Genomic DNA, 286,092 nt, shown 5'->3' with positions numbered 1-286,092 from the left:
TGTTTGAGACTGAAGACTTAAACCTGTCTGCTGCTGATGATGAGTGTGAGTGTGAGTGTGTGAGTGTGAGTGTGAGTGTGAGTGTGAGTATGAGTGTGAGTGTGAGTGTGAGTGTGTGAGTGTGAGTGTGAGTATGAGTATGAGTATGAGTGTGAGTGTGAGTGTATGAGTATGAGTATGAGTATGAGTATGAGTGTGTGTGAGAGAGAGTTGAGCACCTTTCCTGCCCGATCGTACGCCGGGGTCGGACACGGGACTGGCTCTCCCATTGGAGAGGTCAGATCTGATCACGCTCGCCTGTCCTCCGTCCCTCTTCGCCTCTTTCTTGATCTCCTACGAAGAGAGAGGAGCAGGAGACGATTAGTGGGGGAGGAAGAGGAGGTGAGGAAGCACGAACAAAAACGTCGGTTCAGATGAGAAAGTTAAAGTTACAGAAACAAAAATACGGCACGAATGAATCAAGACAGGACAGAGAAAGAAAGAGGGGAACGAAAGCTTTAAAGCTGCAAATGTGTGTTTGTCTAAATGGCAACTTTATTACAAAAACAATATAAGACATGAACTTTTTAATCAAGCACAAACATACAATCATCTACATTTGAAATGACACTGATGCACCACATTTTGAATAAAATCTTAAAATTAAATACAACAACTGTTGGATACTAAAAATAATAACGGTTATTTGTTGTGCGATAAACTTGCTTATCAATAAATGCAACTGCGGTGTATTTTCTCTTCACCCTGCTGCGCTGCAGTATTAGATGTCAGTAACGCAGGTGAGCCTCGTGTTTACCTTCAGCTTGCACAAACAAAAACGCAACCGTCAGCACGACTTTCACTCGCGTGAAGAATCGCGAGACGGCGCGCCAAACTGATCCAGGGAACGGGCAAACAAATACGCCGCGCGACAGACGAATCAACAAGCGGCCAGATGGGGAGACGACACACGCGCGCGCGGGGGTGACGCTCGCGCACAGAGACCCAGAAGAAGTAGACGTGGCGTCTCACATCTCCCCACCACATTCATCATGACACTGTTTCATAAGCCCCGGGCCCTGTGGCCAACGCGGCTCAGTGGAGCGTGCTGGTACACTGACTCACACTTCAAACATGTGTATGGCCTGGTGTGGAAAAAAAAAAAAGCCTTAATGAGCCTCTGAGATCCAAAAATACCAGCAAGAGAAGACGTTTCCTAGACAACAGCCGAAGATCATCTTGGGCTAAGAGCCATTTTAGGAGCGGCCCAGGTTGGAGACTGGACATGGCGCTGGAGGAAGTGTGGCTTTTGTGTTAAAAAAAGAAGCAAACTCATTTGGCAGAGAAGAGATGAAAGGCCAATTCAATTCTGACATGTGGTGTGTGCCCTCTTCTTCCAACAGGAAGTGAATAATTGAAACTTAAAAAAGGCACAAGGAGTAAATTAAAACAAAACAATCTCTGTAAATCATCACTTAAGCCCCACTAGAAGTGTGCAGCGTGGTCTGTATCTGTGGAGGCCTGGCCCTCCGCCTGCATTTTCTGATTTCTGTTGTGTTCAGGATGTGGGTGTGAACCTCTATAAAAACATAGCGACCAGGTGCCAGACAATAAGCACACATCCAAGAAGAAGCTATAGACACGGCGGACACAGCGTTGACATGAGAGTGGTGTAAATCTTCTCATCTTACTACGAGCAACAACAACAACAACAAGCAAGTTAATGTAAGTTCCGTTTATTGGAGCATTTTCAGTGAAACGACAGAGAGCTGTGCGACTCAGAGGTTCCTTTTTAAACTGCCATGTTTCCTTATTTCTGCTCTGAGGTCATTCACACTCATCTTTCCACGTGGTGCTTGCATTGGTTAAGGAGGCTAATGCAGTGCTGATGTACGAGAGCTTAGAAAGACAGACTGATTCTGCAGTCACACACACACACACACATTCATTCATTCAGAAACTCTCCTGCACAGACGCACAGACTAACTTGTGAAAAAAACAAAAACACTTTGAACTCGGAGACACAAGCCAACCCACGCAAAACAAACACACAAAAAACGCTGCGCCATTCGTTGGCCAGCAGCTTTTTTCTTTTTTAAACGAGTGGTGGAGGAGAAGCTGTTTGGCTTTATGCTTCAAGAAAAGCAACAGACAGACATTCTTAAATCCATCTGCTATCTGTTAAGGCGGCTTGTGTTAAATCATTGATACATCTGAGTTGTGGAACAGGAGAACAATGGCTGCACGGTTCTGCAAAAAGGAAATCAAGGCCAAGTAACTGCGCTGCACTCGGAGGCCTTTGTTACGACTTGGACTGCAATCATGCTCTGCTGCAACTCCTCCTGCGGGGATACGGAGGTAACAGAGAGTCAGAGGAAAGCCAGCTGAAAATAGGAGAGGAAGGCGACGTGATTCATCATATCTGAGGAGGAAACACCTGCAGAATCCACACTGCAGCTCTCTCTCTCTCTCTCTCTCTCTCTCTCTCTCTCTCTCTCTCTCTCTCTCTCTCTCTCTCTCTCTCTCTCTCTCTCTCTCTCTCTCTCTCTCTCTCTCTCTCTCTCTCTCTCTCTCTCTCTCTCTCTCTCTCTCTCTCTCTCTCTCTCTCCAGATCTCGTGAGCCTTTATGGTTCACATCAGAGCTGAAAGAGTTAAAATATGAATCTGCTTGACGAATCGATCACAGCCTCTAAAAAGTGTTCTGTGCACATTGGAGGTCCTTGATCCTTGAGCAGCTATCGAGAAAGTATCTCTGCTGATATTTCTTTAACGTTGAGAGCTGAGCACTCAAATCTGGTTTTAAGATAAAAATCTGTTGAGCTCGTTGGACAGCTGATAACTGCTTCAGGCTTTGAGAAAAACACACAAACCAATCCGTCCTCAATAAGTCTCATGACTCTCCGTAACATCGGTGGCGTCGCTGAATTAACCGCCAAGTCCTCAATTAGCAGTTTGTTAACCTGAGCTGACCTAAAAAACGAAACAAAAAACATCTTTAAAACGTAATTCATTGACCTTCACCTTAATAATCTGTGTTGTGCCGGTTGTCAGCCATGACGGCACCAGAGGGGGGAGGGGGAGGGGGGTTGCGTGCATACCATTGCTTCCCGTCTCCCTTTTCAAACTGTCTGTCCACATCCCCCCCACTTCACACACACACACATTCATCAGCCTGGCAAAGCTTAATGTCGCTGATTCCCATAACTGCAGTCTTGTGACACACCAGTCTGGCATTACTGCATTACTCACAGCCTCTCTCACACACACACACACACACACACACCGTCGGTGGGACTTCACGGGCCCATTGTCCGGCTCCCTGACAGTTAACGAGAGCTGCGACATTCAGTCAGCACAAACCTGACGACAGACTGGCTTCTTCAGCGGCGCTGTCGAAATGTCCTGCCCTTGCAGCACACTTTTCTACTTCCCACTCATGGTACAGTGAACAAGACACTTCCCCCTTTCTCATTACCGCAGAGAACACCGTTTTACTACTCGTACTAGAAGCCGAATCTTCTCTCTGACACCTACACGTCTCACTTACTTTGAGCCACCAGAAACACTGGAAGGAACCGGGGAGGTTCGCCCTGACTGTCCCCATCACCCGAGGACACCATTTCCATGTGAGGAAATGGTCCATTACATGCTCCCAGAGCCCAATGTGTCATCTTCAAATGTCTTGTTTTGTCCGATCAATCACCCAAAGCTTATGTGTATTCGGTTCTCTGTCAAAGAAGATACAGAAAACCAGCATGTACTCCCATTTTAGCAATTTTGCTTCAATAACTACTTCAAATCGATTGTCCAAATTGCTGCTTATTATTTTAGCTCTGATTTGTGCAGCAAATAATTTAGAATAAAAACCGAAGTGCAGTCATAGCTGTAGTCTGATCAGTCAGCTCGGTGTACCAAAGACACAAACGTAAAGTTAGAGGGGAGAGAAAGAGGAAGTCATGAGATGTGCGGAATTAACAAGTCTGACATTTTTAGCCTCTTGTTAAAAGTATTGTTGTTTCTATTGCTGCCAACTAATGATAGCCTCTCAATGCACCCTAACTCTTAAAGTTCCCATGTTGTAAAAATAAAGTCAGATTTTTTTCAGGTGAGATTTTAGATTTTTAGAGTTCAGTTTTAATGTCCATCAAAAGTAGCATGCTAGCTAGCGTTAGCCTCAAGGGCTTGAACATTAACCGATGCTGCGGAAACACGTCAGCTGCTCCGGCTCGTCTCTTTCATTGGCTATTGTGGTTATAGCCGCTGTAAATATCAAACATGTTTGAAACTATCGGGGTGGTGCTGTAAAACGCCTCACATCAGCAGAAAGTCTGGACCCAAAATCTGTACCAACCAAGGTCCAGGACCAGATTCCCCCCCCGACCGTCGGCTTAAAACGCTGCGTTTGAGACCGAGGATGAAAACAGGAATTTTCAGACAGACTGCATGAGAAAAATGTTGGGTTTTTTATCATAAAAGCATCAAAACATGTTCATTAGAAGTGCTTGTCAGATGGACAAACGGCTTCTGAAAACTCCCTCCTCGCAGCAGTTTACGACATCGGAAATCGCGTGGGTCTGCGTTCAACAATCTCTGAAAACATCAATCCCACATTCACACCCACCTCATGCAGTTCAATCTTGTCCAAGTTCAAATCTGACCACAAACTCAACCTTAACATAACTTTATCTCTTTTGTCCGATCTCAAACTTCACAAAAACAAAAGCATGAAAAGACGTCAAACTCTCACGTCTGATAGAGTTTCAGAGCACAATCACAAACGCCCCATGCAGCAGCCATCCTGCAGTGGCACACTGGAAACCGCATGTTTAGTCTGCTGCTATTTATGGAGCGCCTCTCGTGGCTTTTACGCAGCGGGTGAGAACGAGCGGAGGAAATATATTGCGACAACTCACCCTGACGAAGTTATCCGGGAACAGGCCCCTGCGTCCGCCCAGCTCGCCCTCCCACCATCCTCCATCGTCCCGCCGTATGTTCACGACGATGTCGCCCACCGTCAGGCCCAACTCATCGTCCTGCTGAGCCTCATAGTCGAACTCCACCACGGCCTCCACTGGAAGACAGACCGAGAGAGAGAGAGAGAGTAAGTGTGTTGTCAATAAACCGCAATATATAAAAGGTCAAAACAGCAAAGGTGTCACATTGTTCTGTATTTACTCTCTGGTACAGTGGTTTACAGTGTGATGATTCTGCCGGTTTTCTTTTTATTTATTCAAATGTGAAAGTGAAAGACAAACACCTCGCCGATAAACACACACTCCTACAACAGCAGAATGCAAGTCAGAGTGACTTGCATTCTGTTGTTGTAGGAGTGTGCGTTTATCTTGCGGAGTTGAAGTAAACTGTATTTAATTCCTCTCTGCGGCCGCTCTCATTCTGATGAGTGTTTTCCTTTCCTCAAATACATCACAAACAAATAAAGGGCAAGAAAAAGGGGAAGTTGGACTTCCCTGTGCTGTCACAAGTCGAACGGTAAATTCATCATCATGGACATTTCCCACTGCAGTCATTCCATCAGTACAACATAAAGTCACGTTGGACTCGTCGATCGCAGCTTTTCTCTCACTTATTAAAAGCGAAGGTCGTGTTTACATTCGGCGTCGGTGCTTTCAGCCATCACCCCCGATGACGTCACGCGACGTTCTTCTTATGGAGGGAAAAAGAGGCCGCTGTTCGTTTCCAGCCGCGATCAACATTTGGTTTCTTTTAACCCGGACCACGACCTAACCAATCCTTAATCACAGTTCCCCCGGGATTTGTAACGACAGACCACATATTTTTCCGTTTGAATTTGGACTTACAATCCCTATTTTTTGTTTTGAACATAACATCTTACATACTTTACATCCACGTTTGCTGACTTGCAGTCTTCTCCTCTTCTTGTCTCTCGTTCGCAAATTCCTAGACTTCTTTCTTGGGTAATAACAAGATGTAAATAAACATCTTGACATATGTTGTGCTAACTCTAGTGTAGTTCTGATGATGATAATTACTAAAAGTGATCGAGCATATAACTGTATATACGGTTGCTGCTCGAGGTAGATAAAAATGTACAGTCTGTCATTTTAAATCGAACAGGAAAGAGAGTTATCATTCCCTTTACGAGCCGCTGGAAGTGATTCAATGTAACATATGTTAGAAACGTCACGCATACAAACATTCTCACACACACACACACACACACACACACACATCGGCCTCTGTGTCTAAACTGTGTGGGCAGCTAAAGGGGGGGGAGGGGGATGAATGCGGGGGAGTTTCGGGGGTGGGGTAACCATGGGAACAACAGCCTAAAAAGGGGGTAGCTATGAGTCAGAGACACCGGCTTCCTCCCCTCATTCACGTATGCATACTGTAACATACACACGCCAACAGGCCAAATGAGGAAACTGGGCACAATTGACCACAAGACCACACTTCTTGTGAACGCAGTTGAAGTGGAAGGGCGTCGCTGAGTGTTTGCATAGACACCGTTTATGTGTTTGCCCTGGTGCGCAGATGGGGAGGACATGGATCTGGCGTGAGATAACTGAGAAAGATTCGCCGCAGATGAGACAGCGACGTGGCACAAACACAGTTTCAGGGGAAGTGGGAAGTGGCACATCTCATGTAAGGAGTTGTTTCTTTAGTGAGGAGAAGTGTGTGCAGGGAATTGATAGCTTGTGGCAGTCGTCTGAGTGGCAGCACGGGACAAACACGCTGCGGTCCACCCACCCGTCCACGTCAGTCAACAGCACATACACCACTGAAGAAGACGACAGCTTGTGGCTCTGCACAGAGCCGAGTGCAAAGACGGGTGCAAGTTAAAAGTGACACAAAGTTAACGGCAAACAGGCTCCGGAGTGGAGCTCGGTCTGGTGTGAAGCGACGCAGGAAGAGGGGGATCGGAGCTCTGCGGATACGATTTGACAAAAGCAAACAGCCTTCATTGTTTAGATGATGAAGGAATAGATGTGAACCAGCGATGCACAACAGAGCAATATGAGACTCACTGCAAACTCTTACAAAAAAAACAGCAACGGTGTGAAAATGAATTGATATTTTTCCCATGAAAGCACCAAAACCATCAATGAATTTATCCTGAAAAACATCTGCTGTCTGTGCATCCAAAGCCTGATATAGCTCCCTCCATTCTGATCCACAAGCTATTTAAAACGCATCAGTGAGCCACTCTGTTGCACTCATTACCACGAGCACACACGCTGTACTTTATTTTGACTCAATTCCACATGCACGGTGTCCTGCTGCTTTAAATAAATACTCACCCGAGCACCAAATTACACAGCTGGAATTAGCCCCCAACAAATACATTGTTTACTCCTGTTTGAGGAACGTTAGCAAATAAGGGAGTCGCTGCATTTACGGCTGGAATAAACGTGCAACGGTTAGTGCACAAGCACCACATTGCACGTTGAGGTCTGATCACACTATAGCTCAAAGTACAGTCTACAAAGATATGTATTTTAGTTCAATCAAATTTAATAAAGACTCTGTCTGCGCGAACTAATGTCAAACCAACTTCATGCTTCACCAAAGTTGCACAAAGTCCTGTCATTCGAAAGAAAGAAATCGGCTTTTATTTTGCGCAGTAATCTATTGTTTGAGTCATTTTACACACAAAAAGCATCTCAAATATGATGATTTGGGGCTTTGTGTCATAGCATACATGATGGGACATATATATATATATATATATATATATATATACATATACATATATGTTTTTGAACTGTTGGTCACACACACTGAAACACTGTGTGAAAGGCTTGAAGGGGCCTTGAGAAGACAAAAGACCAAATATCTCAAAAGCCTGCAGACAAAACCAAACTCCCACTCAAGTGGTCGAGAAGCGAACCCGCATACAGGAACTGAGATGGACCCGCGGCGTCCTCGAGCAGCTGCAGTGAGTTTAGATAAGAGGAAACTACACAGACAGACACAGCGAGCTCTGCAAAGCCACGCTGACGTTTCACTGCTTTTGCAGCAGACCCGGGTTTAGTTTGTGAGTTTGTTTCTGTGCCGTCGCTGATGACGTCAAGAGCAGCTGCGTGTTTTCTGTCTGTCAAACATTCAGGCTGGACTGGAGTCCTCTGGGAGACAAAGCCACCCACTCCCACTCCGGATCGGATCACAGACTTCAGCCAATTCTCCCACATTAAAGAGGAACATACCAACGATTCTCTGCTCAGCTCATCGCCCTGTTGCACACTTTGTGACAAAGTGTTTGTACTCCCTCGACCTGCATTGAATATTTCTAATTCCCAGCACTCTTATCTCCCAGTATTTCAATTATTTACACTAAATCACTTTGCACAAGTGATTCATTACAACAAGCGACACAGAGCAATATAGTGAGCAACCGTTAGACAGTTGCGCGGTATAATATTGCGTATAACAAAAAAAGAAAGTCACAAGATGGGAGGGGTGGTAGAAAAACTAACACAGGACTTTCACCCAGGAGGCCGCTGTTCGCAAACATTGTTTGAAGAGTTTGAAGAGCCGCTAAGGGTTGTTGCAGGAACCAAACGTTAAGCCTTGTCCCTTTCTGCCATTGACTGCATGTAAGAAGTGGCCGTAGAGTCTCCACGACGTCACTCATTTGGTTTGTCGGCTGTTTTGCAGCCTCGAGTTCTGCATTTCTTGCGGTCGACATCTTGTTTTTCTTTGCAAGCAGAAGTTCTCCAAGAGGGGCGAGCTAAGTACAACCAAACTTTGAACATCGTGCTGCATGGAAGAAGACTTGAAACTCGAGATTGAGACCATGAACTCATGTTCACTGAAGTCACAAATCAAGAGAGAAGAGTCATTCTCTCATCGACTTCGACACAATCTGACTTCTATTTGCAACCAGATGAGTCGCCCCCTGATGGACGCCCAAAACTGAACATTATAAAAATGTCTAAAGGTGGAATCTACAGCAGAACTATTGTGTTTAGATTGTACAGGTGTACCTAATAAAGTGGTCACTGAGGGAACATCTTGAATTAGACAACTTCTTCCATCTACAAATGTCATGGATGGATTAACACACTTTGGGGGGCCCCCACTGACACCACCACCACCACCCTCCTGCATTGCATAACCCTTTAGATTCATAAAGGGATATGAACTCTGTGACTGTGACGTATGACTGAAACCAGGTGAAGCTAAGGCCCGTTTAAAGGCCCTTGTAATTTCCATTCCAGCTCTCATTAGTGGTGCATATTACAGCCAATTATGGAATTAATTAAGCAGCCACAGCAGCCACACAGTGAATTTGCTATAGGCCCATGGGGGAATCGCCTGCTTCTCCCAGTTGGTCATCCAGCCTTGACGGTTGTTTATAATTGTGTGTGTGTGTGTGTGTGTGTTTCCCTAGACTCTTGCTGTGCATTGTTTGTTTACATGCAGCAGAGACAGAGGCCAAAGTATGTGCATACAGAAGCTGACTTCATTATGTTGTAGAACATTCTCTTAATTGTCAATCAAAGGAATGGATCACAGATGGAAAAAGTAGCATGACAAAGAAAGGGAAGTAGCCTCCCACCCCCCGCCGGCCCTGTCATGGCTAACTGGGAAATACTGAGCACATATGAACATGCACTTAATTGATTGATTACTCGCCCTGCAAAACCTGCTGCTATCAGTTACCGTAAGTGTCATGCATTGTGTGCAGCAGCGCGGTGGAAATGATGGAGGATGAGAGGAATGTCACAGTCAGGCCTGTTTGATTCACAGAGAGAGAGAGAGAGAGTCAAACACTGTGCAACACAATGGGCAAGACAGACACACTGTGACTGTAAACGTGTCAACATCTGCAACTCATCAATGTGACCCGCCGATTTCCTAAAATCGCACCCGCGCGGCCGAGGCGCTGCACACCCACGCGCAGCTTTCTGACCATGAATAAAAAGCATCGGCAACGCTGAGAAACGCCAAAAAGAAGACCCGCGCGGTCTCTTGCAAACAGCTCGGCGATGTCGTGAAGCGACGTCAGAGTGGAGGTGAGGTGAGGAAGGACGGAGAGAAGGCTGAACCCCGCGCGCATCTGGACCGGGCGTTTATTCCTGCCCATCCAGATGCGCAGAGGCGCCGGATGCTATTTTTGGGCGCATTCTCTAAATTAAGAGCACACCAAAAAATAAAAAGTGCCGCATCTCACCCATTTATGTGTCCCGGTGTGCCGGTAGTGCTCCTGCAGGCTGGTCGGTAACGGGGAACGGTGGTTGTGAGAGGTTTGTGCCGGACCGAGCCCCAACCTCCTGGTCGTATAGCTCCGCTAAAGCAGCGCTGAAACGGGAGGAGCGTCTGATGAAACCATATTCCTTCCTCTCTCTCTCGCGCTTGCTCTCTCTCTCACGTTGCCTTCAGGTGCACCGCGTAATTTCCGACTTCACTATTTGCATTTTTCACCACAGCAAGAATTGGGAGCAATGTGACGCGATTTGTTGAATCCGTGATGCACTCAGAGCAGATGGTGGTGACTCAAAATGATCTGTTTCATAAGAGAAATTGGGGATTTCACCCGGCATGCTACAACATGGTCATTAAATTCGATTATTTTGAACAGTGAAAGTTGCCCATTATAGTATCCCACAGCTAAAAGTCTACAAATGTCTACAAACAAGTTCAAAAACTTAATATATCGAGTTGATTATCATGCATGTTGAAAAATACTCATCAAATCAAATTGGAGAATATCTGTTTAAAAAAATGACAAAAACAATGATTAAATCGACTAATTGGTTTATTGACAAGTCATCACACAATTAATTAACAGGTTGGTATACACATGTATATAGTGAGGTAGCTACATGTACATGCAGGAAAATTAGGTATTAATCAAGATTGAGTCATATATTAGAAACGACAAATATAATAATACAAACCATATGAAAATACAAAACACAGGATGCAAAGTAAGTAATAAAAACACTTCTCGGTAAGAAATAGTGACAATATATCTTGCAAATATAGTTTTATTTTAGAAAATAGCTAAAATAGACTTAATACAACGCCCCTTTTATGTTTCAATCCAATTAAAGGAATTGTAATTTACTTTAATTATACTGTATATATGATAGAGTTCATTATGTTTATTCTGCTCTATATTCTTCAAATAATAGACAAGTGAATTCAGTATCTTCTAACTTCTATCAGTTTTTCAGGGTTGTTCATGAGCGTTTCATTAAGAACACCAATATTGCCAACAGCATTTGAAGGTAGCATCCTTCTAAGCTCATAGCCTCGCACCTGTGGCCCAAATCTCGCGATAACAAAGTCTTCACACGCAGTATACCCCAGCGTTGCACTGAGAGGGGATTATAGCTCATATGATGAACTCAAATCGACTATGGCATTTGTATAATCAGTGGAATCTCATAGTTTCAGGTAGATCTCACGAAAAGATAGTTTAAATAAACAGACACCCTATCAAACACATGATAAACACACACACACACACACACACACACACACACACACACACCATGCTACGCCCTGCAGTGTTATTGTCCCCTATGGATCTGATTACATGCAGGGCAGAATGAATGTGCTGGCAGCAGCAGAATGATGCAGCGATAGTAAAGAGACGAGGAATTTCAATTATTCTTCACAAACAGCTGTCACTTGGGTGCAGTGACAGAACAAGCTGCTGTGCAGACAATGAAGAAGATCTGATATGATCTGATATGATCTGATATGATTAACTACTGCAGAGAGCAGAGAAAATGTCATTCACATGACCGACCGGTTTTGTGAATGCATCTCATTTATCTGTGACGCAAGAGAGATGATCAGACCTTGACATGAATGTGTAAATGATTTGTATGGACTGCATTATGATATATACTGCATAAGGTGACTCATTGTTCAATGCTAAAGAAAAAAAAGCTCTCCTGTGTTGTGTAAAAGCTGTAAATGTACCATCATAATCAGTATCATATAACAGCATCTCAAATAAGAGTTGTTTTCGGTTGCTTGTGTTATTCTTGCGCAATTCGGTTGCACAGTGAGAGACCATCCTGTCACCAAACTGTCCCACAACAGCCAACGAATCCATTCATCCAACCTGGCTCCTAACGAGCACAACAACCCACTTTGAAATGTAAATGGTTGCCTGAAATGTAAAATAGGTGGTTTATCTAAGGAGTAACAAACATCACCATCTGTGCTGCTGCTGCGTGCAGCTTGCCTTGAGGGAGACAAATAGTTTCCTCATCCAGAGATGGAGGTTAATGTCTCCGGAGATGAGAGGTAGTTTTAACACCAAGCTCTGAGGTGACACCGTCTGGGACTGCGTTGCTACTGCACGATGTGCTCAGCCTCAATTAAATTTTGCCACCTACTGTACATGTGGAAAAACACGCAACCACACACGCTGAGAAGCCTCAGCAGTACTGGCACGCGCCTCAAACCCTTCCTTGGATATATTCATTTTGGCATCTGAAATGTTGCATTTAGGGACTGAATGAAAATAAATGGGGCAGAACCTTATGTTTGACTTTTTAAGAAAGTAAGACCCTCTTTATGGTTATATTCGGTTAAGAAAGATAATGGTAACACGCATGCCTAAAATAAAACACAACATAAAATGCAGTTTTCTCTGAGTATTTCATTAAACTTTCTTCTTGTTTGATGGAGCTGCTCACAAAATGTAATTCAATACATTAAATTTAACTATTTGTATGAAAGTATGATGAAAACCAGATGTGACTTACAATGATCATTATATCAATATTAAGCAATGATTCCTAATTATTTAATTAATTAAATGAACTTGACCTGGAGAAGGATAAGTTCAAGACAATGGATGGCTATAGATTTAGCAATGAAAAAATAATCATTAATTTAAATTGAAAATGAAGTTTTCGCTTACATGCCTATTATGAGACGATTAGCTTCCTAGTGCCCACATGTCCCACATTTTAAAGTGTTACATTGAAGCCCTGCTATGTGCTGATTGGTGAGAAACCATCTGTGATGACACTGCAGAGTGAGATCATATTACTGTAAGTCTCTGATTATTCATACAGACCAGCTTCACTGTAAAAGAGCCTCCTTCACTGACGAAGAACAACTTCAGACACATCCAAGTTAAATGTACATAACTGAACAAAATGCATGACTTTGGTGTTTCATTTTTACCTCTTTACTTAAGATTTCATTCGTTGTTTGTCTTTTTATAAAATGTACCAAAACACTGACAATGAGGGAGATCTGGGTATACAACAATGAGAATAAATATGAAACAAAATTTAAATCAAACCCTGTATACTAAAGATGATTAAAATCAAACACCATTACTGGAGCTTGTTTACAAGATATTTAGCTGAGGCTGATCTAAAGAGGGAACCATGAAGTGCATCTTTGGGCAAAAAACACATTAATGGAAATGCTATTGACTCGTTCAGCCCATAAAGAATTCATGGACAGTTACTGATTGGTTTGGGAAACACTCAAAGGTGGCACCACCCCAATATAGTCAAGAAAGTCACAAAGCCTGAAATAATTCAACCCTATGTTGTGTCTTTGTTTAGTGTTTAAATAAATAAAGACTAAACAATTTATTTTATTTTATTTTATTTTATTTTATTTTATTTTATTTTATTTTATTTTATTTTATTTTATTTTATTTTATTTTATTTTATTTTATTTTCATCACAATATTATTTTCTTTATTAAATTACAAAACTGTCATAAAGCCATGATACTACATCTTCCGGTACAGTAGATGGCGGATTAAACCTTAAATGTTGGTTTATACTCACTATATTATATTCTCTGCTGCTACTTGTTAATCCTTATCTAGGCCCTTATGTTCTTAACTTCTTTTTTTTCCTATTTTATTCTATTTTATTCTATTATATGTTATATGTTCATGTCTATATTACACTGTGGGACTGCAAGAAACGGCATTTCGAATTTTCTGTATGCATAACACATGTGGAAACTTTGACAATAAAGTGAACTTTGAAGTTTGAACTTTGAACTTTGAACTATTATAGACGAAGAAGAATAAATAATGACGCCGTTAGGCTGATCTTCTTACTAAGGCCCGCCCTCTGGAGCTATCAAGCGCTAGGATTGGCCAGGCGTCGATGCTTACCGAGTACTGGTAACCTGATTGGTTCGCGTCATATGGCCTGACCAATAGGCTGTCCTGATACTCATCACTGCGCGACAGAGCGGTTCATGAAAAGCAGTGACAGGAGCTCACAATCAAGGAGACGCAAGGTGTCTGAGCGGAAATAAGGTGAGACAACTGACATTAACAGACATTTTTATCAATGTATGCGTTACAAAGTCAACTAGTTGTTGAGTTGCATTGCCTGTTTACGTGACTCCAGCTCAAACGAAATAAAAATGGAGGACACAAAACGTAAAGCTAACAAGCTTAACTTACAAATGATGCTACAATTTCCTGCATTTCTGCATTTTACTACTGCATTTTATTTCTTGCACTGTTTTTTTTTAATGTTCTTAATTGTTTTTAAATCTCCTTTTCTTTTGCCTTATGTTTTGATGCTTTTAATGGTTTTATGTGAAGCACTTTGAATTACCTTGTTGTTGAAATGTGCTATACAAATAAATTTACCTTACCTTACAAATGTCACCTGTTCTGTGATGAGGAAGTAAAGAGGAGTTTAGATGTGATGCAACCTTCTGTGACCACTCCCAAACGGGTTCTTTACACTCCACGTTCACATGTATCCGTGTTTATTCAATTTAATTAAAACAACTGGAAGCTGATGCTAATAACTAAATGATTGGGTCGATATTCTCATGAACTGATACAATAACAACATGCAGCAAACATTTAAATGAGGCTTCCTCCTAACATCGTGTCAGGAAATGAATCTGCAAACATTTTGATAATTCGTTGATAATTGTAGTTATGTTTCAAGCAAACTTCAAAATGTTGCTGATGACAATTAACTGATATTTTAGTTTTTATGACATTTAGTAAAATAAACTACCAACTGAATAATCCAGAAAATATATAAAAAAAGAAACTGCCAGAATAATTGGTAATTAAAAGTAGCTGCTATTTCCTGCTTCAGCTCAGTAATGAGGAAGTGAGTTAACCCGATAAACATGTTGCACCAGTCCCTGTGAGGAGGAGGAAGAAGATGTATGTAACACCACATGTTTCTGTCAGTTGGAACAGACACTTATTCTTAAGCTCTGACTGACTCCTTTTGTGTAGTTTGCGTCTGACACGTTTATAAATGAACCGGTATCACCGGTATCGCCGTTGTGATGTGGAAACAATGACTGAAGGTCACTTCTATTATCTGGCCTTGTGTTGGTTTCAGTGAAGAACAAAATGCCTGTTTCCAGAGAACGCATCATCTGATCGGAATAAAAACTCTGTTATAAACCCAACTCACTCCACATCCTGTCCCCTCCCTCTCTACTTTCTGCTTTTGTGGTTCTAATTTGTCTCTCACAACCTCACCTCGTCTCCCACGCTATGTCTTTGTAACAGCAGCAGCAGCGATGAATCGAGTGAGGTCTGCGTTCAACGGCATGGTAAGAGGTTGCTACTTGTTACCTTCTTTACGTGAATGCAGGACGTCCACTGGAATATGACTGGTGATGACGCGGCATCAAAGTCACATGTGGAGACCAGACAGAGTCTGTGTTTTAACACTGGTCTGGTGGGTCTCTCGTCTTCTCCTGCCTCTAGATCAAGAGCGAGCGCTACAGCAGGTTCACTCTGCAGCCGGCTCGAGACGGAGAGAGACACATTGAGGTGAAACTGTCGGACGAGGCCTCTGAGCCGGAGGACCCTTCGGGGGGATCCCCGAGCTTCAGACCGGCTCCTCCACGTAAGAGCCGCACTACCGTCTGCTACCTGGCTCTGGGGACCCTGCTGATATTTGTCATCGGTAAGACACGCTCATCATCATCGTCATCGTCTGAATCATACAATAGATGACTATGAATATATTAGGGGAGAAACTAAGGAAAATACTGCAAATCTTTAGCTTCTCTCCATTTGTATCTGTTTTTTGTATTGTCGATCATTTGCCAAACATTTCTATATGGTGCTATTATAATAATAATAATAATAATACAACTTGATTGAATGATCTCTATATTTGTAAAGGAGGTTTATAATAAAGCACCTTCCAGCAACACGGCAGTAAGGAAGCAAAAATAAAGGCTTAACCGCTCGCACACAAATTTGAAAACGCACAGCAGACCGGTGCTAACATCTGAGAACCCGTAGAGTTAGAAAGCTGCTCTAAAACTTTCTTTTAATCCGCTCCTCGTGTCTCTGTCATGTTCGTCGTCCAGGCTACTTGCTTGGTTACCTCGGCCACCGTGAAACTCAGGTGCAGCAAGTGATCTGTGGCAAAGAGACGGAGACGGACGCTCCTCTGGCAGTAACGCCAACTGCTGCTGCTACACCGGTTGCACCGGTTCCGGATGCTCAGATGGACTGGGAGGACGTCACCCAACTCCTCGCGCAGAAACTCACCCGCCAGGCTTTTCACGAAACTTTACGGTACACTGAGTCCTTCAAAAGTAAATCTTGTGTTAATGTGGTGATGGTTTGTGAGTCTCAACAGCCTTCGACTTCCTGTGAGGGGGGAGAGGAATAATCCATATGAATGAACTGGAAGAGAGGGATCGGGTGGCACTTTATTTTTAGAGAATACAAATGAGACAGAGGAAGGTTACAGTGATCATGTGAGGGATGACACCCAACAAGCTGCGTGACTAATGGATGACGCTGATACCAAAGAAGCACCCACAGCCGAGTTCTCAAGCTGCTCAACTGTTCATGATTTGAATCGTCACACAAAGTGCAGGAAGGGTAAACTCGTACAATGCTGAACTACCACTGCAAGATATTGTGACTCACTATGACACTGTTTTTGTAAAAGGCTCTGTTGAAGAAGAAGAAGCAGCAGATGTGTATCTAAGACGGGCATGAAGAGTCATTTCAGGCCATTTGTGTCTCCGCAGTGACTTTGATTTGCCCAGACGTTCGGCAGGAAGTGCAGAAGACAATCAGCTGGCGAGCCGCATCTTTGATCAATTCAAGGAAGTGGAGATGGATCCCTGGACTGACATCCACTACGTTCAGCTGCAGACGCCAGACAGGTATTTCTTATTTGAGGGATATATATCTTTGAAATGGTGGGAGGATGGTACATCTTAATTAAAGTATTACGATATGGTTTATTAATGTATATTTCTGCGGGTTGGAACAGGTCGAGTGGGTGCGGGTAATAAAAATAAAAGGCAGGGAGCTTATGGAAAATAAGCTGCCGTAGGAAACACTTCTAAAAACAGATTCATGGAACTGTAACAAGCTTTTGACTTCCTATCTGCAGAGAGCGTCCAAACCGTGTTGAGTTCGGTTCCCATGTCTTCGAGCCTACAGGGTATCTGGCCTACAGTGAGACTGGCAGAGTTCATGTGAGTCTTCCTTAAATAATCAACTTCAATTCAAAGTCTTTTAAGGCTCAGTAAACTGGGGCTTTGTTGCCTTTTTTTAGCTTACAGCTGTCTGTGTTCGTAGGGCAAGCTGGTGTATGGCAACTACGGCCGTCAGGAGGATCTGGATGTTCTGCAAAGAAAGAAAGTTGAACTGAGAGAGTGTGTGTTGCTGCTCCGAGCCGGAGATATCAGTTTTGCAGAGCAGGTGACTGCAGATTTTGACAGCTTCTTCTGCCTAGTATTGTTTCTGTCTCTTCTACGAAAAGCTTGTTGACACTGACTGTGTTGCTTCAGGTGGATAATGCTGCTACCAAAGGAGCCGCTGCTGTTCTGATCTACCCCGACACTACAGACTATGTAGCGAACACGGCCCTCTACGGGCATGTAAGTCTGCACCTACTAGTTGTGTAGCGTGCCGTCATTAGCCAATGCAGCAAGTACAGTATTGTGCATTGACTTTGTGTCTGTCCTCATGCAGGTCCATCTGGGTTCAGGCGACCCCTACACCCCAGGATTCCCCTCCTTCAACCACACACAGTTCCCCCCGACCAAGTCCTCCGGTCTCCCCAAAATCCCAGCCCAGACCATCACCGCCAACATGGCTTTGGCTCTTCTAAAGTAAGGACACACACACACTGAGGGGAACAGCTGTTCATAGAGCGCCTGGTGAAGCATTATCATGAAGTATTAACCCTGACTATAATGTTTACTAAGTAATTAATCGTGTATATCGCTCTCTTTAGGAATATCGAAGGTCCTGAACCGGATGCAAGCAGCGGTTTTCAAGGCAACCTGCTGTCAGTGAGTTACAGGCTGGGAGGCAGCGAGAACATCACCGTTGAGGTGAACAACGTTCTGGTCAACAAGGAGATCCACAACGTGTTTGGAGTCATCAAAGGATTCACTGATCCTGGTACCTCTCTCTGTCGTCGGCCACAGTGGGATCATCTTATCTCCATCGTACATGTAGGGTAACGCTTTGGTGTCTGTTTGTGAATCTGCAGATCGCTACGTTGTACTGGGAGCGCAGAGAGACACCTGGGAGACCGGGTACGCCAAAGCTACCGTTGGCACCTCCATATTGATGGAGCTGGCCAAGGCCGTTCACGAGATGGTGGAGAACGGTAACGAATACAACGCACACGGATGTAACCTCTTAAAGGGACAGTGTGTAGGACTCTTGTGGTTGCAGATTACCATGGACTCTCCGTTACAGAGTTGCTTCTTCTCCTGCATGACGTCAATGATGTGTTTTCTGTTTTCCAGATGGGTTCAGACCCAGGAGAAGCCTGGTGTTTGCAAGCTGGAGCGCTGGAGAGTACGGAAGTGTTGGCGCCACCGAGTGGTTGGAGGTGAGAACTGAAATAACAAGAGCTAGACTGACAACAAAAATCTCTCTCTCCTGCACTACTTATGTTCTCTGGTATGTGTGTGTTCTTAGGGTTATATGTCCTCTATTGACAAACATGTTATCAGCTACATAAGCCTGGATGGAGCGGTCATGGGTAAGTACAGGACACGCCTTCATTACATCGCATGTTTTAAGGTTTCCAGTGGCTGACTATCTCCTCTAAAGGGCGTGGGAGCTTTATGGCGTCGGCAAGTCCGCTGCTCTACAGCCTCCTGGAGAACACGATGAAAGGGGTAACGACACAACAACTTAAATCTGATCAACTTCTGTACAAACCCCGAGGTGTTTGCATTCATTTTGATTTGCCTCGTCCATGCAGGTGAAGAGCCCTCTCGGTTCTGGCACTGTGTACGATATGGGGGGGAGGAGTAACTGGGAGGCCGAAACGTGAGTAAACAACCAGCATCATTAACCATCGAAGAGAAATGTGTACAAAGTAACCATCTTTAAATGAACAACTCCAGAATCCTGTGGGGAAATAGTTCTGAAAAGGATATTTAAGACGTTCCTATGATCCGTGGTAACCCTGTTTAAAGAGAAGGGAGGACTAAACTAGTACAGCATGCTCGCAAAGAAGCACAAAGCAACATAAATAATATCTAATCGGTTTGATCATCCATCTTTTTGCTGTAGAATAAAATAAGTTGTTTTATGTGCAGACTGAGGCCAATGTCAATGGACGACCCCGCCTATCCCTTCCTGGCCTTCTCTGGAATTCCCTCCATCTCTTTCCACTTCATCTCTCCTAACGTGAGTCTCCATGCAAACCAATCAGCAGTTATGATAAGATGTACACAACCTCCATCATTTTTCCTCGTTTGCTCAAAACATTCACATGTGAAATGCAAAAATGTCCTAAATTCTGATCACAGAACAGTCAGTTAATCCACATATTTGTGCTGTTTTTGTGCACATTTTATTGAATTTGCGTCTAAAGACCGAGTCCTACACTTACTACGGCACCAACCTGGACACCATGGAGCACCTGGATTACCAAACCAACCATCACACCGGTGACATGGCGGCGGTGGCGGCACAGTTTGCCGGCCAGATGGCTCTGCGGCTGGTCCACGACCACCTGCTCCACCTGGATGTGAGCCGGTACAGCGGCATCATCACCAACGGCGTGTTCCGAGTCTACGGAAGCATCAACAAGCACCTAAAGGTCGGTTTCACATCTAAACACCGTTTGTTTCCGGTCCTATTATGTTTTGACATCCAGCTGTTAAGACCAGAATGTTTCCTCTTATAAATATGTTTGTGTTCACGTTTGTTCGACTCTTCGTTCTGTAGTCTGGGCAGCTGAAGGGAGTGAATCCCAACTGGCTGAACCGAGCACGCGGCTCCTTCAATCGCGCCGCCCGCAGCATCAACACCGACATCCTCAACACCGACGTCAACGACAAAGAGGCCTGTCGCATCCTCAACGACAGGATCATGAGTGTAAGACGCACACTGACACCTCTACGTCGTCACATGCATATTCATTCAATCGTTGGAATGTTTTCATCACCGCTCAGATGTGTGATGCTCTGCGTTTTTGGTTCCAGGTTGAGCACACCCTCCTCTCTCCGTACGTGTCCCCCGTTGAGACTCCCTTCCGTCACCTCCTGCTGGGTCGGGGCGCCCACACTTTGGCGTCCATCGCCGAGATCACCGACATGGAGCAGCTCCGCACACAGCTGGCCCTGGCCACCTGGAACCTGCAGGGGTGCGCCAACGCCATGGTGGGAAACATCTGGGACATCGACGAGCAGATCTGAAGACGAGCCGGGGGAGGTGTGGGTGTGTGTGTGTGTGTGTGTGTGTTGCCGGTCAATCCGAGGTAAGCGGAGGGAGGAGCTCTAATATCAGCACTTAAGCACAAGCTGTCAATCAGAGGTCGAAGCCCCGCCCACAAAGATCCAGGAGGAGATAGAAAGTATAAAGTACACTTTAATCACTTGAAGAAAAATGTACGCAACTGACCAATCTGCCTCCTCAACATGGCTGCGACCTCTAGCCAAAACACTGGGAAACCTTATTTATACTTATTTATTTATCAGTGGCAGTGTCCACTATAAAGTTATCGTTTGTCTTTTTATACGACGTTATCGGAAGCAGTGTCTTCCATAATTATGACGGTTATACCGTCTAATCCTCCGGCAGCATCTGCTACACAAATGACTCCTCAACTGTTGCTGACTAAATGGAGCCCCTGATAAAAGATATGTAAGGCCTTTATTCTCTTCTGTGTGGAGAGTTTTCTGAAATTATTTCACAAGAAAATGGCATATAATCTGTCACCGTAATCTATATTTAAAATAAAGAGTAGAAAAGGGTTTTTAGGATATTTGGAAATACTCCAACAAGCCCAGAAATTAAGAGTTGATTTAATCTGCACTTGATGGCAGAATAAAGAATAAAAACCTTATTAAACCCCCTTCTCTTTTAGCAGAAAACTGAGCTGATTGGTTCCATGATTTGCAAGAAAGCCATTTATGTTGCACAGTGTACTCTGGGGCAGTTTACAGTACGATACAGTTATCGGGAGCAGTGTCTTCCATAATGACAACACGTTATCGGGAGCAGTGTCTTCCATAACGACGACACGTTATCGGGAGCAGCGTCTTCGATAACGACGACACGTTATCGGGAGCAGCGTCTTCCATAACGACGACACGTTATCGGGAGCAGCGTCTTCCATAACGACGACACGTTATCGGGAGCAGCGTCTTCCATAACGACGACACGTTATCGGGAGCAGTGTCTTCCATAACGACGACACGTTATCGGGAGCAGCGTCTTATAAAGTACACTTTAATCACTTGAAGAAAAATGTACGCAACTGACCAATCTGCCTCCTCAACATGGCTGCGACCTCTCGCCAAAACACTGGGAAACCTTATTTATACTTATTTATTTATCAGTGGCAGTGTCCACTATAAAGTTATCGTTTGTCTTTTTATACGACGTTATCGGAAGCAGTGTCTTCCATAATTATGACGGTTATACCGTCTAATCCTCCGGCAGCATCTGCTACACAAATGACTCCTCAACTGTTGCTGACTAAATGGAGCCCCTGATAAAAGATATGTAAGGCCTTTATTCTCTTAATGACGACACGTTATCGGGAGCAGCGTCTTCCATAACGACGACACGTTATCGGGAGCAGCGTCTTCCATAACGACGACACGTTATCGGGAGCAGCGTCTTCCATAACGACGACACGTTATCGGGAGCAGCGTCTTCCATAACGACGACACGTTATCGGGAGCAGCGTCTTCCATAACGACAAGCAGTGATGGTAGTTTTTGCCTACCAGTGTATGTGTGTGTGTGTATTTATCGGGAGCAGTGTCTCTCATATTTCACTTGGAAGAGTGGAACAACTTGTCGGGGACAGTGTTTCCCAGAGTTTTATACTTGACATTTTCGTTTTGTCATCATTTTTGATTATGCGCGTGTGCTTCTCATTTGTTTTTTCTGTATTTTTGCTTCCTGTATCATGCTACGACTCAATTTATTAGATTTCAGTTTTGTTTGTGCATCCGATCAATCGACCGAATACTCAAACACACATAAGAATATTGCATGTGAACGCTCATTATATCCATTAGAGTTAGAAACACCTTGTGTTCGTGACTGTAAAGATACAAACATGCACGACTGTCTTTGCATGCGTTTCCTCTTCACTGCACGTTACTGTCTCTTCAATGTCAACACACTCGGACCAGATTATAAACTTTTCAAAGGGATTAGGGTGAAACTAATGTGTTCTGGGTTTGTTTGTTTCCCCCCCCCCCCCGTAAACGTGTTAAAAGAACAGTTTCAACCCAGTTTAAACCATATGATGAACTCCAGGATAACTTTAAAATCCACTTTCTTTATTTGAACATGCACTTGAGACCAAACAATGTTTCATATTTTACATTATTCCATGTTTGAGTACATAAAGTCCTCTCCTGGTGTCACTTCTGTTGTGCTCGATACTGTTACAGCCCGCTTTTATTTTCCTACCACAGTTAAATGTTACTTAATCCTGAGACGGGGAACTGGGAGGTTAGAAAATAGATTTTCTGCTGACTGTGTAACTTAAACACTGTTTCAAAACCTGTTCTTGAAATCATATTTCTGTGAGCTCCATGTTCAGTAGAAAAGTGTAATAAAACCTTTTGGCTTAGCATCCAGTAAATCTGTCTGATTGTGTATCATGTTGAAGGAAGGGAAATCAAATCCCTTATTTCTCATTCAATGCATTCTTGTCTGAAAGTTATTTTATTTTTTAAATCAAGAGCTTGTATCCTTCCTCTTTTAAACGGTTCAATAAGGAATGTAATGACGGTGATTCAGCCTGGATCTTCAAGCAGATGTGGCAACAGCAGTCCATGAGTGCCACTCTTCAATTAAGCAACATTTTTTTTTATTCTGGTGCTCTGCGTTTCAGATTAAATGCATAATTTGCATCCAATGGTTGTTTTCCAACCAACAGAGAACGTGTAGTTTTGCATAAGTCTACATGTACTGGGCTTCACTAAATCTAGAATATAAATAACTGTGTGCCCCATCTAAAGTCAATTTTATTTAAATGCTTCACAAGTATCGAACACATGTATCTCCTTTAAAAATAAAACAACTTTAAAGTAATTATTAACTGAAATTAATTATTAACTGTAATTAAACTTATTTAAACACATGAAACAAAAATACAAAGGGTGCGATATCTATTAATAATTATAAAAAATAAATATATTTTTATTAAATTACACGCTTAATGATCACGTTAAACCTGAGCTTTTATTTTGAAGCCTGAACCTGCAAACGGGAAGTATCCGAGCCAGCCGCTCTTTCCGCGCGTTGCTTTTACGCACGGTGACGCTCACACATCCCGACACAGGCGCACTGAGGAGCGTCCCGGAATTAACGGAGGAGAGAGAAGAGCGATAACTGATTACCGCTGAATTTAACCGATTCCCGGATAAACAGCGCGGCTCCCCGCGGGGCTCCTGCAGGTGAGAGGCGGAGGACTGACCGGAGGAAGAGGGGCTGGTCTCCCGCCAAGCGCGTCTTCACAGGTTGGTATACCGGAGTTATTTATTTCTTCTTTTTGGCACCTTGTTCCTCTCTTAATGTGCAAAATGCGACATGTTACACCAAAACACAATAAATGAATGAATGAAATAAAGTGAATGTGTTGAGTGACACTGTCACGGTGAGATGTTTACTGACGGACAGGCAGGTGTGACTTAACGTGACTGAGGCTTAGCAGCTTTAGCAGCAGCCTGATCAATTAACATGGTAATAAACAAACTACTGGTAGCTCTGCATGCATTCACTTCTCAGAGCTGACCTGGAATCGCATCGAAAGCATTGTTGTGCCAGACTACCGCCAGAATTTTTGAAATTTTCCCATTTCCACCCCCAGGAGATGTTTAACCACCTGACACACACACACAGAAATAAAGTCTATTTTGTTTATTCGGTTAATTGTTCAATTAAATTGTGTTTTATTTCGCAACATGGAGCTTGTGTGGAGTCTTCTGCACACACAAGTTCTCATGGGGGAATCCAACAAAGCTCCCAAAGTTCAGAAAAGATAAGTTGTGTGCTCAAGATAAAACAAAATCCCTGATTTGTTTTGTGTTGGTGTAAAAGTGACACAGTTTCAAAACCAGCTTAAAAAGCATGTTAATGGAGGGCATTCACACCTGGAATGTGATTATGAAGACACTGACCATATACTTTTGGTTTCTTAGCAATTTAAGTGAAAATAATTGAGTTTGTGCTCTGGGTTTTACACGACAGTTTATCTCATTTATATACTTTTACATTCTTTCTTTCTGGAATAAAAGCAGACTCTCTGCTCCTCTTTGTGTGTGTGTGTGTGTGTGTGTGTGTGTGTGCGTGTGTGTGTAGATGTGGGGTCTCTCCATCCCTGGCCTCCTCCAGGTAAACTCCAGGTGACCTCAGTCTCTCCTGACTGCAGCTTTAAGCTCCTGATCCTCCAGAAGACGTCTGCAGGGTGAGACCATTAAACTCACACACGGGTTGAGATTAGAGAGGAACGTGTTCGCAGCTGCTCCAAAACTTCCTCTTTTTCTCCCTTGTTTCAGCAAATTACAATTTCATTAGAAAGAGGAACATATGTGCAATATTACATCTTTCAACATATATTTGTAATAATTTGTGCGTGTGAGATAAAAGCTCACACGCACACAGAGATGAAGCTCATAATATATCATTTAAATATTATTTGTTACAGTTGAGTTTATTGTATTTTGATTGAAGCTCACAGGAAAGCTCAGTGAATGAGCTTTTACCAAACATACCGACATGAACTCATTTATTCCTTGATGTTGTATAGATTGTGTGCTTCGGCTGCAACAATCTGTGGAATTAATATTCAAGAAAACAATTCAGTGAAGGTAGTATTTTCCTGTGCACTGCTGAGGTGAATATACGAGGTGTAAAAGCTGTCATCCATTATAAACGTAGAAAAGACGGATATTTTGAAGTATTGAGACATTATTATAGAGCCTGCAGAGAGATATCACTAACATCAAATACAGTGTGGACGACTACAGATGTTGCAATCATTACCCAAACACGGTGTTGAATCTTGGGGTTGTAGTCTGGATTTAAAAAATACTGACGTCAATTTTTTCTAAAAATATTATCACTTTAAATCATGGTCTAAATGTTTAAAACCCTTTTTCCCCCCTAAAAAAACTCACATTTGAAATGTATTGTTCCTTGATAAATGTCTTAAACAGTGGCTTTAGGCTTGAAACTAATTTATTGATTTATTATCATGTTTCGGTATTTGTTTTCAATTAATTGATCGATTGTTTATTCTAAAAAAGGCCAGAAAATAATAGAAAATGTCATCATTTCACAGATCTCAGAATTATGTCTTAATGTTGCTTGTTTTTTAAAACAAGTATAATTGAATGAAACCATTTATTTTCATAAGATCAGTTCATAGCAGATTTTTCCAAACGTACCACGTCATATTTTCATCTGGCTTCATGGTTTTTGGTTGATGTGAAGCAAAGCTGCTGTACCAGCTGCATGTCTGCATCCATCAGATGCATGCTGGGAAGAGTCTCCCTGTTATTTCTCTTTGGCCTGGCCATTCATCCATTCACCCGTCAATCTGTCCACCTATTTGCATCTACATTCTCTCCCCTCCTCTCCTCCCAAGATCGCTCCCTCTCCCTCCCTCTCATCCTCTCGTTGGAGCTGCTGAATTATTTATCGTCAGAGGGTGCGGCTCGGGCGTCTGAGCCAGAAGGAGGCGGCGGGCTATAGAGCGAGGGAGAGATGGGGAGAGAAAGGGAGAGAAAGGGAGGCACGGAGGTGTCCCACGCTGCAGGGAGCCGTGCGTCAGCAGGGAGAGAAAGACCCAGTGGGAGGAAGGACGGAGGGAGTTCATAGATAGCTTTAGGTGATACGACTGGAGAGAGAGGCGTCAAATGCCCCCCGGTGTGTTCGTGAACGTGTGCGTGCATGCGCCTAGCGATTTAGCAGAGAAGGTCATGGAGCCGAGAGGAGATTAGCAAACTAGAGTCGCAGCTAACGCCGCCTCTGAATAGCAGCTAGAGAGAGAGAGAGAGAGAGAGAGAGAGAGAGGGAGGGAGAGAGAGAGAGGGAGGGAGAGAGAGAGAGAGGGAGAGAGAGGGAGGGAGAGAGAGAGAGAGGGAGAGGGAGAGAGAGGGACAAGCAGAGGACGAGAGGAGCTGCGTACACTATGGGGGAGAGCTATGTGTACCAGCGACTCCCCTACGCCAGAGGAGAGGAGGAGGGCGAGGATGAGGACGAAGAGGAGAGAGACGGGAGGATCAGAGAGAGCGTCGGGGCACAAATGGTAAAATGTGAGGTTGTGGGTGGACATGGCAGTGGTTCTTCTGTGATAACAGTATGTGTGTAGAGGCAGTGTGAGATAAAGAGTGGGCGTATGTGTGTGTGTGTGTGTGTTACAGAGAGGATGCAAGTGTGTTTGTGAATGTGTTGATGATTGACGACAGACTATTCTCCATTTGATTCTAATGTCATTGAATCCCGTGGTTCCCAACCTGCCGGGCCCTGTTCTTCACTAATTCAGGCTTTTCATGCTGTTATCTGACTAAAACAATCCTGTTTATTTGTCATCTAATCTGATTTGGTTCTCTGAAAGCAGTTTGCTTTGTTAATCCTGGATGAAGTTATCTCGAGCAACAGCGCGCTCTTAGTTTGAATGAAAGGCTTAACGAGCAGTTGAAAACCAGTCAGTGTTAATATGATCGTTTGAGGGCTGCTGCTCATGCGATTGCAGCTACAAGACGTAGGTATGTTGCGAATCCTCCCAGCATGCACCGGGGCAGCACATTATTGGGCTTATTTTATGTGTTTCTGCATTGTAACGGATGTCATTGTGTTCTACGTCGTCTCAGTGACATCGTTTGTCCACCAGAGAGCACTGACACGTTTGTTTTTCAATAAAATGTCACAAATGTAAGAGATCCTTATGGACAATGTTTGTTTATGTCAAGACTTTAAATCTTAAATGTTGATATCAGTATTTGCAGACAAAGAAATACCAACAAAATTCATTTAGCTTAGCTTAGCATAAAGACTGGAAACGGGGGAACAGCGAGCCTGGTTCCGTCCAAATCACTGCACCTTTAAAGCTCACGAATTAACACGCAACACCGATTTAATCCAAGTGTCTAAAACTAAAGAAGTTGTGGTTTTATGGGGGTTTGAGCGGGAAAACTTTTTTAATGTTGATTTTGTAGCTCAGAATTGCTGCTCCATTTCCACTGCACATCACAGCGTGTTCATTAACGTCACACTCAACAACTCAATTCATGCACACACGTTTTAGCTTCATACTAAAAACACAGTTATGCACCTGTGGCGCTCTGTCAATGCGTCCTCACATGTATGGTAACACAAGGTACACGTGTGTGTGTGTGTGTGTGTGTGTGTGCAGATGCAGTGTGAGGAGGGGACAGAGTGGCTGCTGGAGTTGCTGACAGATGTGCAGCTGCAGCAGTACTTCCTGCGGATCCGTGACGAGCTCAACGTCACGCGGCTCTCCCACTTCGACTACGTCAAGAATGAAGACCTGGAGAAGATCGGCATGGGACGCCCGGGTTCGTCTCCTTATTACATGTTTAAATAATACGACATTCAAGTCAAGTTGTGCTTATGGTAAGTCCCGTCTGTGAAATGTTTTCAGTGTTTGTGGTTGTTTTTTTGGTGCAGGTCAGAGGAGGCTTTGGGAGGCAGTCAAGAGGAGAAGAGCCCTTTATAAACGCAAGTCCTGGATGAGCAAGGTGCTCACACACACACACACACACTCTTGTATTTGGTAACGTTTACGCTCTGACTCTGTGACCACGATTTAAACCAGCAGCTGAACAAAAGCTTGAATGCCAAATGAGATAAGCAACATTCTAACTTTTAACAAATTCCTTCTATTAGATAACTGATTTCCAAGGCTGACAAAAAGCTCACATGTTTGCAGAATGTTGTATGTTCATAAAGAGTGAAATAATGCTGGGGCTCGTAGGTGTTTCCGGTTAAACGGCCCGACGCCGACCCCCAGCAGCCCCTCCCTCAGGGGGCGTCGTCCGGCGCGGCACCAGCCAGCAGCGAGCCGGGGGCCTCGCTCACCTGCCTGATCAGAGAGTCGGAGCTGCAGCTGTTAGAGCGGCTGGGAGACGGCACGTTCGGGGTGGTGCGGAGAGGGGAGTGGACCGGACCCAACGGCAGAGTGGTGAGAAAGGAAAACATCACGGGATGCACAGTGTGCAGAACGTGTGAGGTTATCGTCTCTCCCTCTCTGTCAAACAGTTGTCCGTGGCGGTGAAGTGTCTGAAGGCCGGGGTGTTGGACTCGGACGGTCTGGACGACTTCATCAGGGAGGTGAACGCCATGCACTCACTGAGCCACCAGAACCTCATCCGGCTGTACGGCATCGTCCTCACACAGCCCATGAAGATGGTAAGACACACACACACACACACACACTCTCATTGTTCATGCAAAAGTAGACACCTGAGTCACAATAAGGTGTGTAGATACTGATGAGCAGTGTTGTGTGTGCAGGTGGCTGAGCTGGCCCCGCTGGGTTCCCTGTTGGATCGTCTGAGAAAGCGGCAGGGTCACATCCTCATCTCCTCTCTGTGTAACTACGCCGTGCAGGTCAGTGAAACAGCAGAACGATGAAACGCACACGAGAGCAACTGGAACCCTCAAATCCATCCGGTGTTCATGTATGGCTGGTTTATTCCCAACAAGCCAGCAAACTTCCACGACGTCTGTGCTTCAGAGGCGTTTCTCCCACTGGATGTAAAATACTGAGAAAATACTGAGAAACAAATAATTATCGTGCAGCAAATGTAAATATTCTAGTGCATCCGGCACAACATGAAGTTTTGTTCTGAAACATGAACAATAAGTACAAACGTTTTACTCCATATGTCAGCAAAAATGTTTCTTAACAATGAAGGATATGTTCCAATCCTGTACTTACGTACTGACACTACACATTCAAGATACTCCACTACAATAAATCGTCCTGATTTCAGAGCCATACTCCAGTAAAAGTATGTAAGTATTATCAGCAAAATGTAGTAAAAGTATCAAAGTAGAAGTACTTATTGTGCCCTGTTACTATTGTGTTTCTGGGTTATATTACTGCTGCATTAATGTCTATGTTGCATTTTAACTGCTGTAGATGTTATAGGTTGTGGTCATTTTAACTCTTTTATATTCTGTTGGGTGGTTTAATCTACAGCAATAGATCATATTCTATAAGATCATACGCTCAGACAAATGTAGTGGCGTAAAGAGTATAAAGTTACATAAAATGGAAAATACAAAAAGTAAAGTACAAGTACCTCAAGTACCTGCTGATGTTCAGCACTGTCTCTGTCGGTGTATAGGTGGCGTGCGGCATGGCCTACCTGGAGCAGAGACGTTTCCTCCACAGGGACCTGGCCGCCCGCAACGTCCTGCTGTCCACCAATGAAACGGTGAAGATCGGAGACTTTGGCCTGATGAGAGCACTGCCATCACACACCGACCAATACATCATGGAGGAGGGCCACAAGATCCCTTTCCCGTGGTGAGAAGAGCGTCCTGGTTCACTCCACATCATCCGGTGCTTCAAACCGCTGACGTTTTCTTTCTCCGTCTTCGTCCTCGTCTCTCTGCAGGTGCGCCCCGGAGTCTCTGAAGTCTCGTACTTTCTCTCATTCGTCCGACACCTGGATGTTCGGGGTCACTCTGTGGGAGATGTTCACCCACGGACAGGAGCCGTGGCTGGGCCTTAATGGGAGCCAGGTGCCCACATCTCTTCTAGTTTGCCGTAAAAGTTCACGGGAGGAAGAAATTCATGTTTTGGATAAAAATAACCATTCAGCGGGTAATAATGACCCGTCGGCGTTCTGTTATTGCGTCCGCTTGCAGATTCTCCACAAGGTGGACGTGGACGCCGAGCGGCTGTGTAAGCCAGACGACTGTCCACAGGATATTTACAACGTCACGCTGCAGTGCTGGAGCCCCAAACCTGAGGACAGACCGACTTTCATCGCCCTCAGAGACTTCCTGCTCGAGGTAGCGTTCAGATCATTTACTGATGTAAACGCAGTATCACTCTCAAAATACTGTGTTACAAGCAAAAGTCCTGCTTTCAATATATATATCAATAGATGTTACACAGAAGTTATACTCCAGGCAAACAAAGGACAATACAAGCAAAGGAATAAATCACGTTATTCAAGACGACATGAGGTGTTCTGTGTCTTCTGATCCGAGTGATAAATCATGAGACTTGTGGAGCAGTTTGCTCAAACCGTAAGTGCGTGTTTGTGCTCTGCAGACCATGCCGACGGATATGAAAGCGCTGCAGGACTTTGAGGAGGAAGACAAGCTCCAGATTAAAATGAACGACGTCATCACCATCATAGAGGGAAGGTCAGTTGGATGTGCAACAAGGTGCCGTATACCCAAGAAGAATGTCAATTGAATTTGCGTCCACAAAAGCAGTATTTTAACGAAATGACTGTTTTTTTGAAAGTCTTGCTTGTGTGTGTCAGTGCAGAATGAACATCATCCTTTCAAGACAACAAATGCATCTTCTGTTGGCATTGGATTCCTTGAATTGTGGGAAATTATTGTAATTACTGTCCTGTTACTGGCTCATTATAGACATATTGTGGCTTCTGTGTGTGTGTAGCTGCCCTAATGAAAACCCACAAGTCAGCAATTATTTTTGCTTGATTTGCTGCCATTGGTACATTCATCATGTGACAGAGACAATTTGTTGCACTCGGGAAACTCCCGTTATTAGGAAATGATGTTGAATATGAGGATGCAGATTATACAAATCAGTCAACATGTCATGTGGTAAACAGAGTAGAAGCTATTCTCTTTGTTGTGCTCATGTGTCCGTGTGTGTGTGTGTGTGTGTGTGTGTTTTCAGGGCGGAGCACTACTGGTGGCGAGGTCAGAACAAGGGGACGCTGCGTGTCGGTCAGTTCCCTCGTCACGTGGTGACGTCGGTCGCCGGTCTGTCCGCCCACGACATCAGCCGGCCGCTCAAACACTCCTTCATCCACACCGGACACGGAGACACGGACCCTCACAGGAGCTGGGGGCATGCAGATCGCATCGACAGGTTAATAATACTCACTCGTTCATAAAACATTCGTTTTATTCATATAATGTCAATGAAAGGTTTTCGTCCAGTAGGGAAAAAAAACGCTAAATGTGCAACTAAAACACGATGAATTGGGGGGAAAACGTCCAGTGTGGTCCATGTTGAACCCCGTTTCATCACAATAACAGATATTTTAGGTTTATCTTTCCACATGTTCATGCCGGTTGTTTGTGTAGTCATGAACTCTCAGCCCCTCAGGGGAGAGAATCCAATATTTTACAAGCCAGAATAGATAAACACCGCATTTTGTAAGAGTAGCAAACTGCTTTTCTAATCCTTGACGAATTTATCTTTATCTAAAACCACAGATTTCCCTTTGATACATTGGAGACCAGTAAACTAAATAAAGTATTACATTAGAATGACTTCATTGTCCACGGTTAGTGGAAATGTGTCTTTGCTTCCTCCCGAGTACAGTACAGGTACAAACAATACACACAAGACAGCATGAAACACAAGCTGTGCAAATGTATAAAATAATGCAAATGTAAGCAACAAATAAGTTGCATAAATTATAAAAGATTGGCACACCTGATATAATATTAATGCTGTCAAGCTTGAACCATGTTTTGCAGCAATGCTTGTTCTCCACTGGAGTGCAGCAGTGCATCAGTTCACATGATGCACTTGTTAAGCTGCTTTAAGACCGAGCTCAAATCCAGAGCAACTGATCCAAGAACAGTAAAAAGCCTCAATGCTCTGCTCGACATTTGAACTGGCAGTGATTACAGCAGCAAAGTGTGTCCAGCTCTTACTGTCATCAATCACATTTCATGTTGTTAGTAACTGATGCTGAATGAATGTGCGGCGGCAGCGTTCTTTGAATGTGATTTACTTGTCCGCTCCCTTTCAGTCTGTATTTGGGGAACCCCATGGACCCTCCTGACGTCCTCGGGATGGACCCGAGCACCGCCCGGCCCACCAAACTCCCCAACCGCTCCAAGAGTAAATCCATCTCATCATTTAAACGCACAGTGGTGGAACGAAACTACGTACATGTACTGTACTTAAATTCAAATTTGAGGTACTTTTTTCTGATAAACTGAAGGATGAAGTTTTCTTTCGAGTGCTCAGAAAATTCTCCGACTTCTTTAAGCTGAATCAACGACTGAATAAAAGCCTCTTGGATGATGAAAATGCATCGTCACAAAGCTGCCAACGGCTTTTTTTCCGAGCTCATGAGAAGTTTACGTCGAGGTGCGTGGTTCTCACAGGACAGCGACGCTACAAGTGATGATGATCTCATAGAATATGATGCATCGCTGTAGATTAAACAACCCAACAGTTTAGTACAAATCAGCACAAAACTAAACAGCTACCGCAGTAAAAGGGACGGTGAAGGAATACTTTTACTTGAGTAAACTTCTTCCACCACTGCTTATACTATGTGGCTTTTGTTGTACGCGCTTCTCTTTTAGGAAACTGAGCTCATTCTTCTTTCAGAGTGGTTTTAACTCGCTGAGTGAACGCAGACTAAATGTCTAAAACTCTCTTTGTCAGAGCAACCTCCTCCTCGTCCGCCTCAACCTGCCGTCCAGCTGAAGAGTAAGTGTTTCTCTTCTTGCCCTCTGCAGTCTGTCGTCTACAGTCTGTCCTTTTAAATACATGTTTCCTGACTCTGGAGTGTGTGCGTGTGTGTGTGTGTGTGCAGAGCCGTTCTACGACTTCGTGATGGACGACTACGACGACGACGGCGACGACAGCAGCGCCTCCTCGGGGCTGAAGAGGCTGGGAGTGTCCCTGGGGCTGAAGCTGCGACCGCGGGAGGGGTCCGGCGTGCGCCCGGCCAAGAGCGAGGTGTCGCTCATCGACTTCACCGATGACAGCTTCAGCTCGACCACGCCCTCGCCGCTCGCTGAGACGCGGCAGCCGGATGAGGACACGCTGAAGGTGCAGTTAGAGAGTGGAGAGCAGTCGGATGCGAGAATAATTTGCTGTGAGTTTGAAGAATGAAGGAGGGTAAATGCTACACATGTAAGCAATTAAAAGACGGTGAAGCGTCATAACTTAGGTTCAAATGTTTTCTATTTGCTGGTTTGTTTAACAGGGATAGTGCACATTTATAAACATTGTTAAACCACCTGAGTTTATCAAAAGGCTGTTTTTCATCCATAGCCCCTGGACAGATTTAACAAAATCAAAAAACGAATTATTGAACAAAATTTGTAAAAAATTGCACCGATTGAAACATGCAAAGCAGACGCATACAGTACACAGGCATGAATAATAAAATGATTCATGCAGAAATATTCAAAGACTTAAATATATTAGATAAGAGTCATCTTTATTGTCACTGCACAGAGTATAATACTGAGAAAATAATGTCGTTTATTATCGAACCAGAAGAGCAAACAGCAGTGAAGTGCAGAGTAACGTACAGAATAATACTCAAATAAATATAGATTGTAGAATAAACGGTTAGAAAAGTTTTTTTTTTAACACAGATTCCTGGTGAAATATATCCACTGCAACATAAAACCACGTGAAACAACACTGTGTGGTCTGTATGCGGCAGCGTTACAACAGCTAGCGCAGCCGGTTGTACAGACGCTAGCAGATTAGCTCGCTGTAGCTGTCGTGCTAGCTCGGTTAGCCCCGTTCGTAACAGCCGTTTTCTGCTCCGTGTCACCGTTTATCTCGCTGAAGTCGATGTGAAGGATGATGTGATGCATTTTTCTGGAGCAGCACATACTGATTCATTCATTCAGCTGACAGGGATCGCTTTTACGTTTTTCGCACATGATTCCCTATCTGGGGATTTCAGCTACCTCTTGGCCTTTTGGTTCTCCCATCGCACGCCAACACAAACACAAAGCAATTGTGCTCCGGCATCACGTAACCCTGAAGTCAAAGACAAGCCCACACCGTCTGCGCTCTCAAAAGAAAGTCCAGACGTCGGCCTCTGGCTGAGAAATGTCTGGACTCCTTCAGTGTGATGGATTCATGCTCAGCGATTGATCGTGTGCATTGTAGCGGTTTACTTTGGGTTTCAAAGGAATGTTTCATCTTCCTCTAATCTTATGGCTCCCTTCAAAGCTGGAATTCATGGTGGAGTTTTCATACGTTGTCTAACATGTTTACAACATAGACATGTCGTCATCTTCGCCTTTTGTGAAGTCGTTTAGGAGTTGAGCATAAAGGTCGAGGGCTTATGGGAAATGGTGTTCGTTAAAGTCCGCTAAGAACGAGAAATATTAAATAAACAACGATAACAGATTGCTTTTTGTAAAACTAGCTTCTTTACCTAGACATGTGAAGAGAGCCAAGGCTGGATGTTTTGTTGTAAGAATTGTTACAAATGGAAACGATGCAAGACGTTCTACTTCCACTTTGGATCCATATGTATAACCACCGCTGAACTTAACCTGTGCATCACTTTTTTTACTTCATTGCCCATCATTCTCATCCTCAGGACACTCCGTCCATCTTGGACTGGCCTCTCCCTCAGCCGTCTTACGACGTGGTCGCGACGGAGCTCGAGGACCAATCGGAGGACCAGGAGGTGCGGTCTATCAACACGGGGTTTACCGAGGAGGCCGCGGCCACGCCCTGCGGCACTATGGCGACCAGGAGCGAGTCGCAGTCCGCCGACCTCTTCCAAGAACTACAGAGAGAAGTAATGAACGTGTAGTCTTCAAAGTAATCTTTGATTGATACACACAAACAGACATGTATGAATGTTTCTGTCTGGCTGCAGGTGATGGTGAAGCTGCAGGTTCCGATGTCAACGGGCCGCTCCCTCCCCTCCTCCCCGCTCCCCATGCCTCTGGCTCCGTTGGGCCCCCACCGGCAGATCTACCTGCCTCCTCCCTCCCCCACCTCCACGTCCTCCTTCTCCTGCTGCTTCGAGGACCGGCCGGTGCTGCCTCCCCGCAGCCCCGTCCCCCCGCTGCGTCCCTCCAAGCGCAACCTCGCCGCCCGCACCACCCACCCGCAGCCGCGCTCCAGCTCCATCTCCGTGGGCGAAGGGGAAGACACGCCCCCTCAGATCCCACCCAGAGACCACGCATTCTCTCAGCCGGGCTCCCGCTCCTCGTCCCCCCTCCCACTGGTTCCGCCTCTGTCCTCCTACCCCATGGCCCTGCCTCCTCCTCCCCTCTCCATCTCCCCACGAAGGGCGTCCGGACACCTGGGTCCCCTTCTGTCCTCCAACTCGTCCTCCTCCACTGCTCAAGCTACATCACGGCTCGCAGCTCGTGGCTCCTTACTGGATCCCCTCGCCTTCAGTGAGGGGCGTGGCCTTTCCTCACTGGTTGACAGCTCTACTCCCGCCCCGCTGCCAGAGCGACCAGCTTTTCTGGAAAGGTGTGTTTCTGATATCAAACACTGTCCAACTATCTTGGTTAACCAGCAATATAACAACATATTATAATCAGTGTTTTCACGTTATTGCGTCGGCCACCGTGGGAGAAGTTTCAGTTGGTTGCATCTGCTATCGTACAACACCAGACCTTTCCAGAGACGAGTGTGTGTAACTGTCAAAACATCTTAAAATTCAAGTTGATACAGAAGGCGAGGCTCGCTCTATTAAATCGCAGCCGTCACTCAATGCGGAGGAAGAAAACGCTGTCTGACTGACGGCCTCACGGAGCTGCATTTGTGTTGCTCACTCAAGCATTTATCGAGTTTATTTGAATTCCATCTGTTCCCAATCTTCCTGTTTTACTCGCAATATAATGACATATTTCACATAAGCTCTTTACACAACAAGAGATATAGATAAGAGATGTAAAAAAACTAAAAGAAAGCATAAAAATGTAACAATCGGAACGGCAAATACTGATTAAAAGAGGTTTCGTAGCCACAATGAGGAACACTGTTCTTAAAAGTGACCAAAGTGGAGTTTGATGCACATTTAAACTGTTTTATCTTGCAGTTTTTGTGTGAGATGCAAAATTTTAAATTAATTTTGATATTATAGTCCTCTTAAGTTTGATTCTGCTTCACTTTTAGAACACGTATTGGCATTAACAGACGTTTTTATTACAATTTTTTGTCTTTTATATTGCTTTCATTCGTTTGACTAAAATACTTTTAAATTGAGTTTTAAAATTCAATATTAACCTTCAAAACAACCAAACAACTGACAAGAATATTGATCCTTAAGGTCGAGTTCGTAGTCGTTATGGAGCTTTTGATCATATCATTTCATGTTTATTGGCAAAATAATGGATATATATGAATGAAATATGAGATGCATGTGATTCATTTAATTGTAAAATATTTGTCATACAAGCTTTGAGTCAGTATATAAATGAAATAAACATTATGTCATTGATTCATACCTAATTATGAAAAATGTCTCCATATGTTGTGTCAGATATGGAACAGCCAATATGGCGGCTGTCAAACCCATGATTCAGCATCCCAGCGGAGCCAAACCAAACTCCTCCTACAACAACAACAACGGGCGAACTGCAGCTCCCAGCATGCAACAGGAGCAGAGCGTCGCACAGGTAAAGGAGAGGAAAAGGAAATGTTTTTATCTTCTCCTTTCCTCCTCATTGCTTTATCTTCACGTGACTTTTTAAGAACATTTAAAAGTCCCTGTGTTGATTATTAATTTTATGCTGACAAAGCAGCAGATCTCATAGTCAGACTTGATCTCCTGCTCCTCCACTGTCTGGATGGATGATTGTTTTAATGTTAATTTAGGATTATCATAAAGTTTATTGTAGTTTCACAACAGTTTGTGTGAGTTTGACTGTAAACTTCAAAGTGTTTTCGGGAAATTAGAAAAATATGTTGAACTTGATGAATTGCAAATTTGATTAATTGTACAAGTGACTGAGCAAAGTTGTTTTTTATGTTAAATTATTAACATATACGTTTCAAGGCTTTGTAAATGTTTACAGTTTAGAGGATTATTTCAAAATAAAGTCCTTTTCCTGATATGGAAGTTACTGTTTGAAATACAAAGAAACCATAGATCCAGTCATGTTTCTTTAAACTTTAATCCTTCATTCATGACACATTCACGTTATCATTGACAGGTCCAAGGAGCAGTGCACGGCCTCACGCTGGAGGAGTGTCAGGCTGCTCTGCAGATTCACAACTGGAGCATCCTTCAGGCCATAAATCATCTGAAGGTAAACCGATACACATCTGTCTACACATCTGTTGTGTCCTTGAGTGCAGGTGTTTACCAGGTACAAGAATAGGCTTTGCCAAAAAGTTAACATATAAAATACATGTCAATTTCTCTAGATTTTAATGTTTGCACTCTTTTACTGGAAAATTGTGATCACAGTAAGTAGTTTTAGGCAGAAATTCCCAGGAAATACCAGTATCTCAAATCCCCAAGTACAAACTTACAGTACACATGCTGATCCAAAAAAATAGAGAAGAAGCAATCAGGCAATCCAGACTGATGAGGTTTGAACCATTTATTGCAGCAATATGCATTTGATTGTGGCGGTGTGGCTCTGCTCACGTGCCACTCGACACACAGAATGTCCCTGAGCTCAGCTGTGCTTGAAGTAGAATAATATCAACACGATCAGAAATGCATGCAACACAAGTCCAGCCCACACCTTGCCGACCTGCCCGCCTAAAACGCCTCCTCGCGTCGTCCGTGTCGTAGGTGGAGCAGCTGTTTCGTCTGGGCCTGCGCTCCAGAGCCGAGTGCGAGGAGCTTCTGCAGCGCTGCCAGCTGAACCTGGAACAGGCCAGCACGCTCATGCTGGACACGTACGGGCCGCATCGAAACAGGTAGAAAGTTACATCAGAAAGAAAAACAAAAAAAACAGCTGTCCGCTGTGTAATGGCTGTTATTTAAGATATATTATTTAATGGCTGTTATGGCAGTATATGGCAGCTGTTCTCTCTCTGTAATGTATACGCCAGTGTGTTTTCTGAGTTTAGATGCAGTGATAGTTACAGAACCCTCTCTGTAATAGCGTTATAATTTACTTTTGCTCAATACTTATTTTTCAAGTAGAGCTTGAACACATCACAATGGTAAAAGTAACCAAAACAGTGACCTAAATGTGATTTAAAAACTCTGAAAGGAACCACAGAGTTGAGTGATCATTTTCTGTGCGCACATTAAAATGTAGTAATTTGTTCTATATTATATTTGTAAAAAATTGTTTTTAGTGCAGCTTCAAGTTTCATCTTTTACAGTGTTTTAAATTTAGGTGGAAAAAAATTGGAATTTTAACTTTTCCTCAAACATCTCAGCAGAAGATTTTTAATTACATTATAGATTCATGCGCCGTCTCTCCGTCTCTCTCTCTGTTTCTCTCTCTGTCTCTCTCTCTGTCTCACAGGAAGTGACAGCCGGAGGACAACCTCATGGTAACGAACCACTGACGAGCTCCTGATGTCATTCGGATCAACGCGCCAGAACTCACCGCTCCAAGCACTCGAGCCACCGCGATGCAGTCTAATGAAGGGAGCAACATGAAGCAGAGTACGTGCCTCACTGTACTGTCAATTCCTGCTCTTACCTGCGTCATACACACGCATGATCATCATACGCTAACAGAGCAGCTAGTTCAATGTGTTACTGTTACTGAACAGTTGCTATTTATGTATTTTTGTTTTATTATTATTACGTGAATGAGACGTTATGCTTCCGCTGGTAGCTACTGCAAACCTTTACTGTGTGTGTGTGTGTGTGCTGTGAATGTGTGCATGTCCATGTGTGTGTGTGTGTGCCCATGCCTTTCTGCTGTTAACAAAGGGACATGTCAGCAAATGATGTATGTTTTTATGAAAATGTACCGATAAGATGCTGTATTGTATACAGCATAAAACTGAGTGTGCATATTTTTGAGGACACATTGACTGCTGGTCAGAACAAGATTTATCTAGTTAGCAAAGTGAATAAGATACAAGTATTATCAACGTACCTTTCGTGTTGTAAACAAAGCTTTTTAGGCTTTTTCAAAGGGGGGAATTTGATCTTATTGTCAGCAATAAGATTCCAAAACAGAAATGTGAAGATATCTACAACCACCTCATGAACACAGGGTGTTAGGCGCCGATATGAACCTCCACAAGTTAGTTATTTAAATACCCTTTTAAATGTAAAATGACAGCTGCATGATAATCATAAACACATTCCACACTCATTCACCTGAATGAGTCGGCGACTGCTCCGTGTCGAGTGTGTGCATGTGTGCTTAGCGCTGCAGGTGGTGATGAACGTCGTCGCTGATTAATTACAAGCGGTAAACGGATCGGAACGGATGACAGATTGTCTGTTGTTGCTGCTACTCTGCATGTAAGAGTGCGTCACTCTGCTGTATGTGACGCTGAACGCATTATACGTTATAGAGCAGCTTATTCATGAAATATGCCCTCCGATGTTTTATAATAAAGTGAAATTTGAGTCCCTCTCGTTTGTGTTCTCTGTTTCATGAATGTTAAAGTCCGTCACTGTGTCACGCAGACTGGATTTAGTTGTTTTTTCCTCCTTTGCTCATCTACCCACCTGCTCTGAATCAGCCTCTTCAGTTGCTGCCAGACAATCAGCTCCCTGCCGGTTCTCCCGCCTCATCACCTCGTTCCCCCCACCTGCACTTCATCAGCAGCTATTCCACAGGGTATAGAAGACCAAAGGTGTCTGATAACTGAAGAATACTATGGTCAAATAAACTGGAGATAAACAAGTGAATAAAGATGCAATATCTCAGAGGGTTTGTTTGATGCCCTATAATTAGATTGATAGAGTGAAAATAAATCAGGTTTTTTATTTTCTTATCGTTTTAAAATGTCAAAACAGTACAGCAGGTGAAAGCAAATTATACTGAGGAGAAATAAATCCAATTAAAGAAGAATAATGATAAAGTAACAACTCTTTTGGATTTTCTGTTTTTACACAATTCATTTTTCATTTCTATTGAATTCATCTTAAAATCTTTACAAACTTATTTTATGAATGCCTTTTTATAAAAGATGTTTTAACTTATTCATTTAAATACATTTTTTGATTTATTTCCCCATTTACTTTCCTGCAGTTATTTCTTAATTTGCTTTTCTCTTTAATAAGTACGTTTTTGATCTACATAACTCCGAACACCTTGAAAATGTAATCAGAGGAAATGAAGAAAAACAAATATTCACATCTGCATTTTTTGCTTTGATCACTTTGACGAATAAACATAAAATGGAAGTGATTGGAACATCGTCACTGCTATTTATTGTTTTCCACAGGAAGCTCAAGTCTAAACGTGATTCCTAAAACTGAGCAGAGCAACAGGGTCAAACAGTGCAGGAGTTCCTTCTCTAATGGAAGTCGTGTCTCTGCTTCCTCAGGGATCAAACCTGTGACCTTTCCATTATGGGACCTCTAGGCCCCCCCACCTCCTATTCCCTCACTCACTCACACACTCCCTCGCTTCCTAAATTGATCGCAGCTGCAGTGCATTGTGGTCCTATTGCTCAGCGTGACCCCTGGACTGCCCCAGACACTCGCTCTGCACTTCTTTGCTACAGCAGTAAGCACTCTGTCACCTTCACTGATGAACACACACACACACACACACACACACATGCACCTTTTGTGTCTCACACACACATATGGAGACGAGGTGTCACGATGTCCGTGCTTCACTTCATGTGATGGATGTACAAAGTGTTTTTGTGTGGGATTATGGATGTTTTTGTAATTCATGCTTGTGTTTAAGACTGACGGGTGTCAATAGTCATCGTAGGGTGTTAATCTCACCCGCCGTGTTTGTTTGTGATTTTAACGAATGATGAACGATGTGCATTTTACTGCAGTTACAGGTTAAACTAATTATAGTTATTTTCATCATTATAGAACACGTTCAGCAGGTTTTGCAGCCTTTTTGTGTTTTCTAGTTTCAGTTTGTTTCCTCGCTGTTTCCATGTTCAGTCGGGTTTGAATAAGAAGCATTACTTATAAGGCCGTAAGGGATTGTTAAGTGGATATTAGGATAACCGTTCAGAACTCAGTTGTTAGACACACATAGATTTAACTTTTTACTACCACGAGGAACATTTACTACGTAAGCTAAATTAATGCAATTGAGAATTTTACTTTAAATGCAGGTTAGATATTTATTGCAAAATATATTTAGCAAGGGCAAAGCTTCAGCTCACATAAAATAATAATACTACACATGATTTCTTCCTTTCAATTCTTTGGTTATACTCTTCTTCTTTCTTTTCTTCATTCTTGAGCAGAGACGAAGTCCACCGCTGCGTCTGTAGAGGGAAGTCCAGGGTCCTCTCAGGTGGAGCACTCGAATGGCTCTTACGACGTTATCCTCTCGTCTGTCAGCGTGTCGCTTCTTTTATAACACCTTTGGGTTATCTTGACCCCCCTCCTTTCTCTCACTCGGCACCTGATCCATTCCTCATCATAATGTGTGTGCGCTTGTGCTGTGGACGTGTGGAAATCAACTTGCCTTTCGTTAGGCCTGACTTTGCAATCCCGACGTATCTGCATTTTTCTCACTTTTCTTACACACACACACATTTCTAACAGACTGGTTATCTTAATCACAGTTACAATTGTTATAATTAGTTGCAGTTGTTATAATCAGTTGCAGTTGTTATAATCAGTTTATTCAGCACACGCTTGCTTTTAAAATAATTATTCGATTTCCTCTTCTTCTCTCTCTGCAGCAGTTATTTCCACATCCTTTCGGGCCTGCACCCAGCTCACTTCCTCTTTTCTCACACGCTCACATTTCTAACTCAGATTGGTCATCATCACGGTTACAGTTGTTATAATCAGTTACAGTTGTTATAATCAGTTGCAGTTGTTATAATCAGTTGCCGTTGTTATAATCAGTTGCAGTTGTTATAATCAGTTTATTTAGCACACGCTTGCTTATAAAATAGTCATTGATTTCATCCTTCCTCATTATTATGCTTTTTTTCCTTATTCTTTCTTTTCTTTTCTTCTCAACGGCCGATATTTCCACATCTTTTCAGGCCCTTCTCTGCTCACTTCCTCTATTTCAGCACTTTTACACTCACACAGTCTGCACCCTTACTCAGATACACCTATCATTATTATTATCAGGTTGACATTTGTTATGTAATACATGCTTGCTTTAAAATAATTATTCTATTTCATCTTTTAACTCTTAATTTTACGCTTTGTGTCCCTTTAACCTCATTTACAGGCCTACCATGTATTCCTCTTTTAAGGCTGGTCCTGGGATCTCAACTCTTTTTGACAGCCTGAAACACCATCCTCTCATTGTGTTTGGTTGTTTTTGAACTGCGACTTCGAGGGCAGACAACTCGGAGGCAAACGGGGCTCCCAGTCTGTGTGTGCTCCTGCCAAAGCACAACAAACATAGGCAACCATGCCTGACTAGTGCTCTAATGAGCGTACTGGAAAGGGCCAACATCTTAGAGAAAATTAGCAAGCCAGACACAAAACACACACACACACACACACACACACACACGCCCTCATAACTTCAATTAGAAGCTGATTAATTGCACATTTGTAGGAAGAGACACACTAAGTGCTCCCAAATCACCAACCCTAAATGACAGTATCTCTGCAGGCCTGAAAGGTGCCTTTGTTCGCCCGCTTGCGAACGAATGCGGCAAACAAAGGCAAAAACAATCATCGACAAAGAAACTTTTTTAACAACTCAGCCCGTTCTCACGTCCAACTCTTCAAATACTTTCGCGCCACCTGGATAAAAGAAGGCCGTCTGTCTTTATATCTTCACAGCATGGCTCATATTCATAGATTTAGTGACGGCAGGGTTCTCATTCACGATTTGGTAAGTTGAATTGTTCTGCCAATGTTCACATGCCGGTGATAAAGAGTCCATGAACGTTATACAAACTAACTGGCTTTGCTTAAAGTAAGCACAAGCTCTTCAACGTCCATTCTTTATTGTCGATCCTCACGGCGTTCTTCTGGTTCTTTGATGACAAAAACTCGGATTTTGAAGATGTTTTACTTTTAATTTTGATGCTTTTTCAACATTGTAAGTCTCTTGTTATTCAAGTCGAAGCTCATGCGGCTGCCGTACTCTGTGGAAAATAAATCCATCAATTTTTCTGGCACTTTTCTCAATGGGGTGATTGACACCTCATATACTTTCCTTGATCAAAGCACATAAACATCTCCCACTAAAAGGGAGTGTGATTTCAATCACCATATAGGGAGGCCTCTCAGAGCACGATGTGTTAGTACGCATGTAGACACGGCTCTGGTACAAGAGGCACTTTTGTTGAATGCATCCTTCAAATAACAAGAACTACATTTAATTTCTCTTGATGGCATTTCTTCAGAAGCACATGTCAGGGTTGCAGAGTGCATTTCTCTTGCCGTGGGTGTTTTTGTTCTTTAAATCAGAGTTGTTTGACAAATAGAAGATGTTGTTCTATCGGTGTGAGAAAGCAGCGAGGTGGAAACTTGCAGTGAAGAAGAGCTACAGTGTCAAAGACTTTCTGCCACCTGCTCCACTTTAATCGTATTAGCGACATGATGTTGACAGCGTACATTTCTTCCAGCGCCAACATTGTCTGCGTGTAGGACACAAGCACGGTGCACGGAAATTCGATTTCATATGATGTGATTGGATTGAATTGAAGGAAGGAAGTAATTGGACAGTGATATAAATATTAACAGAGAAAGAGAGAGAGGAGAGGCAGAGGGTGAAAATGACTTATCCTTGAACTGGGCTGAAATCGATTGTGTCATACCGAGAGGAAAATGTGTTCTCCCCGAGGAGAGGTAAAAGGAGTAAAGGACAGAGTGGAGGCAGGAGGTGCAAGAAGGAAAATCACAAAATCACCCAAAGGTGCAGAAACACACATGAAGTATAAATGTGTATACCTGCAAACTCAATTTATTTTCTGATCAAAAATACACATTGAAAAGTTGGGAAAAGTTGAAGTGGTTTAAAAATTGTTCCATATCTTCCACATCACAACTTACTGTAAAGGATTGAACACCTATCTGACCGAGGAAAAACCCAAATGTGGAAAAGGAGCAACGACGGATTTTCTCGCTGCATCTGACTGTAGCGCAGATATAACGGCATCAGCACTTGCAGGTTATGAGGCTTTTGGAAACAACTCGTTTAGTGCTTCGTATTTAGCAATCACGTAATAAAATGCATTTAAAAATGGGAAAAATACTTTTGATCCATTTATCAGAATTTTTGGAGAGAAGATATAAATAGTAAAAATAAATAAAGCTTTATTTTGCGATTTCTATGACTAATTCTGAGAAAGAAATGATTACAAAGGAGATTACAAACTGAAATAACCATCTTTTTAGTACTTTTTCCCCGAAACAACATTATGCTGTGTCTCTGTCGTCCTCCTCTTCTGCTCTCCTGTAATCACAAGACAGCACTTGCCAGAGGTGAAAGCGTCACGGCGGTGGTTGATGCGGGTAATGGTGTGGATTAATGGACACTGATGCTTTTCCCAACTCAGCCACTCACTCACGGTCAAATGAGTCCCCTGACACACTGAGAGACCCGAGAAGAAGAGAGAGAAAGCAGAAGTAAACACAACTGACTTTCATCTCCCTCCGTCATTTTCTCTCCAACCAAAAGCTTTTCACTTTGAACTCTCTGATGGAAAGCGTCTTTGGTCATTCTCAGTTTGATGCTGGCAGTGTGCGAGATGATAGGATCCATCCGCTGAGGACGTGCTTTGCATATTTTAAGTGTTGCATTTTTCCGTTATTGATCGAAATGTTATGCATACAATAATATGGAAATAAACATTCTTTAAAACACTCAACGGGGGTTTGCTTTTCCAACTGGTAGGTTAAATGGTCCAATATAATATAATAAAATGTGACAAATTCAAATTACAATGAGTTATAGCTGAAATAAAAGCAAAACCTAGCAGCAGTAAACCGGATTCCGATTGTGAAGGATGTAATAAATATAAATAAATAATATTTGGAAAAATAATTTAGAGCAAAAAACAGTCAACGTCTAACTTAACACATGCAGCTGTAGGGTTGATGAAGAAGAGAAGAGCAAAAGTAGAAATTGGACATTGTCGTCTTTTTTTTGTAACTACAACCTAACACGCTGTCTTCCATCAACACACACACACACACACACACACACACATCGTATACATCCCGAAGCACCGGGAACATCAAACAAATGATTTGTTTTACAATAAAGCCCATTCTATATTATTAATGTGACACATTTGCATGTCAAAGCTTAGATTTTGAAATAATTAATGCTACAGTGAATCCACATTGTGTGTCTCCTACACACACACACACACACACACACAATCTAATTTTCCGTTCAGAAATAAAGCAGCGCACTGCATTCATGCCGTAGGGCTTGCCATGAAAACAATATGGCTGCCAAATTACTCTCGGTAGCCGTAGAAACAAATACCTGTTTACATGGCAACTGCTGCCTTCTCATTACGGCACATGATGCACAAATGGAAAACCGAGATGACGACAAGCTTTTTGCAATAAATCCTCTCAAGGCCGGCCTTTTACACGTTGACCTTTTTTCACTCTCCATCTGCGATCCTGCAATAAGCTTTTTTTTTTATCGCTCCTGCGTTCCAGCCTCACTTCGCCTCATGCACCTTGACAGCACGACTCTCTGTTCATGAACGTTGTTGACAATTTGTCTACAAATGCAGTTCTGCGTGAATGTGTCAAATCTTGCAAAACGCAATACATCAATATTCCATCCATATATCTACTCTCATCTTACTTTGATGAGTTACACCACATGTTGAGGTGATATTTGAGTGATTCAGGCAAGGCAAGTTTATTTGTATAGCACATTTCAACAACAAGGTAATTCAAAGTGCTTCACATGAAACCATTAAAAGCATAAAGGCAAAAGTAAAGGAGATTTAAAACATACATTGAAACAATAATCGATGTCTCCCTGAGACATTACGCTGCACGCAATCAACCATACACTGCCGCAATTCTGCAATTACTCGCACACAAACCACGTCTGGAAAAGATCTCTGCCGATCTGCGTTTCATAGTGTACGCCTTGCACGAACTCGGTCCCGGAGGAAATGGCGACATATTGTGCAGTCCTTTAAAAACCATTAAAAGCATCAAAACATAAGGCAAAAGAAAAGGAGATTTAACAGCAATTAAGAACAGTGTAAGAAATAAAATACAGTAGTAAAATGCAGGAAATTGATTAATATATGAATTGAATGTGGTTCAATTAAAGGCAGCAGCAAATAGAAAAGTCTTCAATCTTGATTTAAATGAGCTGAGGGTCTCAGCAGACCTGCAGCTTTCTGGGACTTTGTTCCAGATATGTGGAGCAGAAAAACTGAACGCTGCTTCTCCATGTTTAGTTCTGACTCTGGGAACAGAAAGTAGACCGGTCCCAGACGACCTGAGGGGTCGGGATGGTTCATAAGGTAGCAGCAGATCAGAGATGTATTTTGGCCCTAAACCATTCAGTGCTTTGTAAACCAACAGCAGGATTTTAAAGTCAATTCTTTGTTGGACAGGAAGCCAGTGCAAAGACCTCAGAACTGGAGTGACGTGATCCACCCTCCTGGTCTTAGTGAGGACTCGAGCTGCAGCGTTCTGAATCAGCTGCAGCTTTCTGACTGATTTTTTACAGAGACCTGTAAACACACCGTTACAGTAGTCCAGTCTGCTGAAGATGAATGCATGGACAAGTTTTTCCAAATCCTGTTGAGACATAAATCCTCTAATCCTTGATATATTCTTCAGGTGATAGTCGGCTGATTTTGTAATTGTCTTGATATGGCTGTTCAGGTTGAGATCTGAATCCATAACTACACCTAGATTTCTGGCTTGGTTTGTGGGTTTTAACATCAGTGACTGAAGCTGAGCGCTGACTTTCAATTGTTCGTCCTTGGTACCAAAAACAATTACTTCTGTTTTATCTTTGTTTAATTGAAGAAAATTCTGCCTTGCATTTCTAAGTTCCAAATTATAATTGCGAAGTCTCTCTTTATAGCGATCACATTTAATGAATTCCCATCACTTCATGTCTCCACTTGACCGAGAAGTACAAGTGATGAGCCTCCTGTGGCTGCACTCATGGTTATCTCCATCTGGTTTCATTGCCTGTATTTTCTCTGCACTTAGTGGCACTGAAAACTGAAACAACTCTATTTCTGGTCTTAACCAGCTGTTACCATGAATCAATTTGAACGTGTTTTGTTTTGTATTTTTGAGGCCTTTGGCCATTAGAAGAGCACAACTTAAACACTACACCCTCTTCCAGGAAGTGAATATAATGGTATTGTCATACAAAGTGATATACATGTGTATTATAACGATGAATATTGACTTCCAAGGTGGGCAAGTCTATGTATAATTGCAGGAGGTAACTAAAAACCTACCCATTGATTGTCCCCAAAAGTATTAACACATTCCAGGAACAAATGGAGGTTTTGTTTGTTGAGTCATGTTGTCACCCATTGGTTTGTGGATCCACGTGATTGTAAAGAGCATAAAAACTTGAACAAAGTTTTAAAGAAAAGAGAATTAAGCCTCTGATATTGTGTAACCCCAATTGCACAGCTGTATGTATAATGCATTGGTGAAAATGACATATTCTTAATCAAAGGGATATTAGTCTGTTGAGAGACAAAGGTACTCGGAAATGTGTCCTATACTTAAGTTTTCATGAACACTGCTACATTTTTTACAAAGCAAATTTCATTGAATTTAATGTTAATAATTAATTTCTCACTAGAGGTGTAAGAGTGCAACTTTTTCAAAGGTGACCTTTGAAATCAAAGGAAAAGGAAAGTACAAATGAGAAAGCGGGGGAGCAACGTGTGTGTGTATTATAAGTACATGTGTTTCAGTACATTACCTGCATAATAACTCCACAAGGCCGGTCATTTCATCTGACTGCTCCCACCAGAATAACAGCATAATAGGTGCTTTATTGAAATTGTCAAAAGACTTATGTCGATGCTTTCCTGATGACTCAGCGTGGTATACTTGGATGCAAAGTGAAGGCGTTCTCATTGCCATATGCAGATAGTGTAGAAAAAAGCAGTTTGCAAGAAGAGTTGACATACAAAACAAAAAGTCCAATACTGCATCATCCAATACTGACGTTCATGTCTGGCAACTGGGTTTGAATCATTTCTGTTTCCTCCACCACCTACAACTAGAGCTGAAATGATCCATTAGGACCAATGGAAGGATGAGATTTGAAATAAGCCAAAGCTCAGGAACTATGTTTAAATCAAAGAGGACGACTTCACGGAACATTATATAAATGTAATTTACAGAGAGGGCAGAGGTCTCTGTGTGCTACCTAAACGCTGGCAATGGAGGAACGCAGATGTAAAAGGTATTCCTGAAGAGCAGCGGTGTGTTTTCTATCGTCTCTGGGAATCATTTGATTGGAAAAATTCAGTTGAGCAAGCCGGATTTGTTTTGGTTGTCTGAATGTAGCATGTTGAGTTGGCTTTTTTATGAGCAGATGTTTTTTGCTGTCGGCAAGATTTCTAGAAAATGCTTTGAAACAAAGACAGAGAACACTGTATGTATGAAACATAAATAGTTGTGGAGAAAATGTATCGCTATGACAGTCATGTGTTCATCCTGGTCGTTGTTGTTGTCCAGTCTTGCAAGTCCATGCGGGCTGGACACCATCTGAGGCAGGACACTCAAATACACAAATCAATCAATCAATCAATCAATCAATCAATCAATCAATCAATCAATGCACAAGGGCAGGGATTGAGCTAATACCATCGATGCATTACTATACATTTATATAATTATAATTACATTTCTTGACCCCTTACATCAAGCTGTAACCCTATAAGCCGATAATTCCCTCTGATGCTGGAGAATATATTTCATATATCAACTGATTTACTTGGTTTGAAATAAGGATTGGCCTCCATAGTATTTCAAATGAGCGGATGAATTCAGTCCTTGTCGCTTTGGCTACGACAGGCTGATCCTTGCAGGCACCTTATTATCTCCTGTTGAGGAAGAATCTGATGTATTCTAATTAGATGCATGCTCAGTGGAGTTTGGATCGATCATGAAGGTTTAATTGATGTGATGAAAAGTGGAGTCTTGCTGTCACACATCCTTCCACTAAGTGTTCCTTAATTATCAGTGTTTCTATCCCGGCGAATTCTGTCATCCAATGCTTTCATTGACAGTCTGAGAACATCACACATGCATCCTCAAAGATACACGCACATACACGCACCAGCTCGCTGCCTCGTGTTGAGGGTTTTCGTCCCCCCCAGCGCGTTAAAAGGTGCTTTGAGTGAGAAAAGCTCAGGCGCTCCACCGGTCGCCGCGCAAGAAAAGGAGCGCTCCTCTCTGGACCCGGGACGCTCGGCGGAGGGGCGGATCTAACATGACCCCGGCATCTGCTGTCTGAAGCCTCACTCAATCGCCAAGAAGCTGTTTTGGACTTGACAGCCCACCGTTTATTAGTTCTTCCTTTATTAAAAGCTGCCACATGCGCGCACGGTGCAACAGAGAACCCCCCCGTGCGCCTTCGCCTCTCCAAATGGGTCAGTGGAGTCCACAGCACCGAGACCGGATGGTTCCGTCCTGTGGTGCAAACTTCGGGCTGGTGCAAACTTCGCGGCTCAGCCCGGTATGATGGTTTGCAACGTGAGCCTGAGCTGTGTGCACTGGCCCGGGGGAGGAGCCGGTGGCACCGCGACGGACGCGTACGAGGAGGCGTCCGGTTCTCTCCCTCCTCCGACCCTGAGCCCGAAGGGGCACCTGGTGGTGGCGGTGTGCCTCGGCTTCATCGGCACCTTTGGGTTCCTCAGTAACTTCCTCGTGCTCACGCTGTTCTGCCGGTACCGGGCTCTGCGCACGCCCATGAACCTCCTGCTGGTGAGCATCTCTGCGAGCGACCTGCTGGTCAGCATGCTGGGGCGGTGGCTGATCGGACGCGCTGGGTGCATTTGGTACGGGTTCGTTAACGCATGTTTAGGTAAGCAACTGTTTTCATTTTCTTTGGTGTGTGTCACTATCAAAGAAACACACTAACGTTACTTATTGACGACTTAAATCTCATTTTTAAGCGTTGAAAAAAGGTCAGAAAGAGCCTTTGTGTAGTTTTGGACACTGCCTTCTTTTCTCAAACATGAACTTTAAATGTTGCTAAAAGTGTGACAATCTGGTCCCTCTAATGTCTTTCTTTTTCAATATGACCATTCTGCACACCATGCATTTCTATCCAAAACGAGAGAGGAAGCACAAGTCAGAGCGTTTCATGATTGTAAGGCTAAGCAGCAGCACGTTCCCTTATAATTAAATCGGTTACTGTAGAGTTTCTATGACATATGTTGCTGTAGCAGCATGAAGAAATGTCATTGCCTGCAGCAGATGAGCAGTATGATTAAAATCCTCTCAACCAATTTCGATGTGACATTTATTTCAATTACAGTCCTATTACGTTGTGAAGGTAACGCGCTGTTCATTATGTATTCCTGCAGACATAAATAATATTGTAATGTCATAGTTCGAACTTGGTCACAGAGCTAAATTTACTTTTTTTAGGGAAGAGGAGAGATGCAGAACAGATGGACACAACAACAACAACAGAAAAATCACAAAACATGGAAAAAGCATTTCTGATAGTATGACATAATGATTCTGATCTTGTTCGGTTCTTGTCTTGATCCTTAGGGGTTGTGTCTGATTTTAAAATGTGTGCATACAGGATTGTTGACAGAGCTCTTCACCAGTGCTGGGAATCAAACCTGTGACCTCTCAGTTTCAGGACAGTCTCCCTATAATTACTGCCATGTCTTGATTAATGTTCAAGAAACTCGGATCCTAATTTTCTAGCCATTGGAGCGAAGACAACCAGAAGAGAGCTGATCGGGGGGTGATCCTGCTATGTTTGTCAGCGTTTTCATGCTCTCACTGAACAGATGATTTTCTCTTCGTAGCTAACTTAAGTGGGGGGGGGGGGGTATTGAGGGAATATGGGGTACCGGAGTTGTTGCCATCTGGTCCTTGTATGTAGTTTTGTCCATATACTGTACACAAAGACAAACATGGTGGATTGCACCCTCTGGGTTGGGAGCGAGTCACTGCCCCAAGCAAAGGAGTTAAGGTATCGCTGGGTCTTATTCACAAGTGATGGTAAATGGATGGTGAGATGGGCAGGCGGTTTGATGCGGTGTCAGCAGTTATGTGGGAATTGTACTGGACTATTGTGGAAAAGAGGGAAAACATTCATAAGGCAAAGCTCTCGATTTACTACATCCAAGTTTCGACCAACACCCACGCTTGTAAGCTTGGGGTAGTGACCATAACAATGAGATCGCGGATACCAGCAGCCAAATTAAGCTTTCTTCTGAGGATGGCTCTGAACACGCTGGAGGAAATATGTATCTCGTCTGGCCTGGGAATGCCTTGGGGTTCCCCAGGAAGCCTGGAAACGTTGCTGGAGCAAGGGATGTCTGGAATATCCGATATGTAAGTGGAAGATGGATTAATGGACAAAAAAAACCAGTTTGATGGATAGTAGGGACAATACGGCCGAGAGTTATTTGATATTATATCATGTTTTCTTGCGTACTTTTTTTCTGTTTATAACAATAAGATGTGATCATAAAATTCATTCAGTTAACTGGCATGAAATTAAGCAGGGAGCATTTACATTTACATCTACAGGGAGTAAGTGTATTAGTAACACAAGACAGTTTCCCTCACAGCATATGCCTTACTTTCATAAATAGTCGGCTTCTCAGCTGTGAAAACCAACTCATTCCGACATGAAGAGGATACTCCGTGTCATTTTGAATCCAAGGATGCATTGCTTCGTGTCGAGCTGCAACGGTTACATTGATCTGTACATTGACAGAAGTGGCATTGACTTCCCTCTACTCCAATGAGACTCAAATTGCTTTTCTCCGTTCCGTCATTGCAGACCGCTGAATGTCCCCCGATCAACAGTCCAAAACACAAAGAAAATCAATGTCATGATGACATGCTTTAGGGCATTTCCCCACCCGTCACTCGATACTTTCCCTTTTGTTGTGCAGACGTGAAAAAGTAAAAAAATGAATTAGAAACCTGAAAGATCATCGTTCTCCACGACTAATCTAACTAGTTGGTTTCACCAATCGCCTCCAATTATATGCAGGAGTTTTAAGATGCTATATGACAAGATTCATCTCGTTACTTGCAGTCAGTGCGTGTGAAACGCTCTCTTTGTGTGCTGGAGGTTTTTCTGAGCGTGCAGTAATATTTGGTGAGAAAAGGTCTGATTTGGCACAAATGTTAAAGAAAGAAGCAAAGACGGAGACCGAGGTGAGGGGGAGACTAACGCAGGGAGGAAGAGGGCAATACAAATTTAGAGAGCGAGAGAGAAGAGCAAAGTGGGAGACAATGAAAGATGATTAGCTCCCGTGCTGACTCTGGCGTAGGACATTGGGTCATTCATTTCCCATAAATCTATTCCGCACCACTCTGGAGCAGGGTGAAGAAGAATCAAGCCTCGGGTGAAAAACCTATCAACAGGCATGGTGGGGAATCATCGTGGGCCATGTTCCCAATCAAAGCCAACGTCAGGGACTGTAAGGATTTTAATAATTAACAGTCTAACCGTTATCAGACAATAAGAATTTGGACCGACTTTAGTTTCATTAATATTATTATATTGCCTTATTTTACGAGTATTTAACTTTCCTAATTCAATATGTATGTTGGCAGAGGAGGGCGTGATGGTTTGGCTTTAAATTGCAGCTCCTTGAAATGAAAACGTGACGAGATTCAGTTGTGTTGTTGTCGTCGGATCTCTCTGTCGATGTATTGAATGATGTATTGATTGTGTGCGTCTCTCCTCTCAGTCAGGTGTTTGGTTATAACGAGCTTCTGTCCCTAGCAGACGGAGACATAGGGAGTCTGTCGCCTTTTTTTTTTGCAAATGACTTATACTGCAGTGTGAGACCAATAAATGGTGACTTCTGCTCGGACCGTTCCATCATCGGGGTTTTGCAGGCTGGACTAGTTACAGAGAGCAAGATAAGAAGGGGAAACAGCTTCTGTTCATGCTTGAAGGCTCCCTATGGGAGCGGTAATTTGACTGCATCACCTAAAGAGTGTCGCCTCTCCAGCATGATTGAAGAACCACGGGGGGGGGGGGGAGGCAGGGAGACTTCTACTTCATTGCGAGACTGACGTTTAGACTTAACCGTTGCTGATTGTTGTAGAGACACGACGCACACAGCAGGAGTTACACCTTGTATGGTGGTTGTAGTATTTTATTTAAACTGGCCCCAGCTGCAGAGCACACTGACAGAGTGTCTCCTGAACTTTCAGGCTGAATGAACTAGAGTTCAAGCTGTTGAAACTGCACGAATGAAGTTGTTTTTCTTCCTCCGGCAGGTGCGCGGTGTGAGCTCAGCGGTGACGCGCCACAGGGAGCAGCGTGCTGGTGACGGTCGTCGTGATGGTGGTGTGCTACCTGGTCTGCTGGCTGCCCTACGGAGTGGCTGCTCTGCTCGCAACAATCGGCCCCCGAGACCTTTTGACACCGGAGGCGACCATCGCGCCGTCGCTGCTGGCCAAGTTCTCCACTGTCATCGACCCTTTTATCCATATATGCATGAAAAACAGGTGAGGTATCACTTTTTTGAAACAGAATGAAAGAGGAGGTTTGATGCCACCAGCCGTCCTAATTGACAGCAGAGCAAACCTTCAAGGTGCTCTGGGCACCATTTCACCTTCAATAAGTCATTCCCACAGTCATTATGAGACTGGCTTAATTAATAACAGCAAACAGATAGAAGCATCACAGAGCAGACAGCTCCTGCATGATTCTATGCTTCATGTACATGATAATATTATTAATAATAATAATAAACAGAACAGTAAAACAGTGTGCAATGAGTACTGGGAGTGTTTATTTGTAGTTCTCGTGACTTTTGTAGTCTTTCAGTTAACCACCAATTCCTAAAATAATAGCGTAAAGTGAAGACGAGGAGGGAAAAAGTGATGTAAGTAAAAGGAAGAAAGAAAAGGGAGGATAGGATGACTCAAAAAAGAAGAAGAAGGGAAGAGGAGGGATGGGGAAGGAAAAAAGAAGCAGAAATATGAAGGTAAGATGAGGCATGATGGGAAGAAAGGGAGAAAGAAAGAAAAGTCAGTGAAGGAAGGGGGTAAGAAATAAAAATGAAGTAAAAAAGAAAGAGAGAGAGAGAGAGGGAGGAAGGAGGAAAGAAAAGAAGGGACAAGAAATAAAGAAGGATGATGGAAGAAAGACCGGAACAAAGAATGAAAGAACGGAAAGGGGAAAGGGAGGAGGAAAGAGTCATGAGAAGTTGGAAAGTAAGAACGAAGCAGTGACAAAGAGAAGGAAAATGGAAAAGAGGGGCAAATTAAAAAAAGACGGAATAAAATATAGAAAATTGCAGTTAAAGAAGCAATGAATGAATGAAAGAAACAGACACATCAGACGAAAGACAGGTAGAGCCGGAGAACAATGACGGGCGGGACGAGAGAGACGAGGAGGAAAGTTCTTTATAATCTCCAAAAGGTAACGCGGCTCTGATTTAGATTCGTGTTACGGTGACCTTTCCTTCGTCTCACACTCTTTTATCTGCTTCTACCTCAGTCCGTCTCCTCTTTGTCACTTTTGAGATCAGGAGACATTTAACTTTCTTTGATGATGACGGACGGGAAGCCTTTCTGCGTGTGTGTGTGCGTGCGTGCGTGCGTGCGTGTGTGTGTGTGTGTGTGTGTGTGTGAGATGATGATTGAGCTGCTAACTGAGCTGCTAACTGAGCTGTCAGGGCCACAGATAAACGAACAGGAAGCCGCACTGTGTGGCACTTTCAGTCTTCAGTTCCTCCCAGCCCATAACTATGGCAGCAGTGTGTTGAGGCGAGTTGAAGACTTCAAGCGCTGCGCGGATTCATGCTCCGCACCTCAGCTGTCGTCATGGGAATCACACCTTCACTGCCATGAACATGCTGGTATCTCTCTGTGAATGAATGTTGAACTTCAGAGTGGTCATGTTCATGTTTTGCAGCGTTGAAAAGTCGCTTCGTACATTTATCTACGTACTTCTAAATGTATCATGACAGGGAAAGGAAAGTATTGTACTTTATTACTGTACTACAGCTTGGGTTACGATACATATTAAGGTTTTACAAGCAAAACAAATGAGCAATTTATTAAATATGATATTATCTGAAAAACTGGCGTGCCGATCAGAACCAAAAGCTTTTCTTTTGCAACGTTTTCTCTTTTTCCTGCCAGAATAAAATGTAAACGTAAACAAACCTTTGACAAATATCACCAGGCGGCTTTTTTGGACTTTGACGAGAGTCACGGATACACAAGCACATATTATTGCACACACACGTGTCGGTTTGCCTTAAAGACACACACAGATTTGGCAGGTGAGGATTCGGTCACTCCTCAGTTCTAAGATCCCGGTTTGTGTCGTCATGACGTCAGTTTGTCCTGTTGTTTCTCGATTCTTCTGTTTTTGATTCTTTTTTTCACCATAGACATCCCTGTCTCCTTCCAACGCCCCTCTCGTCACACACCTACTCCTTTTCCTTCCCCTGGGGTTCTACTTCCACTAAATCAACAGCTTTCTTCCCGTCCAAGTGCAGCTCTCAAGGCTATTAATACGTTGGGATTTGGGACACTGGAAGATTAAAAACAGAGTGCTAATGCTGCTAATGCATAATTTCCTCGGGGTAACAAAAAATGAATTGGCTCATACATGATACTTCAGCCAACCGCTAAAGTATCTCAGCTCAAAGGCAGCATCAACTGGTCTCATTTGTCACATCAATCTCTGGGAGGAAACACTCCGACGATGTAATGAGATGCACCGAGGTGTCGCGTTTCACGCCCGTTTGAACTGCGGCGCCCTGGAGAAATGTAGTAGACTTAAAGTATACGTGTGGAACCAGAGAGTATACTAAGTACACTACGTTTATCCAGGGGAGCACGCTGTCTGCTGGACTCCCAACACGGAGGAGGGAAGAAGGATGTCAGTGGAACCAAAGTACTCATACATAATCATGATGCAACAATGATGAACTATTGATAGCATCCTACCTCTTTACTTTCATCTGATTTACTGGTCAAGTCTCCTTTAAAAGCGTTTATTCATGTTGACGTAAGGCGTATTTCTTGGCTTTTACAACCAGGTGTCTTCTATTAATCCCATTATCGACTAATACTAACTGCTATTAATACTGCACACGTACTAGTGCCAGTAATCCTGTTTGTGTGTAGTTCTACGGGTGTTTCAGGGCGTTCCTTAGCTGCTCCACACCTGAGCGAGGCTCCACCGTAAAGACATTTTCACGGCCGACCGAGACGCTCCGCACCGGCCGCCGGGAGAAAGAACGCCGCGTGTCGGCTCCCGCCCCCTCCTCCGTCTTGCTCACGGCCAACTCCGTCCAAAGGTGAGCCAATCACGTGTCTCCGACCCCAACGCCATCTATATCGTATCGACGCTCTGCTGACACCCCCAAACCCAAACTGATTCTGGTGGATCACTACAGGGAATAGAAACAGAGGAACAACAACAACAACAACAACAACATGAAGCTGAAGGTTTACGGAAAGTAAAGTGACGAGCAGGGCGCACGTCTCCAATTCACAAACCAATCACCAGAGGCCCTGTATAGACGAATAGGGCTACAGATAGTGCTTCATCTTCAGATAACCCCACAGAAATATCGGTCACGCTTTGTGCAGGATTTGCTTGATGAAGTATCGTTGCTAAATAATGCTCCTTCTTAAATCTGAGAAACTATTCAGGAACAATTTGGAGAAGCACAGCGTTCTGTGGTGGAGAATTCAATTCAATAAACGGCGGCAATGAGATATTTTGTCGGCTCAAGCGTGTAGCTACTGTTAGCAGGATTATTCTCTCTTTTTTTCTGCGATAATTCGGTTGAAGAACTGGGTAAGCATTTTTTGTCCGGACCCCATTTCCATGCCTGATGTTTGAGGATTTGACACAGAGTATTAAAGATGTGTTGAACAATTGTATGTAATTTAGAACCGAGAAGATTTTTATTATGCCTTATTATTATTATTATGCACTTTGCTGCAAATAGGCCCTGTGTCGTCGATGCTGAAAGCCATAAAAAGGGACATTTCACTGTGTTATGAGGGACATTATCGTGATGTTTCTAAATCTGCCGTTTCTCCTTGTTTAGTGGAAACATAGTTTTGTGTTGTCTCCCAATGTATTTTCATTTGCTTATGTTACACAAATTAAATCATGTCACAAACAGATATGACTGTCTCCATCCTTTTTCTTTGTCTCAGTGTGTGTGTGTGTGTGTGTCTGTCCTTCAGAAACTGGAGCTCTGTGTCAATTTTGATATTGCTCTTCTTCCTCCAGATGTTGATTAATCCATGAATTATTAACACGGTCATTATTTACAGGGAGGCGAACAGATTAATGCTCTACATAACAGCCTTCGTCTCGGTGAAAAATAAACAGCAGTTGGAGTAGAATATCACAACTGACGGCCATGAATGAATAATGAGCTGCGGGGCTGCAAACACACACACACACACACACACACACACACACACACACACACACAGGCAAAAAGTCAACAGCGCATGTGTGTGTGTGCTTGAGTCTATCTGACAAGGGTGCAATTCAAAACACTAAAGAGTGAACCATGGACTGACTCGGTTCCAGAGATTCAAACGAGCAGCCGTACCCTTTATGTGATATTGTATAATTAATTATAATGATGGGATGTCAGGACACAGTGTTCCGATTTTTGTCAGATTTGCAGGCAAGTAGCAGACAGCTGGTTATGTCATGTTTTGTATATTTTAGGCACGCCATCATTTTTCCAACAAACATGTCGCAGCAGTACACAGAAAAAAAAAAAATCCTGTAATTGTATTTCTTGAACAAACAGCTGACTCTGCTCATGTCTCTGGTTTAGTAAACTCAAAATTGCTCTGCATGCGTGTTCTGACTTGCTTATGTTCAGGTTTGTGTGTTTTTGAAGCATGGCCGAGTGTATTTTTTGCAGGAAATGATTTGTCACGCATGGCTGGACCCCGTTCCGCCTGAAGGATCCAGTTGATGAGGTAACACATGATGGGTTCGGAGCAGGATAATTATCAACATGGCAACGAGAGTTTTTAGTGTTACCAGCCATAAAAGTTAGAGCCTTTATAAAGAAAAAAGTTTAATATTAACAGGTTGTGATATTTAATGCATGCAGCTGTCGCCCAAAGGCAAATTGTTGCCCCCGGGCCCTATAAGTGTCGATCAAATAGTCTTTTTTAATATTAATAAGTCGCTTAAATTCATTAATTTAACTCCAAGGACCATTAGTGTGACCACACAGCTTACAACAAATGTAGATTCACTTTTACCCACACGCTGAAGATGAGTAGGATGAGCTTATTTACAGTGTCCCTCTTTCCATTATTAATAATTGATTGTGTGACATGTCCTTAGCGTGTCCCTCATCTGACTCACTTATAATTAGATTGAGATAGAAATGTCCTCTCGTCACATCGCTGTCTCATTTGTAACTGGACCAGATCCAATCCTACCAGAAGTCATATTGGAAAATTCTCCACAAAAGAAATCACTACATGCATCCTCATCAGCAGCTTGACAAAAAGAGGGATTTTCAAATTGGTTTTGTGATGTGCAGAATGTAGTCAGAGTCGAGTGGAAGATGCCGAACAGGCCTGTTGTAGCTTTTATTATGGGAATGTGCAATATTTTGGTGTAGGGCATCATGCAATATTCACGAGTGTGTGTTACTGAATGTTACCTGGTTTGACAGTATATGTACGCGAATATATTGTATGTTTATGGAGAGACTGTGTGCTGCAATGCCACCTGAGTTCCTGCTTCAGTCAAATCAATTGTTTTTCAACGACCTCTTTTGGATCCTTTTACACATGATCTTTTTTCTTTGAGGTCCACTACTTAATTGAGTCCAGGTGAGCTGCAGTGTAATCAACCAGGTGCCCAAAGTGTGGCAGCTGCAGCTCGTTAGACTTATTGGACTCAATCAAGTGGGTTGAATTGGAAGGCGAGTTCGACCGTGTGTTTGTTTATTTATTTGTTCTCTATTTTCTGCTTTTTATCTCCTATCATGAAATACTGAAGTTTTGAAAGATAAGTAATCTGTGAAAAAGATTTCATGAATTCAGCTGTCACTGAAGTGACATTTACATTTACCTTTCATGGATCGATCCTTCCCTCCAGCTGGTGTTAATGGTATAGTCCAAATGGTATTGAAGCTCAGGATTTAGGCAATGGTGGTTAAATGTTATCTGAGAGCAGGGGAACCCTAACATCTTGATTTTAAGATTTTATTTCTTTTTTAAATGAAGTTATGGTCGCTTGAATCGACGACTTTCGGTGAACCAAATCCACATTAAGACCTGCAAACAGTGTCTGCTGCTTCCACCACCACATGTCAGTCCTTTTAAGAATAGCAAAACCTTAGAATAACACTAAAGCCAGAATTTAAACTCCCGCAATGACAACTCAATTTAAATATTACAGATAATCTGCAGTGGTCTGTTTAAAATTGGGCCGTGCACTATGAGAGCATGTTAACATGATAATTGTAAGGGCTGTAAGTTATGTTGTGGTTTGAGCTTGTAAAATAAATGAACATGGAGATGAAGCTAAAATGCTGTCATGACGATCACAGCTTTGCTAGTGTTTTAATAAGCTACCCTGTCATGTGGAAGGACATCATTAAAATAAATTACTTGCGCGAGAGTACAAGCTGAATAGATTGACCTGATTTTTATTAAAATCGGGATCTGAGCTTCTGCATTCTCTAAATCCCATTTTACATTAAGCACACTGAAATTCCCTCTTAGTTTTATTTGCATCCATGACAATTGTTTGGAAAAAGCAACGTATTCTGTCCGAGAAATTATAAAGGATATATAAATGTGCTTCCTCTGTGGAGCATCATGACCAAATTCCCTTTACTTGACATGTTACTAATGAACAATTATAGGCTCATATCAAACCTCAAACCTCAAATTACTATTATTAGATGTATCAATTATAACAGGTGGGTCTCAATCCACAGCGAGGGAATTATCTCGGCTCTCTAGAAACAGAAAAACAACCTTGATTTTCAATAGAAACTGTATCAATGCTAAGAATCTGCTGGAATATCGTTGCCAATCTTTTTAGAAATGGCGACTCCTACGTTTAACTTGCAAAGCGATATCAAAGGGATTTGTGATCGATGGTTTTTCCGTCTGAAAACTATGAGAGAATTTTGTGGCTGTTTTTCTCTTTTGCAGTTATTTATTGATAACCGTCCGTGTAGCTTTGATATCACTTGCAGAGTTCTTGAACTGATCACTGGTGAACTTTGTTTTGGGCTACTCTAATGCTGCGTTCACACCGGTCGCGTTGATTTTTGTCGAGATCACATACAAAGTCTATGCACAGACGCGATGAGACTGGCGCGCCGCGATTTTGCGATGGCGCGTTGGACGCGTTATTGCAGTGCGGTGGACGCGGTCAACTTCAGCGACATAATCGTGTGACGCTGTGGCGCGATAGCCTATCAGCGTTGAGTTGCTCCCCCTGTCATCACTGGCTTCCTGCAGCCGTCTGTGTTCACCCAGAGCTCTACGATACCTCATATCAACAGAGACCGGACCAAACTATGTGTACACATGTGTGTGTGTAAACCATACGGTACAAACAATGAATAGACGCTGCCGTATTTACGTCTACGTGACGTTATTGAGTGCTGGTGGAGCTGCTACGATGTTAGCATAGCCTAGCACCGATCCATCAGAGCTCCATTGAGAAGACAAGTAGCCTACAAATCGGCATCATTACGTAGTTATTTCGGAGTCCCTTTTTGTCGGTTTATTGCCGTTGAATCACAGCCAAATCAGTTTATTTTGTGTTCCTACAGCTGTAGTAAACAGCGACCGGTGGCTTGCTAGACAGTGAATACAGCGCGATACAATCCACGGAGCTCCTCTGAACAATATTATGAACCAGACATGACGGCGTTCCGACGTTTGAGGGACCTCCACAACACGTACAAAGCAGCAATTGTCCTTATTCCTTTCACGGTTGAAAGCGGAAAGAAATGGCGGCCAGGTGAACGGCTTCCAGGACGATAAACCACGCCCCCTCTCCGGCGCTACGAGATTTTGCGGCGTTTTGGTGTGAACACGACCGGCGGCGCGTTGGACGCGATTTTGAAAAAATCAACGCGACCGGTGTGAACGCAGCATAAGGAGACGATTGTATTTATTTATTTTTATTTTGTATTATTTGGAATGATTTTTACATCAATCGTGATGAGTTGGAAGATTGGAAAGTGATCTAAAATATTTGTGTATAGTATATCAGTATATCAGTCATCCTTTTTTGATTTACTAATGGTTGGATAAAAATAATTTGCATACAAATTCTGAATAAAAATTCAAGGTGATGGAGCTAAACGATGATATTCCATATGTTTCCTTCGTTGCAACAATGAGCTATGTTTCCATTCAAGCAACAGATAATTGTGTGTTCTGTCATCATGTTCATCAAAACTGCTTTTAACGTGTGACTATTATTGTGTACTTTGTTTTTAGTGTATTGTTTTAATATATGATGATTTTAATGTAAAGTGTCTTTGAGTGTCATGAAAAGCGCTATATAAATAAAATGTAGTCGTAGTATTATTATTATTATTATTATGATTATTATGTTTCCGTCTTACTGTCCGATCCTCTCTTTGTTTTGTCGTGTCCATGTGCTGATCATCTGTAATGTCGGCTGTGACGTGATGTTTTGCTGTAAACAAGAATCAAACACATCCACATTCATTCTCTTGTCATTCAGTCAGTGTTTGCCTCGTTGTTTTTAGGAGCTCGTAATGAGCTCCCAAAGGAGAATGTCAAAGGGCACGTTGAGTATCGAGAGTACTCGTGACAGCAAATTACACTCAATCACACACACACACAGACCTACACATGCTCATGTAATGGTCAAAGAGACACGTCGCACTTGCTTATTGCCCTGCCGTTCACTCCCTTCCATTATCCCTCCCACTTTTGTCATTTTCTCCATCCTGCGGCTGCCCACGACGATGGGGACGAATGCTGCTGCTCATCCTCGCCTCATGAAAACATCCTCACCATTGTCCTTGACATATCTGTGTCGTGCCTGAATGCACTCTGTTTTTACTTGTCATGTAACAGTGTGTCTACACTGGATACACAGAAATGGTGTGGAAACAAAAGATGTGCTTGCAGGAAGGCAACAATACGTATAAAAGGACAAAATAAACAGCTTCAATGCTGCTGCAACAGCAAAATATAATTAAAATGTACAAATATTTATTGTCTATCTGGAAACCTTTGCCGCTGGGTGGCTTGCGTTTATGTTTGTGACTCTACATGTTTTTAGCTGTCCTGATCATGTTTGTATTGCTACATTATTTCGGGCCACTGCATGAATTTCTCATTGAACAGAAAATAACACAATTGAGACTGAGCGCATGATGCTCACTCGGCAAAGAAACGGTGAAAAAAGCAAGTCTTGTTGATGTCTTCTTCACCGTCAATATACTTTTTTCGAATAATTAATGACCGTAGACTAATTTCGAATAACAATACAACTTCACTGCACATATAATCAACATAGATTTGTCACGATCAGGCTTTGCCTCGTGTGGTTCTGTGTGTCTTTGTGTCGCTTCACCCTCCTCACTCCCTCAGCATCAGCCTAACTCCCTTCACCTGACTCCAATCAAGCACTCCCTCCTCATCAGCACAACTCCCCTCAGCTGTTCAAACCACTTTATAAACCTCACTTATAAAGTCTCTCACTCACTCACGGCCAGCTCATTGTTTGCATTCATACCTACCCGCCCGTTTGCTCGTCCTGTTCCCGGTTTCCCAGCCTGCCTGCCCTGCCTCGTCCTGCCGGATTTCCCCCCTCGTCTCTTGTCTCGTCCTTGGATTCCCTGTTGTGTTCGTGATTCATTAAAACCCTTTTCTCACTGCATCTGACTGTCTGCGCTTGAGTCCTCCATCATGCCCCGTGACAAGATTTTATTTTTTTTTACATTTTATGCCAATTTATTTGTCTGAAACCATTTTGAATATGTGAGAATACCAGTGTTTGCTTGATTAATGAGTCACATTTGTATTAGCGATAAGAAGATTACCATCATCTGCGAATAATATTGGCAATATTGTGTCTGCTCAAAGATCGTTTATGTATTTAAGAAACAGTAAGTGTCCTAAAATGAACCCTTGTGGTACCCCACAGCTCACCCCACAGCTCTTTGGTTCATTTAGAAATGTAAAGTCATCTGCAAAAGATCAACACAAGCTTCCAGAAGCAGTACTCTGCGTCATACCGTGTATCTCAATGACAGACCGGTGAGGCCTGTGGGAAAACACATGCATGTTTCATTGAGCCCTGTAAAGCAGAAGAACCGCAAACGGATTACATTTCTTTTTGATTTTAAGAATCGGTATCATGAAGGCAAGCATGAGGCACATTTTGTATGTACGATGGACGCTTTACAGACAACCTAAATATAGATTCAGTAACATATACATTCATTACGCACAACACATCTGGCTTTGACAATTACTGTATATTCTGCTTTCTACCCATGCGTTCGTGGAAAACACCTGCTGCCTCAGGTTTTGAGGGTCTGGAGAAGGGATAGTTCAACAACAGGGAGAACGAGTACTAAGTAGCCATTACCTCGATCCTTCCTATTACGGGTATGATGAGATGTGTGACGGTGACTAAATGACTTTCATTAAGTGGTGTGACACAGTTCATGGAGAAGCATTGGATCTCCAGGCAGAGATGAGGCGCTGCTGCATCAAGGATGTGGAAGTGCTGCGCAGGGCTTGCACGGTTCTGGAGTGCACACAGCTTGATCCTTCTGCATTCACCACACTGGCATCTAGCTGCGTGGGACGTTGTTTCTCCTCAAAGACGCTGTGGCTCTAACGTCTGCAGGCGCATACATAAGCATTTTCCAATGAATCACAGCCATGTTGGCACATAGTTATATTTACTGCTTTTGCTTTCGTCGCCTCCACTTCGTCTTTGCAACAAGGGTTGAATGCGAAGGGCCCCAGGAGAGAGGATGAGAGAGGAGGAGGAGCCATCTGTTGCTGCTTTTAACCAGCTGTTGTTCAGATGTGTACACACACACGCATGAACCGGAGGCATCGTAGCTCCAGATGGCACAGCTTCATGACCAAACATGGAAAGTTTAGAAAGCGCACTCAGAAAGAGACACACACACACGCACACACGCACACACACACACACACACACCTGCATATTCAAACACGTTTTATTAGAATGGACTTACCATGTGGGCAAACTGCTGCTCCAGTGTCGTGGCCCTTCAGATTACGTTTTCAGAGCGTTCCATTACTTTACTTTACGTAAATGGGACAAAGGAGACGCACAGAGAGGGACGGAGAGCAAACGCTGCTTCTGCTCACTGTTGGATGGAAGCAAAGTTTGGAAAAATGTACCAAACTGGACATGAAAGAGTAAAAACAAAATCCAGGACGCACACGTCTGGTAGTGTTTTTAAAAAAGTGATTAATATTTGAGCAGCCGGATGATGAATGAGACCTCCGGGCGAAGGATGGCAAGATAAACACCAGAGCGTCGCCAAGACGACAGCGGGAGGCGGGGACATCTATCACACAAAGGTTGCCACGACAACCTGTCGCCAGTTTTTCGGCAGGCGACATCCTCAGAGCCGTGGCCCTCGAGCACGCGTGTGTGTGTGTGTGTGTGTGTGTGTTTGAACATGGCCTTCCAAAACTTTTAAACACTTGCCTTACACTGGGAACAGAAACTAAATAAATTATTATTTGAATAACCGGGTTCAAACTATTTGAATATCTATTTTTGCAGGTTATGTTTATGGCGCTGCGTCCTGGCGGTTTGCCGCTCATTCAAAACGTCTACCGTCGGCGTTAATTAGCCTGATAGCAGCAGACGACACAATCTGACCTCTCACCTTTTGTTTGCAATGTCGAGAAAGATCTTTCCAGCTCTGTTTGAGGGTGACGCACAGGTTTCTTCCTGTCCATGCATGCTGGCATCTCCACGGTACTGGAAATGCTGATTCACACGTCTTGGAGCAGAGGTCCTTCTCCCCGAAGGAACACAATCTCAAGATTTCCGTCAGGTGGAGGCATGAATCATTGTTGGTCTGAGTGTCCGATAGGGGGTGAAAAATCTGATCCCAAAAAACACGATCTGACTTTTGTCATAACCCGGCTCTTAGACCAGGAAAAATAAAGAAAACAAGTAAAGAAATAGCTCCAAATGTAGTAACATTGGTAATGCAGACCAAGAGAAAACAGGCAGACGCTGGCAGGAGTCCAGGTAAGAGACCAGAGCTTTCATTCACTGGGACCACTGGGACCAGGTGCTCTGAATCTGTTTCTCTGTCACAGCCACACACACACACACACACACACACACAAAGGGATGAGACCACATGCCATCATTTAAAGCTGTATTGAAGAAGACCTGAAACTGGAGTTCATGGTCTCAATCACTAATGTTGGGTGTATGTGGGTCTCTAAGGTTCTACAAGGTACTACTTCATATTAAATATCATGAATATTATTATACTATACGGGCCTATTTTACAGAGACCTCTCGCTCCAGTGTGGACGGGTCTCCATGTAGAACAAAAGTATTTAAAGGGACATTAGATATAACAGTCAGTAACTTTAGGCCAATGATGTTTTCTTGTTTGCTAGACGGACCCATGGTGATGCCGATACATGTGGGGAATTCTTCTGCAGCTGAATAACGTCTGAAGTTTTCTGCAGCGGCACAACAAGATCTTCCCTTTCGGACCTCTGAATGGCTGCTGCTGCTGTTGTGTCTGAGAGCTCTCGGATCGATGACATCAAGCCTCAGCATGAGGAGGGTCGCGGCGAGCAGTGTTTGTTTGGAGCTTGAGAAAACCAACACGGCAAAACACGAAGTGTGAGACGGGAGCAGAGAGGCAGAGACTTTCTAAAAAGACGAGATGCAGTCAAGTCTCTGTAAGTTCAAGTGTTTGCTCCAAATATCAGCTTGTGTCAGAAATCACAATGTGAGCAACTTTTTAAGACTAAACAGAGTTGCAAATTCTCGTACATTTTTGAAATTCTAAATCTATTTAACTAATTTAACCATTTTGCAGAACTAATGAAATCCCCCTCGTCCTCAATTGTACTTTGTTTTCTGCTATTTAGAAAAGATTAGCGAGCTAAAAAGCTAAACTAAGATGGTGATCATGGTGAACATTACACCTGCATACTATATGGTCACAATGTTATTGTGACATTAGCATCAAGCTCAGCCTCACAGAGGCTGTAGAATCAATTCATTATTTTCTTAAAATCGATGAGTCTACACCAACCTATGTAAGAACAATTCAATTCAATTTATTTTTGGAGAGCCCAAAATCACAAAACTAATTTGCCTCAGAGGGCTTTACAATATGTACACATTTGACATCCTCTTGTCCCGGAACCCTCACATCAGAACAGGAAAAACTCCCCACAAACCCCTTTAACGGGGAGGAAAGAGGAAGAAACCTGTGGGAGAGCAACAGAGGAGGGATCCCTCTCCCAGGATGGACAGAAGTGCAATGATGTCATGTGTAGAACAGGATAGTGAATTACAACACATTCAATGTCATTACAGCACATTCAATGTATGACACAACCACGACAGGAGGCAAGACCTGGTCCAGGTAAACCCGGATACACAGGAACCTGTGAGGCGAGAAAGCACAGAGACTCTGGTGAAGAAGCAGGTCAATAATGTGCATTAATGGTATCGGTAGTATGAAATGGTAATGTGAGTAATAATAAAAGTGATATTAGCAGTTAAAAGTGATATTAACAATGAAGTAGATAGACACATGTTTTTTGCTTTGTAATTCGGTTGTGTCAGAGGACTGGTATGGTTGCGTTGAGTCAAGGGAATCAATCAAGAGTCAAATGTCAAGATCCAATGAATGAAATACAAAAACAGCTTTCTACAGCTTTTTATTAGAACATTCAAAATGAAAATTTCTTTACATAATCCATCACTGACAAAATGTAACGAACAGTTTCAAAAAATGTGAGATGCATAGATGCAGAAGTAAAGCTGAGCATTGAGAAGTCATTACACATTCGAGTGGTTTGAGGGGGTGGACACTGGAAAGCGATAGGCCAAAGCAACAGGTCTAAAGCGGCTAAAGAGACGAACACATCGCTGGAATACCCTCGGCTCTCTGCTCCTACAGCTGGAAGGTGTGTGTGGCTGTACGTGCACGTACTCGCTCATTGGGTCCATAGATTTCTCTCGTGTCCCATATCTGGTCCAGGTAGGACTTACTGCGTGAGGCGGTCAATGGCTAAGCTACAAGAATGCTTGGGACTGTGTATTCATGTCCATCTGCATGCACGTGTTTGTTAGCATGTTTATTTCTTGCGGTAGTCGTCTGCATAGGCTCTGTGATCTTCCTGCTCAGGGTACTGGTCTTCGTACCGCCTCAGTATGTCCTGGAGGCTGGTCATACCCTGTGGCTGGTAGGACATGTGAGGCTCCTCCTGCCCGCTCTGGTAGGGCTCCGCCTCGTACTGCTCTTGTTCCTGCTGCTCCGGCTGCTGCTCGCTCTCTGCTGCCCCCTGGCTGTGGTCCTCCTCGGCGTGATGCTCAGGCTGGGCCTCGGGCTGAGACTCGAAGCGGCGCAGGCGGCAGTCGCGGTCATACTCGGGGTCGCAGTGTGGGTTGGAAGGCTCCAGGACTCCGTTGCGGGTGCCGTCGGCATTCAGGTGGGGCTCGTAGGCCTCGGCGGGGTAGGGCATGCGGCGGTGAAGTCCGGCGCGAGGCTCGGTGGGCTTCACGGGGTAGCATTCGCGATCGTAGCCGATGAAGCAGTCATAGCCCTCCTTGGTTTTACCTGGGGGGCCCAGAGGGTGGCGCTCCTCCTGGGCAGGCTCCTCATGATTGGGAAAAGGGAACTGCTGCCTGGCGGAGGGATGGCCGCGGCGATGCATAGCAGCCGCCGCCTCACGGGTTGCGAAGAAAGGATCGTTGGGGTTGGTCTCCGGAGCAGCCTCCATGCGTGGAGAAGCTTCCACGCGTGCATATGGGTTGTCACCTTGAGCTTGGGCCATGAATTTGCGCAGCATGCCGTATGGGTCATTAGCTGGAGGAGAAGCTGGGGCACTAGCCTGGCGGTACATAGCATAGGGATCATTGACTCTGTTAGCGTTAGCATAAGCATCCCTGAACATAGCATAGGGGTCGTTCTGCGCAACAGGAGCGGCACGAATGGCAGCAGCCTCATCTCCTTCCTCATTTTGATATGCCTCAGGGGGAGTGGCGAATCTGGTGGCGGTAAGAGGGTTGCAGCCTTCTTCATAAAGAGGGTTGCAGGATCCAGGGCCAGCGGCGGCAGGAGGGTTGGGGGCACGAGGCGCCTGGAGAAACGCATCACAGTAGAAACAGAAGTCGTTATAATCAAAGCACAGATGCAAATGAAAACACACACGGAAAGCAGCCGATGAGACGACAATAAACTAAAGCATACCACAAGGGAGGCAGCGTGGGCGCAGCGGGGGTCCCGGTGATCGCAGTTGGGGTACTGCTGGTAGAGACCAGATGGGGCTTTCTGCGCCGGTTTGGGTTTGCAGTTGGGGTATTTGCTGGCGTCACAGCCAAGGTGGGCGTAGGAAGGCAGGGGTCCGGCAGAGGGGGAATACCCGTAGGCCGCTTTCAAGTGGTACTGCAGGCACTCCACATCATCAGAGGCGCAGATACGCAGCAGCTCAGACTTCTGCTCCTAAACCATGAACGACACAGGGAGAGATGGTTGAATGATGTTATTGAGGCATCTTGTGGTTTAAGGCCACTGTATGCAGATATTTTACCATTGAACTTATTTTGATAAGAATAGTTTGGGATTTTGTCAAAACTTTAAGGCAAGTGCGGTGAAAATGATTGCACGATTTTTTTCAGCCATTCGTTCTCAGCATTCCCATATTGGAAAACACGGTCACTGCGTCTCCTTAAACTACCACAGGGGGCACTAAAGTCCAAAATGTTCAAATCCTACACACTTTAACATGCAAATCTTTGCCACAGGTGCAACTCTCTGCAACAGCCTGAGGTTAAGTAAATTGCTGAACCTCAATCTACTAATCTATTAAAATACCTTAAATGTACATGGTCATATTAAGAGTAGTCTTGAGGAACACTGTGATATTTGTGGTCCGATTGTGATGAATTGTATTTCTCTGTTCCAGATGCATCATATCCTTCTAACCATGAGACTGGATTATCCAGTACGTTGGAGTATAAACACTTTGTGGAAGCATACCTTGGAAAGGAAGGATGCTGCGGATGGAGCGTGGTAGTGATACCCTGACTGTGGGTCCTTCGCTGGAGCAGCGGAGCGGGCGTACTGAGGGGCTGGGGCGACAGCCGGGAGCACCAGAGGCTGGTAGGGGCTCTTTCCCTGGACCAAAGCAGCGTACAGGCAGTATGCCTCCTTGGTGGGGTCACAGGTTTTCACAGGTGCAGGTTTGGGGGCCTCTGGCTTAGGTTTGGGCCTGCTGGTGTAGTAAGCCACGCAGTTGGGGTCATCAGAATCGGAGCAGGACTTGTAGACATCCCCCAAGTGGCGCAAGTAGGCCTTGTAGGAGCGACGCCCCTCAGCACGGTTCTTGTTCTGGAGGTAGGCCAGGTAGATGCGGTCCATCTCCTGAACCTGAGAGGGGAGGATGAGTTTATTGGTGAGCTGTTTCAGGCGATGCATGGGCACGGTTTGGAAACGATACTTGTGAAGTGATACCCTAAATTGTATTTAGTGTCAAATAATCTTAAAAGATGGTACAGCAGCTGTAGTCTTCTTAAATCCATGCTAATTACAGAGATGAGTGATAGATCTCTGTGGGTTTATCACATTACACATTATCTGACTCATTGTTAATATGCAAATATTGTTCAGAGCAACACTTATGATTGGAATCCATTGTAACATCTATGAAAGGGGAACTTTAACAGCCTCCTTTTATTCGACAACATAGAATCCTTTGGTATTAAACAGATAGACTTAAGGTGGAAAGTCTTTTTTCTTTCGCAGGTGTCTGTGTCTGTGTGTGTGTGTACTTACTGCCTCCTGGTTGCCGTTGTCAGTGAAGTACTTGTACCAGCCCCAGAAGTCTGAGTTCTGTTTATACCAGCTGATGTTCCTGCGGTTTCTGATCAGCTTCCTGTGAAGCGCTGCATCAGCCGCACTCTCCTGGATGCCGTCTCCCGCTGAGGGGAGGAAAGAGAAGTGAAGGCGCTGCTGAGAGGCTTCTTGTGCTCACATCAAGTTCAAGGACTTTCTCCTGACTTTTAAAGTTCATAACAACTTATTCAAGACATCAAACTTGATATATTTGGGGGTTAGACATCATATTAAGCCCTCAATTCGTTTTACTTGTCAAGAATATTGGTTTCACCCCTGGCTAAGTCACTCTGCAGAAACAAACACGTACGTGTGTAAGCACATGCTGAGGTAAAGAAAACACATATTTACCATCCCCTTCCGCCTTTTTCACAATTGGTCCAGCAGACAAGAATGCTACAAAAAACAGAGAAAAATCAAAAACAGATGTAAATTCCAGAAGTTGCTGAAGTCGAGATTAAGTTTTGAAAATTGCTTACTCTTTCTATTCTGACCTTTTTTTAAATTGTGTCTGTAATTCATCAGCGATAATGTCTGACATTACACCTCAAACACTTAGAGGCAGGTAGCGTTCATTAAATAGGGTAATGGGCTGTGCCTGAAACGCTGGTCGACTGCAGCCCTTTGTACATTTTATAGGTGAGCCTGTAACATCGCAGCCCACGGTGCGCTTTCAAAGAGCTGTGCGCACACATGTGTGTGTGCGGCTGAGAGACCAGCAGAGTCAGCTCTGCTCCAGGTTTCTTTCATCTCCACAGGGAAAAGGTGTTAATGCCTTACAGGAGGAGGAGGAAGAGGAGGGAAAGGAGGAAGACCAAGAGGGGAACAGATGACTGGTTTAAAAGATCCAGAGGGGATAATTCAGGGTCATGTGACGCGTGTCGGAAATAGAAAAAACATCAATCTCCTGCTTCAAAAAAAGAGTTCTGATGACCTTTGACGGGATTAATAGGAGGAGGAGGAGGAGGAGGAGGAGGAGGAGGAGGAGGAGGAGGAGGAGGAGGAGGAGGAGGAGGAGGAGGAGGAGGAGGAGGAGGAGGAGGAGGAGGAGGAGGAGGAGGTTTGGTTTTTACGAGCCTGTAAAAAACTGGCTGGCACATCTGGAAACATCTGGAGGTTTAAGAGGGCCGAGCAGGAGGTGATGCTGACAGGTACTCGTTGTTTACATGAAAGAGACCGATCCTACCGTTGCTCCCTTTTTCCCCTTTTAACCAGTGCGATTTAAAAAACCATTTCCAAAGGACGCACGGGACCCGCCCCTTCGTAAATATGCCAGTCATGTAGAGAGCAAACTGGAAACAGGTGGTGAAGGAGAAACCTGTCTTCATGTTGAAACATTATAATGATCTATGAGCACCACGGGCTGTGTTAGAGAGCCACATGATGATGTACATGAAGAACAGTTGCGTGCACGGTGACGGGCACAGACCCTGCAGTCTAACGAACCCCTCAGCCTTGAGTTAGATTGTGAAGCTGCATCGCAAGTCAAATTGATTTATGAAGAGTTTTAAATAATCAAGGTAACAAAGCAAACAGAGGCACAAAATACAGAAATAAAATGTGAATATCAAGCAAATTATTTTGTGGAAAATCTATCCGCTAAAACCAGCGATGCAAAGTAAAGTACGCAAGTTTAATTTTGACTTCAGTATTTATTAAATGTATTTCAATTTTAAATTTCATACTACTCCAATTTGAACACTTTTTCCAGCACCGGCTAAGATACGAAACGTATGATGAGCTTGTAAAACCCTCTTTTTGATGAGTTTCTCTTTCATGGGAATGTTGTTTTTAACATTTAGCTTTAAGTCTGTTATCTGTGTGTTTATGTGGTGAAGCTTTTAAGCAGCCATCATGGCCTCCTTGTAAAAATAAGTTTCAAAATGGAGCTCATTTTCTGCATTGAGTACTTTCAAACTTTTACTTTATCAACATTTTCAACTCTCTCACTGGAGTATGTTTGCAGTCTGCTGTACTCACCAGGCAGCAGAATCACAGCCAGCAGCGTTGTGACGAACACGCCGGAGAAACTGCTTCTCCTCCTTCCAGCCATGACTTGACCTCGTCCTCTCCTGCCAAAGACACCGACAGTCAAAACGATGCTCTGCTGCACCAAAACCTGCCCCTCATCACGTCTTGTGCCTTGAACTCTTAGCACACAACAGATTTTAGGTCAGGTGTAGTAAAATGATGTGTTATCCACTAGTTACGCTATTTTAAACAATTCCCTAAACAGCTGCATCTTCAGACGCAGATCCTCTCAGATTCAGAGCCCAAAGAGATGTTTGTTACCTTCAAGAGAGCAGAGGCTCGTACAAACCTTCTAAATCACTGTTGCAAGGTGGTCAGTTTTACAACCCCAGACCAGTGCTAGTTCTTACCTGATTCTGAGTTGAGTCTCTTACCTCTGATTATCTTATCTTCTGTCTGCGGATGCAGATGTGGACTCAAATGAAGCCGACAGACCAGGTGACTCAGTCCACCTGGGCTCAAACACTAAGTGTGTATGTGTAGAGGTTCCTGGTGCACCCGGTCCCTCCGGCCTTTCTGACAGACTGCCCCGACGAAGAAATCTGGCAAGGTTTTAAACCAAGTCCGTTCATTAACACTCGTGCAGAAAAAAAACCCAAGCAGGGACCACCTGAGGGGGTCACAGGACACCTCAACAAGATGCGTGATTGGTTAGACCGGTCAGAAGGTCTCAGCCAATTGGAGGCACCGTAATTAAAGACCGGAAGAGAGGGAAGGTGGGAGGGCCCGAAGCAGAGATGGAGACGTGGAGGGAAGCGGTATGAGAAGTGGTCTCATGTGGCATTTCTCAATTGAACACGATTGATTATTAATTCACGTTTAAGGTTAGAAATCAAACACGGTGTGTTTTTGATGCAACAATCTCTCCGAAGTGAGAAAACCTAAAAGACAGAAGAAACACAACATCAGGAAATAATGAAGGGGAGCTGAGGTGCCACATAAGCACTTCTCAGAGGGCCAAACCACAGCTTCTGTCTAAACCTGAACACACACACACACACACACACATGCAGGACAGCTGGTCTACACATGAGGAATTTGATAATCTACAGTTTCCTCCTCAGTTTAACTGTGTTCAGGCATGCCAGCCTTGTAACACACACACACACACACACACACACACACACACACACACACACACACACACGGAGATTTGGGTCTCTGGGCTGTGATGTGTAATATCAGCACATCTGACAGCATTGGCCTGTAACTCCGTTATAACACTCTGTAGTCTTATGAGGTTTGTGTCCAGGCCGGCTTCTGAAGACATTCTATCAGGTTTGAGGCAAAATTGCAATCTGCTCTTTCTCACCAAAAGTCATTAAACCCAAAATAAATCATGTTTGAAGGGGATGCAATAGGTTTATAAACGCTGTCTTAAAGTTCAAAGAGATACATCTTTCTATTATTTTTGGATGTACTGAGTTTGGGAAAGTGGTCACCCTGTGAACGTTGGCTCTTACGCAAGACACAGACGCTAAACTTCTTTATTTTCCGATTTTATGAGATACACTGTTGAAGTCAAAGTACTTTGAAAAAGCAGCTCCAATATTACACACAGTTTGTGCTCGGCCCCACAGTTGCAATTTAAGGGAAATCATAGAAATGCCCTAAAAGAAGTTTTAAACACTCAAAACTATCAAACATTTTGGTTCAAAACGTGTTAAATTCTGGTCGGTGCCAACAAGCCCCGCCTACTTCAAACCAGAGCCAGGAGCAGAGGAGAAAAACTAAAACTACAGGAATCTTGCATGTGAAATGATCAAATTGCCGTAATTTTGGCAGAAATATTTTGCGTTCGTGGAGGAATCTGTTGCTCACAGAAAGAAAATGGATTCAAAAAATGTCTTTTCAGGCCCTTTAAGTTCGGAGTACCGCAGCATGCAGTGTGCTTCCAATTGTGTGGCAGCAGTCAGGGGAAGGCCGTGCTCTGGTTTAACGCCACAATAACCCAGAGCACCAAGTCGGGTCCATAAAACAAATGCTTTTCCTAGTTTGGTGTGGAAGAACTGGGACGCTCCAGAGTAATGTGCACGTCTCAGGAACGAGATGTTCAACAATGGCGCATTGGTGTAACGTTGGGGCGTCCACATACTTTTGGCCATGAACTGTAAGCACCTAAACGGAACCTCGCTCTCTGCCCGGGGGTCAATTCTGCAATGTACATGCGTGGTGTGAATACATTAATGTGAAGTTCTCCATCTCCTTATCTTCAGGCCGACACATGCAGCAGGTTTACGTGGGCCTGCGTCGCCTCAGGGAAAGTCCAAACTCAATTCATTCAAATGTAATTTGAAGTCCACACATGAACACTTTATTTGCTCTGCGTTTTCTTTTGTAGCATTTCCACATTTTCCCGTGCCACGGCTGAACATTTAGCGGCCGTGTTAACGCCGTATCTCGTTTGTAATTAAGTTTGCTAACAGGTGTTTCACCGAGCCCACAAACCTGCAATCCAGACGGGAGCAGATTCGAACACGACGACGACAAAACCATACTCATAATTTACTCCAACGCTGGAATGTGAGGGATTCACAGACACCTGGTTCACCAAGACAAAAAAAAGATCTTTATTTCTTTACGGTGGTGAGTGACATGTAGGAGGAGGGGGCTGTACACATAAGAGAGAACTTAAGAATAAGCCCATTTTCATGATTTATTTTCTTCTTCACACGTTCACAGGAACACGCAGGAGGTCAGTTGCTGGCGTCACTGCAGGTCATCGTCATCGAACAGATCCTCGAAGTCTGCAGGCCGTAAAAAGCAAGAACACCGGATGGAGAGAAAAGGGTTAGAATGAGTCCAGCTGTTTCCCCTCAACGCCTACACGTTCAGCTAATTATGCAATACATCATGTCTTCTTAAATCACAGCCTCCAAGTCTGAATATGAACGCTTCTCGTGTGATGTTTGAGAAACACTTTTGTGAGTTTGTGGTTGCTGTAAATTATATTCTGACCTTTCGAGTCAAGTCAACGTTATTCATGAAGTCCAGTAAAACAAATCACCTGGCTGGCGGGGCTTTGAGCTGTCTGCAGCGAGGATCTTTCAGCGTTATCTAAAAAGCTGCACGTGTGTGTGTATATGTGTATATATATATATATATATATATATATATATATATATATATATATATATATATATATATATATATATATATATAGCCGTTTGTAGGCTGCGTAGCAACATCTTAAATATCTATACATTTACCAGAATGTCCATCGGCTGAAAGTGATTTTGTTGGAGAAACTCTTTCTTTCATGTCTGAGTGGTTCCCAGGAACAGGACATTCCTGTTTTAGCCTAATAATGGACAGGCAGCGAGTCAAACAGCTGCCCCTCGGCTACCCATAACCCCTTGCAACTATTAACACAAGTCACTGCAGCAGCAGGGACGGGGAGTCTTCTTCTAGATCAAAGATAAAAGAACCAAATTAAAAGGTCTTAAATAATCACCCTCGTTGTATAAAAAGTCTTTTCCTGTTTTCTAATCCTGGCTCACCTCTTGTTGAATGTTAAATGAGTATTTCGATATAACTAATCGGTTGTTTTGATCTCGACTGAGGTTTCTTTCGTCGATTAGTAATTTTTCATGCCGAATGACTTCTTTCCCAGAAACGTATGAGCACATCTCTGATAAACAAAGTTTAAAGTGGTGTCGATTAAATCAACTACTCGATTAGTCGACAAAATAGTGTTCGTCGAAGATGTTTGTGAAAAGGCAAACGAGGAGCCATTAAGTTGCATCATTTTGAACACTGTGTCCTTATGTTGTGTTCAGCTGTGTGTCTATCTTCAGATGAAACACGGCTTTGAGTGCACATGTTAAACAGCATGAAGGGTTCTTTATAGGACTCAATTCCCTGTTAGTGCCACGAGCTTAGAATTCACTGTGTGTGTGTGTGTGTGTGTGTGTGTGTGTGTGTGTGTGTGTGTTTTTAAAGCAGCTGACTGGCGAGGTGTCCCGCTGAGTCTCAGTCTGACAGTAACTATAAAACTCACTTTACCCTCCTCCTCTAAGCTTCCCTCTTTCTTTTCTTTCCTCCTTTTTAACAATCAGCTCTTTTCTCTCTGGGTCATGTGCCGCTGAGCCCAAATAGTTTTGCCTGAAGCCGACGCAGGAAGACAGAAAGCAGATTAGTGTTTAAGTGCATCTGCTTGTGTGTGTTTAGGACTGTGAAACGGGTGTTTACGGGGTCTTTGAGAAGACAATGAGGTTAAGACAAGAAACTGGTCAACATGCTGAAACTAAAACTCCCGTTCATGCAGTTCTTCAATAATCTGGTTTCTCTTCTTCACCATTTTATGTCCGTCCTGAAAAGTGTATTGAAGTTAATGTTCCATTGGGAACTTTCCTGGTGATAAGATGCTTTTAAAGGTTTCTTTATTAGCCAGAGCTGATGTGTGGTGAACAGGTTTCTGTTAATCCCTTGATAATTAAAAGGCAACAGAGTTCCTCCTTTACATGATGTTACAGATGTCACATAACTACCAAAAGTCAGGAATGTTGAGTTAAGTTAAATGCACGTAAACACAGCAAATTCACGTCTAAAATCGTGAGTGTCTGCTGACAAATATGGGCAATAAAGCAACGGGACAGAAACAAAACATAATGGTTCACTCGCTTTAGTTACCAACACTTGTAACGGTGCACTAGAGGGGCTTTACTTCTTCAACACATATGAGACTCAAAGGAGTATTTTGCTGCTTCTTTTCTTGCATCACGTCATGTAGCTTTGATTGTTTGAGTTTCAGTCTATTCCTGAATAAAAGTGCAAAATAAAAGAAGATTTGTGTTCAACTCTGCAAGCTTCCTCCTCATTGAATGGCATCCTGCTGACATGCTACTGCTATACTAAAGAACAGGTGACTTAAGAGGAACATATTTGATGATTTAGGTAAAAAAGGAGAGAAAAGTGTGGCTGACCGTTAAAGAAGTCAGAGTGCACTGCTTTCTCATTGGCTGCCAGGTCCATCAGCAGGCCGCTGCTGCCTCCTGCCTGTTAACACACAGCAGTACAACCAGTGTTAAAGCATTAGCACATCTCACACACATTGTTTAAATGTAAACGGGGATACAGACGCTGCTGGGGGACAGACTATGACGTCATGTCTGGTGGTGGGACATTATAGAGAGGGGGATACGTTTAGTGGCAGGTTGAATGTGTGTCTCACTATAACCTTTGCTGGGAAAGTAGTAACTTCCCCACATTCACCTAATAACACACACGAGGGTAGAGCAAACACTGTGCATTCCCCAAAGAAGAGGAAGAAGAAGAAACTGCGCATTATGGAAGTAGTTAAAGCTACATATGCTGGCAGATCCAGCCTGGTAGGACAAGTAACATTTATTACTCGTTGTGTGCAAATCGCGCTATTTAAAAGCAATGCATTATCATCACGAGTATTATTATTTACCAGAAAGGCTGAAAATCAACTGTCTCTAAAAGCATTACATTTTTAGAGCATTACAGCGCTAACGTTAGTAAGCTAGCTAGCATTAGCCCGATTATGTCGCTGTTTTTCAGTCCAAATCTATAAACGCACCTCGTCCAGATCCACGTACGGTCCGGCTCCTTCGGGGAACATCTCGTCCACTGCGGGCTTCATCGTGTTCTAGTGTCAGTTCAGCTTCAAAGATGTGTGTGGCTTTGAGTCTGTCGGCTAGCTGTGGCTAGCTGTGGCTAGCTGGGGTAAACAAAACAAACGTGTGCAGCACCCAATTGTGCTCGGCCGAGTCTAACTAGCTTGTTTCAATCGTTCCGCTCTTATTTTGCAGTTACAAAACACAGAGGAGCAGTCTGTCCACGTAACTGTTAACCAAATTAATATTAACCATTACAATATTTTACAATATTAAATCCTCACGTTAGTTAAATTTCTTCTATTTGATTACAAGAGATTCATGTTGGTGAGCCATTATTTCTGGATCAGAAAATTTGAAATAAAAATGCATTCACAATTTTGATTTAATCGAGGGTAATGCGATATTACCGAATTGTACTAACAAAGTAGTAATATAATGCATTGCATTGAAAGGGGCGTGGCTTATATATTAGGCTATATCGCTGAACAACGTGAAAAGTGATTTAACATTTATTTGATCGTGAATTACTTGAATTAGGATTACTTGATCATAAGTTCCGAAAAATATATATAAGAGGAAAGAAGACAACTAATTAAATTAAAGAAAAGAGGAATTGATTGAGAAGAATTTGAATAAAAAACAAAAAATCATTAAATATTTGGAAATTGTTTTATTTATTTGTGGCGCATTACATTAAGATAACACACAATCACCTACAAAAGGGCTACATACTATGACTATACAGTGATATACTTCATCACAAAGTATTCACCCCATTATGTTATGACTCCATATTAATTTCCTGATTTCCTCGTCATCTTTCCCATCTCAGAAATGCATTCCTTTTTTATTCATGCAGGGTGTCACATTAGCTCTTTCCCCGCCTCTTCCTCCTCCTGGATCCAGCCCCATTTCAGTGTTCGTGTCCTGCGTTGGTCTCATATCCCAGCGTGTCTCCGAGGTGCTGGTGGGCGAAGAAGGTCCGGGCCATCTCGTTGATGTGGTTGTAGGCGCCGATGGATCTGAAGTATTCAATGTAGTTCCAGAAGTCAGAGGTGGAGTAGGGCCAGTAAGGAACAGCTGCTGGTTCTTCATCAGGCCCTAAAGATCAGGGAAAGACAGGAGACAACTTAAAGCATAACTCCTCTCTCATGTACTGTCATACTCCATATTCTGCTGGTCAGGTTCCGTTAGTTCAGTCAGTGTATTTGAAAAATGTCCAGAATGCCTTTACACAACGCTCAGAGAGAGGGTGTGAACGTGTAGCTCATATATGTGAAAGAGATGAAGAGCAAGTTTATCCACTGAAGAAAAGGAGAACTACCTCCACTCAACATGTGTACTGTACTCAAGTACAAAGACATGGTACTTTACTTCAGTAGTTCCATTTTATACTCTGTAATACTAAAATCTACTCCCCTACATTTTGGAAGGCAACATTTAGATTATTAATACAAAATATAAATCAACTAATAAAATATGTATTATTATGGATTAAGCTGCCCAGCAGTATCTTAAATACTGATAATGAGCTCCATCTTTTACAACTGTATACTGTACTTTTGTACTTTTTAATACGTTGTGTGTGTCTGAGATTAAAGCAACCAAAATAAAGTAAATTAAACTTGCCCATTGGAGCATTGGACTATTGCAGTGTGCATTCACTTCAGCTTGAAGTCTTTGTGTGAATGTCATCAGTGCCAAGAGATGGAAAACTATAATATCTGGCATTTTGTGTTTGTTGCAAAATATGAAGACATCTAAAAGGAGATGTGTTATATGTATATATATATTTTACCTTCTTCTGGGATGACTCTGGCCTCTGTGAGGAGAGGGAGAGAGAGAGAGAGAATATTAACATTCCCAAGCATTCCAAGGCTTCCCATGCACAAAGACGGGATTCAAGTGCAGAAAACTGCACTGAGCGTTCAAATATTATTGCTGACGATTTCGCACACACACAAACACACACACACCCGCACAGTCTGAAGCAGAAAGAATTCACCATTACACAGAGTCCTCTTTGTACACATGCAGTCACCAAAAACAGATCGTACAGATGCAGCACTTTCACATCTGGGAGAATTAAACATGATTTATACACAGCTGTGCACATTTATACATGCATGTATCAAATTGGGTTTTATTACTTCACATCTACATGTTTTTACATTAAAACAAACTTAACTTCAGTTACAACGAGCATTCAAGTGAATATTAATTAATTCGTAATTTACAGATTAAATAACTCACCAGTGAGTTGAGAAGCGCAGAGGAGAACACTGAGACAGACCAACAGCTTCATCTTCCCCCTGAATGAACAGAAATGCATGTGATGCTCTCTGTTTTAATCCACCGGTCAGTCTATAACAACATGCAGTATAATAATTCCTATTGCCTCAAAAAAACCTTTTTTAGTGAGAGTAAAATGACATTGAGATGTTTTACCTGTAAATGATTTGTGAAGCCGTGCAAAGAGGTGCTGCTGTTCAGCTGCTGGTTGACTGTGGTCTGTTGTGTGGGGAGCTTTAGGAAGAGCCAGTGGATCACACACACACACACACACACACACACACACACACACACACACACACACACACACACACACACACACACACACACACACAGCAAAGCCTTTTCCATTTTTCTCGAGGTCCACATATTGCCCTCTCAATAATGTTATATGTTTTAGCACCTAATTAAGAATTAATTCATTAATGCACATTTGTCATATCAGAATTACAAGGCTTGACTTTAGAAAAGAAACATCTCTTCCTCTACTTATAGGATATTCCACTGATTTGTTTTCTTCCTACAGTTACTGTGGAACTTTTGGACATTACATTACTGCCATCTCCTCCTTGTTGTACTCGATACATAAATAAAGATTGACCAAATGATCTGCTTCATGAATAGAGCTTTAATGGTCAAAGAGTACAAGATTTGCACCATCACCACGAATATGCTTTGTTTCATTGCTACACTATCTATTATGTAACATTAGGCAACATGTCCTAACATCACAATTCAATATTCCACTTGTAAATTTCTTGAGCATTGGTGTTTATTAATAAGTTTACAAAAATACCATTCCCTCAGTCATTAAAGCACAGAGCAGTTACGACAGAATTTAAAATAAAACACACGTTAAATGTTTTAATATCTGTAAACCAAGCAGATTTAACTTGTTTTTGTTCGGCATATGAGGAATAGTTACAACATGAGGCCTGGGTGATGTACTGGGAATCAAAGCAAACCATACTGAGATACTGTTGATCCAGTATGGAGCCCTGCCCCGGGCTGTGACTAGTTACTGGAGAATCCTTTATCCTGGCAGCCCATCTGATCGGTGGGCTTCATCCTACACAGGTCGATCCCTTCCTTGGTCAGCAGCTCTTTGGCGTATTTCACGGTCTCCGGAGGAGGGAAGCGTGATCGGCTGAGGATCCAGGCGAAGTCCACGTGAAAAATGTTGAGCACGTTGGTGCAGGAGTACACGATGGACAAGCTGCTGTAGTCTGTGCTCACAACCAAGTAAGGGCTGTAGGGCGAAACTGGGAGCAAAAGTCACAGAGGCAAGAGAGAGTGAGGTGTTTGTAAAGCAGAGTTTATAAAACAGTTTGTTAAATAAACTAATGCAACCCAATTAACTACATGTACTATGAAACAGAGGCGTCTGAGCAAGATTCAAAACAAAATGAACGGGAAGAGAACGACAGAGACAGGATTACTCGCTCATAGTCGAGATCTGAAACATTGACGAACTTGATCCAAACCCTGTTGAGCGAGAAGAAAAAACACAAAACTCAACTGGAAATATTTGATTTAGTTTGTACATGCGAATACAGAACTAACGGTACGATGATTTTTTTTAGGTGCAAGACACATAAATAAATTAAAGTATCATCTGCATATTGATGATACAGAACAGCGTATACCCAAGACTAAGTGTCTATAGCCGTGCTAGCAGCCCTGTGAGGAGGAGCTCAATGCTAACAATGTCCCCTAAACGTCACAGTGATGTCATGCTCAAGTTGGCTGAAAAAGGACATCGACTGACAACTAGAAAGAACAAGAAGAGGAGGAAGACAACAGCAAAGACGACAGAAACAACATGTGAAGAGGATGAGGATGAAGAAGAGTGCTCACAATACGAGAAGCTGACTCCAAGTCTGGCAGGTTCTCTCGGGTCCTGAACCACTGCAGTCCCTTCGGCTACACTCACCTTTTCTTTACTGAGAGAGAGAGAGAGAGAGAGAGAGAGAGAGAGAGAGAGGGAGGTAATTGACAATAGTTGAATCCAATCCCAGCAATCAGAAAGACAGAATAAATAGTCTGTCATCTCCCAGCATACAGGTTTGTCGACAGTACATTCAGTCCTTTCCTCTGTTTAATTATGAGCATATACTCCACCCTAAGGTGTGCCACCACAAGGCCTTCAGTCATCTGCTCAATGTCCACACATAACTAATAATTCATATTTTAAATAATTATTACTCATTGCATATTTATACGGTGATCCAACCGACACGTGAGTGTCAAAGCGTTGCTGTGTGCCATTCTCTCTGGTGGAACAAGAGGACCCCATGAAGTCAAATTATTTTGAGTTCATCTTTGTTGTTTTACTTTATTTAAATTTAAATAAATCTTCTCATCTAACTCTCTGTAAGACGGTGGATGAGCGTATTCCTCAGAGTCTGATGGAAGAGATGTAGCCAACTAGACTAGTGGGTTTGTTTCCAAGGTAGAACCTCGAACACCGAACTTCAAATCAAATCCAAAGTCAATCATCAAAATCCCTCAATACTCACTAGAACTGTGAGTTCAGGACCTGAATGGTTCCATCTTCCCTCAGGGCATAGTTGGCCTCGATGCACTTTCCTTTCTCGAAGGAAGCGGGCAGCTTCTCGATCTCGTACCACCTGCCCAGATACTGTTCACAGAGATGTTTCATCAGTTCTGTACAGTTCAGTGCATCCCACGTGTATGAATGGCTGTTTTTAAGGTGTGTTTACCTGCGGGAGGTTGAAGTTGGGCTGCACCTTGGGAGTAGGACACGGACCCCAATGAACGGTCTGTGCCGACACCAGAGGGAGCAGCAGCAGCACGAGGTAGACTGCAGACATTTCAATCTGTAAAGTTGTTCAATAAATGTGATGGAGTAGAAAGGAGAATATTACCACCTGAAAATACAAATACTCGTGGAAAGTACAATTCAAATTGTACTTAAGTACAGCACCTTAGTAAAGACTAATCGGGCACGAGGCTTCGACAAGGAACAATAATGTGTACAATAAAAAAGACGATGTGTCCGGTTCTGCTGCATTGAGTTTGATCCTTTTGTTTAAAAAAAGTATCCATTGTGAGTCTGATAATATATTGGAAGTGTAATACTACATCTTGTAAGAAATAAAGCATCTATACTTGTACAACAAATGTCACAAAATCAAACAATCCTACGTTTTTCTTTGTGTAGCTCTTATCTCAGAAATAGTGGATTCTACTGAAGTAGTGAAATAAAACTAGATAAATATTGACAGTGGAATTAAAGGGCCATCCTTGTTGAACACACTCATTTACAAGGTTATAATTGTACAACAGAGTTGCACAACTAAATTTAGACTGTAGTCCCAATTTGCTACAAGAACACATTTTATAATGTCATTTAGGAAACCAAGTCGAAAACAAGTTTTTGTCAATGGCAGGAAAACAGTTGCTTTAAAAAAGAGCCATGTTGGAAAACAACTCTGTCTTGTTCAGTCTACATTTGAATACAGTTCAGCCATAAAACGTTCTTACCTCCGGTGTGCGAGGGTTCGAGAGGTCAGTGGAGGTCTGGGGGAATCTGCAAGCGTTCATGAAACATATCAGTGATCTCTGCAGACAGACACAGACTGGGAGTGTGTTCACGTTACATCACTCCCACAGCACGGCTCATCAGCTCAATTGTCATCACGCGCACATTCCCATGTTGTGGAGACGCACACGCACTGAGACGGGTTCCATGTTTGATTCGTTCGACTCCCCAGTTTTATTTTCAAGCACACTCTCATTCACTGCTTCATTATTATGAGGATTCATTAGGAAGACATAGTATCTATGCCGGAAAAAGTCATAGATCGTCTTTCATTTTTATGACACTATTATCACATAATTACAAAAAATAACTGCGCGGACTTCTTCTTTTATCCTGTTTTTCCACCTAAACTTTAATATCAAACCTTTATTTTTGTACCTGAGCCACAGTCTGTATCTCAACATTCACCACCTCGCAGCCCGAGTCTCTTATCTTTATCATAGTAACTCCGGTGGTGACACTTTGGGGAAGTGTGCCTTCTCTGCCTTCCACCTCAGGAACTGTCGTCCTAATTTATTCAGCGGTTGTTTTAAAAAATATATAGAATTCAGGAGCTCTGCTTCTTTTACAACAGCTGCACCGCCTCCTCCCTTTACCTCACGGTAAATGTATTCCTTTGTAGAGAGGAATGCACATTTCTACGCACAATGAGGCCAAACACACACACACAAACTTAATAAAGATTATTTATTTCCAGTGTTTGTTGAGGGAGGGCATTGCACCCTTGTTTTGCTGTACACAGGCGAGATGTTCACTGTTCAGGAAACGGTCTCATGCAGTTTTAAAGATACCTTCGTGTTGTTTCTCCCAGGTTTTAAGCGCCCATGCATTTTACTGCATTTGAAAATAAAAAGGGGAGGGGGGGGGGGGTAAAACTCTAATGAAACACAGACACCGACATACATGTGAATGCTTTGATGTGAGTTTAACTAAAAACAGGAAAGACCCCACAACAAAAACCATGTCTGGAATGCCTGCGAGATTATTCTCTGCTGAAAGTGTTTCATCTCGTCCACTGCTGGTAAGAACAGCTTAAAAAAGGGGAAAAAAGAGGCACTTCTTCTTCTTGAGATAAAAACAATGTGCACAAACGTACTTTTTGGACTATAACTGGACATAACCACTGTACCAATCATCACATACTTTAGAAACAGCATTTCATTGCTGTTTTTCTTCAGTCTTTATTTGATAAAACTACAATAGTCCTCCAGTCCAAGCTAATATCTGGCTGTTATGACTGTACTGTGAAAAAACAAACTTCCCACAGCACTCAGCTCAGAAAGCAGCCCTCAGTTACATCCATATACTTCAAGTACAGGCAAAAAACATACATATTGTTTTGAAAAGGACAATATTGTCACAAGCAACTATTGTTAGTCCGAGAGAGTAATACATTCTTCATACCGCTGATAATAGGAAGAACTGAATCATGATTCCTTTAAAAAAGAAACGCTTCCTCCTGCATTCAGTAATAAGTTGACCGTCCTTTTTCATTAGTGCTGTTTAACAATCCACAAAGTCCACTTCTGTCCCGTCCACTCACATTCTTGCATTCGTCGGGTTCCATCCTGCAGGAGGAAGTCAGAGTTCTGTCCACGTCTGTTCCAGTCAGTGGAATCGCACACACAAACATCTCTTCAGCATTATTCCAGTCAATCACATCAGCCTATACATATTATGTACATTAGATACATAAAGTATACTTTGTAGAAAAAATATTGTGCAGTAACCTTAGCTAAAATACCCACATTCGTACATTTACGCATTCATTCAGGTTTTTTTTGTGTTTCTTTGAATCCTCACAAACACGAGTTTCACAGATACTGGTAGAACCGCGAGCGGACGACCTGTGCTCCGGACAGTTTGTGTGGGTGAGCGTCCGCCCCGAGGCCGGCTTTGTTCTTGCCCTGCAGCCCGCTGCCGTTAACGTGCTCCCCTGCTAGCGGCTGTGCGCCCGGAGACGGTCTGTCGGGGGCTACGTCCTGAGCTTCTGGGTGAACCTCCTCTGAGACGGCTGCAGGTGCAACTTCAACGCTGGAATCGGAGCCTCTACACCGCTCTCTCGTGATCCAGTCCCGGATGGAGAAGTCCTGAGAGGAACATCTGGGCTTGAGGCGATCCAGAGCGGACAGGTCGGCGGTCTGATCCACGCCGCCTTGCTCCCTCCAGTCGTTGATGACCGCCAGCTCGGCGAAGTCCCTCTGCCCGCCCATGGTGTGCCTGCGGCGGATGTTCTTCTTCTTCCCGCGGGCGTCCGGGGCTCGGTTCTTCTGGGTGAACATATCGTCGGCAGATGAGCGTAACCTGAATTTGAGCCGCTCTGTGATCTTGAGGTGCCAGGCTGGTTCGGGACGCTCCGACTCGCTGCGGGAGGACGAGCTGAGGCTGCTCGTGGACCGCCCTTTCTTCATCACCTCCACGACCCGAGAGAGCCGCGTGGACGACTCCGATCTGCCCTCGCTGCGCTCCGTGCTCCCAGAAACACCCTCCACGGATGACTCGCTGTCCGTTTTCTGTCGCAGGGACCACCTTCTGGAGAGGGTGTCGCACTCGATCATCCTGTGCGACGGGAAAAGGCGTCGTGCTTCCATCCTCGGCGTGGTGCCGCTCTCGGCTGCTCCACCTCCTCGAAGTTCGGTCTTGTCCAGACTCTGGTCCGGGCAGGGTGTAGACTGGCTGCTGCCACCGCCCGGGGCGAACACCGGGAAGTCACTTTCACTGTCCGTCTCCATGGGTCGTCCCTCGCTGATCAGCTCACTGCGTTCGTCGTCCGCCTCCTCCCCACCCTGCAGCTCCGGACTGAGCACGCTGGACTCCGCTCCTGTCAAGAAGGTGATGGAAGAAGTGGTGGAGTAGTCCGAGGTGATGGAGCTCACCTCTGCACCGGCGGATGCCCCTGGACCCGCCGCCGGCCCGACACACGCTCCTGCAGGAAGATCAGGGGACGCTCCGCTCCACTTTTTCGGCCTCGACCTGGGCACAGACGCTCCAGAGCTCATGGTCCCGAGGTCTGAGGCGTTCTCATCAAGCTGGGATGGGGGGTCCGACAAGGAGGATTTCGCCTGAGCTTGGTAGACGGAGATATTTGGGGAGGGGGAAGGTGAGGGGTGTCTGGGTGGAGTCTTCTCCTTCAGGAATAAGGAGTTTCTGTGCTCCCTCTTGGCTTTGGGTGTGACCTCCACAGTTCTGCCGTTCTCCTTCCTCTCCTCTGCACGTACCGGTTGCTTGGCGCTGGGTTTTGCGTTGGGGCCGGGACGGGTCTCGCTCTGAGCCTCGGTCTGGAGGCCGTGGTGGTTCGGCTTCTGAACAGGGATTTCCTTCTTGAGGAACACAGCGTCCAGATCATCATCTGAGCTGCTGGGCTGCGGCTTCTCCTTTGACTTCTTTCTTTTGCGGCTGGCTGCAGCAAAGATGGAGGAGACTAGGAGCTCCCGATCCTTCCCTGAGCCCCAGGAACCCTGCAGAGAGGGACAGACGAGGAGGAGGAGGAAACCAAAATGAGTATTTCTGAAGGAGCACATCAAAGAGAACCAAACAACCCTTCCCCCCTGCCTGGACAACTTAAAACCTGTACTCCACCTGCTGCCGTGAAGCACCACAAACCAGAGAAGTAGACAGAGAGAGGAGCATTAACAGGGAGCACAGTATTGTTTCCATGCCGGCAGAAGCAGGAGAAGCAGTGGCACAGCATGAACTGAAGCGTCCCTGCATGAGCCTGAGCTCTGGCATGACTTGCCGAAAAGCTGGAGGAAGGCAGCCACATGACAGCAGTGCAGTGATGAAAAGCACCTGCTTTTGCTAATGTTCGGTTTTTTCTGTCTCACACGCACTCACCTTTGATTTAGCCGAGTCACTCGTCGGTGAATCTGTGGGTGAAGAGAGACGAGAGGGACACGTCAGATGTTTTTACAAAGCAGATGAACACATCGATGAGGTGCAACATGGGAACATGAATCAGGGAGGGAGAAAAAAGAAAAAAAAGGAATGAAGAGACCAATGTTGATGATGAAGGATCGCGTGGCGTGGAAACACACAACGCACGAGAGAAGTGGGCACATACATGAGCAGACAACAGGCCATGCTTCACAGCGAGACAGGAGCGCCGCGTTACACTCGGCTCCACAGCGACACGGCGTGGGAGCGTTCTTCCCCCAACACGCCCGAAACATGGAGTCCAAGCCAGGGGAGGAACATGTTCTGATCTTCCCTCACGTTCCTTAGTGGTACCGAGTGCAACTTCAGCAACAAACACGACAAGTACGTTGAAACAGCAGGCGAACAGTGAGGTTGATAATGTGCCGTGCAACACAAGGATGGAGAAGGATACGCAGACGTGAGCGAAACATCTGAGTGTTGCTTCAGAATGTTCAACGCGAGTGCAGATACCGAAACAATTATTTGTTCTTGTATCAAAAGAAGCCACAGTTCTCAAATGTTACATGTGGTCTAAACCAGAGGTTCCTCACTTTTTCTACTTTCACCCCGTCGTCATCGCTGCTCTGTGAAAACAAGATCTCTGAAGTGGAACATCCGCAGCTTTGTGAGAATATATTTTGCAGGTTTTTCAAAGGTTTATTTGGGTAGAATCTGCTCAACGTGGATCACCAAAATTCAGAGAAACATGGTGTTCATTGGATAAGACAAAGTCCATTTATTTAATACTTTTAGAGGCACAAAGATGTAAAACTATTTAACAATAAAAACTGTCTAAAAGTAAACATAACGTTGTGTCGACGAAAGTTATTTTTTCCTGGTTATTATCTCATATTTCTTTGATTCATGTTGGGAACCTCTGGTTTAATCACAAGCGAAAGTTCAAGAGAACTTTGCCGAAATAAAATCGTCTAAAACGAACAAAACTTTGAATGTAAGTCAGTAAGTACCTGATGAGCTACCTGACATACACGTGTGGACATTTAACCTCAGCTCTCTGTGCTCACTACAGACACATGTTGGATGATACTGATGAGGTTTGATACCCAACCTCAGATAGACTGCGATGCTTTTTACCTGAACTGACAAAGCAATGTGAGGTGACATGAGCTGACGGAGACGGCAGAAACCAAAAATAAAGAACAGAGAAGTGACAGGGGGGTCACAGAGGGGCTAGCTATATGAGAAGAGGGGACGCTACATGAGAGAGAGAGAGAGAGTCAGCGAGGACAACCTATAATCAGTCCTCGCCTGCTCTGTAATCGTCCTTCTCGCTAAAATTTGCTTCTGTTTTGTTTGTGTGACAGCCGAGCCCCCCTATACACCCCTTACAATGCAGATGATGGCACAATATGCAAGTGCACACTGACTGGAGACGTAGAAACCGTACCATGCTATCTCTCCCGTTGGCAAGCTTGCGAGACAGTGAGGAGAGACAGCGGAAAGCCTTTGAGACAGTAGCACCGGCCCGTGTTCGGTATACTCTGATCGACAACCCACAACACCGGACCCTGCACAGTACCGTGGAGCCGCTTCCCCCTTTCCGTCACGCTTCCGTTCTTTAATCCTTTTTTTTTTTGGTTTGTTTTTCCCTCTTTGGCTTTTTGGTGCACTTAAAAGAACTGCGGGTTCCTGCAGACTAGGCAGCTACACTGGGGGCAACAATCCTCCTTCTGCCTACAGTTCCAGCTGTCCATCACGGACATTATAGAGTCCATCAGTGTCATCATGGTGTGACAGACTCCTCCCACTTGGCCTGTGTCAAGATCAGTATGTGTGAATGCTGGGAAAGCCTTTAGGACACCCGACAGAGCCTCACTAGAGACAGAGGAATCACAGGTCGCCTTTCACTGTACAGACATCTATCTCTGACGCGAGGAACAACATGCCTTGTTAGTGCAACAGTGGGCGGGATAAAGGGAGGCAGGAAACACAGCCCAGGTGTGGAGTTCGTCTAAAACGAGGTATCAAAGGGCAGAGGCGGAAAAAAAGGAAAAGGACGTCTAAATTGATCAAATAACGAGAAGGGGGATAAATCTCTTAAAGCAAATGAAGAAGCGAGACAATTTATTGCATCCTTTTAACTTGTTGTGATGCAAGTAAACTCACGCAGGCGTTTGGCCTCATGGTTAGCCATAGACATGTCTATCTAGTGGCAACAGCCAGAGCAGCAGAGAAGGGGGAAGCTTGGCCTGGGGAAGAAGCAGCGTTATCATCAACATTCGTTACCGGCTCCACACAGCGGCCGCTCGGCAGAGGACGGGTAGAGAGAGACGAACCCACCAAAGAGTCGGCGTGTTACCTGATACTTCACCCTGCGATGTGTTGGTGCGGCCGATGTTGGTGAGCAGGTGGTCGATGTTGGGGATGGGCTGAGACTCCACGGCGCTCTGCTCACGAGTTATCGTCTGAGAGAAGCAAAGGAGCGGATTCAGGGGGACATTTGAAGCAGTGACTACATATGCACAATTTATTCATTTCACTTTGTCAATTTCAAATGTTTTGTGTATGTCCATGATATCAAATCCAAATAAACAACAATTTAATTCCAGGTCATAATGCAACAAAATAGGAGAAACGTCATGCAAGGCACTGTGTGTTATATTTACTTTAGGGACACATAAATCGTTTTAATCGAATTAAATTGGTTTTAGTCAACCCTGGGCAGAGACCAGATCATTTACTGTACTCACCACTGGATCTCCGTTTCCATCTTCAGTGAAAAACCAGTGATACTAGAGGAAACACAAACGGCATTACATTCTGCTCTGTTGTTTTACGTGACACCATAATATCTTGAGTGAGAAGTTTAAGATGCGATGCTCACGTTTTGAATGAGGGCCTCCACTATCCTGTACTGGTCGGGCATGTGAGTCACCATATGGGTCATGTTGTCCTCGGTGGTGCGCACCAGAGTGGGGCCGAACACGATGGCCAGGTTCCTTGGTTCCATCTAACAAACGAGAAACAAAAGATTTATTGTACATCTCTAACTTCTCTGATCAAAACCTGATTCGGCAAAACGTGCAAGTTACGCACCTTATTCTTCTCCGAGTTGTCGGCCACAGTTTTGAGATGAGCCGAGAGGAACTTGAGGGTCTCGTAATGATGATCGGGCAACTCGTGAAGCTGTAGACGGAGATGACGTTACACAGAGTTATGTTTCTTCTGTTCTATTCTACAATTTCTTTTTGCTTTTCATAAGAACTTCATCAGGTTTCAGCGCTCTGGTCCATTGTTTACAGGTTGTAAAAAAAGAAAACCCAAATGTTTTACAACCAAGTAAATATATCAACAAATAAATCAAAGTATATTGTACAAATAAGGGATGAAATGAATTGTCAAAGCAACTCACCAGCCTCTTGAGCACTTTGAGTCTCTCCACTGGGTCCTCCGTTCTGTTGGCGTCTATAAAATCTGCGTACTTATCTGCAGGCAGAAAGAAAAAAGAATCAGGGAAAGGCTGGAGGTGAAATACAGCCGGCGTGTTCTCATTTGTGGCCACTAGATGGCAGAACCAACCTTTGAAACTCACCGTTGGTGAACAACGGCTCTGGAAGTTTACGGAAGAAGGACTTGAGTAAACTGCTGATCACATTGAGGTCCCTCCATTTCTGTAAAACACGAGAACAGAATAGAAGTTATGCAACAAAACAAAAAGTGAATTCAACATGCGCGACGCTCGCATCCACCAACAAGGTGCTGTTGCTCTGACCGCTGCGCCCCTAAATCATAAATCAGTGACCCATCACGAGCAAGTATTCAGAACTGTTATGTGCGCACACATCTGGATAACACTGCAGCTTTAAAAGTATTTCAGTCCCAAACACATTAGGAGCGGCAATGTAGACAGTGAAACTCCAAGGAGGGTTTAATTAAAGCAACAGCGCTCGATAAAGTGCCACTCACATCGTCCTGGACATCGATGTCGTTCATGCCCTTGTTGTTGAGCTCCTCCTGCATGTTGGAGATGGCGGCGTTGTTTCCTGGGACTCTGTAGATGCCCGTGTAGTCCAACCCCCTCTCCTCCACCAGCTTACAACAGACCTCCACAATCAGAGGCACAAACTACAACGCAGAGAAACGCAGCAAAAGTTTAGCTCACTGGACCTGCAGTACATTATTACTGTGAGGAGAAAGGGTCAAGAGCAGATGAACTTATCAAAGGAAATCCTAAACAGGAACATCCACACAAACCCTGAAATGTTTAGTATGATGCAAAGTCCTTCACAGGGTTTTATTCCAGATGAAACCATCAGTACAGACCTTGTTGGTGAGTGCAGGAGGACAGTCGTCCAGCCTCACTCCAAACGTGACTCCAGGAGACGGCTTCCTCTCAAAGGGTTTCCTCATCAGCCCCGGGATGCCCTTCCTCCATGTCCCTTTGTCTTTGGGAGGGCTGGTGTCATCTGCAACGTACAATACGGTGAGTACAATGAACACATTTGTTGTTCTTGGTTTAAAATACAACAGACCTGGTTGCTCTCCTCTTGCAAAAGACATGAAATGCGAAGGAAAGAAGTGAATCACATGAAATGGGGGACGCTTCTCTTCCTACCTTTGTGCGCGTTCTTCTTCTCCTGCTCAGCTTTGGGTGCGAGCGGACTCGTTGCTTTGCTCTCTCCTTTTCCTCCCAGCAGCGTCTGCCTGATGCTCAGCGACTGGCGCGAGGTTTTGGGCGACGACTCCGCCTTGCTGCCCGTCGGGCTGCGTGAGACATGAACCCAAAATGAGCTTTCAGATCAGAAGAAAAGTTCTCCTGAAGAGCGGGGCCCGCCCCCCTCCCTCTCTTCGCCCCCTCCCTTTGCCCCTCACCTCATCAAGGTGTTGTATTCCTTGATCTTCCTGCTGATGAGGTCATGGCTGGTGAAGGCCGCGTTCTAAAAAGGAAGGAAGGAAAGAGGGACATTCACACCCATCACCGCTAACGGATCTTTATATAACCTGCTGCTCTCAGGTGACACAGGTCCCGTTGGCAGGTGAGTCAAAATATTAGTTCCAGCACAATGCTAATGCACAAATGAGGATGAGAGCTTGAACGCTTGGCGCTCACCTCCTCGTCCAGGTTGCCGTTCTCCTGTATGACTCTGATCCAGGCCAGCATGTCCTCCCGGTCCTCGGCCTGGAACAGGTACTCGCAGTCCGACGTGGTCAGCCGCAGCACGTTCTTGCGCTTGGTGTCGCTGTACGAGATGTCGATCAGACACGCCTTGATGCTGATCGGCAGGGGCTCGTCTACCGCTTGGCAGTTGGCGTGAGCCTGCCCTTCCTTTCTGTCTTTGTAGAGGCAAAGGTAGCGGCCTCTCAACACGGCGTACATCTGTTTCCACGGGCGCATACCTCCTCCGACACGCTGCGGAAAACAGGTCACGAGAAGGAGACGAGTTTTAACAGCAAAATGATTTAAATGTACAGTGAAACAACAGGTGAAACGGCATAAAATATTCACACAAATACTCTGGAAACAAGGGCAGCCCTGCTCCAGTTCTAAAGTCCCGTCATGCTTGAAGATGTGCTCCCTGTGTGTGAGTGATGTGATGCGATGGCTGGTGTACGTGGAGGCGGTCCACACCTTGCTCTTCTCCGTGTTCAGCTGCTTGAAATGAAGCAAACCCTCCTTGGTGGCGTCACAGAAGACGTCTGATGAAGAATCTCTCCTGGACCCCGAATCTTCGGATGACCTGTCCCCCCCCGCCTGTGATGGACAAGGAAATAACACAAAGAAATAAAAACATAGAGAGAGACGTTTAAGATGAAAATCTAGGATGGTACAGTAGTCAAATTTAAGGATATCAAAGGACGTAAATACAGAGAAATAAACTGAATTAATTATTAACCAGCAATGCTTGATGTTGCTTTTACACCTGCTATTGTTTACCATCATATATTCACCTTTCAAAGCGAGAAGTTTTATCTTTTGGGTGTGAGCTAACGAGCTGATAAAGCAGCAGGATGTGCCAGTCAGCCAAACACAGCTGGCAGCGTGATACAAAGAAATAGGGATTGAACTCACCTTCCTCAGATTCTTCAGACCAGGTATTAAAGTCCTCCTGAATGGAGAAGAAGAGGTCATCTTTGAGGTGATTTGATCGTTTTCCTCATCGGGATGGATATAATGGGTATTGTTTTTCCTCCTATCTATGATGAAGCTGCTGTGGGTGTAAGAACTCACCCTATGCCTTCTCCCCGGTAGTTATCCAGGCCTTCGTCATACGACTTGGACCGTTCTGTTTTACTACCGGAATCTGACTCAATGACTGTGAGACGGAGAGAATCTGTGAAGAGAAGGTGAAACAATTATTCGTAACAAAGCTCAGTAGCTGTCAAAGGCCTAGTGTTGCCGCTTTGACGTGAACATTACCTTGGTCATGTGACAGATGGCGTCGAATGAGAGGCGACAGGGAGGTGGGGCTGGGTGGGATGGTGGTGATGACGGGCGTTCCACATATAACAGCAGAGGCGGGGATGTGTGTGCAGTCCTGGTCGGTGCTGGGACTAGAGGGCTCATCTGAGGACAGGAAGAGAGCAATGAACTGCATCAATACGAGTTGACGTCATATTACGCAGAAACATGGCAGATGAAATTAAACGCTGCGTTGATGGTCGCTCCAAAGTCATTTGTAACATATTAGCTTGTACCCGTTAGATGCTGTCCGCCTCGGTTATTTACTGAATTTATTTATTGGTGTTAACCCTCATAGAGAAGTCAAGTGAAGCAATATTTGAGTGGTTTTAGGGAACGGACTGCTGCAGAAACACGTTTGGGGCGAATGTAAAGCTTCAAACGGTTTCAGCATACTTGGACAGATGATAACAAATCCTCTTTGGCGTCCGTGTTGTTTCGACTTAAAGCTCATGAACACGCCAAAGTGGGAACTTCCCAACTTGAGAAATGGGAATCCGAGGAGCACATGAATGCACCATTAGCTGCAGGACGACCAAACACGGAGCATTTTAGGTTGAGACTGACCGTTCGCTAAACCACTCCCCCAAACAGAGATTGTCCAATCGTAGCTTACTTGGTATTTAAAGAGTTTAAAGAGTGTCTTTTTTATCATCTTCTGAAAACACAAATGCAAAAGTGTAAAGAATGGATTCTGATATTTGGCTAAATAGCTTGCTACCAACAGCAGTTGCTGAACCCATAGACGCATCTTTATCTAGCTAGCTACGTTAGTTTGTCGTGTTACATGCAGTGCATACAAAAATAAATAAAAACCTTCACGACTATCAGATCCACTGTGTAAGATTCTAATTGTGTGGCATGCTCTTTGTTATTCCAGCTGAACTCCTATAAGACTGTGGCATAAATTCAGATGTCGTCTGCAACAGGAAATAGTTGGCACATTAAATTACCCAAAAACAAAGTCTAATCCATCTCTGCCGTCTTCACTTGAATAAACATTTCAGCACACGGCAATAAAACGCTGATAATGGCGCACGGGTCTGAAGCAAAGCGACGCAGACAGAAACACCGTTCTACTGGCTGACTGCGTCTCTGTTCCGATAAGCCGGTCCACACCTTCCCTATCAAATAAACACAGCAGCAGCATTACATCATCACAGACACGGCCGTGTCATAATGTCTGATATGCAATATCAGCAGGATGGCAAGCCCTAAAAACAAATGAAGAGTATACGATGAATCATATCAGCGACTGTGGTGATGCAGGTGAAACCTAATGGAGCACTACCTACATTAACACTCTTTTAAGATTAAATTCCTGCCAATTCACTGATACAAATCTTTAACTTTCACAACAGATTTGATATGAAACATGTGATCTGCTTGTTGGTTGTGTACGGAGGACTGCTGTGAAATCTCCCGACCCTTAAAACCTCAAAGACGTCGTCCATGACACGGCAGACCTCACTGCTGCCCATCCCGGCAGATTCATTCAATCACTTGTTCGTTTACCTCCAGTCCTGCTTCTGGGAATACGATGACTGACTCGTGTGATTACGATATACTTTACAGGGATCAGTTGTAAATCCTGTACATTTCCCCACTGCGGGACCAATAAAGGATTATCTTATTATGGACATCAAGATGGCCTTTACACCGACGATTCAGATATTCAAACAAATAGCTTCACATTTTGGGAAATGAATAAAAAGAGCTGATACTATTCTCACATCATTTTGAGACGGTAAGCTTAGCTTAGCATAAGGACCGGAACCACAGGGAGGCAGCTAGCTAGAAAGTAACACCCGTAAAAGCATGACTTGTTGGCTTTTGTATCACACAAACAAGACATAACATGTTAGTGAGCTGCCGGTGGATTTTTATAATCTTTGGACGGAGCCAGGCTAGCCGTTTCCCCCTGCTTTCAGTCTTTATGCTAAGCTAAGCTAACCTGCTGCCGGTTGTAGCTTTATAATAAAAGCACAGACATGATATCTCAGCAATAAATGCATCTCCCAACATGTCAAACTGTTCCTCTTAGGTCTGTCCAAATATGAAACTTCAACCATCTGACATGATCAGTGTGAAATAAGAAAACGTTTTCGGGTTTTTGCCTTCTCAGCACATCACAGGCGTCAAACACGGAACAAGTGCTGAAATCATAAACTGATCTAATCTGGATCGAGATGTAGAGAAGTAAAAAGCGAGAGCTGAGGTGTGTGTGTGTGTGTGTGTACACACAGGTAAATGCTGCTGGAGGAGGATATGATGATTGAACACCTGCAGGTTCTGGGGAACGGAGAAAAACACAAGAGCTGCTCTTATTGGCTGGTGATGAGTCACCGCTGACGACACAACTGGGGATGCAAAATCGAGTTCAAGCTCGTTTTGGTTACGTCAGCCGATAAGTTGGCAGAGACGTGAAAAAACACAGAAAAAACAATACTTAGCTTCTATTTTCCACTGTGATGCATTCAGTTTTCTGAGGAAAAGCACAAAAAAAGGAGGATTTCTCCTCATCGGGGGGGGGGGGGGGTGACATTCTGCACGTACTCTAGCACGACCACTTGTGCTCTGTTCCCACTACAACGTGTTTGGCAGACACCTAATGTCCAGCTGCTGTTCCCTTTATTCTTTGGAATCGTACTACGAAATCTAATTGAAGCCGCAGGAATGCTCTTATTTCTCCGCTATGTCACAGTCCATTAGGACCACGTTCTTGGGTTTCTCTTGCTGAACAACACAAGGGGGAATATGAGTATCGAGTTGAAGAGCAGCTCTGTGTGCGAGTGTGTGTGTGCTGCCCTACTCTGATGCCAAAAGGGTGGTTTGAATACGTCATGGTTGCCTGCAGTACAGTGTCACATCGTCACATAATCACACACCTGACTCCATGTCACCCCGGGCTCAAAATGCCACTCGGACCCAATTCATCTACGCATTCAAATACCTATATAATGCTGGGACTGTAACTTGAGTAAAGTACATCATGCCTCAAATAAATGCCTCTGCCTTTATAAGCGGGGACGAGTGGTTTCACGGGTAACATACTAAATTACGTAGAATAGTGTTCGTTTAAGGAAAAGACAAAGTCTGGGGTATTCCCTGTAAGACCACCGTTATTTCTGGTGATCCACAGTATATTCACGAAGACATTAAGACACAATAGATGTCCTTGTAGTATGATGAGTGAGGCCACAGGGGCTAACACTTGATATTCATGCCGTTTTGTGATTGTATTGTATGTTGTACTGAAGCAAAAAAGGAGCTTCGGGTTGTTTTTTGGTAATTTGGTTCCCATGGAGAGAGGGGCAACCACACTTATGTCCCCACTAATATTAAACAGGAACACCAGATACGCCACCTTAAAATGTGGATCTTATTAACTAAGAGTATACACGACTGTGAACTCTGACCAGTTCCACATCGCATGCAGAAAATAGCATTCTGTATGTCTGCCCTCACTGCCTCCAACATGCTATATGCAAAGTGCACACCGACACACACACACACACCCTCTCATTTGCATCTGCAGCTGACTTTTCTCTCCTGATAATGATTATCTGAGCATGTAAAACCGCTGATAGAATCACACTAACCCATGAAAATAATGCCCACTTTCTATCTACTGTATACAAGGACTGGGCATCACTTTAGTTTTTCCATAATAGAAAACAACACTTTTTTCATCAAATTGAGGACTATAAACCTGTTTTTCCACAATGAAAGGAATAAAATAATTCTTCATGCTCCGCATGCATCGTTGTCTTTGCACAAGCAGCTGTAAAAACACCATCCCTCAATAAAACAGTCTACAGCCTTTCCTGATTCAGATAAGGAAATACCACTTCAATATGTCTCGCCAAGCATATGATGCCGACTTGGATACTTGAAGCAAAACTTATTTTGGTGTGAAGACAAAGATTAGACCTAGATTGGTCAAGTCGGTTGCTATCGGCTCATTAAAAGCATGGTGCCACTTGGTATAATCTCTACTTGGCTGAAGAGTCTGCCAAGCTTTCGTGCATAAACATGCTTTGTCACTCACACAAACGCATGCCGTGTCATCATTTTTTGTTGCTGTAGAAACAGGAAGAGTTTAACAGGAAGAGTTTAACAAGAAGGCGGTGTGCAGATTAGTGCAGTCTTACCTATGAAGGGGATTGAATCCAGGGAGTCGTCCAAGTTGTTGGAGCCAGACTTGTGCCGTGTGTCTCCAAGCCTTCTCAGATGCATCTCCCTAAAGCTGTCGTTAGACGTCCAGCACATCGCCCCGTCCACAGAGCCTGCCTTCACTAATGGCGGCGACTTGTGAGTCACTCCTCCCTGGTTGTCATGAACAGCTAGCACATAGGACGGAGGGCGGATGTGGGGAGCCCCAGAGTTTTTGCCCCGTCTTAGGACGACGACTGTCGCATCCGGTCCTTCTACGCCCTCTGCAAGACCGCCGTTAGTCCGTACAAGGGCGCTGGTAGAACTGGAGATCTCTCTGACTTTTGGCTTTTGGGTAACGGCTCCATTAGTGGTGGAGGAACCAGAGGAAGAGGCAGCAACAACTACACTTTGTCTCTGCAAGGGCAGTTTAGAGGAGTTACCAGAGCAAGAGGAGGACCTGGCTGCCAACCCAGTATCTGACCTGCTTTCCATTTTCAGACTGTCAGACCGGCCTCTGAGCTGCAGGTGCAGAGGGGAGGAGTAGCCCAGGTGGTTGCCCACGATGTTAGCTCTTTGGTCTTTAAGAGGGTCTGTGGTTCCACTGGAGGATAAGGCAGGTGAAGGGTCTGAGATGGCGTTTTTAACAGGCAGGCGCAACGGTCTCATTATGACACCGTCTGTCCTTGATGTTAGCACAGAGTCCGTCGTAAATTTAGTAAACACAGGAGCAGAGTTTGATAATCCACTTCCCTCCTGTCCAGTGAGACTCCTGTTCAGATGAGGTAAAGCTCTCAGGCCTGTTCCCTGCCTGCTAGCCCTGGCGTCCTCTCCCCGACACAGCATCAGCCTGTCCTCCAACACCACCCGGTCTGCAAAGACAGCCAACGCTTCTCCAGGCTGCTGCCCCAGGTAGTCGCAAGACCGCGCCCGAGGTTTGGCGACTCCTGTGGGGCTGGAGAAAGGCAGAGCATCCTCGGAAGCACTCCGAGGCCAGTTCCTGATTGGTGTCCTCTCTGCTCCACCTCCAAGCCTCTCTTGGGAGACGCTACGTAATGGAGTCACTGCAGCGCCCTTGCTACTTGCATCCACCCCGCGGTCGTTGGAGGTGCTTCTCCGTCTGTGCTGGGAGCCCAGCGCCCCTCTTTGACTGGTGCTCGGAGGAGGCGGCGTACGTTGCTGGGCGTAGGCGGAGCTGGAATTGGCAGCCGCACGCAAGCTGTCCAAGCGCTCCTGGATGGTGCGGCAACCATACGTGTGCAGCCTCTTGGCGTCTATGTAGTCCTTGTAGGTGGTGTAGTTTTTCCAGTCAATGTTCTGGTGTGGAGAGGTGGAGGGGGTTGTGGGAGACGGTGAGTAGTGGTTGGCGCTGGGTGAGATGGCGCTGGAGAACCTGTCCGGTGAGGCAGCGGTGGCCCGTACAGCTGGAGACAATGTGTCAGGATAGATAGGACCAGGTCTTGGTGACGGGGAGTAGACCGGGCTGTCTGTGGGACAGGATGAGGGGTACTGCAACTGTGCACCCCCAGGTACTGAGGGAATAAGCGGTCTCGGTCTGGCTGAGCCAGAATCTGCTGAAGGACTGTACCGGTTTTCCTCTGTCCTGTGGCTCGGCCCAGCCCGAGCTACCCGGGACTCCCTGTCAACCGGATCGGGAAGCATTGCCGCTGTCCTCACATTCTCACTACAGACACAAACCACAGTCTGAGACTTTGACGTCTGTTGGGGCAGAGGAGATGGCGGAACAGGGATTTCAACCCGATAGCTCTTTTCCGCGGCCCCCCCTCTTCTTCCTGGTCCCTGAGCCGGCCCTGGGGGGGTCTCACTGACTACGGCGGGCTCCGATGTCTGAGCCATGCCCGCGGCCTTCACTTCTATCCGAGGGTAGCATATGGGAGGGGGCTCGGGGATGTTCTGGGCATTTCCGCTGTACGCATCATTTCCTTTGAGATATGCATCCTGGGAATACGCCTGCAAGAGATTATAGGACATTATGTCACTTCGGTTGCTGCGAGGTTGGAAAGCTAAAATAGATCACATTGAACCCCGGGAGAACATCACACCCGACCACGGACAGGATACATTAGACTTAGCTTGAAGACAGGGAGTGTTGTAGAAGCAAATACGAAGACTGTTTTAGTTAGCCGGTCTAGCTAGCTACAATATCTTACAGCATCGACTGCACCACGACAATGTGGTTGCTGACATCTTGAAAGCGGAGATTGAATGTAGTGCCATTTCTTGACAAGAGTTTCTGTGCGACTGATGAGATTATCAGCAAGACAAACCCCGTGACTGAGTTCCCTCCAGAACTCTGTAAGTGACAGAGAACTGAAACCAGCCCGCCGATAGCAATAAAATAACAGCATGCTAAACGTAGACACAGCGCTGCGGTACTTTCCCTCCTAAACAAACACACTCTGCTTCAGTTACAGTTTCTCAATCATTTCCTTGGAGACTGCAAACTAAATGTTACAGCATGCCATGATACAAATGAACGGCCCTGAGAAGTAACAGATGTGAGAGAGTGGGGGAAAGCGAGGATAGCCAGAAAACCTAATCGGTAGAGAAAGAAGGCTGGAAAGTCCAGAATAACCCCGCGGAGCCAGGATTGAGCTGGCAGGGGCTTACCCACCTTTGGTACTGGAGAGTGAGCCCTGAGGCATGAGGAGAGGCTGAACGGGGGACGCCTCTGTCTGCCGTTGGCAGGTAACGCTACTTCTGTCAGCATGGCTCCACAACTCTACTGTCACTGTAGCAACTAGGGTTCTTTCCTCGATTAAAAAACCTGAACTGAAACACTGAAAATGAGCTATTTACAACCCTGTGAATGACGGCCGACTTGAGACGACTTGAACGCGGCACATTTCCTCATCCCTTCAGCACACCGACTCTCGAGAAAATGAAAAGGGAGAGAGTCGTGGTGTTGGACTTTAATCGATAGCACTCTACCTGAAGTGTCGGCTTACGATTGTACCGACAGCAAAGGCAGCCGCAGTAAATCTGCAGCTCCGTGCCGCCCTCTGGATTTGCATCAGTCATACAGTTAAATTGCAACCAATTTCCTCAATCGGGAAATCACAGGGCAAAGTGCCAGATTATTTGTTTTTCCTGTACACACACCTTTCCCTCCACCTGAAACGCCAAGAAAATAACCTGCATGTACGAAACAGTACGCATGCTGCAAAGAGGAGGAATATATTTGGGGTTTTAGGGATTTGCCAGCGTCTACATGTGCAAATAGGAGCTCTAAAGGCGGTGAAACATGTCATGAGAGCTCTGAAGCAAATGGAGAGTGAACTGAAAAGGAAAGTGATGAGTGAGTATAGTTCCCCTTCTTACCAGAGCAGTGATATCCCTGGAAAACTGCAGTCCACAGGTTAGAGAAGGGCAAGCAGAGAGAACAAACAGGGAGGAAAGAGAAGTACACAGGTGAGCACAGAGAAACGAGACGCCATCGATGGAGGCGAGACGGGCAACTTCTCTGACTTCAGCACGGGCTAAAAATACTCGCTGAGCAGAGGCTTCAGTCGGAGTGGAAGAAGAAGAAGAAAGAAGAATAGAGGTGAACTTCTGCTTTCCTTCTCACACCTGCATGTCTTCTGAGTTGCTCTTCATCCCCATTATTTCCTCCACCCCACAAACCCAGCTGCATTTACAGATTTCATTTGGTGAATGTGTTCTGCTGGCTCTCTCTCTCTCTCTCTCTCTCTCTCTCTCTCTCTCTCTCTCTCTCTCTCTCTCTCTCTCTCTCTCTCTCTCTCTCTCTCTCTCTCTCTCTCTCTCTCTCTCTCTCTCTCTCTCTCTCTCTCTCTCTCTCTCTCTCTCTCTCTCTCTCCATACTCAGCATTTCTTTCCGTCGCTCTGTCACTCTCAACTGCTCCCTGTGGTACCGCCCCTCCCCCTCTCTTGGTGGCTCAGCGGCTCCTGCGCTACAAACACACGACTACGAGCCTCTTTCCCTCCCTCACTCGCCTTCCTTCCCTCCCTCACTCGCCTTCCTTCCCTCCCTCACTCCCATAAACAGCGAGCAGCGAGGAGTCAGCTGACGGCAGCTACACCCCCTCTGGTAGTGAGCGGGCTCAACGTCTCCCAACAAACAAAACAGACAAACATGAACACATTGAAAAACATGGACACAGACACATCTACAGACACCCCCGGGAGCGTCGTCCACTCATCCTTGAAACAGCCCAAAATGATCTCTTCTCCTCGTATGAAGTGGATAAAAAGGTCACATAGTCAGCGTTTGTATCGATGTGTGTATTCTGACATTTAAAAAAACTGCTTGATTGTGATTCTCGCATACATGTCGACTGAGAAATAACTCATTTACATCTTGTATTCCACTTTCCTTCAATTAACAGTTAAAACACCCAAAAGACTGTGTTAGACAGATCCTAACGCACTGTAATCCCTGGTTGCGTTGAGTTGAACTGTTCCTGAATGAGGAGAAAGAGACAATCGCTTCATTGAAACCCGTCAGCCTTGTGAGGGTTCAGACTCATTCCAAAAACGCCAGAAGCAAGTTTCTGTGGCTTTTTTGGTGAGCTCCGGCCAAGCCAACAAACTATGTGTGGAATTTAGCAACACAGTGGGAGCCGACTCGGATCTCTGCTCCAAAGAGAGAGTTTCCCAAACGGAGGTGAATAACGTGTGGCGACTGGTTTCTGGTCTGCGGGTGTCGAGCCGTGGCGCGAAGTCTTACTCTGCTACTTCTCTGGTAAGCTTCTTCGGAAACCAGGCCAAGAATGAGACCATCTGTGACTCGATCGATGATCACGATCGGAGATTCAATGGAAGGATGAGCAAGAGGGTGGAGAGACTAAACGTGTGTCATCATTAGAATTATCTAGAAAGTGCCCGTTCTTGCATGGATCGACGCTGAGACTCTTTAAATATCAGGCCACACTGTGACCATGTTTTTGAGATCACCCACTCTTTAACACAGTCCTGTCTGGTAATCTGAGTCCAGTAACTCACGTGTGCGTCCACTAGAAGCTCGTCTGTTTTAGTTTGGACCGCTGGTCAACACTTTCTCTCTTCGTGAGGGAGTCAGACACTGAGTCAGACACTGAGTCAGAGGTGAGTATCGCTTCATAGAAAGTTTAGATTCACATTTTGGGAGAAGATAATTATTTATCTCTGTGTTGAGTACAGAGCTGAGGTCAGACTCGTTTAGCTTAGCCTGAAAACACGGGGGGGGGAATCTGGTAGTACAAAGTCCAAAGTACAAAAACACCCCAACAAACAACAGGAAAGTAGGCCAGTTAACATGTTGTGTCTGCTTTGTTTGAGCTGTAAACAGGCACATAAAAGTCACAAGTTGTGGTTTTAGTGGGTGTTACATGCTGGAACTGTTCATTAGTGACCAGGAAGTGCCAGGTTGCCAGGTTTGGTAACACTGATCCTGCGCAGAGACAAAAAGCCCATGCTCACATATCTGACAGCCTGAGCTCCAGTCAAAGGTACAGCACATATACTGGTTTCTGCCACTCTCCCTAAAGTCACAAATTGTGATTGTTCTGTACATGCACAGGTTAAACAAACAAGACACAGCCAACATACGCCCTTCATGACCAGGTTGAACAACACATTTTAATTGCCATTGGACTAACTGGTGTGGTGTTAAAAACGCGTGATTTTCTGCTTCATAAACTGCAAAGCATTTTTAAGCACACTTGCAATATATACTCATGAATGCTTACCAGCTGCAAAATGTCCTCATCCTTTGGCATCACACAGAGTTCCAGTGAAGCATCGCTGATGGAGAGACGGGTGGGAGGGTGAGAGAAGGAGAGAGAGAAACTGTTATAACACAGGACTCTATGAATGCGGATGAAAGTTACACTGTGTGCTGGTCAGCGATAAGGAAATGATTCTCTCTGGATGGACTGAATGTGTTTTTCCAAAGAAGTTTCACAATGGCTGCGGTTCATTTGCTGTGTTGGCAGTGAGGGGACATCGACGGGGACCCGGGTCTGAGTCCATCTTTAAATAAATGGGAACATTAAATGTGGAATGTGGCATATCGTACCTGTTCTGGATCAGAGCTATGACTTGCGAGTAGGTCTTCCCAATGATGCTCTCTCCGTTCACCTTCACTATCCGGTCCCCTGGAGAGAATGAGAGGATGCATCACAAACCACTCTGAAGCAGCTCCTTCCAGCACACGCATCCATGTTTAGATCAAACGGAGAATACCAATACGGGTTTATTTGAAGGCCCCGATGTGAAAGATCCATGTCCATTCAAGCCCTCTGAAGATGGCCATCTTACAGGAAGAGAGGCGAGGTGAGTTTAGGGGAGAAACTAGATAATTGTGGGAAAACACTGCCCTCCTCCATCCCAGGAGAGGAGAGCCAACAGATAAAAGCAGACAGTTTAGAGGGCTTGTCCAGGCCACTTTACATTTCCTGTAACACAGAGTGCTCATCTGGCAATAACGCTGACGCAGCTTCAGCTGCTCAGCTGGAAGGAGCTGATTTTCACCAGAAGGGAGTTTGCTTGAGAATTCTTTTTTCTGCTTAAAATCAGAAGTGATTCACGAATCAATCAGAGACAAAGTGGGAGACAGAATCAAGGAGAGGTTGGAATAACAGAGTGCATATTACACTTTGTTCAACCCCCCCACGAAGGAGCCATCTGTTATTTTGTAACTCGTATCTGTTTTGCCTGGCGGGTCACAAGGAAGTGGAATCACCGACAGTACAAACGGGAAGAAATATCTTGGCATGTGTGTGTGTGAGTACCTGTACAGAGTCCAGCTCCGTGGGCGGGGCCTCCCTCCTTCACTTGCTTGACGAAAATGGTGTCCATTGGCTCCAGACGGTTCCGCTGTCGCCCTGGCAACAAGAGAGCACATGCAGTGAGGCGATTGGTCGAGCACACAGCGAGGCAGACGAGAGGCAGCGCAGTCGGAACGAGGAACACGTGCTTGCGTTATTAATTGCGGTTTATATTGATTTTTGTCACTCAAACTGGTTATGAAGTGAAAATATCAGCTGTCGGTAGAGCTGAAACGATTATGCGATTAATCAAACACTTCACAGAAAATCTATTCTGCAACTATTTTCATCATTTATTATTCGTTTTTAAGGAAAAAAAAAATGACAAACGTTCCCTCAGCTTACAGTATGTAATAATAAACATATATATATTGATTAAGAAACTGGTCAGCAGATTAATCGCTAACAATAAAGATTGTTAGAGGAAGCCCTAATGAGCACCTGAATTTAGTTTATATGAGTTTATATATATATATGGACCTGAAGAAAGAACATGCAAAACATGTGCAAGTTACTAAACATAAGATTCAATACTTCAGTACCATTTCAATTTATAGCAATTATGCGCATGCAATAAAGAGGGAGGGACTAATTAAGGCAGCAAAAGACTGTGAAATCGGCTTTCCCTGAGCCATAAGCCTCAATCTCAGTCGGCCTCGGCCGCCTCGTAGAGCCCGCAGGCTTTGAGGAAGCGCAAACATCAGAGCATCCCACTGTTACTGAGTGCGCATGCTCCTGTCACGATTCCCATGAAGGCCCCGCTTCACATTTACACCGATGCATTTGTGACCCGGTGTAATCAAGTGTGGATCCCTGAACAGCTGGAGCGGAGCAGATGTGGGTTCACAGTGTTGCTGAGGAGGAGGTGAGAGCTGTTCAGGAATCCAAACCTGGACCATGACAGTCTGAAAGACCCTTTTCCTTCAGATCCTGACTATTGCCAGCTTGAATCTATATGTTTTGGGCTCATGTTGGCAGGAAACAAGCCAACGTTTCATTGAAATGTAATCATGTCTCCTTAGATGTCCTTCTGTGGTGATGGCGTCACAAAGTCACTCTGCTGCTGCCCCCAGTGGCTGAAAATGGTACTGCAAACTATTTAAATGTGTGACATTCAATGTACTGATGCACAGATTGACTGTCCAATAAAACTTAAAGTCAACAAAGTGAGTTTAAACAGACACTCTTCCAAAACCGATTGCATCATCACTAAAACCTGCGCTGGAAATATATTCCTACAAAATGAAAGACCACATGTTTGACACTCATCACAGTCTACGTGTGCCATGAAGTGTCATAGTATTCCTCTACACACACTCTGTTTGACAGCTGCAGGCTTGTTGTCCGTCCAGCAGAAGGCAGTGCAGCACATGCCGTGATCGTTCTCAGAGAGGAGCAGTGGAACACTGTGACTGTATTTCATCACTGGATGATCCGGTGCACGATCGCATGACAAAAGCTTCACATGTATAGAGAAGGTAAGAGCTGCAGTGTGGCTCTAGTGCAGCCCATCGCAGAGCAGGAGGGGAAAACGTGCACCGATGCATTTATGTGTAACGTCAGCGACACAATGTAGGACATGACTGACCCGAGGTGAAGGTACAGATGTTAACAAAGCCCTGTTTCCAGGATGAATGAAATACTCGCTTCAAGCTGAGCTTCAGTCCGTGAACTCTGACTTTACCCGCCGCCGTTTTCTCCTGAGTGCCTAATCTGTGCTGTGACTCTCAACAGAGATGACTCACTCCTAAACCACCTCAATCATCAGCTCTGGAACAAAGCCGACGTGTTTCATTAGTGTTTTACCACTTGTGGTAAAACACAAGTGGCCGACTCTCTGGCTGCACAGCTGGGCCCAGTTGTGTCGTGTCGCCCCCCCCCCCCCCCGCTGTGTTTTGGGTTCGATAATGTCATTCTTCAGAGGGCTGGGCGCGCTGCCCGCTCGCTGCATTAACCCTCGCGTAATACCTCTCCGTCCAGCTCACTCTTCTTCACCATTTGTGTCACTCTCGCATTTACTGACACCACAAACGCAGTGAAAGCCACACGGATGTGTTGCTCTGCAATCTGGTACTGAGAAGAAGAAGAAGTGTTGTTTTGTTTTCCAACTTTCCCAACGCTGAAGCGGAGGAGGACCGTGCATGTGTTGAGATGGTTCTGTGTCGGGTCTCGTCCAGCACGAGGAATATGAAGAAGGGAGGCACATAATCCTGGCACAGCGTGTTCCCCCCATTGTGTGGGAAGGCCAAAGCACAAGTACACTTTACATAAATCCATAAACTCCCAACTGCCTTCAAAAGAAGTTGTTCGCTGTCAAACTCCTCCTCAAAGAAACCGGACCGCTTGAAGACAGCAGCCGCAGCCGTCATGACAATAAATACTGTGATTCTTTGTTTCTCCCGTTCCCATGAAGAAGTTCACGCACTAACTAGTCCAAACACAACTCTAGCGAAAACAACCCGCGTCTCCTGACCTCCTTCAAATACCTAATAACCCACAAACGACTTGTAGGTGCCGGTCTCAGATGGACAGGTCTCATTTCACTCATCGCTGCCCTTTGTAAACAGCCACAGCTTTAAGTCAGAAACCTCTCACACACACACACACACACACACACACACTGGGGAGGACATGTCAATACACCTGAAAGCCCCCGTCATCACTGAGACTGTCAAGTCAGCAGTTTGTCCTTACATGTAAGTAAATAAGTACGCAAACTTCAGTAAAATAGCACAAAGAACATGAGTTATATCTCCCGACTGATGCTATTTTTGGAGACCAGAACCAAGCTTGTACTCGGGATGCCAGTACACACCAGCTTATACATGTTTTTAGCATACATGATATTAACGAGCACTTTTGATGAGGATCCTTCACATGTGCTTATTAAAACGTTCTCACCAAAGAAAACTGAGCGAGAAAAGTTCATTATCGACAGAAGAAAGACAAAAACACGACGGCTATTAAGAGCTTTTGTCCCAGAATGTTGTTTCCTATTTCACCAGAGACAGATGGAAGAAGATATCACGGACACAAAATATGTAACTTGGAACTGTACAAGTATGTGTCAAACCCAGCAGGGCTACATTCCTGCAGGGCAAGGATCATTTCAAAATAAGTCATTTCCTCGACTGTAGCGTTCCTAACCTGAGAGAGACATGCCCGACCCCGCCGCTACATCACACACACGCACACGCACACGCGCACACACACACACACACACACACACACACACACACACACACACACACACACACAGGGTGTTTTTTCCAGCACAGACAGGAAGGTAGTGGAGAACTTTCCATCCCTTTTTTTTCCTATGAATTCCAAATACCAAAACAAAAAAAAGGATATACAGACCACACGGCGAAGTAAAGAATAAACTTGATTCAGTGTCTTGTTCTCTTTCTGTGAATCAAGCCAAACCATCTACCGAGGGAGTTGAAGTTCAACTGAGGGAACGAGCGACACACATCTGGAACCTGCTGATCCGAGCCGAATATACGGTCTCTTGCTTTCAGCCAACTGGCTGCGAACGTGGAATGTGGTGTCGCTTCTCTCGCTTCTGCCTTTTAGATTCATACTCTTGGATTGAATCTTGTTTTTGTGATGGACGGTCCACAAATTGCTCCCGTCAGTTCTGCAATTGAGATTCACATGATGATGATTTGCTCAACAGGTGAGGAAGGTTTCACAGAAGGTGCAGCTTCAGCCTCAGACTGTATACGTGGTGACAGCATCGAGTGCATATTTAATACAAGACGCTCACGTCCAAACAACTCATTGAGTCAGTTTGAGACATTGAGCTTTAGTTAGCTTAACTAGCTACAGTCGATCAAATCTGTACGTTAAAAAAAAAAAAAATTCAGCAACATTTTCCAGCAAGAAATGAAATCAAGAACCAATTGTTTCCAAAATAAGTGATTTCTACCGGTAACTCTGTTGTAACTATAACTGAAAAGTGCACACAGCATGTGAGCGCTACATGTTTGGCACCGTAACACGCTGGTGAGCTGTTACATGCAACATTACTGCATGGTCGCGGGTTCGGTTCCAGCTTCGGGACCTTTGTTGCGTGATGTCACACCCGCTGACTCTTGACTCTGAAAACCGAACTGAGGGGAGCAAACGGTCAATTGTATTTGGACATTTGCCTAAAAAAAAGCTTTTACGACTCAAGTCTTCATGTTCAACAACTGCTATGTGGACGTTACACTTAAGATGAAAATAACTGGTCAGGAATTCCACTTACAGCCGGAATTAAATGAAATAAAAATGCAGTAAGAAGACAGAGATAGAGAGAGAAAGGCAGGCAGCTTAGAGCGCAGAGAGAAAGAAGAGAAACAGATCTTTGGACGCCGCTTTGTTAAAGAAGGTGGAGCATTGAAAGGCCCACTGGAGAATACTGGGGAATTCTGTTTGCTTGTGCTGCATTACGTTCCCTCTGCAGACTTTATGGGAACCGACTCAAAATCCGACCCGAAAAGAGAAATGGAAATAAAGCCGGTATCTGCAGAGAAAAGTGTTTCACGTTGAGTGAAAAGCAAATATTTAAACAGATGGAGACAGTTTTCTTGTGTTGCTGAGGCACCGCAGATTCATAAGCACAGAACGCCTCATTCGGATTTCACCCTTCGACAAGCTGCTAAAATATGCAGCTGGACGGAGAGAGAGAGAGAGACAGAGAGGAGGGAGGGAAGGAAGACGAGAGGAAGTGAGATAGAGGAGGAAGATTTGGTATGTAGACAACCGCTGTGAGAGGAAACAAACTGATCCAAAGCTGACACGCTCATCATTCCTCCGCTTCCACTATGCACCGACATGCTGGATGTCATTGTTTACGTCTGTTTATCTGTGTATCTCCGTCAGCGTGTGTGTGTGTGTGTCCATGTTTACTGGTGTGTTTCCAGCGGCAACACCCAGCTCGTCAACATGCGGTCCGCAGCTCCTCCTCCTCCTCCTCCTCCTCCTCCTCCTCCTCCTCCTCCTCCTCCTCCTCCTCCTCCAAACACCAACAGCCTCATCACACACTAGCTCAGAGTCAAGCAAATAAACTGCAGTGCAGAGGCTGCAGGGAACGTCACAGACTGGAGAAGGCTGCAGAGTGAATCTTTCTATTTTTTTTTTTTAAACGTTAAAACGGCCGAGCGCGTCGGATGTTTTGTCCGACTCGGTCCGCGTGTCTTCACGCTGTTTTTCCTCGCTGCTCCGGGTGTTTTTGGGGCGTGGGCTGCTTGCTGTGATCGTGACCAGCAGTGAGCTGGGTGGTCACGTAGCAACAATAACAACTTGTAGGCGTCGGGGAGATATGTGACACCAAAGCTAAATGTCTCCGAGTTCAAACCCACAACTGATCTCTTTCTCTCGCCCGCTCAGGCTCTGCCTACATAACAGAAAGACAATGAGACGGTCAAGAAGTAACTTCATACCTCAACCTTTTCGCTGACACGGACAGAAAGTGCTTCAGAAATGTTTGAACCTCCATAAAGGGATGCGTATCTGCTGCTGTGTTAGACTGCATTAGTTTCAGCGAGGTGTGATGAACAGGATGGAAGCTTAGTGTGTAGTCGTGATCACTGGGAGCCAGAATTAGATCGGTGGTGCTGAGCAGAAGACACAAATTACAATCGGCAGCAGTTTGGAGAGAGTTTGGTGAAAGGGAAACCTACAATTAAGGGCCACAGCTGGCTGAACTACACAGAGAGACGTAGGCACGAGATGAACAGAACTTTCATCGATCGGTCTTTATCTCTGAGCAACACAATTTAGTTATTTTAAGTCAAATCTGAGCCTTTTTCTTCATACTAAGATCCAGCTGCACAGCCAGAAGCAAAGTCGAAATCACACAACTGTGCACTTGAACAACATGATTTAATATCTTGATCAACTTTGCTGCCCTTGTTGCTGTCAGCTGTGGCCTTCCTACCTGTCAGCATCATCACCACTGAGAGGCAGAGGAGGATTCGCAGTGAGTGGTTCTCATGCTCTTTCCCCCGTACCTCTTCACACAATCACACCTGGCTTTTACATGACTTCTTTCAGGTAGAGTCACATAAAGGAATCCAAGTTCAAGAATGTGCAGCCGCACACATTCCCCGCGGGGTTTCCTCCCTCCTCAGCAGGGCCCGTAGTGTGTGGGTTGTTTAATGTTTTGAAGCCTGTGTTGAATGAGGCGGGTGGACATGGAGGGGTTAAAATGGGTGGGTGGGTGGTGGGGGGGGGTGTAGTGTAAGGAATGTGACACCAAGGGCCAAGAGGGATGATGAAGGACACTTACAGGAATCTCTCAATTTCCCGTTGAGAGGCGGTTCAGAGTGAGAATCCTCACAGAAACCCTGCGCTCACCCTGGATTCTTCACTTTCACTGCCCACTCATGCCATAGCAACTCACTGAATCACACCTGCTGGGGCTTTGGGTTCATTACAAGCCAAACAAGCGGCCAATGACGATCATCTTCTCCCTTTTCTCCCCCATTTATTACAAACAGAAAACACCGTCTGCGTCTGCCAGAGAGGCATCGACCAAAACCCTGAGCTCAGATGAGAAAACACAAACGCTTACATGAACGAGGTCAAGCAAAGTGGATGTTTATTTAAACAACGGCTTATTCCTTTAAGACCTGGCTGTTGCTGCTCAGCCCTTGTGCATGTTTATGGGAGCACACGTACACGTGCTGTGTGTTGCTGTACGCCGCACAGACGGGAAGCAGTTTAAGAAGGCTGCAGACGTGAGCGGAATACCGGACGCTCTCAGGAATGCCGAGGCCGTCGCCAAGCTGACGGCAAAGCTGCGACCGAAGAGCAAAGTGCAGCGCGACGTCGTGGCCCGCTGCTTCACCTGCACCGCGTTGTTTACCATGCCAGGGCCAAATGAGTGCAAGCTATCGACGGGACTGAAGGGCCAACGCCAATGAAATGTTCAGACCGATCTCTCTGGAGGAGAGAGAACACATTAGAGTGATGGACTGTCAATCCCAATCTGGTCTCTATTCTGGGGAGCTACTGCTAATAGTAAATGCGTTCTGTGTCGTATTTATTGCGACACCTGAGCTCCCAGATCACATCTCCAATGCATGCAGGGATTTCAAAATAAAGGGAAAATTAAACAGGTTGTTTTTAACACTTACCTCGGCTGCCGTTGTCTTCATCCTGTTAGAGAAAAAGGCAGAAAATAGATGAAATGTGATTTAATTTCATTCTGCAGATTCCCTTTTTCGGGGGGAATTATCTCTTTATTTATCTTTTGCATCAGTATATTCACGGGTAGATGCACCGCAGTTAACTGTACGACATTTAATATCTGTTTATTTCATATGGCAAATAAAGATACATCATCTTTCATAATCAAGTTTCATAATCGATGAATCATTTCAGTCATTAACAAAAATACAAATAAATAAAAACATGAAATGTGCCATTGTCCAGCTTTTACTTTCCATATAGCTTTACATTTTATATATTTGTGTTTTCAACAATTGTTCGGACAAAACAAGCAAGTTGAAGACGTCACTTTAGACTTTAACTATTTTATTTGCTACATTGTTCCTTTTTTCCCCATGAAAAAACAAAACGCCACACAAAAGATGTTGTTATTCTTACATTTTATAGTCCAAGCAGTGCATTGACAATCAAGATAATAGTTGGTTACACTAGAAGGAATCTCTCAGCACTGAATAAAGGATTAGATGATCCACAGAGATTATTATCATTTAACACTGCTGCATACTGATAGACATAGCAACCCAAAAAACACTTCATAGCCATGTTGGTGTTTATTTTAACGGAGGCCCAGTTGAGACCCACACACTCCTGCTTTAATGCACCTCTCCCCAGTGACACACATGTCCTGCATGCATCCCTAAAGACTCCCTGCTCTCCCAAGGCTTTCCTTAAGACGCTCTGACCCTCTTCAAGCGAACCCCAATACCCTCAAACTGTGATTAATCCACTCCCAAGACCCTGAAAGTAATTACAATGAAACGTGATGGATGTATAAGGACGGGGTTACGTCATGGGAGGACTGGTTCGGGCGTACAGTGAGTGTGACCTGACGGATTGAAGTTTAAGGCTTCGGTTTGAGTATTTCCCAGAATCCCGTCTTATGATAAGAAGGCCTCAGATGACTCGAGACAGTCGGCTCAAAGTCAACACAAAATGTAGTTCTCAACATCAATGTCTCAGAATTAAACACATGAATAAATGAGACCAACGCCAACTTGTTACGCAGGAGACATCTTAGATCGCTGGGCTCCGGATTTCTTTCACAAACTTTCATCTCCTTCTGTTATAGTTACGGCAAGACCACCGAGCACGTAGTGGCCCACGTTGGACAACATCGTGATACCCAGGAAGGCCTCTGGGAGAAACTATCCATTGTTTTGGTTACACACATGTCTGAAAATCCAAACTGTCGTGCCACAGTTTCTCTTTCAACATGCAGAACAGAAGCCAAAAGATATAAACAGAAGAAACTATGCTGACTTTGGAGGAAATCCTCCTTTGCAAACTGAAGAGGTTGTCAAAATACACTTCAGACAAACGTAAACCCAACTTATCCTGAATTATCACTTACAAAAACTAACAGTCAGGAGGCCATGATAAGCTTGGAGAAGGCGGACACAAAACACCGGCACATTCTACCGTTAAAGAAGCCCCGCGGTATTCAGCCACAGCCCTTTAGTGTGCGTCAGTCGGTGCCCATGAGGAGCCGGGAGTGCTGTGACATCAGGATTAAAACCAAAGAGCCGATTGGTGCTGATGTTATCCACAGCTGGCACACTTCCCAGGTGGGATGACACAAGTCAGGGAGGCTGTGCACTACCGACATGACGTGTCAGCGTGGCCACAACTAAACAAGTCGTCTCAGCTTCTTGAGCAGATTAAATGTTCATTATATTTCTGCTCATGCGGTACTTACTATAGATACCATTCAAATAACCTCAACATGCAGAAGATGCTTGTTTACATAGAAATGTAAGCGAAATGAAGTCAGTTCAGATCGGTTTCTGTCACTTCATTCAACAAAAGTCTCTTTACTTTGGCGACAGGAGTATATTTTCTTACCTCAACGGTCACAATTCCGTGCTTATTTTCAGCACTTACTCAGCCCTGAACTGCTTTACGTGACATAAAGGTTGTTTTGTGTCTGTGTTTTGGGCAAGAGACGACGTTGTGTCACCTTCAGAGAGTTGTGGACGGCGGACTCCGGCGGGTAGACGATGAAGTGTCGCAGTGTGAAGCCGAAGCCCTGGGAGGTTCGGCGCAGGTGAAGCGTCTTGGGCCCCGGCCACGAAAAAGGCTCCTCCTCGGCCCCGAGAGACGCCACGGCCGACGCCTCGCTCTGGTCGCGCCCATCCTTCTGCTTGGCCTGAACAGAACACAAACAAACGAGTACGTCAGTGTTGATCTTTAGGACAAAAAAACTGCACTGTTGACACAGAAAGAAACTGGAAAGGGGAAGAGCGCTTAATTCTTAGGGCAATACAGTCATCTTGTTGAGAGTCAGATGAGAAGATTGATACCACACGTTTGTACGGTAAATATAAGCTACAAGAAGCCAGTTAGCTTAGCTTAACATAAAGACTGAAAAGAGATTCAGCTTTGTTTTGCTTTTTAATTGAGCTGTAGAGGTGCTGATAGGCAGATTTTATTACATTTGAACAGAACCAAGCTAGGTGTTTCCCTCTGTTTCCAGTCTTTATGCTAAGCTAAGCGAAGCAGCTTTAGCTTCATATTTAGCATACAGATTCGACCTGGTGACGTTTTTAAGCAACGCCTACTCCTGAAGTAATATTTTTTCTTTCTCCGATTTGTTTTGAACTCAAACGGACTTGTCGAGGCCCATCAGGTGAGAGGATCCTGTATTTAACAAGAAAACATGCAAATAATTGACAGAAGTTGGAAAAAAATATACATAATCTTGCGTAACCCAAAATGTATCTTTGGACCCTTGGGCCAATCAAATGTGGTTGTGAAAACAATGAGGCACTGATAGTAAAACTGTTCACTGTTGAGAACCGACTCGCATAAACAAATACAGTCACTCTGTTCACTTGGGCATTCAGTAATTGTGTAAAGAGAAGCGGCTTAAACAAAGAAAAGTTTGTTTTCACAGATGAAACAGCCAACGGCAAGACATAGATGTCACTCGTCGGGCTACGTTGGGTTGATGCTGCTCAACAACAAAGGTGTCTTTTTGTGGACGAGGTTTACGCTTTTAAGAATAAGAAAGAAAAGAGTTAACAAGAAGCTCGACGTAATGTGCTGTTTTTCACAAACACAAAGGCAGATTGATACAAACAACATATTTCAAACAAAGCCCTTCATTTCCACCACGACATCATTGGTTCATCATGGGATTAATCTACTGAGCTGTTATTTTCCTGTCTTGATCGTCACGTACATTCAGTGTCAATGAGCTCAAAACGTCCCCAGACTCTTAAAGCCACCAGTGAATCAAAAATGTCCTCAAATAGCAGCAAACTGATCTCCTCTGCTGCTGCTGATCCGTCTAAACAGTGAGAATAGATAAATAACGTGACACATTCAGTAGAAGCTGTTGATTAAGACATGAGTTTCTTGCAGATACAGAAAGAAATCATCTCACTCAGCACATTTGGCATCCCCCAGATGAAAACAGTTAAAAATGTTGGTGACAGAGGCCAAAAATGCAGTCATAATAATTGAGTTCCTAAGTTGTGGTTCATGTCAGTGATCACAATATCTGTCGAAATAATCAGGGTTGTCATTTAAGCCACATTTGTACTGCCGCGAGCTGCACACGGCCGTACATGTGGCTTCGGTTATTGCACAGTTGGGGCTTTGCGGGGCTATTTGGCGTGTTTGCACGATGACAGACTTATCTTCTACATTCCTACTGTGACTAACACGGGATGAAAACAAGCCTTAAGTGCTGGCAGCTCTCAGCTTCAGTAACATACATTCATGCCTATATAACACGGCACATGCGCTACACATCGGCAGCAAAACTCTGCATTTCACCGTCCTGTGACAGTGTTTACGAGGACTCCCTCCCAACTGTAGCTGAGCTGGAAACAGAGTGAGTTTACAGTCACGACCCTGTTTTCCTGAAGATGATGTTACAATACACACACACACACACACACACACACACACACACACACACACACACATACATACATACATACATACATACAAACAGAGGGGGTGTGGGTGGTCACAAATTACATCAAAACTTTATTGTTTTTACATTATACAATGTAGAGGTGCAACTACAGATTATTTTCATGATTTCGTTTTATAAATATTCGGTAGGTTGATCGCTTGGACAAAAAAAAAAAAAATGTAAATCAGCATTTAAAAAAAATAATCATTTATGTTCCCCGGTCATTTTTTGCGCAAAAGTTCCCAAAACATATTTGTAGCCTCTGAAATGTAATTATTTGCTGCTTTTCCTTCTCATGAAGCTTTGTAACTGGAATATCTGAGAGTTTAGGGTAGTTGGTTGGACAAATCAAACAATTTGAATATGTTGCAATGGGCTCTGGGAAATTCTGACAAGCACGTTTATTATTTTGGGACAATTTAGAGACCAAAAGTTTAAAGTGCACGCTCACGTGCACCAACATGCACTAAAAACAGGCATGGCCGGCCCGGCTATCTCAACAAAACCAAGGGAGAGCAACTACACTCGACACACATTACTCCACTTTACACTGCAAATAGTCATTTGCTGCCATATTAATGCTCTGAATTTGGAGTTTAGCATCTTTAATTAATCAATAAAGAACATAAATGACAGTTAAAATGATCGATAGTTGCCGCCCTACAAACACATTTTTTGTGTTGCAATAGCCCAACGTACAGAACAACAATACCAATCTGAGAATAATCTATCCAGGACTTCAACTCCTTTCTGATTCTTTATTTCTAAAGCCTAGTCAAGAACATAACAACCCAGATTTATAACTTCCAGAACCACACAGCAGGAAATATGCAATAACTCTTAATCACAACGTCACCACTGAGAAACACTCGGACCTCTCCCGCTGCTGCGAGCTGTCTGAGCGGCGAGACCTCTGTCACATCTATCGTCGACGTAGCGATGGAGCTGCACCGCTGCACCGCGGGGCGTGCGTTTGCGGTTCTCGCTAACGCTGCCATCGTGGCTCCGGGAGCCTGCCAAGAGTCTCAGCCTCAACCCGGATCCCTCCGCAGGCTCTCCTCCTACCAAAACACATCTCCGGTGTGGATCCAAAACAAAGACGTTCTCCCTCTAGGCTTCTCTGTCCACACCTCTCCTCCGCCGGTCTGGGAGCAGCAGATGTAGAGGCCTCCGGGGAGTGGGATGGGTGTGGGCTTAATTGTGTGACTGGTGAAATCACCACCAATACCCAGCGGTGCAGAGCTGGAAGCAAGCCACGGCCCGCAGTGTTACAGAGAGGAGAGCAACGACAGCCCGACTCTGCTGTTTGTTTTGATTCCATGCTGAAAATGTAACGTCGTATTATGCAACCGCTAAGCTATTTGGCTGAAATGCCACACACACACACACCATCTCTTTATACGGTACAAGAAGCAGCAGCATGGCACAGTGTGGAGGGAAACTACAGCCACGATACTGTAAATCTGCTCCAAGCACGCTCCCACAGTTAACCTGATAAATATGACTTCATTATGCATGCAGTCTGTTCATCAGAACAGTCTCCATCATGTGCACACCGAGGGTTTGATCTGCGTGCTGCCATATGGTGCCGTGGCCTGCGGGACGGTGCATTTGCATGCCCACTCCTGCTTCTTTATGTATATGAGAGGGGTGGATTTGAATGGCGTTACTTGTGGACTCAGCTTTCCTCCTCACTATTTCTCTTTGTTTTGTTTTGTTTTTTTAAGCGCGTGAGTCACCCCTGGGACGTCTGACCTCACAGATCTACCTCTTTCACTCCCTCTCGCCTTTTCTTTCCAAACTTCTCTCCCTCTCCGACCACAGACTTTAACATTGGTCACACTTGTCCACCATACAGTCGGAAAATATGCCTTCAGTCGCCTCCACGAAGGAGGAGACTTCAGTCCTCGCTAAGTAATGGCAGAAGAAGAAATTCTAAAATAAGCAAAGCTGGAAAATAAACATCGTCTCCCTCTGACAGCTTACGGCAAAGTGTCACTCTGAAACTCCAAAAAGGGTCCAACAATAAATGAAACCTTAAACCCAAACACACGCTGACACAGACACGCTCACATTACAGAAGATATCGGTCAGTGAAACAGGACTAGCCTTACCGCTGGAGAGCAGGATGACGCACACTAAATTCCTCAGACAGCACAACAGAGTGTAGCCGCCCCTCACCTCTCCAATGCTTCCTATGTAACCTTATACATCTCTGCCAGACACTGATATCACCTCAACACATATTTTCAGCGAGTCAGGGAAATTCCTAAAAGCCTGCAAAAACCGGAGCAGAACTTGACTCCGTAAAATGCCAAATTCACGAGGATGCTCTCCATCTCTGTCATGCAAAAGCGTCCTTACCCGAGAGCGGACACAGTTCTTCCTGGAGGCTTCTCTGAGCCGAGCCCAGGACACGCTGCGGTTCGGACTGGTGAGGCCCAGTTCCACCTCCCCCCAGTGCGCTCTGGCCAGAAGCTGGAACCAAAGACAGTACGGCTCCGACAGGCAGCCGTCCACCCCGGCCAGCCGAGCCCAGGGACACCCTCCAGACGACGGGGACGGAGTGAGGGCGCAGCAGCCTTCGGCGCCGACGTCCACGTCCCGATCCTTCAGGGGAACCGGCTTACAGCCCGGTGGTAGCCCGTTCCTCTGAGCCAGCATGGCATAGCCAGGTTTGAGGTGGTGCGATCAAATGGCAGAATAGATGAAAACTATCCTCAAAAATCCGGTTCCTCCTTTTCCACGTCGTCTACTCCGAGGTTCTGGATGAGTCCATTGTGCGCCCTCTTCCTCCCGCGGTCCGTCTCCGACTGTCTATTCTGGTCTCAGTTTGGGGGGAAACGGGGCGTCCCACAGACGCATGATGTTTCCACTCAGCCGAGAGGAGAGCACAGCGGCTGAGTGCACTGCAGAGAGCCGACTGACTGAGCACCCACCCACTCACCACACAAAGCTCTCTCCCAAGTATGCGCACACACACACACACACACACACACACACACACCAGGCGGCCTGAAGTGAATTCTCTCCCTTTCCTGTCTCCTCCATCTCTCTAACGCAGCTCTTCCGCTGGCCACCTCTAAAAGTTTTAGCTGTAATGCGTCCGCCAACAGACTTCCGTGTCGAGGCTGATCAATAAATCATAAGAACGGGAAAAAAAAGGAGGCGATGAGACACACAGTCAAAAGGTATGTTAAATATGAGGAATATTCAAAAACGTTTTTATAGTCGGAAACACAAGCGGGACATGGTGTCTATCTGTCGGGGGGGGGGGCAGGAATAACTGGGATTGTTTTCACAGCCTGCGGAGGGAGTCAAGTGGGGCTAATACAGATAAGGAAGCATGTGGGTCCTGTGAAAACTATAAGGCACAAAGATCCACAGCCGAGCCCACCCACCCTTGCATGCCTGCAGCTCATCTGGCAACTACAAAGGGCCGACGCCTGGGCGGCAGGCTGTGTGGTCAGGGAGACGACCAGGAGTTGCATCAACACGCGGTCACGAATATTTGTTTATTTGTTTATTTAACAGGGTCCATATGGATGAACGCGGTTACGTCAGAATAAGCAGCGCAACAGATGTAATCTATAGAGTTAGGAGCGTAGTTGCAGCCCTCGCCCTGGTTAGGCTTTTAACCGGTTTTCTTTACGGTGTAACAGTCGAGTTTAATTAAGAAACGTGCCAAATAAAATGACAGGTGTTGGAATACAGTTTAAGATTTTCAGAGATTATTTCAGGGACCTTTCCTTTGTGTGACTGGTAACAAAACAAAGTGTGACACAATGCATGTTGTGGAATGAATATCGGGTTTAGCAGGATTTGGTGCTTTGCATAACTCCCCAATAATCAATTAGATTTATAGGATTTTAGTCACTAGATGAACAAAAAAGACATTTCAATGTGATTTTTCGACTGAATTCAGATAAAGTTTACAACTATAAAGTAGCTTGTTGATGAACCGACACAGGCGTCTCCACCTCTGCTGCCTGATGACAGACCGCTTGATTGACATCTCCTTTGTTGCATCGGTTAGGGCGGGACAATTTTCTCCGTTATCGTTGTTATTGTGTCATAGTTTTTCACCTCCCAGCATGCTCCCACCTCACTTGAGGTTCTCCGTGTTTGTTTTCAGGGGTGTTTTTATGGGGATGTGGATCTTTCAGATCAACTTGAGGAGTGTTTATAGTTTGTGTGTTCCACACTTTATCTGAAACGAGTCATGCAGTGTGGGTCTCTGACCTCATCATGTCTCCAGGGTGAGTTATTAGTGGCACAGATTGTCCCCATAATTGTGAGTTCACTGGCTCACTTCCAGCCCGGCTACAGCGCGTCCGTCTGCAGCCGCTGCGGTTCGTAGAGTCGCTGAAACGGCGGAAGACGTAAACACCGGCTTATTGTGATTCTGAGGGAACATTGGCCGTACCGAGACGATGAAAACAACATGAGGAACCCAGCGGAGGAATGTTCCGTCTCAGCGTTTCGTCGTGAGCATCTTGTTACTACATTCACTCAGCTCAACATTGCGTGCGGTGTTCCGGATGGAAAGGACGGCAGAAATAGACGTCGCCTGAACGCGGGCCGGCTGAGACACTTGACTCGTGGAAGCCAAAACAAAGGATTAAGTCTCACAACAATGGCCTTACTGCATATGTAGAAGCCACGTCCCCATTAGAGGCACGATCTGCAGCCAAACAATGCCTCTCACCTCCTCTGGCACACTGTTATAGGGTTTCAGCCCACATCATATATACGTCTCTGAATTCCTGTAAATCTAAAGCACATGATGAGAAAAAAAAAAAAAAAAAAAAAAGAGCGATTCCCTCAGTGGAATTGCTGTTGGCTAGGAAGTGGATTTTGGTGCCATGCGGACATAAAAACGAGACACGCCGCCCCGAAATATTGTGCTGTTGCCGTGGCAACGAACCACACCACAGCAATGTCGGCCACTGGACTGATGGGGTGTCCTCGCCGGGCGCTTCTTGTTGATCAGTGTGTCCTGAAGGCGCCACGAAGGCCAGAGCACGGTGCAGAGGAGCTGCTTGTTAAGAGTTGCGGATGCTTTTCTACGGCAAAGTGAAAGATTCTGGATTCAGATGTTCTCTGTGTGCTACTCGTCTGCATCGTGTTTCAATGACACAGCTTTAGGGATAATCCAGGTCATCTCTGGTGCATTGCATCCGTAGACATAAGCAAATTAGTTAACTGCTGCAAACAACCCAAGGACTTCGTTGACAGAGGCGTGTCACGGCCATATTCATCAGAGCCTGAACACGAGGCCATCTGAGGAAATAGCCACTTATATCCAGCTCTTATGACCAATCACTGGTCTACCGTAAAGTTACTCACAAATCAGGCTCAAGCTATTTCAACTCATACAGAAGTGCTTATCTCATCCCTGATTAGCGCGACGATTGAATGGTGTGTGTGTGTGTGTGTGTGTGTGTGAGAGAGAGAGAGAGAGGGCATGGATGCACAATTATTACATATTTTATCAAGATCGCAATACGGCCTGATGCAATCTTCAAATGGCAGGAGGTGAATATTTGTCAAAGGTGAAATATGTGTCAAAATACTGTTTCAAATGAAATAGTCGTACTGCAGAGACGTCTTCGCCGACACATCATATCATACCGTTGATCTGTGTGAACCTGAATGAGTCAGTGAAGACGCTGAATTGAGTTTCCAACAGTTTACTTCCATATGAAACAGACAACAGCGGCAACAGGTTAACGGGTTGACGGCCATGTTCAAAACACACAACAGAACAGACTCAGAAAGACACAGCTCTTTAACAGCAGCTAGGAAAAGGCTTTGAAGACACCAATGAGATCACACGGAGGTGTAAATTGTAAACAACGCCATCCATCCCATGAAATCTAAAAATAACACCGGAGCCGGCCAGCTCATAAGACCGACTTGAGATGGCCCCGCGGCTTCACGCAACATGACACGCGGGGCCAAAGACAACATCCAGACTGCGGCTGTGGTGAAATAAAGACGAGGGCGGAGAAATCGACGAGCTTTTCCCACAGACTGGTGTGGCGTTATTGAAGCTGAAATTACATTAGCGGTGTGCTGAAACACCGCGGCAGACAAGTCCAGTGTGTGTAAAAGCTGAAGGAGCGAAATATGATGCTGTTCTGTCTTTTATATTTACACTGAAAGCAGTACGCCAAAACTGAGCAGAGGAATAAATCCTCAAACCTAACAGCCAAAGTTGTGTTCCCTGAGAAGTAAAACTTGTTTCAGATGTTTACGTTTCTGGAGAACACAACACAATGGAAACCAGGTTGTTTCATTTGAATCCCCTCAAATGGTGGAGTCCAGGACTTATTCGATGATTATCTGCAGCTCTGATTTGTGTAACAAAGGGGGAGAAAGGGGCCCGTGGTCGGTCAGCAGCTGACGGGATCTCTGGACTCGGATTAAAGACACAAGCCACCCACTGGGCTCTAAAAACTACAATAAGTCATTTTGAAGCCTCTGATTGGTTCTCGTGTGTGACTAACTTTATATATCTGTGTGTGTGTGTGTGTGTTAGTATCTGTGTGTGTGTGTGTGGTGCAGAGAGCGAGAAGAGAAAGTCTTGCAGGAGGATTAGGCTCGATTCAGGGTGGCTTTTCAGGACTCCTGGCGGGTGTGAGATCTAATCTGGACATGCTGCATCTGGGCTCAGCGAGGTAAGGCTTACTGTAACAAAGGGCTGGCTAATGAGGGCGAGGGAACAGACTGCTTCCACTGTGCGCCCACACCGCCGCGCACCCATAATGTCCTTCTTCATATGGCCCTCGGGGGGGGGGGGGGGATACGAACCCCACAATCAGCTGCCATGGGGAGGCGGCAGGCTGATCAGGCCGATACTGGAGCAGCTTGATCTGGTTTCAGGCTCAGATAAGGGTCTCAGTCTGAGTGGAGGAGGCAGGTACTGCATATGAGGTCCCACAATGTAATTTGAATGCATTATCAGGTGCCAATACACTACGAGGAAGGGGGGGAGGGGTGTTCTGGGTGTAAACATTTCTTTCCTGGAGGGAAGGGAAGACACTGAGACAGTAAAGGAGGACAAAGATACTCAGAGTGAATATTCTAAACAGTCTGCTTCAAGCAATAGGTTTTAGGGCTGTCCCCTCTTAGTCGACTCATTTTCGTTTTTTGGTCTATCAAAGTAGAAAATACTGTTTTGGCAGCAACATATCCTGCTTCTAAATGCAGAAAATAGATAATGTTAAGTCATATAATGTACGGCAAAGGTGTAGCAGCTAGAATGGCTCCGACTACACACACACATTTACATTGTAGTTCCAAAGGAGGAACTACTGTTTTCCCCATCTAACGGAAGTAAAAGATCATGTTTCCGAGAAATGTCAAAGCCACCGTTAAAGTCCTCATAAAACCCAGCATATATATATATATATATGTGTATATATATATGAGCCAGTGTATCGCTCCTCTTCCACTGGCAAAAACAACGATCAAAAGTCACGGTTTGCTGTGGAGACCATCTGTGGAGAGCAGAGACGAAACGCGTCCAGGAGAAACAAGAATACAACATTTCCTTCAAGACGGAGCGGTGGCTGCAGAGAGGAGAGGTTGTCGGTTGGAAACTCACCCACAAAAACTAACAGGGAGGACAAAAGGCCAGAGCCGGGAGGGGTGGGGGGGGGCTCGATCTGGACAATTGTCTCCGGAGGTCCCTCGACACTTCCACACAAACGCCTCTGCCAATCAGGCATTCAGTGGTCCGCTCATTCACTCCCCAGCAGCTGCTCGCAGACAGCGGGAAAAAAAAATATGTTCGTGACGACAGGCCGAAAAACCCCACCCCATGTCAAACCCTTCTCGAATAATAATAATAAATGAAACAAAAAAAACCTCTCCCTGTCATTATTTGATGATTACATCTCTCCTCGTGGCTCGGACGGTTGCCCCTCGGGGAGATCACCACATGGTGACACGAGGAAGAGCCCCTCACATCGCCGGGAGGCGCGAATGAAGACGCGGCGGTGCTGCTGTCAGAACGCCACGGTCACGTCAGATCAGCTCGTGTCTGAGGTCGACATCAGTGGGTCGACATGCAATATCTGACACACCGATGTCTGATGTTAAATATTGAGAATAGCCACAATGAAATGTATAGATATCTACTGAAGACATGGTGTCGGCGCTTGTATTTACCTTTTATTAAGAGCTCAAATAAACAAATGAGAACTCCCATTTCATTCACACGGTCTGAATCTGATGATACCGGGTCTGAACTGCAGTTGCAGGTGTTGCGTGAGGGACCAGGGATTGGACAGCAGTCTTTACGTACCAATGGGTGAAGTTCAACCCCGCCAGACACGGGGCTTTATGTGCTAAAGTGGCCCCGGAGGTAAAGCAGGATTCACCCTGCACAAGACCAGAACCAATCCAACACCGCTTCACCGCCCACGTCTGGGAAAACTCCACACAGACACCATCAATCAGAGGGTGAGACGCGCAGACAGACACCTGATTCAAGACGCGAGGGCTGCTCAAACAGCAGCGCGGGACGTATGGACCAACCTGTCCGCCCCGAATGTAAACCAAGTCGCTGGCGTCTGAAAGGGCTCCTTTGAGAAAGCGTGACTCTGCCGTTAGCCGACGCGTGACTCGTAAAAGAGCCCATATAGCAGCGGTGTAAGTGGATCTTGGAATTCCCTCGGCTGAGGTTTGAGGTTGGCCTGCTGGAGGTTGAATGGTGGAGGAGGGACGCATGGCCGACTACTACACACATGCATCAGAATGAAGCCTCATTCATTCAGGTGTTGATTCATTAGAAAGGAGATAAAGTAGTCCAGGCTGTCTGGAACCAAAAGCCCAAAATGATCGTGATTATGAGCCTAAGTCATGGTCTGAAAACAAGTGAAGCGCACACTGAGTGAGGCCCTCTGCTGCGATTAGACCCTTTCAACGCTGAGAGGAGATGACGGTGATATTGTGACGCTGTTTTACATGCGAGAATATTTCAATTGAATCTACAGCATTTAGCCTGGTACCAAAGCATATTTAGATAACACATAATAACATACAACACCATGTAGAAAGGATTGAGCTAATATTTGTGGGAATCTGATTCAAAAGTCTGCAGCTTTTTGATTTCAAAAAGTTGAACCGCTTTTCTCAGTTTATAACACATATAAACAATTATTCAATGAATTGAAAACGAATCGACAGATTAATCATCCTCATGCGTCCAACAGACGAAGTGCGAAAACACCTTTTGACTGAATCCAACGAGGAAATAACAAAGTCACCTCTCCTCGTGAAATATTCACAACTGACATTTAACATTTATAAAGCGACTGGAGAGACGCTCCCAGACTCTAAAAATACACCTTGCAGCGTGATGGAACATGAAACATTCATCTTGATATGAACTACCGCCACGTCTGGAGATCCCGTGTTTACCTCACTCACCTGCAGCTTCTCCAACATGTGCTGCTGCTGCTGAGCTCTGCAGCCGAAGCAGCAGCTGCTGTTCTCTTGATCCTGATTACTTCTGTGGAAACCGGTCACACATGACAGGAGGGTGACACACACACACACACACACACACACACACACACACACACACACACACACACACACACACACACACACACACACACACACACACGCGGCTGTGTCCCCACTTCTCAGGCTAATGCCACTTTTTCATGTTTTCTCAGAGTTGCTTAGTGAATTGACGAAAGAACTTATGAAAAACTATTTTTCATGAGTAATGTTTATGCAATTTTTGAAGCTAAAATTCTAATATTTGCTGATTCCAGCTTCTCAAGTGCGAGGATTTGCTGCATTACCCTGTTTTATATCCTTATAAATTGAATTTATTGAGTCGGCGAAAAAGAGCAAATTCAAGGCATCGCTTTTGGTTTTTTATTGTTTTCTGATCTTCCATTTCTCTTCTGGACACCTCAGGGTTTTGGTGCTTTTATGGATACGCTGCTTATATTCTGCCCACATAAAAAGGTAAAAACGCATGCACGTACACTGAAAGACATTTTAATCAGCGCTTTTGTAAAGGACTGTAAGAGACTCAGTGTGAGGCAGGTCTGGTTTTGGTAATGCAGAGAGGCGGTCTGCACCAGAGCCAACACTGATGAGGACTGTGGGACACGCCCTTTGCGCATGCATGCACGCACACACACACACACACACACACACAGCCCCGAGCTGACCAAGCGCTGTAAATTACACCGCTATTATGATCCAAGCGGGAGAAGGAGTGTGAGGGAGGAGAGAAAAAATAATAGAAGAGAATGAGAGGAAGAATTCAAGACAACGTGCACTGAGTCATCGTGGATGCCCGTCGTGAGAGGAATGCTGGTCCGTGTAAAACACTCTGGTGACTTCCTATCTATACGGCCTGAGAGGAGCAGACACAGTCCTGTGGATCTGCCCTCCTCTCTCCACTTCCCTACATCCTTCACTTTCCTGCCAATGGGTGCGTCTTCTCACCCCCCCCCCTTCTGCAGACGCCCTTTGCTGCACTTCATCAGACCTTCCAGTTCATCAATTAAGCCGCTGACGTACACGCCCAGAACCTCACTTAGTGACATCATGCTGCGTCTCATCAAATGGACCACAATGCAATGGTGCCTGGACGTAAAGAACACGAGCCGTTGTATGGTAGAAAAATCTAGAGATATTTCAAGAACCGAGATAATATTTAGCTGCAGCTCTACTCATCAGTTGTGGCAAGTGAAAAACTAAAATGTCACGACCTAAGAAAACACGACCAGAACAGTGAGACAGCGTCACACAGTTGAATTACTTGACGGGTCGGTCTTTAGTGCTGCAGCAGGGAGAAGGCGTTCCTGCAGCTCAGAGAGGATGCAGGTCTGATTTATGGCCCGAGTGATTCTGTGGATCAGCACGACTGTGATCAGAGAACGTCTTTTACATCTCGTCTGAGCTGCTTTCTAATGCCAGCTGGTACTTCCCAGTGAAGTCGGTGCAGAGTCTGGACTCAACGTATCCTCGACTAACGGTTCGAAGAGTTACCCCTTTACTTTTTGTGCATTTTCCTACGAAAGCAAGCATTGTGTGTCAATTTTCACGGGAAACGGAGAAGAATATGAAAGCTATGTGTTCATAAATAAAGGGCCGCCGGGCCTGGTGAGTGAGATAAGGCCTTGGAGTCGGGGGGGAAATAAAGGAACACAGATGATTCAAGAGATGCCCCCAAGAGATGCTGAGTGGTTTCAGTTTTTAAATGCTTTTGGACGGTGCGTAGCTGCTGCTAACGTCAGCCTGGGCTGCCGTCCAGGGCGGGGTTCAACGGAGTTCACGTGACCTGCTGCAGACGTTCAGACAGACATGGGGTTCATATGCAGGGCGGGGCAGGTGTGGCCGAACAGTAACGTCCTGTATTAGCCGAGGGGAGAAGAATGTGGTCTTTTAGCTGAGCGCTAACGTCACTCGGTGGAGAATAGCTCACGGGCCGCCTGCTGTTAACAAGTAGCCAGACACACAAATATCAAGCATTCTTTTTAGTGCCGACCGTTTACCCGAGCAGCATCTCCCGTTAGCGGGGAGTCTGTCCAACCAAACCCAGTTATGTAACGAGGGCCTGGGCCAGATGAGCTGAAGAAAAGAAGACCGTTGAGCCCTGCAGCGTGGAGCAGCTCAGCCATGAGTCACTGGAATGTGTTCCTCCCGTGGGTTTTTTCCAGGGGGGGGGGGGGGCTGAGACCCCGAAGATGACAAATCAGAACCCTGTGTGAGTGAGTGAGCGTTTGTCTGTCCGTGTTTTACGAAATAATTTGCGAAATGAACATCATGCTGTATTGAAGACTTGAAACTAGAGATTGAGACCATCAACTCATGTTTACAATGTTTACTGAGGGAATAAATCAAGAGAGAAGTAGAGTCAGAGGGGTGTAATGTGCAAACAAGTCTGAACAGCATGTGTCAATCACACAGACACTTGGCAGGAAAGCAGCTGGAGACGAACACAGGGTCAGCAGAGAAACATCTCGTACGGCTGCACAACTGGATCCCAAGATGTTTATTTTATGAATTATTGTCTCAGCAGCGCTGGAAACAAAACGTCTTGTATCAGCATCCTAAAAGATTTAACTGCTGCAGGCACCAAAGTCAAATATTTGAAATTATACACGGTTATGAATTATTTTTGCAGGAAAAGTTGCCTTTAAGCGGCCATTAAAAATCAAGCACACATGCATAATAAACATGCAATGCACAACAAATGAACACAATATGTCCCCGAAGCAAAGAGCTACTATCAAACACAAACACACTTTGGAGGCCCAAACTTGAATGTGAAATAACGGTCTCTCAGAATCATGATTCATTGTCTTTTACACATCTCATATCAATGAGAAGGCGGTGGTGCTGGTGGTGGGGCAGAGCTGGAGCAACTGATTAAGCGTCAGCACAAGACACTTCATCAGGTCTATCGTGGACATCAAACATCTCTCCAGCTATAAAGGTATCCTCCTATAAAAAGTAATATGACACCAGAGTAAAGAGCTTTAACCTGTTTGACCCCCCAGGCCAAGATAAAGAAAATGATAGTCGGGATAAACAAAGTAGTTGGAGCGATGAAACACGTTGTTCGTATCGTATTTATCGTCCGTGGGTCGTCTTTGAAGTGGCCAGGAGGGCAGCAGGGTTGCCGACACGGCAACAAGTCACGATTAAACAGCCGGCTAAGAGAAAGAGATAGATAGCAGCAGAGGGTTAGCTTAATCCACAGCGCATTACTTTAACACCTTTCCAGTCTAAACTGGGGAGGACAAATCGAGCGAGTCGGAGAGTGCGGGGCCGCTTGGCAGCCGTAACGGCCACAGACGACTTTAAGCTACGGGAGCAACCATCAGAGGGATGCCCGACGTCCACCTTATAGGTGCAGCCACCCTAATCCTTTTAGGAGAGCCGAGATCAGCTGCTAAACAGAGCAAACCTTGCTCCAGGAATAGTGGCGGCGCTCACTCTGCATGGGGCCTCCAACTGCCTGCAAAACACTCGTGTCGGTGATACGTTTGCAACCAAAAAGGGAAAAAAAAGTTGCTTTTTCCACCAAATCAAACCACACGTGGAGGCATGTTCTGATCCGACGTCTCTGTCTGCAGGGTGACATAAATTGTCCGTGTCTTTCAAAAGGCAGAAAGGTTTATTTGGTTTTAAGTGACCTGGTGAGGGAAAGATGATGGTTTGGGTTAAAAAGACTATTTCTTTCGAAAACAATCGTGCAACGATGTTTCCTCGAGACACAAGCTCTGTGTTAAACCCCTCCATCCTCTTCCCTATGTGGACACTTAAGCTCTACAACAGGGGTGTCAAACTCATTTTCACTCTGGGGCCACATCAGCATCACGGTCGCCCTCAAAGGGCCGGTTGTAAATGTAAGACGGTGTAAATGTAACTACGGTACTCCTAACATAGTTAGTTTAGTTTCCCGGGATATCTGTGACTTCCACAACACGTACTTCCAGTTGTGTGATTTCTCCTCCGCCATTGTTTCCTGTTGCTGGTGCAAAATGCATTCTGGGATATTTGGCTGTCCCAAGTACAGACAAGTCACCTCCGATGCATCCCGGGTAAAATGGGCAGAGCGAGCCACATCCGGGCATTAGGGCCGTGCTTGGCTCGATGTGAACTTTGAATTGGAACAGTACTTGGGCTGAGACTGATGACGTTTCAGTACAGAGAAGTACGCATGTTGAGAAACTTGTTGGAAATCCTCTTTATGGGCTGTTGCATCTCCTGTCCACCTGTTGTGATAGTTTTAATGTCGGCACACAGACAACATGCCATCTCATCACTTCGACTTTCTATCTCATAATTTCGACCATGGGGATATTTTTATTTTCACATCTAACTTTAAATTTTTGTAAAAAAAAAAAAAAAAAAAATTATTATTATTTTTTTTTTGCTGGCGGATTCGTGGGCCACATAAAATGACGTGGTGGGCCGGGTCCGGCCCGCGGGCCGTATGTTTGACACCCCTGCTCTACAACAATGTCACCAGATTCCCATCAGAATCAATTCCTCTGCTGCAGGGCTTTGTTACTTCATGTGTCGTTTCGGGGCAGTTGCTGAGACGGTTATTTTTCTTAGGAGGTCTCCAAAGAGGTAAAAACCTGAGATGACTAAAGCTTGCTCTTTGCCCACGAAACTGGAAAGTCCCCCCCGTCTTGTTCTTGTATCTGCTTCTCTCTCTCGTCCTAACTCGGCCTGCCTGTCAAGCATCATGGGGCAGCTGGTGGTGTCACATTTTGGCACCACACCACATTGTCAACACGAGGACAGGAAGCGCTCTGCTGGGGATGAGCTTTCAGGAACAACTCGGTGCTGCGTATACGAGTATGTGAGAGTATCCCAGGCGTTTCCTGCAGCGCGGATGTGTTGCGAACCTTCACCTAAGGGGGTGAAGCGCCCCGTGAGTATTAACCTCAGCAGGCCTGCGCTGAGGAACGAGGCGACGTCAGCCCCTGTAACGCGAGACCTCGGCAGTAAGTGGGGCGAGAGAGAGGAAAGGGGGAGATTAGTGCTACGGTATCCAGGTAACGGGTCGTAAACACTGTCAAAGCAAAGACTGAACACGGAGCGGATCAGAGCAACGAGGCTTCAAACTGACAAAGACCAGCTTTTGTGGCAATTAAACAATGCGACAATGCTGGTTTTCCTACAGCATTGGGGAGGTTAAAAACTAACGGTATACAAACAAAAGACTCACTCAAAAGACTTAACCGGTATTGGTATTGACTCCTACATTCCTGGTAACTTGACATTCCTGTTGACGAGGCAGAGCAGGAATAAGAAGTTCCTGCACATTCTGCACATATTATGCCTCATGGCCTTCATGGCAAGACGAGACATTCTGTATATCGGGGTAAAGAAAACAAAACTGCAGTGTAGACCGACATCTTTCCTCAGACTGTAAAAGCATATCCTGGGCCGGCGCTCTCCAAAAGCACACAGTGCTCTCTTCAGAAACACCCGGAGCATGCAGTCTGACGATGGAAAATGTTAGCTGGTGAAACGCTGGAAAAGTTGGAGGCTTAGAAATGCACGCGCTGAATACGGCAGCGTAGCTCAAGCTGTCCAGCGCGGGTCTCTGAGGAGGGTGACGCAATACAGGACGCGAGGGGAGGAGATGTTGAGGACTGAGGAGAGGGGGCACAAATATGTTGACTATTACAAGCTCAAGCCCCCTCCTCCTCCTCCACCACGTCGTCCGCGGCCGTCCCACCCAACGCTGAGGCCCATCTGGAGCGCCTCGTGACCCAACTGATTAAAAGCAGTTGGGGCCTTTTCGGTGAGATACGGCCAGTGGAATGTGGAGACTGTGGAAAAGGGCCCAGAATAAGTGTGTGTGAGAGGAGTGTGACTTTCTACAAACGCAATACTCTGCTCCGCCGATGTGTTTGCATGCACCCCATTCGTGTGTGTGTGTGTGTGTGTGTGTGTGAGAGAGATCAGCCACGTGTCCATTCGTGCCAGTCATTAGCAATCAATCAAATCGGAGAAGAGAAGAGAAAATAGGGCCTGGAGCTCGGTTGATGGATGCCCCCACTGGGACTGATGGGATGGCTGGAGCATCTCTGCACCTGAATCACTGCTCTAGATGCTGCTCCTTGACCCCATTAGCCTCCGTACACAAACACACACACACACACACACACACACAAAGGCGAATACAGACAGCGTTTAGCATTGTTGCCATTAACTTCTGCAGTAATCACAACTAGTAGAAACCAAATGTCTCCTTCGCTCAGGCTAAAATGTCTCTTTCTTGGCTCTTCAGCGCACCTATTGGCACCTCATCCGCTCCCACACCTGGCAACCCGGCTCTCCGCAGTCTCACCCTCCGAACCAGAAGGTATTTACAAGGTGCACCCGACGTGCGGCATCACCTTTGTCCAAATGAAAACCAGGCTGGGAGTCTCTTCGCTGCCGATGGAGCGTGATACAAGAGCTCTCGTCCCAACGGGGGATCGTCCGTGCGGTTAATGTTCGGCTTAACATGTGTTTTACTGCTTAATTGAATAATGGAGCGATGAGAGAGGAGGAAAAAACCACACGGACGGAGGACTGCACCAAAAGGCTGCCAGCGGGAGATTGTGTGGTGAAGGGCTACAAACTTTGGTTTTGAAAAGCGGCCTTTTTATAAGCGCCGTGGCTACACGTCTGTCAGCGACGCTTTCATTATCTCTCATTCGTGTCCAAACTAAATCCTGCAGGAGGGAAATTAAACCGACCGAGTCACCTCTCTTTGTCACACTCGATCCATCAATGGGATCGCCAAAGTTTGAAGTGTAGCGTCATGTAATTAGATCCTTGCTTCATAATTTGGTTTGGTTAATATAAGCAAATTCAATCCTTGTTAACTGGCGTTTTCACTAATGGAGCCTTTTCAAAGTGCATCTGGCAGCCGGTTTTCTTCCCGTAACTGTTCGGATGTTTAGCTGTTCTGGACGTATTTGTTGCTTTTTCCATACACACCATGTTGAATCATATTCAAACTGTGGCGCAACACAATAACAGGGAATGTCTCCTTAACAATGTAACTTTAAGGGCCGATTCATTTGCATGCGTTTGTTGCTTTTCAGGGAAACGGTTATGTGATTCTCTCGTATGCAAAATGACAAAAAAGATGTCTCCCAGTCCCAGAAAGAGAAGACCCTGCTGACTATGTGGGTGCATGCCAGCCTGGACAGGAAGTGCTGACTAAGTTATACCGCTGGCACCACCTCAGCTGACCCTCAACAGAGAATAAAACATGTCAAAACCTGATGGTAGTCACAGCAAACAATACAAAATGACAATTAGATTTACGGCCTGGAGACTCATATTCCACTTGCTGGGTTTCCAACCATTTCAATAAATCATCCTGCAGTGGAAACGGTTCGATTCCCGCAGCGCTCCAGTTTGCACAGAAATCCCCAAAATGTCGATATTTCAAGGCGAAATAACAACATGGCACAACACAATTAAATCCCACTTAAATGGAGCACGTGCTGCAGCATATGCAGACACAAAACAACGCACGAGAGGAGCCATTTGGCAGATGGGTGTGGAGACTGTGAGGGGAGGACTGAGCAGAACTGAACACAGCAGGTCTCCCGTCCATGATGACCACACCCAGGCCCAGCTGGAAACAATAAAAAAAAAACCTCGCTCTCCTCATCTCTTCCTCTTTCCCCATTGTCCTGTATTTACCGTCCACCTCACAGCACTTTAAACCCACAACTCCAGCATCTCTTTCCCGCGGCGCGGCCCTCTTTCTTTTCTCTGCCTTTCATCGGACTGCTTTTCTAATCATCCTCGGCGTCCCATTTAACAGAGAGCAGAGGGAGTGTCCGCTGCATTCTCCGTCACCACAGTAAACAGTCAACGGAGTGAGCCGGTGTCTCTGGCATGCACGCTGAGGCCCCTTTAAAAACACAGCGAGGGAGAAACAGATGGATGTCATTTGTGTTGTACAGACAGACAATGGCAACGAAATCGCTTCTTTCTAGAGCGGGCGGCGAGGTATTCAGATTTGCAGAGAAAGCGAATTTGGCACCATCTTCCTCTGGTGAGCTCTCCTGTGACACCGTCAGATGGAGATTCATCACCGTTGATTTGTCAAATCAGGGCTCAGGAGTGTCGCTGGGCAAAAATGTGTAAGCACTTATAGATGAAAACAGAACAACAGCTTCTCAAACATCCCACACACGCTCTCCTGCGTGCAGACGAAGCTCCGCCCACTGGACAATGGCTCCTCCCAGCCCTGTCTGCATTGCACCAAAGAGAGCTGCATCTTTTCCAACACACACTCTCATCATCATCCCGGGCAAAGGAGACCCGGGCAGCATCCAGCTACTTCTTATTGACATCCTCCGCTGTCCCCTCTCTCTCTCTCTCTCTCTCTCTCTCTCTCTCTCTCTCTCTCTCTCTCTCTCTCTCTCTCTCTCTCTCTCTCTCTCTCTCTCTCTCTCTCTCTCTCTCTCTCTCTCTCTCTCTCTCTCTCTCTCTCTCTCTCTCTCTCTCTCAAAAGAATGGCGTCTTTATGTGCCATCCACTCTAAGGACGAGGTGTGTCTTGATCTAAGCCTGCAGGGACACACTGTTCTCCAGCTTGTCTTCTGTAACCCCGCCATGCACAGACGGACCTTTACAACCAGCATCCCTGTACGTTCACTGCAGCACGGAGCTCGCGTGTCGTCGGGGATTGTGTGTCTGTGTGCAGGCTGCAGCCAAACTGCTGAGGACTACGGTTTACGAGCACGAGCGAGGAAAAAGCCCCGACAACGTGAGCGAAGACCGTCCCGAAGTCTGCAGCTGTGTGGGGGGACAATGACGCAGCAATAGTGGCATCAAATGTGACCTATTTTTAAAGTTGAGTGCATTCTGTCAATTATCGGGACACTTTTGTCCCAATAAACTCCAAACATCACATAAATGAACACGTTTATTAACATGTCTATTGAAGCCCCACACTCATAACAGCTGCTTGAAGTACAAATGAACTAAATCCAATCGTGCGCCTCCAAAAACAGCTGATTGCATCAAAATGCTTAGTGGTGTCAGAATCTGCCCTCTGTGTGTAAACATTAACCGGTCTCAGCGGGAGGCATTACTTCATAGTTTAATGCCTCGCTGCAGCCGGACTCTCTCACACACACACACACACACACACACACACACACACACGGTCTGCATCTTTCCCTCTAGAGCAGGGGTGTCAAACTCATTTTCACTCTGGGGCCACATCAGCATCACGGTCGCCCTCAAAGGGCCGGTTGTAAATGTAACCACTCCTAACATATTTAGTTTAGTTTCCCGGGATATCTGTGACTTCCACAACACGTACTAAGCAGAAATAGAGGTTATTTTTTCCATGGTTAATGGCGGACAGTTGAACGGCTTTCAGGGCGATAAGCCCCGCCCCCTCTCCGACGCGTCCAGTGCGAATGAACACAAATAGCCCCCGGTGAGACCGGCGGCGCGAATGGCTCAACTCAAAGTTTTTTTATACTCAAACATCTCCGCTCGATGTGAACTTTGAATTGGAACAGTACTTGGGCTGAGACTGATGACGTTTCACAAGTCCACGAGTTTACAAGTGCAGAGAAGTACGCATGTTGAGAAAGACACGATCACTTGTTGTAAATCCTCTTTATGGGTTGTTGCATCTCCTGTCCACCTGTTGTGATCGTTTTAATGTCGGCACACAGACAACATGCTATCTCATCACTTCGACTTTCTATCTCATAATTTCGACCATGGGGATATTTTTATTTTCACATCTAACTTTTAATTTTTGTAAAAAAAAAAATAATAATAAAAATAATTTTTTTTTTTTTTTTTTTTTTTTTTGCTGGCGGATTCGCGGGCCACATAAAATGACGTGGCGGGCCGGATGCGGCCCGCGGGCCGTATGTTTGACACCCCTGCTCTAGAATGTCAATAACATTCTAAAATGTCAATAACATTCTAGAATGTTCTAGAATAAGGTTCTAGGATGACACTTCGATGATGTCATGTTTAGTGATGTCACGGAATTCTTTAACCGCCTTTGATGAAGTTGCTATAGGTACCTCAAATCCTCTGGGAAACTTAGTTATCATTTGACATCCATCAGAGAGACATACTCAAAGTAGCACTCAAGCAACAATAGCGCATTACCATTGTGAAAAAATACAGGACTTGAGAACAGCCAAAATGGACTTTCAAAAGACAGACAACGAGCAGGCATCAACAAGTGTTGCCTTGAAGGAGAAAATGGCCGCCAAAGAGCTAATTTTGGACCGTGAGGAACAGAAAAGAATCAGGGTTCTCTGTGAAAGGCAGGCAGCAGAAATTGTTGACATGAAGAAGCAGATGGCCAGCAAAGAGCTCACTTGGGACAATGAGAAACTGGAAATAATCAGGGTTAAGAAATCAGAAATTCTTGCCGTGAAGAAGCGGATGGCCTCAGAAGAGCGCATTTGGAACCGTGAGAAAAAGCAAATAATCGATGCTTTCAAGTCAGAGCTAGAGCTTAGAAAAAAAGAAAAGGTGGTCACAGAGAAGAAGAAGGACGAAATTATCCTTTCTCTTAATCAAAGACTGCTTGAAAAGCAGAACGAGAATGCCGAGTTCAACCAGGTTGTAAAGTCCTTGAAAGAGAACAACGAGATGATGGCCATGGCGGCAAAATTCGAAACTGAGGAACAGAACTTGCTGAAGCAGACCATCCTGGACCTGGCACAGCAAAACGCTGACCTCCAGGAACATAACATCAGCCTTCGAGAGCTCACCAAACAAACTGACAAGGAGAAGGAGCAGTTTGAAAAGGAGCAGAAGAAGCTGAAGCAGACCATCCTGGACCTGGAGAGCTACGCTACTCAGAAAGACAGCGAGCTCATCCGGAGCGAGGCGGAGTGGAAAATAAAACTCACGGCTCTGGAAGATCGGATGAGAAGCGAACTTGCTGCAAAGGAGGAGAGCTTCCAGAGAGAAAACGCTGACCTCCAGGTAGATAACCTCAGGCTTCAAGTGCTCGCCCAACAAACTGACAAGGAGAAGGCGCAGATTAAGAAGGAGGAGAAGAAGGCCAGGAAGGAGGCGGAAAATACGCTGAAGGAGGAGAGGAAGGAGGCGGAAAATACGCTGAAGAAGGAGAGGAAGGAGGAGGAGAAGAGGGAGAAGAAAGAGATGGAAGAGAACAAGAAGAGAGAAAAGGAGGAATTGAAAAGACAGAAGAAGGAGAAGAAGGACAATGAGGAAAGAGAAAAGGAGGAAGTGAAAAGGCAAAAGAAAGAAAAGAAATTGATGGAGAAGAGAGAGAAGGAGAGGAAGTAGAAAAGAGAGAAGCAACATCCTTTCTCTTCTCTTCACCCATCCCCACTTCTATCCTATCCCCACTTCTATCCTGTCTACACACACACACACACACACACACACACACACACTTCTACCCTATCTACACACACACACACACACATACTTCTACCCTATCCCCCCCTCCCCCCCGCACACACACACACACACAGACACACACATAGGCACACACTGATACTCCTCCGTGAATCGCCACCTTAACGTGGTGGAGGAGTTTGCGTGGCTCAGTGATCCTGGGAGCTATATGTTGTCCGGGGACCCTGGTAGGGTCTCCCAAGGCAAACAGGTCTCAGGGGAGAGCCCAGACTAAGAGCGGTTCAAACATTATACATTGACATATTCATCATATTCATGACATATTCATATTCATCAACACTGCCATTTATTTTGCATTCATATGACTAGGTTATATAAAACTTATCCCTGAAATGTGTTGCAGTGGATGTGAAAACAAGTACAGAATCTTACATAATGTGAAAAAAACATTTGTCAGAGAAAACCATGGATTATTTTTCCTAAATCTTTCAAATTTTGCAGTACCTAATAATTGGAATTGGTACTTTTCAGAACCTTTTGACCACTGATCAAATTGCGCCTGTAGTGCAAAGAACTGTTAGTTAGTGTTGTTTACTTTTTTTATCAGATATTTTGCTTTATTTCAATTTAATTTAGTCTTTCAAACGCTCTATGGCGCGTTTGACCTGAAGAAAGAAAATTAATCCGTTTCATTTTGAAAAGTCAGCTTTTTAAAAACCAACATGGCTCAGTTCAAAATTTTGTTTCAAAACAAAACTCCTGCTCTCTTCTCAGGTCATTAAAACCAGGTTTTGTATCCTTACTCCACGTTTGTTCGTGTTGTTTAGGTGTGCTTGGGTGACCCACATTTGTGCACTTGCCCTGTATTCACCAAGCAGGAGCCATGCAAACACATGCTGGTATCAATAACACACACACACGCACACACACACACACACACACACACACTCACACACACACACTCAACCCTGTCTTGTGTGCAGTTGTGGTGCAGAGGTCGGCTGTGGGACTGCGTGCTCGGCGATAGTCGTCTCGTCAGAAGTTGATAGACGAACTAATAAAAACAAAAACTTCAAGGATGAAGTCAAAGGTGTATTGTGTATTTCACTATTCACTGTATACGCTCTGTGGTGATCTGCTGGTCACACGTGAAGGTGGGCATCCTTCATGACTTCAGCAGTCTAACAAAAGGAAATTTGAAACTGCTGCCAAAATAACTTTGTGTGCTATTATATTTAATATTATTACTGTTCATTTTGTCATGTGCTTTCTTGCTGTTGCGCTCATTAAAAGTGTCACATTTTACAAATGATTTATCATGTTCATGTGCTTGAATGTACAAAATCACATTTGCATTTGTGTTATGAAAACATTTTCGATTAAATAATTAACATTGCGCAAATTTTGTAATTTTTAAGAGGTCAAATATGAAATATTGCAGGATTTAAATGATGGAAGACTTCACATGCAAACTCTATGCAAACTATAAAGTTAAGAGAAAAGGCTCCTTCAGCCTTTATCTGCTCTCAGTTGGCAGTATTTGATTATCCTGAGTTATGTTTAAGTGCGGCTTTTGAAAGTGATCTTAAAGTACCATTACGCTTTATGTCGCCCTAACTCAAACAGCTACAGCGTTTACAAGTCTTCATATTTTGTACTTTTGTACAAATATTCCGTGATACTTTATTTAGTTTTATCAATCTGTTCTATCTTTATTATTACTTTTACAACTTAGATATTTCTTCTGCTATTATTAATAAAAAATGAATCTCTTTGTTCCCAAAGAAGTCCTTCACAATACCATGACTATCAAATCACATGAAAACTCAATTTTGCACTACCAGCTTCTTAATTTCCTTCCTTAAGTTAACGTCAATGCTGTCAACACATCCAGGACCATACTTTAAACTGTCCTGATTTCAATCACCAGCAAAATACCAGCTGGTGCATCACAATTAACAATTTTGCATACATATACTGTATGTATAAAACAATTACTTTTATTAGAGCAGAGTTAGATTTCAATTAGCCTGTAACAATTTTTTGAAATGGTAATTTTTTTTAAACAACAATAGATGACGAGAGTAAATGATGGATGAGATGATTTATTCAGTGTTTCCTTTAAAAAATAAAGACTGGACAAAATAATCCACAAATATATACAATGAGCGGACGTTTCAAGTCACGGTTTGCGGCTTTGAGGAGGGTGTAGGACACAAAAAGGAGGACTTTCCTTTTCTTATCAATGCTTATTTTGTTCTGCACAACTATTGTGAAGTTCACAAATAAATACTCTCCAGTATGACAGGGACTTCCAGTCACCAGAGCTACGAGTGAGAGATGTGTGTTGACCAAATGTATTGCCCCAGAATCTAGTAAACTTTGATTTGTAAGTGTTCATTTTGAAGCAAATTTGATGTGTGTGTATGTGAGAGAGAGAGAGAGCGATGGCCTGCAGTGTTGTAATTAAGTTTGAAAAGTAAAACTTTGTCAGTTTGAGTAGAGGAAGATTATAGAGGAAGACAAACCTTTTATTAATACAATATATTTTCTGTAGCCTATCCCTTTTTGTAATTCTATTTTGCAGGTTTTTTAGTCTGGAGAAGTCATGTGACCAAGTGTAGTCATGTGACCACCATTCGGAACAAACATGACATCAACAAATGCTCTAGAACAGGGGTGTCAAACTCATTTTCACTCTGGGGCCACATCAGCATCACGGTCGCCCTCAAAGGGCCGGTTGTAAATGTAACCACTCCTAACATATTTAGTTTAGTTTCCCGGGATATCTGTGACTTCCACAACACGTACTAAGCAGAAATAGAGGTTATTTTTTCCATGGTTAATGGCGGACAGTTGAACGGCTTTCAGGGCGATAAGCCCCGCCCCCTCTCCGACGCGTCCAGTGCGAATGAACACAAATAGCCCCCGGTGAGACCGGCGGCGCGAATGGCTCAACTCAAAGTTTTTTTATACTCAAACATCTCCGCTCGATGTGAACTTTGAATTGGAACAGTACTTGGGCTGAGACTGATGACGTTTCACAAGTCCACGAGTTTACAAGTGCAGAGAAGTACGCATGTTGAGAAAGACACGATCACTTGTTGTAAATCCTCTTTATGGGTTGTTGCATCTCCTGTCCACCTGTTGTGATCGTTTTAATGTCGGCACACAGACAACATGCTATCTCATCACTTCGACTTTCTATCTCATAATTTCGACCATGGGGATATTTTTATTTTCACATCTAACTTTTAATTTTTGTAAAAAAAAAAATAATAATAAAAATAATTTATTTATTTTTTTGCTGGCGGATTCGCGGGCCACATAAAATGACGTGGCGGGCCGGATGCGGCCCGCGGGCCGTATGTTTGACACCCCTGCTCTAGAGGCTTCACTGCAATGAATACAGAAAGAACCGTGTGTGTGTGGAGGTGTTAACTGCTGAGACTCAGAACAACCGGTTCAGTCCAACTACTAACCAAACGATGAAAGCAATGCAGTGAAAATAACAGCCAGCAAACACCCGTCATTGTCAAATACACTCAGCACCTCTCGCATTAATCCACCTTACAATGCCACGCGGCCTCATCTGGGACGACATTAAGATCTCAGGCGAGCGAGGCGAATCCTTCAGATTGATTTTATGCCTGAGAGGAGAGTCAAGGAGCAGGCTGATGTCACATCTGGGGTTGAGGACGAGTGTTGTTGCCGGAGGGGCTGAAAAGTTAAGCTTGTCAGTTATTACTGACGAGCTGCTAACTGCCAGGAGGAGCAGTTCAACGCAGGACAACGACCATGAATAAAACTGAGAGAAGAATATCGGCACATGTGCCACCATGAGGCAGATTAGGAGCAGTGTGCTCGGGACTGATTTGGAAGTTTTATGACTCCCCGTTCCGCTCCCTTTTTCCCCGTCCCTCTGCAGCTTTCATATGCTAATGGCCGGGCGATTGTGCGGGCCAACAGCCTGGAATTCCTCTCCACAAAAGGAGAACTGGAGATGGAAGGAGAGAGGACAGAGAGGGACAGACAGGCGGATGCACATCAGAGGCCCAAATCACCGCCTGCTGCCCGAGGACAGCGAGCCCAGAGGTGCAGTTCTACTCGAGTGGATGGTGTGTTCACTGTGCTCGTTTACTTCGGCTTAGGGCTGCAAACAAATGATTTAACATGCATTTGAAGCTTATTTTCTCTGATAAAAATCTACAGATTTTCAGTCGAATGTCAGAAAGAATACACGATATTTTCCAGACCTTTAAAAGGATTTCATGATTCATCGCTTGTTACATAATAAATCTCCGTCTTTTGATTTATCTCGTAATTATTTTAGCTCTAGTCTCGTTTCCAACAAACCGAATTGAAGAGTTTCGCTTCTTGTATTACAAGTACTATTAATTCATAATAACATACATTGTAGTGGATGTTTATATTATAAACGTTCAGTCCAGCGGGTAGCTTGTTAGTAGATGGATTGATAATTGATGAATGTCTTTGGGTTTTGGGGTTGTCGAGTAGGTCGGCTTTTTTTTTTTACAATTTTCTGGAAGTGTATTGATGGATCAATTACAACAGCAACTAATGATTAGTTTCATTATTGATCAACCCACACATTAGTTTACAATAATCCATTCATTGATTCTTCGATAGTGAAATCAAAACTCGAAAAGTCGAAAACAGTGAAAGCTATTCAACTTAATATTATAAAAACAATCCCTATGTATGTCACTACATAGGGATGGGGGGGGGGGGGGGGGTTCTAGCTTGCCTTGTAATTGTCTATTAGTCCAAAAGCAGCATTGAGAGTCACATGGTGATGTGGGTGTGGTCCATCACTACAGGGATGTCAGCTGAGGTGGACAAAGACACACACACACACACACATCCAGCCAGCCACCTCAGCCCGGCCCTTCAGAGACAGAGAGCAGGTGGGCCAATTAGGGTCCCCGGGGTCCCCCCCCCCCACCCCGATGCGAGCACAGCCCTGTATAATTGGTTTCCTCATCTATGAATTATTAATCCCGGTTGTTCTTTGAGGTTTTTGACAGGACGGGGTCACGACAGTGCACCCTCCGACACGTAGACTCTCCTGTTTAATGTTACAACTATTCCTCCAGACATGGTGGGGACACCCGGACACAACCAGGGGTGGACTGATGAAGGACGTCCTCCTGCAGTAATCATGGTGCCATCACCTGGGGGCATTGGTAGCAGGAGATGTATTGGTCAAAAATCTGCATGAGATATAGTTTACACCTCTTGAATGATACAACCTTTGTTGTAATAATATTGGTTTTAACGCTGCAACCAAACAATTATTTACACTTTCGATTAATATTCGGTGTCAAAGAGCTCTGAAAATCAGAAGCTCGGAACCTAAAGTTATTCAATTTACAACAAAGTACGGCAAAGAAGAGAAAGCAGCAGCTCATTTTAGAAGTTGAGGCGAGATGAATAAAGGAAGTGTGAATGTCTTCCGTCTTGGGCTTTTATTGTGAAAGGTAAAAACAGAAGGAGTGTGTCTAGTCTGTGCTGCCTTTGTCAAGGTTGAAAGGAATAATAAAGTTGCCGCGTTGGTTCAGACTACAGAGCCTCCATGATGCCGTTTCATGAATAGGAGCGACTCAACCCGTTCTGAACAACTTGATTGGTCGACGTCTTTATTCACAGCGAGAACGCTCAGAAGCTTCTAATGACAAAAACAGCTTGAAATATATTAGCGTGTTGAAGTGTGAATTAATCACACAAACAGAAAACGCCGTCGGTGTGAAAAGGCCTTTTGCGGCAGAGAGAGCTTGGCTTGGTTTCCTTTTATAAAACAACCAAAATGATGAATCGATAGAAATAATGATGGACTACTAACTGAGTAGCTCTGAATAGTTTTGTGATGGTTTGTCATACTTTGTTCCACTGAGACCTCCTGTACATAGATGATGATGTTCATGAGAAAGCTAAAGATCAGACGCTAAACCGTCCAGCACACTGAGGCCTTGCTGTTGTTGGTGACGGTGTTGTTGCTTCCCCGGCTCCTCCGTCTCCGTCTCACACCAGGTGTCGGCCTGTAAATATTTCATGAGGCTTCCTCTGTGCCATCGCTGCTGGCGCACAAAGGCCGTTTTCAGCGGCTCGGACAGCAGAGGCTCTCTGGAAAACAGAGGCCTATCAGTTCGGCCCGGGACGCGAACAATCTTCAGAGCTGCTAAAATTAAATTAGGGGGACGGGGCCGGGAGAGACGCTTGACACGGCAAGACTTCTTTACTCCCCACATCGGGCATTCCGTGACCAGATGAAACCGGGGAAAGAAACAATCAGCCGTCTGTAAGAGTCTCGAGTGAAAAAGCAGAAAGGCCATGTGTGTGAGATATGAAGTGTTAGTAAGGGTGCCAAGTTGACTTCTGAGCGCATAGGGACAAATGGACACATACAGGATGACAAAGACAAAGAGCGCTGTATGACGGAGAGAACGTCCACATTCATACGATCAGAGTCGCAGGAAAACACGTCATTCTCTGAACAGTGAACATCTTCCACTGGCCTTTAAGTTAAGACTGCGCTTCCCGATCGTCCAATCGTAGGAATCATTTCAACGTAGTTACACTTGTTGCAAGATATTTTGATTCCAAAAGACTGCCGCATCTCCGAATGAAGCCGTTTCCGACAAAACAAATCCTGCCGAGCCGAGAGAAGTTGAGCTTCAAGTCACTTGTTAAACTACTTCATGAGATTGATTTTCCTAAAAATCAAAGTTTAGTCTGGAGCCACCCGACGCTGCACGAGGCACTCTTGTCTGGGGACACCCGGAGGTCAGCATGCCAGGCGCTCCAGAGGCTCCGGTTCCTCGTTGCACCACTGAATGAATTCTGGTCTATTAATACGCGAGATTTCCTGGAGAACTCCAGAGAGTAATGTGGGGCCGAGAGGAAGGCGTAAAAAAAAAAAGGGTGAGGACGGGTGACCAAGAAAAAAACCTGCTGCAGTTGCATGTCAACCCTCTCATCCCTCTCCAAAAGTTTCATGTCGAGCTCTACCGTCACCATCAAGAGAAATGCTTTAAAATAATAATAATAAGTCAAATGCTCTCAACATGAAGAGAAACTGACCTGATCGCTCCAGGCGCAGTACAGATCACAGATCAGACTCCAGTTGTTGTTAATCATACAGTCGAGAACTTTAAGATGAGCCATTTTACGTTTCACAGATGGAATAAAAAGCTTCCCCTCAGCGGCGTGTACCGAACCCAGCCGTCCCCGGCGGCGCCCTGCTGCTCGCAGCGGCGCTCCTCGATGCCGCCTTGACGAGGAGGAGGAGGCGAGGAGGCGAGGAGGCGGGAGGGAGGATCCTCAGCAGCCGGCAAAAGGGTGCATCCTCTGGCCCGTCTACGAACTCAGCAGGCATCCTATCCGACGCGCATCATTAGCGGTATGCTAATGATGCATCCCGCTGCGAGGTACTCCGGGGATTATCTTATACATGTATTTTAAAAAGAAAGAAAGAAAGACAGCCTTCCTGAGAGAGGGATGCAGCAGCAAAGTCTTCTCAGCAATACGGAGCAGACGAGTCCACCTGTCTATCGCCGCGCAGGAGAATGCAGACCGGCCGGTGGACGAGAAGAAGCCTAAAGGACGACGGAGCAGACTGCACTTCTTCCTTGTCATCTGCCTCTGCGGTTTTGATAACCCCCCCCCCCTCTCTCTTTTTGATTCCTGTGACGGTGTCTCGTCCCGGCCGGCCGTGCCTCCCCGTGCTCGTCTCCGCAGTCGTACCAGGCTGAGGCAGCCCGACTATCGGAGCGGCAGAAGCCTCACTCTAAATCATCGAGCCCGCAGTGCAGGACACAACTCTTTCCCTCTCCAGAGGACTCGTCTTCCACCGCCGTCTCTCGTTGAAGTGGAAGCACACCGAAGGCTCGCAACACGTCAAGTTGTGATCCTGTGACACACACACAGAGGAAGCTCTCCGCCTCTTAGTCCGAACCTGCCTGATGCTGCACTTTGCAGGCAATGCAGGACCGCATCCCGTCTGAGTTATTTATTTCATTACTCTGCAAAAAAATAAATCCTCACCCTACTTTGCAGAGAGAAGACTCCCCCCCCCCCCCCGACAAAAGGCCAGAGGAGTGCCGCAGCCCCCACCGCCGCGCAGTAAATGAACATTGAGTTAAAGACTTTCTGTCGCGCCGGGATGTCGAAGAAATCGCGCTTTTGAGGGAGGAAAATGCACGAAGAGAGAATTATGAAACTGCTGGATGCCAGCAAAATAGTTGTCTGGGATTGTTTATGTTCCTCAGCGGCCTTTGATGCTGCGTGACGTCCAGATGGTTGCGATTGCGACATCAGTGAGACGCTCTAAGCTCACTTCACAAGAGAAACGCAGCGACCACTTAGAATCAAAGACGCAGCCTGAGGTGGGGTTTAAGATATTCATAAGAACCCTTTAGAACCAAGTGTCACTCCAGCCTCTTCTCTCAATTACAAAGTGATCAGGAAAAGCTCCACATCCTTTGGACACTTCATTCATTCAGTCCTTTTGTGCACCAAATCTGATGTAAAAACTGTCCATCAGCGATGGATCAATCACAAAAAAGACGAGCAAAGACGACTTCAGTGATAATTCAGACACAAGAGTCTCCGTCAGGTCAGGAGGCTACGCACACAGTCTGGTCAGAAAGTCCAGACATGGCCTCCCAACACGCCATCAGCAGACCAGTTGGCATCTTTAACCCCCCCCCCCCATCCCTGCTCCCCTTAACGTTGGAGGCCGGACCCCCAGTGGGAATGATTCACTGAACGGTGTTTATTCTCAGGCCGAAAGTAAAACAATAAGCACGTTGGGGCTGTTATCGCACAGCAGGACAAACCCCCCAAACAAAACCTTGTTTTTACATCCATCACTTAGATGATAAAATATGTTAAGACGCGACCAAGACAAATTCCCAGAGACCAGAACCAGCCCCGCTGTCTGCAGATCGCCAGGTTTCTCTTGGCAAAGCCAAAGCCGTCCAAGTCCCCTGTTTTGCAAATCTTACGCTTCAAACAAAAACATTCACAAACGCTTAAGAAGTCAGAGGGATGAGACTAATGCGAGCAAAACCAAGATGTGCAAAGCGTGACGCGCTGTTCACTAAATATCCAGGCCGGGGGAATCTCACAAATCTGCCTCAACGAACCGCCCGCAAAGCGAGATGAAAACAGCTGAACAGAAATCTGATTATTAAATCTAGAACGGTGCAGAGTGTAAAAGAGGACATGCGTCGATTGCTTTTCTTTAACATTTCACTTTAATCTCAATGATGTCATGTTGGAATAAACACACTCATGAAGACCACTCGCCATCACAAACAGGTCAGTGAAGAGTGAAAGCGATTCAACCTGGGATTCTAACTGAAGATTATTATCGTTATTGATTCATCTGCTGATTCATTTCTTTTTAACTGGTCTTTAAAAAGTCAGAGAACAGTTAACATGCCGAACACAAGTTTCCAGAATACAAGGTAACGTCTTCAAAGTGCTTGTTTTGTCCAACCTACATCAAACATATTACAATTCTCAATGATATAGAAGTAAATCCTCACATTTAACGAAGGTGTTTTTGCTCAATTGTTGGTTTTAGGAATGAAACTTGGTTTTAAGTGGCACTCTTCTTACCTGTCGAAATACTTTGTCCAGCTAGCACTAAAAATAATCCTCATCTATCTATTTTAAAACCCCAAATCTGTGTCGGATTATGTTTTCAAAGTTTTAACTGACAGCGTGTTGATGACATAAACCCGGTGGGTTCTCTAACAATAACTGCTGGTCTACAATTAAGCAGTTGTGGTCAATTTGGGGGAATTATATTTACTGTCATATAGACGACTTGCTGTAAATTCAAAGCTGGAGAAAACAGCGGCTCCTCTGCCATCCATTCATGAATCCGGTCCTTCATCAGGGCCCTTGTTCACTTCCACCGCTGACAGGAAGCAATGTGGTTCCCTGCCAAGACCTCAAAGTACTAACACAGCGGGGTAAGATACGTCCTGATAACACCCCGTCACATACGGGCCGATTAACAACATATACAAGCTCACACACACACACACACACACGGTTTTACATATAAAATATAAAGTAAAAGTGCTTCCAGGAGTCATGAAAGAAAAACTGAAAGAAACTCAAATATACTTGGGCTGTGTGGACATCCTGTGTGAAAATACTACACGGCTGCAGCAGTCTATATAAGACTGTAGGATGTAAAATATGACACCGCCTTAAAGAAATGAGCTCGACACAGATCAACTACACGCTCCTCACCAGTGTGTGTCGTGTCCCGGAGCCAGAGATGGAGCCTGATAGAGGGCGGGTGTTTTGCCGGAGATGCCTTGAGCATGTGTAATGGATCGCGTCTCAGCCTCGCTGAGCATCAGACTGGTTCTGTTCTGCCTGTCTGCCTTCGTTTGCAACCCCCCCCCCCCCCCCACATCTCACCATCTTCTTTCTGCCCTCCCTGTATCAGAGGGACGGAGGGCATCCAGGCAGAAGAGGCTGGGATTTTGAGCCAATCGGGCAAAAGAGAGAACAAAAAAAAAAAAAAAAGATTCGAAGAAAAAGAAAGAGGGTGGCATTTTTTTCCATCCATCCATCAATCATCCATCCGTCCATCCACGCACGTGGCCAGCAGGATAAGAGCGTCTAGACTGAGGGATGACATGCAGAGGAGCCATGCCGAGCACCAACGTCACCTCTCCACAAGAGGAACGAGATAAAGGGGGGGGGGGGGGGGGCCCCGCCCGGCACACCGATTTTAGAGTTGCGCTCGAGTGTGACGCAGCACGTGCACAGATTTCCCCCTTTTTCCTTTTTCAGGGAAAAAATGGCAACAAATTCCGAGAAGAGATGCCAAAGCACACGCTCCAGGTTTCAGTTTGACGGCGGTGACTATGAGGCAGATCGAGAGGAAACCCTTCAGATGGTGAGCTCCTGGTAATTCACAAAGCACTCTGCGTGTGTGTGTGTGTGTGTGTGTGTGTGTGTGTGTGTGTGTGTGTGTGTGTGTGTGTGCGTGCTAAGACAGAAGCCGGGTCACGTCCAGGTCGCCGAATGGGAAAGAACCCTGATGTGCTGCACGAGACACATTTGCTTTTCAAATGTATGCAAATGTGAATCGCTGCGTCGGCGCTCTGATTGATGAACAGCAACGGCTCTGAACGCTGATAAACGTGGAGGTCACTTCCTTGCTGGAGACACTATAATCTCTCTTCTTATTTCCCCCCCCCCCCCCCCTTTTGCAATGACTAAAATAAAGCATCAGACTTTCAGAAAGTGAGATCACGGTGAGCTTAATTCGGGCTGCGATGTGGCACTGGAAGTTGTTACCAGCTGTGTATGTACGTCTCTCTAGTTTCCACAGAAAGAAAGAAAAAACCTCACACAGACTGACCACTGTCGCGTTCCCCCGACCCCTAGAATGACTCCGCCCCACCCAACGCCCGTCACACTCGCTGCTTTAAGCCTTCAGGAGAGAGCGGAGGTATTCCAGTACAGTGGTTCCATTTTTCCCTCTCCGGCATTAATCTTTCCATGGGTGAAATATAGCATCACTAAAAACACGCGGGAATAGAGGACGGGTGAAAGACTAGCATGTGGACGGGGGAGAGAGGGGAGGAATAAAGAGCGGGGGTTGATGGCGTTGGGAGGGGCTTTATTTATAGATATTTAGAGCGAAGCATCAGCACCACTCACAGCACCGGTCTCATCTGCCCGACGTGAGTGAGGGAAGCCATCAGTACGCCGGGGAACGTTTCCCCGCCGTGTTCGTTTTTTCTTTAGCGCTCACGTTGGCTTTATCCGCTTCTTCTTTTCAAGGCGACACTATTACAAGTTTTGCTGATTGACATTTGGTCTGGTCTGCCAAATGTCTCGGGTTTGTCCGACCAGCAGTCCACAAATCCAAAGATATTCACTTCACGATGAAATAAAACAGCAAATCGTCATCTTGCTTTTTCATTTTTACTTAAACGATGAACCGATGATCAAAATAAGCTGTGGATTGATTTCCTCTCCATTGACTAATGGACTATTTATTTACCTTGCATTATTTCCCAACAGCTAACATCCTGTTTTAATAGTAAACAGCAGCGGAGAGACCTCGACAAAGGAGCAGGTGTCTCATGAAATCTAAACAATCATAAGCAGCCATGAAGCCAACCACACAACTTTCTCTATTATCCAACACTTCACGGAGAAAAAACAATCATCAGATGAATCAACAATGAAGAAAGAGAAGAGGAGTAACTCCGTCCATCACTTTGTCGTCTTCTCTCTCTGCGGTGTACAGAGCTGAGCCTCAGCTGCTCACTGCTGTGGGTGTCAGAGTGACAGCAGGTCCGCCGAGGTTGGGAACGTGAATGAGGCCAAGAGAGACGCAGACGCTGCACACGTGGGCCGTTTCTCCCCTAATGATCGGGGCAGCTGTGCCTAAATTACCCCGGCTTTGCTACCGTCGTTTAGGCGGTAGCAGGGTGGTGTGTGTGTGTGTGTGTGTGTGTGTGTGTGTGTTGGGGGAGAAAAACACCCCTCGCAATCTCCCTCATTAGCGAGCCGAGATGATGCGGCGGCGGCGGGAGGGGTTTGGAGGGGAGGTTTCTACTCCCATTAGACCCCACGGAGGAGAGAAACCGTTCACAAGCACTGGAGCTTGAAAGTTGGATGAGAATTGTGTTTGTGTAGTAGGAGGCATCGGGTAGATTCAGAAATAAATAAAAAACAGCTGACGTGATGCGTCTGTCAAGCCCCCGGGCTGCAAAGCATCAGGATGAGCAGCGGTACTGACTCACAGGTGACTCACATCTTCTGCACGGCTTCTGGTCCTCAGGTTATTAGGAAACTGATGGAATCAACTTTCAGGAGATTCAGTGGGCAACCGTGCACCTGCAAAGTCCTGTTTCATTTTTTTTATTCTGCCGTCCTTATGCACGAAGCATACTCAGCTCGTGCCCATCATTAAAATAAATAAATAAAGCGAAACAGCCCTCCTAGAAAATCTTTAAAAATCAGGCTCCATCTGTGAGTTCAGCTGAAAGGGTCCACAACTCCAGTCACAGCTTGTGATGAGATGTAATTCATGTGTTGCTTTGATGCTTCTGCTCAACAGCTGGAGGTTCAGTAGGATGTGGCGGTTTCCCTCAGCGAGGGAGAGCTAAGCAATGATACGGGAATATTCATTAGATCTCAGAGAGACGGATGTGAGGAACAACCGCACCGCAGAAGCAGCCAGCAGAGAAGAAACAAAGTTGTTCTTTGAACTTCTCACTCCCGAGATTGTGCCGTTAACACTTCCGACGCTCCATCTCAAACTTCTCATGAAGACATTTTTAAAGCAAATATCAGCGCCCCGTGCTCCATCTACCGTATCTAAACACTCCAGCACCGTGAGGTTGCTGCTTTACCACATTCCCAACGATTTATGGCGTCCATCCTGGGCTAGTTCTGACACAGTAAGAGGATTACTGCCGCACACAGAGAGCACCGTTGTTATTTTCTGATGATGGATTAATCCAAGAGGCATGCCGCCGCCGCAATGCCGTTACCGCATGCATCAAGCCTGGCTGGGCTATGATGATGATTATGTAACCACTGAAGCTACCGCTCATCAGAGGGGAAAGGATGAGCTCCACAATGCACCATTTGTCAGCGCTTTGGCATGCGGACCCACAGAAGACCCTGCAAAAGATTAGCGCTGCAAAGTATGAAACTCTTCTTTGTGCACTGTAAACAGTTGTCAAGCTCGAGAAAGGAACTCGGTCACCCCCGAGCGCTGGCAGACGCCATGTGCTGCAAACACTTAGCTCACACTCGGCTCTGTTTCTGCTGCAGACACACTTTGAGAACTTCTGGCGGCGCGTCACGACTTTTACCAGAGCGAGGACACCGTTGAAGCCGAGCTGATGGAGTCACAGTCGCCATGGGGTCTGATGGTTATCGTGGACGCCTCACGTGTAGCCTGGTGACAGTCATATCTCGTCAAGTCGTGTAAAGTCTCTATTGTGTCAGAAAATAGCTGTTGCAAGAGAAATCTGGCAAAAATGCAAACTATTTCAGGATTATAGTTCCCCTCCGCCACACACGGTCTACTTACTGGATATGTATTCACAGAGACTGTGAATGCACCATGGTGGCTACAGATGAAAAGCCACCACAACAGAGCTGTGCAGGCGTGCACTTAGAAACAGACAGTGAGGAGTGACAGCCTCATCTCTATGCGAAAGTCTTACCTCGCAAGACAGAGTCACGGCTGTGTGTTTACTCGCTCCACTGTCCTGCGGTGAATCACTCCAACGTGCTGCCATCATTTCATTTCGAACCGCAGAGGAGGAAGAAGTCCTTTAGAGACCACATTGAGGTGAGGAGGACGAAGCCAAAAAAACTAAACTAAAAGAAAAGGGGGAAGAGGAAAAAAAAAAAAAAAGATCCCGATCCACGCCGTCCTCCTTCTTCGTGTCCATCAGTGGCAGGAATCTAAAACACAAAGAACACAAGTTGGTGAAAATGCAGCCCAGGGAGAGACTCTTTGGCACACTGTCCCACGCAGGACACAGTGCCAAACACAACAGCTATTTCCCAGATTCTAACCCAGACGAATGAGCCCATTCAGCGACGTGTAGCCGAGTAACAGCTACATGAAGTACAAGAGAAGAAGATAACCTGAAAGGCATTTTCTTTATAATACTACGGCCACTAAACGTCACACGAAAGCGCCAAGTCCATAAATATATGATGAGCCTGGTTAACCAAGGACAGCCCAACGTCTTCACTCTCCTCACTCAAAATGAAGAATACTATTAAGATATTACAGCATATAAATGTCCCTTATAATACATTAAATACTGATATTACAGGATATTTTAAAGACACAGCACATTAGATCAATATAGAGACCAAAGAGGAATAGTATGGAGGTTTTTCAGATTGCATGACTTTAGGGCTTCTCTAGAACTGAATTAATTAACATTCAGCTAATACTTCTGTTTCTATACACGGAGGGTGTATTTGGCTTAAAGTGGGAAACGGCAGGTGGATAGTCGAGCTGCAAACCTAGATAAAAAAAAAATGTCTGACGAGCTGTGTAATCATATTCGCACACATGGAGGAGGGAAAAAAAAACGAGACCTGCATGTCAAATAAAAACGGAATTCATGGTTCTCTGTTCGGGGAGGGCACATTAAAAGGATTGCGGTGTAAAAGCGCCACATCCAGCCATCATGAATTAAGCCATACGCTAAATATAAAACAGCCAGGATTGCGATGCTAAACACTCTCTCTTCCGACGTGATACACATGCACCAAAAACAATTTAAAAACCGACCTATTTTCTTCATGTTTCCCATCGCTCGGAGGCAGAAACTCCCCTTGTTGCAGCTGACAAACACCAGCTAACCGGGCGGACGACAGGTTGTTGCTGTGGCGATCACGTTTAATTGCGAACAAAACATACCCGTTTACAAATTCCGAAAACTACTCCGAAGACAAAACACATCCATGTTTTCTGGGAAGAGTTTTGGGTGTTCCGTTAAAAAAAAAAAAAAAAAAGAGCCTCGCTCGGTCCAGAGACGGGTTAAAAAATGAGATTACAAAAGCGGGATATTCGGTCTCCTTTTCCAGCTGAGGTGTTAGGGGAGAAAAAACACGGAAAACGCCCTTTAGTGTGCATTCCTCCGTCGGGAAGCTCCGGTACAAAATAACCCGCTGCTCTTCATTCATTCCGCATCATTTCAGAGCGTCGCTTCGCTGCTAAAACAGTCAAAATAGTTAGAAAGTAACATGTACTCCTGCGTGGTGCCCGGTTGGCGGCGCGACAATCTGCACATAGATTGACGAATCTCCAGACTCTGCGTAAACCCCGCCCCTCTGCCTGCCCGCCCTCGCCAGGCGTCGTCCAATCAGGTGGGCGGATTAAATTTGGAATTTTGAAGCGGGCCAATTGGAGGCGTTGTTACATAACAATTTCAATAAAGAGGAGAAGCTGGTGCCTGCTGGTCACTGGATCATTGCAACTTTGTCTTTTGTTTTGTACTTATATTGCACAGCGGTGGTGGAGAGTAACTACGTACGTTTACTCTAAGTACTGTACAAAGTACAGCTTTTAAGTGCTTCCATTTAATGCAACGCTACTGCATCTCAGGAAGAAATATTAAGATAAAATTAGATAAGACAAGATAGTACAATAAATGGTCAAACAATAATGGTATAGTAAATAAGTAAATCACAAAAGAAAGAAGCTTAAACACACAATATAATCAGATTGAGTGGCTGGATACAAATTATTGCATTATTGTACTTTCTACTTCACCATAAGTATTCATTTGTATTGACCCACTGGTCCATTGTTCAAAATGAAAATGCCCAACACGATATATAGTGGTTAAAATTAGCTCTCGTTGCACCAGCTGCAACATTAAAATGCTGCTTGCATAATACTAATCCAATACTATAATTTGACAATACAACATCTGAAGGACTATTCTGCATTTTGAGTACTTATATTACCCCGCTATACTTCGATACTGGCATACTTGTAATGTAAGGTATTTTTAAATGACTTATCTTTTACCAGAAGATCTGAATACTTCTTACACCCCTGTTTAAAGTGGGTGCATCGTTCACATCATTTGTGTTTTTATGGAATATAAATGTATTCATTGAAGCTACTGCTGTCTCTCCTCTAAATCTACTTTTTTAGAATTTGGTAGTTTCTTCCCATAAGAGGAAATACTATTTCATAGTAGCAAATACATTTCTCCTGGAAAACTACGGCAACAGTAAGGTTGGTGTAGTAATACTGTGGAAAGTAGCTAAGTACATGTACTCGAGTACTGTGCAATGTTCAGATAGCCTATTGGTACTTTGCTGCAATATGTCTCTTATTACTTTGTATTTCTGCACTACATTTGAGAGAGAGATGTTGTACTTTTTCACAATAAAATAACACTATAACAGGCAATTCTGCAAATACTTTAAATATTTTGCAGTTAATACTCTGTACTTTCCCTTCTGTACAATTTTAATGCGTGACTTTTACTTGTAACAGAAGATTTGTACTTCTTCTTCCACGAATGGAACATGATCAGCGGCCACACTTTTCACTCGCACAATGCGTTTAAATAATCAGCCATCCACGAGCTGATAAACACTTTATTCCCACTCCGTCATTCAGCCTTTCCGACCTTTAAAGTGAGCAAATGAAATGACAGGGACACCATTGTGAGGGACGAGGAAAAGCCCAGAGGCCCAACACATACGCTGAACTCTCCAATTTCCCAACGTCCAGCGTATTTGCCCATCCATTATCAACTGTAACAGCGGTGTCCTTAACTTTATTATGGTGACATGTAGGGCATGGCGGCCACATGGGACTCCAGAGCATGACAAAAAAAAAGGGGGGGCTGCACAGCTGATCCGGACAAAGACAAAGGCCGACAGTGTTCTGTTTGCAGGCTACTCCTGCAGCACAATAGAAGATGGGACAACAGGACTCTTTTGACCCACACTGTGGCGAGGTTTCCCTGGTTTCAGAGAGGAGCTATTGTCTAAAGAGCCGGTGCACCCTCATCCAGACAATAGAGAACTTAAACTGATGTAAGTGGGACTCTGCATTATGTGATGGTACATGAGGTTCATATTCATTTCATGCAATTTGTTTACTAAACACATAGCACACTATTAATGCAGCAAGAGCATCTTTCCTGATTTGACATGAAGCGTGATTGCAAACCAAAAAAAAGTTTTCCCAGCTATCGCTAATGCAACATGGATGATGTTTTCCCTCAGAAACAACTAAATCTTTTCTGCATTACATTCTTGTATCGAAATTCACAAGCAAACTATAAAAATGTTTTACTGGTTCAACAGCTTATGAGCCAACAGTGATTGTTTTGTGTGGTATTTTCACCCCCCACAAAAAAACCTTGGCTGACTTGTGTTACTACACCCTCCTCTGTGCACAACACTGAGACACCGATGCAGCGCAGTGTTGGTTTTATGAATGGCAAAGTGAGGAGATACGGATCAATGAGCGGTGAACAAAGCTCACAGAGGAGTTGTAATCTAATGACCAAATGCATGTATCGTTGTACATTCTGTTGTGTCACCTTGTATAATGTCTTTCTGGAGCATGCTTGTAACTCCATTTCACTGTTTTGCATCCAGATGTTTCTAATAATCAATAATAGTTGTTTGTATTCATTGCTAATTGCTTCATACCAAATGTGTTGCAGAGCCGGAGTGACTCAAATGTCCTGCAGAGGAGCGATTACGATCTCTATCGTGGAAGCAACAATGTTTGGCTGGATTAGGACATCACATGAAGCCCAAGTTCAAAACCCAGCGGCGTTGGGGTGAAGGTGGAAATGGCTCTGCAGCACAGCGTGCCTGGTGCGTTACACAGGTTTTAAACACTCCTTCGTGCAAAACATGCGAGACAAAATATATTTCAATCATAAAGGATTCTTTAAACGATAGTTGAGAGTTGATGAGGTTCCCTCCCAGCTCCAGGTTGTATAAGGGGATCTGGCACTGAGTGTGATGACTGGATGAAACCCAGCAGCAGTCAATCTATCAAGCCCTCTAACCAGCCAGTCCCTAATTGGAACACAATGAACACTGCAGAGGATGTTTCTATTTGTGTACCGAGATGCGTCAGTCAAACAGCATTTATTAAGTTCCTGGGAATGTAATTGTTTGGCATCTGCTCGCTCAAATCTGCTCAAATAAATGTCGATTTTAATTGAAGGGCTGGTTCATTTTTATATCACAAATGCAGCAGAAGCGCACATAAAAATGTGTAAATGATGGAGTTCTGACACTGAAGAGGTCTAATATCTAAAGAAATAATTGGGAAATATGCGTATTTGTTTTCTTGCTGAGAGTTAGATGATTTATGTTTATCCGTTTAAGACAAAGCTAACGGCTAAGACACGGTTAGCTTAGCCTAGCACAAAGACTGAAAGCAGAGGGAAACAGTTAGCTTGGGTCTGTCCATAGTAAAAAAATAAAATCTGCCAGAAGTGTAGTACTCCAGGAATTTACTACACCGGCCAAGAAATAGTCTGGCATGATTTTGTTACCTTTGGACGGTGCCGGGCGAGCTATTTCCCCCTGTTTCCACTCTTTGTGTGAAGCTAAGCTAATCGGCTGCTGGCTCCATATTTGCCTTTTCAATCTTCTCATCTAACTTTAACTCTCAGCAAGAGAGAAAATCAGTGTATTTCCCAAAAACGTCAAACAATCCCTTGACAGCTACTGCCAGACGATGGTTAGCTTAGCCTAGCATAAAGACCGGAAACAAGGGGCCTGTCTTTATGCTAAGCTAAGCCATCTTTTCAGCTGACTCTTGGCACAAAAAAAAAGCAAATTGCGCCTTTCCAAAAAGTTAAAACTATTTCTTTAAACGCAGAACAATAAAATGAGGTTTCTAGAGTGAACGTGGTCTATCTGATGTGCTGGTGATGTGAAATCAAACCCCTCGGCTCTGTCTCTAACCACAGGCTTCATATGTCAAACGCATGAATGTGTTGCCATTGAAATGTACAATTCCTGTTTTTGTTCCTTTTGTGCCGAGCGCTGTCTACCTGTAGCCTACTTTCTGCGGTCGGCCCCGTCCTCAGTTCCCCTGACGGAGCACCACAAAGCCGCAGCATGTGAAACCTGCCAGGCTTTTTGTCCCATCTCGCTTTCACCAAAACCCTGCATCAAGGTGGAAGACAATGGCCGCTGGGTTCCCAGGGCAGTGTGGGGGGCATCAGCGCTGGGATTAAGTTAACCACCACCGCCAAGTGCTGATGTTCTATGATAAGGACACACAGGGCTGCAGCCGGGCGGCACAATGGACGTCTTTGTGGCTGACCAAAAAGTTGTGCAATTTGTGGAGTTTCGTCTGTCTTGCTTATCTCTGTATGTTAAGGGGCCAAGGACAAGTAATAAAACCTGACATGAATTTAGGGTTCCTCTAAGTGTATTAGAGAAAGTGTTGTTTACGACCACAGACGAGAAACCTGAGAGCATTTTGAAAGCACAACGTGGAATCTGAGTGCTCCGAACCTCCCAGAACTCTCTTGTGTTTGCAGTCACTCATATCATCCAAATAGCGACTCGTTTGTCAGGCCAATTAACTTGGAGAGGCCTTGTAGCCGGAGCTGGACCATTAACTTTGGCTTAGAAACGTGTTTGGAAAGCGTGGGGAAAACACACAGTTTGCATGAACAAAAATGACTGGAACAACGTCAATATATTTTGTTCAACTTAGAAAATGTTCATTTGTTTTTCTTAGACCACCAAAGTCTGCACAGGGAGAGCAGGGAGGGCTCTTGGGGATAAGAGACTGATTAGTGCACCATCTTTCAGTGTGGATGTCGTATCCCATCACATCTTTATGCTGTTAGAATAATACCTGTATGTGTGTGTGTGTGTGTTCCTGTTGCTCGATGTGGCGGCTGTTTGGAGTTTCAGGTGATTAAGAATCAAGAGTGCGTAGCCACGTGATAACACTCCCCGAGTGCACGTTGCGGGAGGTGAAGCGTGTTCTGGTCTGTTTGTCGACACGCACAATTGACTCTCAAGAGAACATACACAATACTTGTGTGTGTGTGTGTATTTATAATGATATCTAGCCTTTACTGTGACACCCCCCCCCCCCCCCCCCCCCCACAAGGGCTCAGAGTGTAACAGCACAACGAATCTTGTGATCACTGAAAAGGAGAGATTTTTTATTAGGAATTGTAATTCAGGAATTGATTGATGAAAGAACTTATGGGTTTTAAGTAAATTTGGCATTCAAAAAGTTTTGTTTCCATTCCGTTTGTACTCACTGGTGCAGCAGCGACTCGTGGAGGGTCGGTCAGTGCAATTAGAATCAATCAAATATGCAATTTACCCAAAGATGCCTGTTTTAATGGCTGATTGCTCTTTGAACGTCTGTGAGGTTTGACGTAAAAATTGTTCATAATCAACAGACATGTCAGTTTTGCCAAAATTCGAATGTGTTTGGTTGTGGTCTCCAGTAAGGCCTGGTTAAAGTTGGGAACAAACGGATACAGTGTGGCGAGGAGACGCTGTTCGCTCTGCTGCACCCACTGTGTGTTTTCCATGAGTCAGAGTGGGCGTCATCCGGGCACGGGGATGCCAACGTCCATAAGCTCTCTCCATCTGTCACCAACAGTCCTCTCTTGGACGCCAGCAGTTCTCTCTTCTTTTATTCATCCATTGCTTTGTTCCCACGTGAATCGCAACAATGTATTAAAAAATTGAGGATGAGGCAACAACTACACCACTTGTTTATTTAAAAAACATTATATAAAGGCCTTCTCAACAGTTATGATTTGCCTGCGGGATGTTCTTTCAATTTAAATCACTTACAATTTAAATTTACATTGGAATGACAATAAACAGTGGCACATTTAAACAAAGTAGTGCAATGGCTGTTACAGAAATAGAAAAACTAAAATGAGCCTTTACTTATCGCTGACGGTTTCGTGCCGCAAATGTAAAACTGTGCGTTGCTTCTTAAACCTTGTACTTCATCTTCCCAGTCTCGCTGATGACACAGATATGCTGAAAGAGGAAGACAAATCAGCGTGTGTAATATCAATGTTACATTACACTTGAGAATGTTTCAATCTTCTCCAAAACCTGGCATCCGATGACAGGAAAATATGTGTTTAAGATCACCCTGCCCTATGGGGGATTCCAGTGTGTTCTCGATATGCTATATATATACACGGTACGAAAAGATGAAGCCTGCAAAAGCAGGGAAAGGTAATCAAAGATATGACACACTCATTAATCTAACTTTGGGCGTCCCGGAGGTTCAACTCATATTTCTTCTGTAGGACGAGGACAGATAAGAGGGGAAGCTTTAACTCCGCCTGATAATGAGAGCCTAACCCCCACATTCCACAGGCCACCCCCTTTCAAACTTTCGTAATGAATACCAACCTCCTCAAATATGCACACACTCACACACAATCGTACAGTACATACATTACATGCAGCACACACACACACACACACACAAAGCTATGGGAGTCGGTCTTGGCTTAGTGTTGCACATGAGTCAGAGGTAAATTTGAGGCCACAAGTCTTTACAGATATAAAAATGACAAAGTTCACATAAGTTTGCACTTACTACTTTCAGACTGAGAAAGTCTGGCATGAAATAACGTGTCATGGGTGCAAGAAAGAAAACAGAGGATTGGTTGCACGCCTGACTCAAAGCGGGTAGAGGTGTAAGATGGGTAGATGGGTTTAAGGCACCAGGGGAATGGGCAGAGGAGAAAAGACAGAGGCAGGAATGCCACACATACTGTTCTAGAGGGAAAGGGGGGTTGGATTTCTTTGCATGCTGGATAAATGTAAAAATAAGAGAGGAAATGGTGAGTCCGTCTTAAGCACTGTTAGTCGTTTTACTTTTACCACATTAGGTTATCATGATGGCTCAAATTCTAGCTAAATGCTAACGCCGGCATGGCGACATGCTCGCAATGACGTAGCTAAAGTGCTAATGCTTAGCATCTTATCTTAGGGTGCTAGCATGCTGACATTTGCGAAATAGTGCTAAACACAAAGTACAGCTGGAGCTGTCACAATATCAATATATGGTGGACAAAAATAATTCACAATAATAATATCATCACTATATCTGGAGAAAATTTGAAAAAAAACAACATTATGCAACCAAAGGACTTGATGGTGTTGATAAGCAGAAACCATCCACACAGAAATAATGGATTTGAGCTGCTTTGCCTCGGTGGAAAGTCTCCTCAAGCACGCAGTGTACCTGTTGGGTGAGTTTAGGTTTCATCTCTTTGATTTGCTGTGTTTACCCCCCTCCGCTCCCTCATCTCTTTCTCTCAGCTCTTCAAAAGGTGCAGTGTGCAGCAGGCGACTTACATTCAGGTCGCGGAAGTATTCATTGTAGTCCAAGGCATAGCCGACAACGAAGTGGTTGGGGATTTCAAATCCAACATCTGTCAGAGCAAACACAGACATGGAATGTGAACGAGGAGCATGATGTGTGGAAATTCTGACATTTATTTGAGGTAAAATGATGTAAAAACATACATTTATGACCAAAATTACATTTAACAAAGCTCCCCAGCTGAGATCGAATTAGGGACTTTAATGCACCTGATTCCCTGCAGCGGTCTGGCAAACATACCAGAAGTAGGACAATGAAAGATGATTCAGCCCGTACAAATGTAATGATGAGAGAGGAAAGGATTTCATTAAAACCAGGTGTACTTACAGTCTGTCAGCTTTTCAGCCATGTTAGGAACCCTCTTCACCAGCAGACTGAAACACATGAAATGTAGAGTTCATTTCCAAAATGCAACAGTGCAGAACTGCAGTAACTAACCACGACCTTATCTCTAGTATTCAAAAGTATTATGTCACTGTAACAACTACCAAAGTAAGAACTTACATTCATGCAACATGCTAACACTTAAAAAGCGTCACACACATACAAAGAAAGGAAAAACCTTCAGCATGTGCCATGAAAGACGTTTATCTGCATCGAGGGCACGAGATAGCGGCTGTGGACAAGTGATATCTTCTTCAGTTCGTCACTCGCTTGGCATTTCCCCCTGGTGGGGAAAACACAGAAACACGGCCTCACCCTGCAACCTTGACCATCTTGGGCTCAAAGGTCTCCACATGCTGCAGAAGGGCCTTCATGGTCTTTCCTGTGTCAACTATGGCCTTAGGGAAGGGAAGAGCAAGGGGATAAGGGCGGGATGGAGACATGTTGAGCGCGGAATGCTTTGAAAGAGGAGGAACATGGCAGAGAAATAAGCAGATTATCGGAGGAAGAACTTCATGTTTTTATAGATTAACTCTATGAACATTCACAAAGAAGTCGTGAGTACATGCAGTGCACATTTAACACATTATGTGCAAAATTGTGGAATCAGAAAGTGACATGATTTGAAAATGCCTCCTCTTTCAGTATTTTACAAATGAAACATGATCTCAAAGACTTCTTGTGTTTTTGGAGAGACACTCACCTCAACAATGAGCACACTCTTGGTAACATGTGGAAGTGAAGAAAAACATTAGTGAAACATCCCCTTTTGAATTTGAGCACAGTTCAAGGACTAAAAGCTGGATTGTTTCTGTGAAATGTACGTTTTTTACAGACGGTATCGACGGCAACAATGTTGGCAGCATCTTCGGCGCCTTAACAAAAACACGGAACAACTCGTTCTCTCCTCGCCAGTCATGAACATCTGTGTCTATCGTGAGCAAGAAGTCACTTCTAAGTGTCCGGGCGGTGCACGCTTTCCCTTGCTGCAGGGTTTCAAATGACTCCTTGTTCCCCGGGCCGGGTGTATGGGGCTCTTTGTGAGACCAGTGGAGAGTATCTATGGTTTAGGGAGAGTGGTTGGAGAGAATGCAGGCGCCCGGCCAATGTTCTCTCGGTCTACACCTGAACGCTGTTACACAACCCAACGTGTAAAAAACAAGAAGGCTCAAACATAACCTGTCGTGCTGCAGACTGTAAACATAGTCTACAGCCAGAACTGTGCATTGAAAGTTGTTTCACTGTGTAAAGCATCATTGTTTGGGGATTTATAGTTCTCCTGTGGATCCCTGGATCACGGGCTTTACGGGATTTCTTTATCTCAATCCTGACTCTGGCAAAAAAACGAGATTTATTTACTTCGTCTCGGCTTTGAGTAACAGTTTTTGAACTCGGAGCGTAAAGGCGCCCGACGTCATCAGCATTTTTTCTCATTGTGGTGACTTTAGCTGGATACCAAACGTAGTTCCGATGATCTGAACAGAAAACAACAGGCCGGGAGGCAAATTAACGCGATACTTGAAGTTGATTTCATCCATTTAGGCGGCACTATTAACCTTTAGGTGGCGTATCGTCCATGGTTTTCTGTTAAGCTAACGTTAGCGCTCACTTGGTGGCGGTGTGCTTCGCTTTTTCAACCTGCAACACATCCTGTCTGATCAGGACCTAAGCTACTAGCGCCTATGCTAGTACTTATGTTAATGCATGCATGCCAACATGCTCAAAATGACAACGCTAATATTGTTTAGCACGTGTAATACCAAAACCAAAACATTTTTAAATTGAATATGTACATTTCAGGGAAGATTTTAAAGTATAAAAATATGGGTAATAGCAGCAATAAAGCTGTGCTACATGTAAACCTACTCAGATTACCATTATAACGCTTTGGATGATCAGAGCGCTATAAATTCACTGTGAGCAACGATCGTGTGAAAAGCTTTTCAACCGCGCTGCTGGCCGGGCTTCAACTCACTGAAAGCGGAGAGAATGCCGTCCCCCCTCCTCAACACAACATTTACTTTTGTCCACGCTGTCATTACGTCGCCATGATCACGGAGCAGATTAATAGGTGGAAAAAGGAGCAGTGTCACAGCACCACACTCATAACCTCCACGGAACTGTGACTCTGTGTTCAGTGTTTCCATCGAGGTGAAGGGTTGTAACAGGAGACGACTTTAGCTACGCAGACAAAGTGGAGTGATTCATGTTTTCAGTGCATGGCGGCGGTCACTCTGTTTTTACTCCCATTGACCTTTTTACCCACAGTGAAACACACGCTGACGCCTCAGTCAAGAATTCAGACATCAGTCTTTTTTTATGCAAACGCTTGTGAGCATATTCGAGCACCCACTCAGCTGTGTAAACACACTTTATGTCTTATGCCTATCTGAGAGAATAATGCAGCGAGGAGGAGAAGTACAGACTCCTCAGTCCTCCGGGCCAGAGCTCACTCAGTAAATCTGCCTTGCGGTGGGAACTTTTCCTTTTCCTGAAACGCCTGATTCATGGCCAGACTGGTGGGGGGCAAACCACTCGAACAAAGTGACACCCACGAGGTGTGCACATATAGAAGACGGTTGTGAGGAGAAAGCAGTAAAAGTTGAAGTTCAGGGGTTCGGTCTGGTCCAAGGGCATGTTTTGGGGCAATAAAACATATTTGAAACAGGGTCACATGTTAATCAAGAATGAAATATTAGGTTTTACCACAAAGTAGTCTCTCAGTTCTCTTACAATAAATCAAAAATGCTGACAAAGAATACTGCCCTATTGCCACATTATCTCTATTAGCTCGGCGGGAAATGTGTTTACACACACCTTTCCACGCAGGAAAGACAGATCTCTGCTTCCTATGATGTGCAGCTCCTCTGTTGATTGGTCGTTCTGGGGAGAGGAAGACAAAAATGGAAATTATGCGACAACTAAAAATGATGTGTAGATTTTGTCAATTATCCTTCCTCAACAGTCTGTTAACATGAAATCAAGATGTGCTCCTTTCAGCCACCAGACTGACTGAGAGACAGCATACTGTACGTTTCATCTGTCTGCAGTTCAAATGCGAGACAACCTCTCAAAAGGAGATTGACTGCAGAAGGACAGTGAGTGTAAAATATCATCCTCAGCATGAACAAAGCCAGACTCTCTCTCTCTCTGTTCCTGTGAAGCACGCAGAAAGCAGAAGCTTTCAAGGACAGCGGCTTTGAAGTTGGATTTGGTCGGCTACAGATGCATCACTCGGATAAGAGGAGCAGCGACATGGACAAAATCCCGGCCCTGGGGGGGGGGGGGGGGAGCGGGCCACATGACTCCATCGCTCAGACGCTGACCACGAGCGGCTGCTGCTGCTGTTGACAACATGTTGTTATGAAGATTGTTTTTATGCTTGCTTTTTACAGCCTCACCACATGTTTCTTTTTGATATTTTCAATTATTTATTAATGTATTTATTATTCGACATATCATTTTTAAACTCATAGCCTTTAATGTTTTGCGATTTTCCTATTTCTTCTTCCAAACTGCTGCATACAACCGTCTTCACAGGGATAGGAGGAATGCGACCTCATGCAGAGAAATGTAAATCACATCACTTTGGATGTCCTCTGTGCCAAAACACACGGAAGCATAATAAGTGACTGTGCAGCAAAGCGACATCATTGTAAACATTACTCGCTTTATACATTCCAGGTGTTAGACAGTGTCATAAGCTGTCATTGGCAGAGGTGACAGCACCACTTAGCAGTGTTGGTGTGTTCGTGACCTGAGCTCTGCAGCGAGGTGTCCCGTCTGAACGGGCTCTTTCCTCACTAAACATGCACAACAGCGACATCTGGTGGCTGAGCCGAAAGTCAGACGCAACATCTGGGATGTTTCAAATGGAAAACGTGGTGGTGGGTGGATGTTGGGACTGTTACAGGGTTATTTTTGATAAATCTGTCGTCAATTTTCTTCATAAAATGTGCAGAAATAATGAGTCATAAATTCCCAATGCCCAATTTGATGTCCTCAAATTGCTTGTTTTATGCCTCCAACAGTCCAAAGCTATACAACTTAGAATAGGAGGACACCCTCACTCTTCAGAAGCTGGAAACAATTAAAAAATCACTTTGGCAATTAGAAAATTCAAAAAATTATTGATTTTGGCAATTCAATTTCAGTGGATTGACGAACCAAATAATCAACGAATCATTTCAGCAAAACGTCATTGTTACATGGGAATAAAAACGGCTAAATTTAATATTTTTACATAAGAATCAATCTGAAACAACCTCCCAGAAATAAATAAAATAATAAAAATACACAAAAAAAGGAGCATAATTCAAAGCCTGCTGTACAGTATGTAGTCATGTTTTAGGTGCAGTTCACCGACCAGGTAGCTCTTCAGACGGATGAACTCCACCCGGGTCTCCAGATACTTGTCGGAGTTGCGGCCGAGAACCTTGATGAACTCCACCAGGTCTGAGCAGAACTCGTAGCCCCCCTTCAAGACGCACAGCACCATGATGTTGTCCCCGAAGTCATCCATGACGTAGCGAGCCAGACGCTCTACCCTGCAGGGAAAAAAACACATGAAGACAAACACAAATGACCAGGAAGTGATTTTAAAGAGTCAGGTGTGTTCATGTGTTGTTGTTCTTTACCTGTCCATGATAACCCCATGTGGTATGTAAACACTCTCTATGTCTTCATGGTGGTGTTCAGGGTAAGTGAACAGCTCCAGACTGTAGCCTGGCCAGTCGTCTTCTATCTGGGACAGACAGCCGACTGTTAGTACACAGCTGTGGGTGTTTAAACCGCTCAGTCGTGCAATATGAGAGCGAGCAGTCAAATAAAAACAGAGACCTGTTCACGCTCCAGAGAGGCCGGTGGATCTCAAAGGTGTAAGAAACATGTAATCGTAACGGTTACTGGTATTATTTTGCTGTAGGAAGTCATGTAGAGGCATTTTAAAACCTGGAAAACTCAAATTCAAAGCAGCTTGGTGTTGTAGTTTAACTTTTTTTTAAAGTAATTACAGCAAGGATAATATGACAACAGTATCATTGAGTTTGGAAGTAGCCACAGCAGCAGCTAATGAAACGTGCAGACCCCCCAAAAAAATGTGAATAGATTTGTTTGTCGTTAAATTGTCAAATAAATAAAGATTGAATGGAAAGTGTATGAGATATACAGAAGGATTGTTGGCCCACAGCATCTGTAACCGTTCAAACAACAAACTATTATTATGATTACACTGACTTCAGCCTCATCATATTGCTCTAGGTTTAGATTCAATAACAAGGTTCTTTAAAAGCTGCTGTTGAATTAATCAAAAGATGACTTCAAGGAATTCATTCAGAGAATTACAAACACAGCTGAGCAAATAATGACACAGAACCCCCCCCCCCCCCCCCCCCAATCATTCTCTGTTGATAAAAACAAACTTACCACGATTCCCCTTTTCATCTCGGCGTTGTCCATTTGTTGGTGTGTTCACCGGCGTAGAGATTCAGGACAGGACACAAAGAGAGAGCGAGTGTAGAGAGACCACGCGGTCCTGTGGGATCACGCTCAAGTCATTTGCGTAAAAGTTTTCGTCGTGGACAATTACAGGGATAATCAGCTGCATGTGATGCCACGCTGGCGTGTGGCTGCATCATGGGCCAGGGCAAGAGGATTTCAAATGAATAGTCAAAAAAGTTTGACGACAAATACTTGGCTCACTTTCAATGCAGTACATTTTATTCAGTCAGAATTACATGGATTTTAAAAGGACACTCTTTAAGTATTTTGTTCTCCAAGAAATTCCATTGAGAAGGCAGATTGGTGAAAAGAAAGAAAGGGATAAAGACACACTTGTTTTTGATTATCTGACATTTTAAATGTATTATCTTTGAGACATACAAAGGCGTTACATTGCAATTGTTTCTTTAAAATTAGAAAGAGTGTAATACTACAATACTGTATACTGAAGAATGGCAAAAGTCCACTGTGAACTATCTCAACCGCTGGCCAGACTACCATGGTAATTCTGAAAAATCTAACAAAGTTGTATCTTTGTTCCAATGTTCATATGACAAAGAGAACATACGAATACAGAATTCTATTTTACTCAAGCTCATGTGACTTTTGTTTGGGGGCCTCGAGACACACAGCACAGCACACCTGATGGAATCCAGTGTTTTTATGTCTCAGTTATTGGGTATGTAGATGGTCTTGGACCTCTTGAAGAGGTCCATGTCGTTCTCCAGCTTCTTCATCGCCACTTCCAGCTGATCCCTGTGGGACTTCTTCCTCAGGTTGTCTGTGATGAAGGAGAGGCCTTGGTACTCGCGGTGCAGCTCATCCCAAGTCTTCTGCAGACCCTGCAGCATGGACCCACACAGGGACACCCATCACTAGACAATATAATCAGCTTGGTAATGTCATTGTCAGGAAAAAAGCATCTTCTCATTTTGTCTATGTCTTGATACTATTGTATCGTGTGTATTATTAAGCCACCACGTCAGATTCCTTGCATGTGCGATCGCACTGAACCGTTTCTGATTTTGATTCCGACGTGTTGGAGTACCTCGAGCGTGGCTTGTCGCTCCTGGTCAGAGAGGCGCTTCATGGCTCCCCTCTCCCTCTGTTCTTTCACAAAGTCCTCATACTCCTCCTGAGCTCTCCGCTCGTCTTCCTTGCGCTGCTGCAGGTACTCGGGTACTTCTCCGTAATGCTGCGAATAGGAACTGGACACTTACAATATGCGGTGGACCTAATGCGACATGAAATCAAGTCCCAGATAGATGATGTCATCAATAAAAAGGGGACTATTGTCATATAATGTTCTTTGTTTATCTAAACGTATCTGACGTAAGCATGCAAGATGTCTTTCTTGATTCGTTCTCGTGTGATGTGGAAAGAAAAACCTTCTTCTTGATGTATTTGGGGACGAGTCCTGATGTCTCAAGGAGCTGCCTGTGTCCATGCCGGGTGTCCACACTGGTAAACTGGGCCTTCATTGTCACCGCTGTAGCTGTCTGTACAAAGTCTCTCTTGGTGTGAATGCCCATAAGTGGTCTGTCCGTCTGCGCAGGAACGTCTGGTTTCTTCACGGTGCAGGTGTGTTCTGTGGAACACTGTGCTTCTGAAAGCGCATATGAATATGAAGTTAAATAACAGAATCACTGCTCAAAGACGTACCCACGCAACGCTCAGATAGTCTACAGGAGAACTCACTTTCGGGTACTTTGGGCTCTTTTGAATGCTTCTTGAGGAAGTTCTCTGGGGAGGGCACCTCTACCTTCGCTGGTCCCATCGTCCTCATGGGACGTTTGGTTGACTTTTCCTCAAGAACAACTGTCGGCCTGTACTTGGACATGTACCTTCAGATGCAGGACATTGAAGAAATCATTTTATAATCTCAATTAAATCCATCAATTTATCCAGTGCCAAATCATACCAAAATAATCTCTTATGTTTACTATACCCTTGTATTATTAATTACACATACCCATCAATTCATTTTATTACTTACTTTGCTTTATTTACATGCCAAAATAAAATAAAATGTGCACACAATTTACAAAGTTAAACCCAACTTGAGGTGATATTTTGCTTTCTGTGTCTTGTTTTGTGCAAAACCTTGGACACTTAATTACCTTTTCGGTTTTTGAGCATGAACCTCTTCCTTTGTAAGCCGACTGTAGACGCTCTCTGGTGGAGTCACAACTCCAAACATCTTGAAGGACTTTCAGGATTAAAAAGACACTGAAATTAAGTTCAGTTAGACGGTTCACTTGGCCGAGCTACCATCAGCTAACACGGGTAAATCGTGGGGTTTGTTAAACAACACAGAGCTAGTTTCTAGGCAACAGTCATATAAAATGTTGCGTTTTAGGACAGTTGTAAAGCGATACATTTGAGGTGTCTGAGCGGTCCAGATGTGAAGTACAAACACAAGTAATGTGTCTTGGTTTAGAGCACTCAGTCTTCATCCAAAACTCTTTTTTTAAATTTAAATTTCACAACTAAATACATGTTATTCTTCTCGTTTTGCTACTGCACACATAGCTCTGTGATGCATCATTTCTACAGATAATCAGCTGTCATCACAAGCAGATGTGTCAGGATATATTTAGATATTTATCTGTCTCTGTTTGGATGTCGTGGACTTTAAAGAATGAGCGTAACATGTCTATTTTTACTCGTACTTTTCAGATTTCTGCTGACTGAAGCACAACGTTCCGAGGAGCATTTGAATGCAGCACAAACATCACTCGCACAAGTAACTCGATTCAGGGTTGTTGGAGTGATTTGATCGTAATGTTTGAAATCCCGTGGTTAGATTGCATAGACAATAACACGTTTATTTAAAAAAGTTAATTGTTTTTGCAACGGGAAACTGGTGCGCCTTCGACTTCGACATTTTGTCCCTCCAGGCTGACCGTAGATATTTGTGCACAGTTTCGCGTGTGTAGTTCAGAATGGTGCTTGTTCCCCGTTACAACACGAAATACTGAACTAACTAAAATAATCGTCAATAAGTACGGAAACACATCGTTACACGTGAGTGTCTTGCTCATTATAATACTATGACAGGCCACTACTGTCCTGGCTGCAAAACACGTGCAAAGTTATCGCAGCCACTTGCACAACTTACACACAGTCTATGCATGCAGCACTGTTTCAAAACACGAGGTGGCTAGTCTACATAATACAGGTTTTTTTTAAGGAACTGTATTTTAAATGTCTCTTGTGTAAAGGCTGCTGTCATTTGCTGTTCCCTCGATGGGTTTGCTGACTGCACTGAGAGCTGTCAGGTGCTCCCTGAGTCCCCTTTCAGCATCAAAATCATGGCTTTCTACTAGTGATGGCGAGATGAAGCCTCATGAGGCATCGAACCACTTCAGCCAATTGGTTCGAGAAAGGGTTCATTTCTCGAAGCTTCATGTGCACACGAAACCACCTACTGGCCAAGTGTAAAATCACAGGCAGCTGTATCTGAACCACATAATGTGATGCATTGGATTCTTGTGTCTGTTATGGCTGTTGGGAATGACTATGAATTACAAAAATATGTGACCAAATAATTTCTTCGACTACAACTTCTACTACTACTACTACAAATATCACTACTGCTACAGCTAGTACTTATTCAAATGCTACGAATACTTGTACTGCTAATAATACTTCACTACAACTTCTACTACTACTACAACAAATATCACTACCGCTGGAATTCTTTTAAGCGACAGAAACCGTTCGAATATCAAAATGTTCAGCTCTTTCAGGAGAGGGGTGATATGACTTCATATTTGTAATCTTTCAACTTTTTGAATTATTAAGCTTTTTGCAATTTAAAAAAAATTGGATATCTATTTTCAGCAATGTTTTTGAGATTCATTTCAGCTTTCAGCATTCCAACGCATTTTCAGCAGGAAATGCATTTTCTAGTTCTTCCTGCCTTCCTCCCCTCTGTGTAGGTGGTTTGCTTCGCTGGGAGCTTTGGCCTTATTAATCAAGCTGCCTGGCAGGTGAGTGTGAGGAATGGGTGGGTAAAGTGTCTGAAAGGGGGGAGGACGGTAGTGTGTCGGTGCATGTGTGTGGTGAAGGGAAAGAGAGAGCCAGCTGTTGCTCAGCACCTAGTGGCCCACGGCTGGGTGAGCAAGGATAATTGCAGGTAGCAGCCTGTTCCCATCTCCTTAATGTGAACCTGTGGAACAATGGAAGCTGCTCTCTCACAGCAGAGGGAGACAGAAAGGAGGGAGGAGGAAACCAACGGCTTGATTTGAGCTTCTGCTCCCGAGATCCTTCGGTGTATTTCTGTTTGTTGCAGTCCACAATGTGCTGGACCTGAGGTTTTCGTGAACAGTATTTGGCACATGGCATCACTGTGGTCTTTACAGGGTTTCACTGTGGAAAGGAAAACGTGAAATAGTTGTTTCTGCCTACTTTAATTTATTAATTGAAATATAATAAAACATATACTGTGTCAATGTACACCAACTTCTTTCAGGAACCATGAATTATTATATTATTGTAAGAACTGGAAATTTGAGGCCTCCTTACATGTCTCAAATTACAAATATACTTTGCCTCAAATTGAGCAGGATCATAATCAAATACACATTTATAAAAAAAAACAGTGATATTACAAACAATCAAATACAACTACAGCAGGGCTATCTCAAATTAACTTAAAGCAATCAAGTAAAGAAACCGTTCTCAGTTCCCGTGAGATGATGTCACAGATTTTAATATCTAATGTTTTACGAATATAAAACCTCCATGGATCAAAAACTCATAATAGGAAGAATCATAAATTGACATTATTTGCAGCTTGAGTTTATTTGTCAACAGTTTTACAGATGTCTCCTTTACATTGGTGGTCTTTGAGGAAAATGCTTTTTGAACCAAAGGGGGATTTTTGGCCACCGGGTAAGAGTTGTAGTCTGGGCTGAAAACTCTGTCTTCTTCTCGGGGCAAATGTTTTCTGCTATTTTCATAACACAGTCTTTGATAAACTCACATTCCGTAAAAGGTTTGTCATGTTTAGCAATTACCACGGCCACTCCGCAGCTTACTTTGATGATGTTTTCATGTGAAAGGGACCGCTGCTGTGTGGCCAAGTTATCTTGGAGTTGCTTCACTTTTCTAGCACAGACGCTCTCTGATAGCTTGTTGTAGCATTAGCACGTTTGGTCTCGTAGTGTCTCTTTACATTATATTCCTTAAACAAGGCAACAGTCTCATGACAAATTAGGGAGACACAGTTGTTTCGGTTTTCGGTGAAAAAAATATTGCGATCTCCACCTCTCCTGGAAGCGGCGGCCCTCATTATCGACTTTCCTTTTTTTACTTGCCGTAGCCATGACAGTTCAAGGGTCAGAGCCAATTTCAAACAGCCAGACAGTTATAGAGTGGTGCTGCCACCATGAGGTAAAAATAGGAATTGCATGTTGAACTTGTATGATTTATTCATTCCGTTTTGACTGTGCTGGCGGGCCATAAATAATGCATTTTAAGACAGAAGGCGCGGGCCGTATAAAATCTGACCTCGGGCCGTGATTGGCCCGCGGGCCGGACTTTGGACATGCCTGATTTAGAGGATATATTTGCAGGAATGGAATGTAATAGGGATGTTAATAATTAACAGACAATAAAAAATGTTGACTGATTGCTGTTGACCGATTGCTGTACTGTAAGATATTCTGTAAGTGACGTTGGTATTCTGGGAACTCTTATCATTTCTTTCTTTGAAGTAGAGTTTGTAGTCTCGTATATATGTCTCGCTCCTCACGTATTGCTTTATGGCCACAAAGAAGCATGAGATTACCAGTAACACCAAACACTTCCCAGTACTGTTTTTCCTTTCCGGTTTAAAAGTGATGACTGTGCCTTTATTGGCCAAAGAGACTGCCTCCAACCTCCCGAAGAAGGGTGTGTAAAGACTGGCTTTGTCTGTATGTACAGTAATTCCTCCACATCTGAGCTAACTGTCCTGCGAGTCTGAAGATGGGACGAACATGCAGACGAACCGACTGCGTGGCGAAGCCTCTGTCGGGCCTTTTTGAAAGACTTGGGTCCCTTGTGGGCTCCTGCCCTTTGTATTTTTTGGTGATTCCTCTCATACTCTCAGCGGCGCTTGGCGGAGGCTTCACTTTCCTCAAAGACAGGACGGACAACGACTTTGAGCGGCAGTTTACGCCCAGGAAAGGACCCTCGAAGGCAACGAGGGCCTTTGTAAGGGAACACTTCCCCTACAATGACTCCATGTTTTCAAAGGACCGGCTGTACGACAAGGGGAGCTTCGCCTCCCTCATCGCCGTATCCACCAGCAGCTCCAACATACTGGCAAATCCTGCCGTTGAGGACATCGTCAGACTCAACAACAGGGTCCTTAATATCACCGTGCTCAACGGGAGCATGGGATTCAGTGAGCTGTGTGCAAGAGCCAGAGGAGAATGTGTCTCCAACGTCCTCCTGGAAGTGATCGTCTCCAGTGAGGCTGATCAAAGCAGCATCACCTTCCCAGTACAAGCGCACGGGTCCGGCTCGGTGTTCCTGGGCTCGGTGCTCGGCGGAGTTATCGCAGAAGCCAACGGCTCAGTCAGGAGCGCTCAGGCCGTAAAACTCTTGTACCACTTAGATGACAAGGAAAACACAGCTGACGCCTCGAAAGCATGGCTGAGAGCGTTTAAAAGACTGGCATCGGAGGAGACTGATGGCAAACACATCGACGTACGTATCACACCGCTGCTTCTTCTCACACACTCTTCAATATTTGATGCTGTGTTGTGTTTCTTTGTTTTAGATCCTGCCCTGTCATGTCGCGACATCTGTGTGTAAAACACTGTTTTCTGGTTGCCGTCTTCCTGCTGTGCTCTATAGGTGTCTTACTACACATCCAAATCCAGGCAGGAGGAGATTGACAGTCACACCACAGATGGCGTCCCTTTATTCCTCATCACGTATTCCTGTGCTATCACCTTCTCTGTGATATCCTGCCTGAGGTAAGAAGTGATCCGCGACCGTCACACCGTGAGCGACTAACTGACTGGCAGCCGAGTGTGAGACGCAGAGACATGTTGTTTATCAAAGCGACTGATTCAGGAAAAACACACGCAGCTCACATGTCGGTGTTGAAACAATAGCAGCATTAATGTGTCCAAAGCAGAGCTATTGCAATTTCAAGATGTTTCATTGTAATTTCAAATTTAGTTTACATTTGAGTCTCTAGTTATTTTAGATGAGGATTTCAAGTTTTTAGTCCGTTTAGTTTCTATCAGGTATTTCATGTTTGTCTGTACAGGAAGTAACCTGCTAATTTAAATGACACAGGATCAAAACAATACAGAGTTAAACAATACCTGAACATGACGCTTAACATATTGTAGGTAGTTTGCTAGCTAGCAGTCTTCTTCCCTCCACTTTGCTGCATTGCTACCACTTGTGTAACGTGTGCATGAGAACAAACAAAACCTGAACATTTCAACCAGAGAGGGCAGTGTAACATAAGTCGGTCATTTGTCAAAGCCTCATTTTAAATTTGACTGTACAGATTGGACAATGTGAGGAACAAGGTGTGGGTGGCCGTCTTCGGCGTCCTCTCCACGGGCCTGGCTGTTCTCTCCTCTTTTGGTTTGCTGCTTTACATCGGAGTGCCGTTTGCTATCACAGTCGCCAACTCTCCTTTCCTAATACTTGGTGAGAAAAAGCACCCTTGTCTTTTTTGTTTTGTTTGTTGTTGCTCCAGACTGTAGTTTTGGGGTGTAGTTTGGAATGAAACATCCATCAAGAAATACGCTGCATTTACATAAAAGTGACAATGAAAAAGATATCTCTGTGGTGTTTTGCAGAGCATTGAATTGAGCCGTATTTTAACCGCTTGACAATAAGACAATAGCGGTTCCTCATGTTTTACGAGCATTTTATGGTTTACAGTAAAAGTCCTGTAAAATGTTTAAAGTCTCACAAATGTACTTCGAACCTGTCATTAACTTTACACCTCTACTGTATTTTGTTTCCTCCAGGAATCGGTCTCAACAACATGTTCGTAATGGTGTCCGACTGGCAGCACACCAACGTGAAAGACCCGGTGCCGGAGCGGATGGCTCACTCTTACAAAGACGCAGTCATGTCCATCACCATCACGGCCCTGACCGACGTCTTCAAGTTCTCCGTAGGCGTCGTGTCCGACTTCCCGTCGGTGCAGTCGTTCAGCCTGTACGCCAGCGTCTCCATCGTGTTCTGCTACATCTACACCATCACCTTGTTCGGCGCCTTCCTGGCTCTGAACGGGAGGCGAGAAGCCAGCAACAGGCACTGGCTGACCTGCAAGAAAATACCATCAGACCACAGTGATCATTATTCTGCGGTGTATAACATCTGCTGTGTGGGAGGCGACTACGACAAGAACACCGGAGCGGAGAAAAAACAACCGGCGAGTAATTTCTTTAAGGATTACTATGGCCCGTTTTTGATGAAACCCTATGTCAAGGGGGTTGTAATCTTCCTTTACGTGGTATATTTAGCTGCAAGTATTTATGGATGTTTCCACGTTGAACAGGGGATCGAGCTCTATGATCTGGCAGCTGATAACTCCCACGTTATCAGATTCAATAGGAAGGATAGGCAGTATTTTTCCGATTACGGCCCATCTGTGATGGTGATTGTGAATGAGGAGTTCCCATATTGGGATAAAACCAAGAGGCGCCAACTTCAGGGATGCATCGAGGAGTTTAAAAAGCTCCAGTTTGTAGACGAGGACGTCTCTACGTCCTGGCTGGACTCTTATTTGTCATACGGACGGGAAACACATTTAAACCTTGACGATAAGGACGTTTTCCTCAGAAATCTATCTCGCTTTTTTGATTCGTTTCCTTTTTTACAGCAAGACGTGAACCTCACCGGGGACGCCGTCCGCGCATCCCGGTTCTTCGTTCAGACCGTCGACATCGCCGACGCCAGCACGGAAATTCACATGTTTACAGGTCTGAAAACCACCGCGGGAAGATGCCGCGCCGCATCTTTATCAGTCTACAACCAGGAATTCATCTTCTACGACCAGTACGACGTGGTGGTCAGCAGCACGATTAAGAACGTTTTCGTGATCACGGCTGGGATGCTGGTCGTCTCTCTCCTGCTGATTCCAGACCCGCTCTGCGCCTTGTGGTTGACTTGTTCGATCGGCTCGGTGACCGCCGGGGTCACCGGTTTCATGGCGCTTTGGGACGTCACTCTCGATTCCATATCCATGATCGTTTTCACCCTCTGCATCGGCTTCACCGTGGATTTCTCAGCACACGTGTCTCACGCCTTCGCCTCCAGCGAGAGGACGAGTCCCGACGACAAGGCCGTGGACGCCCTCTCCAGTTTGGGCTACCCCATACTTCAAGGGACCCTGTCCACCATTTTAGGGGTGTCGGTGTTGGCCACGTCTGAATTTCACACATTCAGGACATTTTTTAAGATCTTCTTTCTTGTCATGTTTATTGGGATGGTTCACGGCCTCATTTTCATTCCAGTATTTCTGTCACAGTTTACATGCGGATCGGATAAAAGTAAAGACGAAGGCAAAGACGAGAGTTTAGACGAGAGTTTGCAGATCAGCAAACTATGAGCACAGTTACAGCGTTGATCGTATGTGGGCATGTTAAGAAGGTGCATTTACTGGCAGAGCCCACGATATAAAAGGTATTCCAAAACATTTCATTTGGAAGTCATCGTCAACGACGAAATATAAATAATTTGTTGAAGCAAAAATGTTCCGAATCAGAATCTGATGACATTTGATGAGTTGTTTGGTCACTGTCAATCAAATTACACTCAAACAGTCGTGATAAAGCCACTCTGCTTAGTTTTTTGTGTGTTAAACTCTCAATAAATAACATCTTTCAATGTTTTTCTTTTACTTAGTTTGATGCTTATTTTCACGAATATTTAATGCTATCGAGTAATACAGACTTTTCAGGGGATTTAATTGAATTCAAGGGGCTTGAATGCCTATTGGCACCTATTACAAATATTGGCTCCCAAAGGTGCTAATAAACATACATATCTACGTTACATTATATTCAGTCTCTATCTTCATGAACAAGTATGGGTATATTTTCCTACACTATTTGGTTTTCAAATATATTTCTCAAATTGTTTTACAACTAGAAATGAAAGCGGTTGTAATTAATCCTCTTTTATTTTCTCACACTGATCAACAGTCAACAAACGACTCCTGAATGCCAAAGTGAGAACAAAATCTCTACCAAAATGAAACTTTCGCAAACTTTCGTCAGTAAAGCATCAGTAAACAATACACCAATAAAGAGAAAACACATTGTTCAAAACATATCGTTCTCAGGGAGAAGTAGATTTTTAATCTCAAAACAAACGAAACAGTAGCTCAAAATTGATCAGAAATGACTGTGCTTTGCTCTTTGCAATTTATTTTGTTCTTCCTCCTCCTTGTACCCCTATGTTTACAGTACTGTACCCTGCAGCTCACAAACGTGTCCTTTGTCTCTGTGATACATGTTCTAATGTTTTACCATGTGACATAGTTTAAGGTATTGACAACAGACTGCACAATTAGCTGAATGAGTTCAGGCAACAATGGGCTTTAGTGTTTTAGCAATTGAGAAAAACTGTAATGCTTGCCGTGGTCGGAAGAGGGCGGAGTGCGCGTGTCATCCAAGTGAGAAAGCTCCCTGACTCGGTGCCTCCTAAGAAAAATATATAAATGTAACAATAACCTGCCCACTTTACCCCTCCCTCGTTTTGATTCAGTCTGTGTAGCCTATACACGCAGAGGGAGAACGTCCACCGCACAGCAAAGCCAAGACAGTCAGAGAGAGAGAGAGAGAGAGAGAGAGAGAGAGAGAGAGAGAGGGAGAGGGAGAGGGAGAGAGAGAGAGAGAGAGCGAGAGAGAGAGAGAGAGAGAGAGAGAGAGAGAGAGAGAGAGACTGGGGGGAAACAGCTGCAAGCGGATACTCAACATCAACAAGCTGTATGAGGCATCTGTGAGGAAGAAGACGGGATTGAGCGAGGACAGCGACGGGGTTCCTCGCGCTTGTTTAGCGGAGCAATTTGATAGGTGTTTTGTTTTTTTCGTCTACAGCACGCCCGCCCAAAATCTCCCCCCCCCCCCCCCCCCCGTCCCCCGTCCCCTCCCCCTGAACATCTGCGGACGCTTTCTTTTTTTCTGGAGGGAGGATGGCTGTTTTCCGGCTGTCGCTGCTGCTGCATGTGGGATTTGTGATCGGATCGAACCACGAATACGCGGAATGGTCAGCGCGTGGGGGAGAAGACGCCGGAGCGCGCGAGGCGATTTACGGCGCTCAGACGCACCGTCGGCAGCTGGCGCATCTCCGCGCGCCTCAGCATCCTCCTCCCGGGGAGACCGCGAAGAAAGCGGAGGAGCACCTCCCCCGGGTGGTCACGGCTTTCCTCCACACGGGGGACTCGACCACCTTGAAGAGCGCCAACTGCTCGCGGAGGTACGAGCTCACCTCTCTGCGCGGAAGGTCACGAGGCACCCCGCATCACTCCATGGGCAGCGTGCTGGACACGGTGCTGCACGCCACGAACTTCCTCAACATGATCCTGCAAGTCAACAGGTCCAGGGAGCAGAGCCTGCGGCGAGACATTGAGTGGTACCATGCCTTAGTCAGGAGCGTGCTGGAGGGAGACGCCAAGATCCACCGGGCGGTCGTCACTTTTGGTGGGGACTCGTCCGCGGAGGGGCCCTCGGTGCTCCTCCAAGCCACCAGGGCCGGTGGGGAGATAGTCCTCCAAGACCTCTCCGGAGTGGAGCACCCCCATCTGCACAACCGCACGGTAGACACGGACTGGTACCACGGTGTCAAAGACAGGAAGAAGCCCAGCTTCCATAAGAGGGTGCTGAGCCAAGATTTCAGGTCACTTGACAATTCTTTAAAAAGAGGGGAGAGTTTCATCCCGGACAAGACGCACGTCAAATGGTCTGCGCCCTACCTGGAGTGTGAAAATGGGAATTTTGTCCCCCGTTGGCTTCTGACCTTATCGGCAGCCTTCTATGGCCTGAAGCCCAACCTGTCTCCTGAATTCAGGTAGGAACACAGATGGTAGAAATCTGAACAGTAAAGTAGCCTAAAAGCTGAACAGCAAGCTCACTTTTGCCTTCTTGTCATCAAAAGTGCTCATTTTCTTGTGTTACTCTACTTGTATTATAAGTTGTGTGAGTGAGGATTGTGTCAAGGTAAAGGTGGGTTAAACCACCAACTATCTTCAACCCCTGCCTCTCTTTCCTCCCCAAACACGCTGCAGCTTCCCACTGGGCTTAGGAGTGTGTGTGTGTGTGCGTGTGTGTGTGTGGGGGGGGGGGGGTTCTCCTCTCCTCCAGTCTGGCTGCTAAAAATAACCCTGCATGTTACTGGATGTGGCAGTGGTGGGAACCTCTGGCTACAGGCCCTATAATTCATTTATCAAAAACCCTCTCAGCTGCTTTACTACTCAGCAAATGTTGCATGCCCGTGTCTTTTTTTTGAGGGGGGGGGGCTGTGAAATGTCATCATGAGATGAGAGACACGTCGTGCTGAGCAGATGAAGAAATGATGAAATATATGTCTGATGTTTGGGTGTCCTGAAGCCACCCTTGCTGCAGCCTGCCTGTGTAATGTGCCGCGTTTATGCCGCCACCGGTCCGGATATAAACGTACAGTGAGGTGTTAAGGCTCCATATATGACCCGACATCTTCCCCAATGAATATTTAATCCAGATCACTGTGTGTACTGCCTTCGATGAATCTTTAATTGATACACTGGAGTCGCTCACATGGCAGGCACGGATTGCAAATGAGTCAAAACCTGCGGTGATTATAGGCTATAATAGCTACCTGGTGGGGACTAAAGCCTCTCAGAGCAGCTTCACACTTAGTCTAAAGTCGACTGAAGCGATCTGATAGTAGAAGTCGAGTGCTTGATTGCTTGATAACAATTTAGACCAATGCGGAACGGAAACCATTCAACATTTTTCTCCCGTCTCCAGGCTTCATGCTAAGCTATGCTAACAGAGCTGCTGGTTGGCGCTTCATATTTCCATGGAGTGCGGCGTCGATCTTCTCGTCTAACGCTCAGAAAGAAACACACAATTATTACACAATTATAGTTCCCAAGTCATAAATATATAGGAAGCTCCACAGATACAGAAGTCAATCAGGGAAACAAAATAATAAAAACGGGGTAAAAGTGAAGGGAGCGACGCTCAAAATTGGGAAAAATTCACATAAACTGCAATATCCACACTCATCAAACACACCAGTAAACTCGATATGCTCATATACAAAAACAACTGTTTATTATCACACTCGTGTTTGTATGTTAGATATGAAGCAACCACCAGGCGCCAGTTAGCTTAGCATAAATACTGGAGGCAGAGGGAAACAGCCAAGAAATAGTTTGTCACATAATCTCCAGTAAAACCACAATTTGTCATTTGTCAACGTCTAACTTTCTTAAAGGGCCAGTATGTAGGATTTGGCGACATCTAGCGGCGAGGTTGCAGATTGCAACCAACTAAAACTTCTTCCGTGTGCCAAGCATGTTGAAGAAACATGACGGCCGGCTCCTTGAAGAGAACACGCTACCGATGAAGATATCAACGGCTCATTATCACCAAAGACAACTTTAATGACCAACCTGCACATCTGACGATGACATTTCTTTCTGTCATATTGATCCTCAAATTTTTACACATTTTTACAAACTTTAACAACAAACATGTAGCTGTTTTCATGGCCATTCATTGGAGTAGCCATGCAGTCGTGTTGCCATATCTGAACAACCTTGCTAATCATAGCTGGATTGAAAGAGTTATCGGGGAATATTTCAGGCCACAAATAAACGTCCTTTTTGCCACGCATCCTTTTGTTGCTTCTCGACAGCCATCTCTCAGACGCTCGTATCTAAGTAGCGGGCGGCTCGTCCTCCCTGTGCTTCAGCACGATGCCAGATAAGAAACTGGAGAGGAGGGGATGGATAATATAGCCGCCTCAGACATCAGCGCTCCTCCGCTTCCCCTCCAGATGAATACACAATCAATACAACAATGAATGAATAATGAAAGATGTAGAACACCGACCCTGCATCTTGATTCCAGCCTTTTTAATGCTTCAGTCACTTCCTGTTTGGAGTGATGATGTAAGACGCATCGTGACTTGTTTTTATGTGTTCGGCATATGGAAATAGATCAAAGAAAAGAACATGGGGCTGTTTTTGTGCGTGTCCCGATTGTTTGTTTGTTTGTAACGCGCAGGTGCTAAACAACTCGTGCAACCTTTTATTAGACCGGGAGTGTGTGGACATGTGTTTGCGATAGATCGGCCTGTTTGTTTTCCGTGGAGGTGCAAGAAATCGCACCTCTCACACTTCGACTCCTCTCTTCCCGTCTGCCTCTTCGGCTGCACTGGAGGCACAGGGGAGGCAGCGTAGACCACACAGAGGACTGGCTGTTGTCAAGCCTGCAGTGTGTAACCCTGTGTGTGTGTGTGTGTGTGTGTGTGTGTGTGTCATTGTTGGAGGTTGAGACATTCCTCCGGATGCTCCGAACCATCCTAATTGGCAGATCACTCTAAACTTCAGACGCAAACGCGTAACAGCACACAGACACACAAATGCAAAAAAAAACTAAAAAACTACAAAGTGGGAATGCACAGAAGAGGAAGAGATGGTGTGTGTGTGTGTGTGTGTTAGGTGAACACACTGTACTTCAAACTCACCTTTCACAACACAGACCGTAGTTGCTTTGAGGCTGAAGCAGCAATATGATCAGGCCGATAGTTGAAACGGTCTAAAAAGTGAAACAACTGTACAGATGTTAATTTTTCTGCACATTTCTCCAAAGGCCAAGTTTCTAATTAGATGGCAGGATAGTCTTCGTTTACGCTTGGCTTAACGCCCCCATTTAAGCTGCACAAGCAGCTAAAGCCCGGACTGCTGTGGGACGGCCGGTCCTCTCCTCTGACAGGGTGGGGAAGCCTCGAGCTCCAGGAGGAGCCGGCAGCATCTGCTTCACACCATCCAGAAACAAATAGGAAGGAAACCCCACAATACCCGAGGCTAAACACCATAATATATGATGGTAAGCTGAGATGAAAGAGAGAGAGCAGGAGAGAGAGAGAGAGAGGAAGAAAAAATGCATCCAAGAAGGAAAATTAGTGGAGACTCTGAGCTAAGTATTTCTCACCCGATAAAGATGTGAAATCCTGAGCGCACCACTGAGTGAAACCTGAAGCAAGCGGGGGTTAAAGACCCTAAGGTGCTTTCTTTTGTACATTAAGTGTCTTACTATATTATTTCCACAGAGTGGTCTTAACAGTTTCATCTAATCCTGCAGATGTCAGCATTACTGTATGATTTTGAGTTTAAAGACAGAATATAGAATTTGAATGCAACTTGTCTGTGAACTCTGTTTCAGAATAATGTTGGTTCGTTCAATATTGCTTGTTGCGTGACCTGTACGATGAAGTTACCAATTTTGGGCTGATGAGGCTTAAAATAACGAGGATTAAGTGGCGTTCATTAAAAGCCATAATTAGTTTTCATTCAGAATCGAACTGTTTAATTCTGATGTGAATTGTCACCTGCTAGAGTCAGACTGTCAGGTTTTCTTTTGTCAGCAGCAGCGACGTGGTGTTCGGTCTTCAGAGGAGTGCTTCTAATGACAAGAGTGTCAAGAGTCCAGGAGTGCCGGCTCTCAAAATAAAGAATAAAAAAGTCTGTCATTCCCTTTCTGTGACAGCAGCTTCACGGGTCCTGTGTCTTTTCTTTTGATGACCGGCGACAGGACTCAATGAAATGACCCGGGTCGCACTGAAACGCTGGTAGACAAGCAGCATCGTGCCCGGCGGCTACACTCACATTAGCTTCTGCTCGTCCTGTCAGCTTAATGCATTTCCGTCACATAAGAGGCATTTCTTTTGTTCCTCTGGAGGGCTGCGCGGTTCTCTCATTGCGATTGTTCCATGACATAATGCACGAACTGTGCCCGTCTAAAAGGACAGCAATGTGTTCTTGTCAAGACACTCTGGGGCAGGAGAAATGTGCATGCAAGTTCATCTGGGCGCGCACGTCTTCCGGCTGCACGGAGAAGCTAAAGGATCATGTTTAAGCTTGTGCCGGTCTTACATGTTCTCCTTTGTATTGTTATTTATCTGCACACACCGGACATCGGCGCTTAATTCTCCCACTTCAGCAAAAACATGCAGATGCTCTTCAGTCCTGTGCAAATATCTACAATATTATAGAAAAAAATGTGTTCAACAGTCACAGATTAGATTATGCCACACTAAGTCTTAAAATAGCTTTTTGGATAATTCTTTCATTGAAAGATAATACCAATCATACATTTTATTTATATAGCGCTTTAAAAAGGCACTCAAAGACACTTTACATGGTAAAAACAGAAACAATAAAAGCATTTATAATAAGAACAAAATCTATGACATCATTACTTTTTCGTACAATTCAATATGCACCAATAAAAAGTTAGACTGCACTCCAATACATTTTATATGAGTCATATGATTTTGATTTACAGGGCACTAAATCCTCTCAGCTCCACCAGCAATGATCAATAACTTGACGACTAAATGTCATTCCAGTATATTACGACCGAATTGAAACTTTTCCCATTCCATTATTGTTCTGTCAAAGCTCTGTGATAAAACAAGCTGCTGTTCATTTCTGTCGATCCAATCTGGCAACCCTCAGTCTGGTCAGCAGCTAGCATAGCTTTAGCTTAGCCAGGAGTCCTGTCCTCACCATGAAGTGACAGGGTGAACACAGGTGATTGCTGCTGTTAATCATTTACAGGATCAGAAACTGTTTCACTGCCAAGTAACGTTCGGTTTACACCTACTACAAGGAATTTGTCTTTGTGATTTGGTGCATAATGATAAATACAAAACAGTAAAAGTCAAGAGACATAATAGAGAAAAAAATACAGTCGAAAATATGGAAATAAATATATAGAAATGACGATATTTGTATCTGTTTTTAAAGTGGAGGAGCTGTACAGTTTGCTAGGTTCAACCGTAATGTTTTGATTGAATCAATGAATTGTACATGTAAAGCACTAAAGTGATTAGCTTGGTCATATACGCCTCATGTTATCACACTGCAGTCCCCGCTGAGAGAAGCTAATAATAGAATAGATTCTTATGCTGCGCTGAATCTGGTATTCGTCTTTATCCACTGCGCTGGTTTTACCACATCTCTGTGAGGAGCAATGGGTTTACTGTGAAATGAACTTCGACAAGAATCGTATGAACGTGTCTTCTGTGCTCTGATCAGTTCAGACTTCAACCACAGTTCTGCACAGAGTGGCTAAAATGGGCAAAAGGAATCTCAGAGTCCATTTTCTGGGCCTGAATATAGACATTCAGCTGAAAGCCGAAAGGCCTGACATTCAGTGTTCATTCATGAATACATCAGATACTTCATTGCGAGAATGTTTCGGTGAATATCCTTTTGTAGCCCGTAAGCAATTACCCAGATATATCTACAGTCAGCTGCATGACGCCGGGGCTAACATTAGCACAGTCTGACTGGTGTGTCAGAAAGACCAGAGCCCCTGCTGGTGGGACGCTCCTCTCTTTACTGTCCTGGCCTTTTAGACCCACAAAGAATGGGGGATGAAAGGAGAGCACTCTGTTTCCCGGGGCACCACTATCTCCGGCTCTCTGTGATAATCCCGTCTTTATGCCCGAGGGCCTTGATGGCCACCACGATGCTTCTGCTTCACTTTCCCCGTTCCCGCTCTGTAATTACGACCCCGTCTTTTGTGCTTTCTGACCGCATCTTCGGCGGACATCCAGCCCCACGGTTCTATTTTACACGCTATATGTCCACGTTGGCTGGAAGCGGAAGATTGTGAGTGGAAATAAAAGTGAGAAAACAGGCTATTTTATTATAAGACTCAATTCAACAAGAAAAACCAAAGCAAATGTTCATGCTTGAGCTGCCAGTGAAACATACATGTTGACGGCTCCGGCATCCTGTTCTTGTGCTGCATGTGATTCAGTGGACTCTTTCCAACCCTTATTACAAACAGGAGAATTGAATATGAACAGGTGTGTTGTCAATATTTAAAAAGGATTGAAGATGTGTTTTTGCCAGAGTGAGACGTCAGCGCTACCCAATAAATCAGCTGTTAGTTGTATAACCACAGATAACATTTATTTTGGTTCGCATTTGTTATCCACGTGATTGAATTTCCAGTTTTTGCTTGTTTGCGCCACAGAGCTTTGACTTACCCCGCTGATAAGTGACAATACTCAAGCCTCGATTGTCAATCGGAGAAGGCAAAGCGGGCACTTTACCCGAGGCCCTGAGACCATCGAAGATTGAGCGTCTGTTGGTTTGTGGTAATTTGATTCATTGCAAATGAGTTTGGGAATATGTAATCACTAAGGCTCGATATCAAATGAAACGATCAGGGTCTTAACCTCAGTCCTGTAATCTCACCCGTCTCGTTTACTTGTGTCAGAATTAGCTGAACACATTTGTTTTAAGCAAATTACCACAAATCGCTTGGCCGTAACACTACGCTCCCTCAGAGGTGTGCTGGTATGTGCAAATAACAGAGTTCAGTGTTTTCCTCTCTGAAACAGACCACTGGCACTGTAAGTAAGGTGACTAGACAGCAGCTCACGACATCTTTAACTCTAGAACAACTATTTAATCCTCATGCCACATACTGTGACATGTGTTTTTCTTGTATTTTGATGTTTGCTTCGATGCATCTGCAGCACAGCTCCTGGCAGACCTACTCAGAGTATTATGATATAAAAACAAAGCGGCGGATGTAGCGGCCTGTCAGTCACAAGGTAGCCCCGCCCTAAAGCGTACTCTGCTTTATCGTCTATTGTACTTGAAATGGGACTGTAATGTGCTCAATGAACATGCTGTTTTGAAGAAGTAGAGTCATTTTCTCATAGACGGCTATACAATATGCTAGTTCTTTTTGCAACGAAAGGAGGCGCCCCCTGCTGGTCAGTAGAGAGACATTTCCGCATTGGCGTCACTCGGCAGAACCGGAGGTTGCCACCTGAGTAACAATACAAATCATAGCATTCTAATAAAAGCCGTACTAGCCAGTGATCACTGGTAGAAACACACACACACACACACACAGGCTAGAAATTGGAAGACCGAAGTCAGTGGTGTCTGCACTCTGCTTTTATCTTTGCTGTCTGTTAATCCTCTAAAAGAAGAATGTGGATGTCGATGCTCACATGAGCATCACGGCAGTTTCAGGTGATTACAAAGGCAGTCGCCGGTTTGTTGTCGGTGAGGCGGCTCCAGGTTCTGCCTGATTGAACAGATTAAAACGCGGATTCAGGTGTTCGCTTCGGACGAGTTGTGTATTTTATTCATACTGATCCATTTTTATTTGGGGATTTCTGTTGAAAACTACTTGAGAACATCTAGTTTTTCTCCTTTTTGTGCCAGTTGTTCTCCATGCAAATGTCTTGCATGTGTTTGTGAAATGCCTCTTTTTTGTGTTGTTACACTTACCCTGCAGAGCTATCGCTCTTCAGCATGTCCTCCACAATGTTTAAAGTCAGTACAGATTTTTTAACAACACCCTTTTCCTTATATACTGCATCCAGCCATTGGTCTGTGCTGTGTGCTGCAGCTGTCAGATAGAAAAGACACACGCCCCACCAGTGAGTCAAAATCAGAGGACTGACCTTCAGTATCAGAGCTGCTGAGCTTCTCTTCATCGAGCTCTAAGCAGCTAAGTCAGTGTAAATCCTCAGCATCGCCGCCAGAAGTTCCTGCCCGGCTCAGCCGGCCGAAATCCACCAAAGACTCGAGTCTTTCAAGCGACCGTTGCTGAGTGTTTTGTCGTGTTAACCGATCTGTTGACACTTTATCGTCTCGCTGTCAATATGAGTTTCAGCTGAGCAGGAGGAGAGGGGAGTGGTTCCCAAAAGCAGTCGATCAGCAGTACATATTCTTTTCTGAATTTGCATAATATCCCGGTATGTTTTGTGTGTGGTTTGAAAAATGTAATTTACAATTAACTCTCCATTTACGTACATGAAAAATTAAGGGTTTTCAAAGTGTGAAAAAAAGTTGTTTTTTCACTACTCTCTGTTAATTACGCAACCTCATGCATGTTTGAACACAAGACAATTTTAAATGGTAAATAATAAATGTTCATTGTGTGAATTCTCTCCACTAACACTGTGATCACTGCAGCACTAAGAAGTGCTCTCGTGTTCCCGGGCTGTGATCTAACATCCTACTGAACCTGGACAACATTTAAATGTTCCTAAATCCAACCTGTAATGGTGTAATAGTCTTCCTCACTGCGCACTGAGCCGGGTTAATGGTGTCCTCCTGTCTTGCAGGGGCGTGGTGCGAGTGGACATCAATCTGCAGGATGTTGATATCGACCAGTGCTCTACTGACGGATGGTTTGCTGGAACCCATCGATGCAACCTGACCACTATGGAGGTGAGTGTGCCGAACGGGCGGATCAGACAGAAGATTGATTCGCTCTGGAGAACTGAACTGTAACGTACACGCATTCAGTCACATCTCAACGAGGCAATAAATGGAAAAGCGCTAAATCTGTACATCGCGTGATGGATAGTAATCTAATTCCTCTTTAATGACACTGTTACAACCACCGAAGTAAACACGAGAGGTTGTTTTACAATTCGGTGCATAAAAATGTCCATTTGAAACATCTCCTTTAAGATACGAAAAGCATGTATGAGTTTGACTTTTTTCCCAAAGCAGATCAATGTTCTGCAGATTGCACTTTGTGTGAAACTACGTGGACAGATGGGCCCAATATGACAAATATTATTTTTGGACAACTAACAGAGATGAGGACTTTGTTCCAAATCTTAAGAGTCGGTTTACATGGTCAAGAAGAAATATATGTTTCATTTGAACGTGATGATGGAGATGGAGAGTTGGAAACATGCTCAGCCTTGGCAGAGGAAAGAATAGCCCGGCCATTTATATGCCGATGAAAAATAGCCGGTCTCAAGGCCGTGGAACATGTGGGCAGAGCTCTTGGACAAGACGAAAAAACTCTCTGTGCTCTGCTATTTTTAAGACGATGTCATCTATCCACATCCTCCATTTCAAATTGGAGAGCCGTCATTCTTTTTTGTTTATTTTCATCAATGCGAGCTGGAATAGATCGTGAACCGATTTGCGAGTTATTCAAGGGCCCAAGGATCATTTATTGTCATCATGCGACACAGGGCTACAGAATGAAATGCAGTTGTAGCTCATTTGCTACACAAAGCAAACAAAACGAAACAAAGAAACAAAGAATGGTGCTTTTATGTTTAGTTTGCATCAGGAGGATGAAGAGCAAACAACAGCAACAAAACATTAATAAGAGAAACATGTCGCAAAATGACTCGCAAGTCAAAAATATTTCTGCATTTATATTCGGCTTTTGTTTACTTGGGGGCAGCTGAAACAAAGGGCCAATGAATACAACACTTATTTAGTTTCCACAACCTGCAGTTAGGGAGCAACATTGTCACTCATTTAGAGTCGTGTTCATGACTTTAAGTCCAATATTGTCTCTTTTACCTCTATTTTTGGTCTCCACCAACCCCCCCGAGGGAACACTCGGCTCTTTAACTGCTAAATGTTCCTTTCTGTTCACCAGCGAGCAGCTTCGCTTTGTTTATCTGCTGCTCGTTACCGGGCAGTTTAGTGCGAGAGCGGCTACGGTGAATCAAAACGGGAACATTGCAGAGCGTAAAACCACACGACTTTCTAAAAGATGCTGAAACTCTTAAGGGAAGCTGCAGTCGTATACAAGTAGTCATTTGTTCCATTGTTGATACAGAAATATGAATCATAGCCGCTGTTACAGCTGTCCTAGAAAATATACTTATTTAATTCTGAAAGAAGTGGAATTTCTTTATGACTTTTTAAAAGTCTGACCTAAGAACTAAGACAGCAAGGCTCGAGACAAACCTTTTTACAACCCTCCTGGAACGTCATGAAAAATAATTTCTACAGTCCCGTAGTCAGATTAAAAAGTGTATTGCCATTGTTAGTTTTAATTATGTATTATGAGCTGCTTAGAGCTGGAGTTAGGAAGTTATACATGTCATAATTCTCTCTCTAATATCTATTTTATATTCCTTCATACACTGTGTTTATTAATTTCCTCTGCAAAAACTAAATTTTACAAGATTAGAACACGTCATGATAGTGTTATTATTTAGTTAATCCCAATACTCATTTGTACAGAATAGAGATTGAATGCATCACAATGCATAACCTCTGTTAGCATTAGCTGTTAGCTCCGTTAAGAGCATGACTGTGCAATTTCTCCAACCGAAGTGGGATTTGAACCTTAACCAAAAACCTCTCTCGATTCCTGTTGAAGTCCAGCTGTAGTTGAGTTGTTGTAGTTGTCGATGGATTTAAAACCCGGGTGATGACCCACAACACAAGCCATGCACGTCATCCATTGTTTCTGTGATTTACCTGACTCATGTCCTGTAATCTTTACTTCCAGCTGTAACGTACAAAGACGTGACGAAGGCCACGCATTGTATTGGCAGCTCTTGTAACAAGTCCTTTATCTGCACTGGAACGGCGACGGAAGAACAATCATTTCCGGGATCACAGCACAAGAGTGTAATGGACGCTTTTGAATGACTCGAGTGCACAAGAGCCGGTCTTATTGGTCGGGTTCATTCTTTTCGCTTCAGAGGGACGTATGGAAGGTTGAATTGATGAGATTCCTTTAAAATACTTTGAAAACTGATTGCCGACTGAAATTCATTCATCGGCGAGTGTCAAAAAAACAAGATTGATTTGCCAATCAAAAATGTTGCTTCATTTGCATGCATAGGTTTTAGGCCTCATTCTGTCTTTTGTGTCGGCAATCATTTTCTACGAGAAATTCCAAATGGCGAAAGTGCTGTAAATGAAACTGCGGGGTTTATCCAGTATTCTACTGCTGAAATTAACTCGTAAAAAAACAACGACATGTGCAATTAAATCTTTGTTTTCATATTAACCTTACTTTTGTTAGCCAGTCGATCATTTAGGAGTAGCAGTGTTTCCCACAACGCAGTAATACGATCTGTTATAAATGTGCTTTTGAAGGTTTAAGACAAAATGAGTTTCCTGCCATTGTAAATGTTAGAAAACCTTCTATGATACAATGATTTCTGGTTTGACGTTACCTCCGAAACCTTTGCGTACAAAAAGGAGAATCAGCTTTTATCCTTGATGACTGATGATCAATACCAGCAGTTTATTTTCTTGAAATGAAAACGGCTCACTTGGTCATATTTTTACCGAAAGTCACAGACAAATTCCGAAGATGGCACGTAGTTTTACATCACATCCAGATATGTCACTCTTCACTGGCCCTTGATTGCTCATTCGACATGCTGTGTGCTGCGTTAAACTCCCCAAACCCCTTTGAGAATGTGCTTCACGCGAGTCGAGTAACGTTTAGCTGCTTGTTTCTCTGACAGCTTCCCCCGTCCTGGTGTTCCCTCTGCACTCATTCAACTAAAGTGCTTACCCCTTCATCTGCACGCCCAGCCGCATATTGCAAGACAAAAATAGACTTTTGGCATCTTGGGAATACCCCTGCTGTTAGAAACACGGCATCGTAGTGGGGGCAGGGATTCCCACAAGGGAGCTATAATAAGAGTAGTTTCACTCCAGGCCACGGCCTGTTTTAACCTGCTGATCTCGTTTCGGTAATTTGAGTGGAGAAAAAGGGCACGAAGCATCCTAATTAACTACAGTACTTACTAGGTTGCCTATTACAGTATATGTTAAGGACCTACAAATAGGGTAATTGGTAATTAGCTACAGTGATCTCACCAAAGCTGTGATTAAGCTTCAGAGTTGATAAGGGGGCTTGATAAGAAGGAAATTGAATAATGCTGTGCACCAGCAGATTTATCTTCACCCTTCAATTTGAGCAAATCCAGGTTTTTGCTGGGTGAATTATGCAGCATTGTAGTGAAGTAAGTGAGTAAAATTGTATTTACAGAGCAACTATAAAAACCCAGGGAACAAAGTTCCTCACAAAAGGATGGCGAGGCGAGGATCTACCTGCGGCTTGTCGTGACGTCGCACCTTCGTGCAGGGTGGGGCGGAGGTGGGTCGCGTACCCGCCGGCATACAATCGGTCAATGACGTTGTATTTCTCTCATTCACTGATTTGTTCCCGGTAACGCCGCTCGCTCTCTTCAGTCACTCTCTAGGATCAGTAACCTTGTCTCTCGGTCTATAAATCGACGCACCTTGTCAGTGCCACGGACAGCGACACACTCTGTGTTGGATGAAGTACAACTACAGGACCTGAAGTGTACGGCATTAGTAGTTCACCAACATATTCTGTGGCAAGGCTATTCAAAGCCTTATAGATGAGGAGGAAGATCTTGAATTTGATTTTTGGTCGTCAAAATTGAAGCCCAGGTTTCTGGAGGATGTTTGTAGAGACCTGGTCCGGAGCGAATGCTAAAACTTCAGTTTCGCTGTGATTTAATTAAAGAAAGTCGTAGAGAGAGATCAGGACATTAAGGTCTACTCGAGACGAGGGAAGAGAAAAAGGCAATAAATGTGAGTTTCTTTCCACTGTAGAAGGAAAGATTAAAGGGTTTAAGGATGAGCAGAGATCTGCAGCTTGGCAGATGGAAGGAGTGCTTCATCTTGGAAACACTTTTTAGAAGTTTTCCGCGCCGGAGAAAGAAAAACAAGTCTTTCTGAAAGTTTTTTATAGCGCCACGGAAATTAAACATCCAATGGCATGTCCTGCCAACACTGGTACAGAATACTCGAGGATACTTTGAATATTTTCTTTAACATTGCCAAGATTCAGTTTGTAAATGCGCTATCTTGTCATCCAAGGACATGACGGTATCTTATCTTGAATCACTTTCAAGTTACAAATTAGGATGACAGGGAGTTCGAGCAAGGAAGAACTTTTGCGGTTGCTGTATGAGGAGAGTTGAAGTGTCGGTCGAGTGGACAGCAGCGATTTGTGCCCGTTGTCCCCGGAGGCTGCTTTGAGGATGTCGGAAAGCTTTGTGATTGCCTGATCCCTCGGTACTCACTGTCCTTTTTTTTTGTGCTCATGTACTCGAGTGTGTGTGCGTGTGTCTGTTTGCATGACTGTCCGTTGCAAGTTGCAAGAGTCAACATTACTGTGCATTTTACCGTGTGAACGTGGAATAAATATGTACCCGGTTCACTTCGAGACTTGCGTAAGCTGTGAATGTGATTATGACGGCAAAATCCCAGCGGTGTCCGTTGTGTGTTTACCAGTCTCAGTCTGATGGCAGTGCTGAGCTCCCTGCAGGCCAGAGTGTTTATCTCGCTGGTGTTAAAGGCTCACGGTCTTTGGACTGCACCCAAAAAAACGAGGCCTCGCTGTCCGGGCAGCTCGGCCCCGGCTAACTTGTGCCGGTTGACCTCGTTTAAAGGCCTGGCTGGCCGTCTGTCCCCCTGAGCACGGAGCCACAGCACATCCAGCTCTCAGCAGTGTCTCTTTGTGTGTCTCAGTTAGACGAATGCTCAGGCTTGAGATTGCGGTCTGAGCCAGATCCAGCACCAATTCATTTAGCCCGGTCCATGCCCAACAGCTAAACACTTCTTTTTTTTAGGATGAAGCCGGCCAGAAGCAACGATATTGACGTCAAAACTCATCCTTCTCTCCTTTCTGTATCCTTTGCTCTCTCATGTACAGAGCTACACACAACCAGCAGTTCACTTTTCAGGCTTGCTGCTCCAACTTAATGTGGACCAGTTCATCATGAGCACCCTCCATGCCTGGTCAATGCCTCTCCAAGCCCATGACCCTGGTGGTTACTTTCTCAGGCTTGACAGGGCTCCTCCAGGGCCACAAAACACGTACTTCATTGCGTAACAGAGCAGGTGAAACTCCTGTTTTTTATCCTTCCATTAGAGCAAACCGTCTAATTTCCCCAGTGCCTTCATTCACATTCACACTGGCAGTTTACAGCACATACATGCAAACTCAGTAACTGCATGAGCAGAGTAAATTGCCCTCCAGTCAAGTATTCTCCTTCCTGTGCATTTGATCGTTCGGTCTGTAATTATTGGACGATGAGCTTTCCTCAGGGTTTACGTTGTACTCTGTAGCGTCATTACAAATGTCTACAGAGGCCCATTAGTGGTTGATTTGGCACCGTGCTGGACCGGACGAGCGTGGGCTTATTTCAAAGAGAGAATTGAGAATTGAGCTAGTTCCTGTTTTCCTGGTCAGGTGGAAGACAACCGGCCTCCGCATTAATTAGTGCTGTACTCAGAGTTGGTTCTTATTCCCCCCCGCTTCATGTTCTTTAACCAGGTGGTCCCATTGAGATTAAAAATCGCTTTTGCAAGGGAGACCTGGTCAAGACAGTCAGCAACACAAGAAACACATAGTTAGACAGAAAAACACAGAACAAGACAAGTTACAAGAAATTAAAAGTTATAATACTAGTATAATACAATAATAGTAATAGTATAATAATACTAGTGCATTTGGAAAATGCAGAAGCTTAAATTGTGGGAAATATTATGTTTTCGGTGGAGCCACTGTTCTCAAACTGGCAACCCACATGACGTAACGGACATCACCTGACCACTGAATGGGAGATGAAGAGCCACGTTCACTCAGGTTTAGTTCCATCATTGTTCAAACTACAATGATGATGGAGAAGATGTAAGTAACAATACTACATAACATTAAGGAGCAGTTTTTGTTTTTTATGCTTATGTGTTGCTAAGAAGACACCCCAGAAGATGGGTCACTCAGGTATAGTTCCATCATTGTTCAAAGTCAAAGAATAACTTTATGTTAGTTGTAATGAATAAATATATTTTAAAATCAAGTACATTTCTCTGGCATTTATAGTTTTCTACTGTACCGAAACGTACCGAACCGTGGCTCCACTGTATCGAACCCAACCCAACCGTGAGTTTTGTGAACCGTTACAGCCCTAGTATGTAGTGTACATTTGTATGCAGGGAGTGGAATGCAGTGACGTACAGAGGATATGCAATTACAGTGAATTTATAGTCAGAGTTTATTTTGAAAGTTACTCATGTCTTCACTGGCTTCCTGAGCACCAGCATTAATGGTGCTGAAGTATCCAATACCGTCCTCTTATCTGATCACGTATTCAAAACATAAAACACTGGGCATCATTCACAAACAGTCGCACAAATCTGTGCTTAAACCGTGTGTACGAACATTTTAGACAAATACAGGATTCATCGATATTTTGAGCTAAATTTGTTGTTACTACGCAAATAAATTCCATGCATTGCAAATGATGATGAACAACATCTCATCACTGCAGTCATTATAAAAGGCTTTAATCAATTTATTAGATTATATTTCAACTGATTATTGTCATAATTAAAATAGACATATCTAAAAATGTCACAGGGTGTGGTGGTGACCCAAAAGCAGACATAACAAGGGAATATTAAGTGAGAAGTGTTTCATTCAGGGAAGACACGACGGGAAAATTGTCAAGTAACAGCGGGGAATCCGAGGACGAGAGGGTGAAAACTGGGCAGGACAAGGCAGGGTAGGGTAGGTCATGGTAGGGTAGGGTAGGTTATGGTAGTGTAGGGTAGGTCATGGTAGGGTAGGGAAGGCAGACTGAGGAACCGGGAGGGTGATCCAAACTGTAGGCACAGGAAGACAAGGTGAGAACAAGGGAAACCACATGGATGACTCTGAAGTCTGAATAAATAGTAAACTGCGTGACCGAGAGACAACACAATACCACTGAGGTTGTACAACGATCTGCCGAAGCGTGGATGTGGAACCGGGGAAGAGATACTGTTGGGTGATGAGTAGATGGAAACCAGCTGGGTTGACTGGGCAGGTGAGTTGAATGACTGTAATCAGGAGGGAGCCAGTTCTCATTTACAATGACGACCAAAAACGCAGCTACAGGAGGCAAGTTTATACAAGACAAAATAAAACATTCATACATCTCAAACGATCTTTCAAACATCCCTATTTACTCGAGCGCAACATTGTTTATGTAGCCTCTTCATTTTGCATTCAAAGTGCACCAAGCCTCGATAATGTAGGGTGAATATTCCTGTGTTTTTGTAATATAAGTTGAAGAAAAATAAAATATTGCAATGTCATGTTCCCCAATGTCCTGCAGCCCTAATTGGTTATCATGTGTCTGAACTATGATGTAATGCTGTAGCGTTAATATTTCCCGAAACTGGAACGAAGGGTCCGGCCCAAATCATGAGAAATAGCCCCAGACCAACAGTAAACTATGTGACTGGAGTGACCACATACTTCTGGCCACTTAGTATTCAAGCCTACTTCCCTCGGGTCAGAGCTGAGACGAAGTTGTGGTTTCTGTTTATTGCCTCATATGAGTTTAATTGATTTTCGATTGTTTTCAATTGATTCCAACCACGTTACAAATACCACTGATTGTAAGAAAGGGAGAACTAAAAGGAGGCCGAGCGTGTGTGTGTGTGTGTGTGTGTGTGTGTGTGTTGTGTGTGTTTCTGAGCCCTTTTTATAAGCGCTCCGGCACAAGGCAGACCACGCTGGCATGGCAGCGTGACGCACACCGATGAAAAGGCTCTCGCTTGCGGTCACACACATGTCACCATGGCAATTATGTCAGGGTGCGTGTGATCGACAGCTGCCACAGCTGGCATGTGACCAACGAGCGGTGCTGGTGGGGGAAACCATGGTGCACGGAAGGACAACACAAGCTCTTAGTGTGTCTCTCACATGTGGCTGTCATAGAGAACAATCACATTTACTGTTCTCAAGATTTAATAGATCTTCTCAGAAACAACAGTTGGAGATTCTGTGCAGTCAAACGCATTATTCTCAATCATATGGACGTATATATATATATACATATATCGATTCATTATCAGGTGATGTGATTTCCGCCTTCTGCTCACTATGGAAAGAACAGCATGGCTGCCTGAGTTTCTCGCTTTCAACAGAACACCATCAAACATAATTAAATAGCAACTGTCGTGCATATAGAAGTGGGTCAGTGCTACGTGTGCTCTGCTTGAAACACTAGAACAGGATGGTGCTGTGTAACAGCTGCAGGCTGCAGCTGTGGATTGTTTTAGTAACCGAGTATTCTACAGATTTATTCTATTGATCGAGTAGTTGGATAAAAAATATTTTGCTTTTATTAAGGATCAACAGAAAAAATACTACATTTTGATTGCTTAAATTTAATACAATAATGTTCTTCAAAGAAATTGCATCAACGAGTTTCTCTCGCCCTAAACATATATTGTGTATTTGACAATAATGTAATCATATAAGATGTGGAAAAGTGATTTTAACTGATATATTGATTTTGAAAAATAGGTCTGGTGGTGATGTTAAATAAGTTTAGTTCCATGTTTCAGTATTGTATGATCTGCCAATTATTTTCCTCAATTAACTGATTATTTGAATCTATGAAATGGAACAACAGGTGACTCTTTCAACAGCCCAAACCTAAAGATATCTCATTAACTGTGAGATATGTGACAGAGAAAAGCTCATATTTCTGAAGCTGCATCCAGCAAATACTTGGCATTTTTGCTTGATAAAGGAACAATTAAAATAGGTGCCGATTCATTTTCTTTCTGTTAACTAATCGACAAATTGTTTCAGCGCTTAAGTTTAGTTAATTGAACTTCCTCATCACCTCAGATGATACTATTTGTATCCTAGAGGCTTTAAAATGTTTTGAATGAATTCCCTCATCATAAATCATTTCTCAGCGAATAAAAACAAAACCAAAAACATAGAATTTTGCATTGTTTACATGTTTGTTACTTGCAGTCTTTTTCTTACGTGCTTATGCGTTGCCACTTTTTCTTGCTTTGTTACTTGTCACTCAATAAAATAATGTGACGCCATTAGTTGGAGTATGTGTCGCATCAGCAGCACGCCTGTTCACGTTTGTATCAGAACATTGCTTCATAGGGCCACGAGTGGTGAAAAACATACACATTGGTACCTTTTAAGTTGCCTACTTATTCAATGAAAGATTTTCATTTGATTTCTTAAATCTATATTTTTGAGAAAAATTCTTTTCAAATGGTGGAATAGAAATCATCCGAATATAACTTCACCCTAGACCTTGACATTCGTCCCTGGTGTCTCCTCAGCTCCTCATGCCTGTGTGGAGACCTTTACACTTCTGGTTCAAAAGCTCCTTTTTACGGCCCCTTGATATGAGTCTGGCCCCTAGGATCCCATGTGACTGATGGCAGGTAGCTGGTAGCCAGACTGCGTTGTCTGGGCCGCTTCCCTCGTTCAACTTACTCCACATCCGAGTCCCCGCATCAGTCACCGCAGCAGGCAGGAGTGGGATGCACTGACAGGGCTATTCCTGTCTCTCCCTGTCTCACACACACACACACATGCACACACCTGTCTCTGGCTGTTTCCTATAGTGCCTTTGTGAGGTGGGCATATTAGCAGTGGCTGCAGCACGCTCCACCTGTCCTGAGGAGACGACTGTGGGGAATGAGAAAGGAAATCACGTTGCGCCACAGACCTCATTTAAAGATGCACCAGTTTTATGAAGGAACACACGACTCGGCAGCCTGAATCATAAAAGAGAGGCACCAACATAAAGCACCATCTAACCTGGAGATGTGTCAAATTTACCCAAACAAAATGTACACTTTGACTCTGTATGTGCTGAATAAAAACTGCTCTCCACATTCAGAGCGAGGACGACTTACGGACGTCAGATTCGACTCTTAAACGTCTCTCAGTCTTGCCGGGTTGGTCAATATGGCACTTGTTCGCTGAATTGTAACCTGGTAATTACCTTGTTCTTCTGAGCCCCTGGCCGGGCCCCTCCGAGTCTTTGACGGAGGGCCCGCACGCTCAGCATTGGTACCTCGAGAGACGGGTCAGAAATAGCCGCCTCTTAAGACCTGCAGAGTCCAGTCCGCTGTGAAGAGCGTCGCCGTGACTGACGCTTCATTTCGACGCTGGTCCTGCCTCTGGATCTCGCTGTCGGGGGCCAAAAAACACTTCATAGCGCGTCAAGTGTCGGCTGAAGTACCGTCGCTATTCTGGGCTCCTCGTCGTTTCCTGGGACTCATAAGTCATTATCATCTTATGAAAATAAGATGTTATGTCGTTTTAGGGAGAGAGCGAGAGCAAGAGAAATATCATTTTGCTTTTTTTTGATGACCCAAATGTGTTCAGACAGAAGAGAGGATGAAAATCGCATTCCCACAAGAAGTAGAATTAATGCTTCTCCTTTTAATCAAGCCTGTTCTTAATTTAGATATTAATTATATCTCGTAATTTGGCCAACAGCACAACGAGTCTGCCAAGGATGCCCCCTGACGCCCTTCTCCTTTTTTCTCAGCCGTCTGTTTCCTATCAGACTTTCAATCGAATGGAAGACGCTTGACTAATTCCTTATTGAGTGGCGAGACGGCACAGTTAGTCAGAGAGAGGAATCTCACAACTTAAACAATTAGACATTTGATCCCATGTTCTCTTCTCTGATTCCCGGCTACAGGCTTTACTTTTGCTCTCGTGTTGACATATTGTAATTGCTTCTTGGTGTCTCATAAGTCCGTATAACAAGAAGACTAATGACTCATTTATTATCAGGGAAAGTCCCGTTCAAACTGCATCCGCTGTCTTCTCTGTGTGGCTGATGTTCATGTTTTTTGTCTCTTCGCAGTGTTCGCCGATCCACGGCCACGGGTTCATCTTGGACAAGTACACGTGCCGCTGCAAGACGGGCTTCTACCATCCCAACAGAGTGGCTGTCAACGGCTTCACCGGTAAGTCAGGGACGAGTCAATCGCCTGTTCACACGTATTCTCATAAAGGATGCTCGGCCCCTGCACGGTGACTTATTAACAGGTCACTTTCAACCCATCAGAGGAGTTTGTTTTGGCAGATTACAGCATACTAAACTTAGACATTCTGTATCTTCATCCTTTTTTGCTTCCTCTGTTGTTGTTATTGGACACCCTGTTCTGTGCCCTTCATGCAGCACAACCTTAAGGTGCATTCTAGACGTTGAGCTCATCACAACGTTTTATGAGATCACATTTATTTTAAGTGATTTTCCAGCAAAGGTTAAAATAGCAACACAGCAGCCAGTTTGGAGGAGACGAGTCTTGTCTCCCGTTTCTTCTCATTTTGTACAAATATAGCAGGTGAGCTCATTTCATCAGTTCTGTGTATGTGTTGACCAGCAGCTGTTATCAAAAGAACCGCAAGCTCACCTTTAATATGTGTCGTTATATAACGTCTTCATGTTATAACTGTGCTGATGAAAGAGGCACGTGTCGCCGCCCTGTCTGACGATGGAAGTAGCCCCGGTACCCGGGGAGGCTAATCAGGTTCAAGGTGGGAAATATCTTTTTAATGGTAGTTACTTTTCCCAGTTTATTCTGTCTGCTGTGAGTTAATTAAAAACAGCTTTTGCAGACACAGACCCCCAGTGGTTTTCACCTGCCCTCCATCACTCTCATTCTTTCATTTCGATCCACTTTCCCGCCTGTCTCATCCCGCACAAACCTCGTACAGCGTCTTCCTCTGTGCCCGTCTCAATTTTACCCCCTTTTCGCACCCATTTCCACCGTCTTTTTTTACCCGAAAACATTTTCCCTTCATGCACAGAAAAGCAACAAACAAAAAAACCGCTTCACAATGTATTTTCTCAGAGAGCTGGATGTCTGTGCTGTCTGCTTCTGCCCGTTTGTCGTGTACACAAACTAATAGAGAGGAGAGGCAAGCCTGTTAGCGAGGCGTCGTGCTGCAGTCTGGCCCACCAAGGGGCCAATAACAAGCCTGGTTAATCCACGAGGGGACATCCTTGACACTCCTTAGCGGAGGAAACCAGAGCAACTCACTTCCCTTTGTCTCCCAGTGATCTTCCACTGTGGATCTTGCACATTAAGATGTGGGAGAAGCCGAGACTTAGCTTCCTCTGACCGTCAGCCAGCTGGTCGGAGCGACGAACCGACGGGAGCGAGCTGAAGGATGTGACTCATTCCGACGGAGATAAGTAGTCCTTTTGAAGGGATCAATGGTGTGCAGAGTCACAGCTTTGAGAAAGAGGCCAGTTTCTTTTTAGAGGCAAAATCCCTGCAAATCTTTGAGACAATGGCCGTTTCCAATAAAGCCTCCATGAAAGCTCTGTATAAGTCCACCATTCGTTATCTCTCCAACCATACGGGCATCTCTTAGGGGATTCACCAACAACAATCCACTCGGAGGTTTTTAGCATTCGCTGCTGTCCGGTTTGGCCACAGAGCAGCTCTTTTTTAAGCATTTAGTGGTTAGAAATTCTTGAATATGTGTACTTTTCCCACCCAGATCTTGTGCCTATAGCTTAAATACACATATTTTTCTCATGGTTTGAGCCAGTCTGTCCTGACTTTAGACTCCCCAATCATCCCCGTCATTGTCAGGATTAAACAAATGACTCGGGTTGTGGCGCGTCTCTGTGGGCTTTTTCTAAGGAAGCCTTGAAGGATATGCCAGTGACTGAACGAGGTGCGGCGGCGTTGGCTTTTCATGTTCACACATATAGATCCGTCTCCCTCGTGTTGACACGATGTCGATGAATCCTTGTAAGGTCAGAGAGGGATAAGAATATATACTCAGGATGCTTCAGTCCGTCGAAGAAGCACTTCATCTCCTTTATCTTTCAATACCGGCCTCATATCCAGAGGAAAACACAATGACCAAGGAAACTTCAGAAAATGGTAGTTGTTGCGACGCAATCTGCTTGATTTTAGATAACATTTCACCTGTTTATATGTTACTTTTAGCTACTAATTTAAATCATGTATCCATTATTTTTTGGTTAACAGTTTCAAGTATTATCACTTTAAGCATTAAAGAATGTATTTATTATTGATCTGTTTCTTTTAGCTTGCTTACCAGTTTTTTTCAGGCACTGTCAATTGCAACACATGGTTTTCGGGTTTTACATCAACAGGTGAATTTTTATAACCAAATCATGATTCCCAAAATCAAGGTAAAGGACTCGCTGTCTTGGAGAACAAAAGTAACGACAACTGAAGCTCGATCAAATCCGATGACGGAACGATAACTGGTTTGGAATTAACTCCTCTATATCTCCATCTTGTTTCGTGACAGGGAGGGGGAGGGGCAGAAAGGGCAAAGCTGCAGACAGCGGTCCCAATGCGGACGAGGGGTCTTCCAGCGACTGCCTGCCGTGTCAGCAGGGCTGCGCCTACTGCAAGGACGAAACCCCCTGTGTGGCGCGAGAGGACGGAGCTCTGCGCTTGGCCGTGGTCTCCTTCCAGTGCCTCTGCATGCTGATCGGCTTCGTTAGCATGGTGCTCGTCTACTACTTTCGCAGGAACAAGGTATGTATCCTCACACGACAGGGACGCTGAAGAGTGACATTTTCATTCAATTCTCACCAGTGTTTTCTGAGTCTGGTCTTTCTAGGGCTGTGTAAAACCTTAACAGATGTAATTGTCTCTTTGCCATCGAGGAATCTGAAGCAACAACCTCATTGCGTCATTGGGAGCCATTACTCGTCTCCACATGCTACCTTTAGCTACGACAAAGATGAGGTGTGCAGAACGCTCGAAATGAAGGGAACATTTTAAATCGACAGCACGTACGAAACTAGCAAAGCAATGTATTTGCATATAGTTTATCAAACTTTTGATAAATATCTCATCATTCAAATCATCTTCGAGGAAATGGCCACGGTGCTTTATTTCCTTTTTCACAAATTGCTGCAGTTTCTACCAAAAAATGCCATATTTCATCCTGCAAATACAAAGATTTCCAGAGTTTCCAGAGTTTTTTTGACGTGGCGATTTACTTTCTACCCAAGTAAACTTTTGACCACACTTCTGAAATCCTCTGAGGCTCTAGTTGTTACTCTCAGTTCATCGTCTTGATTAAAGGCTTTGTTTTGAGCATTGGACGTGTGAGGATTAGCCTGAAGACTCACCTCAACGCTGACAGGGGAACATCTAGCGGCTCTATCTCCCTCACACCTGAAGACTCCTGCATTATATCAACCGCAGTTCAACAAAGGGTCGCTGCCGTGAATAATGCAGATGAAAGTTTGAGGGGCTTTGTCATCACTTAAACACCGCTTACGTAATCCCCACTCGTCTTATCAAACAAAGTTTAAGAGCTTAGCTTTAAGCTTCTCACAGACTTTGCAATAAATTAAATGTTTTTCATAAACAAATCAGTGAATTTGGCTTGTAGATTTTAATTTATCTCAAACAAGGTAAACACTCATCTGCTCTAGATAGCTGTGAGTAGTGCTTTGTGTTTTGCATGTGTTCTTAAATGAGTGGCTCAGTTGTCCCATGCTCTTTGAAAGCCCCCTCAGGCGTCTCTTCAGTTTGAGGACGATATTTTGTCGAATATCGTCCACAATAGGAGCACAGAAAGAGCCTGAAATGGTGAACCCTTCTGTAAAAAGTCCTTGAGGCAGGAGGTCTCAATGGACTTTGTTCTCTTTCTACCAACGAAGAAGAAAGCTCCAATCCGCTTCCAAGTCCTCCTGGAATATCATGATCGCCTGCTGGTTCAGACTTGTTTAGACCTGCTGCAATGTGAGAGTTATATTCCAAACTGTCCTGTATCCATTTAGTGGGAAATATAAAAAACATTATCATCGTGAACATTATAATTGATTTTGGACATAAAAATCAAGAGTTGGTGGAGACCAAAGCAGAGCTAAAAGATGAGTGAATAGGGGACAAAAACACATCTCCAAAAAGCTTGTTGCTCCAGCCCCATGCAGCCAAAACTCTGTTAATTAAGTATATGATGCATCAACGACACGTGTAATAATAGGTGTGTCTTTCTTCTTCTGCAGAGTATCCGAGCATCAGGTTTAGTCCTGCTGGAGGCCATCCTGTGTGGAGCTCTGCTTCTCTACTTTCCGGTAAGCCTGAGACACTCGCTAGTTCCTGTGTGTGTGTGTGTGTGTGTGTGTGTGTGTGTGTGTGGGTCGGTATCCTTTCATGTGCTCATTTCTCGACATGTTTGTTGGTGATCCTCATGCCAAGCTCCTTTGAGCTGAAAACAAACACCTTCTCCTTGACTGAAGGTTGGCATTCAGTCTGGCCTTTGGTTCCCGCTGTCGCTCATTCATCTGAACCAGAACAAAAGCTTCGTATCTGCATCGGCGGCACCGAGCGGGATTGTTTGCCTTGTCAGACAGTGCATACCTCAGTCCATGAATCATACCTGCCGTGTTTTCTTTTCTCACGGCCGCATGGAGCTGTGACGAGCAGCGTTTTCACAGCCACAGTGCGATAAAACGGGACTGGCAGAGACAAATGTCCCAGGGCTTTGTTGGTGACCCCCTGCTAAATGTACACGGAGCAGGCCAATGAAGCCAGCAGCCTGTCAACACCACCATCTGTTGACCAGCCTCACGCGCTGCTTCATTCAGACCTTTTCGATTGTTTTTTTTTGCCCCATATGACTTCTTGGTATTGTCTTGGTACTGAAAATGGCTTTTTGTGAGATTGAGAAAACTTTGGATGAACATACAGTGTAAAAGAGCTTAACCATGTGGAGACAATAACAGTTCTTGTAATCTGCATCAGCAAAAAATCAATCGAATTTTGTTATAAATAATAAACAGTGGCATCGTTTGCTTCTGAAGCGCCTCGTTATTCATCCAGATGTATTCCTGCACATGACCAGACTCTGTCCAACACCCACGTACTGTTGATTTACACAAATCTACCATCGCGTCCTCCTCTTGGGTGCTCAGGGCATCGGCTAATTGCAATTTAGTTGCAATCATGTGGCGCTATATGCTTACCGAAGCAATGCCGGGTAAATGTAATTGACGGCAACTGATTTAAAGCCGGCTAATCAATGCAATTTGCTGCGACAGGGTCCTGGGAAGTAATAATGTTTGAAATGTGCAGACTGGACGCAAACTTGGAGGTTATTGGTTTGTGAATGGATGATAATCCTGTATCCAGCTGGTGTAGTGATGCCACCAAATGCTAAGAATATACTGCTTGTAAAAACGTAGTACAAAGGGAACTTATGACTCCTACCTTGTTTAGAGATTAGATTATTATATTCGGTTATTCCGTACCGTTGTGCTAAAAACAGTCACTGTGCACACGACCAATGTTTTTTTTTTTTTGATAAAATATCTCAGCCCGATCGTGCGAGAACAGCATCTCTCTGCATGGCTCTGTGCAGCACGCTGGATTGATCTCCGCCCTGATGCATTTCCACGTCTCCCCGTGCGAAACCCACATGAGCTGCGAGCGTGAGACGCATCACTCCCAATCTAAATATAGATTCAGAAATATTCCGCCGCTGCCGCTGCTGCTGCCGCTGCTATTTTAAATAATTCCTCTGTTATTAAACAGCAGGAGATGCATCTTATCCTGCTCCCATGGCATTCGGCTTTGAGGACGAATGCAACACCCCCCCCCCCCCCTTCCCATCAAAACCCCCTTTCTCTCCTGAGTGTGTCACATGCAATAACTTCACTGCTGGGGAGGCTTAGATGGCAGCAAAGTGACAGAGTTTGGTTTGCTTGTTTTATTTTTTCAGACTCCACCATCTCCTCCTTCAGCCGAGACAGACACACACACACACACACACACACACACACACACACACACACACACACACACACACACAGACTACTGAATCAGAGGAGCTGCATTGTAGTGCAACATGGCCTCAACTCGTCAGAAGGTGCTTCTATAATAGGGGCAAATGCAAAAAAGCAAATCATTTAGACACGATTTTACTTGTCATAACGATATTTGCAGTTCATGTGTCACACAATAGCTTGTCGAAGGGATAATACATTTGAGTATGCATATAGAAAACGGGAGGACATACTGTAGTGGAACAGCAACGACAGTATAAGAAGCGTTGTGAACACAGCGTATGAGACTGATTTCCCCTTTGCTGCTTCCTGCCCATCTGTGTGCACCGGCGTCGGCTGCTCCAGAGATGACAGCAGTTGCCGCTCCGTGCATGTTCTCCTCCCCCGTGAGGCGTGTCACGCCTCCTGCTCTGCCGCTTACACATTCAGAACTGTTAACTCGCATGTAAAAGTGGTAGTCTGCAGGTTTCTATTTTTAATTTTCACGACACCTTTCTTGTTGAGCATTGAATGCCGGTGTTTTTGCAGTGCACTACCCAGAGATGTGTTACTTGACTTGTTAGTCAGGTTTTACCTTGAATTCTACTTTGATATGATTATTTTGTATCTCAAGGATATTAAACTAAGCGGAACTACTTCAACCTCAAGGTATTTGGCAACAAGTCGTCCAACAAATACATAGTTTAGCGACTTTCTGAAAACCATGAGAGCGTCTTCTGAACTCGTGCTCCTGTCGGCAAGATGACGTCGTTTTAAGGCTGTTTAAAGTGTCGACCACTCGACCGACACAGTTTCTGATGAGGACGACATCTTTGTAAAAGTACCAACCTGGACATTTTTGGATCTGCCTAACATGATGAAAATACTCTGAGAAGGATGACATCACTCTGCTTTCCCATGTTGATACAACCCTTGGGGTTAGGGGCAGAGTAGCGTCATGTCCTGCTCAATAAATCCTTTTGGTGCCACCTCGGCCCAACTCAGGGCTCCGCCGTGCAGGCAGGGCCTCGCAGCACATCGGGGGGCTAATGAGAAACGGTACGGCCGGCGGATAATGTATCCTGACCTGACAGGCCGTGAAACACAGTCTGCCAGCCAGTTCCCGCCTGTGCTCTCTGCTCGGGCTGCCATCCAAGCTGTTCTGACACTTTCAATCTGACTTAAGTGGATTTGGAGGGTTGCTGTTCCCTTCTCCCCCTCTCTGCAAAGTGCTGTGGAGTCCCCCCCCCCCCCCCCCCCCCCACAAAAAAGTTGAAGTTGAGGGTACACAGCTGCAGCTGGAGTGTTCCTTCTACATGTGCAGACAGACAGAAATGGTGAGAGACTGGAAGGCGAAAGAGAGGCAGGCTATTCCCTCTCTGACATGTCCCTTAGTGCCCAAGCAAGATGGGAATATCTCAGCATCTCACTGGTGATGGGGGGGGGGTAGGGATTTGGGGGAGGCGAGCACCAGCCAGCCCCGGGCTCGACTGCGCAGTGTGAGCTGGATGTAATTTACACTCGGCCCACCTCAGGGAGCAGCGGGAGCAGAAGAAAGCATTACCTGCCTCCAGAAAAATGCCCTTCCCGTGTGGCAGTGGGTGTCGGCTTTCATATATAAATGGATCCATTGCTGTTACAAAACCCCACCTCTCCTCCGCCGCCTCCTCCCACCTGCTCATATTGAAGGTGTTTTGAGCAGGAGATGATGACCAAACAAAGCAGGCCATGGGCGGCCCGGGTGTCTGTCCTTATTTCATGTCAAAGCAGTAAAAGTAGCACAAGAGCTTTGTTGTGACAGAGCGATTCCCGAGGCTGCACCATCCCGTCCTCTGCTCACATGGAGGCAGACACACTAAATGGCTCAAAGTCATTTTGCAGCCCTTTAGCTCGGAGCAGATTCATGAGAAACGGCGATAACAAAATGCTGCATTGCAGCGACGTCTGTTCTTTTGACTGGAAACGGCGAACGGTTTTAGATTTAGTCATATTAAAAATCGACAATCTGATGTGTTTATACTGCGTCATTGACAGGTGACTCATGTGTGATATTTTATTTTGGCATTTTCATTTCAGGAAGTGCTCCGTTAGTATGAGGTTGCTCTTCGAGTCGTTGCAGCTGCCAACTATAATAACAATAACTCATCATTCAAAACGTGATTTAAAATGTCTACGAAGTCTAACAGAGGTAAGATTTAGAGGCATGAACACCATTTGGGTTGCACCTTAAGCGTCTTAATTTCCTAAAGTTCTGACCACATTCATTGAGAGACATTAACAAATGAATATAAACACGTCTGAGAGGGTTGGCAGCCACAATTCACCAGACTACACTGCAGCTTCCTGCTGATAAGTCAGCACAAAGGAAAGTTGCTTAATGGCACCAAACAGGAAGATGTAGCTATGTTGTAAAAATGTGCTCTAAATTAGAATCTTTTAACTCTTTGTTTTGGTTTTATGAGCCAACTGAACTGTTCTAGTTCACTCTTACTACTCTCATCAACTCATTTCCAGCTGTAGGCAGTAGTTGTCTTTTTTTTTGTCACCAACATGTGAAAATGAATGCTGATGTTGCTCTGTGTCTGCTGCATTACATTCCCGTCTCTACCCACGCCGGTCGTGTGGTCATCCGTACATTGTCAATGTCTGCAGAACACCTACAGACAAAACGTAAGCAGGTCAGCAGCCGACTGTCTGAAGGAAGAGACAGAGTGTGTATGACAACAGACCACAGGTATCTCCACTGAGTGCGGTAAACTCATTTCACGGCGTCGAGGGAGAGGTCTGGCATCCTACGCGATCGATACGCTGTGGGACACTGACCTTCACGTGAAAGAGGATCAATCCCCGAAGCTTTCCCCGTCTTCATCGACCCCCCGTGCGCACACACGCATATTTGCATTTTTATTGTCTACACATTACAAGCTAATTACAAACTGCTACTTTTCGATCCTCTTTTTTTTCGAACTGCATTCGTCTGAAACAAGAATGTTTCTTAAGCGTTATTTGCTGAATATCTCCTGTCTGCCCTCGAGCGAGAGCTAATTATCTAAAGCGGTCTAGCACAAAATGATTTGTGGATGCTCCGTGGTGCATCCAGTCGGGCGTCCGTATTTTGTTTGTGGGTGTGCTACCATCCTCACATGAAGCCTTCGGCGCCTGCAGAGGTCCAGACTCTGTGTTCTCATGAGCCACAAGGAGAGGTGAGACGCAGCGAATTGTGCAACATCACAACAGCTCCCTGGAAAGATGCCGCTCGCACCGCAGCTGGCTGTCTTGCGTCACCGCCGTGTCAACAGGGACACTCTCCAGCGGATAACCAACCCGCTGAATCTCAGTGTGTGTGTGGAGCCAGCTGGTGGGTGCTGAAATGGGAGATGATTAGGAATGAAATATAACTGCAAATGAAGTGACTGAGTGTCGATTGAATGAGTAAGTGGGTGAGCGTGTGAATCTTGCTCTTGTTGCGTTTGTCTGTTCTTTTAGAGTTCCGTCACTCCAAATTCAACCAGTGATCATTGCTCAATAGATAGACGGAACAATGGATGGACGTATCCGGCATTACCCACATACCTGATGGTACAATGTTAAAATACTTTTCATCTGCCCGTGGAAGCTAAATGTTTCTCTGCTCAGGTGTGCGTCTGTAGAACGCACTGTTCTGTTTGCTGGTTTCCACCTGACAAAGCTTTGCTTTGGAGGGCAGATGCAGAACCGGGTTGTGTTGAGTCGGGTGTCTGGGGAGCCCGGAGACCAGACCGGCGGGTCAACATGATGGTCGGGGACAGTGTTCACCTGCCTCGAAAACCCGAGATATTCTATTGAAATATGGCCTCGGTACCAGTTATGAAACCGGTGCCATTGGAGCCGAGAGAAAATGAACCATACTTTGGTGTTGAGGGAGATCTTGAGTAGATAATAAGGAGAATATAGTACATGAAACAAAACTCAACCCCTCAATACTAAAGATAAATCTGAAATCAAACACGATTACTCAGCTTGTTTACAAGATATTTAGTCAACTGATCTATAGAGGGAACCATAAAGTGCATCTTTGGAGGGAAGGGAAAAACCACTGCATGGAAATGCTATTGACTCTGAATTCCCCCCAAAAAAATCAGAAACAGTTGCTGTTACACTGTTCTGATATTGTTGAAATGCAGAATAATAAACCGATTTTAAATGTTGGGTGCTGAGAGGGCTGCTAGACGTTGGCAACGACGCTCACTCAGCATTTCCAGGAGCCTTTACTCACGCTGTAACTGAGACGAGACAAAGAGGGGGGAGGCCGGCAGAAGAGCAGTAAGTGTGTTGATAATTGTCTCCTCGATATTGATGTCCATTAGATAGGTATAAAGCACCCTGCTCCTCTCATACACATAGCACCAGATCCTCTTCCCTTCCCACAGTGCTGAATCTAAGATTCCCAGCACTTAGCATTGATTATTAATGGAAGGTTTGAAAAGAAAAGGGGGGCAGAAACTGATCTCTTTATGCACACTGGCGTTAAGAGAAACACGTCTGGGGGGGTTCGCAGCCGATCTCTTCCCAGAAACCCGACTGATGGAAAGTGCATGTCTCGTGGAAAGAATTTCTGCTGAGAATTGTTTGGTCTGAGGGGTCATGGCGATGTTTGAGGACAATGCTTACGCTTACTTTTGCCCGAGAATATGTGTATTGGCATTCGTCTGAGCAGCACTGGGCGGACGGGACACACCTTGTTGTATCAGATGTCCTGCATGGGGAGAGCTGAGAGTCCGCGGGAATGGATTGATGGTTTTGTTACAGTGAGCTGTAACGGGAATTTGAGCCTCGTCATATTCTGTAATATTTTCTGAATATCTGAGGTGGAGCAAGTTAACAGCTTTAAGTTCCTGGGAATGAGCATCACAAACAACCTGACGTGGTCCTCACACATCCTGGTGAAGAAAGCTCATGAATGGCTGTAACTCTTAAGGAAAACTTAAAAAGGCAAAATTCCCGGGTCAAGTTCTTGTTGACTTTTACAGAGGAGCAATAGAAAGCATCCTGACTGGAAACTTTACAAACTGGCATGGGACGTGCACGGCTCAGGACAGGAGCGGGTGATTGAAACCACCTAGAACATCACTGGTAAGGGTTAACCGTGCATCAGTGATGTTGGTGACGACTCATTCAGACGGTTTGGAGTCGAGTGGAGGGAGCAGATAACACCTCCCCCTCTCCGTCTCGTCACAGACGACATCAGTCTTTAGGTGGCGTGTGAAAGAGATCCAGATGTTGTTTTCCAGTTGCTCTAAAAGTGTTTTCCCTCGGTGCGTTTTTACTCACCTTCTGGTGCCCTCTTCCGTCCCTGCGGAGTTAAATGTGCGTCAGCAAGTTGCTCAGCGCCGTCCGGGCCCGGCTATCTCTTCATCGGCACCTGGTCCTCTTCTTAAAAATGAATAAATAAAAGAATGCACTGAGGAGCAGTTAGGCATTGTTATTTAGATATTTTCTTTGAGCTCACGAGTTTTAGCGTCCATGGAAACTCTAAAATGTAGTTTTAGAAGCTTCTCCATCAGCATGAAACACCCTGTATGTATTTAAGATGAACAACGGAGCACTCATCTGTTCATTATTTGCTCTTTGCCACATTCCCTCTGCACAATCAGGCAGCAACTTCCCGACACTGAAGGCTTCTTCTGTCCTCTTGCAGGTTGGCATTCTCTATTTCCAGCCCAGTGTTTTCCGCTGCATCCTGCTGCGATGGGTTCGACTGCTGGGCTTCGCTACCGTCTACGGGACACTGACTCTTAAGTTGTACAGGTAACACACACATCTGCACAAAACCATTCGTCCAACGTCATTATCCAGCCGAGGAAATCAGATGACGTTGACCTCTTTCAGTGCAATTACGCTGTCTTACGCCTTTGTAAAAGTAGGCGCCTCGTGAAGTGTGGAGGGCAGCATGTTCCTCTTCTAATTCATCACCAGACTACACCGCCGCACATGTTTAGGGTCGAATTCACTGCCTCATTAAGTGGAAGAGGGAAATGCCAAGTGAAAGCAATTAAGACAACGCGGGGTGCTTTGGCCCCAAATGGTCCCCCATACATAACGTAGTATTGAATGATGGCTGGCAAGAAACAGCATTTAAAAAAATGCACTTAAAATAGTTCATCTGAGGGTTTTTCTGTCAGGTGAAGCTGTCGAAAAGGCCCAATGAAGATGCTGATGAAGGGGATGTGGCTAATGCGTGCGGGAGTCGAGTAAACCCTCAGAGATGCAAGTTAACATGTTTCACAGATCAATTTTTGATGGGGGGCTCATTAGCAGTGGACACTTCATCAATGCGTGAAGGGCACAGCCTAAGAATAGCGATGGCTGGTCATGTGTTTGAGTTTAATTCCTGTTTCACGGTCTTTGTGCAGAGAATAACTGCGGTGAATGATGATGCATTTCAGAGCTGGACAAACATTGAACCTGGAGGAGAAATAATAATAATAATAAAAGGCAATTCAAAGAGCTTTAAATAAAACATCAAAAGATAAAAAAGAGGACTGCAAAAGAAACACATTCATGTAAATACAATTTAAAAGCTGTCATTTAAGAGCCAAGGAAATAAAAACAAGCTAAAACAGATGAAGACAGTTATGTAACAGAGTAAAACAGTGCATTATATAATGAAAGGCAGCAGCACACATTATGATGAGAGATAGTTCGGTGAAGTAGCATCAGTAGGTCATAATGCATTGAATCCCTTTCCCTCCAGCTCTTGTCTTTTGCTGTCATCTCTTATGTCTGCATACTAAAGGCATTCTGGGAAATGTAGGAACTCGATTAGAGAAGTAGGCCTCAGGAGAGTTCAGGTGAGGGGGATGGAAGGTGAACCCTCTTTGTGTTGGAATTATTTTTGTTGATGGTCTCAAAGTGAGCTTCTCGTCCCCCCCCCCCCCGCAGGGTGCTGAAGGTGTTCCTGTCCCGTACCGCCCAGAGGATCCCCTACATGACCAGCTGGCGAGTGCTGCGTCTGCTGGGCATCATCCTGCTCATCGTCTGCTGGTTCCTGGTGGCCTGGACATCTGCCGTCTGTCAGAACCCGGACAGGAAGTTTGCTCTCATCGACGTGGGCTACACGCCCGACGGGCTGCAGTTCAGCATGTGCCTGCTGGACCGCTGGGACTACATGATGGCTGTCGGTAAGCCCTCTGCCTTGACTTACACACACTGAATTCTGCGTGCGAGTGGGTTATCTGAGGTTACTCGTCGCATTAAATCAAGAAGTAATTAGTTTGACGTGAAAAGCATTTTGAGAGAGACAAGAAAAGAGAAGCTGGATGAGTGAAACAGTTTGCCTCCATCTACATTTGCCGATGATCTCGCACTTCCCAAAATTAGACGTTAATCCCCTCCACCGGGTGCTACACTTTTTTGGATATTTTCCTGTGCTGTGTGAGGAGGAGAGGGCAGACGAGAAATCAAAGATGCTCGGAGGAAAGCAGCAACTCTGGGAAAACAGATGGACCCCCAGCAGAGCCGTCATGCTGCGATACTGTATACCGAAGGCACATTTTCATTCTGTTTATTAAGAGGTAAAAATCGGTCGGTAATTGGGTCGTGCAAGTCAGCTCTGACGTCACTTCATGCAGCTCATAAATTACCAAAAAAACACCGAGACGCAATAAATCTTTCTGATTTAGAAATCCGCACTAATACGCTGTAATACATTTGACTTATTTTTTGCTTTACATAACATTGAAAAAAGCTCATTTCAAACCAGAAATAATTTATTATTGAGCACACTTTATTAAGTATGCACAAGAAAACTGCAGCTTCAGCGTTGCAATGATGTGTTGATTTAATCTAAAACATTATTTTCCATTTAATTACATTTGCCGCATGTTCTTGCAGACCCTCCAGCATTTCTATGGTTGCTGTGTAAAAAAACGTCCTTTTGAAGTCATTATGTCGGATTTTACCCTAATATTTAAGGGTTTATGAATTTACATTTTTTGTCGTTAAAATGTTGTTTAGAATTTGAACGTCATGAATGAAGCTTTGATATATTCGGTCCAGCCAAACTAAGAAACGGATCTCAATTGGAAATTGAAAGCTGCGGATTCTTTTGCTTTTCATTCATTTTAGACAGTTTGATCTTCACATGCCCTCACACAACCGTGACAAATATCTCTTCTGTGAGTGGCCAATTGCATCAAATGCTCACAGTTGCTCCTGTTGTGAGGAGTACATGCGATTCGCTCCCCACAGTTCAAGCAAAGGACACAACATATAAATGTGAAAATAAGGGCAGCGTGTTTATTGCTTGGCTGCCGAGGAGACATTACACGGAGGTGCACAGCGACTCATTTATTGTCCAGAGAATACAACCACAGCTGTTACAAATGAGGGCATTCTCCTGTGTTGTTGCACTGCCTACAAATGTTCACTGTGTTCACTGCCTCTCTCTCTTTCTCGCAGCTGAGTTCCTCTTCCTGCTGTGGGCGGTGTACCTGTGTTACGCGGTGAGGACGGTGCCGTCGGCGTTCCACGAGCCGCGCTACATGGCCATCGCTGTTCACAACGAACTGGTCCTGACGGCGATATTCTACGTCATCAGGTGAGAACTCCTCCTCACACTCATCTGGATGGCTTAGTGGGTGTATGTGTGGCTTAAAATGACATTGTATGCAGGGGCATGAATAGTGGAGATAGATATCAATGGAAACCCTGATGAAACAGAAGTAAGTAACTGAAAAGATTATCCTGTCAAAACCTGTTGTTAGCACATAAAAGAAGGAGGAAATACAATATAGATGAGACTTTTTTTCCCCAGTGGCCTCTCAGGGCTTCCGTAGTATCTGAAAACATCAACAAAAACAAAATGATGTGGATTGTTCCTTTAAACTTAGACGTCAGGCTCCATCTTAATAGTCCTGCTGCAGTAACCCCCACCCATCTGGAGCTCCACGGACGATAAACAAACACAATTACCACCAAAAGCATCTTCTTTATCATCCAGATGCTGTCACGTTCCCAATGCACTCCATATTTAATACCTTAGACTTTGATTGCCCTCCGCTGTTGTCATGTTGACGCTTCTGTCCTCCAGTAGCGTGTCTCATTTCCATCACATACAGCCTCAAGCCTTCTGTTCATCTGTGTCTTTTTATTGTAGTGAAATCGTCCTTCTCCCTCGAGTGCACGTGTCAAACAGCAGCAGCGTGCACTTTATAAACGAGGCGTTTTCAGCTGACACCGCCGCAGCCGGTCCTAGCTGGAGTCCCCTTAATTGAGAGCTCAGCTCCATCACATTATTTACACATGAACCGTGTCGGAATGATTTATGTTGGGGTTTTTTCAAGATGGAAAATAATAGCTTGGATTATTGGCAGCCATATTTCAGTTATAAATTAACCTCCATTATACCAGAAAAAACTAAGAGTTTTCCCCCTTTTTGATGGTATTTGAACATCTGGCTCCGTGTGATTACCGTGCCGACCCTTTAAATCTGCCTCGTCAGCCTTGTTGTGAGGCTTTTCTCTCTGCAGGAAACGGCCAAACGAGACGCTTAATAAATTGGAAAGTAGCCTGGTGTGGCTATTTATTTCTGCTGGCTGCCTCCAGAGACCACAGCGCACACCGGCGCTTGTTAGAGGCATCTGGCGTCCATTTGTGTTCACTTACAGAACCCGCTGTTTGATCCCACGGTGACCAGTTAAGACTTCCCCCGTTTGCCGTGACGGTCGTCGGGGTTTTTAGCCGGGTCCAGGTGTGAGTGTGACGCTAAGAGAAAGTGAAGGGGAGCGTCACATCTGGAGCTGGAGGCGTGAGCGATGGGGAAGTGTTTCAGTGAGACGCTGCAGGCTGAGAGGAGACGGCATGCCAGCGTTAATAAATCCTCATCGGCACCGAAACCCCTCGCGGAACATGAATGACGGAAGACTTCAAAGCTTTGGGACATTTCATGCGATGGACCTTTGCCTTCGTTCACATCTCCAAAGCTATTACCGCATAACCGTTCCTTAATTAGCCATTTGCCAACTTCAACAACGTAATGAGCCTGCGAGATGACATTTGCTTCGACAGAGGCTCTCTGGTGGTTGAATTAGCATCTGACGGGTGATACCTTCACATCTGTAGTGCGCACGAGGCCTCGCTGTGCTGGAAGCCTGTTAGTGCATTTCAAATAAAAAAGGACTGCAGCACTGCTGTTGTTTCCGCCAGTGATGTTCTCCTTTTCCAACACTGCTGTATTATTGTGTGATGTATAAATAGGCCGAATCTTGTGACCAGATCAAGGTCGCTCTTTGTGAATCCAATTGAAAGAATGAGGGAAAATATTGTGTCCTTGCCGCTCGAAAAGGATCATCCAAGTGGAACATTGTACGTGGCGGTGGAGTTGACGCCTCGACAGACGGTGTATAAATCTACTTTGGCTGAAAACCCATGATTGTGCTGGTCGCTGTCTCTCCCGGCTCCATCTGGATCCAAGAGGTTTACTGCAGACGGAGCGACGTCTATGAATATCACAGCATAATTTAGTCACCATTGTGTTACCTCCTTCGACGATAGACAGAGACACTTCTTTAAAATCTTTGCTGTCATTACTTTAACACGAGGTAAACATCTGGATATCCCTGCTCTTGTATTCCTACAATATATTTCTGTCTCTTCCCTGTTTCTCACGTCCTGCTTATCTTTCCTCTTTACGTCCTGACAGGTTCACTCTCGCTCCAGAGCTCCATCCAGACTGGATGCTGCTGCTGTTCTTCACCCACACCCACTTAACTGTCACAGTAACACTGGGTCTACTGCTCATCCCGAAGGTAAACACCCTCAACAAACTGCAACACAAGTCTGGCTTCTCTTTGTCAGCTGCTGTAGGAAATAACTTTTTGTATGCCTCCTCACCAGTTCCTGTTTGCTGGCGCCCACATGAGAGACGACATAGTCTCCGAGGCCTACGAGGACGAGCTGGACATGGGTCGCTCCGGGTCGTATCTCAACAGCAGCATCACGTCGGCGTGGAGCGAACACAGCCTGGATCCCGAGGACATTCGGGTGAGCGGCGTTTCCTTTTGACCTTTCGCTCTCCATTGCATAACCTGGTGACATCTTTTGAATCCTCTGAAAATACTGAGCCATGGCAGTTTTTTATTGCAGACACCAGAGGAAACGGGCCATCTCAGTTCTATTAATGGCTGTGGCGTAAGGTCTTGCAACAGTCTTTGGGAAAAACGTACCAACGTGAGCAGAGATTTCCGTTTGTCTGTTAGAGCCGAAGAAGTCTCTCTACCAAAAGATTTACCAGAAGTTATTCACTGTATCATATGTGCAGAGAGACAGCAATACGAGAAATTTAAAGACCTGAGCTTCGAGGCTGTTTCAGACCTAACATTAAAACGCTCTCCGTTTCCTTGTTTGTCCAAGACTGTCCTGTCTTTTTGTTTTTCAGCACGCATGTGATATTCCGTCGTACATCATTTAACAACCGTTTGTAGTCACGTGTCGTGGATTTGTTCTGCATGTTCTCAGTAGAATGTCTGCTTTTTTCTGTGTTTTGATTAGAAAAGCTCTTTTTTAAGCTGCATAAATGTTATTATTTGCTCTGAACAGACCACTGATCACCTTGCTTCTTTCTTCCATCTTGCTCCTCTCGTGAATACGTAGGAGGAGCTGAAGAAACTCTACTCCCAGCTGGAGATTTACAAGAGGAAGAAGATGCTGGCAAACAACCCTCACCTCCAGAAGAAGCGGAGCTCCAAGAAAGGGTTGGGTCGCTCGCTGATGAGGCGCATAACTGAGATTCCCGAGTCGGTGCACCGGCAGTGCAGCCGCGAAGACAAGGAGGCCGGCGAACACGGGAGCAACCGCAACAGCATCTGCATGTTGAAGAAGAACCCCTTCGATCCGACTCACCAGTCAAAGCCGGCAAAGGAGGAGACGCTCAAGAACAAGGTCTTCTCCCTCAAGAAGTCCCACAGCAGCTACGACCACGTCCGGGACCAGAGTGAAGACTCCAACAGCTCAGCGACGGACAAGATGGAGGTGACCCCAGCTGAGGGCTCCCTCCTCGATACGCTTATGGGCAAGCAGCTGGTCAAGAAGCAGTCCAGTGAGAATATGAGTGTCCCCAGTGAGTCCACGGAATCAGTTCCTTTGGTCTGCAAGTCAGCCAGCGCCCATAACCTCAGCGCAGACAAGAAACCAGTTCACCCTCGAGCCTCCATGCTGCAGAAGTCCCTTAGTGTCATTGCCAGTGCCAAAGAGATGACTTTGGGCTTCACAGGAAAGACCCAGAGCACGGAGGACAGCAATAAGAAGAGTCAGCCAAAGAGCAAGGACACGAGGGTCAACGCGGAGCCGGAAAACGAGTGCCAGCCCAAGATGATTATCAGCCAGTCGGTTGAGTACAAACAGACCACGGCAATGGGCCGTCTCATGAAACAGCCGGTGAGCAGCAGCCAGCCTTCAATCTGCTCCGATCCCGTCAAGGGAAAAGACCTCTACGATCTCTCTGAGGTGTGTCCCTGGGATGTGGAGGATCTCCCGACTCCGTCCGAAAACAAGGTCCAAAAGCATGTTTCCATCGCGCCGAAGGAAACCACGACGGTTCACGGTGGTAGCAGCGCCAAGGGAGGTAAATCTCCGAAGCAGAAAGCTTCCGATCAATCTCCGTCGAGTGGCGGGCTTTCAAAGGAAAGTCAGAGGACGACCGCCGTCCGGGCGGATGTATGTCCGTGGGAAGATGGAGGGGAAAGTCAGGGCAGCCAAGAGGAAGGCTCCAAGCAAAAAACATACAGTCAGGCTAGCAAACCCGCTAAGACCCAGCAACCTCATTCTACCACAGAGAGCTCCAAAACACATCGAGTAGAGGTCTGTCCGTGGGACTTAGAAGAGCCCCAAAAGACAACAGAGTTGGCGCGTTCACTGGATTTGACGACACAAAGAAAAGGCCCCTCTCCTGTGGATGGGAAAGGGAGAAGTATCCTTTCAGATCCATCCAAAACAGGAGGCTCACTCCAGCCGCCGTCTTCGAAAGCTGACGTGTGCCCCTGGGACCACGACAGCGCCGCCGTATCTCCGAGTTCAGAGAGGACACCCAAGGACACCCACTCTCGGGCGTCCCAAACTAAGGAATCCCCGTCAAAAAAGAAGGATACCTCTTCCCCGAGAACAGTTGAGAAAGAGAAATCAAAAGACGCTGATGATGAGAAAAGTAGAACAAAAGCTAAGGACAAGAGTAAATCTTCAGAGAAACACGCGAGCCAAGAGAAAATGGCCGAGGTGTGCCCGTGGGATGTGGAGAGTCATCAGGAAGTGCCGGTGGTGGAAAAAAGGAAAAGCGCAAACGGCGGAGCAGCCAAAGCGAAGCCGGTTGAAGTCTGTCCGTGGGATTTTGAGGATACATCAGATAAAGTAGGTACAGACACAGGTTCTGTGGTGAAACAGAGCAATCCGAATCCTAAAGGCGGAGCTGCAAGCGCCAGAAAAAAGGCCGACGTTTGTCCCTGGGACTTTGAGGATAGCGCATCGAGCAAGAAGGCATGACACTCGAACCTTAATGGACCACTGAAGTTATAGTTGTTGATGTCTTTTTTTTCCACTTTGAAATCGTTAAATATTACCTTTTACTAATAGTGCGGTGACTTGGAAGAAAAGTTGCTCAAGTTCCACAAGTTGCCTTCCTTTCCGAGGTTTTGTTCCTGTTTTACCTATTTTGAAAAAAAAACAAAGTCGTGACGAGCATTCCAGATTATTACAGGAAAATCCTGAAGATAAATCTTTAGACTAATTATGCAACTTTCGATTCAGCCTTTTCACTTCATGAGCAATGTCAAAAATCTGCTTTTGTCATGTTTCTTGTTTTTGTGCATTAACCATCACTTAATGGACTTAAGATATGACACGACGATTGGATTCAGAGGGGAAAAGAAGTAGGAAGTTAAAGTTGTACAAAACAGCAGAAGTGAAAGCCAAAGATTAAGGGAACATCTGAAGAAGAGGGATGTTGATTTTAAGGCGGCAACATTAAGTTATTAGTTTGTGTCTAACTCTTGGCACGAAGGGAAGGACTCAGTGAGGAAATCAGTCGATAGCACTTTAGCCAACACCATAAATTAAGACCAGGCTCTGTTCTTCTTGAGCATTTCGTCCTCTTATTTCCAACTTCATGGCATGACACCACACAGGACATCACACACCGACCCAACGTTCTTTTTGTTTAGACCTATTTAATTGTAGTTCTCTGCAGATTTAAAACTGCTTCCGAGTCTGCAGAGATGTACTGTATGTGCCTAACTAACTAGCATTGTCTTGTATCAGTCTGAAGGGAAGCGAGTGGCTTCTCCTACGGCCCTTTGTGACGGTTGTTGGGCTCTGACCATGTGGCTTAAACATGTGCTGTGGACAAAGACAATCAGGCCTTCACTTTGTCGAGCAAAGGGTTCATCCTGATTTGTAGTTGATAAGAGCAAAGGGATTTCACACTAGGGTGTGAATTTCCCCCCCCCCCCAAATAACCATGGTAACCGCGGCAATCTCATTGGCCGAGAGCCAAGAGACCCCAGGACCCCTGTGGTTCAGCCGATGTTCTATAAAACTCTCTGCTGCCCCCACCTCATAGCTTTCCCCTTCGACCTCGGTTGAGTTAGGAGGCACACAACCGCTCTCTTCGCTCGGACCCCCCCCCCCGTCCAGGCCACAGAAGAACCAGCTTTCCCCCTTCGACCTCGGTTGAGTTAGGAGGCACACAACCGCTCTCTTCGCCCGGACCCCCCCCCCCCCCCCCGTCCAGGCCACAGAGAATCCAGCTTTTTCCAACTCTCCCTCCGGGGTAACAGGAGGCACACAAGGCTCTTCGCTCGGACACCCCCGTCCAGGCCACAGAAGAACCAGCTTTTCCCCCTTCGACCTCGGTTGAGTTAGGAAGCACGCAACCGCTCTTCACCCGGACCTTCGTCCTGGACGCATGAAGACACCTCGGCCTCTCCTCCCCCCTCCAGCACGCACGAGGCCACGAGGAAACAACGGCCCTCAAACCCTCAAACCCTGACAGGTCACGAGCCATTTCGCTGGACGAAACAGCCCGCGAAACGAATCCGCATCAGCGATCCGTTCTCTGCTTTTTGTTTCTTTTTATTTTGTGCACAAACCGGCACAGAGGAGCCCGACGAAGCCTCGCTCCTCTCGTGACCGAGGATTCCCGGCAAGACGCGCAGACACGTCGTCTCATCCGAAGTTAACTGTTCTCCCTGCAGCGAGTACAGACCGGACCTGCGTTTGCTCCAGAGCCACGCTAACGGACCGAAGCCGCGCCAGCTCACCGCCGCGCGACACACAGCGCCCGCTGCAAAGCCGCGCCGACCCGCAAGCTCCCCCCTGTCCCCCTTCCCGACGAGGAAAACGGACAGCTTTGCCACAAACACTTCCACGTTGCAACGAAGCATCTACAAGTAAGGTTCTTGGCATTTGGGCATAGCTTAGCTTAAATTAACTTAAGTTTAATTCAGGCCATTCATTTATATGTTGATATTCCCGTGTTTTTGTTGTTTAAATTACTGTCGCGTGATATCGAGATATTACGCAACTCCTCGCGGACGAGAGAAGCTCCGCTGTATATGTGTATTAACTGTGACTGTTTGCTTGGATTTATTTGATTTCTTTTCATTGGTTTTACGACACTTCGTGTAGTATTCTCTGCTCATTAAATCAGCTCTGTGAGTGAAGTGTGGAATCTCGGCTATCGTACATAACTGCTGGCAGTTCTACCGACAACGGCACGTTATGTACGATACGCCAGACACCCCCATTATCACCACAACGCGGACAGCACGCAGAAGCTTGATTCATGACCCCCACCTTTGCTCTCTCTTTCTTCTCTCTGCCCCGGGAGAAACCCCATTGAAACGATCGCCTCACATCACGTGCTGCCCAGGCACACGTGAATTACATACAGCAGCCCCATTCTGCCATTTTGTCCGGGTCCCTCGACTCCGCCATCTTTGTAGTTTTTAGCTGTAGTTCTTAAGGCCCCTCCCCTTTGGCCAGCGTCACTCGACGCCGCCATCTTTGTAGTCTTTCGAGTAGCTGTAAGACTCCTTCCTGTTCACCCACAGACCCACACACACATACACATACACACACAGACATACACTCTCATCCACTTTATTCATTCTTTAGTTTAGGCATATAAAATTGTATGATAACGTTTGTTGGTTGCAATATTAATTGATTTGATCATTTATTATTTTGATTCAATAAACTCTGTTATACTTTCAGGAGCAGTCGTCTGTGATTACTTGTGCATATGTATTTGATAAGACTGTATGTAGTAGCCGGTGCTCGAACTTGAAAACCTTCACTGTCACTGAATGTATAGTCATACGCAGACTATTGACATTATGAGTGACTACTAATTATGAGACTTAGTTTTATCGTTTGGTTATTGGTCCCTGTTCGCAGGGTGGTGCCCCGTTTATATTAATAATCATTAATAATTGTTACATACATCAATAATTCTATTGATGTCAAGAATTCAGTTTCTTAAATGCTGATAACCCAAACACGCTCCTTTAGATCCCAACATAATGGTGCCCCGTGTGAGGGTACGTTATTCCAGTTTTGTTACAGTATATATGCACAGTAATCCATAATTATTTTTGAATAATTAATTTTCCAAAAAAATATTTTTTTTCGAAAAATTATTTTTTTTCCTTCTTTTGAATGATCCAAATTCCTGAAACTTATTTCCCAAAATAGGTAGGCTTTGATATTCAAAATCTTTTCTTATTGTAATTAAATTTTTGATTTTAAATCCAGATTTTTAATCTTAATCTTTAATTCCCTTCTCGAAATTTTATTTCGTTTCCAGGTTTAATTATTCGTTTCATTTCTTAAACTAACAGCCAGCTGTGCAGTAGATTTGATCGTTTTATTTGTAATACCTTGCTTGTTTTCTTAAATCCCTCCAAATAAGTTACACACAGCTGTCACAGGCCCAAAGTGCTAAACCACATTAGCATTTTCGCACCTCTGGCTGCAAAGCAGTAGTGATACCTCAGAGCAGCAACAGTAGAAACGTAAGTCACAGAGCTAGACATTTCACTGTGCGCCTGCATGAACCGTAACACTAACAGTAATTAACACCTAACAGTTGAAATCCTAAGTTACAGAACTAGACATTTCACTGAGAACCGTAAACACTAACAGTTTCCGTTCTAACACTAGGGAATTAACAACCATTGGGAGTCGCACTCATTAGAGAGAATGAGCGACGAGAAATCCCCCATTCCTGGAGCTGTAGCTCCAGAAGACACCGCATTACGAGATGCAGTGGCTGATGTCCTCGGACTCACAGCAAAGGAAAGAGAGTACTTTGCAAAATACACTGCTGTCCTATGCGACGAGCAATTAGAGCAGCTGGTGGCTTATGTAAATAACCCAGCAGGTAACAGAGAGCGCCTGATTCAGAACGTAATCGGCGAAATACTGCTCATCTACCATCAGAAAATGCAGCTGCAAGCTGCCCGAACCCGGGCACAGAGCGACGAGCAGCAACGCGAGATCTGGACACTCCGAACAGAGGTTCAGGAGTTGTCACGTGACTGTAGAGCCCTACAGTCAGAAAATAGTAGCCTGCGCAGTGACCTCAGAGAGGTCAACCTAAAACTCTCTAAAGCATCAGAGAGTGATGACAAACTGAAAGCGCTTCAAGGTGTTCCAGCAACCCCGGTAGGTACTGCTACCCCCTATCGAGCCTTTCAGCCCAGTCATTTCTTGGTCTCGGCTCCCTCATTCCCCGAGACCCGAACCACCTTGCATTTCTTGAAAGCGACATCCCCGACCAGGAGGAGAGAGGACCAACACCAGGTCCTAGTCGGCCCAGGTGGCTTCAAAACCACCTCAGGCGAACGCAATCCTCCACGCAGTTCACGCGCGCGACAAGAACTGACCCCATCCCCCTCAGGGAGGGAGGATGATAGTCGTTACCACCATCGCGAGTATGGAGACTCAGACGACTCGGACGGCCCAGGCCCCATCAACCTTGGAGGCCTGCGTACTCGACAGATTGAGTCTCTGGCAAAAGACGTAGAGCGCTTCAATCCCGATAATCACGACTCGAGCATCGATGACTACCTAAGGGAGATCGATCGCTGCCTCCTCGACCTATCGCGCCCCTCATCGCGCGAAAAGCTAAAGCTAGTGTGGAAAACCACTGCGCGAAGCGTCCACGCTTTCGTGGAAACGCTCCAGCCGAGCATCCGCGACTGCTATTCATCCCTTTGTCACGCCCTTAGGGAGGAGTACTCCCTGTACACCAACCCAGCTTCTGCCACCCTCGGCGCCTTTGCCATTTCCCAGGAAAGGCTAGAGTCTCCGAGAGACTACTTCAGGCGCTTGAGATCTGCGTACTTCCAAGGACGTAACGCCCCAGGTCTAGAAGAAGACCATGCCTTCAAGTCGCTATTCCTGCACAATCTCCACGACAACGTGAGATACGATGTTACCATGCACTGCAGAACGAGTAACCTCACCATGCCAGAGATTAGGAAATACGCGCAACTTGCATGGGAGACACGCGGACGGCCGACAAATCGGTACGAAGACACCGCCATAGTCTTAGGCATCCAACAGTCGAGCGACTCCGACCTAGCGTTGGAAGACGACGAGAGGACTTGGCCTAGCGAGCCCTGGTCACCCCCGAGGAACAAACGACCCTGGCGGTCGAAAGACCAACGGAACCAGGGGGGTGAAAGACGCCCTCAAGGGCAACCCATCAGGTAACGCTGACTCGCAGCCCACCTGACTAAGCCAAGTGACCTTTCCCCCTGCTGCCAAGTCGACGTGGTAGGGGGGGGGAAGAGAACTCAGCACACTTCCGGAAACGACCACTCCCATTTCGCACCTCGTTCTTCAACCTTCTTGGGCGACCTTGTTCGCAAAGGCAATGCCCGTTATGTATATATCTATACATATTCTTCAGTCTTACTGGGGGGTCATAACACTCTTGCTCTACCCGACTCCGGGTCAGAAACGAGCCTCATGTGTTCCCCCACCTTTTCGTATACACCTCTAGGGTGCCACAACCTTAGAGGCCCTTCGAGCACCCTAGCTCGTAAAATCTTTCGTCAACTAAGCCTTCTTCTCCTGCTCTGTCAGCATGAGCCACCTCCAGCTTGTTCCACGAAGCCACCGCCTTCTTTCAGCCGAGTCATCGGCCGGGCCTGTCAAGTCGCCAGTGCCGTAGGTAACTGAACTTGACCTGTGCGCCGGACCTGTCTCCATCTCTAATTAGGAGGGTGGGGGGAGGGAGATATCACCAGCCCGTCATGACACACTCCAGAGTGAAACTGTTCGCGACGTTTCCCTGAGTGCTGACGGTAACGTGGGATATCTGCCCTCGCCACTCAAACAGCGCGAGGGGGGGTGGGATCTCTGACAACAGAAACTTAGAGAGATGCACTTCACAGGAAGTACACTCTAATCTCGCCAGTGCCGAAACCAACCGGCAGAATGGCAGCTTACTATTGACTACTAACGTTTAACTGCATGCTTCAACTCACCCTGTAGACATGCACTAACCGCGAACACATCCAACTTCAACCAGAACAGTTGCATGACCTGACAAACCATTGTGACTGTAAACTGATGCTCCACTCTCATAGAGAACCCTTTGCATGCTTTATAGACTCTACCAGAAGTAACCAGAGAAGACATAACCTCTGCCGTAGCAGTCAGATTTAACCCAGGACCTCATCCGAGAAGGCTCAGCTGTCAACAGCTGGAGCAGCGAGAGACCAGCCTAGCTAGTCACACTAGCCGTGCTAAGAAATCTGTAAATCTGCTACCACTACTGTTATGCAACCCTCACAGGTACCTCTGGCCTATAGTCTTGGCAACGCAACTCCAATATCGATAGACTCCAAAACTTAGACACAGGACTCGCTCTAAATCTACCGATTAGAGAGAGGTAGACGCACATATCATGTACTAATAGATCCAGAAGCGACAGACTAACTGGATTCCCTCCTATTCATAACACCACGTAGCCAACCTACGACTGCTCCGCCGACGGACTCCAGTCCTGTCTAGGCGTTGAACCAGTAACCACTGTTTGCCCCGCACCTGCTTCTTGTCTTTCTATTTTTTCCTTCTCTCTCTTTTGTGTTTTGTTTTGTTTTATTTGGGTTGTTACTTTCTTTGACACTATGCCGCAATGCTAGATTATCACAACATCATAATAGCGATTGAATTATTTGGGAATAATGTTTTGCTCACCTATGATTTGAATTGTGTATGATAGTAGATGTAGGTAGAAGTAGTTAAAGTCATCTGCCCAGATGCCACCTTAGTCATCTGCCCAGATGCCAATGAACTCTGAACTTGAACACCATGAACTTGACCACTATGCCTTGAACTCTATGAACAATGAACACTGCCTGTTTTAACCACTGCTTTTGGTCTCAGGAACACTTGGACTGTCTCACCTCTTCAGGTTTCCCCACCACATGGATGCACATGCCAGCCCTTGGTTTGCTCTAAAGACCGAAGCCAACACCTCGCTCTTCAGAACAAAGGGGGGATGTTGGGCTCTGACCATGTGGCTTAAACATGTGCTGTGGACAAAGACAATCAGGCCTTCACTTTGTCGAGCAAAGGGTTCATCCTGATTTGTAGTTGATAAGAGCAAAGGGATTTCACACTAGGGTGTGAATTTCCCCCCCCCCCCAAATAACCATGGTAACCGCGGCAATCTCATTGGCCGAGAGCCAAGAGACCCCAGGACCCCTGTGGTTCAGCCGATGTTCTATAAAACTCTCTGCTGCCCCCACCTCATAGCTTTCCCCTTCGACCTCGGTTGAGTTAGGAGGCACACAACCGCTCTCTTCGCTCGGACCCCCCCCCCCGTCCAGGCCACAGAAGAACCAGCTTTCCCCCTTCGACCTCGGTTGAGTTAGGAGGCACACAACCGCTCTCTTCGCCCGGACCCCCCCCCCCCCCCCCGTCCAGGCCACAGAGAATCCAGCTTTTTCCAACTCTCCCTCCGGGGTAACAGGAGGCACACAAGGCTCTTCGCTCGGACACCCCCGTCCAGGCCACAGAAGAACCAGCTTTTCCCCCTTCGACCTCGGTTGAGTTAGGAAGCACGCAACCGCTCTTCACCCGGACCTTCGTCCTGGACGCATGAAGACACCTCGGCCTCTCCTCCCCCCTCCAGCACGCACGAGGCCACGAGGAAACAACGGCCCTCAAACCCTCAAACCCTGACAGGTCACGAGCCATTTCGCTGGACGAAACAGCCCGCGAAACGAATCCGCATCAGCGATCCGTTCTCTGCTTTTTGTTTCTTTTTATTTTGTGCACAAACCGGCACAGAGGAGCCCGACGAAGCCTCGCTCCTCTCGTGACCGAGGATTCCCGGCAAGACGCGCAGACACGTCGTCTCATCCGAAGTTAACTGTTCTCCCTGCAGCGAGTACAGACCGGACCTGCGTTTGCTCCAGAGCCACGCTAACGGACCGAAGCCGCGCCAGCTCACCGCCGCGCGACACACAGCGCCCGCTGCAAAGCCGCGCCGACCCGCAAGCTCCCCCCTGTCCCCCTTCCCGACGAGGAAAACGGACAGCTTTGCCACAAACACTTCCACGTTGCAACGAAGCATCTACAAGTAAGGTTCTTGGCATTTGGGCATAGCTTAGCTTAAATTAACTTAAGTTTAATTCAGGCCATTCATTTATATGTTGATATTCCCGTGTTTTTGTTGTTTAAATTACTGTCGCGTGATATCGAGATATTACGCAACTCCTCGCGGACGAGAGAAGCTCCGCTGTATATGTGTATTAACTGTGACTGTTTGCTTGGATTTATTTGATTTCTTTTCATTGGTTTTACGACACTTCGTGTAGTATTCTCTGCTCATTAAATCAGCTCTGTGAGTGAAGTGTGGAATCTCGGCTATCGTACATAACTGCTGGCAGTTCTACCGACAACGGCACGTTATGTACGATACGCCAGACACCCCCATTATCACCACAACGCGGACAGCACGCAGAAGCTTGATTCATGACCCCCACCTTTGCTCTCTCTTTCTTCTCTCTGCCCCGGGAGAAACCCCATTGAAACGATCGCCTCACATCACGTGCTGCCCAGGCACACGTGAATTACATACAGCAGCCCCATTCTGCCATTTTGTCCGGGTCCCTCGACTCCGCCATCTTTGTAGTTTTTAGCTGTAGTTCTTAAGGCCCCTCCCCTTTGGCCAGCGTCACTCGACGCCGCCATCTTTGTAGTCTTTCGAGTAGCTGTAAGACTCCTTCCTGTTCACCCACAGACCCACACACACATACACATACACACACAGACATACACTCTCATCCACTTTATTCATTCTTTAGTTTAGGCATATAAAATTGTATGATAACGTTTGTTGGTTGCAATATTAATTGATTTGATCATTTATTATTTTGATTCAATAAACTCTGTTATACTTTCAGGAGCAGTCGTCTGTGATTACTTGTGCATATGTATTTGATAAGACTGTATGTAGTAGCCGGTGCTCGAACTTGAAAACCTTCACTGTCACTGAATGTATAGTCATACGCAGACTATTGACATTATGAGTGACTACTAATTATGAGACTTAGTTTTATCGTTTGGTTATTGGTCCCTGTTCGCAGGGTGGTGCCCCGTTTATATTAATAATCATTAATAATTGTTACATACATCAATAATTCTATTGATGTCAAGAATTCAGTTTCTTAAATGCTGATAACCCAAACACGCTCCTTTAGATCCCAACACGGTGAATTATATAAACAGCATGCACAGCCAGGTGTCGAGAGGAGTTGCACCCTAATGCTGCGTTCACACCGGTCGCGTTGATTTTTTGACGCACTGCAAAATCGCGTCGAACACGCCGCACAATCGCGTCCAACGCGCCGCCGGTCGTGTTCACACCAAACACCGCAAAATCTCGTAGCGCCGGAGAGGGGGCGTGGTTTATCGTCCTGGAAGCCGTTCAATTTCTTTCCGCTGTCAACCGTGAAAGGAATAAGGACAATTGCTGCTTTGTACGTGTTGTGGAAGTCCCTCAAACATCGGAATGCCAAACGCCGTCATGTCTGGTTCATAATATTGTTCAGAGGAGCTCCGTGGATTGTATCGAGCTGTATTCACTGTCTAGCAAGCCACCGGTCGCTGTTTACTACAGCTGTAGGAACAGAAAATAAACTGATTTGGCTGTGATTCAACGGCAATAAACCGACAAAAAGGGACTCCGAAATAACTACATAATGATGCCGATTTGTATTTGTCTTCTCTGACAAAAAGGGACTCCGAAATAACTACGTAATGATACCGATTTGTAGGCTACTTGTCTTCTCAATGGAGCTCTGATGGATCGGTGCTAGGCTATGCTAACATCGTAGCAGCTCCACCAGCACTCAATAACGTCACGTAGACGTAAATACGGCAGCGTCTATTCATTGTTTGTACCGTATGGTTTACACACACACATGCATGCATACACATAGTTTGGTCCGGTCTCTATTGATATGAGGTATCGTAGCGCTCTGGGTGAACACAGACGGCTACAGGATTTATTTCCTGATTCAACAACGGCAGGAAGCCAGTGATGACAGGGGGAGCAACTCAACGCTGATAGGCTATCGCGCCACAGCGTCACGCGATTATGTCGCTGAAGTTGAAAATTTTCAACTCGCGCGTTGGCGATTTTGCGGCGTCCAACGTGTCCACCGCACTGCAATAACGCGCCATCGCAAAATCGCGGCGCGCCAGTCTCATCGCGTCTGTGCATAGACTTTGTATGTAATCTCGACGCGCGTCAAAAAATCAACGCGACCGGTGTGAACGCAGCAGTTAATGTCTTGATGAATATATAACTCGTTTTTTTAAATACCAGAGACACTCCTTTTTCCTGCTTTCATATTTCCAAAAGCTCATTCAGGGTGGTGACGATTATATGAGAGCAGCATTAACATGAATGTGTGTCAAGATGTCTCATTATGTCCACTGTAAAAAGTAGGAATAGAAAATAACAGGATCAGCTTTGTTCAGAAGAAAGAAGAAAGACGAAGAAGAAGAAATTAATCCTGTGTGTGTGTGTGTGTGCGTGTGTGTGTGTGGACAACAATATATCAAGAATCTAAAGTGGAAATGTAATTCTGGAGTCTCATACAGGATCAAGTCCTGGCAGCGCTTTCTGTCCTCTCACTCGCTCCGTCTCAAACACCAAAACTAACCTTTAACTGAAGAAAAGAAAGCAGCTGATAGAAGCTGCTGCTTAAAAGGATAACATTGGTTTATCATAACTTGTGTTTTATTTGTATAACATTGTACTTGCTGAGACCTGGAACTCCACTACAACAAAGTCTAATGGCACGAGCCAAAAAAACGTACAAGAAAAAGGCAAACAGCAGAATAAAATTATTCATAAATTTAACTAGAACTAGAATAAGAACGAGAACTAGTTGAGGATTCTAACTGGCCTTTTAGATGCACTCATTTTATATTTTAATGTAAAATAAAGCAGGCTGTTCTCATTCACTCTTTGTAGTTTTACCCACGAAAAAGTTGCGGTTGTAACCTGATCATCAGCCAGGACCGGCAATGTGGTTTAAGAGCGATAGGGAGGAGGTCAAAACAAAGGACTTTCACCCAGGAGACCGCCGTTCGTGTCCCGTGTGAGGAACATACGTCCTTAAGTGAGTAGTAGGGTTGGGTACCGAAACTCGGTGGCAATACTTTTTTTTACAGTACTCTGATGACTCCGTCCTGGCAGCAGGACTCGGTCCTCCGCTCCTCACTCATAGTATTATTACAGCGGGTACGTGGCGCTGCCGCTCATAGGCACAACAACACAGGCCTGTGTGATCATGTGACCAGTCGGGTTTCCTGTCAGACTTTGTTGTAGAGACCTCGCCTTGTTTCCAGATCTCAGCAAATTACTTTGGTGAGTGTTTTCACAACTATTAGAAACAATGAGAAGAACTACAAAATTAAAACCCACGTTTTTATATTGCGAAACTATCCTTATACATTTTAAAATAATACTATTCCTACTAGCACTACACTGCCATCAGTTCTTTCTCTCTGTTTCTGGATTGAAAGTATTCACGAGTATAGCGTAACGCATGTCATTCCCAGTTTAACACGCCCAGTTGATTTATGAAGACGATCATTTTAGAACATAGCAATGGTGGTCATCAATTAACAACCCGACCGAACCTTTTAAAGGGTTTTGATTTGTTCAGTGTTTTGTATCAAAATGTCTCAACATTCGTCATGAACTGTCAAAGTGGGGGAGAAAAGAAAATCTCAAATTTAAAACAACTGCAGTCGTGAGGAAAACTATCGATTTCGCGTCTACGGTACTTTATTATATCTTGTGAGAATTACTGAATGTTGTCACTGATTGTAATTATCTATGATTGCTGTCAAATTCCTCAATATCCAAGATCGGTAGGAGTCTTTACTAACTGTGATAAAATTATTTAAAAAAAGTCCTATTTAATCACAGTTCTTCAATTTCAATTTTTATTGGCAAAAAACCGAAAACAATCCAGTGACAGATATTTGTAAGCTTTTTGTTTGACTCTCCAGCGAGCCTCCATAAACGTGATTTAAACGCTGCGTCTTGTATCTCCGACAAAAAATCACACCTCCGCCGCTGACCTGTCGGGATCTCGACGTTGGAGCATTTCGCCTCGCGGCGCGTGATTTCTCATCGCCTCCTGCTTCATGAGCTCCTTTAGGAGGCGGCGTCCGGGAAGAGCCGTCGAACGTGCATGGATTGATTGTAACGATTTGATGGATCTGTGTGATCTTTATCAACCACGTGTTAGGCGTCATCCATCATGTGCACCGTGGTAGCGGATGCAGGAGCCAACAACAACGACATTTCAAAAGCCCTTTTTCCCCTCTTTCACTCTATAATCACTGCCGCATTGATTTTTTTTTACTGCCCTGGATGATGAATAATATGCTGTCTTATTTTATTTATTTTTGTCCTGTTGTAAATGAGGAGATGTGTTTAATTCATGGTGATCATTTTGAAAATCTACACGACCTTATCGAGCTCGTACAGTCTCTGACTCTGGTGAAATACAAACAAACTGTATTTATTTATTTGTATATTTTTACACACAGGGCCCGGATCAGAGGTAGCTGGAGCACAAATAGAACACGATTATATAATAATAATAATAATAATAATGATAATAATAATAGTAACAATAATGCAATATCTCACCGTCACACTATGGAATACGTCACATTCTCGGTTCGATCTGCTCTTGTTGTTTAAATTTGCATATTTTCCGACAGTTAGCTGGCCGTAGCGTCCCTCGGTTGAGTCAGTCCATAACCGTCTGTGTGCTAACTCGTGTGAACATAACCGGTGTCTGTTTTCCTCGGAGATCATCATCGCGCTTTAGCCGTATCATCGATGAATCGGTGAAGAGTTTGAACCTCAAACAGAGACCGGTTGTTCTCGAACCGTCCCGACATAGACGACACATAGTGTCCCGTAGCTTCTTCGTCCACCGATCGGATCTTTGCGTTCGCGCTGCGTTCTGTCGGCTAACCGCCATTTTCTTTCATTTGAACTTCTCTTCTCTCGTGACCAAACCAAACACAACTACTACTATTGCTACTACTATTCAACGCTGTAACGTCGTAAATCTTGCTCTTGTGGCTTCTGCATGAATTCAAGAAAAAAAATGGTAATAATAATAACAATAGGACCGATGTTTCACTGCCCTTGATAGAACAAAAAAGAAAAAAATTGATCTTTTATGGACTGTTACAAGTTGTATAGTGAGTGGTACTGTCCCTAACCCACTGTATTATGTGCTTGTTATGACTATTGCTCTATGACAAGCTTATAGCATCAATATATGGGAATATTTGGTAGATTTATATTGTGTTATATTGTGATAGCATGTACATAAAAGATACCTCCTCTGCAATAAATATTTATATGAAAACGAAGCGTGAGCTCAGTGTGTTTCTGAACATTATTTTTAATCTACCGCTTCTCTTGACTCAAGACACTCCCATGATGCATTTGTGCTCAGCAATCATCCCTGTCTCAGGTCTGTGTGCTTCTTCCTCATGCGGAGAAACCCCGGCCCTTTAAAAGCCTCGTGCATCATGACCACTCCAGGATGTGCGCGTCTCGGCGACCGCTCTGAAATGCTTTCATGGCTTGATGAGGTCTTTTGGGCGGAGATCAATGGAGGCTCTGCAGGAAGCGAGAGACACAAGATGCTCTCAACTGCTGACTCCAGACCCCTGCAGAAATCCCAAAATAATTATCGGCCAAATTTATATTATTTATATGAGCCAAAAAGGGGGAAATCATTTCTTGCTCTATAAATACTTTTTCCATCCCGATAAATTCTGCATAATGACACAGAACACATGAAGCTGTTTCACAAGTGCTTATGTCTCTCTGAATATATCGGAGGGATGCGAAAGAGTATTGCAAAAGAGTATTGTGTACAACATGGTAGCATTGATTCCCGTTTGCAGGAGCACTTTCGGAGCCTTTTCTTACAAATAGAAGATCAATACGGGCTGCTGCAAATAGAGAGACGTCAGAGAAGAAGACAGTTAACTGTGAGAAATAACTTGATGCTGACCTACGGTAACTATTGATGTTCTGTTTGATATTCATTACAGTGAGATAGCAGTCTGTCCATAAAGAAACATGTAGGCAGCTGCAGCTAGTGGGAGACATGTGGAAACCCACACAACATAACTACAAGTATAGAAGATTTTTCTTTGTCTTGTATTGCACCTAACAACTCCGAGGACTTCAATACCCAGAAATCAGTTTGTTTTTTCGCACCAAAGTTTTAATCAGGACTTTAGGTGAACTAGTCCTTTATTACATGCCAGAATTGTTTTCACTTCTCCCCTCCTGTGATGCGTGATGCACTGCAGCACCTCGTCTTGTACTGTTTGACCTCAGCCTCACTCTGGTTCTGTCGATGAGCAATTCTTTGCCCCCGTTGCTAAAATGTCCTTGTTTGACTGCTGCAGAGACGAACATCTGGAAACACATGAAATGATGAAAACCTTGAAGCTGGCGTCACTCTGCTGCCTTGTCATGTAGGCGGATCAGCTGATCTATGAAGGACTGATGTCATGAAAACCTCCATAAAAAAGACTTATTTCAATAATGAAAAGCTATAAAGGATCAGTGTCTTCTGAATGTGATATTCTCAACAGTAAAGGTTTTCATTTGGATTGGGGGCGAAATACTCAACAGGGAGAAAATGTGAAAGAATTGTCTTTTTACCTGGAGCTGCCCTTACAAAGCACTGTTGCATCCAGTATATTCAATTGGGACAAACTCCTCAAAACATGGCACCTTGAACTTCTCTCGCAAAGGATTGTGGGTTAGAATAGCCAGAAAAGCATGCTTCTGCAAGATGTAACCGGATGTTGGACATCCTGGTGTTGTTTTTGGCATACTGCATGTGACATATGACTTTTGGACGCCCTAAACATTTTTCTGGCATTCTAAATATTATGGTGGTATAGGTGTAAATTGGGAATTATGAAAACAGTTGCAGCCCAATACAAATACTAATAATTGAACTACTGCGACCCATTTTTTTTTTTTTTTTACAGAAACAGACCTTTTGTAATTCTGAAATAACACGAGTCTCCATTTCCTACAAACGTGATTGATTGCACAAAAAGATGATAAACTCAAGAGGCTAATAGTGTAATCTATCAGCCCGGTGGACAGGATGAGGTCAGCTGTGGCTCCTCTCTGATATTGAATGACCATCTTCGGTTAATGGCTTTAGCCTCAGAACCCATGTGCAGTATTTCTGGAGATGAACTCTGTGATTATCAGCAATCGATGTTATTAGTGTGACTGAAAGTGGGGAAGTCATTAGTCGCTGGGCTCCTCCTCTACAAACTCATTAGATATTTATGAGCCAAGTTATATCTGAACTGCTTATAAGAGTCACATGATACCAGCAGAATACCAGTTTTACAGTCTTTACCTGTGATTACAATTATTTGTTAATTACGGTAACGTTCCCGATGTGCAAACACTGGCGATCCCTTGTTGGACTAAAAGGTAGAGCCTTTCTCCCAAACATGGCTGCATGGGTTTGAATTTCACTGGCAACCCTTTCACGGTACGACTATTACAGTATGACACTATTATTATTATTAGTTGCAATGACCCTTAAAGGAATACAAACTGAATTATAATAATAATAATAATAATAAACAGATTCATGCCGGTTTATAACACCACTAGAGCATGTTTAATTAACTACGAAATGAAGAATAAGTGATCAAGTGACTTTGATTATTGTCCTTATTTTTCATTAATGTTATAAACATAAACACTCATTTAACCACCAACTTTTCATTCTGTACCAACTTTAATAAAGGCAGGATAACTTTACAAAAATCTACAAATGTAAAAAAAAGAACTGAAACTTTTAACTTAATTTAAATTCAAATAAACAAATAATTTCATAATTTGAACATTTCCAAATGTAAATCATTGTCCATAATATTCTTGATTTTTTTTTTTATTGGACAAAATGAGTCAAACTGATGACAAACAACAAAACTTGAACTCTGAACTCAAACTGTTCCAGAACAGCTGTCAGTCACAGCTGCTGTCGCGCTCTCATTGGTCGAGAGACACAGAGCAGGATTCTGATTGGTGGATTTCACTTCCTGAAAGGTTTCGAACAACATTTTAAGTTCTGAATCGTGTCCAGGTGTTCTGGGACAGTCTGGATCAGACTCTGGATCAGGCTGGATCGGTTTCTGGGTAGTCTGGTTGGAGCTGGATCACATTCTGGATCAATTTCTGGATGCGGTCCAGGATGATCTGGTTGGAGCTGCAGCAGTCTTCGGGTCCGTACGGGGCCGTGATGGTCAGGACCCCCGCCACCTTCAGCTCGTCCCCCTCCTCCTCCACGGGGAACCGGTTCTTCTCCAGCCACCTCCGAACGCCCCCTCTCCTCCTCCTGAGCTCCGCCGGGTCCAGCGTGCGGGTCTCCGGTGGGAGGAAGGAGGTCCGGAGACGCTCCGTGGTCTCCTCGTCCGCCTCCTGCAGGACCTCTACCTCCTCCACGGCGTGACCCATCACCACCTGCACCGACGCCCTGCCCTCCTCCTCCCCGAAGTTCACCAGGACCAGACTAGCGGAGACCGGGTCCACGGTGAGCAGCCAGCCGCGGCGCTCCTCATCTTTTCCCGCCTTCACTTTCACCTGTTTGTTGACGTAACGCATCCACTGCAGCGGACCCAACAGAGGCCAGCCGCACTGCATCACGGTCCACCTGTCAGCTATGAAGTATGAGTATTATAACGATCACCGTTCTCTTTAAACATCCATGTACCGTCCTCTCGGAATACTGCACGACTTTTAAAACCACCCGGAGGAAACACGAATCCGGAATAAAGGTTCCGTTTCAGCTCAGCTGCCCCCTGAAATATATAACTGTGTTTAAAACTTCACAAATAAATGAAACTATTGATACACGTATCCGCAGCAGAAGAGGAAAATTTACAAAAATTGGTGTCATAATGTCAAAAGGTAAGATAAAGATACAGATAAAGCGGAAGTTAAAAACATAACGTTAAAATAAATGTACTTTAAAAAAAAATATAATCCCACAAACAGAAAAACTATACATTAATTTAATGTAACTTTTTTTAAATAGATTGATTGAAAAACATTTTTTCCAGCGATTTACACTGGCTCTGCCCCGCCCCCTAGCGGCGGGAGAACATTACGTCATGACGTCCTGAGCTATTGACGTAAATCGTAAATCTATTCTGCTGATTTTTAAATCTTTACAAACTGAATTCTGCTCAAATCTGCCTCATTTTTGTTTTTCCAGTCCAGCTTTTCCACTTGAACCATCACATCAACGGTAAATATGTTAAATACAACATGTCGTGTTGTGCGTGTTTTGGGCTCATTTAGCCCTAAAATATAAATCTGCTTGTAAATGTCACGTTTATTTTCGGGGGTTGTCACTCATGTGGTGCATGAAAACACAAAAATAAGCCCAAAGATGGGCTCAAATGCATGCAAGTAGTAAAGGTTGCATTAATTAACCAATTAAATGTACTGTGTTGACCTGTAACTATCTATCTCAGGAAAACCATGGACTGCAATAGGAAGTCATCACATTGTCCTCAGTGCCAAGCTGCATCAGCAATGGTTTGTATACTATTGCATCTGCATTCATATACAATAGGATATACTGGGAAGAACAAAAAAAAATCAAATATACACTCTGTTGCCTGACTTTGATTCCAGTTTAAAGTATGTGATGTGATGAGAATCTATGTCAGGGACCCGTTAATAAACAAACAGTAATGATATTTATTCGATACAATTGATCAACATTTAAAAGGCCCATAGCTCATCTTTCTTTTAAATTCGTATTCACTAAATTAACTTGTTACGGATTGACACTAGCCCGCAAACACTGCATTTAATAGCTGCAGCTGCAAAAATCCCATTGTAAATCAATTACATTCATTGTGAATGATATAATCCATGTGATCTCCACAGGGCAGGAGGACGGTGACCAGTGAGGAGTCCATCGACGAGAGGGTTGAGCTGACGACGGGGGTTAAAACATCCAAACCCAAAGTGTCACGAAAGCTTTCTTCTGGTTTCTGTGAGGACCGTGCAGCCAGCGTGTGAGTGTGTCGCACAGTGACAAAAGTCATCCAGCACTAAAGATGCACTTGAATATAGATTATTTCAGGGCTCATCACAGTGATGATGCACATGAGGGTACCCAGCACTGTTTTTTTGCAAACGCAGAGGCGTCACAGGAGCACAAAGGCAGGTCCACTCATCTAATAATCCAATTTGTTTCGATTTTTAGCAGCAGAAGTGGCGTTCCTGATTCACCACCACCGCCGCCGCCGCTCTGTCTTTCACCAGCGACTGCTGCAGCACAAACACAGACGCCAAGCACAAAGCCCAAGGCCAAGCCCAAGGTCGGTGAGTCACAGCCACACCGACGTGTGTGAGTCACAGCCACACCGACGTGTGTGAATGAAGGCTAAGTGAACGTTCATTCATTCAGAAAGAAAAAAAGCAAGCTTTCATTTGACGTCATCGGTCTTAATCGCCCAATTACTGCAATTTCCAGAAGGTAGCTGTGCTTTATCTTCCCTGTTTCTGCCTCCAGGTAGCATGCAGGCAGCTGACTGATGGGAGCGAGGCGGCCCCTCTCAGGGACCCATGTGAGATCACTCGCACACTGTTACTCATTCACTCGCAATCATCTGTGCTGGAAATGTATGAATCACCCTCTGCGTGTGTGCGTGTGCGATGGTGCATTCACGATGTTTCACAACACTCAAATGAAAAGATTCCTCGAGGATGAATAAGATGAAAAATAAACTTTATTGCATGCGAGAGGAAGGCGCTAAAACCGGTGGGATGTGGGCGAGCAAATGTGGCCAAAAGTATCTGGACACGACATGAAGAAGAAGTTGTTTTTATCAGTTTGGTGTAAAAAGAACTTGACGGGTCTGGACCTGAACCGGTGGTGGTTCTGCGTACCTGAAGTGACAACATGAAACCAGAAGAGTGGACGATGTTACGGCAGCAAATTAAAGCCCATTGTTTTGTAATTAAATGTTAAACAATCACATTTAGGTGTAATGTCGAAGCGTCCACATATTTATGGCCAAATAGTGTACTGTATAAAAGGTCTTTTTTTCTGAGGATTATTCTTTTCTGTTTTAATTTGCAATACATAGAACAGAGATGGGATTAAATCCACAGTACAGAAGCAGCTCATGAGGCTGAGGCTCCTTATTGTTGTAATGACTTTCCTTTGTGACAGTACAACCCTGCTACACACACACACACACACACACACACACACACACACACACACACACACACACTCTCATGCAGTCGCAGCCGGAGAGTGGACATGAGTCAGCCTGATAGTACAACTTATTATGAGTGGGCTTCACCAGTGGGAGCTCAATGGATGACTCACAGAGAGTGGAGGAGACTGTCTGGGTTGCCGAATAGATATATTGATTTGTGTCACGTGAGTCTCCGCTTGCTCCGGGCCGAGCCATTAAGAGCTGGAATTTGAAACATTTCACCAAAAAGGAATTTAGGTTCAAATCAAAGGGCTTGAATTTCACAATATACCAAATCAAGCGAAAGAATCACGAAATAAAATGAAATATTGGCAATGCATGGTTCACATACGACACTGGATTTACACTGGATACTAGTTTGACTGTAGCTAACTCTTATTTTCATTATTAGATGAGTCTTTAGGTCGGTAACGTGTCGGAGAGCCCAAAGTGACGACTTCAAATTGCTTGTTTTGTCTGACCAACAGTAAAAAAAAACCAAAAATATTTAATTCACGAGGAAAAAAGACAGCAAATTCTCACATTTGATGAAAATATGAACTTATTGATTGTCAAAATTGTTATAATTTCATCTTATGTCTCAATTTTGACATTCTCAAACATACAAGGGTATATACTATGTCAATATATATATATATATTTAACACCTAATATTTTAGTTTGATTTAACTGTGTCCTGTTTCTCTCCTCAGCTCCTCTGCCGTTCCTGACACTCAAAGGGAGTGTGAGTTTGTCGAGCTGTGACCCCACGAGGAGCTTTTCACGCCACACATCCATCACCGTATGTTTTACAGCAAATGCACCAAACTGCTGCCGTGTTTCTTTTTTTTTTCTTTAGTGGCTAAAAGGGTTGAAAGGTTGTCGTGAACAAATCCCACAAAAAGCCAAAACCACAACGTGTTCGTCCGTCTCTCAATACTTTCCCCAACCAGTCGCTCAACCCCAGACACATCGGTTCCTACTGAAGACGGATACAACCGATAAATAGTTTACAATTTTTCACAAACAGTTGGGCCCTGTAGATTCAGTCAATAGTCCTCAAACAGGAGTACATTGTGCAGAGGATTAGTACAACAATGTGGCTTATTGATGTGTTTTTATCATTTTTGGAGGTGCTGTATATTGTGAGATTCTACAGGCATAGTCCTTGCAATTCATTGTTGGTTTTGTCTTTTCATTGGATTTGTTGACTATATTAAAAAGGCGTACTTAAACTGCAGTTAGTAAATATGACCACTAGATGGCGGTGGTGATGCATGTTCAGGTTGTGCTGAGAGTCTGTTTCTTCCAGGGAGAAGCTTCAGTGTCAGCTGCTCCACAGCGTGAAGGCCAAAGGTTGAAGAGGAAGCGTACCATCACCAGAGAGGTCTTACTTTATCTTCTGCCCTCTGCATGAAGACTATATAAATATATTTGATGCAGGACGTTGTAACAGAAAGTTTATGTTTTTCTGTTGGGAAACAAAAGTCAGTATAACAGAGACCTTGATCAGCAGGTGGAGGAGAGGAAAGAACAGATGGAAAGGGAGAGAAGTAGAAATGCTGTTGATGAGCAAAAGGTGAGTTACATAATAAGAAGAATGTAATAAAGTATGAATTAGGACCCTGTACTTTCAATGATAAGAGTGATGGTAGATTACGTATATGCTTATTAAAGGTGTCATAACTCTCCTATCATCTGCAGCACGACACCGAGCAGCACACTATCTGGGGGATGCCGGGAAGCGGCGCCCCAAACTACCACCTGGGCACAGCGAAGCGGACCAGGAGCCTCCACGTCGCCGGGATCCTACCACAGGAGCAGGTGAACAAAGCACCGTCTTCTCAGCCGAGCATTGTTCCATGCAACAAAAGCCCAGTGTGCTGAGAAGGTCTCCTGATCGGCTCTGACAGAAACGAAACGGAGAGAGTCTGCAGCCAAAGCTTTCCCTTACAAATGAGGATTGTGTGTCGTGCAGAGTACTGCAGTATTGACAACAAGAAAGTTAGGAGTAAAAAACTAAAACCTTGAGCCTCCTGTAGAGCTTTGCCGCCCCAAAAAATGTTTTTACAAGTAAAACTCCATTCTGACCTCCTTTCCACACGTTGCAGTCGTTTTGCAGCGGCTGAAACTCAAACCTGTCTGTGGTTCTTCACAGTAGGAGCTGGTCAGACTCCAAACAAGTTGTGTTCGAGGTCTAAACTTGAGTCGGGGGTCCTGGGCCTGCTTCACATTACAGCCTGTCTCTTTCACGGCCGCCGCTTCTGAATGCTGTCTTTGTTTCCAGATCCGTGATAAAGGCTTCAGCGGGACCCCCTTCCACCGCCAGTGAAACGAAGACCATAACTTCCCCAAAACTGAGCCCGCTGAGAGGAGCCAGGCAAATAGTCCTCTCTGACTTTTGTCTTCTATGTTAGTTTTGCAGACCTTCGAGGGTATTTGTTACAAGCAGCAAATTCTGATGGTGGCAAAAGAAACACAGACTGTCAATAAACTTAGAGAGTATGAACAACTGGAGATCACTGAAGTCTTCTCTTTACAACTGCATGTGTTGCTGCATGAACAGGTGTCTGCAAACAGCAACATTTCCCACTTTGCACATCAAGAATGGACTCGTGTGTTTATGTAATTTTGGGCTCGCCATGAGAGTGCTTTGCTAGAAAGTTTTGCGATCACATCGTCCTATAGAAATGTTGTCTTCCTGCTGATTTGAATCCTTCTGAAATATGTGGTCACTGTGAGTCACATCTTGGCATTAGATACGAACTTCTTCTAATAAAGAAACTAACTTACATACTTTGTCCAAAAAAGTTTCCCCGATTGATCCTCCAGGTAATTTAATGACACAGTGAAGGGAGATGACTCATCCTCGTCTAATTGCACGTCTTTGTTAGCGTGACGTTGGCGAGCTCCTAATTGGAACGGTTTACTCAGACACAGTGTGCATGTATTTAGTTCTCATAGGCTAAAGGGGCCTCGGCGTGGAGGGCAGCAGCTCTCCTCCTCAGTGGGTGGGTAATGATGATGTAGGGACAGTGAAATACCAACGCTTAGAGCGTAGGCTGGTAATTATACTGTAGAACACGAGGTTTGTGCCTTTCGGGTCATTGTTGATCAGATGCAAATGTTGTACACTAAAAGCAGAGAAACTGTTCAACAAGTTAGAATTTCCTCCGTGTGAATTAAGGTCGTTTAATTTGATGAAAGAAGAGTTTGTTTGTTTCCTCGTCTGTGTTGTGGAGGATCTGGAGTGTGTGACTTAATTCACTGAATTACAAACATGGGAAACTTGGCTTGAACAGCGGGAGAAATGAGAGCAGGAGCACATCCTTACACATCTGTGCATCATATCCAGTGGTATAAAATATATTTATGCTGAAATGGAACATTCTGCACGATGAGTACTTTCATTGTCGGTACTTTTAAGTTTATTTTGATGCTTAAACCTTCTGCAGTTGGGCTCATCAATAAAGGCCGGGACCCCCCACTGACTGGGACACATTTTATCACAGTTACACATGCACCCTTGCACAACTCCTCTCCATTAATATAAACTTGACACTAATATACTTGTGTTAACATACTCTCACTCGTTTGTTTACCATATGTTGTTGTACATTTTCATATATTATGTGTTTATTTTTGCACCGATCGCCTACAGCCAAATTCCTTGTATATGTAACATACTTGGCAATAAACCGCTTCTGATTCTGATTCAGTAAGCTTTTGAATGCAGGACTTTTATTATAATAACTTTATTTATAGAGCACCTTTCATAAACACTTTACAAAGTGCTTTGACGGACAAAGCAGCAAAAGCAAGACAATAAAACAACAGAAAGCTCAACAAAGCAAGACAAACTAAAACCCTGATAGTACAGTTCCATAGACGAAACAATAAAACCAATTAATATGATGAAAATAAGCTAAGAAATAAAATAAAATAATTTCGTAAAATAAAATAATAAAATATAGCAGTTTAACAGAGTATTTCTACCCTGAATTGGCAGTACTTTTATTCTCTCCACCACTGCATCTGCCATAGTGTACAGTAGGTCTGCACAGGTGCATCATGGGATACCACACTTGGTCCTGGATGTAAACGGTTAACTGGCGGTCCGTGTTGAGTGGTGACGTCAGACGCTGCTTTCTTTCTGCTCCGGGCCGAAGAGACAAGTGTCCCAAACTACTCCACGACTCTTTACCGACCGATCACCAGCTGCTGCCGCGGAAAAAACATCCCGAAAATGGGCAACTGTCAAGTAGGTACCGCTGTCTGCAACGGTGCGCTCCAAACGCACTGATTTTATAGAGATATATGTATTTATATTTGGGAAATATTTAAAAAAAATCAGCTGTTTTGGGGCTTATGCTGCAAGTGTGAGCGATAGGTTCGAGGTGACGTTCGATTTCGGGGGTTCATTCCCGATATAAATGTATTTAATACTTATTGTAGCCTTGCGTTACGTCATGGATCGGCCTCTGTTCTCCGTCAATCCCTGCGCACATCATATAAATATATCTATATCTATGTATTTATTTCAGCTGACATTGAGGGTAAATGGTGTCAGATTCATAACATTTTGGTGTTTCTTTAAATATAAGAGAGTATGACACCGTGTGACAGACAACCGTGTCTGGGTTTACGCAGAGGAAAGAGCCACTCCCCTGCGGAATGCATCACAGTTCCGTTATATGTGTGTGTGTGTGTGTGTGTGTGTGTATGTGTGTGTGTGCGTGTGTGTGTGTGTGTGTGTGTGTGTGTGTGTGTGTGCGTGTGTGCGTGTGTTGAATGAATGAAAGGGTCCATAAGTGGGGGGAGGGTGTCGTTTCGGGTGCCTCTGTGCTCATTTGTTTCATTAAGAATAATAATGGGGAACTTTAATTACACCAATCAGTAAAAATAAGCTTTATTTTAATCCATAATTGTATAAAGTTAGTACTTTAAAAGTGCTTTTACGCTTCAAATAGCATCCAACTCAAAATGCAGGTATTCCAACATGAAATAAAATTATTACATAATAATAAAAATAATAATAAAAAATATGACTTAATAAAAAATATAATAATAATACAATTATATAACTTAATAGTTAATACAATAATAATAATTATAAATATTAATAAAAAATATATTTCCTAATATGTAATAATAATATTATTTAAAAAATTCTAAATATAAGAAATAATAATAAACAATGTAAAAGTTAATTTACTATACATTCTTCTTGTTATGGAACAGACAAGCGGCATTAAACTATTCTACTCGGGATGATATAGTCTTTCCCAGACCCCTGTTGGCCCCTGGACCGCACTTTGCCATTTTTTCAAGGGGGCCCCCACCAAGTTTGTCTAAAGACTTCTGTCCCTGAATTCCTCCAGCCAAGCATTGTGTCATCGTCCTCCCCTCCCCCATCAGCCAGCTGCTGCTGCTGCATAGCTATCATGAACCCCTCTGAACTATTTTAATTAAACAAACGATCATACAACCAGATGATTACCTTCATCTACAGAACAATCCTCTGTTATTCTCTCAGCCCACAATCGTGCACTACGAGGATTTTGACGTCGTAGCTGACGTCAAGGCCATCCGCAAAGCCTGCAAAGGGTTCGGTGAGTTGGAAACGTTGATTTGAATTCTAACTAATGCTCTTGTGAGTATTGTTGCGTTGTTTTATCATGCATCTGTTTTTGTGTTGTCTTCTCTACAGGAACTGATGAGCAGGCCATCATTGACATCCTGGCAAACCGCAGCGCAGCTCAGCGTCAGGACATTAAAAGCGCTTATTTTGAAAAGTATGATGACGTGAGTGTCACTCAGTAATACACTGAATACTGTTTATTTTTTCACCACAACAACCATTTTAACGATTATTCTGTTTCCGCCCTTTTTCAACACCCATCCCAATGTAATTCGGTCTCTCTGTGACAGGAGTTGGTGGATGTGTTGAAGAAGGAGCTGTCAGGGAACTTTGAGAACGCCATCCTCGCCATGCTGGACCCGCCCGTGATCTTCGCTGTGAAGGAGCTGAGGAAGGCCATGAAGGGAGCGGGCACCGATGAAGACGTCCTGGTGGAGATCCTCTGCACCGCCACCAACGCTGTCAGTCACAAGTTTAAAAGCATTAAATTACTTAAGAGTTTATACATCAGCAGTCTGTGTGCCATTGAGTTCAGACACTTTTGTTTTTGATGTAAGAAATACTTTCAATTTATGTATTCATTGTATATAATTGTTTCCCACAGGACATCCACATGTTCAAGGAATGCTACTTTCAAGGTAAGCCATTCGCAAAATGAACTTAATTGTGTCCATCAGATGCTGTGCAGTAGTTAAACCTCTCACCCACTATGTTACCAAATGTCACTATTTCCCTTCCTTGTATTATGAACCCTGGAGGAAATGGCTAATTGTGACTCACTTGGATTCATGAAATACTATGCTATTATTGTCCCTTCAGCTACGTAATGTACAGTCACGCTTTGTTTAGTCAAGAACCATCCTGCTGCAACTTCCTGTTCACAACACCAGATAGCTGATTGTATTTATCAACATATTCTTTCAGTACTCAATAGTCTTCCATCAGCCACGTGTGGAAGGAATACTCTAATTCTGGCCTTCTGTATAAAAAGTTAATAATTGAACTACGATTGTGAGTGACTGGGGCAAAGATGCCTGTGCTTGCTACATGCTAATTAGCTCATCAGGTTGTTAGCTGGTTGTGGCTAGCTAGCATGTTTTGTAGCCTTGATGCATGCTAGGGCGAGGTAGCACAGGAGACCTTTTTTGGTTAGCTAGCATGTTGTTAGCTTCTGGTAACTTCCTGTTCACTGTGAGCAGTGCTGATAACTGATTTAACTTACCAACATATAAGGTGCCTGTGCTTGCTACATGCTATTTAGCTAGCTCAGGTTGTTAGCTGGTTGTGGTTAGCTAGCATGTTGGATGACTGGGGGGGAAGTAATGTTGACCTTTCACTCGAGATAGTCTCATCCTGGCACTAATGAGTAAACTATTGAGTGTCCTTTATACAAGGGAGTAGTGAATAAGTGAACAAGAGTGATTTTGAACACAGCTTTAGTCTTCTTTTGTGAATCCAGTTTTCTTGTAACTGTACTAATCCATGTTTACAGTACCTTTGGTTTAGCTAACTCTTCTTTTATGGAATCTTGTCCTTTTCAGATTTTTTGCATTTAAAGATTTCAAATTTGGTAGAAAAACATTCTCATTCATGTGTAAATACTAGGTCAAGGATTCTTTCTAGACTGAAAATACTTCGTGATACAGGCAGGAATGTATGATTGAAAAGGGTACGATACTAACTGGTGTTGTCTTTAAACTAAAACACACTGCAGTCACACAACTTTTAAGAAGGAAATCAGGGCAAAATAGGTTAATTTTTAACTCAAGGCTGGGAAAGTGGGTTTACCCAAAACTTCATTATAAATGAAAAACAGACTGGACATGACCAACTTGTATCTGGTACAACAGTAGCCTACTGTAGGGGTGGAATTCCCCTATAAACACTGAGACGTACAATAAACAGTGTGACTAATAATTTCATTTGACCCCTTTTCTCTTCATATTTCAGTGCATGAGCGTGATCTTGAAGCAGATATCGAGGGAGACACAAGCGGGGATGTAAGAAACCTGCTCATGGCTCTATTGGAGGTAAGTGGCCTTTAGTTTCTACTCCACTCGCGTAACTGAAATCCTCCCGTCTGCTCTGGGCTGGGACTGAAATCGAGCTCACTCTCCCTTTGCCCAATCATTCCCTATGAACACACGCACACACACGCTTACTGGCCACAGTCCAAACACCCTCTCAGTCGCTCTCAGCACACAGCAAAAAGTCATTAACTCTTCCTCCTCCAGGGCAACAGAGATGAGAGTTACGAGGTGGACGAGGAGCTGGCGGAGCAAGATGCTACCTGCCTCTTTGAGGTACTGTTTCAGTATTAAATTCATCATATCCTCAGATTCATTAATGCTGAACCATATTAATAGTTGCTGTTTCTGATGCAGGCTGGTGAGGGTAGTTTTGGAACAGACGAGTCCACTTTCAACTACGTCCTGGCCTCCAGAAACTACCTGCAGCTCCAGGCCACCTTCAAGATATACGAGCAGGTAGGTTTTGGGTGTCACGCCGTCCACAGATAGCTGCAGAGATATTACATGACCTGACGAGCGTGGGAATCGATCAGGGTCGGTGTCTTTATATCACGCTTGAGAAGTGTCGTGCAGACAGACTCTCATGGGGCTTTAAAATGTCCTGAACGTCTTCAATCATAGGATTAGGAGGGAAGTGTTGACTTGGGGGAATTAAACGTTATACTTAACGGCATTGCCGGTGCTTTGATTCAACCAGTCATTTTCTCTCCGTAGCTCTCTGGAACTGAAATCCTGGACGCCATCGAGAATGAGACTTCTGGGACACTGAAGAAATGCTACGTAGCTCTCGGTTAGTATGAAATACAAAATGTGTGATCTGAATTTATTAGGACCACCTTCCCGAATAAATGAGGAAAAAACATAACCTGACAGAAAAAACTAAACTGGGCTGTGAATATATGTTATGACACTTCAACATATATTTACGCAGTACCAGTAAACAGCAGTGTTCTTAAATGGATGCCTTTCTTTCCTCCCCTCAGTGAGAGTTGCTAAGAACCCTCAGCTCTACTTTGCCAGACGGCTGAACGACGCCATGAAAGGAGCGGGCACCGAAGAGGACACCCTGATTCGCATCATTGTGTGTCGCTCTGAGGTAACTGCAGACATGACATCACAGCCTGGACCTCATTCTTAACCACCACGTTAAGTTATTTTATCAATATTTGATTTATTGACTACTGGGTTACTGGGAGAAATCAGTTTGTACTGACAAATCCTTCTCATTGTACCTTTTTAATATGTTTATAAGTCAAATATTTAGCTGTGGAAACCGACTGTAAACGCACTGATTACTTCTTCTTCTTGTGAACAGTACGATTTGGAGACCATCAAAGACTTGTACCTGGAGAAATACGACGTGTCTCTGAAGGAGGCCCTGAAGGACGAGTGCGGAGGAGACTTTAAACGCCTCCTACTGGCTATCTGCCACTGAAGGTCTGAGAGTGAAGCAGGACGGTATGGAGGACAGAATCTGACTAAATCAGAAAATAAATTGATAAATGACTCGAAAAATACATGAATATATACAAAAATGTATCAAAAATAGATGTAGGCATTAATAAATTGATAAAACGTGACAAATTGATTTTTCTTATTTATTTATTTACTCTATATGATGCATATATATATATATATATATATATATATATTTATATATATATATATATATATATATATATATATATATATATATATATATATATATATATACATTTATATATGTATACATATATTTATACATATAGTGAATACATGAATAAATACATTTATAAATAATATTTTTTAAATAAAATAAAAAATAGAAGAGTAGATATAAAGGGGAATTAATACAAAGGTTAATAAATACAGAAGCAAATTAAAACAGAAATATTGATTTATCACATTTTATCAATTTATTAATGCCGATCTTTATTTTTGATATGATACATTTAATGACATTTTAAGTTATTTAGCGAGTCATGTATATTTATTTTTGGATTTTGGCAGGTTTTGGACGTGGACAACAGAGGCAGAGACAGCAGAGTACACTGAGGGCGCTGCTGTTTTCTGTCTAACAAACTAATTGCTACTCTCTCCATGTGGGTGGAAGTAATAGAATGATTAACCTGGCTCGTGTCTTTGAGTTACTGTGAGTGTGGGTGGCTCTCTTTTTAAACTTTTTCCACAGACGATAATTACGAATTTCCACATTGAACCGGAATCAATCATCTTTCCGTGTCTGTCAATTTCTTAGTCAATTTTGAGCTCCAGTTCGAAACACATTTACCAGCATTTACACAGTTGTAGTCACCGTTAACAAGCACCAAGACTTAAACATTTCCAGGAGCCATCTGTAGTCACACTGACGCCATTACACCGAGGATAATAACATATTAACATATTTGTACACTGTGGTGAAGCTATTGCTCCAGTATGTCTCTCTGCTGCTGCTGCATGTATTAAAGTAATGAGTGTTACACTATCGCCATCATATAAGTATTAATCTCTTTGTTTTTTTTCTATATCTTTCACCCCCCGTGCCCCAAACTCAGTGACTGTTATGTTTCACTGCTGTTACAACTAATGCAATCAGTCCATGAGGCTTGAAGTTTGTGCTTCTAAATGAAGAAATGTCAACATTTGAAATGAAGGAATCCTAGTCGGCGTCGAGAAGGATATGTTATGTGAGTGGATGTTATGAATTGTCTGGGAGAATGAGAAAAACTTGACAATTCCAAAATACACCTCACCTCGTTATACATATATTTAGTTTTATATTTTACGACTAACACAGTAGAGTGTTTTAATATACATTATTTTGTGTACTGTTTAGGCCAGAGGGTATATCAGAAGAAATCTGTAAGAAACATTTAGCATCTGACAGTGTGATGTCAGTTGTGTGTTTCTATAAGGCAGCTGAAATTTGTTTAAAATACCACTATTGTGTACTGATGTACATGACATAGTTGCAACATGGGCATCAGTTGGACTCGTGTTTGTCTCTCTAGCCAAAGAGTTTTAGTCTAACTGCAAATAAAGTTCCCTATAACATCGTTATGTCTGTTGTTTTATTTGATCTTTGACTGTCTGTGATACTCTGAGGAAGCAATGCACATAAAAAAACAACTTATCTGTATACATAGAGTTGTAATTGACAAAAAGGACATTTAAACAACCACTGATGACTGTAGAAGGGAAAGTTCTCGCCGTCACTTAACGGTCCATGGAAGGCGCCACGCCCCCATCTAGCCCGTCAGCGCTGCTTTGCAGCCTTAGTACAGTCGGAAAAATGCCTTAAAAGTGGGAAAGAATAAGGGGAAACCTGATATTTTACATTTAACTCGTATCATACTAATATTACACATATATGAATCTGTGTCTGTAGCGTGAGGAGGGGGCTACAACTGAATTTCATTGTGCCATCATGGATTGTATTAAAAATAAATTACGATTTTTAGTTGTTCCCCTGAAGGCATCTTAATGTCGACTCGGAGCTCTCTGGCCCCGCCCCTCCCTCAGACATGCACGCTGTACTGTAGTCGCGCAATTCCTCCACACATCTCTGTTTATGTTATATTTTAGAAAAACGGAGCATTGTGCACGAAGTGACACTTGAGCTCACCGCGACACTGACGCAGGAAGAACCTCCGACACCGGTTTTACCCGCTGGCCTGTCCTGAAGGTACGTTGTCCCGTGTGTTGCTCCTTTCCCCTTGTTTTAGCAGGTAATTATAGTCATTAGCATCCATCTTGGTAGAAGCTAATTAAACCACTGCAAGGAGAAATGGTTGTCCCTTTAGCCTGCTAAACATGAACCTGCACGTTATCTTTATATGCTGTGAGGTTTATAACGCATGCCATGCTTAAATATAAGGATGTAAAACCTTAATATTCATGCAACACCTTAATATTCCTGCAGTAAATCAATAGATTTAAAGATAAAAGGCCTGCAGACTTTGCTGCTGTATTATCGCACTTAATTAGTAGTTTTTACCTAATGTGCTCACAATGAAAATGTTAAATTCCTTCATAGTTGGCCTCATTGTGTCAGGTGTGGAGGCCGGATTAATCACTGCAGCATGGTGTGTTTACGTGCTGCAGCTCGCACATGTTAATAGCAGAGTCCGTCACCATCTCCATGCGTGAACAAGTCGATAAACTATTCTACTTTAGTCTGTTCTGCTGTTTGCAATGTTGCATCCAGGTATCGAGCACCTGAACGCACCACCTCTTATTCCTATGCTCTGCAGCCAGTAACCATATAAGGTTAACAAGTGTAGGTAAAAGTGCACATGCATAACTCCGTGTCAGCAATTAATGTTGCTTATTATTAAGAAATCATAAAGTAATTCTGAAGATAAGGGTGGGTATAATAATAATAAATGCTGTTGCATGATGGGAAATGAAGGATCAGAGTATTTGGAGCCTCAGGGACTAAATGTTAGGATATATTGGCATCTGTTGCTTTGATTTTGACCCAACCGTCGACAGAAAGTAATGGTGACAAGTCACAATCAGGTTTAATACCCACTTTCTCACTTCATTACTTCATACATTTTTACACCTATATATGCATAAACACGTCTATTCTCCCCTGACTGGCAACTGGTACCCACAAATAAATATAATTAACTCTTCAAAGTGTTTCTAATTACAGGGTGCGCGTCTCCGCATGCTGCAACATCTGATACAGAAGCAGCTGTTTTCAAGAGGGTCCCAAACAAACACTCACCAAACAAATGGAAAACACAACAATGCAATAAACAATATCACACAACACAGTAACAATGACTAAACAAACAACCTGCAAATGTTCAAACAAACTAAATAATAGGACAAAAGAGTGCAACCACAGACACAATTAAAATAAAAAGAATGATGTATAAATATATGAACAGTAATAGCATGACTATAACATGGGCAATTTGTTTTAAGATGAGAAAATGAATCATTTTTAAACAATGCTTAAAGAACATTAAGAAATGAAAATAAAATTCTGAAGCAAGCCTGGTTCTAAATTAAATTCACAAAAACTGGTTGCCTGCTCATTTTTAATGAATGGCTGACGAATGCATGATTCATCCCGCTCTAATGAATGCACTTCTGCTTCATAAGTCATGAACTCATGTGGCTCAGGATTCATAAATGATTCAGTTTTGTCTTTTGTTTATTAAGTTATTCCGTTCAAAAGGTGAAAGCTTTGAAAGCTGCAGAAATAAAAGGAGTGTTAGTCCGTCATTAATGAACCGTTCAGCACGTTAACCGGAGGGTCACACCGGCCCATGTCATGGAAACACAGCTAATGACGATTATAACATTCAACAGGTGTGTTTATTTAAATGCAGGACATGAACATGCTGAATATGAATTATGTTATAAAACCTCTCAGTCCTTGCATTCATTAATGTATTCTTGTATTCATATATGTGCATTAGTCGCTGTTAATTTCTCATAAAGTCTCACATGTATGAAGTAATGCTTTGCATGCAGAAGTAAATAATATATGAATTAATGCAGATTAACGTCACCTACTTAAAGCTTAAACTAGAGCCTTTATAATCAAAAGCATCGCTATTTACATTTTTATGAATGTTGTTTTTGCACATTCTGATGTGGACTACTGCTGTTTATAAATGACACTATATATCTTTTAATGGAATTCTCAGAAGATAACAGATATCAGCTTTCATCGTTTGTCTCTACATTGCAGCCATACAACTTTTAAAACCTTTTTAAAAACAACATACATATCACTGAGTCTGGAAAACACAGGTACATAACTTGTGAGGGTTTTTAAAAGTACATTAAAGTCACAAACTTTTACACAGACTTATCTAGTAGTTAGTTATGACTTCTGTTTCTCATTATTTGGACTTTCTATCTCATACTTAAGGAAAGTATCTCTAAATGAGTCCCTGTGTCCGTTTATGAGTCGATCTGAAATGCAGCTTGCTTTGTGGTGTTGCACTGTATTCTGTAACCCGTCACATTCTGTTCCCTGTAAAAGAGTTTCTCCTGTGTTGTAACTGTTACTTTATACTTTGTCATCATCTTAAAGTTGACAGGTAGGTGGATCTGAAAAAACAAACCTCTCCAGCAGCAGAACAACATCTTGTCTGAAAGTATCGACGATATATTCATCTCTTGAGGCTCCATAGCATGATGAATAATCACACTGCCTCTATTATTCTAATATCCAGTCACAGCAGTTCACGTAACACGAGGCATTCAATCATAACGCAGTAATTCAAGAGTTAAATATATTCCTACATAGGCATGACTCATGCATTAAAGCTCGATGAGTCATGTTTTAGTTCTACAGCTCTATAATTGTGATGCCGCATCTTATAATTACAAGATCCGTATTTCATAAAAGAGATCTTTATCTCTTAATTATAAGATTCAGATCTCATAATTATGATCTCTTAATTATCTATAAATGTCTTCCAATGAGATGTTTGCCGTTAACTAAGTTTTGCTTTCTGAATCATTTTGACTTGTTTTTACATAAATGATTTGTTGTTTTCATGTACAGTAGTTATTTCCTCATAAACAGTGGAAAAGTATATTGTTATAGGTATTATTTTCACAGTATTCTTTCCGACTATATGTAGTATTCAAAATATGCTGGCCAGTAAAAGACCAGTCGTTAAAACTTGTGTCAGAACAATTACGTTGTTTAGGTTTGAGTGTTGATCTAGCAGCTTTTATTAGACTACTTTATACAAGTCCAGTATCTTATAATAAAAGTATTTTTATCTAAAGGGGACATTGTCAATGCCTTGCTCTGGGATATGAACTCTGATCATAACTCCCCTCTGGTCCTCTCTCAGGCGTGGAGCGATGGCGTCCGTGTGGCAGCAGGAGCCCTCGGGTTACTCCCCCTGCGTGGAGATCGACTCCAGCTCCGTGAGGTGCAAAGACAGACTCGCGTCTCCGGTCTGGCTGAAGCAGGAACAAGACGACCTGCGCATCATCAAGTGGGAGAACTTTCAATCGGGAGCCTCAGCCGACGCCGTTCAGGACAACACGCCCAGCAGCGCCATGTCGGGTGAGAGCGCACCTACATTCACAGGGTCGTGTCGTCTCAGTCTTTAAAGGGACAGTTCGGGTGTTTTGAAGTGAGGTTGTATGAGGTACTTATCCAGAGTCAATGTAGTGAGTGATTTCAGAATACTTTTACACGCACGGTTCAACATTGTCCTGAAACATATCCTGAATGTTCTGTGATGATTGGACAGTTTCTGATTCATCTACTGATTAGATAAGTACTTCATACAACCCCACTTCAAAACATCTGGACTATCCCTTTAAGCCCGTTTAAGAGAACTGTGTTCCCTGTTGTGCCCAGTGTTCACAGTCTGGATTCAAACACACCAGTCTCTTGAAAAACAAAAACAAGTTTCAGCTTTATTTGAGTTACAAGAACAGCGACACGTTCTGTTTTATGTCATAAAGCATTTACACGACTTCCCCTTTTGGCACATAATGTAAAATCTTGTGTTGTGGCTTTAAAGACCAAATGATATATTTGTTATGATTATACTCATGTCTTAATACTTTGTACAGTTCCTTTTTATTACCCAACAGCCCCACTACAGACGTAATTTACGCCAGAGAAGTAAAGCGACGGAGTTATTTCCACATAATGGGACCACGAGCTGTGTGTTGTAATGCTGTGTTTCCTCCAGCTGCCTCACATGTAGACAGCCTGCCCCCGCGGGTGCTGCTGACCATCACCAAGCTGCAGTGCATGCTGGAGAGCAAACAGGAGCGCATCGCCGCTCTGGAGAGACAGGTGGAGGACCTGATGCAGGACCGCAAGTTCCTGAGGAGCCAGATTGAAAACCTCACGTGTAACCGAGCCATGCCCACCTTTGCGTCGCCCGGTCCACTCGCTGAAGGTCCGTGTCCGACGTGTTTGACTCATAATATCTAACTGGATGCTCTTATTTATGTCGATTTTTGTTGATCACGCGCAGCTCCGAAACCCAGCAAAGTGCAGCACTCGGAGAACAGATCCCGGAAGAGAGAAAGAGCTTCTTCTTGTTCCTCCGACAGCAGCGACAACGGCTCCGAAGCGTCGGGATCGTCGGAGGTTTCGGTGGCCTCGAGTGAGCACAGACGGAAGAAACACCACAAGGACAGGAAGAGATCAAAGAAAGGGAAGGACTACAGCAGGAAGAGAGGCGAGTGGACTTTGTCGTCTAAAGCTGGAACATATATTTGAATGTGTGTCACCAACATTCAAGCCAACACGATAACAGAATTAACAGTCTGCTAGTATATCAGTGTTACTAAAAATACTTCAGGACAACATATCATCCAACAAAAGTGTTTGTTGTGACCGGCCTACCTACAGCCGTGTTGTGTGATGTTAGATACACGTAGATTACCTCCCTCTTTAAAACGTGTAAGAAATACATTTTCAAAAATTGGTGTCACCAACAGTCACATGAACACAAAAACGTGGGAAAGTGGAGTCCAGGTGAGAAAAATACCACAGGTATCCTTTAAGATAAAGTTTTTCTCACTTTTGCACATGCTGATCAAGACTCTGTGTTCGCAATGACTAAATATCCGTCATCCCTTCTGTAATAACCGTGTAATAACATGCCTTGTCACGTTCCTTCCACCCAGCCACGGGTGTCCAGTACGTCATCCACCGCTACAAACAAGTCCTGTCGGCCTTCATCAAGAAGAAAAGCATGAGCGAAGCCTTCCGCCACCTGGGAATCGACCGCAACACCATCGCCAACACGGCCTCCATCGCCGAGCTCCACCTGGCCGGCAAAGACGTGGTCCCCCTGGTGGGCTTGTTCCGCCAAGGAGAAGAGACTCTGGTGAGCTACGCTCAGAGGTGCACCTTGGTCATCGACAGCGACGTCGACCTGTCCCGGAAAATAGACCACATGAAAGCTAACGGCGAGCTGCTGCCCATCTCAGGGAAAAGGCCCAGGGTGCTGCATTCCCACCTGCAGCAGCTGGGGGGCGCTGCAGAGAGCATTCTAATAGGTTGACCATCATTTCACTGCACGGAGGAGGGGTGGAACATAATGCCTTCACGCAGAATATGTTTTGTTTGTTTTTACCTGAACTGCTGGATTCAAATGTTTTATGTGACATTTCTGCATTTCTTTAAAAAGTGAATGCCTCAAAGGGAACAACAATGTTAATTATTTCCAGTTTATGCATCTCAGTATCCACAGATCCACATTCAGGATGTGTATTTTGTACTTGACAGCCAGAAGAGATGATTAATAGCTGCTGTCACCAATGTGTTTTTATTGTTCAACAGCAGAGGAGCGTGTAGTGTTAGAAACACCCACAAGATGGCACTCATATATTATATCATGTTTACAGATCACTCCTCTTGTCATTTTACTCCAAAATGGTGGATCGTCAATTTCCATTTCCCAGCACCTTGCTTTATGTTGGAGGTGTAACTTTCCGCTCATAGGAAATGGTTTTCCTGTGATTCCTGAAGCTGTAATTGAAGCGAGCGTAAATGTTTCTGAACTGCCGACAAATGAAAACACTGCTCAGCGAGTCGTGTTGCTTCTCTGTTCATCAGGTGTTTTCATGTGATGTTACCATTCACGACCTTTTATGGAATATGAAAGCTTTCAGAGAGAGGGGTCGCAGGTCACAGGAGCCTGAAAGTAAAACCTCTGCATCGCATCAACACCCAACACGTATCGCTTCTGTCTCCTGTGAGCCGACGTGTGATTGACAAAATGCAATGCGGCGTTCATGAAACGATTCTGTCTCTTGACCAGAGGAGCGGGCCGATAACCAGCTGAGTAGACGGATGGAGAAGCTGGCCGAGACACCGTCGGGCGACGGTGAGTGTCAGAGCAAAGCGTTGCCGCTGTTTGCTTTCCACACGGAGTGACAAATTACTCGTGCAAAGCCATTAACAGGGGCTGCACCCAGGCCGTTTATCTTTGCATGGGACTCTGTCACTGTCACGGCCATTCACACGCCGGCTATCTGCTTATCTTTCACTCCCCCCCCCCCCACAACCCTCTTCTGTTATGAACTCATTCAGTCATTTCTCATTACCTATCGCTCCTCCATCTCATCTTCATCCTTGCTTTTTCTTGTCTGTCTCCTCTGTTTCACCCAAAACAACAACAACAACAGGCTGGTGTGGTTTGGGATAGTGCGGAAACATTTCACACCAGCAGAGGCGACGTGGAGTTCAGCCTCTCGGCCTGCCGGCAGCCAGAGGGGACAGGTGCATGCTGGTCTGTCGGCAGCGTGAGGTAGAGAAAGAGGTGGGCGTGTTTCTCTCACGTCTTCCCCGCTCTGCTCGCCTCGTCACCGGCTCCAGATGTGACAGCAGGTTTTCTGCAAATGGAGGGAAAAAAGGACGCTGAGAGTAAAGCACAGGATGGGATCAAGGTATATGACGGTACTTCATCTTTGCACACTGGTGGTCAGCATATACCCCTAAAAATAGGAAAGCTAACACTGCAGCGTGGCAGCTGTGAATTTGTTGTTAATGACTCGGCGTGATGGAGCTGAGGATGGAGATAGGATGTGGGCCTAATCGAGCCTGAAGCCTTCCCTCCTCCTCCTCCTCCTCCCCCGGCCTTTTTGACTCACACTGGTGTGTGGAGCCAGCTGGGACTCCATTTTGTGTCTTTCCTGGTTGCAGGTGCCTCGTCACTGCGGAGGCCCCCTCCCCTCCTCCTCCTCGTCTAGCTTTGATCCTGACCTTGACAAAAAGAGCATCTGGACGTTCTCACACAGAGTGGCCTGTAATAACCACCAATCACCCTCTTAATGATGCAAGTGAAATGTGTTTGACCTGGTGGGTTCAAATGTTTTGTTCTTCTGTCAGTGTGGGCCAGACCTGCTGCGTAATGAACACCTCAGACACATTATGTGAAGGATCACGAGGCAAAGAGCTCAGACTTCAATTGATTCTATGCTTTCTGGGGAAAATAGTTCTCGGCTTGGAAACCACTGAGTTTCATGTCACTTTTTAGATTATTTCTGGATATTGAGTTGCTAGTTGTGTTGGCGTCTCCTCCGGCTTATTGTTTAGCAGATTTGTTGTTTTGGGGGAAATATTCTTATTTGCTTTCTTGCCGAGGATTAGATAAGAAGATTGATAACTCTCATGTGTATGAAGCTACAGCGGGGAGGTGTTTAGCTTAGCTTAGCTTATCACAAGGACTGGAAGCAACAGGCAAACCTGGCAGGGTGCAGTTACTACGTCACCTTAATTTGACAAAGAATTTCAAAAATATTTAGAATCAGCTTTATTGGCCAAGTATGCACATACAAGGGATTTTACTGAGTTGTTTTTAAATCCCTGCACAATGTATCTACACAGAAATTAAAATAAGAGCTGTAGGGACAAGGACAACAAAGCAATACAAAATAGGGATGAATATAAATATTGTATATGTACAAAAAGCACCAATAATGCAACGAGAAGAAAATCACATGTTCTGTAAGTTGTAAATAATACAAATAAATGAATACTGAAAGGATGTACATGGACTGGATGATGACGAAAACCACAACTTGTCCTTTTTACACATTGGATTTTATACAAACTAGATATAACATGATATTTACTGAGCTTTTGGTGTGTTTTCTGAAACTAGCCGTTTCTCCTCGTTTCCACTCTTTGTGCTGAGCTATGCTGGAGCCAGAGTACTATTAGCTTAGCATCAACACCACATACAAGGGGAAAAGCTAGCCCGGCCCTGTCCAAAAACAGAGATTAGCTGTTTCCCCCCTTTTCTAGTTATTGTGCTAATTGGCTGCTAGCTCTAGCTTCATATTTACGAACACCAGAGTGTTTAAACTGCTGCCATCTCAGGTAGAACTCTTAATTCCGCTACAAACCAAATTATTTTTCATAATTTCCTTTGCTTTACATCTTTAGTAAGTTTGCAGAGTGCGTCTGGTGTTTTTGAACAGCAGTGACAGGAATCGAGCTCTAGACTCGGTGATACAGCCTCATAACTAAAGGACTTGACAACATGGCAGTGGTCATCAGTTACTCATTTGGAAGCACACACTGTTAGTGTCAGGCCGGCTGCACAGAACTCAAACTGATTCCAATTCCCCAAAATGAACGGACAGTTGACGTGACTGCATGTCTCTGCACCTTTCCTCCGCCCTCGGTCTTCCTGCTAATGGAATCTTAAAATAACCTGCCGGGAAAAAGAAGTGGGTCAGAGCACCAGCGCGACGCCGGTCCAAAAACATCAAGTAGTGCATTGTGGGTATTTCCCCCTGTGGTATAATTGAGGTGGGGGCCGGCGCCTGCGCACTGGTGGGGGACTGTTCTTGTCCTCTTTCTGCAGAGAGGGGACGTCAACTACAGTTTTTGTCAACCAAAATCATAGTTTGTCATGTTTTTGTTCCCCGCACTATATATTGTCTAATGCACGAGACACCACGGGGTTGTTTCTGTGCATCCAGTTCACTCTCGTCATGTTCTATTGTTTGTGGCCGGACGCATCATGCACACACACACACACACCCGTCCGTGCGCAGCTGATTAGATTTGGTCTGATGGGTTAACAGTAACGAGCTCCCACTACAGTGTAGCGTGACTCTTTAAACATGCATGTGAAGACATGGATATGGACAACATGGATGCAAACCGTCTCAGACACAATGTTTGCCCTGCTGTTTTTTTTGTAAACCCTTCAAGCTGTCCACACAAGCCAGTGAAATGATCATTAATGACACGCCTCGTGGCAATTATAAAATAGAGATGATGCTGATCTGGATCTACAATGACAGCCTTGCTGCCAGCGCAGCTCCATCAACACGTCTTGAGGTATTGCTGGTGCGCTCTCCATCTGGCTGCCACTGATAAGAACTTACTGGGGGCTGCTGGATAATAGTCTCGCAAGCTTAAAGCCAGGAGGGTGGGGGTGGTGGGGGGGGGGGGGGCATAATGTATTCTGAGGGAATTCAGCAAACAGGACCCTATAAACCAAACCTCATCTCCCCCTTTGAGCACATTTGGGCAAAGACAGCCCACTATTTCGATATTTATTCCTGGAGAGACAAGATGGCTGCACTCGGCCACAACATCCGTGAGCAAGTGCTGTTGCGTGTAACAGTGCAGTAATCAACCGCTGAGCTTCTGCGCTCAAGTGGATCTATTTCTCCGTGCAGCAGCTGCATGGCCTCGTCTCTTTGCACTGTTTGGAAATATGTAAAGCTGGTGCAACCTCTATTTTCAGGGTCAGAGGCGCCCCCCCCCCCCCCAGGTGTCCTCAGACTGACAGCGGTGCCTCATGGGAGATGTAAGAGCAAAAAATGATACATGATTGTACGCCGTGGGCTCCGAAAGGTTGCGTGTGTACATTTAGTGGGAGCATTGTGGGTAGTCGGGTCATTTTATGAATCTGTTTTCGGACACAACCTCCAAAGATAGAAGGCAACCTGTGAAAATGTGAAAAATATGTGTTTTTTTCTCTCTCTCTCCTCCCCAGAAACCAGCAAACTCATGTGACGGCGACGTCAACCACCGACAAAGAGGAGATGATGGGATGTGACGCAGAAGAATACGCAAGATGACAGCATGAAGGAACCCAACCCCACCCTCAAATCCTGTTGGTTGTCCGCTCAGTGACGCAGGACAAATCTTTGGCACACAAAAAAAAGAAAAATCCTTTCCAAGGGGACTGGATTCAGGCAGACACACAACTCAGGGTGTGAAAGACTCACAATGTGCTCCAGAATGTTTGCTGACAATCGGGGATGATTGAGAGTGCGTGCGTCGTGATGAAGAGCGGCCAAACACCAAAGTATTCATGAGTAGGCATCATCTCAGCGGTGGTGTCTATTTCCTGGCGTGTTTCAGCATGAGAAGGTTGTTTGACTCGGACGATTCTGTCACAGTTCTGTGGGTTCTCTCTCTCTCTCTCTCTCTCTCTCTCTCTCTAGCCGAGGTGATGACAGGAAGAAAGTGAAAGTAAAGGAAATAAAGCAAGTGTGGTAGAGTGAAATGACTCGAATGCAACCGGCCATTAACCGCCGATCAGAGCTGTCATGTTATCTGGAAACACAGACAGATGGGATGTTTGGCCGGAGGGGAAATGCTTTCCCTATCTGCCGTAGTGATGAAGTCCGAGCTTGGAGAGCGAGAGATGTGCTTTGGAAAATGATTTCACGCCACACACACACTCACACACACACACACACACACACACACACACTGTCTCTGAAGATCTGAGGTCTGGCCTGGTTGTATTTTCATTTAGGAAAGGAGGGATTCTGCCAGATTAGGGGACGCTGGGCTTCTCTGTGTATTCTCTTCTACTTGACCTCTATTATGATAACAGATGTTAATTACACACTGCTGGGTTTCCCAATGAATCTGCCAGTTGTTCTCACGCATCCTCTGCTCTTTCACAGAATCACAGAACACGCATTGAGGTTTTATTTTTTAGCAAAACACTCTGTGCACTCTGTTGTGTTACGGCATTTTTTTATTGTGGCGTGACCACATGTGGGATGGCTGCATGAAGGCCGGGTGCACTTGCTCAAAAGCGGATTCGGTGTTGTCAGAGTGTTCAATATGTTTGCTCCATCGGGGAATTCCAGCACTAGAAAATAAGCTGAGGAAGGCAAAACTCAAAGTGAAACTCACAAGGATTGCATTAAAAGTTAACAAATAGTTTATAAATATTTTTGGCAAGTGCTGTTGATGAACCCTTGAAAACAACAAACTTTTACGAGGACTTCCAGGGATGACAGGATGAACACAAACAGACATTATGCACTCATAACATCTGGGCAGAGGACCGAGTGCTGAAGAGCCTCAGAGCAGCAAGTTACACAACTCCTCTCCACTGGGGAAAGAGGACAAACTCTGATGATGAGTCACTGTTGGTGCCCCGCTGGTTGTACTCATGTGGGATGGCAGAGGAGTGGGCGGGGAAAGGTCAGAAGCACTTTGTTGTTCATGTTGTGTTTAATGCATTTCATGCACTACCTGTGCAAGAGGATTTAAACACAGTAGGTGGCCTGGCTCTTTGGATGGAAACATTGCAATGGATGCAACCTCATTGTCGGTCCACTACTTTGGTCCGGACTGAAATATCTCGACGCTTGCCATGAGATTTTCTTAACACGTTCATGGTTCCCAGATGATACATCCTAATGACTTTGTTGATCCGCTTCATTTTTCTCTTGCACCACATTGAGCTTGACATTTGTGGTTTTGAGTAAAAAAGGTCTCGGCAATTATTGCAGAGAGTTCCTTGAAATATGCCACAGATTTGCATTCAATTGGGACGTACTACTCCCTCATAACAGCAGCACCTTGAACTCTTGCTGGTATATGTGCTGCTCAAAGGACTGTGTATTTGAACGCACACTGTCACTCTCACTGGTCGACTTGAAGCCATCGTCAGTGTTATTAGTAACACCTGTGCTTTTCCTACTACGACCAGTCAAAAGGTCCGCTGTGAAAGAGGCCTTTCGTCATAACGTTGGTGAACGCTTCATTCCTCATCCAGCACCATCGTCAGGTAAAGAATTGATTTTATGACTAAATACCTGTAAAACCAATGACATTCCTCTCAGCTTCAGCTGGACTTTGTGTTTAATGCCGATTAGCAAAGATGTTGAACGTGGTAAACAGTATACCTTTGAAACATCAGCATGTTAGCATGTAGCTCAAAGCACAGGCATTTGAAATTCCTTCAATATAAACACAGCCGTTACTGTAATGTGTAATCTTATACATTTGTAGAAAACACAAACGGTTCATCACAAACTGAATGTCACTGGAAAGGTGACATCAACGCCTGCAGAGCTGCAGAGGGTGCGAGTGTGAACATGTCTCAAAGAAAGCGCTGTGTTAAGATTATGAACGTCAAATTGTGTTGCTATAAATACATATTACGTACATCAAATACATCGTCATTCAGCCGACTTACGTCACAACCTGCAGCGAATGCATTCACGTCACACGTAAACCTCGTGGGCTGCTGCTGTGCCCCCACACTGAGATTAGCTATGTGTCAAGCTCGTGCTCCCCACCAATGAATTTATGCAAACAGTTATTTATTTCAAAAACAATCAGCAAACAAGGTGACGTGCTTTCGACTGCATTGTCCTCTGCACACATTGAGAAAGAAAGGAAGACGGATGAGAGCGCTTTCATGTAACTCCTCCACTAAAGACTCCCAAAATGCTCATATAAACATTGTAATGATCAAGGTTGTAAGGTCAAAAAAAAATGGAGCGTCATGCATGTGTATAGCTGTGCCAATGATATAATGATCCTTCTATTAACTGCGCAATCCATACACTCATTTAAGTGGCTCATGATGTGCTCTACCCCACAGCTGGGAAAGTCACGGCCCAGTGGATCACCACAATGGCAGCCAGTCATTGCCGACAGCCACGGGCCTGTCAGGCATTCACACCACGTCCCTACGGCCACAATAGCCTCATCAGTAGCCTCATCAGTAGCCTCATTCAATCAGTCCTCGCAGACGGGAGTCGACTCGGGTGTTGCAGAGCCAGCCAGCCGTCCACTGATCTGCATCACAGAGGCATCAACAATCGCAGCGCGCCTCCTTAAATCTCCTTGAAGTGATCTCTGATTCCGGCCTCCTTAAATCTCCTTGAAGTGATCTCTGATTCCGGCCTCCTTAAATCTCCTTGAAGTGATCTCTGATTCCGGCCTGATTGTACCCGACACTGTGCCATGATGACCATTTGATGAGTGCAGGGGGAGGAAGGGCGCCGTGGCCTCGTGTTGTCTTCTTTGTGGGAATTTTTTAAGCAGCATTGTTACAAACGAAAGCGGACAAAGCATCAAAACATAAGGCAAAATAAAAGGAGATTTAAAAACAATTAAGAACATTCATTAAAACATTAAAAAACAGTGCAAGAAATAAAATGCAGTCGTAAAATGCAGAAATGCAGGAAATTGATTCATATATGAATTGAATGTGGTTCAATTAAAGGCAGCAGCAAACAGAAAGGTCTTCACTCTTGATTTAAAGGAGCTGAGGGTCTCAGCAGACTAGAAGTAACCTTGTAATGGCGGTGCAGGACAGAGCAGGGTCCAGTCGGTGGGCCGATTCGAGGCTGATATCGATTCCCACATGTGCACACACACACACACACAGAGGGAGCGACTGTGTTAATCAATTTCCGTATCAATCAATCAATCAACCTTCATGAACTGCTGCTTGTCCGTCACCACTGCAGCAAAACCGCTCTCGAAGGCGCTCCGATGACACGCACGTATTCCCCATCCCGTTTCCAAAGCGACCCAACGGGCTGAAGGACCGCTGATGCAGTTTTTATTCCAACGACGTTCTTGTGAATGTGAAGAAAAATTGATTCTTGAATTTGTCTTTGCGGCGTTTCGCACACGGGCATCGATCACACTGTAAACGTCTCTGCGCCGTGTAACGCAATTACACCGCCCAAGTTCATGCTTTCATGTAGAATGTTGATTTATTCTGTCTGAAGTCACGGAGACTCACTTCCTGAGTTCATGTCACAATGCAGAGATGCTCGTAATAACAACGCAGGCCGAGTTCAGTGAGTGGGCTGCAAGAGACTTGTCATTCGAGCCACTTAATTTTCAACAACATAATTGTCCTCGACCACTTACACTGTTCTGAATCCGAACACATTTCATAAATGGTTTGTCGGCGGAGTCGGTCTGAAAGCATGTCTCACCACAGCTACTTTAATTTCAGGTAAGACACTTTGTTCATTCAATCTTTCTTAAGCTAATTATATGTGTAAGTGTCTGGCTTCAGCTGTTGTGTTTCATGTCTTCAGGTAGTTTTGGTCATCTGAGGGATAATTATTCAAACAAAAGCCGTGCAGCTCTGGGAGAGGAAAGGAAATCAGCTTTTGCGCACCCAGTGAGATTGCATAAGTATGTGTTTGCAGATGATAATCATCAGTGAACATATTTTATTGTGTGGAAATGGATAACAGTTTCCAGCTTAATTTGGCTAAAATCATATTTATTGTGCTTTTATTCTGTCAAAACACGCATGAAATGAGAAGACTAAAATAAGCACATCAAAGCAGAAGGACGTGCAGTTATGTACAGTATGTGCAAAGGATTATTGGATCGTGCAGCCATCTTGTGTGTTTGATAAGATGAGATATCTCACGGTTGCAGTGTCAGTCAGAGAGGACCATCCGTCTCGGTGTTGAGACGAGCGGCTGATCAGCGGGTGAGAAGCTCGCAGTGCAGCAGAGCACTATGTAGGTTACCTGTCAGGAAATTAAGCCTATTAACTGCTTATGTAACACGTCACACATTTGGCACGTGGGTTCTCATCCAATATTTCACAAGTGGCAAGAGAGGCAGACTTTTGGAACGACAAGTGGACTCATCGGTAAGTTCTTGCACAACCCTGACATTAAACTTTTGCTGCAGTGTTACTGTTGCATCACATTTTCAATTATAACACAAACATTTTCCACTCCGATGGTACACTTGTACCTGCTGTTGTGCAAAGGGGATCAACAAAGTCCGAAGGGTGTATCCTCTGTGCACTGGGAATGTTTATTCACCAAATGTCATGCCAACAATAGTTGTAGCAGATAGATCACTAAAAAACTCACAAATGTTAACCTCATGGTGGCGCTAGTGAAAAAGTCAAGGGATCACAAACATCTCTAGAATTTGTCCTCTGGAAACCATGAATATCTGACACAAATGTCAAGGCAATCCCTCCAATAGTTGTTGAGGTATTCTAGTCTGGACTGAAGTGGTGGAGCAACCAACTGGCCGGCACTGCCATTCATAAAACCACGAATAAGAGAAGATATGTGCAATTAGCAAAGCATGGCAAAAAAGACCAACACCTACAGAAGCAAAAAAACAAATCACAATCTTTGTTTCATAGATTACGCGACTAAACTAATGGCTGCTTACCATGAAATATGTCAAAAAGAGGATTAAAAATCATTTGTTTTTTTGTATTTTTCTGTTCTGAAACTGATCAAATATCGGGGCAGGGGGTAGGGAGGTGAGTCCAGTCTGCACACTGAGCTGGACCTTTGCCCACTCTAATCATACAGCTATTATGACCATCAGTGCACCCCCATCCTTGGTCTTGATTCAGCCTCCAGGAGCCATTTGTAAAGCAGCGGAGCAGGAATTGAGGTTGGTTTACGGCCGTCGCCCAAGCCTGGAGGACGTGCTCCTGGGAGCCACGCGGGGTTCCACCCAGACGGAGAGTGGGGGCGGGGGGGGTCATTGGTAGGAGGTGGAGGTGAAGGTGAAGCAGACCGGTGATACGCAGTGTGTTTGAACTGGACAGAGACATCACTGGCCCCGAGATTTATTATCGGCTACCAGGGGCCCTAAAGACGACTGATTGATGAGGCCCTACACGGTCAAAGCACTGGACCTATTGCAGTTCCTCTTTTGAGCAATGAAAATTGTCATCCTCTTTTTTTTGTCGGGTGTCTTCCTCTACTTCTTGTCATTTTCTTTTCTTCATTTCAGTGAAAATAAAAACAAGTCAGTCTTTTTTCTCTCTCCTGCTATTATCATTGACCTTTCTTGTCATGATTGATCTTTTTAGGTCTTGTTAATTATGAGAAACATCTCATTACAGTTGAGAGAGCAGTTTCACTATATGTCAACAACAACCTTCGAATGTATCTGAAGATGTTTGAGCCAGACAAAGATTAAATTAACAAACAAATACAATAAAATAACCGCCTGTTGGCCCTGCAGTCACAGTCCAGGTTCCATCAATATTTCAGCTACAGAGGCCTCCAAAAGAGTTCAAACTGCTGTGCTTTCTTGCAAGTTGGGGTCATGTTCCAGACATGAGCTTGAAAGGCGACTTCAACAGACTGACCAACTGGACCGAGGTGGGATTGGATATCAGTAGAAGGGACTGGACTTTCTTTGCCCTCTTGAATCCCAACAAAGCATAAAGTGTCATTCAGTTCGACACGAGAAGATCCGAGCAGCTCTGCGAATAATAACTGCACATTGGTGATGTTAAACTGGAGTTTTATTGTAGTTAATGACAGACAGAATGTGCTATTCTAAAGGATAACATCAAGTACCTTTAGCTTTGTTATTACTTGGTTTATATATGGCTAGATGTGGAATTAAATTGATTGAGTTGGTGAAACAACAATGAGGTGAATACACCAATCTAATATGCTTTGTTGGATAACAAGAGGTATTTCTCTCTCTCTCTCTCTCTCTGATAGTTACATGCTTCTGGGTGTTTAGGGTAAAACAATCACTGTGCCATCTGTTACTCTGTAGGATGAATTAACAGCTTCACTGGTTGAGCAATTCGTTTCTGACAGTTTGAGCAGAATCAATAATTTGATGAGAGAGTCATAGCTGCATGAAATCTCACTTTTCCACAGCACGGAGAGGTTGTCAAAGGATGTGCTGGGCACATTTTTAACATATTATAAGAGGTATTATTAATGTAAACTCAATATTTACATATGCCATAACTCTGATCAACACTAACAATCAGTCATACACAAAAACGACAACTTACTTTCATTGTTATATTTTTACAGTGAAATGCACCGCCATCAATTCTGCAGCTTTAGCTTCATGTAATTAGCTTATAGTGGTTATGAATCTAGGTTTATAGGAAGCCAAACTCAGTAGAAGTAAGTTGTATCCAATTACACATTTTGATAATGTCATCCTTCATTTATTAATTTAGCATAACACTCCCTCACTTTTAATGAGTAAACACGCCAGTTGTCACCGCTGTTATTAAAATTGCAGTTTAGCTAGTGCGGAAATAATGCTAGTAGTTAAGCTAGCGTTTAGCTTGCTAACAGCTCTCTTGCGGCTTAATGGCGGCTTGGATTGCTAATGCTTGTGTGCTAGCAAGCTAAACAGCTTAAAAATAGCTTACGGTATACGTTAGCAAGCTAAACGGGTGTAGAAATTGTGTCCGTTAGTTAGCGATATTTTCCAGGTCTGAATTAATTTTTTAGACAGGATATTCATGGAGCCCATTTCTGCCAGCAAAATTAAAAATCAGTACAAAAATATATATTTTTTTATTTCTTTTTTAATTTACAAAAATAAAAACCAAGAAAAAAAAATGATGAGACAGCAAGTCGGTTTTATTCTTTCTACGCCAGAACTGCTTCCTGCTGAAAATCCTTCCAAGGGTGCGTTTGCTTAGTACAATCTCACGTTTCGCATGCTTTTTTTTCACAAATATTTCAAAATTAGTGGCACTAATATATGATTTATTAATATTGTAATAAGCTCAATCCCACAAGCTGAATTGATTTGAGCCGAGCTTTAGATACCACCAGGCAGTCCTTAAGCTGAACTCTCAGTCCAGCTCTGGCTCAGCCCCACAGCGGCCCTCTTGTAATGGGACACTGCTCTCCAGTGCTGTCATGGCCTGTTGCACCTGACTCTCTCCTCGCTGCACGCTGCAGGCTGCAGGCTCCTGTTGGCTAATTTATGACACTATCAGGAACTAGAACTCAAGCATGTAAATGCAGGCAGAGTAAGTATGAAGATGACTTTTGCCTTCTTAGGCCACTAGATATGCTACTACTGCCAGAAACTTGGATACAAATATTTGTTTGTTCAGTGCATGTTTTTACTGGCTTCTCTGCTTCATTTGGATTCCTTATTTGCAAACTTTGGGAGTGGCTCAGGACATTGCAGCTGTGTTTACCTGTGCACAGGTGTGTGTGTGTGTGTGTGTGTGCATGTCTAAATCTATTCTTTACGAGCACCATCCATGTGTCTCTGTGTGCTTTTTCCCTCTCACCATCAGCCATCAAAGGTCAGTGAATATGAATATTATATGTATTAATCATCATATTTTCTGGACAGAGGATTGTCTTATGTTCAGTGTAAGTTGTATTAATCGTTGCTGAGCAGTAGTGCGACTCTTTGCCTGGTAAGATCTGTGGTTTTTATCTGATACGTGTCGGTGTTTCTACATTTCCTCGACCTGAATCCTGAACCATTCCCCTCTCGTGATGAGTGTTGTGGAAATACTTTAATTACAGCAAGAACTGAACAAAATACATGTCTTTTACTTCGCTTCAGGATCTTTATCTTCCATTAGCAGCCACTTGCATCTCGCCGTGCACTCTTTTAAGTGAAAGTATTTTTCACTTTGCTCCAGCGAGTCTGACTATCTTGGCTTGTAGACCTGCAGTCTTGTGCCGAGGTCCACCCGAAACTTTAACCCACTCGTCAGCGTCGGAGATTAGTCCATGTCGGTGTCCCCTTAGGCCAAAGGGATCTTCTGTTTCATTGGAGAGCGTCAAGTGGCCAGACCTCCACCTTCACATCTCTCAGATCAGAGACTACACTTTGGGCTTTTTAAAATTTAGTTCATCTTTGTTTTTTCAATGCAAACAATGTGATTTTGACTATATTTTCTTGCAAAACCACAGTAAATACATGAGACTGACCCTAAACAACTAACTAAAAGTGACAAGCAGCCAGTGCTCCAGGGCGGACAAAGGTTAGCTCACCGTCTCCTCTCAGGGCTCATTTCCTCGCTGGTCGGAGGTGTCCAGTGTGAGTCCTTCGGTTTCGCCCTCCTGTCTCGTGTGTCACATAGAGGCAGCGATGTATAATTGAAGACATCTGCAGGTTACTTAGGCGCTGTACATTAGGACGAACGCAAGTGTAATTACTTACACGTGGATGCTCATGAACGGGAGTCGAATTGTTCTTCATAGATAACGACTGAGAATATCTATCTACATGTATGTGTGCCAGTTTTATGTTGCTCTGCAGGGATTTATTCACAGTAACCCGATCAAACCGATTCATATCGTGGTAATCAGAAGTAACTGCTGGAAAGTGAATCCAACAGGCGATCTCCCTTGAACATACCGTACTTTTCGGACTATAAGCCGCTACTTTTTACCCCACGCTTTGAGGCATCGGCTTATAGTCCGGTGCGATTTATATACGGATTTTTCCGTAGCTTTTCTCCGCCACAACAACAACCGCAACTTCCGGTTCCGGTCTAACACAACATTTACCAGCTCCCGACACAGAACAGTTGCTACCAGCAACCCCTCTGCTACCAGCTGTTACTGACAGGGTCGCTACAATATGGATGAAGTACCTTTGACCTACCTCTCACTAGGACTGTTAACAAAAAAGGTTGAACGGCAAGATGCTTTTAACAGTACATGTCCGACTCGCTAGCTTCTAAGCTGCTGTTAGCTGTTGTGTTGCTGCTAGCACAACAGCTATTCAGAGCTATGAGCAACAACAGTTATTGCCTCATTGCTTTTCGTTTGGTAGCCGTGAGAGACCTTAGTCTGTAATGCAAGCATGTCTGCATGAAAAGATGTACAAAGATATATTGTATATTCGCGAATGCTAATCGCGGTTAGCATTTCCCCATTGTTGTTGTAATGTTAAAATTAGCTTAGAAGCTAGCGACATGTTATGATGTTCACAGAAGAAGACAACTTTAGCACTGTTAAAAACATCTTGCTGTTCAACGGGGACACCTGCGGCTTATATACCAGTGCGGCTTATCTATGTACACATTCTTTTTTCTTTTAAAAATCAGCTGGCGCGGCCTATATACCGGTGCGCTCTATAGTCCGGAAAGTACGGTAAATGAAGTGAGCACCGATAATAAATGGAGCGGCCCTCTGCAGTGCTGTGCGCTTAGGCCCTCTAACCAGCTTTCCTTAGTGTATCAATGGGCGTCTATATGGGGAAAGTAATTCCTGCTAATCCCATCGTATCTTCTACGAGGGGGGGGGGGGGGGGGGATTGCTAGTGAGATTAGCTCGCGTTAGCTCCTCCTCTGTGGTTTACACACAGAGTAGGCCGGGCTCGGACCACCACTGCTTCTAATGCTAACCTTTTGCACAGAAATGGATGAACTATTTTTCCAAAATGTTTCAAGTCCTTGTTAGAGAACAATGTAAGTTTGTTTCCGTTTGCTCTGCTTTTGTTTCCGGCTTTAGTTTTCTGTGGATTCAGTTGTTAATGAGGAACTGTGAGGGGAGCAACGGGCATCTTTACCTTGCATGTTTTCATGCAAATATACAATCCTGCTTTTCCTCTTAGTGCATTTGTTAACCTAGTGTTAATAGCATCGTGTTGTGATTTTACCATTGTGTGATAAATGTTACATGAATGGTCCAAATGCACAAAGATAAACAATATGGGGATAGTAGGAAACACACTCTGCTTTGAATTGTTAGAGGCAGGAAAATAAATGTACATCAAGACTTGTATGGATTGTAAAATTCTCAATTCTGCAGTTGTCAGTTATCAGAAATTGTATGTAAAGTGATTTACCATCTTTAAAACACAACTTCTCATGGTTTAAATGACAAACTATTAAATAAGAGAAAGCTAATGATTCCTAAATACTATGATGCATCAGTATCCCAATAATAAAACCACTTGATGGATGACCTTTATTTTGTGTAGGCCAACAAGAAATTAGCATCGTACTAGTTTCCTTTGACAAAAATCCACTTGTCTTTTTTAAGACATGTAAAAATACACGCGAGACGTAAAACCCTGTAAAACACAATTTTCGCTTGTGTTAACCACAGACCTTATTTCAGACTCACCAAAAAAAACATTCAAAAAACCCACTGACTACAAGACAAGGGGACAGGAAGTGTAAAAATGCTGCGTCATTTCAGTCTTTTTGGACTCATTCCTGCAGAACTTTATTCTGAAGTATCATGTACCTGCATCCAGCACCTAGTTACTGTGTGTTAAATGTTTTTACAGTCTCATAAATGAATCTATGTCGAGTCATGTATGGCACAGATTGAGTCCTTTCAGATAAAAACAGGGTTGAAAGTGTAGGTATTAGAATACAGCGCGACATAACGCTCTCCGTCAGGGATTTATCACACTCAAGTGCATTGAGTGTTGTATTTAGAATCTAAAGAAAGGTAATAAGTGTGTGTTTGAGGAACAAATATCACTGATTCAGGAGTGGTAACCATTGGATGGCAGTCAATAGTCTCTGTCTTCCTTTATGTACTTTGTAAATGGGCTTTAAGTCTCCTGCAGCCGAGCTTTTATGCATCAATAAGCACACCAGCCGGTGCACACTGCAGGTTCTACCAGCTGCCACCTTCCTCTATCGAACCGTGACTCGTGTGCTTTTTCTTTCACAGGAGATCTCTCCTGAAGATGTTTCCACAACCAGGGAAAAAGATCGTCTTCGACAACTTCCCAGATCCCACCGACGCCTGGGACATCATCGAGACAATCGGGAAAGGGACCTACGGAAAAGTCTACAAGGTGCTCAACAAACTTGATGGAAGCAAAGCGGCCGTCAAGATACTGGACCCCATCCATGTAAGTTGACTTTTCTCTCATCTCACGTGTTGATATTTTGGGTAATGTCCTCCCTCCACGCCGTGCACGTGTTGTAGTCAGTGCTCGTGGTGTGTTTACGCCTTTGGTGGAGCCACAGGGCCGACAAGTTACTGTGTTGTGGCCCTTTGCCTGTCACATTTATAGCATCTGTATATTTAAAGATGCAGACACCAGCACAGATTAGATCTGGGTCACAATCATTTCTCTTGCAGTTTGTTAACTTTATGCTTCGTTTTCAGTTCCTCAGTCAGTATATTTCCCCTCGTACCTTAAATTTAAAGCGGAGATTATTTTATACAGTGATGAGATTTACCACTTACGGGACGTTACGTGGCAAGAGGCACGGAAATCAAGTAAGGTCACTATTATCAGATAAAAGATCAGCAATGGAGGCTTCCATACTTATTATTACCACACTGCTCATCATTGATCTCATGCTACGGTGTCATTGTAACTCCTCCGGTTATTTTTGAAGGTACAGTGAACTTCATGGCATATTTAGCAGCTCTAACGAGCAGCCATTCTCCATTAGATTCAGCCTTCATGCTTATACACGTCTCATTATTGTGAGTTTGTTACTTTCTCATTGAGAAATGATTATCCACAGACCACTAGCCTGTGAGCACCATCATTACCATTGTTTCAATCACCTGGAAAGCCATATATCTTTTACACTAAATCATTTATTTTTCACTTTTCCCTCCCGCTTTGCTTTTTCTTGTGAAACACGAGAGTGTTTTATGTTGTCAGGGAAACAATTTGAGGGAAAGTTGCTTTGGTTTCTTGTTAGCATCCCATAATTGCCGTTATTATGATGTCCTGGATTTTCCCTTTTCACCCACATTAAACCAGAGTCAGTGATGGAGACTTCATTAAGTCCCAAAGAGCAGCAACAGAGTGCTGAAGTCCTGATTAATGTCCCCGACTGGATTGAGACGACAAGATCTATTCTTCTGTTACAACTGTTAAATGTGAAGCTGGATCCAAGAGACGGTTAGCTTAGCTTAGCATTAAGACTGTAACCAGGGGAAAAAGGGCAATAAAATGCTTTAATTCTTACACTTTATGTACCCATTTTAAGCCAGGCTAGCAGTTTTCTCATCAATTTCTCACAACTAACTAACTTAACTAAACTAAACTAAAACAGTTTCTTTAACCAACAAAGCTGGTTTTCTTTTGATATCTTCTGGCATAAAGCGTCACAGAATGGAAACACGGTACGTAAGCGTGCGACGAAATGTGCCTCAACTGATCTTCGTCCTTGTTTTTCCAGGATATCGACGAGGAGATCGAAGCGGAGTACAGCATCCTCAAAGCTCTTTCCGACCACACCAATGTCGTAAAATTCTACGGGATGTACTACAAGAAGGACGTGAAATGTGGAGACCAGTTGTGGCTGGTACTGGAGGTAGGAACACGTGTTGCGTTTGCATAGAGAAGCCACTGTATGTTTTTGCCACAACCCGTATATTTCACAGAGACCTTAAATAGCATTCACCTGCTTGGTGACTGAATACAAAATGACCCGGTTTTCAACAATGATCCTGTACAGTTGACTTTGTGACTGCTTTAAGGCTACATGCAGGTATGAAGCTGTGAGGGGCTGCCCCCTGAAAGTTGATGAGTCGGCTAATCCGAGCCGTTGTTTTTTTCTTTTTAAGAAAGATTCTAACGCCATGATTGTGCTTCCGTAAACAATGTCATCATAAACACATTGGTTATAAAAGTATGAATGCTTGTGACACGGCATAAATCGTTGCTACCGATGGATTTCCGGATTGCCGGATTGTCTCAAATAGCCGATTCTTCGCATTGAACGGTCAAACAACAGCAGAAATTCAGATCCGGTTGCAGCCCATTTGAAAGTTCAAGGGGACCTTGCTGCTGCTTTCTTTACATCTGGAAACAGAAAAAAAGCCTCCAGCGCTGCATCCTTCATGTTTCATTGCCTGCTGTACCTTTTTTTCAAATGTCAACTCCCAAACAAACGTGTAATGGGGGTCAACCTCAGAGGAGGAGGAGTGTTTGCGGGGCCCAACGCGGTGGGGGGTGTGGGGGTTGCTCTGCCTTTTGACTTTCTGACGTGTACTTTGTGTTCCTGCTTTGACGGAGAGCAGCACAAACCTGCAGAGGTCCTGTAAACATGGTCAACAAGCATGAGGAGGGTTGATGAGAAACAAAATGTGATACTTTGACTTTGTTACAACCATCCAAAGCGGCTACATGCATAAAAGCTTTAGCGTGGAGCCGTGAGCGTCTACGATTCCAGTACACGCTGTAATAAAATAGCATTTATTTAAAAACTATTCTGACTGCACCTTAACAGGAAATCTCTACCAACTGTGTTCCACTTTGTTCTGTTCCTTCTTCCTTCATCAGGTACGGTGCCGCTAGAACAGAGTGTCCATATTCCTGTAATCCAAGCTCACCCAGTGGATAGTTTACAGCTCTCCAGCTTGTGTTTCTTTCCCTTTTCATCGTATCCTTCCTCCTGACCTTCGCAGACGACCCCGCTCTTACTTTCCTCACATATCCAGTACAATCTAAGATGCAAAATCATTACTACAGGAAAACAAAGACCTTTATACACATGGCTGTTATTTTGCACTGAAGTGATAGTTAGTTATAGTTTTGTTCTGTCGGGACTCATTTCTTTCGAGTAAAAATACAAATCTGGTGTTGGGAGAGTTCGCTCAGCTTTGCTACTTTGTTTACTTCCTGTTTCCTCTGTGGTCTGCTCCATTTTCTAAATTTCCCTTGCAAAGAGCTGCAGCCAGCAGTCCAAATCTGGTGGCTAATCCTGAGGCTGAAAATCACCGCACGACAGTTTAGCAAGTGCCTGTGTGTGTGTGTGTGTGTGCGCTCTGAAGTAGATGCACATGGGGTTTCAGCAGTGAAGAGCCAGGAAAGCAGGCAGTGAGACGGTCATTCACCATGGTTACTGTCCTCTCCTTTCTGAACTGTAATTTTCCGTCCTTTAGCTCTGCTGAGAGGAGCCTTTCTCTGCACCGACAGCCGGCCGCTCATTATGAACAGAATACACACAAATTGCATCCTTTACTTTGTTAGCCTCTTCATTGGGGTCTGCAAGCTTTTGGCTTTGCCTCTGTAGTGCGGGTCCTTTATGAGAGCGGATGCGGGCAGAGGCGAGCAAGCTTTCATGTACCACGGCCTGTTTCTGCTCCCAGAGACTTCAAAGATGGAGCCACGATGGAGCGACTTTTATTCTCTAATTGGAAATAAAAACCTGATTTGGATGTGCATGTCATTTGGGAGCTGCAGCGTTTCACCCAAGGACCCCGCAAAATGAAGGCCACTGATTAGTGCAACCTCTAAAAGCTCATCTTAAAGATGCAAAAAATAAAATAATGCTAAATTGAAATTGCATGTTGAGTTCTGACTTAAAATGGTTGTTTGTAGAGTTTAGCTGCTAGTTATTTTTATCCTGCTTCGTTGTTGTGTGAACATTTGAATGACTTGCAGAACATATATTTAAACTTTTTCAATATGGTATCACACCTGAAGCATCATCACAATGTTTAACACATCTTTTCCTAAATGTTTAAAAGACAGAAACACCTCGTTTGGAGCTGATGTGCATCAGAGTTATAGAGACAGACTGTGCTGTTAACAGAGGGCTACACACAGGAAAACTGTCTGCAAATGGGCTCGGCCACTGGGAAATAGAAGAAGTAACTGGGCATGAAGGGCTTTTATTAGGACCAGAGCTGCATTGGCATCTTTAAGAGTGTCAGCTTGTCTGCAGAGATGGAAGCTCTTGTTAAACTGTCTCTGTAGCACTACATTAAACACGCCTTTATGGCAGCGTGGCTGAAAAGAATCGTTGCTGAATAACAAGCCATACGACAGCACACTCAAGAGTGTGTCTAACGGCACTTACAGAGGACTGTAACGGCAAATGGAAGCGTTGTGATTTGGGAACTGGTCAAGACTGAGGAAAGGATGAATGGAAGCTTCTGTGGTGGAAGCTTAACCTTTCACAGGACTGGGAGATGACTCCATCTATTGTGGTAAAAGTCTTCCACAATAAGAATGAGAAAGACCGGTCGCCACCTCGTCAGGGCGGTGCGACGCAGGTCTTTGTCTCCGGAGCTGACCCGTTATCTGGGCCTCGTCCAGACCGGGTTTTTGGCCACATGATGCAGTATTTGGTTCTATTTCGGTAACGTTTACCAAATTTCGGCTGCTTGATGTATATGAATGAAGGTACACTCACAGAACACACGCATGATTATTGAACGCTGCAGATGCAACTGCGTATGTCCAATAATCCGGCAGCAGATAAGACACAATTCATATTTATATTTGCAAGGAAACGTACATCAAAGACGGTTGACTAAAAAGTCAGCAGCTGTGTGTTTTAACGGCCGCTGTGGTTCCCCCCCGCTGAGTCAGGGGGCAGCCCTGTTTGTTTCATCTTTACATTTGTTTCATCCACTTCTTTTTACACGTCTTTGATCGTCTACTTTCATTTACATGACTAAACAAGCACCCGACCTCGTTTGTAATGGAGAATATCCCACTCAGTAGGCAATGTATTCAGTTGTTTTTTTCTTTGAAAATTGTGGAAACTCGGGAGACGTTGAAGATGAAGATGGAAGACATGGATCTGAACAGACCTTTTTTTATCGAGAGAAATTACAGAAAACAACCCTCACAGTAACTTTAAGTGTTTAAATATCTGCAGCTGAGGAAATCCGGTTCAATCTGTACAAGATTTAAATCAAACCAGCTCCGAAGTTTCATATATCAGTTTCACTCTGCAGAGGTTTGAGTCTTCACCACATCCCAAATAATTAATGTTCACGTTGAGCACCACTTTCTAGACGTGGCCTCCGTGGCTAAGGTGAGAGCGCTAACGTTTAGCTCTGCTAAACCCAGGGCACGGGGCCTCTCATTAATACGGATCTGTCTGGCTGCCCGGTGTAATTTAATGATGACAGGTGATATGGCAGCGGTGATGTGGACTGACGTTGTCTGCGAGCCCGGGTGGTGTTCTCTGCTTAGCTGCGGTTCGTCTGCACGTCAGGTAGCAGAGAGAGGCAGGATTACGCTCCCCATGTGGCAGCTGAGATACCCGCCATCCATCCCGCAACAGTCCTCTGGGCTCCTGATGGACAGGTGGACTGATGGGCAGGTAGAAAACGCACACTCGGCACGATGTTGAAAACCTATGCCATTGCTTGGTCAAGGTCAGAGACTTGCTTCTCTTTCAGCATCTAATGCACGAGGGGGGGGGGGGGGGGGGGTCTATCGGTCTACCCTGGACCCAAGTGCTCACATGGCTCCTGGGTTTGGGTTTCTGATGAAAGTTCCTGCAAAATGTTCTTCTTTGAAAGTCAAATCAGACTTACAGAATGACCATACAGAGATGCAAAGCTACTACAGAGATGACAATAATCACCACAAAGGGGCATAAAATGACCACAAAGATCCACAAAGTAGTTTCCAATGAGAGGATTTGCTGATTTTAACTGTTTCTTATCACTCTAAATTAAATGTGTCATATTTTTTTATGTTTAGCCAATTTGAGGATGTCATATTGGACTTTGACAAATTGTGAGATGTCTCGCTATTTTCTGACAGTTTATAGACGAAACAGTTATAAATCAATCAATTGAGACAGTAATATGTATTCACATCTCTAAGATCAAATGTTTTGATCTTTAAAAAGGCTTCACTGTAAGTGGAAGAAGCAATGGTGCAGCTTCCTGCGGTGAGCGCAGCCGCAGTACGTAGCAAAGAAACACTTCTACGAAATATGTGCACGAGCTCTGTGGGTGGAAGAACAATGGAATGACGAAATGAGTCCCTATCTGGAGATTTGGGCACACAGCCACGAATATAATAATTACAATTATAATAATAATAGTAATGCTTCTATTATGAAGCTGCTTTTGTACCAGTCAGCATGTTTTTTTCTCAGGATTGCAGAGGAAGATCAGATTCATTGTTTTTTTGCCATAATGCAACGTTGTTGTCGAAATGTACAGCTCTGTTTCCATTTAAGTGAAATACATATTGCACTCTGAGCCCCATCGTTTCTGACACGTGATGTTTAGTGCGATTGCTGCAGGGGGCCGATTCCTATCCTAAACAACCACACGCTGCATGTCTGCTGCCTCATTAAGCTTTCAGTGTACAAGTGCGGGAAGATTAGTGTAATTATACAAGAGCGAGTGTTTACGACATAAAAAGATACGAAGGGAATTTCCTGTCTGACACAAAACCCTTTTTCTCGTGCGGTTAGGACTAAAGATGTGAGTTGAAATGCGATTTAAAGAAAAAGGAAAAAGAGGCGTTTGTATGTTTAATATCTAGATTATATCTTTTTAACACGCAGAGGTCTGTGTTTACAGTGTTCGTATGCAGAATCTATGCTTTCTCTTGGGGAGCAGCCCTCCAGCACTGTGATTGACGTCTTACAGCTTGTTTTTCCTTTCTTGCGTACCTCTGGCCTCTACCTCCGGCATCTCAAAGAAAGACCCAAATTAAGGGTTATTATTGTTGCCAAGGGAACCTACGGGGTAATTTTCTACAATTTTCCCAGAGGGATTGCCGTTGATGGTGGAGTTTGTATCCAGACGCAGCACACCATGAGGAGAATACAAACACACGAAGTAAAACGTGGGTTTTCTTTTCCATCAGGACAAAAGTGTTCATGCCGATTTTAATCTTGTTTCCAGTTATGAAATGCTCGATATACATGTTTCCATTGTCTGAAAGCACAAGAGGATGTACTCTGTTGAAGATGATTTGTGCATGTTTTAATATTTACCCTGCTTAGTCAGCTGCACACACAAAATGTACATTCTCCTCCTGGATGTCTTTTCTCCACCTCCTGCTAAGCTGCCTCGGAAAGATAAGCCGCTGCAGATTGACAGAATTACCTCCAAGCATCTCTTTACTCGCTGTGAAATCTCAGGATCGAAACTTTCTTTCTCTTGTGTGAAATTCTGAATATCTCAGATGCCCCAGATTTGTTTTCAGCACATTGTATAAGCTCATCTATAAGTGCTGACTCATGTCGAGTTTTAGCTCTTTTTGTGGGTTTTGTCTGTTGCAGCTCTGCAACGGTGGCTCTGTGACAGATCTGGCGAAAGGCATGCTGAGGAGGGGAGACCGAATGGATCAAGCCATTATTGGCTACATGTTGCATGAGGCCCTCATGGTGAGTCTGGCCTTTTCAATGTGCACGAGGGGAGACGATGATGTACCCTGGAGCTCTCAATAGAACAACCTCCCACTGAACACATTGCTTCGATGAAAAGAGCTTAAAGTTGGACCATTTTGAAGGCAGGTGCTTGTTAACATCTTTTTTTGTTTCTTCTTCACAGGGCCTCCAGCACCTGCACATCAACAAGACCATCCACCGCGACGTCAAAGGCAACAACATCCTGTTGACGACGCACGGAGGCGTCAAACTCGTGGATTTCGGTACGCAGTCTCTTTTTGTACACATCCTCCTCTAATCAGGGAAAATCCTGTCGTGGCTCAATTGAACAGAAGAGGGTCAAAGCCATTACCTTCAGCCGCTTGCCAAATAAATTGTGACGCTAATTAGTTTCCTTGAGAGGTTGGGATGCGTTTACACAACCCGACAAGGTGGCAGACGGTTATGTTTTTCCATTACGAGCCATCTTTTTACATTCCCCGGGAGACGGCGGCGGACATTGTTGCTCTTCACTCTTTGTTTTTGTTTTTTTTGCCCCGATTTGCTTTTGGGGTTTTTCTTAACCAAATGCAGCCCGGCTGTGTAGTTCTTGGATTGAAGGCTCACGATGGGCAAAGTGATTCTGACTGTTTCCAGGGGATGACTCACCCCTGCTGGGAAAACCAGCTGCCTGTTTTCATTACACATACAATCCCCCACTCAACATGTGTGTAGGTTTGCATTCAGTCTGCTAATTGTGGGCTTCTCTTAAAAGCCTTTTTCTAACCATGAAGAGCAAAGTGCACATCTCTTATATGAGGAGGAGGAGGAGGAGAGGTATTAATGGAATCACTTAATATGTGAATGTGAAGTATAGCTAATACGGAGCAGGGCCGCCCGTCGCCTCCAAAGCAGCTTCTTCCTCCGTACGAGGCCGTCGGAGATTCTCAACACCTGTTTATTTCTCCACTTTTGAAGAATTGAAGCCTTGAGGTCTTTAGGAATTAAAAAGTGAGAGATGCAGTTCTATCTGTGCTTTCCAAAACATTCCATGAATATTTCCTGATGTCTCACCTGGTGATAAGTATGACTGCGTATTAGGGCCTTTGCAGGTAAAAAAAGAAAAGAGAAATTACGGAGGCGAGGGAGGGAATATTTAGAGAGAGAGTCTAAATTTCCGAGATTAAAGGAGTTCATTTTCTGTGGAAAACAGTTTTTTTGGTAAGGAACCACATCGCTTCACGTTCAAACTCAACACACCACAGACACACAGATTCAATTGTACTTTACAATCAGATTTGGCAACGAGGAAGTACTCGTGAATAACCCAGTTCTCAGCCGGACTTTGAAGAGACATATTGCTGTGAATTGGGCCTGTTCAGCAGAAAAACAAAATGTGACCGTACGGCAGAAACTCTGATGTTGTTGCTGATGAACAGTTAGTGGTTGTGGACGGGATGGATCTGCACTACGGCAGTGTGTCCATGGACAGCCTCTTCACTTGAGCTGTCAAAAGAGTCCTTGAGCGAGACACTGAGCTGGTAATGCATTTTAAGTCCCTCTTGATAGGAGTGGCACTTACATATCTGCTGGTCCAAGTCCAGCACCAGTCTTTATTAGGGTCAGATAATCTAGGAAAATTAAGATATTCTCCCAGATATCTAATCAGCAATTCAACACAATTTTTGCTTTTCAGATAAAGTATGTTTTACATACAGTTGCATACATAATTGGGCACAAACATCACACAAATCTGAAAAATTGAAGATAAGATGTAACTAAAAATCTTGTAAAAAGTTGCATAATGAGTACAAACTTTCACTGTCATCACAGTTTTAAGTACATCGTAGACATCCCACATCTGTGACGTCGAGGCATCACGGACATCGAACCACTTCTGCTGTGTTATAGAGATATTGTTTTGCTTCATAGCATCTTATCGAGACGTTTTTTCTCTGGCTAAACGTGTAATTAATCTCTAAGATAGGAAGGGTACAGTATCAACATTAAAGATTGTTGCATTGTCACCAATAAGGACATTCCTGCAGTCATTTTGACCACCGAAGAGTAATTGCTGTAAAGCGATGAGAACATCGACTGCAAACCAAGTTTCTGCTTCCATGTTCTCATATTCATGATCCGCTCTTATCTTGCTGCTGGCTGTTCAAAACAAATGCATGTCGGGATGGAGAGTCAAATAAGAGACAATCTCTTTGTGACAGTAAACAGTGGGTTTTATAATGAAAAATGAACGAAATAGTGAATGAACTGTGGACAGAGCACCAATAAAGATACGGGAGGAGTAACAATAGACGTGACAATATGACGCCAAAAGCAGCATGAGCATCATCACCCTGATTCGTGCTCTACCTTTAACCACAAGGACTTCAGACCCACTCACAGGATACGTTTCCTGATTCATGAAACACAACGTTTTAGTGCATACATTCGTGATCCCCAGAGGATACGACCCACTAATTCTTCCTCCGGCACAATGAGGTCGATATTTTTGTTGTTTAGACGAATCTATTGTGTGGATTTCCATGAACTTTGGCACAAATATTCATGGTGTCCAGAGGATGAACCATAATGATTTTGGTGATGCCCTGACTTTTTATCCAGCACCAGCAGGAAGTTCACATTTGTAGTTTTGAGTGAAATATCTTGAAGACTGTTGGACATTTTGGTAAAGACATTTATGTTCACAACAGGATCAGAACTTGAATTTGTCCAATAATTTGGTTTACGACCAAATAGCTGAAAAACTAATTCCTATCAGCCTGAGCTGCACTTTGTGTTTGGTTCTAATTAGCAACTGTTAGCATGCTATGCCATAAACTAACATGGTGAAAAACATGACATACCTGTTAAACATCAGCTTGTTAGCGTTGCCATTGTGAGCATGTGGACGTTAGCATTTAGCTCAAAGTAAGTTGGAGTTTTGGTAGAAAATTGGAACATCAGGCGTGAAACACTTGCATTTCAACGGAAAGATCAGAATTTCTCAGCTTTCTGTGACACCAAGTAAATGTCAAGTCATCCATCTGAGACAAAGGTTGCAACGAACTGAGCCGATAAGACATGGGACCCCTGTGCTGTTATCTCCCAATTAAGTCTTTTGCAGACTTCATAGTTTTGGAAGTATGCAAAAGACAAACCGTGGAATCTCTCCCGGCGTACAGAGGAAGCGCAAAAATGCCGAACATCTTCTGATACTGCTCGTTTGCGAGCCTCAACATCGCTGACAGTTGACATTTCTATCGGGTATCAGAAAAGGAAAAGTGAAACCGTTGCAGTAGTTCAGAAATAGTGACGAAAACGGTGCTTGCACGACGGCACTGCGTCACGCTGGGATTAGTGGATTTTCATGTGGAGGGGTGCACGCTACACTAAGCAGCTGAGGAGATAAAGCCCCCGCAGTGACTCATCACAGGCAGAGAAACAAAATGGCAAAGAGATCGACCCCCCCCCCCCCCCCCCACCTCCCAAAAATAAAAAAAGCATTGGAAGAAAGAGAGGCGCTGTTCGTTCATGGGTCTCTCATGAATATTGTAATTGACGGCGTTATCTCTGCGATGATTATTAAGTGTGGCCCACCAGGCTGCACTCCGGGCTAATGTAGTGGAAAGAGGGGGGCCGTGAGGGCTTTAATGGGGGTCTCTTTGTGTTCCTGAATCCTCACGTGCTCATATACCTTATGTGTATCGTAGCGGACGGGTGTGGTGGACTTTTGCTCTCACTAATGCGGGTGTAAAAGTGTTTCTGCGTGGTGGGTTTGTGGTTTGTCGACAGCATGTGAGCGTCCCTGTGTTTGTGCAGCCTCATGCATATATATACACATGTATATAACCCCTCCTGCACATGTTTCTAATCCCTTTACATGGTTTTGCCACCATTGCCACCAGGCTCTCTGCAGTCTCATGTATGCTGAATTTATCTCTGACTTACTTGTTACAGCATGACTTTGTCCTGTTTATATATATATAAATAGGACAAAGTATGTACGATAAAGCTAACTTGACTCGATTCATAATATCTTGTTCTTAGAGACGGGGAAACGTCTCCAGCTGCCAAAGCCTGTTTACAGCTGAATTGTATTCAAATGTTGTTCTTGAAGTGCCCGGCGAAATCGCCTGCAGTCACATCAGAAATTTGTAATTCAAAGCGATCTATCATTTGAAGGCTCTCTGTGCTTTGTTTGTCCTCCTTGTCACTTTAGTGACGGCTCTATCAGTGGGACACGAGGGAGCGAAGCGTTCTGGAACATATCAGTTGAGCAGCACCCCGCTGCTTGCTGTTCACTGTTTCCCTCTTCACAGACCATCACTTTTACAAACCTGTCCGACAAACAATCACATGTGGAGGAAGTTCCAGAGAGAGTGCGTGTTGTCTCGGTCCTGAGAGTCCTTTAGTGAGGCTAAAGTGTGCGTTCTCTTCCCTGCAGGTGTTTCAGCCCAGCTGACAAACACCCGTCTGAGGAGGAACACCTCCGTGGGAACTCCCTTCTGGATGGCTCCGGAGGTACAGTGAAAAGCCCCCGCGGCCTCGTCTCTTTCCACTACATTAGCCTGGAGCAGATCCCAGTGGGCCACAGTTAATAATCATCAGAGAGATAACACTGTCAAATACAATGTGCATGAAAAGAAGAATGGAATGGACGGCGTCCATCATTCGCTGCACTAGCAGTTCTTATTCACAGACGTGATTACATCAGGAAATGATCCCCTCACGTCCCCAGGGTCCTTTACTTTTTATGGGAGCTACCGTCCCCCTGTGTTGTGTAAGGGGTAATATGAAGTCTTTCACCTTGAGGTTCTTCATTCATCTGACTTCAGCAACACCTTGTAACAGTAACGACAGACAAAGTGTTGCAGATGGCTTTCATCGATACGTCTTTGAACCCACAACACTCGAGGAAAACCTTGCCATCCCATGACCACTCATCTCAATTTAACTTCACCTCCGCGCGGATCAGCATGAGATTAGATGACCCATGAGCGACCTCTGATAAGACGGGTAAAGTTCTACTCCTCTGGGCTTCAAACGTGTGGATGTTGTCCCCCGATTTGTCGTTCACAGCCAAACCTTAAACATTCACTTGTCAAATCAAAATGAATGTTTTTACATGAGGTTTGCATGCCGTGCAAATTCTGCATCAGAATAAACGTGACGTGTTCGGTCTGGACTCCAACATTTTAATCTCATTTGCGTAAAATGTTTGTCGGGTTGACTCTCGAGACGAGAACGTCTTCAGTCGAAAGGTTTATAGATGTCAGGAGTGGGATTTGTAAACAAGGATCGACGATAGAAAATGATTGTTGTTACAGAAAAAGCGTTTGTTTTTACTCTGGGTACACAGTGTTGCATCTTACCTGCGTTCTCAAGGACATCTGTCGTGTAACTGAGTTGTGGGGTAAGTTGTGTCACATCTGGACAATGTGATACTTTTCGGATGAGCTTTATCTTTATTGACTGATGATTTTAGTGTTACGAGTATATATTTGACTTTTTGGGGATATTTTGGTCATTTAATGTTCAATTTTCTTGCCAAAATTCTCCTGATTTAACATCGATTTTTTTCTTTCATGTTTGGTATGTAGAGGTATGAGGTCGTGTTTTCCATAAAGAAGTGTGTGTGTGTGTGTGTGTGTGTGTGTGTGTGTGTGTGGGTACACTTGTGTGTTTCAGGATGTGTTATGAGCGATCTGATAATAATTTGTCTGTGTACATAAGAACATGCCTATTGGGGATTTGGAATACAAATTATATTGATTTCTGACAATTGACAATAATGGTGAACGTGTGTGTGTGTGTGTGTGTGTGTGTGTACACATACCTCCCCCTCAAAGATGAAATCTATTGTTGATTGGGTACCATGTTGTCCTAAGGACATTGATAATTGACTGTGAGCGTGTGTGCTTATGTGTATGTGTGTGTGTGTGAGCGTGTGTGCTTATGTGTGTGTGTGTGTGTGTGAGCGTGTGTGCTTATGTGAATGTGTGTGTGTGTAGGTGTGTGAGCGTGTGTGTGTGTGTTTATGTGTGTGTGTGTGTGTGTGTGTTTGTGTGTGAACACTAAATTGCCCACAGCAGATGATGATGAGACTGCAGCTTTGTCTGAGCTCTGTTACTCTGTTTATTGGGTTTCTTTGATGTTTTCATATCGATTTTGCTCTCTTACGTGTTTGTTTGGAATGGAGTGCATGCGAGGTCTTACAATACAATCAGGAAGTAGGCCCAAACTGGACAACTTTTGTCCAGCAGGATTTTCTGTCTTTTGTTGTTTTCGGGATAGAGAGAGAGAGATTCTCTGAATGCTGCTGAGTAGCTTCTTAAATTCTGTATTTCTGTTCGAACATGTCGGTGCTTTTCTGACTTCGTCCTCTGCCCGTCTGTCTGCTGTAGGTAATAGCGTGTGAGCAGCAGCTGGACTCCACCTACGATGCTCGTTGTGATGTCTGGTCCCTCGGCATCACCGCCATAGAGCTGGGAGATGGAGACCCCCCCCTCGCCGACCTCCACCCAATGAGAGCCCTTTTCAAAATACCCAGGTGAGCCTCCGTCACACCTACGCAACACTCCATCATCATTGACCCCGATTGAAAGGTCTCTTTAGGCGAATAAGTTAACTTGTGTTTTCCTGAATGACTCGTCTTTATGGCAAAAGATGAATGGCCGAGTGTTTGTATCCTGTTGACGTCCAGTTTTTCTCACTCCGATGCGCATGACTGTGGCGACGCCCTAATTACAGCCGTTTGCTGAGTGTCGTCGCCTCTCTTCCTCTTTCTGTCTGTCCCTCTCACCACCCAGTAAAGCAGAACATGTCAGCGCCCTGATACTGCTGTGTAGCTTTGATCTAAAACAAATAACAACATTTAGTTGTCGATTTATATCTTGCGTTGACAATCTGAATCTGCTAAATTAATTCAAGTTGCCACATAACTGTGGTGGAGTACAAACAGCAATAATTGCCTCCAAAATGTGGTAGAGTAGAAGTTTAAAGTGGCGTAAAAGTACATCTGCTGCTGCTGTTTTGTTAAAAAGCCTGAAAAAAGACAATGCTTTAAAGTTGCGCAACCTTTTTTTCAACAGCAGAGCTACAACAAGTTGACCTTTGCAGATTGTAAGAATGTAGAGACGGGGTATTGCTGCAACACTGCGATGCAGAAGAGCCACCTCCTGCTCCCCAACGCAGTGATTTTCTTCTCGAAACAGACTGTCACTGTAAAGTATTTTCATTTGCTGTTTTTTTTCTTATCCATAAACCACTCTTCACATTCATCCTGTGTGTGGAGGCTGAGCGCACAGCCGCACTTTTCCTAATCTGTGTGTTTTGTGGACTGAAGGTGAAAAGTAATTGTTTATCTTAACGTGAGCGCTGCATAAGCACTTACAGACTCTATCATTCTACCGGCACGGCACTTTGTCCATCACTGCCCTGAAACGGTGTGCTCCTACACACACACACACACACACACACACACACACACACACACACACACACACACACACACACACACACACACACACACACACACACACACACACACACACACACACACACACACACACACACACAGGACAGCTCCTGTGACATGGCGGTCCTGTGTGTTTGCTCTGGGCTTCGTGCTCCACAGGAGACATCACACAGCTTCCTCTGAATCGATGTGACTGCTGCAGCCAGAGCTTCAGGCTGTCTGTTCACACTCCTCCCTTCCTCTCCTCTCTCTGACACAATACAACACAATATACACAGTATATTATATACAGTAGTGGATGCAGCTTGTCATGCTCCCACCACTGAATATACACAGAGTATATCTATTAGGTTGAAAAGAAAACACTGCTCGACATTGAAACCTTTAAAATAGCTGCATTTAACAATATTTAACAAAGTGTTTTGTCGTAAACATTTGGACAAATCACATGTCCTACAGTACTATGTCCACATGTCTCATAACACAGATAGTCTCTGCATTCGTTTGGATTCACCAACGAGACTTCAAGTCAAGAGAGACGGGGACGGATTGGGATGAAATTCTATGCGCAGAAGTCAAATTCCTGCTCAAGGCGCCGGACTCTGGAGAAGGTCAAAGATTAAAAGAGCTCTTCTAATTATGCACACGTGCAAAGGTTTAAGCTTTGATCCTTCATTATGTGCAAAAGAGAAGATTTGAATTTGCCTCACAGACTCGACAGAGATAATTCTTAGAGACACACAGTGGGCAAATACAAAGTTTACTTCAGTAAGAGGTGTATAAAGAAGATGCAAGTATTAAAATACATCCTCGTATTTGTATCCATGGAATGAAAACCTTTATAGTAATCTAAGTGTGCCTCTTTGCCTCCAAACACTTTGTTTTCCTCCATAAGAACAACACAGAATTAGCAGAACTCCAAATGAATGTCTGATGCGTTTGCCGTCTGTATTGGGTGTGTTGTGTGATAAACAGGAGATGCATGTCCTCTCATTAGACCAATTTATTGCTGTCGGAGCCAACGTGAACGAGGCCCGCGGTACATTAGCAGGCAGCATCGTCTTCCCCACCGTTTGCCAAGAACCCTGTTGTAAAAAGGTGCTCGAAGCAGAACGTGGAATTACGGCAATTAGCTCCGTTGTTTGCCGGCTGTGAGGCTTGACCCCTTAACGACGTGTGTCTGTTTGAATGAGAGTTTTACAAGAGGAACCTAAAGCTTTTAACATCTGGCTATATATTTCACAGCAGGTGTTTCTGACTATTGCTTTTTATGTCGTAAAATCAGCTGTGTCAATACCACCCAGCAGCACAGGTGGAGCGCCATTTGTTAGCGCCTCGTGCCACCGCAGGAACGCCTCTGGATGTCCTCGATGATGAATAGTTCAGATTTCACTCCGTCGTTCCACTCGGCGCCTCGGCCTTTTGTTCTCCGGCGTAAATCCCATCTCAGCTTATCTTTCCATTTATCTTTTCCATTTCCCTCCTGTAACAGAAATCCTCCGCCTACTCTCCACCAGCCGGAGCTCTGGTCCGACGACTTTAATGACTTCATCTGCAAGTGAGTGCGGATGCCATTGTGTTTGTTACGCCTCTGTGAATAGTAAATATTTACACTGGC

The 286,092-nt window shown here is 44.3% G+C and overlaps 18 protein-coding genes across 27 annotated transcripts in view; 9 read left to right on the top strand and 9 right to left on the bottom strand.

The window, feature by feature from the left end:
- Window positions 1–10,266, bottom strand: part of sh3kbp1 (SH3-domain kinase binding protein 1) — a 24,268-nt gene extending 14,002 nt beyond the window's left edge. Inside the window, exons 1-3 of the mRNA XM_079291584.1 lie at window positions 10,139–10,266; window positions 4,893–5,050; window positions 219–333 (exon numbers count right to left, since the gene is read on the bottom strand). Of these exons, the coding sequence (XP_079147710.1) occupies window positions 219–333; window positions 4,893–5,050; window positions 10,139–10,142 (277 nt within the window). The 5' untranslated portion in view covers window positions 10,143–10,266. The remainder of the gene's footprint in view (window positions 1–218; window positions 334–4,892; window positions 5,051–10,138) is intronic.
- A 3,904-nt stretch (window positions 10,267–14,170) lies between these two features.
- On the top strand, window positions 14,171–23,008 carry tfr1b (transferrin receptor 1b). 2 transcript variants are annotated; one of them, XM_079292005.1, is made up of 19 exons: window positions 14,171–14,230; window positions 15,467–15,510; window positions 15,668–15,869; window positions 16,282–16,492; window positions 16,957–17,094; window positions 17,328–17,412; window positions 17,516–17,638; window positions 17,728–17,817; window positions 17,912–18,051; window positions 18,177–18,346; window positions 18,438–18,557; window positions 18,700–18,785; window positions 18,875–18,938; window positions 19,010–19,077; window positions 19,164–19,231; window positions 19,504–19,594; window positions 19,782–20,009; window positions 20,138–20,287; window positions 20,395–23,008. In XM_079292005.1, exons 2-19 carry the CDS (start codon window positions 15,478–15,480, stop codon window positions 20,605–20,607), a joined length of 2,280 nt encoding a protein of 759 aa, XP_079148131.1. In that variant the 5' UTR covers window positions 14,171–14,230; window positions 15,467–15,477; the 3' UTR covers window positions 20,608–23,008. The 2 variants fall into 2 exon arrangements, with proteins under 2 accessions (XP_079148131.1, XP_079148132.1); XM_079292006.1 differs by having other exon boundaries at window positions 14,206–14,230; window positions 15,470–15,510.
- Window positions 23,009–23,808: 800 nt separating this feature from the next.
- tnk2a (tyrosine kinase, non-receptor, 2a) lies at window positions 23,809–39,836 on the top strand. 2 transcript variants are annotated; one of them, XM_079291854.1, is made up of 21 exons: window positions 23,809–23,897; window positions 24,739–24,844; window positions 27,797–27,959; window positions 28,072–28,142; window positions 28,379–28,585; window positions 28,663–28,812; window positions 28,918–29,013; window positions 29,757–29,938; window positions 30,030–30,156; window positions 30,283–30,429; window positions 30,695–30,789; window positions 31,298–31,492; window positions 32,388–32,479; window positions 33,035–33,079; window positions 33,186–33,424; window positions 34,947–35,150; window positions 35,232–35,839; window positions 36,855–36,990; window positions 37,528–37,623; window positions 38,118–38,245; window positions 38,806–39,836. In XM_079291854.1, exons 3-21 carry the CDS (start codon window positions 27,797–27,799, stop codon window positions 38,810–38,812), a joined length of 2,988 nt encoding a protein of 995 aa, XP_079147980.1. In that variant the 5' UTR covers window positions 23,809–23,897; window positions 24,739–24,844; the 3' UTR covers window positions 38,813–39,836. The 2 variants fall into 2 exon arrangements, with proteins under 2 accessions (XP_079147980.1, XP_079147981.1); XM_079291855.1 differs by lacking the exons at window positions 23,809–23,897; window positions 24,739–24,844 and adding an exon at window positions 26,555–26,689.
- A 10,254-nt stretch (window positions 39,837–50,090) lies between these two features.
- tmtopsb (teleost multiple tissue opsin b) lies at window positions 50,091–57,847 on the top strand (the record flags this gene model as incomplete). The annotated part of the gene is given in 7 exon segments (XM_079292386.1): window positions 50,091–50,436; window positions 52,684–52,769; window positions 53,847–53,890; window positions 53,892–54,067; window positions 54,070–54,077; window positions 56,718–56,890; window positions 57,841–57,847. Coding segments are annotated over 7 exon segments (840 nt in total).
- Window positions 57,848–67,510: 9,663 nt separating this feature from the next.
- and1 (actinodin1) lies at window positions 67,511–73,249 on the bottom strand. 2 transcript variants are annotated; one of them, XM_079292210.1, is made up of 7 exons: window positions 73,111–73,249; window positions 72,686–72,777; window positions 71,057–71,101; window positions 70,646–70,791; window positions 69,851–70,240; window positions 69,062–69,313; window positions 67,511–68,951 (listed from the first exon to the last, which is right to left on the bottom strand). In XM_079292210.1, exons 2-7 carry the CDS (start codon window positions 72,756–72,758, stop codon window positions 67,947–67,949), a joined length of 1,911 nt encoding a protein of 636 aa, XP_079148336.1. In that variant the 5' UTR covers window positions 72,759–72,777; window positions 73,111–73,249; the 3' UTR covers window positions 67,511–67,946. The 2 variants fall into 2 exon arrangements, with proteins under 2 accessions (XP_079148336.1, XP_079148337.1); XM_079292211.1 differs by having other exon boundaries at window positions 72,686–72,780; window positions 73,116–73,249.
- Window positions 73,250–75,282: 2,033 nt separating this feature from the next.
- Window positions 75,283–78,459, bottom strand: cops9 (COP9 signalosome subunit 9). Its single transcript, XM_079291573.1, has 3 exons — window positions 78,282–78,459; window positions 77,662–77,734; window positions 75,283–75,483 (listed from the first exon to the last, which is right to left on the bottom strand). Exons 1-3 carry the CDS (start codon window positions 78,342–78,344, stop codon window positions 75,446–75,448), a joined length of 174 nt encoding a protein of 57 aa, XP_079147699.1. The 5' UTR covers window positions 78,345–78,459; the 3' UTR covers window positions 75,283–75,445.
- Window positions 78,460–79,009: 550 nt separating this feature from the next.
- On the bottom strand, window positions 79,010–80,828 carry otos (otospiralin). Its single transcript, XM_079291571.1, has 4 exons — window positions 80,770–80,828; window positions 80,575–80,633; window positions 80,120–80,143; window positions 79,010–79,422 (listed from the first exon to the last, which is right to left on the bottom strand). The coding sequence occupies exons 2-4, from the start codon at window positions 80,624–80,626 to the stop codon at window positions 79,235–79,237; spliced, it is 264 nt and encodes an 87-aa protein (XP_079147697.1). The 5' UTR covers window positions 80,627–80,633; window positions 80,770–80,828; the 3' UTR covers window positions 79,010–79,234.
- A 799-nt stretch (window positions 80,829–81,627) lies between these two features.
- On the bottom strand, window positions 81,628–83,447 carry apodb (apolipoprotein Db; the record flags this gene model as incomplete). The annotated part of the gene is made up of 4 exons (XM_079292385.1): window positions 81,628–81,875; window positions 82,471–82,556; window positions 83,133–83,254; window positions 83,337–83,447. 4 exons carry the CDS (start codon window positions 83,445–83,447, stop codon window positions 81,628–81,630), a joined length of 567 nt encoding a protein of 188 aa, XP_079148511.1.
- Window positions 83,448–84,877: 1,430 nt separating this feature from the next.
- On the bottom strand, window positions 84,878–151,878 carry arhgap21a (Rho GTPase activating protein 21a). 5 transcript variants are annotated; one of them, XM_079292561.1, is made up of 25 exons: window positions 151,750–151,878; window positions 114,636–114,824; window positions 112,585–112,606; window positions 105,422–105,514; window positions 104,707–104,785; window positions 104,378–104,432; window positions 102,012–102,035; window positions 98,669–100,640; window positions 94,473–94,619; window positions 94,284–94,386; window positions 94,125–94,161; window positions 93,684–93,806; window positions 93,165–93,464; window positions 92,927–92,991; window positions 92,670–92,818; window positions 92,378–92,520; window positions 92,021–92,179; window positions 91,647–91,725; window positions 91,467–91,540; window positions 91,151–91,240; window positions 90,939–91,064; window positions 90,805–90,846; window positions 90,414–90,519; window positions 88,013–88,044; window positions 84,878–87,636 (listed from the first exon to the last, which is right to left on the bottom strand). In XM_079292561.1, the coding sequence occupies exons 1-25, from the start codon at window positions 151,825–151,827 to the stop codon at window positions 85,993–85,995; spliced, it is 5,931 nt and encodes a 1,976-aa protein (XP_079148687.1). In that variant the 5' UTR covers window positions 151,828–151,878; the 3' UTR covers window positions 84,878–85,992. The 5 variants fall into 5 exon arrangements, with proteins under 5 accessions (XP_079148687.1, XP_079148684.1, XP_079148686.1 ...); XM_079292558.1 differs by lacking the exon at window positions 151,750–151,878 and adding an exon at window positions 118,968–119,470; XM_079292560.1 differs by lacking the exon at window positions 151,750–151,878 and adding an exon at window positions 117,479–117,603.
- A 7,067-nt stretch (window positions 151,879–158,945) lies between these two features.
- On the bottom strand, window positions 158,946–166,334 carry prtfdc1a (phosphoribosyl transferase domain containing 1a). Its single transcript, XM_079291715.1, has 9 exons — window positions 166,254–166,334; window positions 165,467–165,573; window positions 165,196–165,376; window positions 163,647–163,712; window positions 161,533–161,550; window positions 161,145–161,227; window positions 160,773–160,819; window positions 160,418–160,494; window positions 158,946–159,079 (listed from the first exon to the last, which is right to left on the bottom strand). Exons 1-9 carry the CDS (start codon window positions 166,284–166,286, stop codon window positions 159,032–159,034), a joined length of 660 nt encoding a protein of 219 aa, XP_079147841.1. The 5' UTR covers window positions 166,287–166,334; the 3' UTR covers window positions 158,946–159,031.
- Window positions 166,335–166,996: 662 nt separating this feature from the next.
- Window positions 166,997–168,579, bottom strand: enkur (enkurin, TRPC channel interacting protein; the record flags this gene model as incomplete). Its single annotated transcript, XM_079292384.1, has 5 exons — window positions 168,449–168,579; window positions 168,027–168,172; window positions 167,717–167,934; window positions 167,377–167,523; window positions 166,997–167,170 (listed from the first exon to the last, which is right to left on the bottom strand). Exons 1-5 carry the CDS (start codon window positions 168,526–168,528, stop codon window positions 166,997–166,999), a joined length of 765 nt encoding a protein of 254 aa, XP_079148510.1. The 5' UTR covers window positions 168,529–168,579.
- Window positions 168,580–172,304: 3,725 nt separating this feature from the next.
- On the top strand, window positions 172,305–175,911 carry LOC306794350 (patched domain-containing protein 3-like; the record flags this gene model as incomplete). The annotated part of the gene is made up of 4 exons (XM_079292383.1): window positions 172,305–173,030; window positions 173,181–173,302; window positions 173,851–173,996; window positions 174,323–175,911. 4 exons carry the CDS (start codon window positions 172,305–172,307, stop codon window positions 175,909–175,911), a joined length of 2,583 nt encoding a protein of 860 aa, XP_079148509.1.
- A 1,587-nt stretch (window positions 175,912–177,498) lies between these two features.
- Window positions 177,499–217,634, top strand: gpr158a (G protein-coupled receptor 158a; the record flags this gene model as incomplete). The annotated part of the gene is made up of 11 exons (XM_079291685.1): window positions 177,499–178,373; window positions 186,684–186,789; window positions 198,024–198,126; window positions 200,462–200,694; window positions 202,182–202,250; window positions 209,617–209,726; window positions 210,861–211,099; window positions 212,379–212,517; window positions 214,621–214,726; window positions 214,815–214,961; window positions 215,571–217,634. The coding sequence occupies 11 exons, from the start codon at window positions 177,499–177,501 to the stop codon at window positions 217,449–217,451; spliced, it is 4,008 nt and encodes a 1,335-aa protein (XP_079147811.1). The 3' UTR covers window positions 217,452–217,634.
- A 15,705-nt stretch (window positions 217,635–233,339) lies between these two features.
- On the bottom strand, window positions 233,340–234,324 carry gemin6 (gem (nuclear organelle) associated protein 6). Its single transcript, XM_079292477.1, has one exon. It carries the CDS (start codon window positions 234,241–234,243, stop codon window positions 233,719–233,721), a length of 525 nt encoding a protein of 174 aa, XP_079148603.1. The 5' UTR covers window positions 234,244–234,324; the 3' UTR covers window positions 233,340–233,718.
- Window positions 234,048–239,525, top strand: LOC306794419 (uncharacterized protein). Of its 2 annotated transcripts, XM_079292475.1 has the most exons (11): window positions 234,048–234,133; window positions 234,818–234,850; window positions 235,080–235,143; window positions 235,501–235,631; window positions 235,823–235,937; window positions 236,132–236,186; window positions 237,539–237,627; window positions 238,138–238,212; window positions 238,342–238,404; window positions 238,530–238,649; window positions 239,113–239,525. In XM_079292475.1, the coding sequence occupies exons 3-11, from the start codon at window positions 235,087–235,089 to the stop codon at window positions 239,155–239,157; spliced, it is 750 nt and encodes a 249-aa protein (XP_079148601.1). In that variant the 5' UTR covers window positions 234,048–234,133; window positions 234,818–234,850; window positions 235,080–235,086; the 3' UTR covers window positions 239,158–239,525. The 2 variants fall into 2 exon arrangements, with proteins under 2 accessions (XP_079148601.1, XP_079148602.1); XM_079292476.1 differs by lacking the exons at window positions 238,138–238,212; window positions 238,342–238,404.
- A 1,434-nt stretch (window positions 239,526–240,959) lies between these two features.
- anxa13 (annexin A13) lies at window positions 240,960–247,531 on the top strand. 2 transcript variants are annotated; one of them, XM_079292293.1, is made up of 12 exons: window positions 240,960–241,086; window positions 242,362–242,437; window positions 242,536–242,630; window positions 242,757–242,927; window positions 243,071–243,104; window positions 244,417–244,496; window positions 244,701–244,769; window positions 244,851–244,952; window positions 245,211–245,286; window positions 245,480–245,592; window positions 245,812–245,954; window positions 246,486–247,531. In XM_079292293.1, the coding sequence occupies exons 1-11, from the start codon at window positions 241,072–241,074 to the stop codon at window positions 245,929–245,931; spliced, it is 951 nt and encodes a 316-aa protein (XP_079148419.1). In that variant the 5' UTR covers window positions 240,960–241,071; the 3' UTR covers window positions 245,932–245,954; window positions 246,486–247,531. The 2 variants fall into 2 exon arrangements, with proteins under 2 accessions (XP_079148419.1, XP_079148420.1); XM_079292294.1 differs by lacking the exon at window positions 246,486–247,531 and having other exon boundaries at window positions 242,760–242,927; window positions 245,812–246,112.
- A 3,790-nt stretch (window positions 247,532–251,321) lies between these two features.
- LOC306794031 (coiled-coil domain-containing protein 106-like) lies at window positions 251,322–253,498 on the top strand (the record flags this gene model as incomplete). Its single annotated transcript, XM_079291893.1, has 4 exons — window positions 251,322–251,529; window positions 252,170–252,382; window positions 252,461–252,667; window positions 253,119–253,498. 4 exons carry the CDS (start codon window positions 251,322–251,324, stop codon window positions 253,496–253,498), a joined length of 1,008 nt encoding a protein of 335 aa, XP_079148019.1.
- A 16,136-nt stretch (window positions 253,499–269,634) lies between these two features.
- On the top strand, window positions 269,635–283,551 carry LOC306793938 (myosin-IIIa-like; the record flags this gene model as incomplete). Its single annotated transcript, XM_079291766.1, has 6 exons — window positions 269,635–269,802; window positions 271,097–271,231; window positions 276,911–277,015; window positions 277,182–277,281; window positions 281,442–281,518; window positions 283,402–283,551. The coding sequence occupies 6 exons, from the start codon at window positions 269,635–269,637 to the stop codon at window positions 283,549–283,551; spliced, it is 735 nt and encodes a 244-aa protein (XP_079147892.1).
- Between the last annotated feature and the right edge of the window lie 2,541 nt (window positions 283,552–286,092).

The sequence above is a fragment of the Melanostigma gelatinosum genome (genome assembly GCF_949748355.1).
Source record: "Melanostigma gelatinosum genome assembly, chromosome: 20".
In the NCBI taxonomy this organism is placed as follows: Eukaryota; Metazoa; Chordata; class Actinopteri; order Perciformes; family Zoarcidae; genus Melanostigma; species Melanostigma gelatinosum.
This window is presented reverse-complemented; position numbering and strand designations above follow the sequence as displayed.

What these genes read in the sequence shown, in the direction of transcription:
- tfr1b (XM_079292005.1), top strand. Translation starts at nt 15,478, where the DNA reads ATGAATCGAGTGAGGTCTGCGTTCAACGGCATG. An exon ending in GTGAGACTGGCAGAGTTCAT is followed by an intron (nt 17,413 to 17,515) that starts GTGAGTCTTCCT and finishes CTGTGTTCGTAG; the next exon opens with GGCAAGCTGGTGTATGGCAA. An exon ending in TCAACGACAGGATCATGAGT is followed by an intron (nt 20,288 to 20,394) that starts GTAAGACGCACA and finishes TTTTGGTTCCAG; the next exon opens with GTTGAGCACACCCTCCTCTC.
- tnk2a (XM_079291855.1), top strand. Translation starts at nt 26,573, where the DNA reads ATGGGGGAGAGCTATGTGTACCAGCGACTCCCCTACGCCAGAGGAGAG. An exon ending in CCGGACCCAACGGCAGAGTG is followed by an intron (nt 28,586 to 28,662) that starts GTGAGAAAGGAA and finishes TCTGTCAAACAG; the next exon opens with TTGTCCGTGGCGGTGAAGTG. An exon ending in ACTCCCCAACCGCTCCAAGA is followed by an intron (nt 32,480 to 33,034) that starts GTAAATCCATCT and finishes TCTCTTTGTCAG; the next exon opens with AGCAACCTCCTCCTCGTCCG.
- and1 (XM_079292210.1), bottom strand. Translation starts at nt 72,758, where the DNA reads ATGGCTGGAAGGAGGAGAAGCAGTTTCTCCGGCGTGTTCGTCACAACG. An exon ending in ACAACGGCAACCAGGAGGCA is followed by an intron (nt 70,241 to 70,645) that starts GTAAGTACACAC and finishes CTCCCCTCTCAG; the next exon opens with GTTCAGGAGATGGACCGCAT. An exon ending in CAGCATCCTTCCTTTCCAAG is followed by an intron (nt 69,314 to 69,850) that starts GTATGCTTCCAC and finishes TTCATGGTTTAG; the next exon opens with GAGCAGAAGTCTGAGCTGCT.
- cops9 (XM_079291573.1), bottom strand. Translation starts at nt 78,344, where the DNA reads ATGAAGCCCGCAGTGGACGAGATGTTCCCCGAAGGAGCCGGACCGTAC. An exon ending in CGTACGTGGATCTGGACGAG is followed by an intron (nt 77,735 to 78,281) that starts GTGCGTTTATAG and finishes GTGTGTTAACAG; the next exon opens with GCAGGAGGCAGCAGCGGCCT. An exon ending in GCACTCTGACTTCTTTAACG is followed by an intron (nt 75,484 to 77,661) that starts GTCAGCCACACT and finishes TACGGCCTGCAG; the next exon opens with ACTTCGAGGATCTGTTCGAT.
- otos (XM_079291571.1), bottom strand. Translation starts at nt 80,626, where the DNA reads ATGAAGCTGTTGGTCTGTCTCAGTGTTCTCCTCTGCGCTTCTCAACTC. An exon ending in CTGCGCTTCTCAACTCACTG is followed by an intron (nt 80,144 to 80,574) that starts GTGAGTTATTTA and finishes CTCTCCTCACAG; the next exon opens with AGGCCAGAGTCATCCCAGAA. An exon ending in CAGAGTCATCCCAGAAGAAG is followed by an intron (nt 79,423 to 80,119) that starts GTAAAATATATA and finishes CCTGATCTTTAG; the next exon opens with GGCCTGATGAAGAACCAGCA.
- arhgap21a (XM_079292558.1), bottom strand. Translation starts at nt 119,267, where the DNA reads ATGCTGGCTCAGAGGAACGGGCTACCACCGGGCTGTAAGCCGGTTCCC. An exon ending in CGGAGCTGGACTCTGTACAG is followed by an intron (nt 104,786 to 105,421) that starts GTACTCACACAC and finishes CATTCTCTCCAG; the next exon opens with GGGACCGGATAGTGAAGGTG. An exon ending in GTGACTCGGCTAAATCAAAG is followed by an intron (nt 87,637 to 88,012) that starts GTGAGTGCGTGT and finishes CCCTCTCTGCAG; the next exon opens with GGTTCCTGGGGCTCAGGGAA.
- prtfdc1a (XM_079291715.1), bottom strand. Translation starts at nt 166,286, where the DNA reads ATGGACAACGCCGAGATGAAAAGGGGAATCGTG. An exon ending in AGATGAAAAGGGGAATCGTG is followed by an intron (nt 165,574 to 166,253) that starts GTAAGTTTGTTT and finishes TGTCTGTCCCAG; the next exon opens with ATAGAAGACGACTGGCCAGG. An exon ending in GGCTGAAAAGCTGACAGACT is followed by an intron (nt 160,495 to 160,772) that starts GTAAGTACACCT and finishes TTGCTCTGACAG; the next exon opens with ATGTTGGATTTGAAATCCCC.
- gemin6 (XM_079292477.1), bottom strand. Translation starts at nt 234,243, where the DNA reads ATGCAGTGCGGCTGGCCTCTGTTGGGTCCGCTGCAGTGGATGCGTTAC.
- LOC306794419 (XM_079292475.1), top strand. Translation starts at nt 235,087, where the DNA reads ATGGACTGCAATAGGAAGTCATCACATTGTCCTCAGTGCCAAGCTGCA. An exon ending in GCCAAGCTGCATCAGCAATG is followed by an intron (nt 235,144 to 235,500) that starts GTTTGTATACTA and finishes TGATCTCCACAG; the next exon opens with GGCAGGAGGACGGTGACCAG. An exon ending in GGCCCCTCTCAGGGACCCAT is followed by an intron (nt 236,187 to 237,538) that starts GTGAGATCACTC and finishes TTCTCTCCTCAG; the next exon opens with CTCCTCTGCCGTTCCTGACA.
- anxa13 (XM_079292293.1), top strand. An exon ending in ATTTTGAAAAGTATGATGAC is followed by an intron (nt 242,631 to 242,756) that starts GTGAGTGTCACT and finishes TCTCTGTGACAG; the next exon opens with GAGTTGGTGGATGTGTTGAA. An exon ending in GAAATGCTACGTAGCTCTCG is followed by an intron (nt 245,287 to 245,479) that starts GTTAGTATGAAA and finishes TCCTCCCCTCAG; the next exon opens with TGAGAGTTGCTAAGAACCCT.